We start from the raw sequence: 239,363 nt of genomic DNA on the forward strand, positions 1-239,363 counted from the left end.
AGTAAATACCGCGGTACCTACACGATCAGTGGTTGAGCCTGCAGCTGCGGGACCCTGGATACGGATGAACTGGGCATTACGTACAGAGGGCCGATGGCAATTGTATTACACTTGGGTTTTTGACTGAGTGCATAGGGGCGGCGTCCCTCATGCCCATATTTTTCAAGTGTCCACTGTACTCCTGAAGGTAGATTTATTTTTTTAATTTTTAATTAACTTTTATTGGCGTATAGTTGCTTTACATTGTTGTGTTAGTTTCTGCTGTATAACAAAGTGAATCAGTCATACACATCCATGTATCCCCTCTTTTTTAGATTTCCTTCCCATTCAGGTCACCACAGAGCACTGGGTAGAGTTCCCTGTGCTGTACAGCAGGTTCTCATTAGTCATCTATTTTATACGTAGTAGTGTGCATGTGTCAGTCCCAATCTCCCAATTCATCCCATCCCCTGTCCCCTCCCCACTCGGTAACCATAAGTTTGTTTTCTACATCTGTGACTCTATTTCTACTTTGCAAATAAGTTCATCTGTAACATTTTGAAGGTAGATGTAAAGTCAGACACTTAAACCTAGGAAGGCAGTCCAATGCTATACCCCAAAGTTGAATGCATGACCCAGGGTAGAGATTTTCAGATTGTCTTCCATGGAGCCATAAGATTCTATAGTACTGCCTTGGGGTCGAGGGTGTGTGTGTGTGTGTGTGTGTGTGTGTGTGTGTGTGTGTGTGTGTGTGTGACTGGGAAGGCTGCCCGCATTCCCTTTTCCCCCACCATCTTATTCACAGCAGTTTTATTTTATTTGTATTTTATTGGAGTTCCATATAAGATATTTCTTGAAAAAAAGAAAAAGAGTCTCATAGCTAAAAATAATTACGAAAACCACTGATCAATTAAACAAAGAAAAGGCCAACACAATTGACAGGGATCCCCAGGACGGGCAGCAGGTAGACGGCAGGGTCTGCTGCAGAAGCTGGCATTGGAGGGAGCATGAAGAATTCTTTCATTGCCTTTCAAGGGTAATTTGGGCTTTGAGGACGGGAACCTTAACTGCTGACGGGCGAAAGGACTGCCCGGGAGTTCAGTTGTTGATAGGAAAATTACAGGGAGCTAGTCGGCAACGTCATTGAGGCAAGAACACATTTTGTGTTAAATTGGGCTGTAAAGGTCTGAACCGTAACCATCAGAAATCTGATCCGGTCAACTGTTGCCTGGGAACAGCTGTGGGAGGGGCCCAAATCTGCAGGGGTGGGGCATGTCCCCACTCAGTGCCCTTCCAGAGGTGGGTGCTGAACATTTCATGAAAGTCAGTCACCTGGGCAGTTTGTTTAAAACGCAGGTCTTGTGCTCCTCCACCAGTTTACTGAATCAGGATCTCAGGCTGGGATCCAGAAACGTGCTCTTTTTAACGAAAGGTGCGTCCTGGTGAATCTGATACCCTCTAACATGTCAGAACAACTTGCCAAGTTTCTCACGATCTCTTGTTGCTAAGAATCACGCGTGGTCTTGTTAAGCATTCAGCTTTTCAGGCCTGTTCCCCAAAGATCCCTGGGTGAGATGAAGCTGGGGTATTAATATGCTGGGTTCTTCTTTTTTTTTTTTAATTGAAGTGTAGTTGATTTACAACATTGTGGTAGTTTCAGGTGTACAGCAAAGTGACTCAGTTATATATATATATGTATTTTTTTTTATTATTTTCCATTATAGGTTATTACAAGATATTGAATACGGTTCCCTGTGTTATACAGTAAATCCTTATTGCTTATCTATTTTATGTAAAGTAGTTTGTATCTGTTAATCCCAAATTCCTAATTTATCCCTCCCATCCTTTCCCCTTGGTAACTGTAAGTTTGTTTTGTATGTCTGTGAGTCTGCTTCTGTTTTGTAAATAGATTCATTTGTATTATTTTTTTAGATTCCACATATAAGTGATATCATATAATATTTGTCTTTCTCTAACTTCTCTTAGTTTGATATTCTCTGGGTCCATCCGTGTTGCTGAAAATGGCAACATTTCAATTCTTTTTTATTATGCTAGGTTATTCTTATCATAGATAATAGTCGTGGGGCATATTGAGGTAAGAGTCGAGTTTGTGGAATTTCTGGCTTTTATTGAACAACCATTGTAATGGTACAGATAACTCCCAAGGAATATTTAAAAAATAATTTTCAGATTTTCTTCCTCTCACTGGAAACGGTTTTATGAAAGTGTCATTATGAACAGTTTCATGAGATTGGGACAGAAATCATGTATGACTACAAGTGTTGGTTTTGGTGGAGTGACAAGGGGGCCTATTTGTCACTATTTGCATGAATATGACATATGATTTGCAAAGTAAATCAGCTGACATCAAATGCCATTGCTTTCCATGTTTGATCAGAAAACCGCTTATTAACCTCAAGGGATGCTTCATTTAGGTTGTAGCTCATAGATATCCTTTTTTTTTTTTTTTTTTTTGCATTTTCATACTTTATTCTCAGAAGACAGAGCAGAAACAGCAAAATTACAGCAGAGTTAATTTTAGCATCAGATTCTTTTTTTTTTTTGAATTGTATTTGTTTAATTTTTATACAGCAGGTTCTTATTAGTTATCTGTTTTATAGATTTTAGTGTATACATGTCAATCCCAATCTCCCAGTTCATCACACCACCACCACCCCCCCACCCGCCCGCCGCTTTCCCCCCTTGGTGTTCATACGTTTGTGCTCTACATCTGTGTCTCTATTTCTGCCCTGCAGACTGGTTCATCTGTACCATTTTTCTAGATTCCACATATATAGCATCAGATTCTTCACAAAGGAAAATAAACCTGTTGGGTCTCCAGAGAACATTTTCTTTCACTTTCTATGAAGTGAATTTCTTTTTTCTTTCAAATTGATTGATTGATTGATTTTTTAACTTTTTATTTTATATTGGAGTATAGTTGATTGACAATGTTGTGTTAGTTTCAGTTGCACAACAAAGTGATTCAGTTATACACATACATGTATCTATTCTTTTTCAAATTCTTTTCCCAGTTAGGTTGTTACATAATATTGAGCAGAGTTCCCTGTGCTATATACAGTAGGTCCTTGTTGGTTATCTAATTTTTTTATTACATTTTTTTTGGAAATTTACTGGATAAAAGCTAGGATTATTCCCAAAAGGAGCTGTGGATATCTGCTCCATCGTCTCATAGGTGAGTGAGTTGGACATACAGAAACAAAAACTCATTTGCGGAAGCACCTCCACCAGTGCTTATCAAACTTTAATGTACTTAGGAATCAGCTGGGGATCTTGATAAATACAGATTCTGATTTGGTAGGCCTGGGGTTGAGTGTGAGATTCTGCACTTCTAATCAGCTTTCAGGTGATGTCACTGCACCTGATCCTCTGACCACACTTTGAATAGCAAGGGGCTAAAATATAGCATCCTGTCCTGAGAGGTGGGAGTGATGAACTTTAATTTCAACATGCAGTATTTGACTTGAGATCATGCGGTATTTGACTTTCTGTGTCTGATATTTCACTTAGCATAATGCCCTCAGGCTTCTTCCGTGTTGTTGCAAATGGCAGGATTTCTTCCTTTTTCATGGCTGAGTAATACTCCATTATATATATGCCACATTAAGTAAAATCCATTGTCCATTGATGGACACTTGGATTGTTTCCATGTCATGAATATTGTAAGTAGTGCTGCAATAAACATGGAGGTGCACATATCTCTTCAAAATAGTGATTTCATTTTTTTTGGATATATATCCAGAAGTGGAATTACTGGGTCATAATGTAGTTCTATTTTTAATTTTGGAGGAACCTACATACTGTTTTCAAATACTGGCTGTACCATTTTACATTCCCACCAACAGCATACAAGAGTTCCCTTTTCTCCACATCCTCACCAGCACTTTGTATGTCTTGTCTTTTTGATAACAGACATTCTAACAGGTGTGAGGTGATAACTCATCGTGGTTTTGATTTGAACCTCCCTGATGATTAGTGATGATGAGCACTTTTTCATATACCTGTTGGCCACTTGTATATCTTCTTTGGAAAATGTCTATTCAGGTGATTTGTCCATTTTAAATTATATTATTTGGGTTTTTAGCTGTTGAGTTGTATGAGTTCTTTACATATTTTGGATATACATATATATGCATATATATGTATATATTTGGACATATATATAATCAAATTAATGATTTGCAATATCTTCTGCCATTCCATGGGTTGTCTTTCCATTTTGCTGATTGTTTCTTTTATGGAGAGAAGCTTTTTAGTTTGATGTAGTCTCATTTATTGATTTTTGTTTGCATTGCCTTTGCTTTTGTTGTCAAAGCCAAAAAATTATTGGCAAGACCATTGTCAAGGAGCTTACCCCCTACGTTTTCTTCTAGGAGTTTTGTGGTTTCAGGTCTTATGTTTAAGTGTTTAATCCGTTTTGAGTTGATTTTAGTGTACAGCGTAAGGTAGAGTCCAGTTTCTTTCTTTTTTTTTTTTTTTTGCATGTGGCTTCCCAGTTTTCCCAGCACCATTTATTTAAGAGACTATCCTATCCGCATTGTATATTCTTGGCTCCTTAGTCATAAATTAATCAATCATAAATGCATGGGTTTATTTCTGGTCTCTCTATTCTGTTCCCTTGGTCTACATGTCTGAGTACCACACTGTTTTGATTACTATAACTATGTAGTATAGTTTGAAATCAGGAAGTGGGTTGCCTCAAGTTTTGTTCTTCTTTCTTAAATTCGGGATCTTTTGTGGTTCCATATGAATTTTAGGATTGTTTTTCTTATATGAAACGTGCCTTTGGAATTTGGGTAGGGATTATTGAATCTACAGACGGCTTTGGGTAGTATGAACACGTACCACCCAAATTAGTAGTAACTAAAAGACTACTTTGGTGCTGCTGTAAGCAGGAATGCCATTTGCCAGGACCTGAGTACTGGTTGCTGTACACCCACCTCCCCTTCTCCAGCTCTATCTGATCCCCAGGTTGAGCTCTGTAGATTCCTCCAGTGACCCCCATGAGGTTAGACCTGAGTGGGCCTCCTGGGAAGCGTCTTGCAATGCTGGGAGAGCTCTATGTCCACTTGGGGTTCTCTTTTTCCTACTGGAGAAACCATAGGACCAGGGGGCCCTCTCTGTGCAGTGTTCTGCCAGCCTGGAGGAGGGGCTGTGCCGTGAAAGTGTAGCCACTCCTTTTACTCTTCTAATGGGGTCCTTCTCAGTCTCTATGGTCCAGAGGGGAGCTTTAGCATCACCCTCAGGTTCCAGGATTTTTACGATGGTGTCTTGCCTGTGGGTAGTTGCTAGTGTTGACCTATAAAGAGGTAAACTGAGGCAAGCTCAAAAAGATGAGTTTATTTAGGAACAGCAGAGGAATTGCAATTTGGGACAAGCAAGTGGTAGTGAACCACAGCGAGTCCGTTGAGGGTTTGGGGTAGGTTTTATTTACAGGCAGAGAATGTAAAGAGGGGAGAGTTTAGTTAGAGTCAGTTAAAATCCACAACAAACAGAGACCAGCCTGGAAAACTTCCTGAGGAGACAAAATCAGTCCAGTCACACAAGCAAAGCTCAATTCAGCCCACTTGATGAGACCAGTCTGACCTGGGTCATCTCTCATCCAGGCCTCTGGCAAAACTTCCCAAGGATGATATGGGACTACTTTTGATCAACACCCCACCATCCGAGTCTCTTAGTCTTTAAGTTTTTTATCTTCCGGAGGGCACAGGCACGGGAGTCTCCATTTCATATCCTCTGGTTTATTTTAGATAGAAATTCTTTCACACGAGTTTGTCTTCTTGTGACAAGGACTGAATTCAGAACAACCTATGATGTCATCTTGATGATGTCACTCCTAGGGAGGAATTTCACGTTGCAGCTCCCGGGAAGGCCCCGTGAAGAAGTGTGAGAGCTCGACGGAAGATTCCTGAAAATGTACCTCACCTCAGAGAACAGCAGGTGGGAGCAGACAGTGCAGTTAGAAGGGTGACACGAGACCCAGAGCTTTGAACCAGCACTTGGGCTAAGTTCCTGCCAGTAGAAATCTCAGCAGGGCGTCAGCAGGCACTGCCTCTAGAGACGATGAAGAAAGTGATGTTGGGTCCCAAGCGTCACTGACTGACTTGGGAATCCTTGGACGGTGGCGAGCGGCCACCAGGGAGCTGGGAGTGAGGCCAAATGCGGTTGGAGGATTGCCCGCGCACGACGGTTTTCTGGGAGAGAGAAGGAAGTGAGGGTTTAGTTTGGGGCCATGAGAGAACAGGGATTTAGAGTACCTCACTTTTCCTGAATGACTGAGGGGCTGAAACAACACTTTCATCCCACCAAGGAATCTGGCTGGGTTGGAAGCCTAGACACGTAGGTATGGGTACGGGGTGGGCACAGGCACAGGACAGAGTGTTGTGTCCATGTAGACACATTGGGTTTCTGACCTGGACCAAGAGGACCACAGAAGCAATACTCTTTTTATACAACCAGTGAATTTCGAGAATTCCCTTAACATTTTCTGCTGTAGTGCATTTGACTTGACCTTATTTCCTCATGACCCCCACTACCAAAACCCGGTGGTTCTTAATCTTTCTAGAGCAGGTGGAATTTCTTTCCTGCAGCTGGTTTTTCACTGTGTTCTTCCAGAGACTATTGGGAAAGTTTTATTTCTCTTCTGCAGAATGTGAGTGTCCGCTGTAATGTCCTTGGCTGCAAAAATTAGATGAGTTTTTATCTCAGTGGAATATTAGCTTTTCCATAGAAATTATAAATTCAAATTATGCACCATGAAAGGGAGTACAGAAGCTGTACAAATTTAATGAGAAAGAGATTATATTCAAGTTTCCTATTATCTAGTAATTTAAAGTGCACATTAATTGAAGAATCTTGGATTTTGGAATTGGTCTTCTCTAATGAAATTTGAATATTTGGGATAAAGGGATTGAAGATTAGAAACGGTCTGAAATGGGATTTCACATTGCCGTTTCTTCAGCGGATATAAAAGCTTTAATAACGTTGTTTATAATTTTCATTTGTGAATTGTTCAGAGAAAAGGCTCCACCCCCATTCTGTTCCTTCTTCATCTTCTTAGTCCTTTGGCAGAAAAGAAAACCAAGAAGTCTGAAAATAGAAATAGCAGGTTTGGAGTGATGCAGAGCCGAGTCTTTAGCTGGGGCTGGATGGTTCTACAGGTTTACATTTAATTCCAGGGAAGTGTTTCTTTGGCCACGATCCAGTCTCACTGTCTTTGAGTCAAGTGGCTTTTTTCAAATACTGAATGTGGGGATATCTCCACAGAAGTAACCTCGAGAGGTCTACAGTAAATGGTGGTACTGATGGCTTATCAATGCTGCAGCAGGAAAATGTGTTCCTGATGAGTAAGGCATTGGGCTTGTTCAAGGCATCCAGATTGGCCCGGACAGATGGGTAGTGGCAGATAAGATATGATCAGAAGGTGTTGACTCTACTGCTTTGGAACTTTTTGAAACAAATTTTATGCCCAAAGGAAAAACAAACAGGAAAATGAACACACAGTAGAACAAGAAAGAAGGAAAATTCATATGCAGAATTCAAGGAAAATGAGTCAAAGAGATGAATGTGGGCATTGATGATTTTATTCTGACTTCACAGATGGTCATTTTATATCAGCATGGTTCCCAGGATGAAGTCACTGAACTGGTGTCCCACAAGCAGAATTTCAGAGTCACTGGAACGCACTGTTCCCGTCCAGGAGACCTCGATTGACCCTGCTTACTCAGACCTTGCTTAAGACATACCATCCTGTAGGTGACGGCTAAATGTAGTATGAGGAGTTCTTACATGTCAGGCTAAAAGCTCAATGGAAACATAGGTAAAGAATACAGACATTTGGCAAATGAATGTAGAAATCGCTGTTGAAGTATGAAAAAGATGTTCACTGTGACAAAGAATTTTAAATGAAAATAATGTGACAGCATTATTTTTGAACCCCTTAAGGTGGCAAGTAAAAACAAGATTATGCTCAGTGATGGTACCTTCGTCACATGTTGTGCACTCTCACGCACCCATGTTTGCTTGTGTCTGCTTTTCTCTTTGCCGAGAACGTTGCCTCCACTGCTGCCATCCTAAACTTACTTTCCTGTCTTATGTTGACTCAGAGATGAACTTTGGGCCACCTGGAACAGACGGTGCCAGGCCTGAGTGGGTCTTTCCTGATCACCCAATCTCTGCTTAATGAAAGGAGAGAAGTGCTTCAATTTATTCTGCTACAAAACTCAAAAAAAAAAAATCTTTAAAAGGTAAATACTAGAGGAAAGCAAGATTTTTGGTATAATTTAATGTGAATCAAGGTATATCTAATCAAGAAAGTGAAAAACACTTAGATCTTCTCTATTTTGATGGTGTCAGGACTGAACACAGGAGGAGGGTGTTGGGTGACTGAGTTTGAGAGAAGGATTGTCACCCAGGATGGTGGGAAGACAAGCACGGAAAAGAGACTCTCAGCACATAAAAGGGAAGTCATACATTATGGCTTTGCATGGGGTCTCCCTTGTTTATTTTCAGCTGGATTGGGACATACGAAAGTTAGATAGGAAAGTGGTTATGTAATTAAACAACAAGTGAATGCATTTCTATTTCTTATGATTTGTCACTTTTAAAAATTTAGAGTTAATTTAATATAAAGAGATAATGAAATTGGTAGGTTACTTTTTATTATAGTGTTTCTAAAAATGATGTTTTAATAAATTCTGAAATATATTTTCACAAAGGCAATTGTATGAAGTAGTTGGCTAGACATGAGTTCAATAACCCCTACCTCTGGAAAACCCAGTGGCATGGAACGTGAGGAAATAATGATATACCATTATTAATAATGCAACAAGATTAGTTTTCTCAAGGATGTTTATTTTCTTTTTAAGTAATGTGTATATGTACAGAAAACTAACATTGTGATCTCTAATCTATAAAGTAAAAAAATAATATTAATAACTACTAATAACCGATCAAATGTTTCCTGTGTGTTAGGTGCTGTCTAAATGTTTTATATTCACAATCTGCCCCTGCCCCTAAATTTTAATCATGGAACATTGCAAACTTATACAAAAAAGGAAACCGACCAGTATAGTGATCTGCCCAGTACCCATGTCCCAGCTTCAACAATTAACAATTTGTGGCCAAATTTGTTTTATCTACATCCCCACAGATTTCCCCCTCCCTTGTCATTTTGAACAAAATCCAAGACATCATATTATTTTATCCATAATATTTCTGTATGCATCTGTAAAAGATAAGAACTCAAGAAGATAAAACCAGGATGCCATCATCACACTCGAAAATAGTTACGGAGGTTCCTTCATACAGGTGCACCTGGGAGTTATCATGGGTTTGGTTCCGTGCCTCCATAGTAAATTGACTGTTGCAGTAAAGCGAGCCGTAATTTTCTGGTTTCCCAGTTCATATGAAAGTTATGTTTACACTACAGAAGTTACTTCCTCTATGAAAGTCTTGAACCCCTCAAAGTCATCCATGACGGTTGGAATCAACTTCTTCCAAAATCCTGTTAATGTTGATTTTTATACTCTTCCCCTGAATTACGGGTGTTCTTAATGGAATCTAGAGTGGTGAATCCTTTCCAGAAGGTTTTCAATTTACTTTGCCCAGATCCAGCAGAGGGATCACTGCTTATGGCAGCTATAGCTTTACAAAGTGTATTTCTTAAAACATAAGACTTGAAAGCCGAAATTACTCCTTGATCCACGGGCTGTAGAACAGCTATTATGTTAGCAGGTATGAAAACAACGTTAACCTCATTGCACACCTCCATCAGAGTTCTTGGATGACCGCGTGCCTTGTCAGCGAGAAGTAATATTTTGAAGAGAATCCTTTTTTCTGAACAGTAGATCCCAACAATGGGTTTAAGATATTCAGTAAACCATGTTGTCAGCAGATGTGCTGTCAACCAGGCTTTGTTGTTCCACTCAGAGCACAGGCAGAGTAGATTGGGCATAATTCTTAAGGGCCTTAGGATTTTCAAGATGGTAAGTGTTCATTGGCTTCAACTTAAAGTCACCTGCTGCTTTAGCCCCTAACAAGAGAGTCAGCCTGTCCTTTGAAGGTTTAAAGCCAGGCAATGACTTCTCTCTAAATATGGAAGTCCTAAATGGCTTCTTCCAAAATAAGGCTGCTGCTTCTACATTGAAATTTTTTGTTTAGTGTAGCCACCCTCATGAATTCTCTTAGCCGGATCTTCCGGATAACTTGCTGCAGCTTCTGCATCGGCACCTGCTGCTTCACCTTGCACTTCTGTGTTAGGAGGCGGCTTCTTTCCTTAAACCTCGTGAACCAACCTCTGCTGGCTTCAAGCTTTTCTTCTGCAGCTTTCTCACCTCTCTCAACCTTCATAGAATTGAAGAGGTAGGGCCTTGCTCTCGATGAGGCTTTTCATTTAAGGGAATGTTGTGACTGGTTTGGTCTTCTATCCAGACCACTACAACTTTCTCCACGTCAGCAATAAGGTCGTTTTGCTTTCTTACCATTTGTGTGTTCACTGGAGCAGCACTTTTGATTTCCTTCAAGAACTTTTCCTTTGTATCACAGCCTGGCTAACTGTTTGGAGCAAGAGGCCTGGCTTTCAGCCTATCTCAGCTTTAGACGTACTTTTCTCGCTAAGCTTAATCATTCCTGGCTTTTAATGTAAAGTGAGAGGTGTGCAACTCTTCCTTTTACGTGAACACTTAGAAGCCATGACAGGGTTATTAACTGGACAAATTTCAATATTGTTGTATTTCAAGGAACAGAGAGGCCCAAGGAGAGGGGAGAGACGGGCTATGGCCAGTCGGTGGAGCAGTCAGAACACACACAGCATTTATCTGTTAAGTTCACTGTCTTACATGGGTGCAGTTCATGGCACCCCAAAACCATTAAAATAGTAACATCAAAGATCACTGGTCACAGGTCACCAAAGCAAATAAAATAATAATAAAAAGTTTGGAAATATTGGTAAAATTACCAAAATGTGGCGCAGAGATAGGGGGTGAGCAAATGGAACAATAGCGCCGACAGACTTGCTCAATACAGGGTTGCCATAAATCTTCGATTTGTAAAAAGACACAATATCTGCAAAGCACAATCAAGTGAAGCACAGTAAAATGAGATATGCTTGTGTCGTCAAATATCCAGTGTTCAGCTTTCCAGTTATCTCATAAAAGTTATAAATGTGTGTTTGTACTTTTAATTTTTAAAAAATTGTTTATTTGAATTGGGATCCAAATAATTTCCACATATTACAAATAATTTTTAATTTATAGGTGCCCCTCTCTCTCTTGCTCGCTCTCTCTCTTTATCTCTTTCTTTCTTTCTTTCTTTGCAATTTATTTTATTATTATTTTTTCTCTACTCTTTTTTGTTTTGTTTTGTTTTTTGTGGGATCTTAGTTCCCCCACCAGCGATCAAACCCGGGCCCTCAGCAGTGAAAGCGTGGAATCCTAACTACTGGACCACCAGGGAGTTCCTTCCTTGCAATTTATTTATTGAATAAACTGGGTCACTTGTCCAGGGTCTGGATTTTTCAGGTTGCACCCCATGTGGCTCTGTCCTTTGAGTTTCCTGTAAATTGATAGGTATATTTGGAGGCTTGATAAGGTAAATGTGACAATAAATTTTGGGAAGGGCAAAGAAGACCTGTGGATGGTTTAGGTTCTTCTGTAAGGAGCCTTGTTTTCTCTCTTTTTGTGATGTTTGTAGATGCTGCTGTTAGCGACCTAGATTCATTAATTAGGGTTTCCAAAATTGTTACAGACTAATTGTAGCAACTTTTTTTTCATGTATTAGCTAGAAACTTCTTTAAAAAGAAATGTCTCTCATTTCCAACTTTTCTCCCATGTGGTACACTTTACACAGGAAAATAAGGACAAATGCTTCATTCCCCCCCGCCCCCATATTTACTAGTTTTTAAAATAATGAGTTAATAAGCAACTGTGATCAGATAGTGTGATTATTTATTTTGGGCGGGGGAGGTCATTGTGATTCGTAGATTATACATAAAAACATACAAACATACACGTATACACACATGAAACCTACACCCTTAGTATGTTTCAACCCATTATGGTTATATTTCGTATTGATGTTCAAAGTATCCCACTTCGACCGGGGGCAGTGGGCAGAGCTTACTCAGGTTGGTTCCTGGGTCCTTTGGTAAGATGCCTGCAGTCTTTTTTAGGGTCCTTGTCGTGTAGTAGGATTTCAGCCTCTTCTGTACATTTCCTATTTCGTATCTGTAATCAGTCATTTCTGTAGGAAGCCCTGGTTCTTTTTAGTAGGAAGAAATATTTGGACACCATATTCTAGTCTGTAGGGGTCATCACTGCTGCTGAGATGGCTTTCTCAGTGGACAATTCTAGGAAAAATGTAGACACGTTTTTAAAGATAAAAAAATCATGAGTTTTTATTGGTACTTCCAGGTTCAACTCAGGGCTGCTTAAGGTCTGTGCTAACCCTCCTTGGATATCACATGTCTGTCTTCTTTCTTCTACTCTAGAACCCCAATTCTCAGTAGCAGTAGGAATTTTAGAATTAGCATATTCCATAAATACTCAACTCTTCTATGCCTTGATGTACTCCCAACAGTCCAAGAATAACACTACCAACACTACTGCCAACTATGTGATTATAGAAGACGGTACAACTTGTTTTGGTAGCTTTCTTTGTCCTTAGCATATTTAGAGTGTTAAGAGTCTATGCTTCAGGAACGTGCAGACAAAGTATTGTGCTTTAAAGTCGCATAGGATAGTTAGGTTTCTCTATGTGTGACTATGCTACCACCTAGATATATATTTAGAGCCATTTACTTTATTCACTTGTTTAAATTTATTTATTTTATTTTGGCTGCATTGGGTCTTTGTTGCTGCGTGCGGGCTTTCTCTAGTTGTGGTGAGCGGGGACTACTCTTTGTTGCAGTGTGCGGGCTTCTCATTGCGGTGGCTTCTCTTGTTGTGGAGCACGGGCTCTAGGTGCACAGGCTCAGTAGTTGTGGCTCGCGGGCTCTAGAACGCAGGCTCAGTAGTTGTGGCGCACGGGCTTAGTTGCTCCGCGGCATGTGGGATCTTCCCGGACCAGGGCTCGAACCCGTGTCCCCTGCACTGGCAGGCGGATTCTTAACCACTGCACCACCAGGGAAGACCCTAAAACCATTTACTTTAATTTTTGGCATTGTATTTTAAAAATAACGAGGTTTTATAATTATCTGAAACATTTGCATAGTTTCAAAAGGAAATATCCAGAATGATGTAGATTCAAGCAAGGCTAAACTTGTCTATATATAATTTTACTACTTGTTTTAAAATAGAAGCAGATATATATATATATACACACATATATATATATCAGATCAGATATCTATTTATCTTTGTATTTGTTATATATTTATTATATAGTCATTATTTTACTGTTTGTTTTAAAATATAAGAAGATACATATATATCAGATCAGATGTACATTTATTTTTATATTTATTATATATTTATTATTTTACTGTTCGTTTCAAAATAGAAGCAGATACTTAAATATATTCCTATATCTGCTTATCTTAGATGAGTGATAGTTTATCACAACTTTCTTCATCTTGCCCTTCTTACTTCACCGTATATCCTCAACATCATCCATAGCTGTATATAGAGATATTCCTCATCCCTTTGCAGAAATGAACCATTCTCCATCGTCTGGATGTGCTCTAGGTTATTCAGTCAGTCAGACTTCTAGTCGACGTATGGGTTGTTTCCAGTATTTTGTCACTACAAAAAGTCTTGCAGTATACAGCTTGGTGCATATACCTTGTTTGTTTGTTTGTTTAAACGTAGCTTTGTGATGGGTTCTGAGAAGTGGGATTGTTGTGTGAAATGATGGATGCATGTATAATTTCATTATATATCGGCAAATTCTCCTCCTTTTTCTGTTCCCTGTAACAACATTGCCTGTATCCTCACAACGCGTCCACGGTGAATATTCTCAAACTTTTGGATTTTGACAAAAACATAGATGAGAAGAGTTGGCTCAGTGTAGCTTGAGTTTGTCTTTTCTTTTGTGATAGTTAAGAGCTATTTGCACTTCTCTTTCTGTGAACTTCATTTTCATTAATCTAGCCCATTTTTCTATTGAGTGGTTAGTGTTTTACTTCCCTATGTTTAGAAACTCATCATGTATTAGAGGTTTTAAAACTTTTTGATAAAAATAAAAATATTTTCCTGGTTTATTTGTTTTCTACTTTTGTGATCTTTTGTCATGGAAATGTTTTAATTTTTATGTTATCAAATTTATGTATCTAATTCCTTATTGTTTCTGGATTTCAGTCACTGTTAGGAAAGTTTCCCTTCCTTTTAGGTTGTAAAGGAATTCACTTCTAGTATTATAGGTTTAAAATTTTATGTTTAAATATCTTATCCATTTGGAATTTATCCTGGACTGTGATGTGAGGAAAGATTCCAATTTTATTATTTTTTTCATATGATTATCTAGTTAGCCCAATACAGCTTATTAACTAGACCATCTTTTAGCCAGTGATACAATATGCTGATTTTATTGTACATGAATTTTGCATCTGCATTTGGGTCCATTTCTGGATTTCTTATATGTTCCATTATTCTCTGACAATTTATGTACTGATACTATAGTGTTTTAATTCTAGAGCCTTCATAATATGTTGTAATGTTGACAGGGCTAACTCTCTGCCCTCACTACCTCATTGCTCTGCTTTTTCATGGCAGTTTTTCCTATTCTTGCTTATTTGTTTTTCCAAATGACCTTAATGATCAGCTTATAAAGTCTGGCTCTAAAGAAAAATCTGGTAGTATTTTTGTTGGGATTTCAACTTTAAAATTAATTTAGATCAAGTGGACATCTATGCTGACATATAAGAAAAATGGTAGCACTATAATTTTTTAAAAACAGAGATGACATATAATCATAAATACTTGTTTTAACTCTAGTGTTAATGATCAAGTTTGACATCAACACTAAGATGTCCTTTTATATGGGACATGTATCCATACAAGACATACAGTTTGACTTGCAGCAAATTGCACTTGTTTAATAATGAATGATTTAAAATCAAACTTTTCCGTATCTGTGTTTGCATAACGGAACTAGTCGAGGAAGCCCACTCAAATCATAATGGTTGTGTGTACTTTTCTCTTAATCTACTGCCTGGATCATGCTTCATGGCTTTATGACTAAGAGTGGATGTCTAGGCACAGCTTTCCAAAAAGAAATCTGTTCTTCTTACTGTTTCTGCATCCTCAGTAAGATAACTAATTAGCTACAATTGAAATTAAAATGCAGTGAGTCTGAGTTTGTTGTTGCGTGTGGACATTATGTCATCAGTAGCAAAGATTCATATTTAAGAAATTTCCCATCACGTTGGAGTTGTGTGGCCTGACTGTGATGGACTGCATCATACTCTGCCTTTCAACCATGCCTAATTCTAGTGCCGTGGATGGATCTCGAACATCTCATATTTATTGGTATTTCTTTTTTCATTCATTTAACATTAAACAAGCTACTTAATGTGTTGGAATAAAAGTTCCGCTCTTAAAGTCTAAGGTAAGATAGGTAAACCAAAACTGAAACTCAGTGCAATAAATAATAATGCCAAGGAGTGTGTTCCAACAAAAAGAAGGAGTAAAATACAGAGGAGGTCACAGGGCATGTAACACAGGGGAGGTGAAAGGAATCTCCAGGAAGATGGTGAAGAAAGATCCAAGGGTGAGAGCAAAGCATTGAGTCTAGAGAACAACTTGTCTACATTGTAACTGGAGAACACAGGGTTCCAGGAGGAAAGTCTCTAAGATGAAAATGAGGGAATACCTGAAATGTGGCTGAAGGAAGAATTACTAATGATAGAGAATTTGGGTACGAAATGGTGATGGACAGATAGAAAAATCAGCACCAACAATGAAAACAAACGAAAACAAACTAAATATCAACTCCATGATAATCAAACTTGTCCCAAGAAAGGGAATGTGTCTGAACTATATGGTATGGCTTAGTTCCACATAATATTTGCATAGTAATAATGATATCATTATTAAGTACTAATCTAACAAATTTTGATATAAATGAGTTGGGAGTCTGCATGGAGGGCAGGAATGTGTGGAGACTAGCTGTAGGGGGAGATGAGTTAGAGCCTTAGTATCTGTAGCAGGAAGACCATAGGTGGTATTCTAAAATGGAACAATTAAGAAATAGTGGTACTTGTTGCTTAGATATTGTAAGGAATTATCCAAAGAAACATCTAAGAGAGTAGAAAGTAGTTGCTTCTGGGGGATGGGAATAGAGTGATGGAGGGGAAGAAAACTGCCAATTTTCAAAATAAGTTATATAGAGCCGTTTGGCTTTTTAAACTCCATAAATATATGACATCAATACATTACATTTCTAAAAGAGACAGGCAGGACCAGAACCAAAAATGGAAAGAGCAACATGATAGGATGGCTATTGTCAGCACCGTAATTTATTATCAATATCAACAACATGAGCGAGCGTTTAACAAAAAAAGAGATTTGGAGTAGAAATGGCTAGCACTATAATCACAACTAGAATAAACGGGAAGTCAGATGGCGTCTTCGTTGAGCAAATATTGATGGGTTCATAAAGCCAAGAAAATATATGCTATTTCCAAATGGAATTCCTATTTAAATAAAATAACCTTAATGCATCAACTGCTAATTAAAAGAGAACACCAGAGAGAGAATGAAGAGCTGCGAATTGTGAATACATCTTAAAAGTGAAAATATTGTCCTCTGGGGTAATATATTAACACCTTCAATTTGCCAAAGAATCAGTAATAATGGCCAATTTACTGCTCTCAGAAAAATCATATGACTGCTGAAATGAGAGAATCTGGAATTCCAAAACCCGTTGTTTCTTTTGGAGACAGCCAGGAACCATTGGCCGATGTTGTCAATTACCTTCAAAAGCTACCCCCCCTTGTCATTATTATCTCTGGGATTTTGGGGTCGGGAGGGATGGTGAGAAGGAAAAAAGCACAGAGAAATATAAACCTCATTTGAACCACTAATTTTTAAGCATTTTACATCTAAAATTTTACAGCTTGGTTATTTTTTTTTTCTCCTTTTCCCACTTATCGCAAAGCATGATAAAACTGAGAGTAAACTGGACATGGAAAAGCTGTGCATGTATAAAAGAGTACCCAGGTTTTTAAATGTATATATCAAGTTTCTACCTACTAACAAGAGCAGGAGGGACTGAGCCGAAGTCCCAAGTGTTGAATTTAATCCCTGGTCTTTTCTGATATTTGAACACAGAAGATGGAGCTGGGAGTTGAGTTCTATGTTCTCTACTAGCCAGGATATCCTTTTGGTCTCTCTTGCTGTTTTCAAACTCCTTTGGCTCCGTCATCCATATTAAATATTAAAATGAATGTTCTGGGAATGGATGCTTATTTTAAAAAAAAAACTATTTTATTTATTTATTTCTGATAGCTAATTTTTTTCTTGATTATTGAGATATAATTGATATACGACACTGTATAAGTGTCAGGGGTACAGCGTCATGATTTGACTCACATACGTCATGAAACGATGACCACAGTGAGTTTAGTGAGCATCTGTCATCTCATAGAGATACACAATTAAAGAAATATAAAAAATATATTTTGATAGCTAATTTTTAATAGTTGTATAATTACAAATGGTCTGTTAAACTACCAGATGTGTTTGGTAACAGCCAAATAACTAACAAAAAGATCCTTTAAAATATACTTCAGTTTTTCTAAAACACCAACTCATTTTAATTTTGTGAAACGAGTTTAACAGGATGCTATTCAGCTTCATAATGATTTCCTTCTTTACATAAACTTTCCATCCAGCTAAATTAAAATATGTATCAAATATGTTAATAAGAATGTTAATAGGAAGAATGGCAAGGCATAATTATGTATAACACAGTCTTAAGATATTAATAAATAATTCTGAGGTAAACAGAATCAAAATGGAAATAATTAAATTGATGTTTAGCCAGAAATGACCAAGATTTTATGTTAAGCAAATGGATGCTTATTTTTAAGTGCCACTGCTAGGTTTGAAACTTTCTTTTCTGGGTTGGCCTCTGGAATCCTTTACAAACACTCATGTAGGTTTTGGGGTAGTTTGATCCAGTGCCTTGGATCTTAGCAAGGAGTTATGGCTGTGAAATAAATATGACCCCTGTCTGAAGTTTGTTTTGAGTTTGGAAGTCATTCCGTAACAAACGGGTTCACAAAGATGACACCGCAGGGAAGTATAAATACTGGCAATTGGGGCAGAATTTGAGCTTCTGAATAAAGTTTCAAATTAGCAAAAAGAAAAAAATAAACAAAATTAAAAAATTAAAAGTGGGTGAAGAGGACACGTGGCCTCCGTCCCAGATGTCAAATTTATGATTTCAGGATGGCCTTCTGCGATGAGGGCGCAAGGTTGAGAAGTCGTGGTTTGTTCGTAAAATGTCAGAAGTCCCAAGCAGAGGCTCATCCTGTAAGATCAGTTCTTTTGAAAGAGAGAGCTTTTTATTTGTTTTGTAGTTTCTGAATCCGTGAAACCAAGGTGGGGAATCTGGGCTGTTGTCCCCCCACCAGCTCCCCCCCATCTAAATTCAGTGTTTCTCTAGGACTGTTTCCACAGCGAGGTAAACGCTAGGGCAGAGGGGCTGCTTCAAAGCAAATGAGGCCCTTAATTTATCATAAAAAACAAGACTGGTTGTTAAGGTTTTATTGGATTACAATAAAGGCTCCTAGCACTAGGAGTCTGTGGTTTTATTCCCGGCATCACTGGGGGAGCTTGAAATCATAACCACAGATTATAGCAGTGAGCTTCCAAATTTCCATATCCTAAGCAAAGACGCTGCTTTCCTGGAGCTAATATGGAATTACATGCTCTGTGATTTTAGGAGATGTATTGGAAAATTTTCTGTTTGGGTATCACTTGGAGAGGCTGTGATTCTCCAATCACCTCCGTGGTTACAGCTTCAGTGTTCTTAAAAAAGGAAAGGAGAGAAAAAACAAAACAAAACACAACACAAGATGATTGTTGTGACTCCCTCCGTTCTGTCCTCTTGTACAGTTTGAAGGTTTTCATTAATTTTTTTTCCTTTCACTGAGTTCAGTAGAAGTTCTCATAAGGTCATCCTAGGTTTTAGGATAGCAGTGGCCTATGCACATCTCCCAAATTACCTATTATGAAGTTGTATTTTATCAGCCAAATAGACTCTAAAATCTACCGTCTGATGTAAATTGTACATATATACATACAATTATATATTTAGTACTGTATGTACATTTTTTTGATTATTAATTATTTTGGCCACTGTATTGGCCAGTATTGGAATGAGAGATTAAATAGAAGACATGAACAAAAACATTTTATTTTTCTTCTTGTGAGAGATGGCTGATTGAACTGGTAAAACAAAATAATATCAGTTTGAGTTCCTTTTTTTCTCAGTCTTATTGGTGCACGTACCTTTAATGAAACGGGAACAAAATCTGTAGAAGCTCCTGCATACATTCATCACACTGCTTGACACTCCGGTTCGGTTCGGATTTGTCCTTCAGCATCTAGGCTCAGAGCCATTACAACATTATAGGAGGCTGTGTCCTACTTTTCACAGTTGGAGAGAGAAGTGGGAAGGACGGTCAGTGCCTGGAGGGTTGGGAGGTTGTCTTTTATCTGGTGTATTAACAGTTCAGTTTTCTTCCTCTACTTCTGAATAGGAGCTAATCCTTGGGAGTTTTCTCTGTACTGGTTAAGATGCCCTTCCCTAAAATGTGTAAGTCATAGAAAACTCAGACTTAGGCAATAAAGAAGTATGTTATCTCATAGAAGTGGAAATCCAGAAATAGGATTCTAGGAGCCTTTTATTAATAATGTCATTAAGGACTTCGGCTGATTTGGATTTTTGTTCCCGGGTATCCATTCTTTCCCTGGAACAGGATTCAACATGCCTGCCCATGTTGATTTGACTTACCCACCCCATGGGAAGAATAAGCTCCACTTTCCCCGCCTGCCCCCCTCCCCAGCCCCCCAGAACTCTGGGCTCTGGCCAGTGGTAAGAGGGCAGGCGGGACACCACACACAAGCTCTCAAAGAGCGGCCGGCTCACGTCTCCTTTGAAACGGGCTGCCTTCTGCCAGGAGGGCGGCAGGTCTCAATAGCAGCTGCTTCTTAGCCCGGGTCTGGGAGGAGAAGACACCTGGGGGAGACCGGAGCCCAGAGTCCCACAGCCCTCCTAGGACAAAGGGAAATAAATGTGCGTTGCCTTAAGCCACTAACACATTGGAGTTGTTTATTGCCACTGGAAAAAATGACTAATTTTAGAACCCGGAGTCCGTCCATCTCTCCACTCCAGTCCCTGCCAGCGAAGGCTGCTTCCTGAAGCTGGTTTTCCTTGTGGCTGGAGAATGACAGCAGTAGCTCGAGCGTCGCCCCCAGACGTGACCGTAGCTAAGGAGCAGCCAAGAGGCCTCTCATTCTGTGTTTCCTTAGAAGTAGAGGCACGTTTTGCAGAAGCTCCGTGGCAGGCCTCTTCTGGCACCTTCCTGACCAGAAATGGGTCACAGGCCTGCCTCTAAACTTCGTCACTGGAGGAGGGTAACGTTGCAGTCGCCCTGTGTCTCCTCGGCTGGGAGGGCTGGCTGTCTTTTTTTTTTTTTTTTATAGTTTGTTTTCTTTAATTGAGGTATAATTGGTGCATAACATTGCATTGGTTTCGAGTGTACAACATGATGGCTTTCTATTTGTATACATTGTGAAATGATCACCACAGTAACTCTAGTTCACCTCCATCACCACACGCAGTTACAGAAAACTTTTTTCTTGTGATGAGAACTTTTAAGATCTCTCTTAGCAACTTTCAAATACGCAAGACAATATTATTATTATTTTTTAAATTTTTATTGAAATATAGTTGATTTACAGTGTTGTGTTTCAGGTGATTCAGTTATATATATATGTGTGTGTGTGTGTGTGTGTGTATATATGTATGTTCTGTTTTAGATTCTTTTCCATTATAGGTTATTATAAGATATTGATTATAGTTCCCTGTGCTATACAGTAGGTCCTTGCTGGTTATCTGTTTTTTATATAGTAGTGTGTACATGTCAATCCCAAACTCCTAATTTATCCCACCCCCTTCCCCTTTGGTAACCATCAGTGTGTTTTCTGAGTCTTCGAGTCTGTTTCTGTTTTGTAGATAAGCTCCTTTGTGCCATTTGACTGTCTTTTGAGTCTTATATATGGAGTGAGATGGGTGTGGGGACAGTTAGGCACCTGAACAAAGTCAGGTCTTTGCCAACCAGGGAGAGGGGAGAAATGAAAGTGAGCAGACAACCTTCAGTGTTTCCCGTGCCCTCCCTCCTTAGCGTATCTTCGATGACTTTTCTTACATCTCTCCTCTTTCTCCTGCATCTATTTTCCCTGACATTTCCTCTTTTCTCTCTACTTTGTTCTCTTTGTCATCCTCTTACTTTTGCCTCCTTTCCCGTAAAGCATGGGGTATTCGTGGGAGGGTGACTCGGTTGGGGTTCGTGGAGGAAAATGATTTCAGTTTCTTCTCACTTTACGTCCAGCAGAGAAACAACTCACCTGTACACTTGTGAAACATATAGTCTTGGTTCCTAAGAAACTGATTCTCATAGATCAAGTGGAGCATCTCCGTTCAGTGCCAGAGATGCCCCAGGTTTCCTAGTTTTGAGGATTAGAGGGAAGAGGGAACCATTTCTTTATTTTCAAGTTATAAGGGTTAGAATTAAGACCTGGGTCTCCAGGGCAGGTGGTTGGTCTCAGTAAGAATGCTGCAAACCTCAGGATAGAGCTGATGTTCCAAGCAAAAGTTTCTAGGTTTTCCTGAAATGTCTTGTCTCCCAACTCAGTCTTAGTTCAAAGCCCAGAGCAAAAGGCCTGAATGACGTACTTTCAGGAAGCGTCAAGGAAGAGGGAGGAGCAGAAGCTTAAATAGGCATCAGATATTCCATTCACAGCGTGTGGATTTTCCAGACCAGTGTTCCTAAGACTGCATTCGATTGAAGACTGATACTCCTTTGAAAAAACGTGTATGTCCGGAAAGTGTTTGGTAAATGCATCTTCAATGTTTTCTCCTTTAAAAGCCAAGTGTGATGTGACTTCTTTGCCATGAGAGCTGATGCATTGATTACTTTCTTCTTAAGGGGTAGAATAGTATAGAGATAGTGTCAAGACTCTAGAAAGAGAATGTCTAAGATTTGTCCCAACACCATAGTCAGGCCTCCTGATTCGTGGTTCTGCATCCTTGGATTCAAGTAACTGGGCGTTGGAAATATTGTGGGGAAATATTCCAAAAAGCAAAGCTTGAATTTGCCATGCTCTGGCAACTACTTACATGCCATTTATATTCTATTCACAACTATTTGCATATAGCATTTACATTGTACTAGGTATTCTAAGCAGTCTAGAGATGGTTTAAAGTGTACAGGAGGATGTATGTGGGTTATATACAAATGCGACGCCATTTTACATAAGGGACATGATCATCTGAGGGTTGACTGTACCATTTAATACCGAATTCTTCTGTGTTTGCTTCAGTTTCCTCATTGGTAAAACTGGGATACTAATATGTGTGTTTATTTAGCAATGAGAGGAGATATGGTATGTAGTAAATATTATATAAGCTTATTATTTTAAATCCCTCTCTCTGTCTCTCTCTCTCTTCCCTTCTCCCTCTTCGTTTCTTTTTTTACCCCAAAGAAAATATTTTCAATAGGGAAACAGTTGACTCGTAGGGAGAGTACACACACAGACCAAATATATCCATGAAATTGTTAGGTGGTAAAAAGGAGGGGGGTGGAACATACCTAGAATATAAAATAACCTTTCTGGTGTTGTCCTTTCTTTTCTAAACTTGCACATGTGCATGGATAGATACATCTGTATCCGTATTGTAATATTGAGGATGTTGTCTCAAACCATTAACTGTGTTTTTCTGGGCTAGTATGGAGAGGGAGGGTATTTTCACTTCTTATGTTATTTCATTAAAAATGATAGGAAAATGAATAATCTTTACTTTTCTGTTTGTTTTCAGTATTTTCATATAACATGTATTTATTTTATTTTATTTTATTTTTTTACAGCTAAGAGAATTTTATTTTGGGTTAATAATTTCTGTTAGATCAGTTGGTTTATCAGTGGAAACAAAAAACACGTTGAGGAGGGCTAAGATGTGGAAAATAAGCTTGGGGAGTGAGAGGCAAGGTGTACCCTTTGTCAGTTTTCAGTGACCCTGAATGGGTGAAGTTGAAACTGATTTTAGCAGGTGGGTATTTAAATTGCCACATTGATATTTTTTTATTTGGTTTCAATTATCGAAGAAACACGTTGTGGAGATCCTTACTGAATCATTAGACACTTATAAAATAAGGTAATTATATTATTGGTAAACTGGAAGGGTCTGTGAAAAGTTAAAGTAAGGGATGGTGTTCTGGGGCAGAGAGCCGCACGCCCTGTCTGACCATGGCCCCGCTGATGCCCTTGTGCATGTTATTGTGTGTGGAGTGTGGCCAGGAAAATTGAGCAGTTTTTCTCCCCCGGTTGTACCACTCCTAACCTGTTCCCTCTGATAGAAATGGCCAACTCTGGACAGCCTTAAAGGGCATCTGAGCACTTATCTAAGTATATGTCTGTGTGAGAATGTGAATCGTTCTTATTTTCTTGGGCGGAAGGAAACAGCAGTGGCTGCCGCTCTCGGAATCTTAATTTTGTAGCGTGATAGCCTTTGACGTTCTGGGGTATAGTGTACGTCTCTTTTTCCTTTTATGACTGGGGCTGTAATTTTGGCCTAATTTGCCACCCATAGAGAAGGTGTGGTTGTTTCCCCCCGATTACAGAGGGTAAACCCCTGGATTATTCAGTTAGTAATTCTGGACAGCATTGGACCCATATGTGACCCCTGGTCTAGTGTTTAGTGATCATCACTCTGAAAGCCTTCCCTACATCTTTCCTCCATGGAATCACTGCCATGGAATCTTCTCTCCTTCCTGTTGCTGTTTCCTTTTCACAGAGCAGCTGTTTTCAAAATGTGGTTCATGAGCCCTTGGAGGTCCCTAAGACCCTCGCAGAAGTCCACAAAGTCAAAGCTATTTTTATAATAATAGTAAGCATTAATTGTATTTTTGTTGTGTTGACATTTACACCGATGGTACAAAAGCAACAGCGGAAAACTGCGGGTGCCTTAGCACAGACCAAGGCAGTGAGAACAGATCTTTTTACTGTACTGTGTGATGGAATGAAACGCACGCACAGAGCACTCTGCAGCCTGTCAAACTCCAGTGATGGTCTTGAGGAGAAGCCTGTGTGTGATTGTTGCAAACAGAACTAGTTGGTTTTTTTTTATGGGATGTTCTGTTGAAAAGAACAGCTGACAGAAAAACTGTGGGGTTTTGACAGGTACTTTTTTGAAAATAAATGAAGCGACCCCGATAATGTCAAGGAAAACAACTGACAGTACTTTTTTCTTTTTTTTTTTTTACCAATGATTAAAAATATGAGCCTCAAGCAAAAATCTGAATCTTTAGAAAACAAGTATGTGCCACCATGAGCCTAATTAAGTTTCCCAATACCTACAGACTTTTCTGATGAGATTGGAGGTGATATTAACGAATGTGATTTTGGATGTTGCCTAATGAAAATGTGTTAGCATTCAGAAAATCTGCAAATCTCATTGAACTAATATTTTCCAAATAACCAAGGCTTGATGATACAAAATTATATATGGGTAAAAGATCCATCAAAGTGAAAGGTAGACCAATGACTTTTAATGAAGCAAAGTACAAAAACTTCATTGTTATGGGTTCAGGTATCACCATGAAAATAACTTTAAGAAACTACCACTTGTCAAGTTTGGTGTAGTGCTGAAGATGAATTTCCACAATTATATAAAAAGGTCATCAAAATACTTCTGGGGCTTCCCTGGTGGCGCAGTGGTTGAGAATCTGCCTGCCAATGCAGGGGACACGGGTTCGAGCCCTGGTCTGGGAAGATCCCACATGCCGCGGAGCAACTGGGCCCGTGAGCCACAATTACTGAGCCTGCGCATCTGGAGCCTGTGCTCCGCAACAAGAGAGGCCGCGATGGTGAGAGGCCCGCGCACCGCGATGAAGAGTGGTCCCCACTTGCCGCAACTAGAGAAAGCCCTCGCACAGAAACGAAGACCCAACACAGCCAAAAATAAATAAATAAAAGAACGTGAATTTCTAAAAAAAAAAAAAAAGCTTGGTGTCAAAATACTTCTTCTGCCTTTTCATACATTACCTGTGAGCCTCCATTTTTTTAAACCACTTCAACCAAAACGACATATCACGACAGAGTAAAAGCAAAAGTAGTTATTAGAGCCTGAAATTTTAGTCTTTAATTAGGCCAGACATGAAAGAGATTTACAAGATGTAAAACAATTGCATTCTTCTCACTAAATTTTTTTGGGAAATAATACAGTTATTATTAATAAAATATATTATGTTACCATGGAATAAGTTTATATTTTAACAGATAAAGAAATTTTTTTATAAATTTCTCAGCTTTAATTTCTAATGTGGTAAACAAAAGCTTTGGTTCTAAGACCATGTACTAGCTACAGGCACAAAGCATTGTAAATGGACTGTTTGATTAAAGTACATACCGCATTTTGAAGGATAGCTCCCCAGTAATCAGGGTATCAATCTGTTGCAAAAAGTGGGCCATTTGATCTCTTTCTTAATACTTTGCCAAGACAGCCTGGCATCTCCACCTCATTTCCTCTGTAGAACATTCCCCTCTCTAAGCATCAAAGGACCATTCCAACGATGTACTGAGACAGGCTCCAGGTGTCTTTGCCAGGATGCTAAATCCTAAGACATGGGAGAGTTGCCCTTTAGTGGAAAATTCTCTCCTATCCAGGTTTATATTCTGGCCGTATTCTCCCAGCCTCCAGTCCTGTATCCCCAACGTCAATTTCCAGGCGTTTCCTCCTAGTTGCCACAGGTATGGAGAAGCCATATCCTTCAGCTATTTTGATGGTAATCCATTTCTTCCCATAGCAGCGAGTACACTTCCCCAGTTGGGCTGTACTGAGAACTGATCCTAGTTATTGGGCTAGAAACAGCTAGAGGAGCCAAAGGAACGTCTTGCGTGGCCAGACAACATCTTGGAAGACATCTTTCTTAGATGAGAGTCTTCAGGCCACGGGATGCGATTTTTCACTGGCAACGACAAGAGACGGCTTCGCAACGCCTGGATGGTTCACGAGACTCTGGAAGTTCCAATTTTCTAAAAGTATCCACCCTCCAAAATCCCTGTCCCAAGTCTCAAGGTCCTGTTGCCACCTTTTTAGGGTTATGAGTTTCATATAGGAGATGTTTTGAACTGTAAAATCAGGCTCCTTTGTAACTCCACCACTCTTAAGAACAAAGTTTGGGCCTGATTTTCAGCACAGCTTGCCTGCTGGCTGCAGGATATGTAGGTTTCTCCAAAGCTGCCTGTAGGCTTTCTGGCTCCCATGCCGTGCCATGAGTTGACAGCTGGCTGTCTCAGCATGTAATTCTCTTTCTTTAAGGCTTCCAGGATATTTAACAAAAGCTACCCAACTCTACAGTCTTTATAGTCGTCACTGTTCCTATATCTTTCCAGGACTAGAGAAAATGCGTAAGCCAGCGCTTCCTCTTCTGCCTGGACTTGGTCCACCACAGATGAGCATCTTAGTAATTGTGAGCCCGCAGCTGGCCAGGATTATCACCCCCCGACTTGTCATCAGCAATAGGAGGCCTCTTGCCGTTTGGCGAGTGATCCACTTGCAGTGTCTGTCCTTAGGCTGTCTCTCCAGTTGTCTAAAAAGCAGACTCTGGGACGAGGGCTCAAGTACCCATAGCTTATGTTGGAGTTGAACTCAGCAGGCACATGTGGAAAGTAGATAGAGGAGGTAGGAAGGAAGGAAAGCCAATAAAGTATGTTAATAAATGGGGTGCCATGGACCACGGGGGCTTCATCCTGCTGGTCATCCCCCTGTTGGCAAGAAAGCTGGATGTTTCTCCACCAGCTTCAGTCCCTACTGGTTGCCTAGAGCAGTAACTCCTGGCACCTCTGGGCTGACCAACCGTGGGCTGAGCTTGCACCTGTAGCCAGAGCCTTCTGGTAGACAGAGTAGCAGATGGTTCAGATAGGACACCACCAGTGTGCGTGAGAACTGCCCAGTGACGCTGCAGGTGACCTCCATGGGGGGCTGCAGGATATGGGCATGACGCTGCAATCCGTTTTGAAAGTTAGACACAGGAGCTTCGACCCAATGTGGGAAAGGACAGGGATTCACCGAATATTTTTGCACATCTTAGTGTCTTGATGTTTCAAGGTTGTGCCTGGTGGTTTAATGGAAATTGTTTTAGTCTAGGAAGAGACTAAAGGCAGGCAGGCCAGTGAGAAAACTGTGATAACGATCCAAGTATCAAGTGTGGAGAGGCTGAAAATAAGGCACTAGTAATGAGCAAGTACAACAGACCATCCCGACTTCCTGTTCTTTCACTATTACATATTACTCCGTGGAAGACGATACCAGGATGCAGCTCATAAGTATAGCACAGAGCATCAAAAGACACAGATATGCTATAAGCCACAAAAAGGTAAAAACATGCCACTTACATACAGTGTAGAGACAACGTATGTGAGTAACGTGGACGCCAAAAGCGCAAAAAGAAGCGTCAGAACAACAAACACCCAGTTGACAGCGGCGGTTAACTGAAAACTGGAAGGAGGTTTGCCGGAGTGTCAGCTGTGTGCCACTGCCTCATTTGTTAAACGGGGGGGGCATGGGTGCTTGTTATGTAATTGTTACACTTTCTTGGTGTTTCTAAATTAATGCAGGGTGTATTCTAAAACATTTTAAAGCATAGGACTTGATGGCTGAACGAGAATAAGCCAAGTTGATTCCGTGTCTTCCCCTCGTGGCTTTTTACAATATGATAAAAAAAAGAAATAAAAATTTTTCCACACACATGTGTACACAGATACTCACATAAAATGATAATGAGGAAACGATTTTAATGTGTTACGTTTTACTCACGGTCTATGCTGAAGCCCGGATAAGTGAACATTTTAATTAGCCGGTGACCTGTAATTTCCATTTGCAAAGGATAATTTATAGAAGTCTCCTAATTATAATACAGAATCACCGAGTTTAGAGGGATCCACAATTAAATGAAGTCATTTTTACAAGTGTCTTCAGGAATAGCCCTAAGCTTTAAGATGGATTTTCCTCAAAGGAGCAAATCGTAGAGCTTGAATTAAACAGCGTGGACGGGTTTTTATGATCGGCCGCTCTAGGCAGTGGCGGGGTGGGGGGGGGGGGCCGGGAGTGGGGGGCGGGTGGTGATGTTTCTTTCGGGTACAAGTTTTCCAGGAACAACCGCGTAACCTGCGTGTGTTCTTGCACGGGAGGGCTTTAGTCTTTTTAATGCTACTTACACCAGAGTGCTTGGTGAATTTCGCCACTGCTGGGTGACACCTCGAGAGAAACAGTATAAACAGTATCGGTGCGTTTCCTCCAGCTGTGGTTTCATTTACCACAGCCCATCTCTGCTCTCACTGACTGTCGGTGACATCAAAGTGCCCATTCTAAGGGACAGATGGAAAATAACTCAGAGAACACGCTGTTTTCTTATCTTGCCACTCATTTATTCCATTTCACGATAGGACTGAGACCCTCCAAGAAAAAAGAGATGCTCAAATCACTGATGTTTTCTCTGAGTATTTGTGAAGTAATTCTGAAGACAGCAATGCAGTTTCACAAGGAGAAAACTCTGACCATAGCTTTTTATAAAATGAAAGCCAAGCCTTTTTATCCCTCCAAAATTTTATGTACTTGTTCCCAAGGGCGATATTACTTGCCATATCCTTGGACTTTGAATTTTATTATAATTTTTATGGGTGGAGGGACTGCGTTTAATAAAACATGAATAAAACTACATTTTTCCTTCGCAGCCAAATAAAATCGAACCTCAGGACATTTGCAGGAAAGCTATGTCCCGGGTTTCTGGTTAGGTTGTCACAAGGAAAGTGAGAGAGACCCAGGAATTTTACGTATAAACTGAAGATTCAGGGCCTTTTGTTTCTTCTCCCTTAGTTTTGACTTTCTTTGCCTTTCTCTTTGAGAATGAGAAGATAATGGCTCTAATCTGGCTCTAGTTTTCTCAGTGACACGGGAGGAAGGAGATTGTGTGGTTATTTATTTTTCATAACCAGAAAGAGAGTTTCCTAGGTTTTCCACAGTATGGGGAGCCGTCAACCTCTGATAAATGGAGACTTGCGTTCTTGACTCCGTATCTTGTGTGTGTGTGTGTGTGCGCGCGCGCGCGCGCGTGTGTGTGCACGGGGTGTCGGGAGAGAGGAAGGGCGGGGACGTTTCTCTTTCATGTACAGTTACACCTAAAAAGATGAAGTCTATTCGTCATTGAGACTTCACTGTTAATTATTTTAATTGGATCATTAAATTGCTTATGTCTTTAACAAATAGTAAGGATCAGAACAGGCCTTAACCCTTAATTCAACAAAGATTGTACGGAACTATTTGCCTGAGGCATTTCACCAGGATTTCGACATTTGTGTGTGAGGAAGGGAGGCTTGGACAAGGGAAGAAAGTCTGGGAGAATGGAGTGCTTTTGACGGGCACTTCGGACGGCTACAAACAGCTACAAGACAGCAGAAGGACTATCACTTAGCAGTTTGGAACTGTGCTACGTGGCTGAATACACACTTGCGTGTGCGTGCGCGTGTGTGTTTGCGCACACGTGTGCAGGAGGGGGGGTGCTTCTGTCATTTGGTGCCTTGAGCCCTGGGTGCTAACCATCCTACTAGTGCAGAGGACAGGACCACGCCAAGACCTGTCATGCCCCGAGCGTACTCTTCCTGCTGTTGAGAAACTGGTCAAAGAAAAAACTGAACTGACGCGCTCGGAGTCGTGGTGGCAGTGATAGAGAGTCATCGACTAATTTATCCAGTGCTACTGGCCTCGGTGTTCTCTTGGCATTGGAGCCCAGAAATCAGTGAGTCAATTGGGAAGTAAGTCAAAACAAAGCCGACAGCAAAGGCAGGCTATTAACTTGTCCAAAGTCTCATAAATTATGCCCAAAGCAGGAGCTCTGGGTATTGCAAAACTTTTTTTTTTTTAAAGCTCTTATTTGTTTGTAAACAAGACATCAATACCTAGTAATCGTCTATCCTACTTTATTTTCTTCCCCACTAAGCAGTTACATGCTGTTGTTTCCTTCTAAGCATCTTTGAAAAAGGATGCTTTGAGTTTTTTTGAATGTTAGCAATACTATAAATATCTAGAGATCGTGATAAATCATTGGTACTCTATGGATTAGGCACTTTCCCGGTGGAATCAAGACATTAAATTAAATCATATGTAAGTGATAATGTACCTATAAATAGCATCTCTAGTACCTACAGGTAATGAAGTGTTTGGAATCGTTCATTTCAAAATATGAACAGGTTGGGACCAGAGCAGCCAGCAGATGTTTTCAATTCTGGGCCCTTTGTTTGCCATGGCAGGCACACCTTTGCGGAGTCTGGCTGTTGAAAGGATGGCCTTTGCTGGACATGTTAGCCTTAACACTGCTTAGTGATTTGTGTTGAGCTTTTAAGATGAAAGGAAAGCAGTGTGGTCTTTTTTTCAGAGAAAGAATAGATAAAATGTCCCTGAGTCAATACTAGGAGGGCATTATGACTTTTCAAAGTTGGCTAAGGCAAGCCTCACTTAACAATGCCTGGAGGTCCCTTTGAGTGGAATAAATCATGGGTAATGATATAATAATTTCTTTAAAATATAGTGTCGAAAACCAATGTCTGTTTGCAAATGTCAGATCTGGTATCCAGGAAACCAGCATCGCTACTTTTCGAGAAGCGTCTGTGTTTGCAAACTAAAAAGAATTTCTGATAGCCTTTGATAAAAACAAATGGATAATCTGACAAACAGAGTGAGAAACAAGCAAGGCAAAGGACAGTCTTCGCTTTTGATTTTAAGGATCAATCCTGGTAGAAGGAGCTAATGCCCAAACCATTCCGTGCAGTTTCCTAACATTTGGTTCAGATTGTTTGATAAAGAAATATATTATAGTGGGGCTGGTATGATAGCTGAAAAGAATTAAAAAAACACAGCTTCCTCCAGTACTACCCAAATAGTCAATCAAATAAAACCACATTGTGAAAACAGGAGGGATGTTTCTAATTGCTTGAGCCCATGTTGAGACTCTTGGTGAAGATCTGGAATACGGTCCGTTCTTGTCCTTAATCCACCAGGAAGGTTGAAAGCAAATGAAGAGCAGTAGCCACAGGTTCAAACCGTCTAGTGGTGACACAGGAGGCTTGGTTTCCGAGTAACCCTGAGGAGGGGGCTGAAAGGGGGGCGTCCAGGACATCCAAGCAGCAAACTAAAGCACAGTATGTGTCTGGGCATCTTTGCTGGTCTTGGACCCATGTCTTCATTCCTCTTTCTGACAGTAGAGCACTCGACTGGCGGGTATTACCTTTTACAACCATAGGGATGATTTTCTGTGACATTAATAAGACACACAGGAAGAACCACGTCTTTATACCAACACCTACTCGTTCACAACGCTGGCGCTGCCAAAGAGGTGGCGATTGTTGAAGGGGAAGTTTTAGGTCTCCTGAAGCAGGGAGTAAAGGTAGAGATTCTGTGATTCATCCTGGGCATAAGTCAATGGAAAAGACTGCAAAGGTGTGAGAAGAGTTTCCCATGGGCCAGTGGGGCCCGAGGAGAGTCTTAAAGGCTGCCAGCAGGTCAGGCTTTGCTTTACTCAGCAGGCTGAGGGCTAAGCCAGTCAACCTGAGCTCTGTATTTCTGGGGAATTAAACCAGTAGATTATACTGATCTCTCAGGAGAATTATGATACGAACCCCTTTGATAGATGTCTGATTACTTTGGATTACACGACGTTTATGAGTTTCTCAGGAAATTTGGTGTGCCCCTTATTTTGCCCAAGTTAATTGCCCTTGCAGTCCTAGTATTTCAAAGCCTACATCCCGTAGGAATTTGACTGAAATTTCTAGGCCCAGAGCTGTTGTGCCAATTGTGATTTTGATTAGAGTGACAGAAAGGTTAGGGAGAAAAAGAATTAGAAATGTGATAGGTGGCTTTACAAATTTAAGTTTAGATTTGGAAATAGAGATGCCAGCCACAGGCTCTAGCTCATTCTCAGTTTAAAGGGGATTTAGAATGATCTCAAAGCCCTTCCCACTCTAAGGGTTTACCATTCTATGATGATAATGCTAAGACAGAAGTAAAAGCAGAGGTGGAAGGAAGGTCAAATTGATGAGTTGGCCTGGGTTGGTGAGTGGAGCAGCCAAGGGTGGGTTTCAGTAGACCAAATCTTGCCTTCTGAATACTTCTCTCAGTTCCTCAATCTAGCAATCCATCCAGGTGTGTCTCTGCATCAGAGTTTCCTAGGTTACAGTGTCCGACTCGGCCCACTCTAGTTGGGACCGTTTGGGGTGGCAAAATCGAACTATAGGAGGCGTCATAATATAATGGTAAGAGTTTAGGCTCTGGAGAGAGACTACCTACATTTGAAGTCCAACTTTACCACTTGCCAGAATATTAAGGAAATGATTTACCTTTCTGTGCCTCAGTTTCCTCTTCTGTAAATGGGAATTATAAAGTACCCACTTCATAGAATTTTTTTGACAAGTACATTCATTTTCTTCTGTTTAGTGTCTTCTCCGTGAGGGCAAGGACTTTTGTGTGTTTTATTTACTGCACATCCCCGGCACCAAGAGACAGCTCAACGCATAGTAGATGGCTTGATGTTTGTTAGATGAACGCATACGTATGGTGTTTGGAGCAATACTCAGAACACAGGAAACCCTTCATAAATGTTGGTTGATGGTGTAATTTTTCTTGAAAATGCGTATTCTGTTTGTTTCCTTCATACTCTCAATACCCAGCACGGTGCTAGCACATAGGACGAAGACGCTTGTGGAAGGCGGAATAATGTCCCCGTCCCCCAAAGGTGTCTCCTTCCTAATCCCCGAACCTGTGAATGTGTTAAAGAACACGGCAAAGGGCAATGACAGTTGCAGATTTAGATTGCTAATCAGTTGACCTTAAAGTAGGTGGACTGAGTTAGACTATCTGGTTGGGCCCAATGCAATCATAAGGATCCTTCAAAGTAGAAGAGGCGGGGCAGAAGAGACCGGGGAAAGCGATGTGACAGTGAAGCAGGGTCAGAGAGACACTGCATTGCTGGCCTTGAAGATGGGGCAAGGGGACCGCAAGGCAAGCAATGTGGGCAGCAACAGAAAATTACTAGAAGGCTCAACAATTATCTGTTGATGTGAGCCTGAACAGATACCATTTTTGTTCCAATGATCCATTAGACTTTATCCTTCCTTCATAATATAAATGCCATGTGGTATGCTTAATGTACAGAAATCTAACAATATATAAAACCTTAATAAGGAAGTCAAGGTCCTGTGGAACTCTGCTCCCCTACAGCAACCACTGTGAGCTTCTAGGTGTTTATCCTTTCATGAATCTCTTTATGTGTGCATGCATACACATGCATGCTCTCATGTGTGCAAGTGTGCACACACACATAGACACATACACACACACACAGTTTTCCTCCCATGGGATTATGCCACACGTGGCAGTTTGCGTTTTTATCATGGACACATCCCCATCCTCCTAACACCAGTACCTCTCATTCCAGCTCAGTCTGCACACCCCAACTGGGAAGCCATGATAACACCCTAATGTGTGTTCTTCAGTATTTTCTTCTGTACTTAGGTGATGTCAGGATGGGGTCGTATGACACACCCCTTTGCAGTATTCCTCTTCGTACTCAGCGATACCTCAGGAAAATCCTCCAGGTCATTTTTGATGAGTGCCCTGTGATGTGACTCTAACTCATTTTATCCCGTCCTTGTTGACGTTCTCTGTGTTTTTAACTATTGACTACTGCAGACAACACTGCAATTCGTAAAGCTAATACTTCTTGCACAAAAGCAAACCTTCCTAGTTTTAAAGGCTGTTTTCGAGGGATGCCCCTTTGGGGAGATAAGAATCCCTGCGAGGAGCCTGCCTCTTTCCCCAGAGGAAAGCCGGGGAAAGAGCCGGGAGCCGGAGTTAAGGTCCGCAAGAATTGTGGGAGGTGGGGGAGACAAGGAAGGTAAGGGTGAGTAACCAGCAAAATACCTTTCTCTGTAACTTAAATGAAGAAAGCTTTCCACTTAGAATCAATCCTCTCTATCAGCTTTCTCTGAAGAACACGGGATTTGTTTACACTGGTTTACCTCTCTTAGGGAAATTCAGCATAGCAGAAGGTCCACTAGGTAAATGCTATTAGGTTATTGTTCCCTTTTGTTTACACCAGTGATGTGCAGAGTGATTCAGCTCCCTGTTGGGTGAAACAGCATGTTAATTAAAAAATGGTCAGAAGGTCAGTACTCTCGAGACATTCATTGGTTCCCTCTGTAACCCTGTCTGTCACATTAGCTCTTCGTAGGCAGCTGCAGCTCCAAACTGGTTTGGTTAGAGAGCTCTCGGTGCTGCTTCTCAAGTACAATCATTCGGTGATGTATTTGCAGGATCTGCATCAAAGGGACGTTCTTCTGCAATCTGCACAAACCTGCTTGGCATGTGTTCTTGTTTATGGAAAAGCCAAATATATATTTGTGTTCTTTTGAAAAGGGGTGGCAGTCGGAAGGGACGTCGTGCAGGAGATTAAGACTCTAGCGTTCCACAGCAAGCTGAATTCTTCAAGCCCTAACTGGTTTCATGAAGTAAGCAGAAGTTGGAACTTCTGTGTAGACTCTGGCTGACATGTAGACAAAAGGAAGGAATCCGCTCAGCTGAGGGCCAGTAGCAGGTCCCACCGAAGGACACCCTGAGCCGGACGAAGTCCTTGGGCCATGGTGAAGGCGCCCTTTCCTTCTATCCGCTGTTACTGGTCACTTTATATGCACTGGGCCCGTCATTTCTCACAACTTCAAGGGGGAGCTCAGACCAGGAAAACTACACAGACGAAAATAGGCTCAGAGAGCAGTTTGCCTAATGTTCCGCAGCTAAGTAATGGTAGGACCCACCTAAATACAGAATACAAAGAAACACCTTTTCAGAAGCTTTATTACGGAAAGTGTCGTATGTATAGACGAGTTGAGAGCGTATTACAATTTACTGTCCTGAACCCGTCACCTAATTTCAGAAATTATCAGTTCATAGCAGTCTTGTTCTCCACCTCTCCAGCCTCCTGTACAACTGGGTTATTTTGGAGCAACTCCCAGATATCATATTTCTGTATGTATTTCCAAATGGTGAATATTTGTTAAAAATATAGTCACAATACTGCTTTATGCCTAAATTAAAATAATAATTCCTCAATGCCGTCAGATGTCCAGTCAGCATCTGGAGTTCCCTGATTGTGGGGTAGGATTTTAACCCGGGTCTGCACTAGAAGTTTGCGTTACACTTGTGTGATCAGGTTGGTGGGTGAGGCTGGTCCACTCTGCAACGCTTGCCCCGCGGCATCCTTTGGTCCTGAATTCTTCAAGTGCAAATCTGCTGCAAGCCGTAATTGCCTGGAATCCTCCACAGGCAAGCAGCAGTTATAGTTCCAGTAACATGCTTTACAGATGTAAAAAGTAAGAAAAATGAGAAAAAGGTATAGCTTACTTCAAATTATGGATATCTGGGGGAGGGGAGGGAAGTGACACAGGAAAACAGAGGAGGGTGGGGAATCTTTCCCCAGCAGAAACAAGGTAGGCATCTTTATTCCAAGCCAGGAAATAATATTATTCGTGAGCTCTTGGCTCTCGTCAACATGAAATGATTGTGTAAAGGCACCTAGTTGATTAACCAGGTTTTATTGCCATTTCTAATAAAGGATTTCAGCTAAAGGATTAGATCAGTAGCCTTTGATTTCTAAACTTAGGTAGAAGTCCAGTTTTGCTCTTTGGTTCTCTCTCCGTGCATTCCTGGAACTCATGAGTTTTGCCCTGAACTTTCTGGGAGCAAGGGCCGAGGTCCGGACCCAACTTTCCAGTGAGTGCAAATCACGGTCTCTGGTTCTCCTCGATGTTAGCATGTGACAGGGCTGGAGGCCTCTAGTTTGCTCAGAGCAGTGGCCAAGCAGATGAATGCATGCTCTTGAATATTTGACCAATGTGACAAGCCTGTGCGGGCTGGAGCTGTGGCTGGCTGAGCTCAGCTTCGTAACCCAGGCGCTTTCTTGACCAGCCGTGTGTGTTTTGCCCCATTAGACTGGCGTGGGTCAGGTCAGGAATGCAACTGTGCTTTTAGCGCTCAGTCAGGGAAACATAGTCATGAACAGCACCGGCTCTGTAATTTGCAGGATCAAGTGCAAATAAAACCGTGGGGCTCCTTGTTGAGAACTAATACAGAATTTCAAGATGGTAACAACAGAGCCTTTTTAAGTTAGGGGGCCCCGGTGTGACTGCAGGGGGAGACCTCAGTGAAGCTGACCTTGGGCACAGAGCACAGAGCCAGAAGCTGACAGGTTAATCTTTGTGATGCTTCCAAGAGGGACCAGTAAGAGGGAGCTGGGACCTTAACTCAGCTTGGCGGAGAAATTGTCGGAGAGCAGGGAATGCCCACGGGCCATCACTGGATAAGGTGAGAGCCGTTATTATTTTGGGGAAGTTGGTGTGCTTGTTGGCTAATCTATGTCGGTTAGCGAGAGAAAGGTCAGAGGTGAACTGTTGATAAATTAATGCCCTGGTAAACGGTGAGTACAAATGCAAGGGCCAAGCAGAAGGCCAGAGGAGAAGGACCCGTCTAAAAGGAACGAGAAAGTTCATTCTTTGCATCCACTTCTCTCTCCCACTTCCAGCCCCTTTACAGGTTTCCCGTAGAGAGAAAAATGTTCACAGCCAAACAACAAAAGACCCAAAGCAGATTTTTCGCAGTCTGTGAGCTGATCTTGAACTTTTCAGGGGCTTGTACTTCATAGAAAAAAAGCATTTAGGCACTTCCTCCGTGTTTTTGCATTTGGAAAGGGAGGCTCCTCTCTTCTAGTGCTGAGTGACATCTTAGAGCTTATTTCTTTCCAGTAAAAGTGGAAAATATCAACTAAGGTTTCAAAGGAAAGGAAATGTAATGTATTTTCTCATCAAATTTGGCATTATCTCTCTAGCAGGCGGGCCTTTAATCTTCGGTGCAGTGTTTTTCCATTGTATGATTCTGAGTTTGCCTTCAATCTGTCCTACTCTTTTAACTCCAGCTTTGTAAAACACGAAAGTGATTTGCAGAACTTATCTTCTTTTCTCATTTGTTTCCTCGATACTTTTGATGATCACTTGCCAGGGTTTCTCTAGAGAAGCTCACAATTTTGCTTCTGCAAATATTGAACGTAACACAGATAAAGTTCCTTTGTTAGTGTGAATTCATTAATGACCTTGATAAAAAGAACGTTTTCCTTTCCGCCTCCAGCATCCTGGGAGGACTAAAATGATTCGGGGGCTGTTGATATGAACATATAAATGAGAAAGTGCAATAATAGGCCTTTTAAAAATCCCATTAAGTTTTTAAATAAGAAGGAAAGCCAGGCACTTCTGTTCCAGCACTTGAGAACTATGGTGAAGTACCTTTGCCAGCCTTCTTCCCCCTAAGCCTTGGAAAATAGAGATGTGAGATTGATCTCTAGGAGTCGAACTTTTAAATCAGTCTATTATTACATAGATCACAGCACAGTTGGGTAAAGACAAGTGAAGGGGAAGGAAAGACTCTTCAGCTTAGAAGACTGGATTGCATGTGGCCTGATGAAATGTATTAAAGAGCATGCGTCAAACAGACACGTGAGCAATGCAAACAAAAAATTCACAGAGTCAAACGTTGGCAGTGTTCTTTCAGATGCTGTCTGGGTGGGGGCGAAACTTTAGGAGGTGGACTTAAGCACTCTTGACTCACTGGCAAGTCCATCCCCGTTGTTGAGATGGCTGTGTTGTGTTTTCTTAGGCTGAGTGCACGGAACATTCAGACCACTTGTTAACCATCCTTAGGAATAATCTGCGCTCGCCAGTGGGCCTGATGAATATTCTTGGCTAACTTTGTTAAACCTTGAACAGGGATAGTTCACACTCTTCATTCACAAGTAGGTAATTCAGTTTCTGAGACCGCTTCCTTTTTCAGTGTGAATTAATAAACCACAGTTCTGATCTTACACGTAGGATGGGTGGCTAGAGGAGCTGAGTCAGCCTCAAGAGAAAGACCTGTGCCAGGGAGGCTGGCTTTAGGCCCTGGCACAAGCACAGGTGGCACGCCCCTCTCTGAGTGTCGTCTTGATGGGTATTAGGGCTCTGAGCATCCTGGGAGCAGCTTGGATGTTTAGTTTGTCCTCTTTCACGTCTTAGTCCTTCTGTCTATATATATATTTATCACTCCTGATCCCTAATTTAGATCATGTCATAAAACAACACTCCGAAGGCTCAAACTGGTAGAGTGACGCAATTAGGCCCCCAGCTTTCCTTGTTGGATGCGATTAGCTCACCGTTCATATAAAGCTGTCTGGAAAGCACCATGTACTCATCGTGACTTTTGAGCTCATTCTTTTAATACATTTTACCTTTTTTCGCTGCGTGCTTGACAGCTGCCTTTGCTTGTTTCTGATGGGCATCTCCTTGTGGGTCACATTCTCAAATCTGCTCTTGCTTTGCCAACTAGGTTTTGATGCCTGTCTTCTGCCCATGTCTTCTGAAGCTGATCTCAGCTCCTTGTGTATATTTCTCATGACCGGATGCACCGAGTCTAAGACTCCTGTCCACGGTCTGGCTCTCCCCACCTTCCCTATTGCTTTAGTCTCTCCAAACTTAAAAAAAAATGCCTTTCAAAGCTGGATGAATCATCTCAGTCGCTTATACGGTGGAGTCCAACCAAAGAACAGCAAGAAGAGTTTTGAAAAACCAATGCAATGGGGAAGTTTAAGCAGAACCCTGACGGAACGACCCACTAATCCCAGACAAGGTAACTTGCGGTTGCAGGTAGCTGTTGGGCAGCAGTGGGCAAGGTCCTGAGAGTCTGCAGAGGGCGGAGATGTCTGGAAGAAGCGGCAGGAAGGCGAAGGGGTCATGGCTCCGGGGGCAGCGTTAGGTGATGGTCCCGCACTTCAGCGGCCCCGTGAAAGCCCTGGGGTTCCCAGTGGAAGACCGCCGCACGCCGGTCGGGAGTGGCCTGCGTCTGGAGCGGGCTGTGGGCAGGCCACCGGGGTCGAGCGCGAGGCTGCTGCGGCCGGGAAGCCACACCCGCACACCTGCGTGCCATCCTCCGCACGTGGCGCCCACGTGGTGACGGTGCTCCCTGCTCTGGAAGACACAGGCTGATTTGCAGCGTATTCTCTTGGTGTCAGATGAGGAGGAGCTCGGGAGTTCATTTCAACGCCTGCGAATTCTCCAGGGCCACGTGGGCAACAGTGAGTCTTTCTAAGGAAATTTCATATTTTCTGAAACTGGAAAACGGACCCCTGAAAGTGTAGGGCTTTGATTTTCCAAAAAAAAAAAAAAAAAAAAAATCCTTGTATAATTTTTCATCCACATTGTGTACTCTGCCACCCCAACTCTGCTCCTCATTGATTAATTTTACTTTGGCTTTAGTGGAATGTAATTTTGCTGTGATTAGCTTTCTGTCAATCAGAATCCCATGGCGATAATAATGTCTTATGTATTTTGTTAAAGAACGAAACTATTTTTGTAAATGACACGTATTTAAAGAAAAAAAATGTCACCTATAAGAAGGTAAAGCACGTTGACAAATGTTTCTTTAAGTGAAGCTAATGGTGTGGAATATTTTATGGCATTTCCATGGAAAATGTTACAGGACATCCCTAGAGGATTTCAGGGGAACTTTTATAGCTATTTCCTGCTCCATCAGCATGTTTTAGAATCCTGTGGAAAGCAGGGGTGCTTGCTGCTGCATTTGGTAAGTCACGGCCATCAGTTTCTGTTGGACAGTGGAGGGGCTTACCACACAAGCACGTTTGTGCAGACCGGATTGGGAAGATATCAAGAACTATGGTGACTGCGGGTAACCCTGGGGTCCAAGCGTATCCTTCTTAGTTGCCATAGAAACTTCATTACCATGGTCCTCAGACGAAAGACTTTTGAAAATTCTCATTTATAGTAGAGACTGGCTACTTTAACCCTTTTGATTTGTTGAGAGGTGTTTTTTAAAATTTTTATTGGAGTATAATTGATTTACAATGTTGTGTTAGTTTCCGGTATACAGTAAAGTGAATCAGTTATACATACAAACATATCCACTCTTTTATTTTTTAGATCTTTTCCCATATAGACCATTGCAGAGTACTGAGTAGAGTTCCCTGTGCTATACAGCAGGTTCTTATTAGTTATCTATTTTATATACAGTTATGTGTATATGTCAGTCCCAATCTCCCAATTTATCCCTCCCCCCGCCCTTATCCCCTGATAATCATAAGTTTGTTTTCTACATCTGTGAGTCTATTTCTGTTTTGTAAATAAATCCATTTATACCATTTTTTTAGATTCCACATATAAGCGATATCATATATTTGTCTTTCTGTGTCTGACTTACTTCGCTCAGAGAGATTTTTAAATGTCATTAAATACAGAAAAACTTAGAACCTACTTTTTTTTTTTTTTTTTTGGAACTCTACTCAGTGCTCTGTGGTGACCTAAATGAGAAGGAAATCCAAAAAAGAGGGGATGTATGTATACATATAGCTGATTCGCTTTGCTGTACAGTATAAACTAACACAATATTGTAAAGCAACTATACCCGAATAAAAATTTTTTTTTAAAGTACCTACTGTTTTGAAGACATTACTGTGTGTAAGAAATCCAAACGAGAGTAAGTGCAAAGCGTACGCTCCAGAAACTAATCAGTCACGTAGGGTGACAGCTTTGTTTACGTTCGTCTACAATATCGTACACTTAAGACGTAAGGCACACCGAGAAGCTACTCTGCTTGGTCCCACTGCTGTTTCTCTGCGCGACAGATTTTAACACGTAACTATAAGGGCTCTCACGTTATCCTCTCATGAAGATTTAAAACAGCACTTTAAAATATTCCACTGATGGCACATGGTGATGTCATAATTAGGTAATTATTTTATTCAGCCCATTCATATGTGCCGTGAACTCTTTAAACCAAATCTGTAACGGAGAATAATTGGCCGTGTCAAGGGTGGGCATCTGACATGAAATTAACACTTGAATTGGCAGAGAATCTGCACGCTGTAGTCAGGTTGTACAATCTGGATGGAGATCCTTAGGTGGCCGTAGTCCTGGGGTGTTGGTTTAAGCTCTGACATTAACTAGACTGTGGTCTCAGCAAAACTCAGATTCTTCTGATTCTTGTACTGTCTGCATACTTCACCCCTCTATCTTCTCTTGAAGGGACATCATAATTGGCGGTATCAGTAATACCACTTTTCACTAACTTAGAAAGTGTCATTTTCTATACACTTTCCTACCTAGGCTTTCTTACGCTGAGAATAAATAGGACAGAAATCATTATCCTAATTGTTGCAGAAAAGAAGGAGCATTGGAGATACCTGTTTTACTTCTCAGATCTGTTTGTCTAAAGGATGCGTAACAGAACCCAGGGATCCAGATTCCTACGTCTCAGATATTGTCCATTGACTGGAACATACTGATTCTTTTAAAGGATGTCAACGTATCAAGATGAGGATACACCAGTGAGCTCTGGGTCTTGGTCTCCTTAACTCAGCCGACATCATTCCCCAGGGCCCGGGGCTCTCCCCAGTTGCTTGTGTGTTGTTTTCCTTGTTCACATGGTGGCGTGTCTCCATGATGCCAAAATAACTAATCAGTTCAAGATATTCTTTGAAGAAGTAAAACCAGTAGTGTTTAGTGTCATGGAGACAAAACAACCGGTTGATTTGACTTTCATCCATTTTCAATCAGCGGTTTTAGAGCCATGAAGAAATAGCCTGTCTTTTTTCATTTTATGAGGTCTTTTTCCTCCCTCCCTCCCTTCTCTCTCCCCTCCCACCTCTTCTCTTTTTCTCTCTCTCTCTCCCTCCCTCCTTCCCTTCCTTTTTTTAAAACACATTTTTTTCACCCCAGGTAACAAATGGCCTTACAGAAAATTCAAAATACAAAACGTTGAGTGAAGAAAAAACGAATATAACTGTAGTCTCATTGCATAAACAAACACCTTTTTTTCCAACATGTTTAAAGCAAGTAATATTATAATAAGTAATATTAACCTTTCTCTTTCCTACAATCAGCTTGCTGAATTTTCACTACATGTTGGGGATTTCCTCTTTGTTTCTGATTTATTTATTATTTATTACCTGATCTGTGACCGCAGAGATACCGAATTGATTTTCCGTAAGATCTTTATGAGGTTCTTTTAGATCTGGCACTAGTTAGCAATGAACAGTGGTATTAGCCGATTTTTACTCACTGATTTTTATGATTTTTTACTAATTTTACTAATTTTTACTTACTGAATATGAACTGAATTGGGAAAACTGAGTCCTGGGTTTTGAGACCCCAGTCACGAGTGGAAATAGAACGATTTTGCTACGTAATGTCCTATCATATCACGCTGTGACATTTATTCATTCGTCCAGAAAGTGTTTTCTGACTACCTTCTGTGTTCCAGACACCATTCCAATTATGGGGATACAGTCATCAAAAAGCCACATGGGCTGGTTCCTGTCTTCAGGGAACCCGTCAAACACTAAGGAATACCTGCATCAAGCAAGTCATTACTGGGAAGGACAGGTAGGAAGGAGAAATGCACATACTGGGCTAAAAGCCAGACGCAGAGGCTTTCATGGTCATGTAGAAGTTTATGCCTAAATCCTGTGGATCTGAACATCTCAGATACCCAGCTGCAGAAACTGCTTCAGCTGCCTGGGTGCCATTGCACCACGAGATTCCACACCATCCTCCTGCTGATGTGGATTAGGAAGGAGGGCAAGAGAGGATCAACTTTAGGAGTTACCTGATACAGAAAGAGGAAGCGTTAATTTACATTCACACACACACATATATACATTAATTTACATTCACACACACACATATATACATTAATTTACATTTACACACACATACATTAATTTACATTTACACACACATACATTAATTTACATTTACACAGATATATTACATTTACACACACACGCATTAATTTATATTTACACACACACACATATATACATATACACTCCCTGCAGGGGTTGAGGATTGAGTGGGAACTAGAAAGTGCTGAGAATTGCCTAGCCTCCCTCTCTCTCCCTCTCACTCTCTCTCTCTCCCTCTCTCCCTCTCTCTCCTTCTCTCTCTCCCTCCCTCTCTCTCTCTCTCCCTCTCTCTCTCCCTCTCTCTCTCTCTCCCTCTCTCTCTTCTTCTCTCTCATCTTCTGCCTTCGAGTTTGAGACCTATAGGGTATAGGTAGCACTCTGCAGGCTTCCCATTTTCTTGACCTCAGCAACCATTCACATAAAGTGGGCATGGGATTTCCTTAAATCTAGAGGTTCCTAGGACTAACTTCTTGATAACTCTGGAGGCCTAGCTTGGGTGGGGAGCAGCTGCGTGGCAAGATCCTTCAAGGGATGACAGAATCTGTAGCAATCCTAGGTGGTTCCAACTGGAACGGATACCTGGAGACAGTCGTGCAGCTTAACAGGCAGGAATTCAGGGGCATATGTTTTAGGAGGTCCTGGGCTAGTTTCACGTTGTGCCTAGGATAACGACTTGGGGTGAGCTTTACCTGGCCACGTATGAAGTTTTGATACATTTTCCAAATGAACGTGGTAGCTCTTTGGCAAACACCACAGCGACAGAAACGTCCTGACCTGCACATCAGAAGAGCCGGTTCTAGTTCCGTTTCTATCTGTCGTCCCGTGACTTCCGGCGAGGCACGGTGCATCCCCGGCTTTCTGCCTCTTCATCTTAAGTGTGAGGATAGTGACGACATGATTCCTAACAGCCCTTTGAGCGCTGTGGCTTTGTGATGTGAGGAGGGTCCAGCGCATCTTCACAGAGAAGTGGATTTGAACCACGCAGCTCTCCCCTCCCCTCTCTGAATCCTCGGTGGTCCTCCCAATGCCGGAACCTTTGAGATGTGTAAGGGATGTGAAATAAAAACAGCTCTGAATTGGGCGTCACTTGACTCCACGTAGTGAAGGTGTGACCCTGGGAGAATTATGCTTAATTTCTTTGCATCTCAGTTTCTTCTTCTGTAAACCGGGGCAAAAGTACTCACCCTCACAGGTGAAGATCACAGGCAATGACACGTGTGTAAATCCATGGCACGTACCAGGGGGCCAGTCGGCCAGTCTCCCCTCCTCCTTCCCTCTTACCCTCCTGAACGTGGCCGGCTGAGTTTCATTAGTAACGATCTTAGTTAAAGCTGCTCCTTGGAGTCTAGATATCCACAGCCCATGGTGGATGTTGGACGTCCACCTGATGATTACCTGCTTTGGAATGCTGCTTTTGGTGAAAGCTGGACTGCTTTTAGACTGAATTCTTGTCCTGGGCATCTTGGCTGTTGGGGACTTCTGCTAGGACCGCTGGCAGCATAACCCCATGGGCAGCAGTTTGCATGACTTCCCAGCTTCCAACTGGATTCAACTGGGGAGTAGTGACACACGGGAAAACGCGATAGCAGCCACTGCGGTCCATCCCAGGGCCTCCCAGAAGCTTTCCGGGGCCACCGATCTCGGTGCTCCCAAGAATGCATTTTCTTCTGGTAAGAATATGTACAGCAGTCAGCTCACTCTTTGACTGGCTAATATATCAGCAAAGCCTATCTGCTCCCGTAGCTGAAGCATGAGAAATAAAGTAGAAATAATTTTTTTAAAAGGTAAGGGTAAAGAAGGAGTGCAAGAAGAGGAACAAAAGTAGAGAGAAAGAAGAAGAAATGTAAAGTAAAAGAGAAATGCAAATAGGGAGGAAGGAGAGGGGTGTCAGCAGTTTTTCCAGGGGCTGTAGATTTTCTTGGTAGAATCAGGACATAATTAACGGGAGGCGTCTCCCAAACCATAGACTTTCAGAAGTCCAGAACATTATATCTTCGTAACAATTCAGTGGTTTGGGAGTGGTTCTACATGCTGATTCCAGAATGAGTCCATTATTGGCTGCACTAGAATCACCTGTGGGTGTTCTATTCCATGAAGATTTCTGGGCTTCGGCTCCAGATCCACTGAGCCAGAATCTTGAGCTGGGACCAGGGATCTGCCTTTGTAAAGAAGTCACCCCAAATGATGCTGATCTGGTGCTAATGTCACTGTTTTAGGAATACAACATGATGACATTTTCTCCAGCAGTTAGAACCAAGGGCTCCATGTTGTATCAGTTCTTCACGGGGGTAGAGACCCTGAGACATAGCTGAGTCTTGTATGTATCTATCTATCTGTCTGTCTATCTATCTATCTATCTATCTGTCTATTGTGTGTATATATATATCTACATAGATAGTTATATAGATATAGATATATAGATGTATGTCTATGAGATGCTCAAGATCATGGGCATGGGTGCATCACGTCATTGTACTATGTGTAAATTACCAATAATGGCCTCATAGGTGGCAACCTTCAAATTTGAGATTCTCCCCCTTCTCAGACTGTAAGAGACTACTTGTGTAGGAAGGAAAAAGCAAACACAGCTACCTTTCTTCCCAACCTGCCGCCACTTCTGAGAGGCCGCCCTTGTGGTGTCACGTGCAGGCGAGGAAGCTGGGGTGGGTGGGGCGGTGAGGCAAGCCAGGCCACTGGCACGCAGGAGGTAGGGACGCTGGTGACTGCTGCCTACCTCCTGGTGTGGGTTCTGACCCGAGTCCCAAGCACCGGCTGGTCCCACCCTACCACGCCTTTTGTCCAGGGCCTGCTGGCTGCACCACATCTAAGTCGCTGAAATCAGACACAGGTACTTGCAGAGCAGTTTTAAGCCATAGTTTGTCAAAGGTGTCCCACCTTCTTTCCTGTTTCTGCAAGCCAGAGAGAGACCTCTAGCAACTGCGTTTGTGTGTATTTGACACCCAGTGCAAATGCCCTTTGGATTCATGGCACACTCAGATGTGACTGTTTCTTTCCATTGGCTGCGTTACACTAGATGTGCACAAAAGACGGAACCGTAGCCAACCCACAGCTGCTTATAGGGCGTGTACTGTCATTTTGGTAGAATTCCTGGACTGTCATCTACCATCTATCACAAGTGTCTTTCTTCAAAGGGAGAATAGGAAAATAAACTTTTTTGCAAGCAGAAAGAGCAAAGAATTGGTTCGATGATACGAATTTTATTAATTATGCAACATTTTTGGAGAAGAGGTAGAAGTCTGCTCTGTGTTTGGAAACACCAGAGGATTTAGCAATTTACCTCCTGGTTTTAAGCAAAACGCACCCACATGCCAACAGCTGCCACCTAGTTCCGCTCAGGAGCAGCTTAAAAAACCCTATTGGAAAAGAATATTAAAAAAAGGATGTCTATATGTGTGTAACGGAGTCACATTGCTGTACAGCAGAGACTGGCACAACAGTGTAAATCAACTGTACCTCAATAAAAAAAAAGACTGAAGAAAAAAAGCATTTAGGCAAAAGCCCAAGGTCCCAAGCATTTCAGTTTTGCCTCCGCACTGGTTACGTTTCCAAAATATCCCCTCATCTTCTGTTGATTGCAAAATAGACAGGCCTTTAGAGAAAGAGAAGAACTTTTCTCCCTTTATTTTATAAATAAAGACTTCTTTTGAAAAGTATTTTAGGCAGCTAACCAAAATACACACAAAGAAAAAACTGGTGATATGGGGGATTATTGGATGATTTTTTTGGTGTTTATGCCTAGGAAAATAAAGTTTTGGCTGAATGTTACAAACAAGTATTCTAATTGAAGCTGAACTGACCATACTGTGAATATTTCGCCATTTGGTAAGTTTTTTAAATAAGAAAATTTACCTTGGGTGCTAATTTCATTTCAGGCACCTGTGAAGTCTGCTATAATATATAAATATATAAAAAGTTAGATTTTAGTTGCAAGATTAGGCAATGTGGATATTGATTATACAGTTTATTTAGTTTTATTTAGTTGGTTGCAAAGCTTAGATAATATGAATATTGTTATTATTACTTACACTGTTTCTTTCATCCATGGGGAAGAATTCTGAAGTCTCAGGGCAACTTTGATAATCAGTTTTCAACTTCTTTTCAAAAGAAAGAAAAGAGAAAACAGGGAGAGGACAAGTATGATGTGCTCAAGACACTGGGCATGGTCTCCTGGCCCCTCTCCCTTTAAAAGAAGTCTACCTTCCACTATGGTCCTGATGACAGATGGGATGCAAACCTGTTGCAGCAGGTGCCCATCTTCTAGAATGAATAACTTTCATCGTAACTGGCTAGTTGGTTGCTCCTAGGAACTAGGACCTGAGATCCAGACACCAGTGAGGTTGCCTGTGAGGAGCAGTTTGGGAGCTAGAGTCAGTGCCGTAGCCAGGTGCAAATTGCATTTTAGGTAAATATAAAAGCTAAAGTCCTTGTAGAAAAGGCTCTTCTATAGAGTAGAACAGAGCATGTACTAGTTATATATTGCCTTATAGCAAATTATCATCAACTTAGTGGCTTAAAACAATGTACATTGATTGATTGATTGATGGATTTTGGAGTTGAGCTCGGATTTTTATTTTATTTTTGATTTTTTATTTTTTTGAATTTTAGAATTTATTTTTTATACAGCAGGTTCTTATTAGTTATCCATTTTATACATATTAGTGTATATATGTCAATCCCAGTCTCCCAATTCATCCCACCACCACCCCACCCTTCCATTTTCCCCCCTTGGTGTCCATATGTTTGTTCTCTATATCTGTGTCTCTATTTCTGCCCTGCAGACTGGTTCATCTGTACCATTTTTCTAGGTTCCACATATATGCGCTAATATACGATATGTGTTTTTCTCTTTCTGACTTACTTCACAACAATGCACATTTATTATCTCAGATTTTCAATGGGTCAGGAATCTAGGCATGGGCTAAGTGGCTTCTTTGACTCAGAGTCTCTCACGAGGCTGTATTCAAGTGTCAGCTGGCACTGAGGTCTCATCTGAAGACTCCTCTGGGAAGGGTCCACTCCCAAGCTTACTTACATAGCTGTTGACAGGATTCATTTCCTGGTTTGCCCTTGCCTGTGGGCCTCAGTTCCTTGTCATGTGGGTTTCTCCACAGGGCAGCTTACAACATGGCAGCTTGCTTCATCCAGGCCACCAAGGGGGAGTCTGCCAGCAAGACACAAGTTACAATATAATGTAATGTAATCACAGAAGTGACATACCATCACCTTTGCAATATTCCATTGGTTAGGAGTAAGTCATGGATCCTGTCCACACTCAAGGGATTTGGTGATGGGGATGTTTGTTACTCAGCATTACTGAGCAAAAACTGGCTTGCGCAAGGATGTGAGTACCAGAAAACAGATTACTGGAGGCTTTCTTAGCATCTGTCTGCCACAGAGCAGAAACAGAGAAGATCCAAGAAGAGAATAGTGAGAGACACTGAAAAAGAGAGACAGACAGACAGACAGATATATGGAGGAGGAGCCACCTAGTGATTTTTCTGACTCTCATGAGGGGTCTGGCTCTACTTCGCAGAAAGTGGGTCATATAAAATATTCCCGTTAGCATTATAATAATGACCTCTTTTAAAAATTAAAAAGTTTAATTTTGGTTAAGCACACATAAAATTTACCTTCTTAGTCATTTTCAGTGTACTGTTGAGTAGTGCTGGGCGCATTCACGTTGTTCTGTTACCACCATCAGCACCACACGTCTCCAGAACTCTATTTATGTTGCAAAACTGAAATTTCATACCCATTAAAAAACAACTCTCCATCCTCTCCTCCTACCAGCTCTTGGCAAACACCCTTCGACTTTCCATCTCTATGAATTTGCTTACTTTACATACCTCATATAAGTGGAATCATACAGTATTTGCCTTTTTGTGACTGGCTTATTTCACTTAGTATACTGTTCTCGAGATTCATCTACGTGATAGCATGTGATGAGAATGTTGTCCTTTTTTAAGGCTGAATAGTATTCCATTGTATGTATATACCACACTTTCTTTATCCATTCATCCACCAATGGACACTAGGGTTGCTTCCACCTTTTGGAGTAATGACGCTATGGGAATGGATGTACAAATGTCTCTTTGAGGTCTTGCTTTCAGTTCTTTTGGGAATATATCCAGAAGTGAAGTTACCAGACCACATGGTAATTCTATTTTCAATTTTTTTTAGGAACCACCATACTGTTTTCTACAAGGACGGCACCATTTTACATTCTCTCCAGTCAGTAATGCACAGGGGTTCTGATTTCTCCGCATCCTTGCCAACACTTATTTTCTGTTTTTTTGTTTGTTTGGCACTAGCCATCTTAATCAGTATGAAGTGGGATCTCATTGTGGTTTTGATTTGCATTTCCCTAATGATTAGTCATGTTGAGTACCTTTCATGTGCTTGTTGGCCATTTGTATATCTTCTTCGGAGAAATACCTCTTCAAGTCCTTTGCCCATTTTAAAATCAGGTTGTTTGTTTTACTGTTGTTGTTTTGTAGGATTTCTTTATATACTCTGGTTATTAACCCCTTACAGAATATATGTTAGCAATGACTTCTTTTTTAGTTGAGCTTGTTAAAATGGGTTTTTGTTCTTTGTAATCAAATATCTCTAATTAAGGCATGAAAGCATCAGGAAATTCTTGCTTTTTATCTCAATTCTTCTTAGTGTTTTGTGTCACGTTTACTGTTTAAAAAAAGGGCCCACTCCATGAAATCAATCCCTACAGATTTTATTAGGGACTGGCTTGGTTTTTTGGGAGCTGCTAGTAACCAGCTTAGAATTTTAAGATTAAGTCCAAGTTCTCACACAATTTTAGATCAATAACTTTTACCCAAGTGCTTTGAAATATTCAGATCGTGATAAAAGAATGTTTTTTCCTTCACATGATACAAATTCTTCCCCTCACTTTATATAAATAGACCCCATCCAAGAACCGAACATAAACCCAATATGTTCCAAACATGTGCCAAATATGTGCCAAACATGTGCCAAATATGTTTCGGCATAGACCTTTCCCTGGAGAGGACTGGGGAACGGGAGGGAGCCTAAGAGACTCGGAAGGGACTCATGTATCCCATGCTTCCAGACTTTGACTCTTTCCAAGTTTCCTCCTCCCACTAATACTTGTTTTTAGCTTCTAATAAATGAGAAGTTAGAGGTTTTTTTTCTTTTCACAGATATGATTAACAGTTACTGCTAAATTAGGTAGCTTGTCCAAAGTATATACAGCTTAAAATTATGGGAGGGACAAAACCTTTGTTCTCGGATCACTGAAGCTTGTTGTGGAAGAGCCCACGAAGCAGGTTGCTTGCTAGAATAGCAACATATGTGTATTTTTTTTAGCAGGTGAATTTCAAATCCGTATGTAGAAAAGTTTTCTTTCCAAAGCTAGTGGTATATGATGGGGAAGGTGGGAGAGTTATTTTCCCCTTCCTACGTGTAGTACAAAGCCCCTGATTGAGTGATTGGATCTATACTTTGCAATGAGAGAGAGTCAGAAGGCTTTTCTTTTTTCCTTCTTCCTCTCCCCACCTTTTTTTCCACCACTCTAATGAAATTTGCAGACATGGAAAGAAAACCAAGTTATTTATAGGAGCGGGAGGAATGTGAGCGCTAATTGTGCTTAGTCTATTCCTAAGTGTGTAATCTGTTTGCTATTAAATTTTACAGTCTTTCAGCAATATACACATTTTTTTTTTTAAAAGAGGAGAACTTCATAAATCTGACAAAGAAAAACCGAAGAAAATTGTTCTGAAGGTTCAAATCATCTAATCAAAGTCAGGTTTAATATAAAAATTTATTTGTAGGATTAATCTCTCTTGCAGCTCTGATCTCTCCCGTCCCCCTTTGACTAGTTTATTCATTTCCCTTCCAGACTTGTAAGGTTAGATATAGCTGCTCATGAGTGATACAGATTTTTGGTAGTGAGTTACCATGTGTGCAGTGCACACTCATGCACAAGGAAAATTGGATCAAATGGAAAGTTATTGGATCCAAGTGTCTGAAGAAGGCACTGGGCCCTTACACTTGAAATCCAGCATTTTGACAATCTAATAATGAGGATAAATCAAGTTATTTGGTCCAGCATAAAGTCATTCTGGGTATAAAGCTGTCATGGGAAACGAAGTTTTCCCAGGTTTTTCCCCTTTATTGCCCTCACCTAATAATCCTGGGAACCTGCTTATTGGAAATTAAACCCTCGTTAAAAGGAACTAGAAAAAGCATAATCTTTCTTAGGTGAATTTTCCATAGTGGGAATTATTTCCTGTTTGAAATGACTGTCAAGGCTGCAGGGAATAGAAAATTACTCAGCTTACTTTAAGAAAAGATCAGTTTATTATAAGACCATACCCTTTTAAAATCACAACTGGACAACCATCAGGAAACCAGGCAGTTCTTGGGAGCCATGTGGAGATGCCAACACCTAGCACGTTTTCCTGTTTTTGCTTCTTTGGACTGTTTTCTCTGCCCCCTTCTGCTTCTGAATGTCTACTAAGAAGTTATTAACCTGAACTCTTTGTTATTTTTTCTACTTCATAGCTTCTGCTTGTTCATATTATTTTATTTTATGTTTTCTCATAGCTTTGGTGCGTTACGATCTGTCTTATGCTAACTCATGCTACCATGTTGGCTTCAGTTTCTACTGCTCAGCTGCCATAGTCATCCAGTATTTTCAGTTAGAACTCTTGAGAAAGGGAATCTGATGGGTTTAGTATGACTTTTTATGCCGTTGCAAGCCATAGTGTAGGTTGTAGGTCAGTTGATGATTTGGCTGGTTTTGAGTTCATTGCCAACTGCTTTCAATTATCTATGGCTTTGGGGTGGAGGGAACCGGGTCAGATGATCCGCACGGAGACTCTTCTTTAGTGGGACCTGTTGACATGTTGGCTATTTTGAAGGTTAACTTGCTTTTCTCCAGAGAAGGTGGTCGGTAAAGATTAGAATCACAATAGTGATGTGAGTTTGGTCACTTGCCACTTCTGACTCCTCTGTGCAAATGAGATGATATCTACTTTTCAGGGTGTTTCTGTTATCTGATTGCTGAGTAGCAAACCGCCTCCAAATGTGGTGGCCTAAAACAACAATGAATTATTTTTTTTTCTCCTGATTCTCTCGGTTGGTTGATATGCAGTTCTACTTCACGGGATGTGTGGAAGGTCCAAATGTCTTCACTCACATGGTTAGTAAGTGGTGCTGGCTGCTGCCTGAGAGCTCTGCTAGGACCAGGGCCTGGATTCTCCACCACGTGGGCCTCCTTGAATCATGGTGTCTGGGTTCCGTGGAGGAGCAGCTCACGAGGACCAGCCCCAGGACGCGCCCCGATGTGGGAGCTCCCCTGCATAATTCCTCCTGAAGTCTTATTGGCCAAAGCTGGCCCCATGGCCAAGCTCAACCTCAGTGTGTGTGGCGACTCACAGGGTATAAGTACTGGAAAGCATGGTTCACTGGGATCCTTGAAATAACCGTCTGTCATGCAGGTTCTGTCATATTAAATGTGATAGCAGGTGGATAATGGTCTTTAATGCTCGTAATTGAGTCAGTAAGCACCTGAATAATGTTTTTGCTGAAGGAAGTATGGACAGTTTTCTACACATAGCTTGGCTACATTGCATTGTACGTTTCTGTGTTTAAAACATGAATGCGTTCAATATTAAGCGTTAATATTTTATCATACTTTTTGTAAACATATTTAGGAATTTCTACCTTCTGAGAAGATATTTCAGGAGTCTCAAAAATTCCAGGTGATCCAGAATTCTCTCCTTTTCCAAGAACCACTGCTTCCTGTCTCCAAAGACCTTACAGTAACGATAAAACAGCTGCAAAATAGTATTTCAGCGTAGGCATTCAACGTCAGAATGAGATGGGTTAGTTACTAGGGAAAGCATCTCAGAGAGGGAGGCTTGAGTAATTTTTAGGTGAATCAGAATAATTCTGGAGTCTCCTGATTTTGTTGAAGAGGAAACTGACACTTAGAAAGGAGTACAGCAGACATTAACACAACATTGTAAATCAACTATACCTCAATAAAAACCATAAATTAAAATAAATTTAAAAAAGGAAAAGAAGAAAGAAGTATTCTGCCCAAGATTACTGTCAGTGATCAAGCCAGAATTTGAATCTTTTATCTTCTGATACATTCATCCACCAACAGATATTGATTGAGTGCCAAGCACTGTATCAGGCCCCGTGTGTATGGGCATGAAGGAAGGAGACCTGTGGAACTCTGCGGAGCTTACAGCCCACCCGGGGTAAAGACGGCAGAGAAGTACATAAGCCGACTCGCTAACGATCCAGGATTGCGGTACACGCTGTGAACACACCCCACGGAGCAGAGTGAGTGAGCGTGTTGTTGGACGGGCTGGTCAGGAAAGGCTTCTCTGATGAGGTAACATCTCAGCTGGATTCCGAAGCAGGAGGGGGAAGGCGCCAGCTGCGTGAAGAGCGAGAGAACATTCCAGACAGAGGGAACAAGACTTGTCAAGGTCCTGAGCCTGGAGAGGTTTTGATGTGTTAGAGGGAATAAGAGAAAAGGCCTGAGCACTGAGAAGGCAGAGGTGAGAGGTACCTGACTGACACGGAGACAGAGGAGGGTCTCGTTCCCTTTGGGCCTCTGAGGTCACGAAAGGAAATTTGGGTTTTATTTTAGATACAACGGGAAGCCGCTGAAGTATTTAAGCGAGGGAGTGACATAATCCAGTTTATATTTTTAAAAGGCTTACTCAACAAACATTGAAAGCCTATTTATTTGCGGGAGCCGATGCCAAGGGATAACGAGGCAGGAAGTTAACGTGGTCCGGGTTGGGGGGGGAGGGCATGTGTTGCCTAATGGATTGGGGAGTGTGCGTGGGGGGCGGGCACATCCCTGCGTGACCACGGGGGTGTGGTCAGTTACATAACAGGCCATTTTGTTGCGTTGCTCACAGAACCTTCCACGAACCTGTCCGTGGCTTCACTGAACTGATGGGAACTAGGTGGTTAGTACTGGGGAACCCGGTCTCCAGCCACAGCTGGTCATCCAGGGTGGGGCCCGTGACCCAAGGAGGGTCAGTCCACTGTACGTCAGGAGTGTGTTAGAGTCTCCCTTAAAGTGTTCACGCGGCGCAGAGAGTGTCATCACCGATGCTGAGCACTGGGCCTTGGAGGTGATGCAGCCGCGGTGCTGCTGTTCACGCTGGACGCGGCGAGCAGAAGCAGCCGGTCATCTAGAAGGGGGGCGGGAAAGAGGCAGAGGGAAGCCGAGCTTCCACGTGGGGTCTAAACACAAGGGGGCACGTGAGCTTATTTACAAAACAGAAATAGTCACAGACGTGGAAAACACACTTACACTTACCAGGGGGGAAGGCAGGGGAAGGGCTAAACGGGGAGATTGGGATTGACGTACACGCACTGCTATATATAAAACAGATGACTCATAAGGACCTACCCTATAGCACAGGGAACTCTTCTCAATACTCTGTAATGGCCTGTATGGGAGCAGAGGACAAACGGTAGCTTACAATACTGGGAAGACGTATTGGAAGTGTTGGTCCCTGTAGGCTTCCCAGTTCCCATCTTCACAGCCCTGGGCTCGTTTTGGTCCTTTGCCTGTGAGGTTGTCTACTGTATCCTTCCAGGATGCTTGTGTCTCTCTCCACCTCCCACACTTGAGTTGGGTCTTCAGAGATTTGTATGCTTTTCACACTCAGAGAAGCAGGAGAGAGAGGTTTTAGGCAGAAACAATAGTTTGTTCAAAGGCACAGAAGCACAAACCTTCTGAAGGTGAGCTACTTCAGAAGATGCTCTTGTCATACACCTTGTAAAACCCTGGTAAGACCTCCAGTCTTGATGATGAAAGCGTAAGGAAGAGAAGTTGAAAGGGTGTTTGGAACAAAACCTGCACTTACAGGTTTAATAGTTGGCGGCAGTGGAGAGAATGTGTTTTACCCCAGTTCTGTGAATTCCTCTAAGAATATAAAACTCCCATGCACAATTGTCAGCATCCGGCACGCCACCCGGCGTTTCATAGGTATTCAGTAAATGTCTGAGATACGATACTGTCTTCCCTTTCCTATGCCTCTGCCACCGGTCCACAGCCAGCAGTAAAGACAGGCTTACTACAAGTTAAGGTCCAAGTTGTGTAGTTCAAAGGTAGACACCGAAGCATGCGGGGTATTTGCAGTAAGAAGTTCAAGTTCTCTTCCACCATGAATAATAAACTGGCTTCCAGTTGGCCAGCCGCCATTCCTTTCCAGAGGCCAACTGGCAACCAGCTCACCCCCATCCCTCTTGGAATGTACAGATGTGTGCTGGGCAGTGTGGGAAAGGGTGTTTTACAGCAGCAATTGGTTTATTCCTGGGGCAAACAGTAGAAATTTAAGGATAATTGCAGCAAGAAATTTGTTTCCTATGGCAGTGTGAATAACCTGCTGGCGGCCAGTTGGCTGGTTGCCCTACGAATCCCCAAAAGGACGATTGGCAACTGTTTTGCATTTGCGCCTAGGAGGGATTTGCAGATGCATGTTGGGGAGGGCAGGAAAGCCGGGGAGCGGGGGCTGTGTTCTTACAGAGGTTTGCAAAGCCAAGGATGGTTTTCTAGGAGGGGTTAAACCAGAAGGAGAAATTCTGGTCTGAGTAAGGGGAGTGCTAGTTTCTCTTTAAGAAGGGAGTTTCGGCTTGAGTGCCAGTTGGCATCTTCTAGACCCAGCTATAGGGCCAACACACACGCAGGCGGCAGAGTCACTTAATGCTTCTGACTTTGCTGTTCACTGCCTGTGCCCGGACTGAGCTTGGTGGAGCCTGAAACAAGCTGCCCCCCCCTGAGCCGGTGAGGAGCCCATCTTCCGTGGCCCTGGATGAACTGACTGTAGCACCCTGTCCACGTTGCCACCCCGCCAGTTTGGCTGTTTCCCCACATTGCTTTCTCAGGGGTGGCAACCATTGTTGTTGTTGTGTTTGCATTTTATGAGAACACAGACACAAGAGTTTCCAGGCCGCTTTTTTCACACGATTTCCCTAAATCTGTTAAACTCCCTGGTGCAGGCTACAGTTTGGAAGGTCACCTCAGGCAGCAGCAGTATCACATGTGTGTATAGCCTTGTCTTTTAGGATTATTGTGTAATTACGTTTTAATATTTCCGTAGGAATCTTTAGGAAGGCATTTTTGGTGAAAATCACTAGGGAAATATGCAAAAGAGCTAAAATTGGAGATGTTGATTCCAGTTACTAGAGATTCAATCTTTCCAGGTAAGGGGAGAGGTGCAAAGTCTTGCTCGACTGACTGGTAATAATTTCTCCCACTAACTCTGAGCTCCTTTCAGGGGTCACCGTGCCGTAGGCGTCTCATGCTTCTTGACTGCTTTTCCTGCACCTCCCCCAACCCAGGCCTCAGTGTGTTCTGCACGCATGGCAATTCTGGTCATGTCAAGGTTAAAGTAATTGAAGATGTAGAAAATAAACTATGGTGACCAGGGGGTAAGGGGGGTGGGAGGGATAAACTGGGAGACTGGGATTGACATATACACACTACTATATATAAATAGATAACTAATAGGGACCTATTGTATGTACATTACTCTGTGATGACCTGTACAGGAAAAGAATCCAAAAAAGAGTGGCTACAGGTCTACGTATGACTGAATCACTTGGCTGTACACCTGAAACTAACACAACATTGTAAATCAACTCTACTCCAATACAAATTTTAAAATAAGATTAAAGTAATTGAGTAATATCCTTTTATGGGGAGAAATAAAATAAATCAATCTTCTCAGCATGGTTTATAAAGCCCTACTTGATTTGACTCCAGTCTCATCTCTTAGGCCAAACCTGTTCTCTGCAGTCCAGTCATGGTGGCCTTTTCCACTGACCCCCGAATGCATCATGATTCCTCCTGTTCCAGGACAGCTGCACATCCCAGGTTTGCCTCCTGGAACGCTCTTCCCACTGGACTCTGTGGAGAGTGGGCTGCTTCTCGTGCTCCAGATCTCAGCTTGTGCGCACCCTCTCCCCTGAATCCCCGACATGCTCAGCTGTTCCTGTTGCTCCCTGACGCTGCATCTGGAAGTCTCCTTCCTACCCCTGATCGCAGTCTGTAAATTCTTCGTAAGCTCAGCCTACCTCGCCCCTCAGCGAGAAGTAGGGCTCTGTTTCAGGCATCTTTCTGCCCCTGGATGATGGAATAAAGGTGAACTAGATTGGAAAGAGGCTGTGAGGGCTGTCACGGTAAGACGGAGGTGCCAAGTTTAATGTTAAGAAGTAGAAGAAAATGGGACTGAGGCCAACAATTTGGAAGGGACTTTGAAGGAAACAAGTCAAGGTCAGCATCAGTTTTAGTCTGCAGAATCTAAAGGACTGGGAGTGAATTTCATATCAGCCAGGCTCTGAACTTCAATTTTGAAACCAAACATTGATTTTGGGGTTCAAAGAGGCAGCATTATAGAGATGGGATCACTCATCTCCAAACAGAAGGCATTTTATTTTTGTCAGGGTTTGCCCTGTCCTGAGTGGGGGCAGGTCAGGATTTTAGCCTGGTGGCCAAAGCAGAGAGGGCTCCGCCAGTGCCCAGAGTGTTTGAAGCTGGGGATAAAAGTTCCCCTGGGGAGTTCTAAGTGGTTTTGCAGCAGAGGTGAATGCTGAGGGTGTGTGTCTATAGAAACAGAAGAAGGAGGAGAAGGAGAAAAGGGGAAGAATAAGGAGGAGAAGGTTAACACTTAGGGGGACAACCACAGCTCAGAAGTGTCAGAGAAGAAGGATAGAGTGAAGGGGAAAAGTTGGCAGGAAGGAGGCAACTCAAGAGAAAAGAGCCCACACTTTGCAAAAGAAGACAGGAGAGACTTTTAAGAAAGAGGGTGTGGTGAAGGAGGATGAGAACAGAGAAATCACCTTGAGATTTATTCAGAATGAGGTTGTTGATGACCTTGGAAAGGACAGTGTTGTTGGAGTGCTGGGGGATGGAAACCAGAGATCAGGCTGTTGAGAAGGGGATTCCGAGAAAGTGGGAAAGTCAGAGCCGTGCACTCGGGTTGAAAAATCTTTAAATCTTTCAGCCATCTAAGAAAGTTGCCAAAGGCAAAAACCCTTGCCTGCCACGGAACTATTGGACAAATTGTTCCCTTCTCCTGATTGCTGTTCTCAGAAAGCTCAGGGCCGTCGGATCCCAGCCAGATGTGTTGAGGGTCAGGACTGAGATGGACATCTTGGGAGACGAGGTGAGGGTGTGTTGTGCACTAAGAGTCTGGCAGCGCCCGTGGGCAGGAGTCCATCCCCAGGGACGGCCCTTCCTTGGCGTGACCTGCTGTTATCGCTAGCTTCTCATTTCCAGGAGTCCTAAATCTATCACAAAGTATGAAAACTGGTGTTTGGAATATGACCTAATTAGTGCATTTTGCTTTATCTGAACTCAATGGCAGAAGAAATGTTGGCTTTGGACTTTCATCTCTTGGGCTGTGTGGTGGTACCAGGACAGCAGAAACTGAGATTTAGGAGGAAGGAGACTACTGCTTACCAGACAGAGGCCTGGTGGGGAGGGTGGAAATCAGCATGAGTTAGGTTTACCAGCAGGAGTTGGGCCAGTGATGTAGTCAGCACAGGTGTGGGCTACAGCTGGCACAGGTGCAAAGCAGGTGCTCTAGGGTAGGGATGCAAAATCGTCATTAGAAGTCAGCAACACAGAGAATGTTACTCGGGCTTTGCAAAGCTAGGAGCAGGTTAGCACCTTCAATAGGAATGCAGCCCAGGTTTCTACAGCTAATTCTTTCCTGGTGCAAAGGCCACCCTGCTTCACTCTGCAGCGTTGTAATCATGCTGCACCCAGGAGCACCATCTGTGCTTGTTCTCTTGGTGGAGTTAGTGGCCTCGGGGCTGTCAGGCGGCCTGCTGGGTAAGCGAGGCTCATCTTCTGAGAGTCCTAGGCTTCTGTTTATTGGAATCTTCCTTCTCTGGGAGAGCACCGAGTCTGGAAGAGTCATGGCAGATACACAGAGAGACCCCCACCTTGGGTTTGATAGTATCCTGCGCTCAGCCTTGTTGGAGTGGCAGCGTGGGCATGTCTGTGACTGTTCTGTGGGCTTTCCGGGCCTGAGCCTGCGCACCCTGTGCCTCCTAGCGCATCGTAACCGTTTCCGCCGTCCTCTGGGCACCACGCTCTTCTGCTTTGCTGATGGGAGCCAGGTCTTGTTCTGGAGTGTAATATTACATGTAGTTCAGCATAAGAATTACATGTTGAAGCTCACCACGACTTATACTTTTAGGCTACAGGAAGCAAGCAGTTGACCCACACCTTCTCGGAAGTCTAAGGTAGGTAGCCATTCTCAAGCCTTTCTGCAAGGTTTGTCCCTGTTTTGTAAATGCCCTTGTTCCCTTGAGGGACAATTTGTAAGTTGGACTATGCAGATAGCGCAGAGAATGATAAATGCTGGAAAAAGTGTGGATGGAATTTAAGGTCACTTAAAAGGGGCCGTTCTGTACGAAGTGTCCTGCTGGTGAGTTGGGGGGGGCGGGAATTGTAAAACTCCAGGGTGCTGGTTGTGTACTCAGATGCTGCTGGTTTGCAATTCGTAGGCAGAGGTCGGCTCTGTTGCTCTTCTAAGTGGACCAAGGGAGGATCTCCTAAAATTGGAAATAAGATGATCACCTAAAATGGTTTAATCTTAGAGTTTTTAGATATTAAAGATAGCCTAGAAGAAAAATAAGACTTCGTGTAGCAGGAAGGGAAGCTTGTAACTTTGGATACTTTGCCCACAACACTAGTTATAATAAACTGTATTTATTTAGCACTTAACTACGTGTCTCATACTGCACTGAGGACGTTTTGTGCCATGTGTCATTTGTTTCCTACAATATTATTATCCCATTTTACAGACAAGGAAATGAAGCGAGGGACTTAGATATCATACCTGTAGAAAATGGAGAGCAGGAGTGAAACGTACATCTTTCTGTTTCCAGATCTTCTGTTCTTTCCAACACACCGCACATCTGGAACGGAGGTTCACTTTGTGTAGGAAAGAAAACTCTGCTTAAAATGGAGGTGGGGACGAAGCCTGGCTATGGGTGAAGTTTCAGAGCTAGGGAGAACTTCCGAAGTGGCGTGACTCCGCACCCTCGTGGTCTGAGTGGGAAAGCCGAGGCGCAGGGGCGGGGCTTGCGTGTATGCCTGCAGCTGTCGCTAGCAGTCGGGAAGGGATGATCCTAATCTGCCCGCCGGCAGCTGGCCTGGGCACAGTCTTCTGCAGCACATTCAGGTCTCCAGGCAGCCTGTCCCTGAGGTCTCCCCAACTTTTGCACAGAATCAGAAACAATTTCAAACCGCTTCAAGTGGCATGAGGACAGGAATTCAAGGCACAACATTTTGGCAGCAAGAAGAAAGTGCTGGGCTAGATGTTTATTGAAGTCTTTTCCCACCAACGTCCTCTGAGTCTGCGATCTTGGCCGAGGGTGTACACTCTCGGGAAGAGCCTACAGTGGAGATCAGAACAGCATAAGTCTGTGTGATGGAAGTTCTCCCCCCAGAGTCAGGGTTTCTGATTTAAAGATTTTTATCTGCTCCTCTGCGAAGCCCTTCCACTGTGAGCCCCAAATAATAAGAAAATGTGGATCCAAAAATGTGTGGCCGAAGCCTTTTTTTTTTTTTTTAATAGATTGATTGATTTATTTATTTTCGGCTATGTTGGATCTTCGTTGCTGTACACGGGCTTTCTCTAGTTGCGGCGAGCGGGGGCTACTCTTCACTGTGGTGCACAGGCTTCTCTTGTTGCAGAGCACTGGCTCTAGGCACGCAGCCTTCAGTAGTTGTGGCTCTCGGGCTTAGCTGCTCTGCTGCATGTGGGATCTTCCCGGACCAGGGCTCGAACCCGTGTCCCCTGCATTGGCAGGCGGATTCTTAACCACTGCGCCACCAGGGAAATCCCTGAAGCCTTTTTTTGCAGTAAATAATTTCTTTTTTAAAAAATTTTACTGAAGTATAGTTGATTTACAATGTTGTGTTAATTTTTTCTGTACAGCAAAGTGACTCAGTTACAGATATATATATATATATATATTCTTTTTCATATTCTTTTCTGTTATGGTTTGTCACAGGATATTAAATATATTTCCCTGTGCTATACAGTAGGATTTGTTGGCTGAAGCCTTTACGGAGATATCTGGGGCTACATATATATTACAAATACCTAACTAACCTCTAGACCTGTACTGTCTAAATACAGTCACATTTCAAGTGCTGAATAGCCACATGTGGTTAGTGGTTATTGTTTCAGATAGTACAGACACAACATTTCCATCATCAGAGAAAACTCTCTGGGCAGTGGGCAGTGCTTCTCTAGTCTTTGCAAATGTTCACGGTTTCGAGGTGAGTTTTTTTTTTTAATTTATTTTATTGAAGTATAGTTGATTTACAATGTTGTGTTAATTTCTGCTGGACAGAAAAGTGATTCAGTTACACATATATATACATTCTTTTTCATATTCTTTTCCATTATGGTTTATCCCAGGATATTGAAGACGGTTCCCCTGTGCTAGAGGTGAGCTTTTATTCTTTTTCAAAGCAGGGACTTCTAAATCAACCGGGAACAGTTAGAAAAAGAGCTTCACAGAGGAAATGGCAACTGAGATGACTTTTGAAAAACAAGTAAAAATTAGCCAAGTAGATGACAGGGGGGAATCAGGCAGGAGGAAGAAGCTGGGAAATTCTGGACTGAGGAAATAAAATAGCTTTGTGGAATTTTAGTAAAAGTTTTGTAGCTCTGAAGAGTAAGGTCACGCGAGGGAGCATGGCAGGGGGATATGACTGCCTCGGGTATTATTACAAGGAGTTTGGATTTTTGCCCTGGGCATGAAGGAGAACCACTGAAGGATTCTCTGCAGGGATAAATTGGGGATGACTTGGTCAAAGTTGGATTTTTAAAAAGCTTACTCTTGCAAATGTGTGAGAATGAGGATATTCTGGGAGAGACTGGAGAAAAGGATAGACTTAAAAAGCTCTTGCATTGTGAAAAAAACAATGAGTCCCTGAACTGAGGCATTAGCAGCGGCTCTAGGGAGGAGGACGGGTGATTGCAACAGGGTTTAGGAAGTGCTGGCTGTTAGCTAAGGAAAGCCAGAAGGAGGGAGAAGCTTAGAATGGTTTCTGAAATTCTGGTTTATACCACTGTGTAGAAGATGAAGTCCATGGCCAAGATCCTAAGATAGGAGGACAGGTTTGGGAAAGAGTGGTGAGTGATGTGTTCTGTCTTGAACAAGTTGGACTTAAATATTTGGGGACTTGGAGTGGAGATGTCCGGGAGACAGAGGTACAGGGTCTAGAGGCTGGGTGAGAGAATCAGGTCAGTGATGTAAATTTGGAATCATAAGCGTTGACGGTGGTTGAAAAACGCTCTCGCCGCGAGAGCGTGTAGATTGAGGGGAAATAAGTGTCAAGTGCGAGGCCTTGAGGAACAGCAACCGTCAGGGAATAAGCAGAGGATTCTGAGCCACATGTTGGAAAGAGGTCTCCAGCAAAGCGGCAGGGAAACACGTCGTAACGGCGTTACAGGCTCCATGGACGTAGAGCATTTGTAGAAAAAGGGAAGTGGTCAGTAGTGCAAGATACCACAGATAAACTTAGTAAGCAGAATTTCACTGATAAACTTCAAGGTCCGATGTTTCAGAGGCTGAGGTCAGATGCCAGGCAGGGGGACTTTTGGCCCAGGTCTTTTTTTTTTTTTTTAATTAATCTTTATTGGGCTATAGTTGATTTACAATGTTGTGTTAGTTTCAGGTGTACAGCAGGGTGAATCAGTTATACATATACATGTATCCACTCTTTTTTAGATTCTTTTCCCATATAGATCATTACAGAGTGTTGAGTAGAGTTCCCTGTGCTATATAGTAGGTCCTTATTAGTTATCTATTTTATATATAGTAGTGTGTATATGTTAATCCCAATCTCCCAATTTATCCCACCCCACCCTTTCCCCCTTAGTAATCATAAGTTTGTTTTCTACATCTGTGACTCTATTTTTGTTTTGTAAATAAGTTCATTTGTACCATTTTTTTAGATTCCACGTATAAGTGATATCATATGATATTTGTCTGTCTCTGTCTGACTTACTTCACTCAGTATGACAATCTCTAGGTCCATCCATGTCACTGCAAATAGCATTGTTTCGTTCTTTTTTATGGCTGAGTAATGTGGCCCAGGTCTTTAGGTAGATTTTTTAACCAGGTACATTGAAAGTGTTCCTAAATCCAGTGTAAACAGAATGTCAATTTTCTTGTTCCACCTTTCGTAAAACATACGCTGTGTCCATACTATAAATCCTCGGTTTTTGGTCTTTTATTATATATGTTCCTAAGTATTTTGCATTTGTATAGATTTTTTTCTCCTTCAGTGGATTTAGTGTTTCTCAAGGACTGCAGCCACATGTTTTATCTTTTTTAAAAGATTTCCAACCCAATATTCAAAGGATTTCACATAGTTGGAGTTCTAGATAAAAAGTTTCGAGACGCTTTTAAGAAAACCTAAGAAATTCCTGCAAAGATCTCCAGAAACAATTTTTAAGGCTCGTTTCCTTGGATAATCAATTTGGGAACATTTATCAAACATCCGTATCATCAGTGACACAGAAAGAGGAGTCAGAGAGAGTTTGAAAGATGTATTTTTCTCAAGCCATGTATCTGGCCAACGTGAAGGTATGGCCGATTGACTTTTCCAGATTGGATTGATAAAGAGATGAGTAACCTGATCTTTGTCATCAAGATGATAACCAAGGACTGTCAGAATGTGCTCGTGCAATATAATCATTAGAAATAACAAAACTTCACAATTTACTGAGCACCTGTTATCTTAGCCATCCTCTGTTCACTGTGTATGGGAGGCCAGGCACTCTGTAAAACTCTAAAGTGCTTTATAGCATTTAATTTTTAGGTACCATTAACTTCATTACATATGGAGGAGGCTGAGACATAAATGGTCAGAGCATCCTGGCCTCATTCACATGTGCAGTGAAGGAAAAACCCAGTCTCTGAATCCCAACCTCCTGACCCCAAAGCACCTGGTGTATATGACACTAAATGATTTCATTTATTCTTCACGGAATCCTGGAAGGTAAGCATCATCAGTACCTCTTTGGCCGTGATGAGCCACAGCTCTGGTGAGTTTGATCCATTGTCCGAGATCACACAGGCCATAAATAGTTGAGATGGCTTTCCAGTTTAGGTCATTGGTTCAAGCTCTTTCTCCTTCCACTGTGTTTCCCTGGCTTCTGGAAGTGTTCCGTCTTCATGAACTGTCACAGACTTTACTGATAGTGAAGAAAATTAGAGACCTCCAAGGCTGGCCACATCCCTGGAGGTGATCTCATCCTTCTCCGTATTGCCTGGCAAGACTGAAGCTCTTCCTGGTTGGTATCAAGCTGAAGAAGAAGGTTCTTTCAGAAATAACATTGATATCACTATAACGGTATTACATGTTCGCTGAAGAAAAGCTGGAAAACACAGAGAAAATAAAAAATACCCACATTTTTTATTGACTAACACTCTTTTATAAAAAGGAAGAATATGCTATTTATTTGTAGCCTTTGTCGTATAAGATGACATTTCCCATATCTTTAAGTATTTTTCTACAATATGACCTTTTCCTATAATATGAACACACAGTACTCTAATAACACTAAGTACGGTTAAATGACAATACCGTTATTTACTGAAACAAATTAGGTTGTTGCCATTGAGGTTAATATCTTTCGTTAATGTCTATGGTCATCTCCTTATGACCAACTCCAAGAAACTGAATTTCTAGTCAGGGGAATAACTTGGTAAGTTCTTTGAGATATAGTGATATTCATTGACATACATATATATATACACATACACACACACATAGTATATATATATATATAGTATAGTATATATATACACAAATACAGTAATATATACACACACACAGAGCCTTTCAGAAAATTTATGCCAGTTGTTGCTCCTGCCGACAGACTGTATCTATTTTCTGTACTCTTGCCAATTTAATGGGCAAAAAATGGCATCCCTTTGTTTGTTTGTTTGTTTATTTATGGCTGCGTTGGGTCTTCGTTGCTGTGCGCAAGCTTTCTCTAGTTGCGGTGAGCGGGGGCTACTCTTCATTGCAGTGCACGGGCTTCTCGTTGCGGTGGCTTCTCTTGCTGTGGAGCACGGGCTCTAGGCGCACAGGCTTCAGTAGGTGTGGCACACGGGCTCAGTAGTTGTGGCACGTGGGCTCAGTAGTTGTGGCACGCAGGCTCAGTAATTGTGGCTCAGGGGCTCTAGAGCGCAGGCTCAGTAGTTGTGGCACACGGGCTTAGTTGCTCTGCGGCATGTGGGATCTTCCCGGACCAGGGATCGAACCCGTGTCCCCTGCACTGGCAGGCAGATTCTTTTTTCTTTTTTTTAAAAAATTAATTAATTAATTAATTATTTTTATTTATTTATTTATTTTTGGCTGTGTTGGGTCTTCGTTTCTATGCAAGGGCTTTCTCCAGTTGCGGCAAGCGGGGGCCACTCTTCATCGCGGTGTGGGGGCCTCTCACTATCGCGGCCTCTCTTGTTGCGGAGCACCGGCTCCAGACGCGCAGGCTCAGTAGTTGTGGCTCACGGGCCCAGTTGCTCCGCGGCATGTGGGATCTTCCCAGACCAGGGCTCGAACCCGTGTCCCCTGCATTGGCAGGCAGATTCTCAACCACTGCGCCACCAGGGAAGCCCTCTTTGTTGTTTTAAATTAAATTTTTGGTTACTACTGTGGTAGGCTGATTCCTGCCCTATCCCCCACCCCAGATTGTCCTTGTGCTAATCCCCATGTCCTAAGCACCCCTGAACCTGTTGCGTTATATGGTAAATGAGACTTTGCCGATACAACTCAATTAACAATTCTGAGATGAGGAGGTTGTGCTGGATTATCCAGTTGGCCTGATGCCATTCACATGTCCTTGGAAGAGGAGGCAGGAGGGTCAAAGTCATAGAAAGAAAATGTGAGGATGGAGCAGAGCTCAGCGGGGAGACGGGCATCTGCTGGCTGTGAGGATGGGGGAAGGGTCCGTGAGTGGGCGAGGAGGGTGGCCTCCAGAAGCTGGTGAAGGCAAGGATGGGGTCCCAGAGGGCCTCCAAAGGCAGCACCGTCCCGTGGACCTGTTTCAGGTTTCTGACCTCCAGAACTTCCCCGTAACATCAGAAATTTATGCTTTTTTTAAGCCAGTAAAGTTGCAATAACTTGTTATAGCAACAACAGGAAGCTAATGCAATCACTATTTTTTCATGCTTGTTTCTTATTTTTGTGTTTTATTTTTCCTTGGACCTTAGCTTATCTTTTATTTTGATGATTTTATCTTTTCCTTATGGGTTTTTGAAGGCTATTTTTGTATTAAGGATATTAACTATATTTCAGTCACAAGTATTGTCAATATTTTCTCCAATTGTTGGTCTTATAACTTTATTTTTAGGTTTTTTTTTTTTATTGCCTTTTCTTTCTTAATAAATAGGAGTGAAGATTCTGGACTATACTGTCAGGAAGTCCTGGTCTTGAGTCTCAGCTCTAATTTTGGACAAACTGTCTTACCTTTCTGAGCCTTAACTTTCCTATCTGTAAATTTGGAAAATAATAGTATCCTGTAAAAATCAATATAATGATGAATAGAGAATAAAGAATTATCGTCATGTCTCGTATCTAGTAAGTAAGCAATGCATATTAGACCTTCTTCTTCTTATCATTATCTTTCCTTTTATGGTTTCGTCTTTTGCTCAGTACTTGAGGGGGAGATTTTGCTTTTTACCTTTAATCCATTCAGTGCCTCCAAATTTCAAGTAGCTAATAACTTGATATTTTCAGCTTATTCCCACCACCAATTACAGCCATTTTCTCATGTCTCAGACATTGGAGGAGACCAGCAGGTCACTCCCATCGTTCTTTTGACCCATGGCACATTTGATGACTTGTCACTCTAGCCAGCTGGTTGCTGATGGCTGCCTTGCTCTTTTATTCATGAAGTGATTGATGGGGAACCAGGCGTCAAAAAGAAGACTTTTCCCCCTCATTCTCTCAGCTGAGTCTGCAGAAAATCATCTGCATTTCGTTCTGAGTAATGGCAGGTGGTGAAACCACCCATAAGTTCCAGGCTTATCTAACAGCTGGCTCACAGGTGATATGTATATAAAAGTGAGCTGGAATCCAAGATCTCTGCAAAATAAAACTTTCTAGAAGTCAAACATCTGTTAAAAGAACGCAGAATTCTAGGCATTATGTATCCAGGAGCAGTTTGAATAACCTGCCAGTTCTTTTTTGTTCTCATAATTTTTCAGATGAATTTGCTTTTGGAGGTGGTGTAGGTGGGTAGAAATAAGCAGAAATGTCTTTAAAAAATACTCCAAGTACACTGGGTCTCCTTCTTCTCTTTAATTTTGGATCAACATCTTTGGCAGGATTTGGAAGCTGTTTTTTTTTTAAGAGGGAAAGAACTTCAGTCCAAAGTGTTTTACTGTCTTTATCAGCAGAATTCTGAGGTCATCACTACGGAAAATGGCGATTTGGGTTGTAACGCGGCGGACCGTTTTGTTCAGAGATCGAAAGGTCAGCCTCATTGGCCCTATGATCTTAGGGATGTTGCTCATCCTCTCTTCAGAGTGTCCGTCTTCTCATAAACAACCAAACAAACAAACAACCCAGAGGATTATAAATGGGTGTCCTCATACTTGCTGTCCCTTTGATTTGAAGTGACAACAGTTATTGCATGAATACCTCAACTGTGTGTCAACATTTAGGATCACCTGTTGAATGTCTAACATCCCAGGAATTGTGGAAGGAAAAGAAAGCAGGATTACTCATCAACATTATAAAGCAAGGTTTGCGGTATGAATAACACAGGAGAGCAACTCTGAGCATTTATATGCTCTTGTTTCATCTGGAATATTTTCTCTTCATTTGCTTAGAATGTGCTTGGTAATCCATCCTAGCGAAATAGCATGTCATTCCATTGGAGTGATTTTCATTTGCCCAGAACCCCAACTGCCCACTGCTTTCTCCCTTCTCCCGCCCCCTGATAGAAAAACCAAGCCTCCAGGAGATGCTTTTCCCTCCCCTGTCACCTCCTCTTTCCCAGAAGGGCTACCTTCTGAGCGGGACTGTCTCTGACCCTGCCCTGCACACTTTCAAGCCCAGTACCAGAGGTCTAATTCCTCATGTGTCAGACCTATTCTCTGTATTTTCCCGCTTAGGATGGGTCTCTCTCTTTCTGTTGGTGACGTAATCTGGTTTCTCCCATGACCTGGATCCCATCACACTTTCTTCTTTATCACACGCTCTTCCCCTGATTCTTTGCCCTGACGCAAGTTTTGGATCTTTCACTGCTGCTTTCTATGGTTTTCTGCCTACTTATATGAAAATCAGAGTGTGTAGTATTTCTCTTTTCCAGTTTTGCAAGAGTCATGGGCTATGGCAGATCTTACTTGCTCTGCTTGTTGATCTGCATGGTGTTTGGTGGATGTGTAGACATATTTGGATCGAAATGTCCAGTGTTAATCCTGGGGTATGGTATTAATGACGAAAATAAAAGAAAACAGAGTCTCTCTTTTGCTACCGTTAAATTAGAACACTTCACCGTATGCCCTTTCTGCAAATCTTACAAAGGATCTTTGTCTGAACTGTATTCAGATGTTTAAGTCCTACCACCTGGTTGACCCATCTGAGACGCCTTGCCCAAACATTTACTAGAAAAACAAATCAGTCCTTAGGATGTGGACGTCCTCCTCTCTCTCAGTCCCCAAAACACCCTCAGGTGAATCACCTGTGGCTCCAAGAAGCATCTTGAACGCTGGGGTTCCAAGATCCTGTAACCAGTTACACCCTAAGACCCAGGCAGAAGGGCTCTTCTGGGCTTGTGCTTTAGAGGGCCGCACATAACACACACATGCGTACACACACACTAAATTTATTCAAGAACACACAGGCTTCTTTGTCATTAGGGATCTAGCACTTGGTGGTGGTGCTGTGTTAACGTCTGCTCTTGTGACCAGTATTCTTCAGCGCTAGAAAAAAACTCCTCCATACTCCTTACAGTATATCCTCAAGACAAAAGAAACCGTATCCAGATGCCATGAAGGTTTCTGGATCGTACCTGTGCTGACAGCAGAGGTAGCACGGGGACAGTAGAACGGCTTAATTTAAAGGAAAGGCAAACTTATTTAACTCGTCAAATAATATGATATAGAATTATATAGTATGGATGTGCTAGATTTTTGCATAACCAGGTATCGTTTCCCAAGAGTGCCAAGCACTCATTTTCTTACTCTCTTCACGATCTAATTTGCGATTCCAGAGGAACTCAAGATTCGCAAGCTGAGGAATGTTTCACAATATTGAACAGTCCATATTACTCTTAGACTTGTATGTATGTAAATAACAGGCGTGATGTGTAGTTCTGAGTCTTTACAGTGCCAACTAGACAGATCCCAAATACTAGAATTGCAAATAATTTTATTTTTACAAAAATATATTTTAATTTTTAATTTTCTTTTTACATTTTAATAGAGAATTTTGAATCCCTAGAAGAAAAATACCTTCTTTGAAATCAATTCTTTTTTTATACTTTACATTTAATTTTCTTTTTTAATGAAAATACACTCAAATTCATATATTTTGAATACAATTATATTTTCTGTTTTAATCCTTTAGTCACTACTCTCAGGACATCATAAATTATGGTGAAAATCATGATTACAGTAATGTAATTAATGAATTTGCTGAAATGAGTGCAAAAAAAAAAAATTCTATAGGATAGCTATAGAATAAGTTATACATTATGTATGCTTTTAATTTGGTACTTATCCAAATAGTGCCAGCTTATCCACAGAACACCCAGCCATAATAAGAATTAAACTCAGTCCTCTTAGATATTTGGTCAGTTCTCAGTGTCATGATAACCATAACTTTATTCATTTCTTATCTTGTCATTATGAAGGTTTGTTTCTCAGAGTAGGGGGAGAGAGTATTGAAATCGAGCTTCATCTGTACTATTGTTCCAAGCTCTGCAAATATTTGGGGGTAGGTCTGCCTATAACCTTTCTTGGTAACTCATTCTAGAGATTTTTTTCATTCTGGTAGCCAAACAGTTTTCCTTGTGTCAAACAAAAGTCTTTTCTACTGTATCTTAAGTCATTTTTTTCTTATATTTAAGAATACACACACACACTTACAATACATATGGTGAGTATTACCAGATGTGTTTTATAAAATGTGTCTTACTAACAATCTTCCTCAAAAAGGCAAATTTGAGAATTTTGTTGGTGTTCCCACATTTTTGTGATTTATTTCTCAGGTCTGTCGCCCTACCACATACAAAGGTACCTCTCTGGTTTTTGAGAGGTAAATGTAGAGTCCTTGATGTTATTATTAGAATATCATTGAAGACCTGTATATCTGGGAAGGGCACTTTATAGAAATATATGGGAAATATATTTTACAGGTAGATTGAGTGCTCATTTCTCTGCAGTTGACCTAAATTCACATTTTATTCGGCTTGTGCACTTCTAAGCGACAGCGTGGAGAGCATGTCAGCTGAGTTGGCCTGGCAGTATCTGTGTCTGTCCCCTAAAGACTCTGTCATGCTGGCTCTAGGCTTAGCTGCTCACCTATAAAATATAGAGCTACTGATTCCAACCTACTGCCTACCTCATAGACACGCTGTAATGTTCTAATGAAAAGTACTTTGAGCTTTTTTGGGGGGAAAAAAGAAAAAAGATCCTTTCTATAAACAGAGAATTGTTACCAAAATGTTCTTTTCATTAGTTCTTTGGATCCCCTTATGAAAGTCCCCGTCTACCTAATGGATGGGGATTTATAGATAGCCATTTGTAAAAGCACATCCAAATGCACTCAAACATTAAACAGACACAGATGTGCAACTGAGATTATGAAAGTGCCCGACAGCGGTACAGCCTGTACCTGGGAGTTGATGGGAGGGCCTGATTTTTCATAACTCTGATTATTCTCACACTCCACCATACATTGGAGGCTTAAATGGCCTGAGCGGGCCAGCATGGAAATGGCAATCCTTTTTATAAAACTCTTAATAATCCTCCAAGGGCAAAGCAGAATTAGGAACAGATTGCCTAAAGCTAGGGCTACACTGGCCTTTAGACTTTTTTAGAGATTTTAAGGTCTCATCTAGATTGCTGTAGATACCACGTAGTAATGCTGAAGGACACACAGCTAGTGACTTGTGAGCCAAAGGCACTAAACTCTGCCATTTCCCGTAGATTTCAGGCCCTGCTGTAGAAACAGTTAAACTTTCGGAGCATCTGAGAGCTCCCAAGGGTTTTGTTTAGACACGTGCAGACACTCCCCGTATGGCACCCTAACGTTGCAGACGAGAGGGCACGGATCGGAAGTCCTGACTTTTAGGCTTTTATGACTTCCTCCCTCCTTAAGTCCGTGAGTGATGCAAACAAGAGGCGATTCTCACGATGACAATAAAACATTGACTTTGACGACCCACACCGGTGGCCTCGTCTCCCCAGATTCGCTAAACTGTTGCCCTGCTCTCTCCTTGACTCTTGCTCACGCTGGCCATCTTCTGTTACCATTTGGCAGGAGGCTTCTGCCCTAAATATTCCTGTCTTGCGCAATGGAAACGGTACCCATAAGGTCTCAATCAAACTGTCATGTGAATTATTTTACATCTCATGAGGGAGATAAAAATAAACTAGATCGGGATTGGAAAAACCATCTCACATCCTCAACCTCAAGCCGTCTTCATCTGTCCTCTCTCCAGCATGCTTTCATCCACTTTCTAACCTATCGTTGCATCCTCTCCTTGACGGTGACTCAGGCCATCCTCCTATTGCCCAATTCTTGTTGCGACTTGGGAGGTTGCTGTGGTGGTTTGTTTTTAATATCTTGCCCAATCTTTCCATTTTTAGTTCCAGACTATTGCTTTTAACCACTTTCAACTATCCCATTCTTTACAGAATGACACAGTACTGTATACAATGTAGCTCAGATACTTTTCTCACTCTCATTCCAGGGTGGCTGCATCATACCCTGTGGACTCTGCAAAAATGGCAAGTGGGAGATTGTTATACAGTTTTCTCTTTATCCTCTGAGGGGTCCAGTTCAAGGGACCCACAGTTATCACTGCATAGATGTGATGTACGTTGGTATTTGGGGAAGTGGGCGGCAAGAGAGCCAAGGTCATCCAGTCAGTAACTGATGGTGTTAGTAGCCTGCGTCCAAGTCTGACTGACTCCAGACTCCATTTTTGTCTGGTGTTCGCCTGTCTCCCCACTAGTCTGGTCTTTTTTTTTTTTTTTTTTTTGACCCTGGAGAGGAGCTTCAATTTATTACACCAACTGCAGCGAAAAGCATAACACATTTAAATTCCAAAGCAGCTACCCAGGTAGGACCTGGCCCAGGAAGCTTATCAGCAGAAATGAGGGGAACGAGGGATTCGTGAGACGGGGACAGGTACGCTGAGAAACTCCCACTCACTGTTCCTGAGGGATGTGCCTAAAAGGAGGATCAAATCTGCTCCAGGAATCAGAGAAGGACCTGACGCCTGATTGCACTTCTGGGCTGATAAAACACAAAAACGTGCGACATTCCTAAGCAACGTCCTGTTGCCAGTGTCAGTTGCTATTTGACCATGTGAACACAGTTCTGTTATGTTTTCATCAGAGTTCTTCCTACTCTCAGTTTCCATTTTGCTTTAAGAGAAATAAGCCCCTGCACTGTTCATACACCACATCTGCCTCTGTCCTGCTCCTGGGAAGGTGCACACCTGAGGAAGGTGTGGTAGCCGTTCATCGTGGCACCTTTCCTTAGAAGCAGGGCAACCAAAGTGTTACAGAAAGACACGGCTGTCACCGAAGCCTTAGGGAGTTCATTAAAACAAATAAACGTGCTTTATTCTGAGTTCCAAGGAAAAGGTTTTGATTGTTTAGCTCAAATAGAGAAGGTTTGTTAATATAGTCAGAGAGCATTTCCCTTGGAACCTTGTTACTATTTACAGCTTTCATAGACTCCTGCCTAATTATTATTTATTCCCAGTCCAGTGGTTCTTTATCAAATGTGCATTTTATTTTAGCATTTGACTTGGTCGTGAGCACTTGCTTAGTTGGTGGAAACTCTTCTGTTTGTTGCAAACATGGACGGGGAGTTCACTCTTGTTCAAATTCTACTGCAATTCTTTGTTTCATAACCTACTGCCTAGGTAGGTAATAATAGAAACAAACTCAGAAAATGTCTGTAATTTGTTCCTGGTGAAATTTCCCTGTTAGTTTCAGTCATGCAGAGTGACTAGTCTGAGGTAATGGCTATTACTTTCTTAGAATTATTTGTGTTCTGCAATGTGTTTTGCTTTAATAAAAATCAGGATATCATTTTGAATATCTCGTTCTTCCATATGAGCCTGGTTTTCATCTGGAAACTTCATGTGTTACATGTGTACTTAGCTCGGAGTAGGCTGGTACCATAAGCGAGGCTAACAGCAACAACAGAAAGTTGAAAAAGTGAACAGGATCTCAAAAATGCTTTTATCACCACCTCCAGATTTCTTTTTTTTTTTTTTTTTTGCTTAGTTCATAATATTTCCTTTCTCAAATTTATTTGTCTTATTCATTGAGCACCTGTGTAAATCCTTAGGAAATGGCCAGGAACACAGAAATGCCCCCAAAGCCCTTCTCTGTTGTCTTAATTTTATTTTAATGTAATAGAACCAACATAGGTGTAGCCAGTGTTTCCACAGTGCTTGTCAGGTGCTCGAATTAATTTTCTCTCGAATCATTGAGCATCGTGGGGCTTTAAACCAAGTACATGGAGTTGCAAGCTGCAGGTCTTCTGTCTCTCTAAGTTGATGGACTAATTGCTTTGCACTACAGCAGATGACTTTTCTGATATTCTGATTTTATATTATTGTTTTGTGTAAGAGACGTAGACTTTACTTAAGACTTGTAGTAGATTACGCAACTGAGAGAGAGAGAGAAAGGGAATGTGGTGAGTGAATCATTATAAAAAATTAAGTTAAATAGTTTACATTACAAGCAAAGGTAAGAGATACTCAAAACTTGTCACTTCCTTGGGGACTTCCCTGGCGGTCCAGTGGTTAAGACTCTGCTTCCACTGCAGGGGGCTGGGGTTCGATCCCTGGTCGGGGAACTAAGATCCTGCATGCCGCGCCTCAGCCAAAAACAAACAAATAAAAAACCAAAAAAACTTGTCACTTCCTAATGGCAGTTTTATGACCTTGTCTTACTATCTGTGCTCTCCAGGTTATCCATGTCTGTTGCATCCGGGTGGTGGGTGTGCTGCCTTTCCCAACGCTGCCTTCAGTGGGGTCACACTGGTAGCTAGACATGGGCCGTCCTGGAGTATTTACCCCACGGGGATTGGGACACCCTTTAAAACATGGTCTATACGTTCAGTGGAAGAGTGTTCAGCCTTTAAAAAGAAGGAAATCCTGCCATATGTGACAACACATATGAACCTAGAGGACAGTATGCTAAGTGACCATATCCAGTCACAGAAGGGCCAATACAGGGCACTTCCACTTCAGTGAAGTGTCTCGTGGAAGCAGAGTGAAACATCGTTGCTAGAGGTTGGTGACGGGGGAGGGGGAGATGGGGAGCTGCCGTTGGACAAGTATAAAGCTTCACTTTATAACAGATGGATAAATTCCAGTGATTTGCTGTACGATTCTGTGCCTATAACTAGCGACATGGTGTTGTGCACTTACTAATTTGTTAAGGGGATAGATCTCATGTCAAGTGTCCTTACAATAATAATAATAATAATGATAATAGTAAAAATAAAGCTCCCTAGGGGATTCTGGTGCCCAGTGGTGGTTCAGCACATTGGAACCCCCTTCAGGAGTTATAATGAGGGAAGACTTTTTTTTTTAATTTAATTTTTTTTAAATTGAAGTATAATTGATTTATCAATACAGTGTTGTGCCCATCTCTGCTGTACAGCAAAGAGACTCAGTTATAAACATACAGACATTCTTTTTTTTAATATTCTTTTCCATTATGGTTTATCACAGGATATTGAATATAGTTCCCTGTGCTATACAGTAGGGCCTTGTTGTTTATCCGTCCTGTATATAATAGTTTACAACTGCTAACCCCAAACTCCCAGTCAAGGGGGGAAGATTTTCTAGAAAGGGTGACAGCTGAGCGGAGACTTGGAAAGTACGTGTGAGTAACCCAGGCAAAGAAGGACGTCAGCTCTTGGAATTCTACACGGCTTCTGCCATGGTGCCTGCAGAAGCCTGGAGCCCTGTAGCTTCTCAGTCAACTCTTATAAAATAATAATGATGATAAAGTCATACTACTGTTAAGTGTTTACTAGCACACCCCGAGGCAGGACCATGTATACCAAAAATAGAAAAAAGAAATAAGAAAACCCGTTTAGGGGTTAGTGTGCTTTGGCTGGGACAGAGAATTGGATTGGGGAGTAGAGATGAATACGGCTGGGGAGGTTCTCCACACATACAGAGGGCTCTAGAAATGAGAAAATCCTTAGTCAGAACCTGACCCAACCCCGTCTTGTTTCATTGTCACAGATGAGAAATTGAGGCTCCATATGCTGGTGAATTTCCGGAGACCACGCAGCAGCTAAAGGGCAGCTGGGGCTTGTAGGACCAGCCCAAGTCTCTCTCACGAGGCCACACGCCGAGTTGTCTTCTCTTGCATCCCTTTCCTGTGAAACGCCTAAGAGCGGTCATCAGCCTGATGACGTACTTGGTGCATGACAGGTACTGAGTGAATGTCTCCTAATTGACCCGCGGGGGATACCGTCAGAACTGATGTGAAGAGATGCACGTTTGTTTAAACGAACTGCTGGCTGACAAGCGTTTTGCTCTTTGAAGCCTGTTTCCCTCCTCCTTTCAGTTGGCTGGCCCTTGTGTTTTCGATGGGCATTAAAAAGTGGGCAGGGAGGCACAGTGACATAGAAACTTCCCGACTGTGTTCCAGGAATGCCGAGGGAGCCTTGGAAGTGTCTCTGGGGGTGAGGAGTGTATGGGGAAGAAGCAAGGAGCTGGAATCTCCGCCCCCCCCCGGCGCCCCGCTCACCCCTGTTTCAGAAAAACAGCTCCACTGCTTCCTACTGGATTTCTGAGTAGCGTTTAGTGGGGGGCGGGGGGGGGGAAGTGTTCTGTTAAAATAACAAAGCGTTGAAAAGGACCGGATTCGTGGGAACAGCAGTGTCGCTGAAATCAGGCAGTCCTGCAGCCAGATGGTCAGCATGGCTCTGGGCAGGCTGATTCACCTCTCCCCTTGAGGAGCATATGTAATAATACCTACACGCTGGGGCTTTTGTGAGGATTGAAAGAAATTGAGAGGTGCGGCTCCTAGCGCTCTGCCTGGTACATGGGAGACATTTTTATTATTATTATTTTTTAACAATCAAGCTTTATTCTTTCTAACGTCAGTTTTATTTATTTATGTATTTATCATTTTTGGCTGTGTTGGGTCTTCGTTTCTGTGCGAGGGCTTTCTCCAGTTGCGGCGAGCGGGGGCCACTCTTCATCGCGGTGCGCGGGCCTCTCACTATCGCGGCCTCTCTTGTTGCGGAGCACAGGCTCCAGACGCGCAGGCTCAGTAGTTGTGGCTCACGGGCCTAGTTGCTCCGCGGCATGTGGGATCCCCCCAGACCAGGGCTCGAACCCGTGTCCCCTGCATTGGCAGGTAGACTCACAACCACTGCGCCACCAGGGAAGCCCGAGATATTATTTTTAATGGCAACTGTGGCCCTTCTGTGGATGCAGCAAAAGTGTTAAACATGTTAACTCTGTCTCCACACAGTAGCTGCGTGAACCTGATCATCCTTTTCCGGACTTTTTTTAACATCGTAGCTTAGCCTAGCTGTTTACCTTAGACATGCTCAGAACACTCACATTAGCCCCCAGTTGGGCAAAATCATCTCCCCCAAAGCCTATTTTATAATAAAGTGTTGAAAGGTGCATGTAATTTTTTTTTTGCTTGCTTATTGGTATGTTGTATGTTATGTATGGTGTCTTACTTCCTTTTCAGTTTTCAAAGATACTGTTTAGTAGTGCGTTAACTTCTAGACTGAGCTAATGGAAACTTTCAATCCCAAACAGAAAATAATAGCAACAATAATAATTTATCTTTTGGGTTTTAGTGGCTCTTCACCTCCTTCTTATGTAAGACTCAAAACAATCCAACTGGGCCAAAGGGCAAACACTGCATTCTCCATTTTATAGATTAAGAAATTGAAGCCCAAGGAATAAAACGACCCATTTTTTGAAGTTACTTTCAGTCTCTCTCTCATTTTTCCTCCCTCTGGGTTTCTTAGTTTCAAAGGTGGACTGACTTATCTTCTTATCTAGAGAGCCAGTTTCACTTGATTTCCCTGACTAATCCTGACCCAAGAAGTATTTAAATAAATGTCAGGTCCAATTCCACCACTCCAGCATAACCTGCAAGGCTTCCTTATTCCATTTTCCATTTCGGATGACCTGGAATTTCCCTCAAGCTGTACTTCCCCCACTGCAGTTCCTCCGTTCCATCGATAGGGCTTCTACGCCTGCTGCCACATAGGGCTTCCTCTATGTTACAGTATCTTCGGCTTCATCTTGCAAGCTGGGTACAGATCACTTCGCTAAAATGAGACTGAATGTTATGATAATTTTGGATTTAGTCATTTTCCCACCAAGCTGCTTTCCTTCTGTCCTCTTGCTTCTCTATCCACCACCTTCCTTCTCTCTCCCACCCATGGACACCTGCCTGGCTAGAACTCCTTTCCTGGCTTTCCTGGGCTATTACACAGCCATGCCTCTCAATAAGATGTCAGATGTGTTCATCATGCATTGATCTTGGCAGCAGGACCAAACCAGAACGCACAATCAGGGCTCTCATTATACTTAACCCAAGGAAGGAGATTGTTAATACAACTGGCAGCAACGAGGACCAACATGATTTATTCATTTATTAAATCAAGAATCATGGGAGGACTATCGGTCCCAGGCAGTGTGTTGTGCACTAGGCAAATCGTGACAAACCATGTGTAAAAACGTAGTAATTGAAGGCAAATGCACTCCTCTGAGAAGGAGTCTAGGTGAAATGCACAGTAGTTATTTATAGACCTGGAGGCCAAATACTGAAGGGGAGGAGAATGAGGCATTTTAGAGAAATATTTTTCTAGGAAAGAGGAGAGGAAGGACACAGAGAAGGTTACGTGAGGTGGTGACATGCAAGGGGAGGAACAGAGAATGGGGCAGGGTTATGAAGAACTTTGGAAGGGTGGAAACTTGGGCTTTCCAAGATGGGGGGAGGGATCGGTGGAGAGCTGTAGTTAGAATTGAAGTTTGGAATCAACGCTGGCAAAGACTCTCCTCCTGGCAAGTGGGGGAAGATGGATGAAAGCGTAAGTGAGATGAAAGCAAAGGGAAGTTGAGTCATAGTTGCCATCCAAACACTCACTGCTGGGGGAACGAACGAACGGCAACGCTTAAAAAGACTTCATGACTGGAGAGGCTCAGTGAGAGCGAAACCCTTTTCTTCCAGTTCCTGTTTGAAAATATAAACAACATGCAAATTTAAATAAAAAAATTCTTCCTGTGTCACATTGAGAAACTCTGTTTCTTCTGTTGCCGTGACTCACTTGGGGACTCTTCTTACAAAAATGCAACTTGTAGGGATGGGCAGACCTGTTGGGGAAAAACAAGAGCCTCTCTGGAATGTTGACCCATTCTTTTTTTTTTTAAAAAAACTCTCTATTAGTTTAGATTTGAAGGGGAAAATGTCTCACATATCATAGCCTAACCGGGGTGAGGTACCCAGGACATCTTGAAATAACCCTTAAAGAAGCAATAGAGGATGCTTGATGACTTAGACCACTTTTCTTAACTCAAATCTTACTCCAAAGGGTGCAGAGAAACAGCTAAACTTGGAAAATGAGTGGGATGAGAGATGGTCCCGGTCAGTGAATGCTCCCACAGGAATCATGAAGGATCGGACAGTCAGTGTTTGTTTTAGCGAGAGAGTGGGAGAGAAGGAGATGAGGAAAAGCAAGTGGCAGTAGCTCAAGTCAAATCAAAGAATCAGATCCTGTGCTTCAAATAAAATACTTTCATGGTACAAAGTGTCTGCTTGAGAGGCTTACATGGATAAGTTTGGGGGGTCTTGCCTCAAAAATAAGCTTTCTTTCACAAACCTAAAATCCACATTGAAAATTTTAGATTAGGCAGATGAGAAAAATGTAAATTCTCTGATTCTCTATAAGTTTACAGATGCTGTTGAAGGGTTGGTGACCTTTTCTTTCTTTCTTTTTCTCCTTCCTTCCTTCCTTCTTTCCTTCCTTTATTTCTTCCTTCCTTCCTTTCTTTCTTTCTTTCCCTCCCTCTCTCCTTCCTTTCTTTCTTTCTTCCTTTCCTTTCCTTTCCTTCCCTCCCTCTCTCCCTCCCTCCCTCCCTTCCTTCCTTCCTTTCCTTCCTTCCGTCCCTCTTTCTTCCTCCCTCTTTCTCCATTGTCCTGGCTTTGGAACATTTAATCCTGAAATATGTTATAATGAGTTGCATTAAAAATAAAAAAAATTCAGTAAAGATTTTGACATTCCTAAGGTGTCTATCTCCTATTAGAAGAATCTGAGGTAATGGTGAGAATCTGAGGTGAGGTATTTCAAAAGAAAAAAATTAATTCAGTGGTAGAACGAGTGTGTGTGTGTGTGCGTGTGCGCGTGTGTGCGTGTGTGTGTGCGTGTGCGCGTGTGTGTGTGTGCGTGTGCGCGTGTGTGTGCGTGTGTGTGTGTGTGCATGTGTGTGCGTGTGTGTAGAGAGAGAGAGGGAAGATGGTGGGGTTCAGCAGAGTTCTGGCCGTTCTAGGACATACGTCAGTACATTGGGGGCTGTGTGTGAGGTCCCTGAACCAAGGGGGTGGACACAAGGCAGATGGTATTTTGAAGAGCATCAAAGCAATACCATTTTATCTGTTCTTTTTTGACCTTCTGCTTATGACTTTTCTGGAAGCAGTCACACTTAAAAAAAAGAAGACATTATTGGAGGAGATAATACACAGACTTTCCTAATTTTTTCTGAAGCCAACGTGATTCAAATATACTTAGCCCTTCCTAAATGCTTTCTATATCTTAATAAGTGAAATTAAGCAGTAAAGTTGCATTTGCCAATGCTTTATATGAGGATGGCTGTGAAGTGTTTTGCCAGATTTGCACAGCATATCTGTGATGCTCTAGCTTAGAATGCAGTTATGTGGCCCACACATGATTAACTTTGGAGACCCCCTGGGAGCCACATCAAAGAGATACTGAGTCATCCTCTTGAAGAGATGAAACCAGATAGACCAGAGGTCCTAATGACTGTTGAGAACAGACATGAAATTTATACTGAGGACCATGGACAGAGAACATGGCGGATCCACCTCTGAGCCCCAAATCAAAGGCCAAGAAGAAGGTCTGAAACGTTGCAAATTCTGTGCTGGCTGTTTCTCACATGGGCAACTCTATAATCCAGGGTAACAGCAGAGAGGCACTTGTTTCACACTAGTTCAGGATTCTTGTAAGCCTTGCAGGGAAGGTTAGATAGTATCCAGATAGAACAGGGGGAAAATTCTCATGGCATTCAGTGGATTAGAAGATTGTTATCTGCATATATGATTTTCCTCTTCTATTTATGGGTGCGTTATATTCCTGAAAGCAAGCAGATCTCTCTTATCATTGAATTTGTCCGTATTCACAAGTTTTATTTTCCCAACTAGATTTCAAGATCTTGAGTGTGAGCAATGCCATATAATACTTTTGTGTTCCTTCATAGCACCCAATGTAAGGATAGACACATAGTAGTTGTTAAATAAAATTTTTGGTTAATTGATTAAATTGAAAAGTTGGGTAATTGAATCAAAGTCTCAGTTAATTCACAATTCTGGAAGATTAGACTTGTAAATTTGTAAAAGTCTTTCCAATTGTTTTGATCATGCAGTGAAAGTGAATTGCATATTTTTTTCAGCAGAGTTTGTTTTGCAATCTGAATTTTTTTGGACCTTGCTTTGAAAAAGGTTGAAATGAAAGGCATGGCAGTGAATCAGCAAGTTAAGAAGGTTAACAATTAGTCATAACTTTAATAGATGAGACAATTACTCCATCTCTACCTTTTAAAAATAACCATATTTTTAATTAGACTTTAATCATAAAGGTCAGAGGTGTAGGGTAAGTTTAGAAAATCAGAAACACAGACTGTGTTGGCAGAACTGCTTTATCTCATGTGTTAAGTTGGACAAATTAACTAAAACAGATCGTGAGAGCCTTTCGTTTCTTAAATGAGTTGCTGATTGCATGATTTTAATGGTCTTTAATGTTTCATGATTAGGTCTCAGAACTCAGGTTCATAAGTATCGCTTCCATTTCTTTGTTCCTTAAAATGATCTGTGAAATTTGGTTTACTTGCTCTCCTGCTTTAACAAAGCACAGTACGGCAATTAAAAAGACTTGGTATCTCAGCTTTGACTTTGCTTCTGTGCAACATACGAATATTCTGCTTGCTGATGCAGATTTTAGAGATAGTGAGTTATTCGTTTTGAAAGTACTAATCCAGACCAAAAATATTGACTTCAGATGATTGTGGCTGTTCTGGCTACCTATTCCTGCATGACAAACTACTTTAGCACTTAGTGACACAAAACAGCAATCCTTTTATCCTGCCCATGGTGCAGGTCAGGAATTCAAACAGGGCAGAGCTGGGGTTGCTGATCTACGTTCCACGATGACTGAGGCCTCAGGTGGCTTGAGTTGGGTGGGATGGCGAGGCTGGGGCATTGGTGTGAGTTGCTGGTTGGGTTCACTTCCTTAGTTTGTCTCTATAACACCTTTGCTGGGATGGAATGTCCAAGGGGCCTTCTTCCTTCACCTGTCTGCAGTGTGGATTGGGGTGGGTAGAATAGGGCCAGACAAGGATATATTTCCTTTCCCTCCCCTCCCCTCTCCTCCTTTCTCTTCCCTTCTCTCTCTTTCTCTCCTCTTCCTTCCTTCCTTTCTTTCTTTCTTTGGCTGCACTGCACAGATTGCAGGACCCTACTTCCCTGACCAGGGGTTGAACCCGGGCCCTTGGCAGGGGAAGCGTGGAGTCCTAACCACTGGGCTGCCAGGGGATTCCCCTCTCTCTCTTTCTTCATATGACTTTTCCACATGCTCCCTTGCGTTTCCTCACAGTGTGGTGGCTCCAGAGTCAGATGTCTTGTGTAGCGCCTGGATGCCCCCAGAAGGAACTTTCCAAAGGACGTAGTACCGAGAGGCCCGGGTGGAAACGGAGAGACTTCTTAGGACCTGGCTTCAGAAGTCCTGGGATGTTCTTCTACCTTATTCTACTGGTCAACCAAGTCACTAAAGCCAGGCTAGATGTGAGGGGAAGGAAGGAATAGCCTTGATGGGGTTTGGTATGCATAGAGAGGAAGGGAGCAATTCACGACAGCCATCTTGGAGGTGATCTACCACATGCCTTTATTTTGTGTTTCTCGTAACAGGACATTTGTTCCCACTCGGAGGCTTTTTTTTTTTTTTTTTTTTTTTTTTAACATTCTGTGTTCTAACTTCCAGTGGTTCTATGAGGGCTATGTATTCAAAGCACCAGAAATGATGAGATTTATATTTTATTGTCATTTCACTTTCTATTTTGATACCAAGATACTACCTCGAATTGCTTACCTCAGGTTCAAATCCACAAGTGTAAAGCCTATACCCTTGACGTTTTGGGAGTTTTAATCTTTAAACTTCTTCCATTATGCCTTTGTTCTCAATGATCCCCTTCAGCAATTAATACTGTTCCTGTTAGGGCATCTCAAAGGTTAGTACATCCAGTTTTTCTGTACTTAATTCCTTTAATTTTTCAAGTTCAGTGGTGTTCAGCTAAAGTAGGTAGTTGATCCAGTTATTTGATTCATTTGGATTTTAAGCCTGTAGAACAGACGTGGCCAGGTCTTACAATGCCGCGTAGCCCCAGTTGGATACCGAGGACGTATGCGTTGTTTGTGATGATTTCTTCTGGCAAAATTTGAATTAAAATATCACAGTCAGCTGGCTCCAGGGAAAACTCTGAGTCAGTCAGAATTGGTCTCTGGTGCTTTTATATTTCCTTTTAAGGATTTTTCATTTTCCAGGACATCCTACTTGTAGGCTCTGCAGAGTCCCTAATAGCAGCTCCCACTCGTTCCAGTACAGACCTCTGGAGGAGCTGCCTGTTCTCACTGTAACCGTAGAGGTACATGGCCACTCGTTGTCAGGTTGCTGAGAACGAATGGTTTAAACTGGTCTCATCCTGGGGTTTCTGGGAATATTGTCTCTTTCCCTTATCGGTGATAGAAAGCTCAACTCAAATTAACTTAAACCAAAAGGCAGTATATGTACAGGGCTAGGACTAGCTTATTGCATCACTTGAATGAGGCTCCAAAGATGTCAGTAAGACCCATTTCCTGTGTCCCGTTTCTCTAGATGTGTCCATCGTCAAGCCCTTGTGGCCACACGCTCAACACGGTCCTCAGAGAACTATTGAAAGGAACGTCTTTTTCTCCAGAAATTCAAATGGCATCCCCCAGCTGAGCTGCCATGGCTCTGGTTGGTCTGAAGTGGGGCTCACATCTGCACTGGTGGCCTGGGATGCAGAAGGCACGATTGCCTTAGCCTGGTTGTGTTTCCCTTTGGGAGCTGAGGGCTGGTCTTAGCTCCGCCAGAAGCACAAGGGCTCAGAGTAGGGGCGTGGACTCCCTGCAAGGCAAACACCCTGTGGGCCTGCCACCAGAGGGGAGGAGACGGTGGGCTGCAGCCCCAGCTACCATCGCAGAATAACCGTGCTCGCGTCTTTTCTTCCTCTGTCATAACTTTCCTCTTGGTGACACCAATCCTGCTCCTCCGGCATTCCCTCAGCTTTGGTGACTTGTCAGAAAAAATAAAGCTGCGGAGAGGTGGCTGGTGTCCCCTCCACACCTTCCTGTGTCACGTTTCTGCGCGGGTCTCATGGAGCGCTTTGTGTGCCTCAAGCTCAAAAACACCCTTTCCCAAAATAGCCACCTTTTCTCCCGTGCCCTCTGCCATTTCTCCTTCTCGGTGTAGCCAAAAGCCGAAAGCTCTCACACATGTTCATTTACATAAATAGACTCCTGAGATTATTCACATTATTATACACTAATTTTTATTTATAATCTTTGGCCCAAAAAGTAGGATTAGGGGAAGGAAACATGGGGAGGACGAGAAGAGCAAAAATGATGCGAATTGAGGGAGTGGAAAGCCCTCGCTTGTGTGGGCTGTGGATTGCATACCTCTATTTCATGGGAATCACATGTGATTCAAGTCCAAATTATTCAGATAATTGGATCAACTCCAAACTTCATTCATTATTTTTGTAAATGACAATGATTTTTTTTGGAGGAGGCCTAAGGTAAATATATTTTTGGAGAAAGAGGATGAGGCCATGAGCTGCCTAAATGAGCTGCTTTAATTTGATGTCATATCAGCTCTTATATTTGGAATTTGTACTTTTAATTAGAAGGAAGACTATTAAGTCAGGATTTGCATACGAAATTCCATTTTTTAATGTGAAATCCATCTATCTGAGACAACCCTTAAGTTCACAGAAAGATAATATTATAATTGCTGATTATTTAGGGGGATTTTATCACATTTTTTTTTTTCTTGCTCAACTCCACATCTGGAAAACCAGTATTTCCCAGGAAATATATTCTTGGACGAACTAGGAACCATAGTTTTCTTGCATTCTTAATTGGGTAAAGTAGAAAAGAGACAGCTAGGAAAAATAAAAGCCCACAAACACTAGAAGTATATTGCAATGAGGGTGTCAAGGCAGACAGACTCTCTGCAGTGCGAGTTACGTGATCCGGAGTCTGTGGCAATGCTGGCAGCTGGGAGGGAAGAATGGATCTGCTAGAGTCCGTGAGGTGTGTACTTTCTCTGGCCTTCTGTCCTCGGGTCCCTGCAGTGTTGTCACTTTTGGCCTATGGCATGCTTTGCTCTCTGAACATTTGCTGTAAACTCGGGATGAGGAGTTATACAGGTGTGTTTGGTAAAGAGTGAAGCGTGAAGCAGAAGGATACTTTCATTTACTGAACATCTAGAATGTTCTAGGTACTCTGCAGGTGCAGTCCCTAAATCTTTTCCTGTTCATCGTAACAATCCTAAGAAATAGGTAGAACTATTATGATCATTTCACAGTTGGAAATCCACAGCTAAGATTAGTTAAAGACCTTGCCCAAGGCAAGTTAGTAGCAGAGCTGTGATTTGAAGTGCGGCCTCTAATTGTAAAACCCACATCTTCTACACTCAACTCGCTGGTTGCATGGTCAACGCTGTGCTTTTCAACCCAGACATCTTTTTCTTTTTCAGGCGTCACTAGTGGCTTGCTTTATGTGACTCAGGCTGACTTAGTGTCTTCCTTTTCCAGGATCCAAAGCATGTCCAACTGGTTTCTTTTAGCAGCAGACACAGCTCTTGTCCTGTCTCTTCATGGAGTTTTCAGATTGCACTCTTTTCTCTTTTTCTGTTTTTATATTACAGGAAACCTAGTGATACCTTCTTTGTCCTCTGCCCAAAATTTGATAGCCGCCATGTGATTGTATACCAGTGACAAAGCCCTACAGGCTCAATAGCTTCACCTTTATGGGACAGATTATGGCTATATCTGTATCTGTATCTGTATCTCTGTCTCTATCTGTATCTCTACCTCTATCTCTGTCTGTACCTTTATCTGTGTCTGTATCTGTATCTCTATCTTCCTACTTTGGTTACCAGCACTACCATAGTCCCATAAGAAATGGAAGCTTGTTTATACTTGTTCTTTGTTTCTTTCATTAAAATCATCCCTGCCCTTCTCACATCCCTACCCGATGACCCACATACGTTCTCTAAGCCTCTCTTCCCTCACATAATTCAAGGACTATAATAGTATTCCTACAGATAACCTCTGTCTCACAGAATTATTGAGAGGATTAAACAAGGCAGTCCACGTGAAGTGCATAGCAGAGTCTGGCCTGTGGTGACAGTGGTAGCTGTGGTTGGTATTACCTCCATTGGGTTGATGTAGAAGCTGAGTTGCTGGGACTCCCTGCCTGGTGCTCCTTTCGCTGTCGAGTCCAGCCTCCTTTGTCACTCAAGGTAGCTCACGCATTTCCAAGCTGCCAAAGCTCACTTTGCAATTCCTGTTGTCACCCTTAGGATGAGAAACCCTTCCTTCCTGGGTGCACATCTTATTCAGTTTGTAAAATGTATCAAGAGTACGTGTGTAAGAAACACAGTATACACCACAGTACCCAACAGGCTACCAGCAACATGGAAAATAAGGATGAACTAATAGAGGAAAAATCTCTCCTAGGATACAGTTATTCCCCAAAGTCACGAGATGTGAATGCTCCTGTAGTACCCTTGTATAAACCGTGACTCTTTCCTTTGTGCCGTGATGTTCCACCTGCCTTTATGTCCCAGCAGATTTTCTGGTCACCATATTGTGACTATAATGACCTGAACAAAACTCTGTTTATTAGAACTTCCCTAAGGAAGTATATTCTGTGCCGTAGGAAGGGACACCTGAGTGAGGTTTTCAACTAGCAACCTCAAGTAACAATAGCTGCCCCAACTGTCTTCCAAAATACATGGCCCAGTTCCCTGCAGGATGTTTGCTTCTTCCAGTGGAATAGGCCCATTAAGGGCCAGAACTAATTTTCTTCTTTTGGAAAAATGGAAGAGAGAGAATACTTTATAGGGGAAAGAGAGGAGAAAATAGATATTCAGCTACAGGATGGAGCAGCCTTGGAGAGGAACACCTATTTTGCAACGATACAGGGAGCTTTTGCTAAGTTAACAATGTATGGCCTGAACCTTCCTCTCTACTTTTCCTTTAAAATAGTAATTCGACTCTATATTACTTGGTAATGTGTGGTAAGAATGGATTCTTTTTTTTTAAAATTAATTAATTAATTTATTTATCTTTGGCTGTGTTGGGTCTTCGTTTCTGTGCGAGGGCTTTCTCTAGTTGCGGCGAGTGGGGGCCACTCTTCATCGCGATGCGCGGGCCTCTCACTATCGCAGCCTCTCTTGTTGCGGAGCACAGGCTCCAGACGCACAGGCTCAGTAGTTGTGGTTCACGGGCCCAGCTGCTCCGCGGCATGTGGGATCTTCCCAGACCAGGGCTCGAACCCGTGTCCCCTGCATTGGCAGGCAGATTCTCAACCACTGCGCCACCAGGGAAGTCCCTAGGAATGGATTCTTTATGGTGAATATGAGGATGTACAAGTCCTGCTTCAAGGTAGGAGAGAGGTGGAAATCAGATTGTCCATTGGGAAGGCCAACTTGTGAGCGACACAAGTTTTCTGATGTAATGAAGTTTGTAATCCATGTAACTTGATGGCATTGATGCCCCAGGATGAAAAGAGAAACACATATTTATGGCCAGATCAATACGTTGTGATCTTTATTCTCTAAGACGTTCTGGAATATCCAATACAAACTGCGCTCACATGTCAGATTGTGCTTTGAAAGCACATGTCAGATTGTGCTTTGAAAGCAGTCATACAATGAAAGTCAGGCCAAACATCTAGGAGTCATACTCACCTCCTGCTTTTTGCTCAGACCCAACATCCAGTTAATCCGTAAATCCTACTGGCTCTACTTTCAGAACTGATCCTGAGAATTCACCATTTCTGTCCTGGGTCCTGTATTTCCAGAGACTCTCCCAGTAACGTGTGGGGTTTTATAGTTGTCTCCCATCAAATCTCCTGGTTTCTGCTCTTGTCCTCCTCCATTCTGTCTCCACTTGACTTAAAATATTTGAAATATTTAAATCAGATCACATGATTCTCTTGAAAACTTCCAGTGGTTTCCCAGCACTGAGGACCTATGTCGTCTGGCGTAATCTGGCCACACCTGATTCTCTGCCTCGTTTGTGGTCAATTTCCTATTTGTTCTCTTGACTCCACCCACACCGGCCTTCCTTCTCTTTCTTACAGCTATGAAGCTCATCCTACCTTGGGGGCTTTGCCCTTGCTGTTCCCTCTGTCTGGAGGACCTCTCTCCTCAGTCTTCGTGGAGAGAAGCCTATTCCAATGTTACCTCCTCAAAGAAGTGGTCTCTGGCCATTCTATAGAAAATTGTTCCCTCTGGGCCCTGGTAACTACTCTCCTCTCTTGCTTTATTTTTGCTTAAACTTTTAATTTTGAACTAATTTTAGATTTAGAGAAAAGTTGTGAAGACAACGCAAAGGGTTCCCTTCTACCCCTTACCCTTCTTTCCTTAATATTAACACATTACATAGCCCCGGTACAGTAATCACAAACAGACCAATTGACATTGTTGTATCCCTTACTAAATTGCAGGTCTCACTCAGATTTCACCAATTTTTCACTAACATTCTTTTGTTGTTCGAGGACCCTGCTTTATTTTTGTCATAGCACCTGTCACCATCTGACATTATATTATTTGGTCATTTTTATTTGTCTGTTTTCCATCTTCCCACCAGCATGTAAGCTCTGTAAGGGTATTGATGAATTTGTCTCTGGTTTACCACTGGGTCCTCAATGTTGAGGAAATTACCTAGTATGTAGAAGGTGCAAAACATTTGTTGAACGAAGGAAAAGATAAATGCTCCTGGAAGGCAGATCTGATATGGCCTGTGTATGGTTTTATTACTTCGTGCATCTTGATAAGGAACAAATGCCCGTGAAAGTGGAAAGGGAGTGATGTTAGAAAGGATAGTTCTGCTTTTGTTAGAAGCTGCATCCTTTTCACCATTTTTGTATGTTTTTACTGTCCATCAAATATTAGGACCTGTTGATGCAGGATGACAGTGTTTAGTAAATTCTGGATTCCCGGATTCCACCCATCGATGGTGTCCACTGTGACACTAATTACAGCTTATAGCATTTGCTAAACAATCCTGAAGAGATCGCCAACACAGTGGAAGAAAAAACTGCTTCTGGGGATAAATTGTTGTTTACCCGTCTTGAGCTATTCCTGTGATCAGTGTACACTTGGATGTCTGTAACACGAAACTATGATCCCTTAAAAACCTAATATCACTGAGCATTGTCAGAAGATTCTTTGGCTTAAATTTGGCATTTGCTTATTGCGGAGTGCAAAAAGCCATCTGAAATTTGATCCTGACTTCTGGCAAATGGAATGGTTTCTTTTTCTTCCTTATTTTCTGTAAGTTAAGGAAAACAGAAAACTTTCTAGTATAAAGTTGAAAGATACCATTCAATGTGACTTACATTCAGAAAGTCAGCTCTTGATGGTAAAAAAAAAAAAGATGCATTGGCTTTTGTACAGAAAGACACATGAGAACAAAACAAGAAACAAATGCCTTTCTGTAAAGGAGACACACCAAAGTTATAGTGGAGAAGTTTACTTTTCTTCACTAGAAAAACATGAATCACTTCACAAAATCTGCTATTTAAATCGTATCAAATTTAAGATTTCTTTCTTTGGGGTTAGAAGAAGAATTTTAGACATTTCCTTATGAGAAGAAGAATTATTTGTGTAACCGCTCTCAGTTTGTTCACTCAGGCTTTGTTACATAAAGAAGGTTACCCTAAGGTAAACTGTGAAGCCACTTCTACTAATTATTGTTTAAACGTGTACTGATTCACAGTCAAAAAGGAGATTCAACAGTTTAAAGGAAACTGGTAAAAATGTTCCTAATAAACATCTCTTAATTGGATACTTTTTGCTTTACTTAAAGATTGTATAGTCGTTCTTGTAAGTGATTGAACTTGTGATTTCTGCCCCCTCGGACAAGCATCTCAGGCTTTCCCACTTCCCCAGGCTCCTAGCAGGGCTCATCAGCAAGGGTGGGTGTGATGGGGGTGGTGGAGAAGGAACCCATACAAATGACTGTGTCCAGGGAGTTGCAAAGTTGCCTTGGCAAACCCTACGTAAGACTTTTAGCTGGACTGTCCTTGTTGGGGGGGGGTCCCCCAATATTTCCTCCATCAGGAGAAAACCCATTCTCGGTGCCCTGCTCTGTATTTGGTCCCAATTGTTGGACTTGACCTTGGCTTTGTTTCTAGTCCTACACCCAGCACCTACTCATGTCCATCTCATCTTGAAAGCATCTTCCCAGAATCTGCTCTCTTTTTCTTGCCTCCTTCATCCCCGCTCGCCCTGAATCTGTGCTTCCCAAATTTGCCTGTGAGAAGAATCGCTCCTGGCACTTATTAAATTTATGAATCTCTGAGTTCCACTCCAAGCCTACTGAATCGGAATTTTTAAAGGAAGGCTATCAGGAATGAGTGTTTTCAAAAGGACCCAAGGTGACTCTTTACCAGGCAAGTGGGAGAATTAGAGAAAGCCACTGTCGATTTTCTTGCCTGGATCATGGCAAGTCTTTTAGCCAGTTTCCAGCTCCAGCTCCAGCCAGTTCTCTAAACAGCAGCCAAAACGGGGCTATTAAAATGGTAGGTCAGACCACTCCTCTACCTCATGGTTTCCTATCTTCTGAGTTAGTCAGATGCTCCTCAGGATAACGTCCAAAGCCAACTCCCAGTGTCTCTGATCTATTCTCTTTTCCCTCTCCTCCTTGTACACTCTGGACACACGGCACTTCTTCCACAAATCCAGTTTCAGGGCCTTTGCATTTCCTCTTTCTGCTGCTTGGAATGTATCCTCCCAGATATCTGCTTGTCTCGTTCCTTTATTTCCACTCAGATTGGACTCAACTCTCCCCTCTTCAGAGAAGCCACTCTAAATGAAGCAACCATGGCTTGCCAGGATTCTATCCTGTGTCTAATTTATTTTTATTCATAGAATGTAAGAACCTGACATATTATTATTGTCGACATCAGTGTTGTTGTTATTGATATTTTGTGTGTTTCCCCTAATGGAAAGTGAGCTCTGTGAGGGCATGTTCAGACCTTTCTCACTGGTTCATTAAGTAGAAGTGATGTAGAGACACAGAAGAGAGGAGAGAAACAAGGGGCGACAGAAAGCCACCATAGTTCTGGTTGAATCGCCTTTTATGAGTGAACAGAACAGAGTTTTGGGGGGAACAGAAGAAATAATATGTATGGGACTTGCTCACTTTCCCAGAGAAGCTTCCGTGTTAGAAAAGTTGCAGCTGAAGTTTGGAACCGGGAAAACTTGAAGTTTGAAGTCCCATTGATTTCTAAGCACCCTTCCTTAAGCGGGCTTATTGAGTGAAGACGCTCAGGGGTGATAAAATGTCTATCTAGTCTGCTTCACCTAGTTACCTTGCTTTAACTAATCGGAAGGACACTATGGTATTTTGTTCAGGCTGCTGTAACAAGTAGCACAAACTGTGTGGCTTAAACAACAGAAATTTATTTTCTCACAATCTTGGAGGCTAGAAGCCCAAGATCAAGGTGTCAGCTGGGTTGGTTTCTTCTGAGGCCTCTCTCCTTGGCTTGTAGGTGACTGTCTTCTCCTTCTGTCTTTATGTGGTCTTTCCTCTATGTCACTATATTTAGACTCATTCACATGCATACATGTAAAATAATGCCTGTAACATGTGAGAACTACCAGCACATTTTCCCCAAATAAACAAGGTGCCAGTATAAGATTTCTTGAATATTTACAAAATCAAAGACTTACTTTTCTCTTTGTTTTTTCCATATCCTGTTCCTGTTTTTATTTGTATGTACTATTATTGTTTACTACAGGTGAATTAGTTGAGAGGCACCCATATTAATTCCTCTTAAATACGACTCAAAAAATTAGGATGGGTACAGTGAATTATTGTAAAACATGGGATGTAACTATATAGTATTCTGAAATTTACTCTCTGTTATTTTTCATACTGGAAAACCAGTGATGCCCTTAATGAAGCCTGGGTAGGTGTAGTGCAGTGGTTCTCAAAGTGTGTTCCGTGGAGCACTGGAGGGGCAAGTGCAGTTCTTCTCAAGACATTTGCAGGGTATTTGCGGGGTCAAAACTATTTTCATAGTACTTAGATTATGTTTGGCTTTTTTAGCCTGCTGACATTTTTCCTGGTGGGTTAGATTATGTTTGGCTTTTTTAGTCTGTTGACATTTTTCCTGGTGGGTTAGATTATGTTTGGCTTTTTTAGTCTGTTGCCATTTTTCCTGGTGGGTGCGAAAGCGATGGTGAGTCAAGGCGGTGGCACCAAACTGCTCCGGTAGTCACTGAAAACGCAACACTGTCCATTTGCAGTAAAAAAAAAAAAAAAAGTAAAAAAGTTTGCCAGTTTTACTGAAGAATGTCCTCGATAACACAGTGATAATTATTAAGTTTATTAACTCTCAATTTTGACTCCTTTTAAAAAATGCTTTGTTTGACTAAATGGGAAAGCATCTCTGCTACATTTCAAAGTATGGTGGTTGTCTAAAGTAAAAGCACTTGAGTGAGTGATTGAGCTGTGAGCTGGATTAGTAACTTTTTTAATGGATCACAATTTTTACTTGAAATAACAGCTGAGAGATAGACTTTGGATATTCAGATTTGTGTATTTGAGAGTTTGTTTTTTTTTTTTTTAACTGAACAGAGTGATCCTGTCACTTCAAGGGAAACATCTGACAGTATCTGATGTTAATGATAAAATTTGAGTTTTCAGATTTTGACCTTGACACTTTCTCAGTATTTAACAGCTTAGCTGATGAGATTGTAAATTACAGTTAACAATGTAATTGTTGATATTGAATAATAAAATATGTCAATATTTGGAAGATCTGTATAACTCAATAAACCAATATTTTCTACATGGCCAGTGCATGATGTTGCAAAGTCACGAGTGACTAAATGATACATTCAAATTGGAGGATAGACCAATGAATTTTAAAGTATCCATAACAGAGTGTGAAAGTTCTTTAATATTGCTTCAGATTCTACATAGCAACTAACCTTGAAGAAACTACTACTTGAGTTTTGGTGAAGTATCAAATATGAGTATTCACAATGGTTTAAAAAAGCTGTTAAAATACTCCTCCCTTTTCCAACCACTTATTTATGTGTGGATGGATTTTCTTCATACGCTTCAGCCAAAACAATATATCACATTGAATGCAGAAGCAGATATGAGAATTTGGCTGTCTGTATTCTGCCAGATATTAAGAAAATTTGGAAAATTATAAGACAGTGTTACTCTTCTCACTAAATTATTTTTGGGAGAACATAGTTATATTTCATAAAACTATGTTATTTGTACTAACATATAATTGGTTTATCGTTGTTATTTGAAAGTGAGTACAAAAACGTACTTTAAAATTCTCAGTATCAACTTCCAATAAGATAAATACTGATAAATGTAACTCACATAATTTGGGACCCTCAATGATTTTTAAAGGCACTAAATGTCTTAAGACCAGCATGTTTAAGAACCCTTGATAGAATTTAATGTCTTGTCTGTGATGTAGGTCTGGGTGCTTTGGTTCTTTCATTGTCCTGATTCTTTGTCAAGCTGGCTCAGTACTGAGTTGGTCGTTTTGGCATCTCTTCCTCATCCACATCTCAGACTTTGGTATGAGTGTTAATGTCTATTTGCAGAGAGCTTTCAGCCTCTCTGTTAAAACCAGAACCAAAAACAACAGTCTGCTGGTTTCCTACCTCAACTATCTTATTTAATCAATTATGATGCTGTTTTATACTATTTTTGTTTTTATATCGATCATCTCATTTATTCAACACATTGACTCTCGTTCAAACTACACATCAGACATAATGTTAAGTACTTAGGATATAAGGGAAGGAAGGCAGGTACTGTTACTAAGATCTTTACTTCTAATGGGGGAGATGGGTAATAAAGTAACAGTCAAAGTACAGTATGATTCATACTGTTAGAAAAAACGTAGGCTGCCGGGAGCCCAGAGGAGGGGAATCCGTACCAGGTGACGAGGGAAAGCTTTCCAAAAGCAGCAATGCCGGAGATGAGTCTTTAAGGGCCGTTAGGAGTTGCTAGATGGAGGCTTGCTCATTCACATCTCTGGAAGTTGATGGCAACTGACACTTAGGGAGGGCTGTTGACTGAAACACCTTTACGTGGCCTCTGCACGTGTCCTGGGCCTCCTCAGAATGTGGTGGCTGGGTTGTAGTGTCCTGAGACAGAGAGTCAGGCAGAAGCTGTGTACCCTTTCATGACCCAGCCTTGGGTGTCATGCAGCATTTGTCTCCCACCAAATTCCATTCTTTGAAATAGAATTTTGAAATTCACAAAGGCCCTTTGATTTCAAGGGATGGGGAAATACACCCCACTTCTTTTTGGTGGCGTGTCTTCTGGAGTAGAAGTGCTGCTCTGGACAGTTTTCTGAAATTACAGTCTGTCCTTTGTCCACACAATTCCCACCCCTCTTACATGCAAAGTAAACTCATACCCTCCTCAAGTCCTCCAAGAACTCCCCTCGTCATGGCATCAGGCTCGTGGTCCGGGATCCTGTCGTTTAAATCACGTCCCAGCGCATGAGGTTCTGCAGTTGCAGTTCCATGAGTAGAATCCTCGAAGACAGTTTTTCTCATTCTGAAGACCTGTGAGCAGTGTGTGCTGCCCACACGCTCAACCTACAAACGGTGTGACAGGTGTAGGCTAAGTGCTACAGACACTCCCATTCAAAAAGGAAGACTTTCTTCAGTCCCTGGTCAGTATCCGCTGTGAAATCCATCTGGGCACATTTCTGATTTCCTTGATTAGGACTTAGTCCTCCACTCCAGAACTCATTCTCCGTAGCTCTAAGCTCTGTCCTCTGAATAATCTTTCCCCTTCAGTGAGAATTGTCCTGTGTTTGCAACTGAGTCATGTCCTCAGCCTATTACCTGCACATAATATTCAAGGCTCAAATACCCTCTTTTAAAATTTTTTGCAATGTCTCTGGCCCTTTTAGTCCAAAAGATGTTGATGCAGAGAGAAAAGTACAGGCTGGGGTGGATGAACTGAAGGGTGGAGGGGTGAATTGGTAGAAGAGAGCCTAAGAGCCTGAACATTTGCCAGTGAGGAGTATGCAGAAATGTCCATTTCTGCCACGTATTCTCTTTCGCTATAACTTTCCTGAAAGTACATTTACTGCTTTAAAATACCTGGGGCTGTGACCAGGGGAGGCACGTTCATCGTCCGCAGTAGTTCTGAAGTCCGTCTTAGTCGAATTTTGACTGCAAGGTGCTGTCGCATCAGTGCTCTCTTAGTATTTCTAAATTGTCCTCTGGACACAGAGGGTTTTCCAGAGGATTTTAACTGCTTTATGCCCATTATATGTGTGTTTCACTTCCCAAATTGACACTGAATTTTATAGGAGGCCCTGTTTAGAAGGATACATAAATAGTGTTTTCAAGTAAGATGATTCTGCAGTTTATTAGATTTGAATCCCAGTTGTCAAATACTGTTTCTGTCTGAGGATTACAATTCTTGAAATCTAGTACAACTTCTACTAACAGCCTACGTTTTCCGGGGGAGTACAAATTCTGTAAATAGACTGTATGATAACAGTAACGAGGACAATTTGACATTAGGCCCCTGAAAATACATAAAAAAGATTTTCTTTTATTCTAAATTTTTATGGGGGTATAGCCTTAAGCTTGCAAATATTTGTGACTATATTATTGTTTTTTTAAATCAGTAACTTGACCTGGTTCAGAAAAGTTAGTTTTTTTCAAAGCATTTTTTCTAAGATGTCTTAGATTGCAAGTTCATAAAGTATCATTACCCTTAAGAGTCCTTCTGTTAATAACTATCCAGTTTTTTTTTTTAAGTCAAAATGTTGAGTAAAAGAAAAAGCTGACAACCACCAGATATTTTATTCCCCCCAATTAGTCACCCCATGGAAAAGCTCTAGGATATGAATAAAGCATTACAATGCTGCAACAGATCACTTCATATAAGGTACACAAGGATGCGAATAAAAAAAGAGAAAAAACAGGGGAGATGAAAGAACCAAATTAGAGACAAATGGGTAATTTAACACTGAAGTATCTTTCATTCAGCTCGATTTAACCAACGTTTTTATTGAACATTTGCTCTATTTGCTGAGCTTTTACAACTGAAAAGGATGTGGTCCTTGCCTTTTAGGAGGTTATGAACTGTTGTGAGGATGTGGGGTGGGTGTTATAATTCTGTATAATTAGTGCAGTAATCATGCACGCCATGAAAAGATCACTCGTGGTGATGGATTCAGGGAGGTTTTTATTCTATTTTATTTTATTTATTTATTTATTCTTGGCTGCGTTGGGCCTTCACTGCTGCGCACAGGCTTTCTCTAGTTGCGGCGAGCGGGGGCTACTCTTCGTTGTGGTGCGCGGGCTTCTCACTGTGGTGGCTTCTCTTGTGTGGAGCACGGGCTCTAGGCGTGCGGGCTTCAGTAGTTGTGGCTCACTGACTCTAGAGCACAGGCTCAGTAGTTGTGGCGCACAGGCTTAGTTGCTCCGAGGCATGTGGGATCTTCCCGGACCAGGGCCCGAACCCGTGTCCCGTGCATTGGCAGGCGGATTCTCAACCACTGCGCCACCAGGGAAGTCCCCTGGGAGTTTTTTGAGGAGACAGAATTTAAGCTTGATGGCAAATAATGCGTCTGATTTGCGCAGGCATTCCATGCATATACAAGAGGTGAGAAGAAAAGGCAGGAGGACACAAAAATGTAGGCTGTCTTCTGGAAAGGCTGAATACCTGATTTTGTTGAAAGGCAGAAATAGTAAGGAATGAACTAGAATGGCATATTGTAACTAGATCTTAACATGATCTGGAATGACGAATAAAATTACCTTTTTTTTGTTTCTGTAGGACCTAGGATGTTATTGAAGAACTTGGGGAAGTTATGATGCATAATCTGATGGCAAGTTTTAAGAATATATATCTGACAGCTCTGTGAGTGGTAGATTTTTAGAATTGATAACATGGAGTTAAGTTTTCTACGGTCAGAGATTTGATCTGATTTATGTGTGTATTTTTAGAATGCCAAGAGGATTGTTCTGTGCACAGTTTTGCAGAGTGTTGATAAATTTACTTCGAATAAATAATGGAGAAAAAGGCTAAGCTCTATTTAGCTGCTCTATTTCAATACCTGCTTACTTATGAATGTAATTATAAAGATTGTAGGATATCTAAAAGTTATGAAAGTTCAATGTCTTAAACTTGGAAAGTGTCACCATGTCACAACAACATGGGTTTTGTCTGTCTTTATTTAGCTATATCGGGGTGGGCAAACTTCTTCTTAGAGTCAGAGTATATATTTTAGAATTTGTAAGCCATATGGCCGTAACCACTCAGTTGTAGTGTCTTATTTAAGAAGAAGGATTTTGAAGCCAAGCTGGCCCTGGGCTCTCTTAATTGCTTTGTACCTCAGTTTTCTTATCTATAAAGCAGGGGTAGTCACTGCTCATGGGACAGCTGTGAGGTTTAAAATAAGTTAATATATGTAAAGTGCTTACGTTATTATTATAGCTTTTGTTTTATTAACAGTTCCTATTATATATAGTGGGGGTGTATGGATAAGACAACTTGTTTTTAAATTCACAAGTCTACGGATCAAGAAGAGCCACATTTAGGATTCCATGCAGGGACTACTGTGTGTCGCCTTTTGGTCTTGGACCAAGATCACTTTCATTCTGTTAGGAATACTAGTAAGTAATTAAGAGAAAAATGTTCACTGAAATCGCAAAGTGCAAAATAGTAATCCTAATCAATTCACACAAGGAGAAATGCAAACTGTTACTAAATATATAAAATATTCAATTGTACTATTAATCACAGAAATAAAGATAAATATAGCAACGAGCTACCATGTCATTTAAAAGCAGTGATACCAGTATGTGGTTATAATTGGAGAAGTTATAGCTTGGTTTAGCTTTTAAGCCCAATCCTGATGGGAATGTAAATGTATAACCTATCCAGAGGCAACTTGAAAATTGAAATTGAGACAACTTGAAAATCTGTGTCAACCTTAAAACATGAAAAAAAATCTTTGTAATATTTCATATTATATAACCATGAAAGTTTATAAAAGGAAAAATTTTATTTAAAATTGCTGACGAGAAAGACTCAATTTATCAAAAATAGTATATATAATAAAATTCAATTATTATAAGAAATAATATAAAAGCATATGCCCAGAAAAAGCATAGAATGATTTACAGTGTTTATTATTGAGGAGTGAAGTGTTGCGTTTGTGTTTCTTTCCTTTCCTTTGCTTAACTGTCTATTTCTTCTTCTCTACTTAGTGTGTAAGTAATGTAAACTTTTAGGAGACTGTTGCTATGGTCTAGACCAGGGGTTATAACATTTTCTGTAAAGGGCCAGATAGTGAGTATTTTCGGCTTCGCGGATCATACAATGTCTGCTGTAACTACTCAACTCTGACTTTGTAGTCCAAAAGCAGCCTTAGACAATCCAATAAAACTTGACTTACAAAGACAGGCAGGGGGTGGGATTTAGTCTATGGCCCATAGTTTGCCAGTTCGAGGTCCAGACAAGAGATAACAGGTGCTTGACTGTAAAAGAGACACTTAGATTAGAAAGGTAGGAATATTACCAGAGGCATTTCAGAGATGTGGCCCCTGTGGAATTCACAGGTCTTGAAGACAATCTGTAAAGCTGAAGAAAAGGGGAGAGTTAACTGTGACTTTTAAGTTTCAAATTCAGACACCAGCTTGGAAGGATATTGAGTGATGCTGTCAATCAGCATAGGGAACTCAGGAAAAGGACCAGATCTTCGAAGGACAGGATGGAATCAACTTGTAACGCGGTGAATGACATGCTGAGTTTGCAGGAAGGCATTTACCCGTGTGGGCCTGGTGTAGGGACGTAGTGAGGTATGGAGCTGAGCATTTAGAAGTATCAGCGCGTCAGGGATAACTTGATAACGGACACCATGGAAATTGGTGAGTTGCTGGCATTTAAAGAAATAAACTCACAGGGGCTTTAGGAAGCCCACATTCGATCTCTGAAGATTCACCAAAGTATGTAGAATAATTTGGATCATTCACCATAATCTACCCTCCCCCACTCCTCACTCTGGAAACAGAGTTAGTTACCCGCCCACCTCCGCGTCCAAATTCAAGGCTAGCATCCTCTTGAATTTCATTAGCAGAGAATGCAAAAGGACTCTCTGGGAAGTCCTAATACTACCTTGTTAGTCCACAAAAGCTAAGTGCTACAACCAGATCAGACATAAGAGCTGCCTATTTTTAAGATTTTGTCCTAGGAAGCCAACCTACTGCTGAATAATTGAAGCTGACAGAAGCTATTTCCATTTCAAGAAATGTATGATAATATATCTTGCCCTATTAAGGAGTTAATTAAAAGTGGCGTCTTTGTTTTCTTCCATAAAGAAAACTGTATGTAACTCAGGCCTCTTGTTGACTGTCACTCAGGCAGTTAAATAGAAATGGGTATCCTATTGGGTAGTATAGTGGTTTAAAAAACAAAACTGAACCAACAAACAGAAAGAAAAACTTGCACGGAATTTACGTCTCTCTTCTCTTTGGAGCTGCCTTCTCAGTTTTATTATTATTATTATCATTATTATTCAGAGATGTAGTTGTTTAAATAAATAATTTTCGATGCCAAGTTTAAACGTTTCCATAGGAAAATTATCTTGATATTTTGGCCTCGGTGGAAAACTAGGAAATGGGAAGGAGATCAGGGCAACTTGTCAACAATATGGGCTGTCCCCCCCTTCACACGGTGCGGGAGTTGCAGTGGTGGCCAGCGGCACTGAAACAGTCAGACCGCTTCCAGAAATTCAGTCACCTCTTAAACACTTAGAGGCTGCACTGAGTGAAAACCGGTTTTCAGAAGCGTTTCCAAGGAAGTAGAAAGTTTCCACACCCTACATCTTGTACTAAAAGAAATGGAAACTGGGCTCCGTCTGCCAAAAAGTCTGAATTGTTGTGTCACACGCTGCTGAACATTATAACCAGTGATAAAAATGGGAACATGCTTGATGCTATATTAAAATGCACCTCGAAAAGCTTAGCCTAATAATATTTTTTGGATTTATTTTATTTCATTTTTTTGCAATGCTGACAATGTTTCCACACTCCCAATAACAATAAGAAAAACAAGAGAGGGGAAAAATAAATGAAATTGGAATAGAGAGTCAGTGTATTGAATCAGTGTACTCAAAAAAACTGCTATTTTTTTCCCCTCAAAAATCACTTGGACAGATCCTAGTATTGTCTATCTAATAAGCCAGAGACTAGGAGTAGACATTTTAGTTTCTATTTTTTTCTGATTATGAACATAATAAATGCTCATATAAAAATTCAAATGATTCAGAAAAGTATAGGAAGAAAGTAAAAATTACTCCAGATTTCTCAGAGATAACCACTGTTAATGTTTCCAGATATAATTCTAGACATCTAACTGCATGTATGTGTGTATAAATATCTAGTTTATATATAATATTGTGTATGCATAATTTTATATAAATGGCTGCACACTTTGGGCTTTGTTTGTTTATCCAACTTTTTTTTTTAATTGAATGAAAGATTCTTTAAATTCTGTAATGGTTTACAATTCTCAAAAATTTCACACACATGATTTCATATAATCCCATAATATTTCCCTACCCCTATCTTGCCCCTCCCACTTCCCCTCTCCCCACTGGTGGCCACTAGTTAGTTTTCTGTATCTGTGAGTTTGTTTCTGTTTTGCTATATACATTTGTTTGTTTCATTTTTTAGATTCCACATGTAAGTGATATCACACAGCATTTGTCTTTCTCTGTCTGATTTACTTCACTTAGCATAATATTCTCTAGGTCCATCCACGTTGCTGCAAACGGCAGAATTTCATTAGTTTTTTTATGGCTGGGTAATATTCCATTGTGTATTTGTACCACATCTTTTTGATCCATTTGTCTGTTGATGGACACTTGGGTTGCTTCCACATCTTGGCTATTGTAAATAGTGCTGCTGTGAACATTGGGGTGCATGCATCTTTTCCAATTAGTGTTTTCCTTTTTTCCGGGTATATACCTAGGAGTAGAATTGCTGGATCATATGGCAGTTCTATTTTTAGTTTTTTTGAGGAACCTGCATACTGTTTTCCAAAGGAGCTGCACCAACTTATGTTCTCACCAACAGTGTTCAAGGGTTCCCTTTTCTCCACAACCTTGCCAACATTTGTTACTTGTAGACATTTTAATGATAGTCATTCTGACAGGTGTGAGGTGATATCTCATTGTAGTTTTGATTTACATTTCTCTAGTAATTAGCAGTGTTGAACATCTTTTCATGTGCCTGTTAGCCATCTGTATGTCGTTTTTGGAAAAATGTCTATTCAGTTTTTCTGTCCATTTTTAAATCAGGTGGTTTGTTTTTTTGATGTTGAGTTGTCTGAGTTGTTTATTACATACATTGGATATTAACCCCTTATCGGTCATATCATTTGCAAATATTTTCTCCCATTTAGTAGGTCTTCTTGTTTTGTCAATGGTTTCCTTTGCTGTGCAAAAGCTTTTAAGTTTAATTAGGTCCCATTTGTTTATTTTTGCTTTTATTTTCTTTAGGAGATGGATCCAAAAAAAATGTTGCTGTGGTTTATGTGAAAGAGTATTCTGCCTATGTTTTCCTCTAGGAGTTATATAGTGTCTGGTCTTACATGTAGGTTTTTAATCCATTTTGAGTTTATTTATTTATTTATTTATCTTTTAATTTACTTATTTATTTTTGGCTGCATTGGGTCTTCGTTGCGGTGCGCGGGCTTCTCACTGCGGTGGCTTCTCTTGTTGCGGAGCACGGGCTCTAGGCACGCGGGCTCAGTAGTTGCGGCTCGCGGGCTCTAGAGCACAGGCTCAGTAGTTGTGGCGCACGGGCTTAGTTGCTCTGCAGCATGTGGGATCTTCCTGGACCAGGACTCGAACCCGTGTCCCCTGCATTGGCAGGCAGATTCTCAACCGCTGCGCCACCAGGGAAGCCCCTTGAGTTTATTTTTGTATGTGTTATTAGAGAATGTTCTAATTTCATTCTTTACATGTAGCTGTTCAGTTTTCCCAGCACCACTTACTGAAGAGACTGTCTTTTCTCCATTGTATCTCCTTGCCTCCTTTGTCATAGATTAATTGATCATTAGTGTATAGGTTTATTTCTGGGCTCTCTATTCTGTTCCATTGATCTATATGACAGTTTTTGCGCCAAAACCCACTTTTTTATTCAACAATATCTAGCTGATACTTCTCCAAGTCAGTAAGTATGGATGTACTACTTGATTCTTGGTTTTATTATTTTATTTATTCTGTTACATGGACGTGACACAATTTATTTAGTTACTCTTGTGGTCCTTTCGATTGTTTCCAATTCTTTGCTATTTGAAGAGCGCTAGGATGAACACTTGTCATCTGATCATCTTATTACCATAAATTCCCAGAATCAGAACTCATTCATTTATTCCTGTGTTCAACAAGCATTTATAGAGTGCCTACATTATGGTGGGTATTGACTTAAGCACAGGGGATTTCAGGCGTAAAAACACAACTTTGTCTTGTAGAGTTTACATTTTCAGGAGCAAGAAACAGATCATAAATAAGCAAACAAATGAATAATCAATTCAGATTATGTGTTATGGCAAAAATAATATGGAGTGATGCTCTAAAACATGGTGGTCTCATTTAGGTGGAGCGACCTGGAGGATATCAATGATGAGGGAATATCTGAGCTGAGGTCTGAATGTCAGAATGTGTCCTGGTGTATAAAGATCTGGAGCAGCACATTACAAGCAGAGGGAAACACAAGTGCAAAGCTCTTGAGGTAGAAAAGATCTTGTCATGTTCAAAGGACAGAAGGAAAGCCACAATGTCTGGAACTCTATGGACTCATGGAGAGAGTGTCAGGTTAGTAAGAGTGAGATGCATGTCAGGGCCATTCATGTGAGACATTGCAGCCAGTATAAGGTGTTAAGACTCAAGTCTTACTGCATTGGGAAGCTGCTGGAGGGTTTTAGGCAAAAAAAAGAAAAAAAGTGGTGTGGTAGGATTATGAGTTTAAAAAGATCATTCTGTGGGCTGTGAGCAGGGCAGTCAGTCAGAGTATATTTCAGTAATCCAAGGCAAAGTTAAGGAAGAAGGAGCTTTTTAGGGGTGGGGTTATATATAAAGAATTCTGCGTAAATCATGTTACACTTGAAGTGCCTCTTAGACACAATTGTAGATATACATGAAGCTGCTGGAGATCTGTAATGGGATCTTAGGACAACGGTAAGTCCTGGAGAAAAGAATTTGGAAGCCCTCAGCATATGGGAAGTGTTAAAGGCTTGGAGCTGGAGATGTAACTTAGGAAGAAAGTACAGAGAAAGAAAAGCAGGGTGAGAATTCATCTGTGGAGCGCTCAGAGGTTTACAGGCTGAGCCGAGTCAGGGAGCCAGCTGAGGGGGCTGAACCGCAGCAGTCGCGGGCGAGGAGGAAAACCAGGGCCGTGGAGCCCCGAGCCAAGCAGGGGTGGCACTTCAGTCACGACAGAGCAGGAAGCGGGCCGACTGAAGCCCTGCTCTGGCCTGAGTCCAGTGCAGACACAGCAAAGTGACCCCTGGATTTGGCCACACAGAGGTTACCGGTGACCTTCGGGAGGGCAGTTTGAATGGAGGGCTGGAGACAGAAACCTGGTCAGCGTGGGCTGGGGAGCGAATGGGTTCCAAGAACGTGGAGACCAGGATGGACAGTTTTCTCAGGAAGTTCACTTTGAAGGGGAGACAAAGTGTCGGTGGATGGATGTGGAAGGAAGATGAAGAAACTTTTTAAAATGGAATATTCTAAGCATGTTGAAATTCTGATGGGAATGATCCTGTAGAGAGAAAGAAATTAATAATGCAAGAGAGGTAAGTTAAAATCAAGGCACCTCATTCTTTTTTTTTTTTATTTTAATTTTTTATAGAGTCATTTTTATTTTTTATCATTTTATTTATTTTTTAACTGAAGTTGATTTACAATGTTGTGTTAATTTCAGGTGTACAGCAAGGTGAATCAGTTATACAGATACATAGATCCACTCTTTTCCAGATCCTTTTCCCATATAGGTTATTACAGAGTATCGAGTAGAGTTCCCTGTGCTATACAGTAGTTCCTTGTCGTTGATCTGTTTTATAAATAATAGTGTATATATGTCAATCCCAACCTCCTAATTTATCCCTCCCCAACCCCTTTCCCCTTTTTTAACCGTAAGTTTGTTTTGTATGACTGTGAGTCTATTTCTGTTTTGTATATAAGTTCATTTGTATCATTTTCTTTAGAGTCCACACATAAGTGACGTCATGTGGTATTTGTCTTTCCCTATCTGACTTACTGCACTCAGTATGATCATCTCTAGGTCCATCCATGTGGCTGCAGATGGCATGATTTCACTGCTTTTTGTACGGAGCCTCCTTCTCTATCAGACGAGAGAAGGTGGGACCCAGGGAGCAGTGGCGGGTTGGCTGAAGGGGGCCTCTGCTAGGCAGGACGGGTGGTAGGCCGTGTCCCTGCAGACACGCCTAGGTCCTTAGCCTCGGGTGGGTCTATAAGGGAGTGCTCAAAATACATCTGTTTTCTCAATAGGGGAAGGATGACCGGTTAAGAGTATCGTGAGAGGGAAAAGTAGTGGAAGCTGAGGCAGTAAGAGAAAGTATAAAACGGTTGTTTCAGAAAACCCTAGGCATGTGTAGTAAGATTGTCAATCAGGGTTTAGTGCCCACACTGAGAGGTGGTTATTAATTTAAATGAAGACTAGAAAGCATGGCTATACCTATTTTTTCTCCATCTCTGTGCAGCTGCATGGGCACAAGTCTGGGATAAAGAAATAACCTTAACAGGTTTAACTGGTCTGGGGTTTTCTTAGGTGAGTACGGCAGAGAGAAAAAGACGCAAGGGGCTGAAGGTGTTGGCAAAGTAGTGGACCATGGAATCTAGGCTGGATAAGGTGGAAAATGTGGAGATGAGAGAGTGATATATAGGCTGAATGGTGTGCCCCCCAAATTCATACATTGAAGCCCTAATGCCCAGCACCTCAGATTGTGACTGTATTTGGAGATCGGATCCTTAAAGTGGTAGTTAAGTGAAAGTGAAGTCGTTAAAAGTGGCCCCTAATCCAAAAGGACCGGTGTCCTTATAAGTAGAGGGGATTCGGACACAGACACACACAGAGGGATGACCCCATGAAGACAGACGGAGAAGACGACCATCTACAAGCCAAGGAGAGAGGCCTCAGTAGAAACTGACCCCATTGACACCTTGATCTAGGACTTCTAGCCTCTAGAAATGTGAGAAAATAAAATTCTGTTGTTTCAGCCACCCAGTGGTACTCTGTAGTCATGGTAGCACTAACAAACTAATACAAAAAGGTATCATGAATATCATAAAAAAGAAGTTGGGTCAACAAATTTTATGTTCAGCTGACCACAGAGAATAGTTGGCAAGAGAAGCTGAGTACAAGTAAGCTTGGAAAATGGGAGGTGGTAGTGAGGAAGCCAGATGCTTAAGAGCAAGATGATGCAGGTGGTGAGGTTACTGGTGACGACAAAACCAAGGGTGCGACTCTGGTGCTCAAGGTGGGCTGAGGAGAAGGTCACTGGAAGAAAGGAGCAAAGACGGAGAGGACAGGGTATTGGGGAAGCCCTTCATGTGGGTGTGGATGGTGAAATCACCCACCAGGGTGGCAGGAGTAGGAACGAGGAGGGAAAGAGTGAATTAATGAAGAAAATATCCCACAAATGAGAGAGAGAGAGAGCGCAATCAGGATATCCTAGATGATAATATTGACAAAGGTAGGGGATATGGTCTGGTCGCCTTCACTTCAAAGGAGGAAGGAGGGGAAAGAGGAAGAGACTGTGGGGAACAAAGAACAGGATGAGTTCACCTCTAGACCCTGAGCACAACTTGGCCTTTAGTGAGAAGACCACCAAGGAGACAGTGTCCCTCCGGAGGGGGACCTCCAGGTTCACTCAGGAGAAGAAGGGGAAGGAACAGATGAGAATCAGAGTTGAGGAAACAGAGGAATTTGCTTATTCTGGGCCATGAATTCCACGCAGAAGACAGAGTGATACTAAAATGGATTATGAGAACTACTAACTTATTTATTTTTATTAAAAAAAATTTTTTTTCTCCCACTTTTATTGAGATGTAATTGACGTACAACACTGTAGAAGAGTAAGGCGTTCAGCACAATGATCTGACTTACCTACGTCATGAAATGATGATGACCACAGAAAGTTTAGTGACCATCCATCATCTCGTATGGATGCAACATTAAGAAAGAAAAAAAATTTCTTTGTAATGAGCTCTTAGGATTTGCTCTCTTAAACACTTTCATATGTAACATCCAACCGTGTTCATTGTATTCATCATGTTGTGCGTTAAAACCACTGTCACTTGAACCTAGATACACCGAACTCCCTTTTCCACTCTCAGTTCAGATGGAGAGTGACTCGCTGAGGTGCTGCCTCTTTGGTTTTGAAGCCGCAGAGGGAAGTGCTTGTCTGGGTCGGTGCAGGAAGCACAGCTCACCGTGGAACAAGCACAGGTGGCTTCACGTGGTCCAGACTCGCAGGAGGTTATTCCCGAGGAAACAGCCAGCCTGCTGGACTGGAGAAGAGCCACTGTCAGGTCTGTTTATCCTGACCAGGGGGACTTTCTCTCTCCCCCTATAAATCCCAGGTGGAAAACCCCAGCTGAAGAAGCTGATGTGTTTCATACACAAGCCACGTGGGACCGGCTTTATGATGACCGGGGTATTCACCCAGGGAATACACTCATTTCCCAGGTCACGGTAGATACTGTGGTTAAGGGGGCTCCTTTCACACGGGCGCCCTGTGTACCTTATGGTTGCAAAACTGGAAAACAGTCTGGGAAGCCTTATCCGGTTTGCTCTCTCAGCTTCCTCGTCATGGGTCTTACAGACGCTAATAAAAACAATAGGTTTATTAACAAGAGTTTGGGAAGAGGCAGAGGGGAGAGTCAAAGGACTCTTCCAACAAGGTAGCACTTTTAAAAGGGTTCTTCAGAAATAAGGTGAATAAAGTGAGTATTGATGCGAGTGAAACAAAGCGGAAACAGAGAGGGAAGTGTCATGGGACTCATCCCATGGGGGTGGACGTTTTTAGATGGTCGTTAAGGAATGGGATGAACAAAATGGACATTGATGGGGTTAACACAAAGTTTTATTATAGCACCAAAGATTGGGTGGGCCAAATCGACACCCTGCTGGTGCCCAAATGTAAAAGGTCTCCAGACAAGCTGGAAGGTAGAGATTGCTATGCGAGATCTGACCAGCCATCGCTTGGGGCAAGGGTCAGGCAGTTTAATCAAGTTAAAGGTGGACAAAAGTGCCAGGGTCCCTCGGCTCCACCCCTCTCTGGGGACCCAGAGTCTTTTGCACAAGATGGTTGAAATGGTCTGAGGGTGGAGAAGAGAAGTTTCCAGGAGTCCCTTAATACAGGAATCCCATGAACTGTGGTACCAAAACCCATCGGTGGAGGCTGGACTCTTGCTACAGTTAGACTGAGAGAGTGTTAGCATGTACGTGTGGATGGGATTACGAAAGCTGGGCTGTTTAAGCAGATATTACGTGAAGAAGTGGTGTCACGTTGTTTGCGAATCGATTTTACGTCTGGCTGGGGAACACTTCCTCAACCTAATATTGTAAAACCAAAATGTGTTGATGAAATCTTAATGAAGGCCACAGTTAGGAATATACGGGTTGGTGGAATTAAGGTAAAAGTTTGTAGGAGAATTGGTATGTGTGAACAGGCTTTCTGTAATGTGGTTTCCTCTCTTTCACCTATTTGTGTGGTAGGGTTGGAGACTGTGTCTGGCTGGGGAACGTTTCCCCACCTCGTACTGTAAAACAGAAGGCTATAAATCTGCCCTTCGAGTGACATTAATTGGACATGCTTAGTGGGAACCAGTAAGATTGCCTGAGCCCACACAGTACAGACTAGAAATTGGAGTGCTGGTGGAGACAGATGGCGTGTGATGGCCCCCTAGACTGGGGCTTATGGTAAGAACCTGCGATCACCTCCCATCGAGGACGTCCGGTCCTCTGCACTAGAGCATTTCCATTGGAGGGGCATTTACTACCTTGCTGTCTGACATTATTGACGGAAGGTTCTGCTAAGACTGACATAAAATGACCTTAAAACCTGAAATGCCCACGTTGTCTCGGGTGATGTCAGAGACATGCTCTCGAAAGAGGGTGGCAGTACCCAAAGGAGTTCCACAACCAGATGGAAGTGATTTATGCGGGACCGCGCTCCCGGGGGAACGCGAGGAGGACCGCGCTCCCTGGGGAACGCGAGGAGGAGCAATCCCCAGCAGGAAGCCTCTCTTTCTCTAGGACTCCGAAGCAAGGAACAGTAACTGTTTTTAACCTTTATATCACACTTCCTGAGGGCCTGATGGGGTAGGATGTGCCTTCATCCCATCTGCCAAATAGGGAGTAGCAGTGCATTCAGCTCTATTGCCTGGGGTACAAATAGCCCACTAGGTGAACCTCTGGAAGCTCTGTCACCTACTCTGTGTGGCCAGGGCTGGACCGAGGCGGAGGGGCTTGCTGGGATAGTATTGCTGCCTGCTGTCTAGTGCAGCGCAGGGGCTGAGACCAGCGTCCCTCCCAAAGGTGGAAAAGATTGGGGATAAATGGAGAGAAGGAAACACAGCAGCTGGGAGTAAGAGAATAAATAAACGAGTTATGTCATGGAAGGAGGGAAATCCAATATTAAGTAACGTCTCAAAAGAGGTTCACGGTAAGAGATGGTATTGTCTCTTAGCTCGATTATGCCAGACACCTGAAGGGGAGAAACCGTATGTTACTGAAGCCACTCCTGCTTTTGGAACCTGACAAGCTGGATGGAGACCTGTCTCCTCATCCTGGGAGACGTTTCATATGATACGATGATGGACTGGATAGTACTCACGGCTGACTGGGAGTCTAGTAGTGGGCCATTTTCTGGTGACTTTTATGATTGTTTTCCTGTAAGAGATCTGTGTTCGAAGACCGGGGGCGATTTTGTGATTTATATATATGTATCTTGATCTTGCCCCACTTCTGGCTCAGAGCTCTTATAACCCTTCGAATGTCCTAGGTGAGAAAGGCCCTGAAGGGAGTGAAATACTGGAGATAAAAATTTCAGAAGTCAAGAAATCGGGGATACCGATTACATGTAGAATATGGTCTTGGATAGTAGAGGTGAACATCATACATGGGGAGGAGACGAAAACAGTTTTTGAGTAGAGTGTTGATAGCTTGGGGTGTTAGTCGATTCTTGCTGTGGTAGCAAACAACCTCAATATCTCAGAGGTGTATAAAAATGCAAACCTCTTTTGCTCACGTCAGGATGAAGTTGGTTGTGACCTGTTTCTACTGGGCTCTCCTGCATGTCCAAGCCCACCAAGCAGCCCCATTTAGGATATGTTGTTCTGATGCTGGGGGACAAGAGCAAAGAGACAGAATCACAGTAGAAGCTGATTAAAGGTTCAGCCTATATGCAGGGAACCCTAGTCACTAACATTTCAGTGGCCAAAGCAAGTGGCATGTCCTATCCCAAATCAGTGGTGTAGAAGTACATTTTGCCCATAGGGAAACATGGTGAATGAATAATACATCTGCCATAGTTGCTAACTTGGATACTGGGGTTACCCCAAATGTTACAGGTTCTTGTTAAGAAGGGAGAGATTGTAAACCAGTTGCTAAAGCTCAAAGAGATAATCATTATAATAGCTAGAAATGTCTAGGTAATAGATCATGTTAGTATAAAACACTGAGCAGGACAGTGTCCAAACTTCAGCATTTTTTTTTCTTTATCCTCTTATAAGACTATATCCTTCAACTAAAGACCAGGTAAGCGGTTCAGCAAAGCAAAATAAATGTAGTGAACGAGATACAGATCTGTAAAAGCTCATTACATGGACTGTTTTCCTTTTTCAGCAATTTCTTTCTAAAACAATCATCATAATCCCACTACCTTTTCCTGTTGATAAATGTGCAGGAGTGAAATGCCAGTCCATTGAGTGAGTTGGAAACTCTTCATGGCTACAATCAAAAGCTTGGCTAACTTCTTGCATTTCTTTTTGTATTTAATTAGACACTAAAGATATAGAGACATTATTTTCTTGGAAAGTCTGGCTAGTTGCATGACTAAGCCTTAATTAAAACAAGGACCTGGTTCTGTTTCTGCTGTGTCCTGGGAGAAAGTACCCAAGGAGTCTCTTGATAAGCCTCTCTTCAGAAACATATGACTCCAGCTTCTTACAGAGGAGTGAGAAGTAGAAACTTGTACCCACTCCTACATTTAGTTTTCTCTAGATTTATTGCAATCATAAGAAAGGGAATATTATATGATGTATTCTGCTTGATATTCATGAAAATAGCTCACATTTATTGAGCTTAGAATCAGCCACTTCTCTGTACATAGATTACCTTAACTGAGTACTCATAATGACAACACTAGAAAGTAAGTGTTATTATCTGATTCATTTTATAATTAAGTAAAGCATGAAAAGGCTAAGTATAAATTGCACAAGTTGCATATGGAATAAAGTAATGGAATCAGGGTTCAGTCTACGTAGTGTGGCTCAAAAATCTGAATGAACCAATAGAACATACCTGTGATTCTCAAACTGTGTGCTGACACACTCTGGGTTATTATAGATAACTCATGGTGTTATTTTAATTTTTCTAGAGAATCATCTCTTAGATATCATGTAGATCACTATATCCAAGTCATTTTAACTAACTACTCAATAAATTGAATTTTTAGGTATTTCTTTTGGCCTCAGCGCGTCATGAAACAGTTCCTGGGACGCTGAGAGTGTTGTGAACAGAGAATGTTTGGGAGCCCCTGTAGTATTCTGTCTCCACACGCTACTGCAGTGTGTAGTAAGATTCCAGACATCTCTCTGATTGGCCACTGACATCTTTTGCATCTGAATCATCAGCTTTGTCGTTCTAATTATTGCTTTCTATTAAAATTGTTAGTGTTTTTTCATCTTTACTCTTTCTTTCATCATTACTATTAGCATTATCATTTTGAGTAGTGGTTATCATATTTAGAAATATGCTTGGCTAAAAAATTATAAAGAGGTTTGTCTTCTTTGCTTTGCCCACTCCGGGGACCTGAATATTGAATCTAGTAGAAAGGGTCCACCAGATCTAGGTATTCAAAATTTCAGGTGTAAGAAATTTTAACTCAGGACTTTCTATCAAGATGAAAAAGAATGTACTGAGATTAGCTAACCACGGTGTTTGTAATGGGAACTATATATAGCTTAGTATACAAGTTTATATTTGAGAAATATTCTCGAATTCCTCAAGAAAATTCTGGTACTAAAATTGGTTTTCTAGTATGGGTCTTCAGTTCCTCCTCCCCCCGCCCCCAAATGTAGTGATAATTCTTAACCTGTGTAGTTATAGAGATAGTTCAGGTTGGGACTGAAATTTTCCTCTAGATTTTTGAAGTCTAGTCTGATGGTCAACTTCGTCTTGTACAATACCCATTTCTTGCTTTAGGACATGTTATTAGCCACTAAAACATTCTTAATCTTTGCTTATGCATTTATTCAAGGCATAAATTCATTATTGAGTTCCTAGTATTGATTAACCATGTTCTTTGGAAGGTTTTCTTTTATATGATATTCTCTGCTAATTCCTATTATAGAACACGACAGGACAAAGCTCTATTTTTCTGCTTCTCTCACCTGATCCTTCTGGGGTTTCCTTTTCTCTGAAGTAATAATAATTAGCAAGCCAAGGCAATGAGAGGCACGTTTAAAATCTTTTCAGTTGCGGTATATCGCTCTGCTTGGCACCTGCCAGTCAAATGGATGCTGCATTCCTCAGCAGCATGGCTTGACTTGTCAAGAACCGTGAAATACGAACCTTTACCTGACTGTCCACTGAGTAGTAGTAGCTAGAATCTTCTTGCCCCGGAACCTGTCTAGATTTGGGTGACTTTGCTGACATACAGAAGTGTTATGTGCTGAACATGTGCCGCCCCAAATTTCATCTGTTGTAGCCCTAACCCCCAATGTGATTGGCATTTGGAGATGAGGCCATTAGGATTAGATGAGGTCATAAAGGTGGGGCACTAATGATGGGATTAGTGCCCTTACAAGAAAAGACACCAGAGCACCTTCCCCTGCAACTGCCCCCAGCAAGAAAGCAGCCATCTGCAAGCCAGGAAGAGAGCTCTCATCAGAATCCGATTATACTGGCACTCAGATCTCAGACTTCCAGATTCCAGAACTGTGAGAAAATAAACTTCTGTTAAGTTACCCAGTCTGTCATATTTCCTTATGGCAGATCTAGCTGAGCAGTAAAAGTAGGCACTCAAAATTTTTGGTTGCTTGTTTGATTGATGGTCAGCATGTTAATATCTTGTCAGTTAGTTTCTTTTAACTCAGCCTGACAAACTGTGGGCACTATGAATTCAATAAGATAAGGTCAGAAGAGTCTCTGCAAAGCTGTCAACTGATTTCTGTCTGAAACAGACAGATCCTGCAATCTTTTTTTCATTGGTCTAACGAAAGAGAAGACAAACTCGGTCACCAATCGACGTCTTAGAGTGAATTCCCAAAAGAAGTGTAGACAAGCAGTGTAGACTTCTACCGCTCAGGAAATTGACCACACTTGCTGCCAGAGCTCCTGACTCAGCCACGAGTGAACTGTAGCTGGTCTGTGACCGCCTAGGGAAGTTTCAGACATTGCTCCGATGTTAGAACATGCCTGAATCGTGTTAACGATTGTAACAGCAAGGGCTGTAAACAAGCACAATCATATTAAGCCTAAAAAGCAGAATGAGCTGGCATGACAGATGATTCATTGCATTTTATGCTGAAATGAATATAATTTTGTTAATTTGGGGGAATTGACACTATGAAGTTTTCGGTTTTTTTAATTTGTTTTGACATGTTGAAAATTTTCTAAAAGATGAGCTTGTTTGTCGTCGGTTTGGTGAATGTTAACTGAGACTGGAAGGCAAACTTCAGCATGCCAGTTACCCCGCTTTTTCTGCACAAAGTGGAAAAATAAGCCCTGTGGCTTACTTCATACTCTGTTGCGCTGGTGAGTTGAGACAAAGTATCACCCAAGCACTGATACAACTTCCTGTATGTTATAGCACTATTGAGAGCTTACTCCTGAGGTTCCTCACTGCATTCATATAAACAAGATCTTCATTAACATGTGAAGGCTTATTTTTGGCCTTACGAAATGTGTCAATTTATTAATTTCATATTTCCCATTGTTACCACTTTGATAGATCTTTCTGACTTTGTTTCTTGTTCATGTTCTATTTTTCATATTTAATATTTTAAGGTATTTTTTTTGGATGGGGGTTGTGTCTCAAAATCTGTTTCAAATAGAAGAGAGCTACCCAGTACTGGTCCTGATGCTGACGTATGGTAACAATATTATATGTAAGTATCCAAGCTCCTGAAATGTTGATCTCATAGGTCTGGGATATGGTCTAGGGATCTCCCTATATATGTATGTTTAAAAAGCTCCCATTTCATCTTGATGTGCAGTCAAACATAAGGACCACCGAAATGGAGGCGTTATAGCTGATGACCAAGCCCACAGTTTGATACTGTAGAATGCTTGCCCTGTGAAGCAAAGTTGAATTCCTTTAAAGGGTATATAGTTTTCAATAAGGCATATCTCCTCTTGGCCTGAGGGTCTTCATTTGTGGAATCAAACATTTGCACTGTCTCTAAGAATTGATGAACTTGTAATGCAAACAGATTTCTTTTAGCTCTGAATTAGTTAGATAGGTTCTCCATTATGCCTTTATGAGCAGTTTTAGTCTTCGCTATGTTTAGGATGACTCTGGTTAGCATGATAATACAGTTTATCCTTGGGAAAACTATGTCATCTACTGTCTAGTCAGAGGTTTATTCTTTTTCACATGGCCCTATGTAGGGCTCTTTGAAATATTTACATTTGCCTCGAGGCCACACTTCTTCATTAGGCCGGCTGACTGGGTATATAATTGGCTCGGACAAATGTTATCACTATCATTGAAACAGTGACCCAAAATATACAGCCTACTGAGCCTAGGCTGATTATCTTGCCTTTATATTAGAAATGTATAGGGATAACACATGCTGTAATCTCTTGATTGAGAATTAATAAGCTGATGAATTCTGAGTACTTCTTTCATGCTAGGCGCTGAGAAGGCAAAAAGGTGATAAAAATCAGTCTAGTCATCATTTCACTGCAATGAAAAAGAAAGACTTGGTACTGACTACAAAAGAACATAGGAAAGGTATTAAAATATGTCTACAGAATTAAAGAAAGCCTCTGGTGGAAGTGACACCTGGGCATTGTCTTGAAGTGATGAGTAAGAATTAGCCAGGAATGGGTGACTGGAAGAGTGTTCTAGGCAGGGGGGAACAGCAGGAGCAAAGTCACGGAGGTTACAGGTCATGGTGTGTTTCTTGAGACTGAAAATACTTTTGTTTGTTTGAACATCAAATATGAACAGGGAGAAAATGAATTTTGTTTGCTTGAGAGTTTAGAAGTAGACAGTGAAGTACAGTGACGTACAGATGGCTTCTTGTAAAGGAAATGCCTAGCCCGGGTAAAACGAAGGTGCAAAATCTGGATTCAAACGTAGTCTGTTTGACTTTAAACTTGGGATTTTACCACTAGATGTTACATGGCATGAGATATAATAATTTGAGAACATCTACTCACTTTGTGGGCAGATGGGACACGTGATGTCAGTGTGAGTTAAGACTGAGTTATCATTTGACTCTGTCAGTCCTTCCATAATAAACCGTTGTGTCTGATTATACATTAGGAGATATATCGACGCGGATGGAGGTAAACTAGTTACGTTCCTTAAAGGTTTCTCTTGAATAGACATGCTTATAAATGAATCTATTGTAAGCTCTTGGAAGCCAGTGGTATCTTATTTCTGTTTCTATCTCTCTGGTGACTTGCCCAGTGCTAGGATATAATGATGACTTAGTTCATGTTATTTGGATAAATGTGGTGAGCAGGATGAAAGAGCTAAATGAAGGTAAGGCACTGATGTTACATAAGATCTTCTTAAATATATGCTCATCACAAGAGGGCATTGATACCATATACAGTCAAGATTGAAATGGGGGGAAAGGCACTTTAATAAGACATTTCAAACTGTGCTTTCTGAAAGGTATGTTGGTACCTGGTAAGAAGGGATGGGGGCAGGAACAGAGACAGAGGGACACAAATAACATGAGCTGCTATTGATACTGGATAATTTTCAGTTATTTTATGCTAGAAACCAAAAACATCTCTAAAGTAGGCTGCTGTAGCTTAAGAATCAGACCTCTCATCTTACAAGAATCATCGAGAGTGGCCCCACCAGGTAGAAGTGTAACACTAGCCGAGAGGAGTGTAATTACAGAAAATCAGAAGTCCCCTAAGAGTCCCAGTGACTGCTGTGAGTTCCTTTATAGCAACTGATAAACATCTTGCTGTCAGATCAGATTTATTGATCACTCAAACATGGCATTCTAGTTGCTCTTTTTCCTCTGACGCCTGCTTACCTCTCCCCATTCTTTATTTTTATTGGATTTTTTTTGTTTTTGGAGAATACGTATTACAGGAGACATCTGTCAAAGCAAGAAGGTGATTAATAACGCATACCAACTGAAATGAGGATGCAGCACCATTCATGCTGACGTGGAGAGACCAAAAATTTTCACTGCCAATGGTCTTGCCTGGTTGTGCTGGAAAATTAAAACCAAACCTTAGATATTTGGAAATGGTTTGGTTAGAGACAGGTGAAAGTGTTTGGTTATTCTAGATGCTCTGTGGCCTTCAGGTTGAGTCTCTGATAGCCAGTGCACGTTCAGACAGCGTATTTCAGGATTCTGCAGGGGCCAAGTTCGTGCTGCATCTGAGCAGAGACGCGGCTTCAGACTTCGGGAATGAACTGTGAGGTCACGCAGTGTGCTCTCCAAGTGCAAAGATGCCAATTTGATTGTGGATTCCCGACAACTGCACGGATTCGCTTCATTTTGCTCGGCTGCAAGACAGAGACAATTATTATGATTAGTCTTTGATTACGTTTGCATCATCCATCTCTCCCTTTTTGCTGCTTTTCATGGGAGTGATCTTCATCTGCATTCTCTGACTTTTATTCTACACCGTTTTCCTCGGTTTGTATTATAAACTTAAAGCATTTTACAGATTCTTTTCCCATATATGTTATTAGAGAGTATCGAGTAGCGTTCCCTGTGCTATACGGTAGGTCCTTGTGGATTATCTATTTTATGTATAGTGGTGTGCACGTATAACCGAACCACTTTGCTGCACACCTGAAACTGACACAACATTGTAAATCAACTATACCCCACCATAAAATAAAAATTAAATTAAAAAATTGTTAGGATATAGTACACTTTAAAATTTTATTTCGTTGCACAGTTTTTTAGACACAAGCTACCTACTCTGCAATATCCCATTTCCATCAAAATAAAATGAAATCTGAAGTCCTTGGAGAGCAAATGAACTTTGTTGCTGCGGCTGGGGGATTGAAGAAAGCCAGAGGGTCTCTGAAAGGGACACGGACTTTTGCCGCAGACAGGCAGAAGTGGGAAATAGGGTCTGCAGGTTATGCGTGCTCATGTCTCAGAACTTTCCTGAGCTTTCCGGCAAAGTGTTTGGTTGTTACTTTTCTTGGATACACTCAGTTCTTTCATAATCATCCACATGCTTCTTTGGTTAGCTCCATGAAAATAGCAATAAGTGATTTCTTCCACTTTAGCAAAAAGCATCTTGATACTCAATGAACTGGCAAGCCCCCTCTTATTTTCATTGTGATTAACAACCAGTTTTCTTTGGAATAGAATAATTCAGTCAGCCATGGAAAGATGATACTCATTTTCGCACTGCACAGAAGAAAGCTGGTAAGAAGTTTGCTGAAAGGAAAATCATGGAAATTTAGCGTTGATCCATTTTTATATTTTGCTAGATTTCTGCCACTCAACCTATCAGTCTGTGACCTGAGACATTTTTCTGAGGCTTTAGTGATCCACAGGCTTTTACTTTTGATGACCTGATGATCAAGTCAACCGATATTCAGAGAGTGCATGAACTCCCTGAAGGAAAGTATCCACAGCCTCGCTTTCCATTCCCACCCGTTTTCCTTGATTTGTTTACACTCTTGTGATTACTGTCATTTGATTGCCCAACTACATCCCACTGACAACTATTCATGTTGCAGTGATTATGAAGAGAACAGGAAAGGGAACACAAAGCACTCAGTTTTGTCTACAATCAGAACTCTAATCTTGCGGCCGCCTTTGGAGACTATAGCAGAAGCATAAGATGCGCTTTCTTCTGAGTTTGGATGGGAAAATATGTTCAAATTTAACTGAGATCCACATTTCACGTTTTTGTTAATATCAAGTAAGTTGGAGAATAGGTAGTTGGCAGATGCAGAAAAAAATTAACTTCACATTTAATCAGTATTTTACAATGTTAATCAGACTGAAACGCTATAATAACTTTTCAAAACTAAGCATATGTAAGAATTATCCATTGCTTTACTGGAAATTTGAAAATTACCTGATGAGTCAATGGAGGTGATTAACATTGCTAGTGAATATTTAAACAAAATTTTCATAATGATCTCTGAGTTTGGTGATTAAAAGAAATAAGGTGAAGGAAGATTGATTTCATAGCTGGAGAGCAGTCTTCAGGTATGGTTTCATGTATGTGGTATTTCTAGGACACAGCCAGTAATATTATATTTTGATACCCTTTCTCTCTTCTTCTGAGTCTCAGTTAATTTACTGATGTTTGTAAGGATCTAGGTTGACAGGGAGCAGTAAAGGATGGATGCCATATGTCCCACTGGGAAAACCAGCGTTGGATACGTTCTGAGCCCTTTTCATGCCTTGAATTGACATAAAAGTCTTCACTTAAGGGATCTTTTACAATGTTTAAAACATGTCTATCGCTCGTGATAAGATGTGCTCATTCATAGAAACATCCGGAGTCCCGGAGAGTCTTGATTCAATTAAGGCTGATTGACATCAGGCTTCTGAAGTGAAAAATGGGTTGTCCTGCCTGTGACGTTTCTTCACGCACTCTTCATGAAGTCAGTATTTCCAAGAAATAGCTCCTCTTAGGATCCTCAGTGCGCCTTCTCATCTGGCTCCCATAGGTCGATGTTGCATAATGTACGCGAGCAGTGCCTATCCCGTTTACCCACTGCGCCTGAGCCGTTCTCTTAGGCATTTGTTCAAAGGAGTGATGCCTCAGCTCGGAGACACCCGGATCAGAAACAAGTTCATGGTATGTTTTCAATCATTTCCAAATGTACCCATTCAAAGCGGGCTAAAGGAGTCCAGAAGAGACATGCATGAGAATGTCTTATCTGCTTGGAAGAGCAGTGCCTACAGATGTTTCCACAAAGATATTGGGCGTCCCTCCAGGGATTTGTGGAATAACTTGCCCTTTCTGCACTTTCCCTGAAGTGGAAGGGAAAACAGTAGCCTGACTTTCCTAAGTTCTGCCTGCAGATACCTTATCAAGGGAGTGAACCCAACGGACTTTGGAAGGTCCTGCAGTCCTGGAGGAGGGGTCATGGGTGGACCCCACAAGCCTCTTTCTAAACTATATCAAAGGAACTTCAGAAGCTAGCTTAGTGCACTCAGCACTTTTGTGTTTTTTAGTACATGTGAAATTTCTTTACATTCTTTCTTTTCTTCAATTACATGTAATGGTTTAAATCCAACATTTTTATGGTAACTGTCTTTTGCAAAGACCCCCATCCAGGTTCTGCCGTGTGAGGGGATGTGTATCACAGGTTAATCCCCTTGTTAATGGCAAATAATTAAAGCGGCAAAATCATTCATATGTCCTCCTCTATGCAGTATATCAACGCTCCTGAAATCTCCATAAATTCAACTTAATACAGATTTTGGAGAGGAAAAAACAAGTCAATTTCTTCTTAACGTGGTGATTTTCTTAAGTTTACCGAGTGTACAGCCCCTTGTAATTCTTTGGATTTCACAGGCAATCATGGTCCCTGGACACTTTAACAGAAAAAAAACCCAAAAAACTAGTAACTATTAGAAACACCACATTAAGCTTTCACAAGAGTTTTTTTTTTTACACGAAACACTTTAAGAATTCCAAAACAATGTCAATAGAGTTGGGCGAGTTGGTGAAGACGTTTTCTATTATTTAATTTATTTTAAAGTGGTTCAAGAACTGGACGGCTTTATGGTTCTGAAGCATCCCTCAGCCGTGAACACCAAAATAGACACACGGCTCCTTTGTATGATCTGCTGCTACATAAAACCAAGCCCTGAGTCATCTGTGGGAAACTGAACTTTCTCTGGGAGTCCACCAACATCTAATTTCTGTATATGGATAAATTAAAAAGGATAATTAGATTTAGTTCTTATTTCATCTCATTTCCTTATTTTCCACACTTCCTAAATTCCTGCAATCAAAATACCATACTTCTGAATCTGTTTGTGTTTCGTTTCTGTCTTTGTCAATGGCTGGAGATGTATTTTTGCTTTAAGAGACTTTCACAACATTTTTTTCCATGCCCAGGACTTACTGATTATTTTTTTTTTATGGTGGCAGCCTGCCCGCTCTGTGCCATGGCTGCTGCTGGGTGCAGCTGAGTCTGAGCAGCCTGGCTCACTATCAGAGGATTGCCTTTCTGTTGTTTTTTTTTTCTCCTACTAACCTTTGAGCATATGTGGAAAGGAGAATTGGTACATAACTTTTGCTCTGCCTCATTCATTCATTAACTTCCTGCTCCTCACACAATATCAGCAGTTGGTCACAGAGAAATCTCACTCCTACCAAGGTCGAAGCTGTTTTATAGAAAATACTGATTATTATTATTTTTTTGTATTTTGTTTGGCTGCACTGTGCACCTTGTGGGATCTTAGTTCCCTGACCAGGGATTGAACATGGGCCATGACAGTGAAAGCGCCAAATCCTAACCACTGGACCACCAGCGAACTCCCAGAAAATACTGATTTTTATCAGCTGTATCTCTGAGCGTATTCTCTTCCCCTATAAGATAATTCATGAAATCACTTAGAGTAGTAACTGGAACATAAATTTAGGTGTAATCAACGTTGAATGTCTGTGGTCTTCTTGGGTGACTTTTTCCTCAATAATCTATACTATGTGTTGGGTGAACCCCTATTATATTTCTTTTTTATGACCAAATGTCACTTCTCCTTTGAAATCCTGAGGACTTGACTTACCAATTTCCACTCTTTTTGGTTTCACGTCATTGAGACCTCTGGTGAATTACCTCTATTGGCCCTTTACCGTGAAGTGTTGTAATTATTTATATACATGTCTCATTTTCCTTAATGAATTATAAGGATTCGGTCTTTATACCCTTCTTCTCTCCCCAGCGGTACTGGTAATAATAGCTAACATGTACTGAACATCCTCTGTGGGGCAAGCCTCTGTTTATATTGGTGGTCCCATCTAATCCTCACATAAACCCTGATGGGACAGCGTTAGTGTCCTTATTTCCTTGATGAGAGAATAGAAGCCTAGGAAAGTTTTCTGAGTTCACACTTCTAGCTACTTGTGCAGCGAGGATTGGATTCAAGGAAATTCAGTTGCCGTGGCTTTACCATGAACCCAGACATCCTAATGCCCACAGTAGAAACCTTGGCATCCATTGGATGCATCTGGCTGCGTATCTTTTCGGTTTTTCCCTCTTTCGTTGCTCATTCATCTGTAGGTTTTGTGATGAGAAGTCTGGGTGCAAAGCATGCTTGGCGCTGCTTTGATACACGTGGCCGGAAGTGGGAAGGCCGGAAGGCCTGCCCATCTCTGGCTTTCTGAAGGGAACCTCAACTTCCCAGGGAACCCCTGCAGTGAAGCACAGCCTTGCAAGTTTTCTGACATCACAGAATACTCTAGTGTGGAGTTAGTCCTTGGACTTCGTTCTTTGAGTTGCCTTTGTAGCCACATTTTTTTCCTACATACATTTTACTGTGTCCTTTCAGCAAACTTTGTTTCATTAAAAAGTCTCTTTATCTCTTTTCTTTTATTTTTTAAATTTTTTTGGATGTGGACCATTTTTAAAGTCTTGGTTGAATTTGTTACAATACTGCTTCTGTTTTACGTTTTGGTTTTTTGGCCGCGAGGCACGTGGGATCTTAGCTCCCCAACTAGGGATCGAAACTGTACTCCCTGCCTTGGAAGGCGAAGTCTTACCCACTGGACCGCCAGGGAGGTCCCTCTCCTTTCTTTTAAATGGGAAGGAGGGACTAGACATGAAAACGATAGCTGTGGGGAGAACCCATGCCTTCACTCTGTGTCCTCCCCTGGGCCACCCCCCCACACACAGTGTAGATGACTGCACGTCTCCTGTCCCCTTTATTTCCCGTGTCTGCCCCCAAACATGAGGGCAGGGATCGCGTGTGGTCCTGAAGTCCCTCTTAAGGCCACCCACAATAAGACTTCTCTTTTTCTTCCTGTGTGTTTCAAAAACTAGACTTTGCCCTTTAGCACCTAAAAATAATAATAATAAAAAAAAATAATAAGGAATCGCGTTTTATGCCAGGGCTTACCAACATATCTCGCCTTTGCTGGCGGTCAGCACTAGGAAGTGAATCTCTTTTTCCGTAACCCAGTCACCCTCAGAGGATATTGGCGATGAGCCGTTGTAACATGGGGTAAATAAGACGTATGACAAAGCTAAAAGCTGAAAATAGAATTCATTTCCTACCAGCTTGTTCTATAGAATGTTCTTCATCTGGGGCCAGCTTTCACGTGATCACTCAGTCACATGGGCTCATCTGGTCTCACAAACATCAAGGGAATTTCTAAAACACTTTTAGAGCAAATGCAATTGTAATGTTTGAATATTAAAAAACTAAGTCTTCTTGAGAAGTTATAGGAGGTATTTTTTACTGCTCCTTGGGGCAACTGTAGGGCTACTTGTGTGTTTTCCTCTCAAGCCTTATGCGCTATGTTCTCTTTGCTGAGTCCCCAGGCTCTCCTGAAGGTCTCACTTATAACCACTTCCTCATACTATGTTCATAAGCACATCTGCCCCCCCCATTTTGCATACAGTTTTAGGGAATTGACAGAACTCCCAAAGACGCTAGGATTTTTTGGATATTGCCTTGGACAATTATCTAAGTGAAGTCTAAATCAGCAGCATTAATACAATGATCTGAGTATAGAAAACAAACTTGTGGTTACCAAAGGGGAAAGGGAGGGGGGAGGATTGAATTAGGGGTACAGGATTAACAGGTACAATCTACTATGTGTAAAGTAGATAAACAACAAGGACATACCATATAGCACAAGGAATTATAACTGTTATAATAACTTATAATGGCGTATAGTCTACAAAAATACTGAATCACTGTGCTGTACACCTGAAACTAACTATAATATTGTAAATCAATTATACTTCAATAAAAAAATACAGTGATTAGAGAAAGAGTGTTCAGAGACTCACCGTAGCTATTGAGGCTGTGGAAATGCTAGCTAGAAACAGTGTCCCCCAGAAAAGCTACCGTTGGGAGCTCTGTATTTTATTACACTGAGCTATTGAGCAATTCTTTTTTTTTTTTTTTCTCACATCTTTATTGGACTTTTTTGGAGTATAGTTGCTTTACAATGTTGTGTTAGTTTCTGCTGTACAATGAAGTGAATCGGCTATATGCATACATATATCCCCATATCTCCTCCCTCTTGAGCCTCTCTCCCACCCTCCCTATCCCACCCCTCTAGGTGGTCACAAAGCACCGAGCTGATCTCCCTGTGCTATGCGGCTGCTTCCCACTAGCTATCTATTTTACATTTGGTAGTGTATATATGTCCATGCCACTCTCTCACTTCGTCCCAGCTTCCCCTTCCCCTGCTGTGTCCTCAAGCCCGTTCTCTACATCTGCATCTTTATTCCTGCCCTGCCACTAGGTTCATCAGTACTGCTTTTTTCGATTGAATATATAGGCGTTAGCATATGGTATATGTTTTTCTCACTTAACTTCACTCTGTATGACGGACTCTAGGTCCATCCACCTCACTACAGATAACTCAATTTCGTTCCTTTTTATGGCTGAGTAATATTCCATTGTGTATATTACCACATCTTCTTTATCCATTCATCCGTTGATGGACACTTAGGTTGCTTCCATGACCTGGCTATTGTAAATAGTGCTGCAATGAACATTGTGGTACATGACTCTTTTTGAATTATGGTTTTCTCAGGGTATATGCCCAGCAGTGGGATTGCTGGGTCATATGGTAGTTCTATTTTTAGGTTGTTTTTTTTTTTAATTTTTATTTATTTATTTTTGGCTGCGTTGGGTCTTCGTTGCTGCCCACGGGCTTTCTCTAGTTGTGGCGAGCAGGGGCTACTCTTCATTGCGCTGCGTGGGCTTCTCATTGCGGTGGCTTCTCTTGTTGCGGAGGACGGGCTCTAGGCGCGTGGGCTTCAGTAGTTGTGACTCGCAGGCTCTAGAGCGCAGGCTCAGTAGTTGTGGAGCACGGGCTTAGTTGCTCCATGGCATGTGGGATCTTCCCGGACCAGGGATCGAACCCGTGTCCCCTGCATTGGCAGGTGGATTCTTACCCACTGCACCACCAGGGAAGCCCTATTTTTAGTTTTTTAAGGAACCTCCATACTGTTCTCCTTAGTGGCTGTATCAACCTACATTCCCACCAACAGTGCAGGAGGGTTCCCTTTTCTGTTGAGCAATTTTTATATGTTCGAAAATCAAAATCTGTGCTCCTCCTGCATTAAGTGTAAGTTTGGTCGGCAGGTAAGTGACACTAATACTGCAAGCCACTCAGGCTTCTTGTCCTCTCCATGGTTAGAGGATCAAGTCAGTATTTATTGTGTTACTTTGGCTTCATAAATAATACTTGATGTATATGCTCATTTATAAATAAGCCCCTGCTGAAATTATGCTCCAGTGAAATTATTAATAATGATATTTAAAATAATAATGGCTAACAGGTGACAAGTACTTATTTTATGTAAGCTTGTGCTCAGTACTTTGCAGGCATTATTTCAATGCTGTTTCACAATAATTTTTTGAGGAGGTTCTATTATCTACATTTTACAGATGAGAAAACAGGGGCTTAGGGAGAGAGGTAACTTGGCCAAAGTCCTATGTCTAGTAAGAGGCAAGGCTGGGATTTCAGCTCAAGTTTTCCAACTCCCAAAGCCTTTATATTTAATTGCTATAGGATGATGCCTCCCTAGTAGGAAAAAAAAGGTAAACTTAAAAAAAAAAAATCTTGTTCACTGCTTTATGTTTTTTTCTTTATTCACATGAGGGCTGTCTACATAAAGAGTTAAAATTTAATACTATTAAACTATAACATATATGCAATCAAATACAATGTACAATATGCATAATCAAATGTACCCATTTTAGGTGTTTAGTGTAACTTGACAAGTGTAAACACCTGTGTAACCACCATCCAAATAAGATAGAGAACATTTCTGTCACCCTCACATAGTTTTCTGATGCCGTTTGCAAAATCAGTCCCTCGCCTTGTATCCTAGGCAACCACCGATTTGATTTATGCAACCGTAGATTAGTTTTGCCTGTTCTAGAACATAAGATCATAGATCTTTTGTATGTGACTTCTTTTGCTCAGCATAAGGTTTCTGAGTTTCATCCAAATACATGATACATTCATATATCAATAGCCTGTTGTTTTTTAAAATTGATGACTAGTATTCCATTATATGTATATCCACAATTTGCCATCTATTGGCCTGTGAAGGACATTTGGACTGTTTCCAGAGTTTTGATTACTATGTTTAAACCTGCTGTAAACATTGACTACACGTCTTTGTGTAGACATATGTTTGTATTTCTCTAAGAGTAAAATTACCCTGTCATAGGATAAACGTCTAGATATACGCCTTTATAAGAACTTGCCAGACTGTTTTCCCAAGTAGTTTTACCATTTTACACTTTTCCAGCAATATATGAGAGTTTGGGTTTCTCCAAACCCTTGCCAACATTTCAGCAATTCTACATGTACGAAGTATCACTCTTGCTTTGATTTGTATTTTCCTGTTGGCTAATGATATTGAACATGTGCTTATTGGCTTCTGTGAATTGTCTGTTCACATCTGACCTATTGTTTTATTGGGTTATTTATCCTTTTACTATAGAGTACTAATATATACATTCTGGATACAAATCCTTTGAAGACTGTCTCTATCTACCTACCTACCTATCTATCTATCACCTATTGTCTTATCTATTCTATCTGTTGATGTGTTGAAAATGTTTCTAGTCTTTAACTTATTTTATTGATGTTTTCTTCACAGTGTCTTTTGAAGGGTGAAACTTTTAAATTTTGATGAAGTCCTAGTGACATATACATTTTTCTTTCATGGTTCATATATCTTGTGTCTTATCTGAGAAATCTTTGCCTTTACCCCGAGGCGCCAAAGATCTTTCTGCTACGGCTTCTTCCAGAAGTTTTGTAATACTACTCTATATACTTGATAGCATATCACTCCTTTATATATAGTTGAGTCTAATTTAGCCGACTCCTGTGGTACAGTCTTCCATAGATCTCCACTGGATGTCTTAAGTGATGAACAAGATTGCCTTACATTGACTGGTCAGAACTAAAGCCTCTCCCACTGTGTGGGTTCTGGAAGTAATTATTCTTTTTCAAGTGCTTATTCTTTACCTGATCTTACAGAGTCTCACCCTATTCACCCTGGCGATCAGTCAAAGACTTAAGGGGACTCCTGTGCAGATTTTGGGAGCGATTTCTCTGAAATCTCACAGTACTCAGCTCCACAAATTCTAGCTGCCTTTGCTTTCCTGAGCTCTGACAACTCCCTCTCTCTCTCTCTCTCTCTCTCTGTCTCCAACTCAATGAGAATGCCACCTGCCATGCTCTTCCTGGACGCCTATATTTTTATTATTTTCTAGTTTTCTGTGATGGAGGGCTAGTTCCAGTGCCAGTTTTTCCATTATGGATGAAAATAGAAGTCTAACATAGAGTTTTATAATGGGCTTTTTACATATTTTGGCTTATTTCAATGATTTTTTTTTTCTTTCTTTCAAGGCAAATTTGAAGTGAAGGAAAAATATTTGTCTGAATTAAATATTTAAAATAGAAAGTATTTTAAACATATGTGTTAGTTATTGAGTAGCTGATGCTGTCATATAGCCAACAGCATTTTTTGGTACAACAATATGAAAATAAAATTATGTTTTTATAGACTTAGTAGCATTATTATTTTTTATTGAGGATATAGAATTCCAGAGAGTAGAGTGTTTTGGCGAAGATTGCACACTTAAATTTTTTTCCACAAAAGTATTAATAGCAAACAGTGATTGTGTACTTACTATCTGCCTTATATGTATGTTTTTCTCATTTAATTTTCCCACAGCTCTATAAAGTAGACTCTGTTACTTGCCCCATTTTATAGATGAACAAACTAAGACTTAGAGAAATTCTTTAAATGCCCCTGTTTACACAACTAGAAATAGACAAAGCCGGGAATTTTATTTGTCCAGCCTGATTCCAGAGACTGTTTTCTTTTCTTTGCTTTTTTTAAAAATTTTTATTAGAGTATAGTTGATTTACAATGTTGTGTTAGTTTCAGGTGTACAGCAAAGTGAATCTGTTATATTTACAAACACATATATCCGCTCTTTTTTAGATTCTTTGCCCATATAGGACATTACAGAGTATTGGGTAGAGTTCCCTGTGCTATATTTTATACATAGTAGTGTGTATATGTCAATCCCAGTCTCCCAATTTATCCCTCTCCCCGTTACTCCTTGGTAACCATAAGTTTGTTTTCTACATCTGTAACTGTATTTCTGTTTTGTAGATAAGTTCATTTGTACCCTTTTTAAAGATTCCACAAATAAGTGATATGATATTTGTCTTTCTCTGTCTGGCTTACTTCACTCAGGATGATAATCTCTAGGTCCATCCATGTTGCTGCAAATCAGAGCCTGTTTTCTTAACCACTACAAGTACCTCTTTTCTTCTTGAATATCCAGTATGTACCTGGCCCTGGGTAAAGATGAATAAGATTTGATGTAGTTTCTGTCATCAATGAGTTCATAAATTGGGAACAGGGAGACAGATACATGAACAAATTACGATAAACATGAAAAGTGGTAGACGAGCGTATGTGTGTGGCGGGGGGTAGGGTAGAGTGGGAGGGGTGTCATCCAGAGAAAAGTAACAGGTGTACAGAGATAGCAAGATGCACAAGGAATAAAATGGGACATGGTGGGGGTGGGAGGGGGTGATCCTGGAGAGACGGAGAGAGGGTCTAGGTGATCTGCAGAACGTCTTTACCTGGTGAATGACCTTTCCTCGGCCTTATTAGAGATGAACTGGGCAGGGTTTCAGCCATCAAAAAGTATTCAACCTACCCAAGTAGACATGCAAAAAATATTTTTACCATTGGGTGCATAAATTGCTGTGGGCACCTGATAGAGCAAGTATTCATTCAGTTTGGGGGATCACATAAAGCTCCCTGGGGGAAGCTGCCCTTCCGTCAGGCACAGGATAAGCAGCTGGTGCATTGCACGTTAAAGTATTAGAACCTCTGGTTTCTCTTTGAGTTCCATCAGCTGTGTTGTATTATGATCTATGGAAAACAAAGTCCTCGCGTGTATCATATTTGGTTTGAGGGGATCTGGCTTTTGGCCCTTGTTTTATGAATTGTCCAGAGCGAGATGTGTTGGATTTCCTAAACTATTTTAAAAGCGGTTGGTGTTATGTAAGTGGAGATTTTTGAATCACTTGAAAATTCTGCATATTTGTAAAAAATCAGCCCATTCCTAGACATCATGTTTATTTCTCAAGTGGTGGCACTATTTTTAGAAATAAAGGACTTCAAAACCTTCATCCACATTTTTCAGCCATTACACAATGTGTTCCTCAAACATATGCAAAACAATGACACAGAGAAATCATTGAGATGGGGGGTGGGAAACAGCAGCTCAATTAAAAAAAATTTTTAACACATATTATGGTTTATTATTTAACAGTTAGCTCTGTCTGGCATTTGGAGATTTTCTCAAATGCAAGAGTGTATAGTGTATTAAGATTTATTTGTGTATTAAGCGAACATCTTTGGTTGAAATGTGGCTGGCATATTTGACTGAATCAAAAATGAGATGACACATCCTAGTGACTGACAATATTTAGGGAAATATTTACAAACATACAAAATATTTTGTTGTTTCTCCAGAATTTTCTGTGCCTATCCCCATCTGTATTTTTTTTTTAAACAAGGAACATTGAAAATAATTACCCAGATATCTTTTCTTTTTTTCTTAGGATTCAGCATGGACCATATTTGTAATATTTCCATACGTGGTCTAATGCTGAAACCTCATTGGGTCAGCGTTTACCTCTCTTTCCTCTCACCCGATTTTGATTAATTTGTCTGTGAACCTTTTTTTTTTTTTCCACACGTATCATTTGTTCCCTCTCCTATCAAGTGAAGAGACTTCCAGATTCTTGTCTCTTAAAAGGATGGGTTGCCAAATGCACGATCGTAATGGAGTAAATGTAGGATGTTTGTGTGGGTGAACTCAACAACTTCTGGATAAACATGAAGCGTCTGCAGAATTTAAGATTAGTAGAGCTTCTGAAAATAATGAAGCGACTCAGACACGCTGAGGACCACGGTTGAATTTTCATTCCTTTATCATTCTTTACATATAGTGCGTTTGTATACCTTCCTTAGGGATTTCTCCAATTATTTGTTTGTGATTAGATGAAATAAATTTATTGACATATGTTACGGCATAGGATAGCAAATAGTCAGAGGCATTAATTAGTCTCTTCTGAGACATGATCTTTGCTCTTTTGGAGTCACGGAGAATAAAGGGTTACATGAGTGTTAGGAGTTAAGGGTCACAGCCTGCTTGATTGGCGTTCAAGTGCAATTGAAGATGAATGCTTATCAGAGGCCTTTTCTCTGAAACAAACAGGAAACATTAATGTAATATTATTCAAGAACTGAAAAGAGAACTTGGAAAGGACTGGGGGCGTATACGCGCCACAGCTCTTCAGGAAAGAGACTGATTTTTAACGGTAGAAACGCTGGTTGCGTGAATAGGGCTATTTCTGCAGACTCTCCCAGCTCTTACTCACCAGGCAGCTTGATCTTCATTTGATTTCCTGAGCAAACTTCTCTCCTACAAAGAGAATGTGTTGAACAGCCAACATGAATATCAGTCTGCTTGGCAGTCAGAGCCTCATAAATTATTCTGTTGGTTCTTTGACACAAATCAGTCTCATGTGAGTTTGAGTTGCATAAGCTGGATTATTTTTCTTTGCGCCTGATTACCACTGGCAAAGCTGATTATTAAATATCTTCTCAGGATATGTATAACCAAGAAGACAAAAACTCTGGAGTAAAGAAGGATAATTGGAATATTTTTCCTAAGTACCCACCCATCCACCTCACCCCAATTATTAAAGTAACATGGGCTCGTTGTATAAACAGTTGTGGAAAGCTATTAAATAAACAATTGTGGCTCATTGTATAAACCATTGTAGACAATCATTGCAGACACTGCAGAACATTATAAACAGGTTTAGGCGTCTTTTCTTCTAGTCTTTCTTTTCTAAGCATAAGGTAGAGGGTTAAAATGAACATAAATATGGCTTTCGCTTATTGAACACTTACGATATACAAAGCACTGTTTAAGTACTTGCTGTGCAGTAATTCATTTTAATCCCTGAAGCAATATCATGAAGTGGGTAGCATTATTATCCCATTTTGTAGATGAGGATACAGAGGCACCGAGATTTTAAATAACCTGTCCAATGTCACAGAGTAAGTAGTGGAGCTGTGACTTAAATTGAGATGGTCTGATTTTATAGCATAAGTTCTTTTTTTAAAAAAAATTTTTATTGGAGTGTAGTTGATTTACAATGTTGTGTTAGTTTCTGCTGTACAGCACTGTGAATCAGTTATACATATACTGTACATATAACCACCTTTTTTTAGATTCTTTTCCTATAATAGGTCATTACAGGGTATTGAGTAGAGTTCCCTGTGCTATACAGTAGGTCCTTATTAGTTATTTATTTTATATATAGTAGTGTGTATATGTCAAGTCCAACCTCCCAATTTATCCCTCCCCCTACTTTCCCCCTGGTAACCATAAGTTTGTTTTTTCTACACCTGTGACTCTATTTCTGTTTTGTAAATATTTCTGTTTTGTAAAGACAAATATGATATTTGTCTTTCTCTGTATAGTGTAAGTTCTTAACCATCATACTTTATTTATAATCTGTGCCCTGCTATTCTGAATTCACATAATGCACTCTCTATAGAATAGTAAAGTTTTGAAAGCCTTCTTGACCATCAACCAATTGCTCATGACTACATAACCCTCAATTTGATTTTGCCCTTGAGAAGGCTCAAAGTTAAATTTGCTCATCTAAGTAATGAAATACTTTCCTCCTATTGGTAGCAAAACTAGGCTGCTTAAGAATCAACTATAGGACATATCCGTGTGGTGTCAGACCTAAATGTTCTGTCCTGTGTCCCTTTAATATTCTTAAATTATAACATGTATTATATTAAATCTTTGAAATTTGACATGAGAAAGAAAGCTCCAAACATTGTCTAACGTCATTGCCTGGGTTGAAGAGTAGTTCAGACTGTCCCAAGACAGAGGATGACAAATGGAAGGCGTCTACTGAAAGGGTGGGTACTGTGACTGCTTCTCTTTCCAGAAGTGCTTTGCAGAGTACAACTTAATGGGCTGCATGTAATGTGCAAATGTGTTCTTCATTCTGATCTATTTCTGACTGATGTGAATTTAGTCATTTCTTTGATTCAACTCCATGGCCAGAAACGGTGGTCAAAGAAATGTTGGCACGAGGGCGTGGCTTTCTCTTTTAAGTGGTGATCTAGGACATTTACATGCCTGTCTGTGATTTTTGTCTTTCTTTTGTCGGAAGGGCTCTCCTTGACAAAGGGTATGGATCTGAAAACTTAATGCTATGTAAAAAATTCAAACTTTTTGTTTGTTTTCTTTTAAAAAAAATCTGATTAATGAGCACTTAGAAAAAGAAAGCAGGAACTTTAAGGGCTTATCATGTGTTCACTACGATTTTTTTTCAAACTTACATTTTCTTTCCTCTTTTCCTTTTCCTCCCTCCCGTTTTCTCTCCCTCCCTTCCTTCCCTTTCACCTTTCTTTCAAGGAATACTATACTCATGGATTGAGCAAATGCTTTAACTTAAAGTACTTTATTTACACAATTTTTTGGTAAAAACCCTCATGATATCAAGAGAATCATGCCAAAATAAGGTTGCGTAGTGAATTACTTCCAGCTCTTTGGGGGAGGGCTGTGGAAGCAGTCAAAATCCTGAATAGCATTACAAACTGTGAACTTACACAGAAAATTAGTAGCTTAATAAAAATTTATAATAATTTAGTAATAATGTGGGAGGTTTTAGATACCCACAGCAACATGTGAACAGTATGAAAATATGGTCAATCAAAAAATAGCTAATACAGAACTAAGCATCATAGGTGGAAGGTTACTGTCTATAAGAAGAGAGGTGATAAATCTTTGTACTCGCTATCAGAAAGGTTGCACCTTTAGTTTTGTGTTTATTTCTAGGGACCGCCTTTTAGAAGTACATTGATTTCTAGATTGGGGTACATTCGGAGAAAGCTATAAAGGCTAGCATGTCGTGATGGCTGGACACTATTTTTAATGAAAACAAACGAAGAAGTTGACGATGGTTAGTTGAATATTTTGAAGGCTGAGGGATCTAATGTTAATTGTCTCAAAAATCTTAAAACTATCTACGGAAGAAGAATTAGATTTAGTCTCTGTAACATTATAGACCACTAAAGTGAGGACTAACAATTGGAAGTTACGTGGAGTCATATTTTGGCTGAATGAAAGGAAGAACTTGTTAAGAAATGAAGCTGCTCCTAAATAGATTTCCTCATGCACACAAAATAGCCACCGTGTATGTATGTATTGCAGAGGAGGCTGGGTGACCATGTGTCAGAAGTGATTTTAAAGAGAATCCTCAGAGAATTTGAACTAGAGAGTCTCCTGCCCTAAGATTTCTTAATTCCATGAATCTGTTAAATTCTTTCTCCTGCATTCAGTTACATTTATTAAGGTTTTGGTTTTTTCACTTTTTAAGTAAAGTATTATGATGAATACTTTATGCATTTGACCAGCCTTTTAAAAAATCTATAGGGATAACTGAAAAATATCTATTTGACGATTTTATAGACAGATCCAGGAAAGAAAATGTAGTTTGTTTGTTTACATTGAGAAGATAGATGGTAGATTCCTGCCAGAAACAAGTAGTTTTTGGAAGAAATTTAGCTTTTATTTTCTGATGGGTAAGACCCAAGTGACTAGTGGTTTTTTCTGAATGATTTTGAATGATTCAAATATAATATTGAATATAATTTTTCATTTTCGTTTTGATTTAAATTATAGATTTTTTTTTTTAACCTGAAGTGCTCGGTTCGTAAATTCTTCACGCTCATGGTAACAGGCGTCGTTGACCTCATTGCATCAGTTTTTGTACTAAATGTTTTTTCAATGATGTTTGCATGTTTGCAAACATCTAGATGAAAAAAAAAATAGGTAGGTATTTCTAGGTGTCTGTAAATATAAAATATCAAGGTGATTTTTAAACCTTTCATTTGAAAGTTACAGCTTTTGTAACAAATCTCCAAGCTATTATCAGGTAAGTGGTGTATATACACGTATACAGTTAGACTGTTAAATTTAGTTGAAGTAATGATGAGTCATTTATGGCAGCTGTGAACTTTCTAGAAAAATAGACTCATAGAAAAATAAGATCTTCGGATTTTTTTTAAAAATCAAAGTAGTTTATTGTTATAGACAAAATTCTACACACACCCCAAAAGCAGAGGAATTTCTGCTATTATGGGGTAAATGTATTCCTGAAAAATGGAAAAAAAAAAAACTTCTTTGGCAAAATTGCGCCCTAAAGGTAATAAGGCTTTGGAGGGAAATTGGGCTGGACGCCGCTCAATCTGCTTAGAGCTGCGTCGGAGGACATTCAACACGCAGAACAAAATAAGTGGAGTGAGGACGCTGAGTGATGGGCACCGAGGTGACGCAACTAGAGAGGAGCTCTGATCAGAGGGCTTCTTAAAGGTGAGAACAGGAGGAAGGGCATCTGCCAGGGGCGGAGAGCACTGCAGGGCCATCGCCCGCACTTCTTTGGAAGGAAGCCCCGGGCGCAGGGTGCCTTTGCAATTTTCTAAACATGGAGCTGAAGGTGTTTTAGCTTCTTCTACACACTAGCAGAGGGATTTTTCCCCTTTCTGCTAAAGTTTATGATTCCAATATCACTGTTTTTTCCCGATTGCCTAGAAGAAGAAAATGCATATAAAGCAGCAAAACTTCCCCGTGTATGAACTAGTTGACATTCTAGAAACGTTTATCCCACAGTGTTTTGTCTGAAACTTGTCTGCGTGTAGGAATCGCCTTGAAGAGTTTCTCAAAAGCAGGTTTCTAGGCTCCACCTCCTGACGAACGCCCGGGTAAGGCGGATGTTGCTGGTTTCGGAGGCCACCTTCTGAGCAGTGAGGCTGTCACGGAGCGGACGAGTAAGATGCTCTCCTCCTTCAACGTGAACTTCAAAATGGATGGAAATCACACTGAATACTGGATCCTTTCCTTCAGAAAAGGAGACCAAATGAAAATATCTCACCAAAGCATTTTTAGTGACGTCTTTACTGCCTTTCAAACGATTCAGTCTTTCTTCTCAGGTGGCTCAGGACAGGGCATACACTGATTCACAGTGATGCAGAATTATACAAATTATGTCAGCAGTAAATTTTATTAATTATTAGGGCTTTGGGAAGACAAGACTTTGAAGCAGTCGGCATGTGTATTTGGGTATGTCTACCACTTACAACCAAATTAAAACCTGTTTCTGTATAAAACCCGGAGTTTTCAGGGAAACCAGTGTGGTTTTAGAAAGTCCAGTTCAGTCTGTGTGTTGACTGTGGTTGCTTGGCTGGTTTTATTTTCCTCAACTTTTGAATGAGTTATTTCTCACAGGGAAAAAGTTTCGTCTTTGTTTTTGGAGATAAGCTTTTGATAACGTGTAAACCCATACCGTGTTTCGTTACATACAGTTTACCTTATAGAACGTGCTCTATGCCCCAAATCACATCGTGTCTCTGGGCTTTCCGTGTCTAGTCTGGAAGTGAAGGGGTGGGTACATGATTGCTAGAATCTATTTCAATTGCAATGTCTATGGGTCTGAAATCTGTAAGCTAGCCTGGTAGGAATCCTTCAAAAACACAGGCCAAATGACTCTCATTTTTCAGACAATTTTCTAGATAGGTTAAGTGAATCAGTTTTCTTATATTTTTAGTCTCTCTCTTCTTTGAATGTACCATCAATGCCGCTGATGAACAGGGCATCATTAACGACAATGAAGGATTATTTATTTAAAGAAGTAAATAACGAGGATTCATAATGCTCACAGCCCTACCCTTAAGGAGTTTAATGCCTAATTAGGAAGATGATAAATATAGCAGATTTATTATGAGAACCCAACAGTAGAGGGCTGTGTCTCAGATCGAGTAGTAGAGACATGTGCAGGAGTGCAACAGATAGAAGGTTGGCCTCTGGGGCACCATAGACAGCCCTTCAATCCAGATCACATTTGTTCATTGATTGATTGATTCATTCATTCATTCAACACTTGTTTATTGAGTGACTGTTTTGTGCCAGGCATTCTTCTAGGCATGAGAATGACTTGTTGAGCGAAAATAGAAAGAGGTCCCTGCTGTCATGGAAATTATAATTTAGTGTTTGGAATGGGTAGTTGGGGATAAACATTAACGCAAGAATCACACAAATGCATGTAAAAGTATAACTATGATAAATCCAACAGAAGAGCAGTACACATACTCTTGAATACTAAAATTAGGGGGATATGACCTAGCCTTGACTTCAGGAAATGCTTTTATGAGAAAGCTGAGCTCTAGGAAGATAGGCATTAATTAGGTGAAGAGATTTGGGGGAGGTGGGTGTGGTGGGAAGTTTTCTAGGTGAAGAAACGCATCTGAAATACGTTGGTATGGAAGAGTCAAAGAATTGAAAATCTAAGTGTGGGTCGGATTTTGCAACAGTCCAAATGCCTGATGATGGTAGCTTGGGATATGGTGATGGTAACCATATCAATATAGATAGAAGTAAGTGGATTTGAAAGCTATTTGACTTACGGTGGAATTATTCTGGGAGGTAAGCAAGAGGGTGGTGTCAAAGGTTTCAGGATTAACTAGATAAACAGATAGTGGCATGATTTATTGAAATAGGGCCCTTGGAAAGAGAACCAGATATGAGCTTGGCTTTGGGCATGTCGACTTTAAGGTACATTTGAGACACCAGGTGGAGGTGTCCAGTAGGCGATTGTGTATACAGACATGGAACTCAGGGGAATTAGAGATGTTCATCTGATAGTCGCCGGCATATAAGCTGTGAGCGCAGCTCTAGGTTTGATAGAATACGTAGACAGGAGCATCTGGGCTGAGGCTTGAGGAACTCCATCACCAATGGCAACACCAGCGAGCCTGCAAAAGAAACAGAGAAAGGGTGTATGACTCGATTGGTAGAAAGAAAGTCAACAGAGTGGTTTGTCATAGAAGTCAAGGGAAGAGAGTTATCAAAGGAAAGAAGTGCTGGTCAGATACAAGGAAGACAAGGACGATAAAAGCATCCACTGGATTTTGCGACATGGAGGTCACCAGTAAACTTATCAGAGTTGTTTCCATGAAGTAATAAGAATTGGAGCCAGACAGGAGTTTGCTTCAGAGGAGTGTTAGGGGAATAAACGTTGAGTAAGTTGTCCATAAACGAGAGAAGAGTGAGGGCCATAGTTGAAGGGAAATGTGTAGTTGCAGGCATGTTGGTGTTTTGCTGGTTTATTGAGAGAGATTGAGCATGATTGGCTGTCTATGGAAAGAATCCACTCGAGATAGAGATTTTGACTACATAAGAGTGAAGAATCACAGATGATACAGTGTAGTGCTTTCAAACTTTCATGTGCATATGAATCAGCTGAGGACCTTACTTAAAATTTTAGTTCTAATTCAGTAGGTCTGAGGTGGGACCCAAGATTCTTCGTTTCTCTGAGCTCCTGGGTGATGCTGGCGCTATTGGTGTCTAGACAGCACTTTGAGCACCGAGGTTGTAGTAGACCGGCTGGACGATGCTGTGGGCTCTTTAAAACTGAATGATCATGTACTGCTTATAGGTGGAATCTAAAAAAGTGGTACAAATGAACCTATTTACAAAACAGAAATAAATTCACAGATGTAGAAAACAAACTTATGGTTACCAAGGGGGAAAGAGGGGGAGGGATAAATTGGGAGATGGGGATTGACATATACACACTACTATATATAAAATAGATAGCTAATAAGAACCTGCTTATAGCACAGGGAACTCTACTCAATAATCTGTAATGGCCTATATGGGAAGATAATCTAAAAAAGAGTGGAGATATATGTATACACACATATACTGATTCACTGTGCCGTATAGCAGAAACTAACACAACATTGTAAATCAACTATACTCCAATAAAAATTAATTTAAAAAACAAAAAAATAAAAATGAATGATCGTATATTTATAATGGAATACATTTACCCTGTTGTGTGGCTTTTGTTCCTAGCCTTGCTTGTTTGCTTGGGAGTAAAAGGCAAGAAGAAAACAGTGAGTAGAAGTTTAAGTTGGAGGTAGAAAGAACTGAAGAAAGGGATGGATGGATATGGAAAAAAGTAGAAGGTCCAGAGTACTCAAGATCCCCAAAAAGTTGAAAAGCTGTCATGAGTGGAAGCAGCTGGAAAAGCAAGCTGGAAGGCAAGGAGCTTATGAGTGAGGATTTTGAAAGTGAAAGAAGTACAGATGATGACAGGATCCAGGAGTAGCCCTGGAGCATGGTCACTGGCGTGGCCTATGGGGTGGTAATGGTCTCATTGTTACTTCCCACCCAAGGAGGACAAAGAGGGCTGTGAGGCTGGTCGGCTTCAGCACACTCATGGCCAAATGCTCGGAGGTAGAGGTTACAGTGAAGGAAGGTGTTTAATCTCGAAGCTCATGTGGGGACTGACCTTATGATCTCTTTGGGATTTCTCTTAGGATTAATTCGTTTGTGTGACAAATAGTTATTGAGTGTTTACTAGGAGCGAGGCACTGTCTCTCAGTGACACGGTGCACATCCTATTGAACGAGACAGTGCTTGTGTGCTGGTGGATTCATGCCCCTGGAGTCCTGGTTTCCACGTGGATGGCGTTTCAAAAAGGATCACGGAATGGGCTGTGTGGGAAAAGGATCTAAAAAAGAGTGGATATATGTCTATGTATGAGTGATTCACTTTGCTGTACACCTGAAACTAACACAACATTGTAAATCAACTCTACTCCAATAAAAATTAAAGAAAAAAGGAAAAAACCCCAAAAGGATCATAGACCTGCCCAACTCAGCCCTCCTCACCAAACTGGAAAGCGATACCTGAGATGAGATTAGATCAGCTCTACTATAGCTCTTTAAAAAAACTTCTGTCCCCATCTTTTTCTCAGCATGAAACTTTGGGTTTAGTTTTGGTTTTTTTTTTTTTTGCCTGGAGTGAACAAAATTCGGTTGTGGGAAAAACAGCAAAGAAAGTCACTTGACCAGCCTTGAAAAAGACAGCTTTTGCCAAAAGCAAAGGAACCCTTTTATCCCATGTTAACTGAGAGTTTCCTGAACATGTAGGACAGGAACGTGTATGAAACAGAAGACCTACACATCGCAAAAGGTAGCAATTTAAGACTAGAGACTATGTGAGATCTGAAAATGTAGAGCTAAGAGCATTTGCCTGCCATTGAAAGGGAAACATAAAAAGAGAAGAGTCAAGTGGTTTACCATCACTGATTATGCCCACCCGTCATCAAGCTTTTCTCACTTTTAGTGACGATCCTAAGATAAACCGATAATATGAATGAATTCATAATAAGTATTTTGATTTAATTTTCGGTAGCCATATACAGGAAGGTCAGATATTCAGCATTTCATGACCTGCGTTTGCTGCCTGGTTGGGCCACTGTTCCATTATTTTCTTTAATATTTCTATCTATAGAGTGATTTCTTTTCTGACTTTGTATTTCCCTAAAATCTGTCCTTGACGTTTTGTGAGTAGAAGCTGTCCCCCTCGCAGATCAGGACTGCAGATCAGTTACATAAAACAAAGGGAAAGCTGCTTTTATTCTTCTGATAAATGTGGATTCGGTTTTGGCATTCTGTCTGGGCCCTGAAGTGTAATGAGAAGCCCAGCTATTTCTCTCGACTTTTGATGAATAGAAGACTGTACTCTTTACCCTTGAAATCTGGCTACAGAATCACACTACACTCCAAAACATTCATATTCCTCCAACATTTCTTGGAACTTTTTGCCCAAAGCCTACTCTGTACTTTCCTGGACCATTTCTGAGACTTTGATCCTTTTCTGTTTGGTTTGTTCCTATCAGTGAGAGCAGTGATACTAATGTGAATGGTGAAAATGAGATCAGCACCATACAGGTAGGACTGGAGTATTGTGATAAATTACAAGAGAGAGGAAGCCAGTTTAGGAAGACAGGCTTTCCGAGCTCATAATTCACTCCAACCTTAGAAGATAATAAATTTAGGAGTGTTCTTCAACCTTCATTTGTGCAAGCTGATGATAAACTGCAATTTTTCTGTTTCAGAGGAAAAGGACCACAAGGCATCTTTGACCACCAAAAAGTTCAGCTCTTAAAAATATTTTGATGAGCTAAATGTAGATGAATCAGAAAACATGCGGATTGAATTTCCCCCATTGTACACATGGGAGGCCTTTTTTTTTTTTTTTAATGAGAAAAAGAATGCAGTTGACAAACAGGGTTTAGGTTTTTCTGAATCAAATATTTAGAAACCAGCTTGAGAGATTTTCATGAATCTGAATGAACAAAAGGTCCTTTGCCCATTCCTCATTTTATCATTTATTTTGACTTTCTTGGCCTTTATGTGTTCAGGTGCCCAAAACAAAAAATAAGTAAATATGAGCAAGCTGACTTTAAAGGTAAGCATCAATTTTAGACACTTCCTTAATGCAATTCAGCTGTTGCAGAGTTAGCTATATATTTATCTCAGAAGGAAGTTTTTTTTCTCTGAGAATGTCACTGGTGCTTCCATTTTAATGACATTAGATGGTCAGATAGGTTTGACAGAAGATCACCTGTAGGGCTGTCTTTGGGCCAAATTTATTGGGTTGGCCAAAAAGTTCGTTCAGGTTTTTCTGTTAAAAAACCTGAACGAGCTTTTTGGCCAACCCAATAGCTGTAGGTGAACTTTTTCTTTATTGTCCATTCACTTCTAATTTTTGGCATTTCTTCATCCTCCTTCGATGCCCTCATCTACCTGACGACCAGGGCCTTGGACTTTTACACTTTCCCCACCAGGCATCCCACTGACGTGGCCAAGGCCCTATTATCAAAGCTTATCCTTCTCAGTATCAATTCCACACTGTCCAAATAGTACATGTTAACTTAATTATATAAATTGCTCTGAACTAAATCCAAATCTTTTTTTAGCTGCGGTACCCTTTAGTCAATTTAAATCTTATCAATATGTGCAAACCAATAAAACATATAAATGGTTACAGCAGGGGTGAGGGTTTCCAAAGATCTGGCCAGTCACCATGTTCTCCTACTATGATAAATTGCATTTATGACCTCAGTTCTCTTTTCTTTGAATCCCTGTACTTTGCCATGTTACTTTGAAGTTTCTCCTACTTTAGGAGGTAGAGTGTGTCTCCCTATAAACTTGACTTTGAGTTTGTCCACGTGACTGCTTTGATCAAGGAAGGATTAGTGGACATGAAATAACCGAAGGTTTGAAAAGCTCTGAAACAACCGGGCTTGTTGCCCCCTTATGTGTCATCCGTCCTCACGAGAAGAACACGCCTAGGCTCGCCCGGGAGAGACGTGAGACACAAGTGGAGCAGTGCCGTTTACAACAGCTAAGACATGGAAACGACCTAAATGTTCGTCGACAGAGGAATGGATAAAGAAGACGTGGTACATGTATACGATGGAATACTACTCAGCCATGAAAAGAATGAAATAATGCCATTTGCAGCAACATGGATGGACCTAGAGATGATCATACTAAGTGAAGTCAGTCAGACAGAGAAAGACAAATACCATATGATATCACTTATATGTGGAATCTAAAATATGACACAAATGAACTTACCTTTGAAACAGAAACAGATTCACAGACGTAGAGAAGGGACTTGTGGTTGCCAAGGGGGAGGAGGGTATGGGGGAGGGATGGATTGGGAGTTTGGGGTGAGCAGCTGCAAACTATTACTATATATAGAAGGGATAAACAACACGGTCCTACTGTATAAGCACAGGGAACTGTATTCAGTATCCTATAATAAATCATAATGGAAAGGAATATGGAAAAGAATGTATGCGTATGTATAACTGAATCACTTTGCTGTATAGCAGAAATGAACACAACATTTTAAATCAACTGTACTTCAGTAAAATAAATTTAAAAAAAGAAACAAGTGGAGCAGTGCCACCCAGCCAAACTGCCCCAGATAAGCCCAGCTCAGAACATCTGCTCCCTAGGTAGCCCCCAGAAGCATGAGTGACTCTGCTCAAGATCGGTGGAGCCACCTAGCTGAGCCCGGGTGAGATCAGCCAACCTCCAGCTCATCACAGATGCCAGTGCTTATTGTCGGATGCCACTAAGTGTGCGTACCTGTCGTGCATCATTACTGTGAATGTGGATGACTGACAGACCTCTCTGTGTTCTCCTCCTGGGCAGCTCCTGAGGCGGCTCCTCTGTGTGCAGTAAAAGCATCCGTATCTGTAAATCCTCACTGATAACACTACGGTTTAAAAGAGACTGAGTTGTCAAGAAAGACTTTCAAAAGTAAAGGGGGTATAAGGCTTCTGGCAAGAGCCTCAAAGTGAACATTTCAGTTAGATGGTCTTCGTATGTTGCTCTTAATTTTCAAGGTAATATAAAGATATGTGTTACCTTGTGTTTCTCTTGTACGAATCCTGTATTACCCCATTTACTGAGTGCCTCCCATGCTCTTGGCACTGTTCTAAACGCTTTACATATGTTAACATGTTTATTTTCACAGCTGTGAAAATCCTCTGCAAAAAAAAATAAATAAGTCAGTCTTTCCCTCCTGTTGAAGGGAAAAAAACCTCAGTTCAGTCTGTTTTCTGTGTGTTTCTTTTACTACTCACACAAAACATTCTACTTCTGACACTTCTGGTCTCCAAATGTGTGGAGGTTGTTCCCCACATCAAGCAATTCTCTGCAGCACCAGCTGGGTGTCCTACAATTTAACTCAGTCCTAACACTGTCTACCTGGAGACAGCATCAGATCCCACAGGTGAAGGGCTCAGTCCTGCAGGAGGGCATCCCCAGCCCCGTGCTTTAGACGCCAGTCACACGCCCACGTTGTCACCTGTGCTTCTGACCAACTGGCTAGAGATGGAAGGTTTCCACGACCCCCTCCTTGGGTTTGGTTAATTTGCTAGAGCGGGTCGCAGAGCTCAGGGAGACACTTAGGTCTGCCCGTTGATTAAAGGATATGATAAAGGATACCGATGGACAGCCAGATGAAGAGATACATAGGGCCAGGTTTGGGAGGGTCTTGAGTGCAGGAGTCTCTGTCACCCTAGGAGTCGGGGTGTGTCACCCTCCTGGTGTGGATGTAGTCTCGCCAGCCTAGAAGCTCTTTGAATCTCGTGCTTCTGAGATTTTTGTGAGGGCTTCACCACATAGGCATGATCAACCATTAGGTCCATCTTCAGTCCTTCTCCTGCCTTGGGAGAATGGGGGCGCGGGGTGGACTATTCCAGTCTTCCGATCATGGCTTGGTCTTTCCGGTGACTGGTTCTCATCCTGGAGCCGTCCCGCCATCTACCCACCATCACCCCATTAGAACAAAAAACACTCCTGTTACAACATTTTCAGGAGCTGTGTGTCAGGGACAGAGGTCAGAGACCAGTACATACAGTTTCTATTATCTCACACCATGGGATAGAAAATTATTTGTTATTTCCTCATTTATGAATGCCAAAACTCATTTGAGCCTTATACCAACTCCGTTATATGGGTAAGTCAAGTATTATTATGCCCATTTACTCGGTACTTTCTATGGGCTTTATTTTATTTTTTTAAACTTTTTATTTTCTAATGGAGTATAGTTGATTAGCCATGTTGTGTTAGTTTCAGGTGTACAACACAGTGATTCAGTTCTACATATACACGTATCTATTCTGTTTCAAATTCTTTTCCCAATTAGGTTGTTGCAGAATACTGAGCAGAGTTCCCTGTGCTCTACGGTCTATGGGCTTTACATATATTCTTCCCTCATTTAATTTTCTCATCAATCATATGAGCTAGAAACTCTATATGGTTATCCCCATTTTAAAGATGAGAAAACTGAGGGTCAAAAATGTCAAGTGTTTTGCCGGGGTTCGCACAGCTAGTGTCGCTGTGCTGAGGAATCCATAGCTCAGACACTGCACAGGCTGCCTTCTGTTAGCCAGCTGCAGGCTCAGAGGCCCACCAACAGTGACCTCACCTAATTCTGGGTCTCACTTGCTTCCTTTGCCACGCCCAGGGAAACAAGATCCAGAGCCACTTCATTAGTCCAGAAAGGCCTTAAAGCTGACTATGTCTCCGGCTCGCTATTTCTGCAGCAGTTCCTAAAAAAAGTGAGATTGGCTCCAGAATCCTATTCCCTAGCAGCTGCCGCATTCACAGTGGACCCCGGCGTCATCTCTGAAAGACCTTCACAACACCTAGTAATAATAATACTTAATAATGAGCTTATCTCAAGTATTTACTATAATTCACTGGGGGGCAACATTTTCCCACAAAGCCAGGGGACCTAAGAATAAAGAAAATTTACTTTCTTCTTTCTCCTTAGCTATTCTACCAGAATATTTTTCTACTGTTCCTTCCCAGGTTCATGTATTAAATTTTTCTTGCTGGTAGGACTGGTAGGTTATTGAGGTTAATAACATCCTACATTTCCTTTCCTTTTTTCTTTTTTTCCAGTCCCCCAAGTAGATCTGTGAAGTAAACTCAGCAGTAGTTGTTGGAACATGACACTCTGGCTTTCTGAAGTATTCTTGCTTGGGCCTGAGGGCCTGAGTTGGGGTTTCCTATAAGTCAGGAATTTAAGAAATAATGTAGCTGGTGCCCTTGATTCAAGGAGAAGGCATGACTTAGGCAGTCAAGGTTCTGAATTGAAGGATGACACAGAGCCTGGAGGACTGAAAAAGAGACAAGCCACCTTAGGAATTACGAATGCAGAATTCATTGGTGCATTCCAATTAGCTTTGTTAGGATAATTGAGTGTGATAATTAAGTATATATATGGAGAGATCTTTTCAAAAACATGTCAGCCAAGTGTGCATTTTGAATGATTATGTAAGAATCTGGATAATTACCATATAACTTGTAAAAGTCATAATAACCTTTTAATTATCCAGTAAACAAGGTACTGTGTAACTAAGGAAGCCAAGTATTTTACTCGTTAGAGCAGGGCCTATACCTAGTAGATGTGAATAAACACTAGACTTCAGACTCTGATGTTTGGAGAAATTAGGAAAGATAGTAATCCTTGTGAATGAATGAATGAATGAATGCACGCATGATCCTGGGTCTGTCTAAAGAACAATTTGGATGACAGCCAATATGGAGTAACATTTATGACTCTTAAATCAGGAGTCTGCTCCTTTAGCCTTGATTTTAAAAATGAGATGGAAGAAGTCCAGAGGCCCTTAAGCCTAAGTGAAATCTTTGCAGCTTATTTTTTGAATGAAATCCCATATAAGAAGAAGGCATTGTGCAAAGAGATTTAGTGAATTTAAGGCATGTGTACAGAGTGACTTGCTCAGGAAGGGTGGGATCAAGGCTGGACCTAAGAGTGGTGTGGAATAGCAGAGGAGCAAAGCCTCAGGAGTTGGACCAACTTTTGACTCCTGGCTCAGGTTTTTGCCAGTTCTGTGACCTGGATCAATGACTTGACTTCCTGACCTTCGATTTCATAACCCAAAGGGTGTGGTAACATCCACCCCTCTGCAAGATTGCTCTGGGTACCAAATGCAGCTGTGTATGTCAAGTGGCCAGCAGTGAGCGTGACTCTGTCCCTATTAATAACTTTCTTCATTTCCTTTTCATTTTCTCTTGTGATTGGAGGTTCTGTCTTAATTAAAATTATGTTCCTTGTTTGCATCTAGCTCTGTTTCTGGTCCTTTAATAAAGGGTTCATTGAATGCTCGCGTTTGAATGAATGACCCAATGAAACCACGTAAAATGACTGACAGTGATCTCGAAAGGGTGACACTAGGTATTGGGAAAACTGGCTAAGGGCAAACCCGTGCCACTTAGAACCTGGTTCCCTTTTTTTAAAAAAATTATTTATTTATTTTTAATTGTGGTAAAATACCCATAACATGAAATTTACCATTTTACCCATTTTTTTGGTCTTTTTTTCCCTTTTTTTAAAAAAGCTGAGGTATAGTTGATTTATAATATTATATGTTTCAGGTTTTCAACCTAGTGATTCCCAATTTTTAAAGGTTATACTCCATTTATAGTTATTATAAAATATTGACCCTATTTCCTGTGCTGTACAATATATCCTTATAGCTTATTTATTTTATACATAGTAGTTTGTACCTCTTAATCATTTTACCCATCTTTAAATGTACACTTCAGTGGCAATAAATATACTCACATTGTTGTGCAGTCATTACCACCACTATCTCCAGAACGTTTTTCATCTTGCAAAACTGAAATTCTGCTCTCATTAAACAATAGCTGCTCATTCCCCTGGAAACCACCATCCTTTCTGTCTTTGCAACTTTGATCAATCTAAGTGTCTCCTGTGTGTGGAATCATATAGTAATTGTCTTTATGAGACTGTCTTATTTCACTTAGTGTAATAGCTGCAAGGTTCATCCATGTTGTAGCACGTCAAAATTTCCTTCCTTTTTAAGGCTGAATATTATGCCACTGTATGAATATACCACGTTTGGTTTATCTATTCATCCACCATCCATCCACCAATAGACATTTGGGTTGTTTCTACCTTTTGGCTATTGTGAATAATGCTTCTGTGAACATGGGTGCACAAATATCTCTTCAAGACCCTGCTTTCAATTCTTGTAGATATGTACCCAGAAGTAAAATTGCTGGATCATACGGCAGTTTATTGAGGAACCACCATACTGGTTTCCATAGTGGCTGCACCATTTTACATTCCCACCAGCAGTCTGCAAGAGTTCTGATATCTTATTCTTAGTGTCCCTTGTTGTTTTCTTTTTTTCTTTTTTTTTTTTTTTGAAGTGATATCCATTCTAATGGATCTGAGGTGATACCTCATTGTGATTTTGATTTGCATTTCCTTAATGATTAGTGAGGTTGAGCATCTTTTCTTGTGTTCATTGACCATTTGTTTTATCTTCTTCTGGTTCACTTTTCAAAATCCAGAAATTCAAACAGTACTGTTTTTTCTCTTTTCCCCCACCTATTTCCATTTTCTCCAGAGAAAGCAAAAACCACTTGCCTTCAAAGTTCTAGGTAACACAACATCGTAAATCAAGTATACTTAAATTAAAAAAAAAAAAAAAAGTTGTAAGTGTGAATGTAGCAGCCAGAGCCACTGAATGGTCTCCAACCTTGTTATGCTGCACCAACATAAGTAAACTCACACAGTTGACCACCAGAATGTTGGAGCAAATACTCAGCTACATCTCCAAACCCACATGGCTCTCCATCTTTTAGCTTGAGCAGCTTCTTCAAAGGATCCCAACTCTGTAACTTCCCCAAATATGAACCACTATCAATACCTAGACTTTTATATTTTCTTTCTGTCTTTGTCATTAAAACTCAATATAAGATCTTTTTTTAGTGAAGTCCAAAAAACTCGTCTCAGTGGAGGAGGGTCCCCCCCAGGTATGTGAAATGTTTTTCTGATAAGGATAGTGTACAACTTAAAAAACAAATCTACGCTGTAGAAAGTGATTTTAAAATGCAGCAGGAGAGATTTAATCTTGATATGAGAGATGTCTCTCCTCCAGGAAATGCTAAATACTGAAACAAGTTTAGGAGAAAAGTTATAGACTCTTGTCCTTGGAAAAGATGATATCTCTTTAAAATCTATTAAAATGTAGACTTTCTATTGCCCTCTAAACAATGGTCTCTAACAATTTTGATTCAGCACACCCACGTTTGAGTACGGGGCCCTATTGCAGAAAGCATAATGCTGCTAGCTATTTGCCACCTCAGGAAAGTGCAGATAATCAAAAATAATAAAAAATGTAAATAATAAAAGAAAAATATAAACAATAAAAGAGAAAAATCCCATGCCTTAAATTTAAATTTGACAGTTATTTTAAATAAGGCTCAAAACAATGAGAAAGACTCTGTGTGATATAATATTTTAGAAGTATTATATTTTAGAAGTATTTTCTGTAAAAATAAGCACATTGATGACATCTGGTAGCACTCTGTACATTTTGACTCCAGTTTCTTTGCTGTGAATCTATTTTAGGTGTCATGATGTCTTTGTAAATTTACTCTGGGATCTTTCATTCCATTCAAAGCATCCTCTCCCTCAGTGTTTCCTTATGCAGTATTCTCATAAGCTATTTTTAAAATTTGAGTAGTCATTTATTGTTGAGGATATACTTTCTCAGTTACATCTTGCCTTTATTGGTTCAAAAAATATATTTTATTATTGAAGTATAATTTATCAAGTACATGTCTAACTAATATCTGTTAGTAGTGTTTTTTTTTTCCATTCAACCTGTAGTAAATTTCTCTAACAATAATCTAATAGTAATTTCTTCTAATCTTTAGCAAAGTTTTTCTGTGTATGTTGAAAGAAATGTCTGATGAAAATGCTTCCCATGTATCATTTTAACTGTTTTTACCCTGTTAGAAACAACACTTGTATTCCCATAGAATATGAGTCTTTTATTATTTGCCATCAAATGAAAAGGCCCAAATGGGGCCTCTGAATATTCATCATCAAGTTTAATGAGATTTTTGTAGCGTTTGGATTGTGCATTGTATGACTTTACAAACACTGAAAAAACGCAGGTTTACCTTCTTATTCCAAATGCTTAGTGTTTCTGTCTCTCTCCCTTTTTCTCATACGTATATATATATACACACATATATAAGAAATGAGAGTTTCTTATTACATCATATGTGACAGGGAGAGACTGATACACAGTGAGATTAAGTAACTTCCCCAAAGTCACCTACTTAGTACGTGGTAGTGTCAGGAGTCTGAGCTCAGGGAGTCTGGCTTCAGAACGCCATTCTTACCCTGTGCTATCCTGTCCCACCACTGCCATTGGTCGTCGTTCTGTTCTTGTGTTTGCATTAGCAATACAAGTTGCTAATGCAACTTGGTTTCCAGACCATGATGGATTAGCTAACCCATCTGTCCATTTTGGGAAAGTTAGTTTAAACTAGGTAATAGAATCCATAATTCCAGTGCACGGTGTGCAAGTAAACAGTAATAAACTGCAGTGAGATGAAAGCACAGGAAGATGAGGGTACCCATTCCCCTCCCTCTGTCGCTGTAGAACGCCTCCTCTTTCTCTGGGAATCCTTGCATTTCCTAGCTGAGATCAGCACTTTTTTTTTTGTCCTTTAATTATTGATTGATTGATTGATTTTTGGCTGAGTTGGGTCTTTGTTGCTGCACGCAGGCTTTCTCTAGTTGCGTCAAGCGGGGGCTACTCTTCGCTGCGGTGCACGGGCTTCTCATCACGGTGGCTTCTCTTGCTGCGGAGCACGGGCTCTAGGCACACGGGCTTCAGTAGTTGTGGCACTCAGGCTCAGTAGTTGTGGCTCATGGGCTAAGTTGCCCCTCAGCATGTGGGATCTTCCCGGACCAGGGCTCGAACCCGTGTTCCCTGCACTGGCAGGCGGTTTCTTAACCACTGCGCCACCAGGGGAGTCCCTGAGCTCAGCACTTTTTTGATATAAGGCATCACAGAGAATACCAAAGTCTATTCTATATTGTGAGTATTACTGAAACTTGTTTCCTTCTTATTCTTAGGTTGAGAATAAATATAAATACAGCTTCTAATATTTTCTTTCCATACTCACAGTGAATTATCTTGGACACCTTCTGGACTGTAAGTAGCCCGCTGGGGAGACCACTGCAGTACTGCAGGATGAAAATTTAAGTGAGATTAGAGAACAAATGATCACTGAACTCTGGACTGAATTTTTAGGGAAGAGTCAGAATTTTAAAACATGAAAGAGGTCAACTAAGATTAACACTTTAAAAATCTCCTCTGGTCTCCATAGGAACAGCAAATTCAGGCGAGCAGTTCAGCTCTCCAAGAGTTTTGAAGGATAAAATGTCTCTAAATGTCAAAAACTATTATCAGCCTCAACTGGAATTGGCTTTTGCACCTCAGCCTGTGGTTACACAACACTCATCCTTCAAGTACCCTTTCCGCAGGTGATGGCTGACACTTGAACCTGTGAGAAATCCACTGCTCTGCTGGAAACCCAGAGATTCAGTGGCTCTTTCAGAGGGTCAGTATTTGCTGTTAACGGAAGGCTTGTACGTGGAGTAACATGAGGCCGAATTGTTTATTAAAGAAAGTTCACAGTTAAACTCCACGTTTTTCCATTGGTGAACCTTTTCTGTTTTTTGGATGTGGACATAGCTGATAATTTTATTGACCTGAACATTCACTCTCATATTAAACAGCTGAGAGATTTGAGGGGTATTCAGAGAATTGCAGTGTCTCAGCGTAATGAATGTCTTATGTTACTGGGTCTGAGCCAATACACCCACTACCTTATAATTTTTTCCCCTGATTACTTTGCTTCAGGCCCTTTGTGTGCAGCTACCAACAGCTGGATTTCACTGCTTGCTCCAGTGGGATGTTTCAGAAATTCCTGGAGGCCATTCTGGCTTACTCTTTCAAGTAAATCTCCCCTTTCATAATTTATAGCTGTCTGTAGAACTTCTGGTCTTACTGACGACCCACTAATCTGCCTTACCAGGGAACTGGGTGCTAACAAACAACCGTCTAGAGACCAGTTGGAGAGACATTCAGTGATGTTTAGACACGCTTAGAGTAGGCCTTGGTGAGTCCAGTTGACTTTTCCGTTCCATTCCATTGCAGCTCTCATTACTAATTAACTCCATTTGGAATTGCGAAAACTTTTTTTCCCTTCTCTCTCATTCTTGGTCATCCACAGCATAATCAGCCCATGGAACTCAGCTCTGTGAGGTTTTGTTTTTATTTTTTAAATGTTTTTATTATTTTTTCATTGACTGGATATGCATTAGCGTCAGCAGAGTCATGGGAAAGTAATAGTGATCGAGAGACACCATTTTCACAAAGTCTAAAGTCACTAAGTAATGAGATTGATTTCCATGATTTACACAAAACATCAGCTTTGATCCTGTCTAAGGATAGTTCATAAATCTCGGGGCAAATGAATGACATACTGCATTTTAAAGAGAGTTTGGTTTATACACACACATTTTGTGGGTCATATCTGATATTTAAAGTTGATACATTACTGGTGTTATCAATGAAGAGCCTCAAAATTTTTTCAGTGAGCATTTTAATTGGATGAAGACTCGAGGGTCTGGGGTAAACTCAACCCCAAACTGAAAGAAGCAAAGTCTGTGAAGATGAAATAATAATGATGTGATTTTGAATTGTTAAAATGCGTTTTTACTAGGTGTTTCAAAGCACTTCTATGTTGGGACCCATTTAAAAACAGTAATATAACAATGGTATAGCGCCTATTACTTTGTAAATACTTAAAATACTCAGTAAATAATTTGGATGCATTATCGTGTTGAACACTCCTGCTTATCTTAGGATATTGATGCTATCAGGTCCCCATTTTAAAGATGAGAAGAAGAATTAAATCACTCACTGCAGTGTTGCACAGCTGGAAAACAGGCAGGGGAGGAAGTTTTAAAGCAAGGTCACTAACCTCAAAGCCCCAGATCTTTATTTATCACTCTGCCCCTTCTGCCTCTTCTTCCTTTTGGGTTTCTGGCAGGAAATCAGCAAGAGCCCCTTGCTTTTTATCAATGGGAAAACAAGTGATTTGTTTCAAATCGCAATTTATGGAAAGCTCAGGTTAATGTGCGATTAACAATAAGCCAAAACCAATTCAGTTTAGAAGGTAAGAATTTTCTGTATAGTTTTTACATATGAGAAATGGTAACTAATATTTTTACGGCACTAATCACCTATCAGGCACGATATTAAATACCTTACTCTTTAACTCTTAATCCCCACAACAACCCAATGAAATAGGTACTATTATTAAACTCATTTTATAGGTAAAAAAACAGCGGCACAGGGAAACGAAGTAAGTTGCCCAAGATCGCACTGCTTTGAAGTAAGGAGACTTTACATCCAGGTGGTCCTGTTCCAGAGTCTGTGCTTCATTGTACCTTACTCGCTTACCTTTCCCCTGACATCCAGGTAGCTGAATACCACACCTCTTGCTGAAACTCCAGGGCTTTAGTTGAAGTCCCTTATCTTTTGAGTAATACAGACCAAATAAATAATGCGTGAGATCAGCTAATAAGAGATCATGGAAATACTGAGTAGCAAACAGAATTGAAGACGAAATTAGTACTTTTATCATGAGAATATGACCTAATCTGGAGCTACATATGGTTCAGATTGAATCCAAACTCACGGAATTTCAACAGATTCCTTCCCCCCCACCCCCTCTTTTTTTACTTTCACTGTGAAGTCTGTTGGTGAGACAAGTATTACTCACTTTGTGTGTGTCTGTTTGATGCCATTCCCTTCCTTCTGTTCTTTCATGCCAGATTCGTAATAGAGTACTGCAGGTACTCAGGCAATTTCTTGGATCATTCATTCTGAGTAGAATTTTGTGGTTGATGTGCTTCTATGTGGTCAGATTTGGAATTCGAGATTATGAGTATGGAAAAGACCACCATATGTTCATCCTGATACCAAAAAAAAAAAAAAAGAGTGTTTAACAACCTTGGACCATCTAAGCTGCAGATACTGGGTGGCTGAGACTGCAATAGACTTGACTGGTGTAATAATAACAAGGCAGGTCATAGCAGCCCCAAGCTTTCCAACTTTGTCCATATGGCTATGCAACTGACCCAGCACTTTTTGGTGATAGGCTCTTCTTCTCCCTCTGCACTGTAGTTTTGCCTTTGTTGTTAATCAGGGAGCATATATGTGTGGGTCTGTTATCAGTACCACTCTGTACTATTTAGTCATTTGGTCCGTTTTTATACCAACACTGTATTGTGTTAATTACTATGGCTTTATAATAGATCTTTCAGATCTTTCTTTTCTTTTACAGCTTTCTTGAAATGGACAAGACCACTCTTTCAATGTTGAATATAAATAGTGTAGTTATTGTCTCATTTTTGCTATTGGGGAAAATTCTCCATATTTACCATTAAACATAATGTTTGTTTCGTGGGTATTTTATCAGTTTAAACAAGCTTTCTACTTTTCCTAGTTTTCTGTGAGTTTTTAAAATCATAAATATTTGTGTTAAATTTTGTAAAATTTTTTTTCTGCATCTATTGATATGATTACATGATTTTTCTACTCTTAATGTAGTGAATTACATTAAGTTTTGAATATTAATGTACTGTTGCCTATCTGGAATAAACCTCACTTGGATTTAGTGTATTATTCATTTTTTGTATTACTGGATTCAATTTGCTAGTATTTCCATAAGAATTTTGACATATAAGTTCATGAGAGAGATTAGCCCATAATTTTCCTTTTTTTGTAATTTTCTTGTCAGGTTAGGGAATCAAAATTTTGCTGCTTCCTCCACCCCCCCCACCACCCCCCCCCCACAAAAAAAGAGGAAGTATTTCCTTTTTTGTCTAGTCTCTAAAAGAGTTTATGTAAGGTTGGTATTATTTTACCTATAAACGTTTGGATGAATTAACTAGTGAAATGCTCTGGGCCTGGATCCTTCTTGTGGGAAGGTTTTATACTTGCACATTTAATTCAGATTTTCTGTTTCTTCTTTTTATAGTTTTGGTAGGTTGTGATTTTTAAGAATTTTTAAATTTTTACTTTATTGCTGATTTCATTGGCATAAAGTTGTTCACAATTATCCTATTATTATTATTATTATTTTTAGTATCTGTAAGATCTGTAGTGATGTCCCCTTTTTCATTCCTGATATTGGTAGCTTGTGTTTCTATTTTTTCCCCTTGATCAATCTTGTAACTGTTTTATCAATTTTATTAACCTTTTCAAAGGAAAAACTTTGGGCTTTGTTGATTTTCTCTATTGTATGATTGTTTTCTATTTAATCAATTTCTACTTTTATTTTTGTTATTTCCTTCCTTCCACTTTCTTTGTATTTATTAGGCTATTCTTTTTCTAGCTTTATGGTGTCTTAGAGCACTGATTTCCCTTTTTTTCTTTTCTAGTATATTTATTTGAAGCCACAAATTTCTCTGTTAGGACTGCTTTTGCTGCACCTCATAAGTTTTGATACGTCATATTTTCATTATAATTTGGTTAAAATATTTTATTTCCATTGTTACTTGTTCTTTGATCCATGAGTTGTTTAGAATTTTGCTGCTTATTTTCCAAATACTTGGGAGATTTTCAAACATTTCAAAACTTTTCTCTGTTATTAATTCCTATCTTAATTTCACTGTTTTGAAATATTCTGCTTAATTGTTAATTTGTTGAAATTTGTTAAGACTTGCTTCACTGCTTTTTATCTTGTTAAGTATTCTATATGCACTTGAAAAAGAACTTGAAACTCTGCAGTTGCTAAATGCAGTGTTTTATATGTCAATTAAGTTAAATTGGTTAATTTTTAGTGATTATTCTAGAGGTTAAAATGAGCATCCTTGCCTTAAACGACATTCTTTCTTAATTTAATGCTTTTACCACTTCCCAAACAGTGTAAGAGCTCCATTTATCCTGTTCTCTTCTGTCTTTTGAGCTGTTTTGTCATATTTTACTTCTGCGTATGTTGTGCACCTCACAAGATACTATTTTTGTTTCAAGTGGTCAGTGTTCTTTTACACTTAACCTGCACAGTCATGCTTTCTTGTGCTCTTCATTCCTTCTTGCTCTTCTGTGCTCTCCTCTTGGATCATTTTCTTTGGTTTGAAGAACTTCTTATAGAATGTCTCATACTGTGAGTTTTGTTGTTGTTGTTGTTTTTGTTTTTTTTTAAGTATTTGTTTATTTATTTATTTATGGCTGTGTTGGGTCTTCGTTTCTGTGCGAGGGCTTTCTCTAGTTGTGGCAAGCGGGGACCACTCTTCATCGCGGTGCGCGGGCCTCTCACTATCGCGGCCTCTCTTGTTGCAGAGGACAGGCTCCAGACGCGCAGGCTCAGTAGTTGTGGCTCACGGGCCTAGTTGCTCCGCGGCATGTGGGATCTTCCCAGACCAGGGCTCAAACCCGTGTCCCTTGCATTGGCAGGCAGACTCTCAACCACTGCACCACCAGGGAAGCCCCTGTGAGTTGTTTTTAATGCATTAGTTCAGCTGTTGTTTTTCTGAAATTGTATTTTCACTTTGTATAAAATTCTAGGCTGGCATTTTTGGTTTATGCTTATTTTTTCTTTCAACAATTTATAAATGTCTTACATTATCCTCTGGCTTTTATATCAATATTTTGTTGAAAATAGTTTTTGCTCCTTTTTAGTTAATGTTTCTTATTTCTCTGGATTTTTTTTAACTTCTTTTTGTTTTTGATTTTTAACCCAAGTTTTCCTTACTGGTGTGTGTGTGTGTTGCGGGGAGTGGAGAGAGAGAAAGAGGGAGATTGCTTACCTTGCTTGGGGTTTTCAGATCTTTCAAATGTATCATTTAATCCCTTTCATCAGTTTCAGGGTTTTTTGGCATTATTTTTTCCAATTGGTCCCCATTCTGTCTCTACTCACATCGTGGAAGTTTAAATACAGTATGTTACAGTTTGAATGTTTCTATATGTATTTTCTTTTCCTTTTTGTTGCTTCCTTTTTTTTCCTCTTCTTCAGTTTGGATATTTTTCTATTGGTTAGTCTTTGAGTTTACTATTTTTTTTTTTTTTTGCATTGTCTAGATTGCTCTAATGAGTAATTCCAGTTATAGTATTTTTCATTTCTAGAAGGTATATTTAATTCTTTTTGCAGATTCAAGTTATTTATTACATTCTCCATCTTTTTATCCATTCATTTATTTTCTCGATCTTTTTCCTCTATTTTATATAATATAATAGTTATCTTAACGTTCTTATGTACAAAGTCCAGTATCTGGATAATCTGAGAGTCTACTTCTGTTGCCTAATTTTTTTCTTGATTGTCAGATAAATTATCTATTTCTTTGTTTTTTAAATTTTAACTTTATGCCAGTCTTTTTGTAAGAAAAGAATTATAGATATTGAATATAATGTTATTTTCCCCCAAAGAAATGTTGCCCTTTCTCTGCTAGGTAGGTGAGGGAAAGATCATCTAAGTCTAACAGTAATTGCACTTATGTAGTAAGGGCTTGGCTGTGCTCTTAGTTAGATTCAGCCCTTATCACTGCTGCATCACTTAATCTTCTCACTGAGATCTTGGTGGATTTCTGTCTCCTTAGTCCTTATACCAACTCACTCCATCTGAGGTGTAAGCTCCAGCCCCAGACAGCTTCAACATCTGGCACATGTATTGAGGAGGACATGGGCCATGCTTTGATGCAGGACCTTTTACCCTAAGAACCATGAAATTGAAGTACCATCCAGCCCCATCCCTCCCTTTTGGCTGTGGTCCTCCATGGGTTTCATGAAAAGTCTAATGAGTCCCTACCTCCTCAGGAATGAAATTTACACCTCCCAGAGGCTTTAAGTTACACTCTAACCTTCCACCCCAACAGGTTCAAAATACAGCGGGTATTTTATGTTTACTGAAGGATTTTGTCTTATTGGCGCTACCAACAGGTGAACCCCGCCACCTGCACGGCCTGGGCACTCAGCAGCCCTCCTGTGGGGTCATGTTTTGGGGCTCCTTCAGATCCCCGTCTGTCGTGCCAGCCTGTGTGGCTCTCGGGAGCACCGTTAGTGCCGGTTTCCTGCAGTGGCATCCCAAGACTGCCAAGTCTGACCCTCAGAGTTTCCCGGGTGGCTGGTGCCCTCAGGGAGGAAACGACCATTGCTTGGTTGGCAGCTCTCTCAGGAAGTGCTCTTCTCTCTTTGGCATTTTAGTTGATCCAGTCCTCTTTGCATCCACAGTTTTTCGAGGAGTCTGAAAGTATAATTTTGTAATGTATCCTTTTCTTCCCTAGTTGTCACACCAGGAACAAAGACCTGCCACTATATACAACATCTTATTTGGAAGTCAAAATTTCATTATTATTATTGATATTATTATGATAGATTATTTAGAAAAGCTTCCTCCAGTTTTCTAATTATTGGTAAAGCCCACACCTTTTCAGACTTGTTATTATACTGAGACAAACTCTATCAAATTTCTTTCCTATGTGAGCTCTATGATTTGGAAGGAATTTCTACAGACTATCTTCTGGCTCTATTCCTCTTAGACCTCTGCCATTTATCTTCGTGTGATAACATTGTGCGGTCAGCAGATTGGACTGTAGGAATTGCTGTGGAAGCCATTCCTATACCAGGATGCCACGCAGTAATTTAACCATCCATGACAACCCTGTGAGTCTCCTACATATACCCAGTAGCCCACGTTAATTATATTTTGATTTCAGCTTCTCCTCACTTGGATTACCAGAATGCCTACAGACATTCCAATGGCAACTGACATGAGAGGTCAGAGCGGAAAGGCAAACCTGTTTACAGTTAAGACATCTGAATCGTACAAATTTTAGGAAAGTACATGACCAAGTGACCGTATTACTAAAAATTTTCCCAGGACCACAGAAAAGGCCCATGTAAGTGAGGGGCCCTGAAATATAAGCTCTTTTAGCTTCACAGAAAGTCCACCTCCATCAGTAACATGTGTACATACAATTACCACCACAATAAATAAACAAATAAGCACAACAAAGGAAAACCGAGGACAGAAACAAGGCTAGCTGGTACCCACAAGTGGGTTTCTGCTAGTTTGACTTGTCTCTATATTTGATAGAACCTCCTAGGGAGGATAAAACGTAAAAGATACTATAGTTGGTTAAATATTCAAGGAAAATGGACAGTTCTAAAAAAAGAAAGGCATCACATTAGAGTGACTATAATGCCTAGGTTTAAATCCCAGCATCACAATGTACTAGCCATATGACTCTGGGCAAGTTTGTTAGTCTTTTTATGCCTTAGTAGTATCTTTACCTATAAAATGGAGATGTGTGTGTGTGTGTGTGTGTGTGTGTGTGTGTGTATACATACACACACACACATATATACTTACGTATATCCACATATATTGATATATCAATATGTATTATATCTCTCTATATTATAACTCTTTCTATATGTATCTATCTATATCTATATATGAAAAGAGCACCTAGCATATCGTAAGTGTTCTTTAATGTTTGTGAGCATTATTGTTTGGATGTACTCTTAAGTAAATATTACACTGGTATTGCTTACCATGTTTTTTTTTTTTTTTTTTTTTGCCAATACACTCATCCTAAACAATTACATTAAGATCCACAAGACCGTGTTTACAGTTCTGAGAAGCCAGTGTATTGTTTTTTGTTTTTTTTTAAAACATCTTTATTGGAGTATAATTGCTTTATAATGGTGTGTTAGTTTCTGCTTTATAACAAAGTGAATCAGTTATACATATACATATGTTCCCATATCTCTTCCCTCTTGCATCTCCCTCCCTCCCTCCCTCCCTATCCCACCCCTCTAGGTGGTCACAAAGCACCGAGCTGATCTCCCTGTGCTATGCGGCTGTTTCCCACTAGCTATCTATTTTACATTTGCTTACCATGTTTAATAGGGAATTCATAAAGCTTAAAACTTTTTAGGTAAAAGGCATTAGTCACTGACCTTTAATATACTCTGGAGTGCGTGGAAGTGTGTATGGGGAGGAATAAGGCCTGCCTTTAGAGACCCTCAACTGTATCTTGGAGAAAACTGCCTGAGAGGACAGCTCTTCGGGCCGCCTGAGGTCAGGGGCCGTGTGTGTTTGAGGCGTCCACCCGCAGGACAGTGTGATTTCCTCCCAAGTGCATAAGGCAGAAACTGAAGAGGGAGGGGCTTAGTGATGGAGACAATAAAGGTTGGATCTTCTGGAGAGAAGTTCAGGTAAAGGTGAGAGCGCTGAGAGTTTAGGAAGCTGGAGTGAGAGAAGGTAAGATGTTTACATGTAGTGTCACGAGGGATACATGTGACCATGGAGCGAGCGGCAGGGAAAGAAGACCCAAGTTGAGGGCTCTGAGGGATTCAGAGGACGAGGTACTGGAGGCGGTATCCGTGTGCCTACTGAGGTCTCCCAAAGTGATGGCAGGGCTACTTGCAGAGGAAGGCTGCAAAGCCCTGTGTCACTGTCCTTGATGGATGGAGGGCAGACTGCGAGGTTGACTGGGGAGACCCTCTGCATCGGGTCGAGGAGAAACTTCACAGGGAAAAGAGGTCTTACCTGAGGCTGACAAGCAAACGGATTTAGGAGAACTCCGGATGCCGGGCAGTTGGCTGGCATGGCCCCCTCCAGTCCTGCAGCAGAAGGACCCCATGCCTGCCCCATAGGGGGTAGTTACAGTAGGGGGGTTGGCCAGGTGCCATGTAACGTACATACTTAACAAAGGACACACATTGCACCTGAAGCAGGGAAAGATGTTCTACCCAAGGTGAGAAGCTCAGCACCGGCTTTGTGGGCCTTTATCTCTTGGTAAGGAAGTGGTCCAGGCCCAGAGCTCCTTCTTAGGCGGCTGAGTGGTGGTCCAAAGACTGCATGCCCGAAGTTGCCTTTGCCAGCATACACGCCGGGTAGGAATGAGGATCCCTGAATTATGGTTGTGGCCGTGGAAACGGAAAGTAGATAATGACATTGGAAGGAGGCGCTTTGGAAGCGCGGCCTGGGGCACACTTCTTCCCAGGTCAGCAGCAGAGGAGCGCTGGCTCTGCCTGAGGCTTAGAGCAGCTCACCTAGAGTTTCAGGAGCCCCGTGCCCCAGCGGGTGCCCGGAGCCCCCGTCACAGTCACGTGTGGACGTCTCGTGGCAGCGCGTGGCAGCCCCCCCCCACCCCGTGGGCCTGAGGAGGCCGGGGAGGGGGTCAGCGTTGCTTCCTGCAGCAGCGAGAGGCGACCTGAGTCGAGCGCGCCAAGCTCTTCTGACTGATGCTCAGAGCCTGGGCTCCTGCTGGTTCTCCAGCGGGTCCTTGGATGCAGGACTCGTAATTTCCTAGGACACAATGCTCGGTGAAATGGTTCATTGTATCAACAAGAATGACACAGTAATTTAAGCCTGGGAATGCAATGTATCCAACCTCCTCATTTCCTAAATGAGATCAAATTACAACAGTCCCTTAAAGGACAGAGTTTTAGAAATGTTGCTTCTTTCGTTTTTTTTGTTTTGTTTTGTTTTGTTTAATCGTGAGGCACGTATGATGGTGGTGGTCATGGGAAGGAAGTGGAGGAGGAACCTTTCCATAGCTGTGACTTATTAAAATGACTGAGTCAGGAATTCGGACCAAGAAACATGAATTTCCTTGAGAGTGGGATGCAAAGGGGTCTGTGTTTCGCAGACAAGTCCAAGCCTGCCTGTTCTTTAGGCCCTTTCTTCCTTTCTTCCTTCCTTCCTTCCTTCCTTCCTTCCTTCCTTCCTTCCTTCCTTCTTCCCTCCCTCCCTTTCTTTCCTTCCTTTCTCTTCTTTCTTTCTCCCTAGAAGGCACTGCTTGTGAAATCCAGAACAATTCCCAGGCTCGCTTTGGGGTTCATTAACCATCTTGAACTATTTTCCAAATGTTTTAGGTTCGAAAAAACCCAAACCACACTGGGCCAGCCACTTTTTTTCTTCTTCACTGTCAAACCTATGTGTATTTTAAGGGAAATGTGAGCCATATGTTTCCGATTCCTTTACACTTAACTCATCAAGCAGGATTTGTTAAAGCTATTTGATGTCCTGGATGCCTTTTGAGCCATTTCCTTGTGACTTTCAAAGCCTTTTATTCTCTAGAAATAGGAAGTTGTGTTTTATGAAATGTAAATGAGCTTGAACCCCCAAAGGTCTGATTTGGGTCAGAATTCTGAATAATTGGAATTAGTTATAAGCATGCACTATTCCACTCTTGCAGAAGAATTCCAGCTCAAGGAATAGCTCCCATATTTTTCATTAAAATTTCATAAAGTTGGCTAAACCTTAATTAGAATATTGGGAGGAAAAAAAGGCAAAAAATACCTTATAGCAAGAACATATATAATTAATGAAAATGGATAAATATTTCTGATTAACTAAGAACTACCTCAGCTAAATTAACCTTAAAATGAAATCAAATAGAAAAACCAAATGAATCGCCGACAATCATTAAATTTGATCCCATAGGTAAATGGCGGCTTTTATTTTATGGCCCCAAAGTGAACCTCAACTGAATATATTTTTTCCCCAGTACGTCTTACTGGGACAATCAAGAGAATTTTCTAGAAACAAAGCTATTTTCATTTCTTAGAAAAATATCCTGTTGTCTTACACCGTCTTTTCCAGCAGCAGAAATTTTAAATCAAAATAAAGAGATACATAATCTAAGGGTATATCCTCTCCTCTATTTCTGGGAAGAAATTCCATGTTGAGTGTGACGGAATAAAACAGGTTCAGTTCTGCAATTGTTTCTCCTTCTGCCTGGAATAATCTTGCCCGAGATGATCATGAGTCTGGCTCATCCGTCCTCTCCTCCCGGAGGCTGGCTCGGACTCTCCCGCCTAGGGTAGCTCTCCCTTTCCCCTTCAGTAACTCTGCTCCATTTCTCTTTTTTATACTCTTTTGCAGGAATTAGCACTATCTGCAGATTACTCATTTATGCCTTTTGTGCACTTAATGTTTCCTTTCGCCACTGGAAATCTAAATGTATCCCTCTATCCCAATACCTAGGATGTTGGTGGCAAATAGCAAGTACTCAACCAGTGCTTACTGAATTTAATTGCAATCATTCGTTGAACCAACACTTGACAAACAACACCTGATGACATGTATTTTATCTCAGAAGAGGTCAGTTTATATCTAGTGGCTTTGATGAATGTGTTCTTAAGCAAACTTAGTCTTGCCACACACATGAATTTTAGGGTTAACTTTCTACAAGAAATGGTGGCTGAGACTTTCATAGGGATTGTGCTTCATCTGTAGATTAATTTGGGGAGTATTGTCCTCTTAAAAATATTAAGTCTGCCTTTCCATTTATTTAGGTGTGATTTAATTTTTCAACAGTGTTTTGTAATTTCCACATGAAATGGAAGAGAGGGACCCAGAATAGCCAAAGAATCTTGAAAAAGAAGTACAGAGTTTTAGGACTCAAACTTTCCAATTTAAAAACTTATTAAAAACTACACTCAAGACAGTATAATACTAACATTGGATGGACGTATAGATCAGTGAAATAGAACTTAGGAATCATAAATAATATCTTGCATTCATGATCAATTGATTTTTGACAAGAGTGCCAAGGCAATTCAATGGGGGAAGAATAGTATTTTAAAATGGTGCTAGAGCAATAGAATACCCCATGAGAAAGCATGAAGTTGGATTCCAACCTCATGCCATCTACAAAAATTAACTCAAAGTGAATTAAAGGACTAATTATAAGGACTAAAACTGTAAAACTCTTACAAAAAATAAAACCATAAATCATTTTGACTTTGGATCAAGCAATCATTCCTTAGATATGATACAAAAAAACAGACAAAAATAAATAAATAAATTGAACTTCATTAAATTAAAATTGTTATATTTTAAAATATACCATCAAAAAAAGTTTTAAAAAGGCAACCCACAGGACAGGAGAAAAATACTTGCACATCATATATCTGAAAAGGGGTATGTATCCAGAATACAAAATGAATCCTAACAATTTAACAGTAAAAGAATAAAAAACTGAATTAAAAAATGGACAAATGGACAAAGGATTTGGATAGACATTTCTACAAAAAAGCTATATGAATAGTAAGTATATGAAAAAAATGCTCAACATTATTAGTCACTAAGGAAATGCAAATCAAAATGAAAATGAGATACCACTTCAAACCCACTAGGATGACTATAATAACAATAATTTTAAAAAACTAGAGAATAACAATCAAAAGTATGTGGAGAAATTGGAACACATGTATATTGCTGGTTGGAATGTAAAATGATACAGCTGATGTGGAAAACACGTTGGTAGTGCCTCAAAAACTTAAACATGGAGTTACCCTATGACCCAGCAGTGTCACTCCTAGGTATATACCCAAGAGATGGACAACACATGTCTACACAAAAACTGGTACGTGAATGGTTATAGCAGCCTTATCCGTAATAACCAAAAAAATGGAAACAACCCAAATGTCCATCAATGGATGAGTGAATAAACAAAGCGCTACAGCTACATGCTACGGCATAATGATCCTTGAAAATAATATGCAAAGTGAAAGAGACTAGTCACAAAAAGCTACACCTTGTATGCTTCCACTAATATAAAATGTCCAGAATAATCCAATATTGAGACAGAAAGTAGATTAGTGTTTGCAAAGCGCTAGGGACGGCAGGGAATGATAATTTACTGCTTGTGGGTACAGTGTTTCTTTTGCGAGCAATGAAAATGTTCTGGAGTTAGATATTGGTGATGGTTGCACAATTTAGTGAATATACTAAAAACCACTAAACTGTATACTTAAAAAGGTGAATTTTATGGATGTGAATGATGTCTAAAATTATAACTGGTTTCACAATTACTCAATTCTTTTGTGAGTGTCTCAATTCCCATGGGAGAAATGGGAAAGGAAAAATGATGTGTTTCATTTGAGAGTTAGTCCTACTCATTGTTCATTGTCTTTGTTCTGGGCTTTCTCAGTGCTTAAGCATGAAGGTGGAGAACTGAGTAGGAGTGGTGCTTCCTTATAGAGAAGAGGTGTCAGAGAAATGTGCTGCCATGGTCTGTGCATCGGGTTCTTTCCAGATTTCACCCTTGTTGTGCCATGAAAGGGCTGGCTGATGTTTAGGAAAGAAAACATACAGAGAGCCTTTTGCCTTGCTTTTGTTACCTCACCAGCAATATTTACTTTTGGAACCGGAAATCTATAGATCGATGTGTAGCGCTCTCTTAGTTCAGGATCATGATGAATGATGAGTTACTGAGAATAGACCGTTTTCCTATCAACTTACTGGCAGAGTAGGAAGCTCTCAGGCAGCAAAGGTGAAGGTTTACAATTCTGAGAAAAGAATGGCGTAAGTATGACCTCATCAGAGACAACGACCTCTTGGATTGGTGTTTTCCAAGTACAACTATGTAAAAATTATCCATGATAGTAAAAGATGGGTGGGAGGAGAATTGCCCATGGCACATGTAATCTGAAATAGCATTTTAAATGCTACTGGGCTATTTTTTAAAAAATGCTGTTGTGCTTTTAATGAAAACGAGAAGAAAAAAGGAAAATTTATATTTGGCCTTAAAATGCATTTGCATGTGTAACAATTTAAGCAGCAAATCTTCCTTGTGAATTGTGTTTTCTCACAGTTACATAGCATGAGGCCACACCTTCCAATGTTGGAAGACTGGTAGGATATTTGCAATATTATTCTGCTGAGTGGATGTTACATGGAGATAACGGAAAGATGACTGCACTTAATTTCTATCTGCTGGTGACTTAACGCTGAAGGTACATGATAATTAAAGGGAAAATTAAATAATGATGACTTCCATTTTCACGTCAAGGTGGAACTTGTTTACATTTCATGTGGTTATTCTGTTATTTCGTCTGGTTTGTACCTATCTATCTATCTACGTATCTATCTCTATAACCCCATTTTGACAAAATAGGATCATATTGCATGCACTTCTGTCTCTCACTTAACTGTCAGTGCATGTTTGCAAATAAGTATTTATTTCTACTATGACTACAATATTTGAGGAACTAGTATGTCCAGTGTACTATGTCTTGAATAATTAGACGTCATCTTTGCATTCAGATTTTAAACTCTGTGGGGTAAACAATTAACCAGTTTACTGTTACAATAAATTGATAAGAGATGAGATGGATCATGGGGGAATACCCTAGAAAGTAAGGCAAATGGGAGGCTTAGCCAAGACAGGGCTAGCAAGTAAGGCAGAACCCAGATTATGCTGGATTTTTTTAAACCAGGTCAAGTTAGTGAGACTATTCCAAGGGCTGGTGGAAACCATTAAAGGGTTTTAGGCAGGACGTGGTATAATTGGATTTGTAGTTTTGAAAGGAAATTCTACTTATATGTGTAGTGGTCAGATAATTTATTATCCAAATCAGGAAACTTTATGCTGGGACTACAGGTGTAAACTTTGGCTCTTCTGGACAAACTAGGATGTATGGTTATTACCCCATTGACAGAAGACTACAATGGAATGAGAGTGGTACGTGAAGCTGAGTTAGGAGAAAAAATTATGGTTTGGACCCAGATGAGGCAGTCCATAGAGAGAGAGAGAGGGAGTTCGATAAACATAAGAGTTATTTTGAACAAAGAACATGAAAAGGTGGTGACTGAATGTGAAAGGGCAGAGAGAGAGAAGTTGAGGTCTAGCAGGCATCCGGCTTGAAAAACCGAATGGATATTGGAGACATTTATTGAGATGAGGAATGTTGGAGGAGCCTTAGAAGGAAGGTGATAGTTTTAGATAAGGACGTGAGTGGAGGGTAGCCGTTAGGCACTCAGAAGGCATCAAGATTTATGCCAGGGAATTCCCTGGTGGTCCAGTGGTTAGGACTCGGGGCTTTCACTGCCAAGGGCCCAGGTTTAATCCTTGGTCGGGGAACTAAGATCCTGCAAGCCAAGCGGTGTGACCAAAGAAAAAAAAACTAATTAAAAAAATAAAAATGTAGAACATTTACATTAAAAAAAAAAAAAAAGATTTATGCCAGCCACTTCTTCACATTTTCCGCATCATCCGAGGTGCTCAGCTGGGCTGAAGGAACATTGTGGACTACAGAGCACTAGCCGTGGCCCAAGTCTTTCTAGCATATTAGTGACTCCAGAAATATCAAATACTTATTATATTCTCACACGGTCAGCAATTTCTCCTGATCATTTGGCTCAGAGGTTAGAAATGTAGTCGAATTCTGTATTTTCATGCTGATTCATCAGGAGAAATGCCTTAAGAACCTCCTATTCCAGGTGAGCTGTTTGAAGATGCCTGGTGTGATGGGGGCTTGAAAAAAAGTTTTAAAAGCTGCCCTTTGGGGATCTGACAGTCTTGATTAAGGGACAGGGTGCTTGATGACCCAAAATGATAGGATCTGATGCCAGCGGAAGGTGTATTTTGCCTTGATTAAACTCAACTCTGCAATAAAACCTATTAAGATTTCTGGTTTTTAGAGAAGCGATTAAAGGTTCAATATAGGAGGCAAAATAAAATTTGAATAATGTGGGCTAAAAAATAGATGCCTCTGTGTGTGTGTGTGTGTGTGTGTGTGTGTGTGTGTGTGTGTGAAAGAGAGAGAGCGGGAGTATTGGATAGGAGTGGAAGTTCACAACTTATATACAGGTTGGCCCCCAAAGCTACATCACTATCTATTTTTCTCACTTTGTCTAGGTAAACTTGGCTCCTAAATCTTTTAATTAAAGTCCATCTTGCATTTTTTTTATTTTTTATTTTTATTTATGGCTGTGTTGGGTCTTCGTTTCTGTGCGAGGGCTTTCTCTAGTTGCGGCAAGCGGGGGCCACTCTTCATCGCGGTGCGCGGGCCTGTCATTATCGCGGCCTCTCTTGTTGCGGAGCACAGGCTCCAGACGCGCAGGCTCAGTAATTGTGGCTCACGGGCCCAGTCGCTCCGCGGCATGTGGGATCTTCCCAGACCAGGGCTCGAACCCATGTCCCCTGCATTGGCAGGCAGATTCTCAACCACTGCGCCACTGGGGAAGCCCCCATCTTGCATTTTTTAAATGAAAGGTGGACCCAACTCAGTTACACACATACAGGTGGTATACTTGGAGGATTATGTGAAATACACCCAGAAGAGCAAATGTGCCTTCCTGTGAGAGATATTCTGTTTTGCTTTGTTTTTCATTCCTCTTTCTGATGTTGGTTGGCTCAGCTTCCTTTAGCCCTGATCTCTGCATTGATGGGTCATTAGGAACTTGGAAGGATCTACACAAATATGAAAGTGCATACCCATTTGTGTTCCTTGGAGTTGCAACAATTTTATACGTAGATCAAATGTTAGCATTGCTCATGTTTTAAAAAATGAAAAAAGTGAGATATGGAAGATTGCAACTTGAAGTCCCAATATTAACTGGGCAAAGGACACTCAGAAGGGGCAGCTATCCTGGGTCTTACATTTGAGACACGGTCTTGATGCCAGAGGTGATGGCTGAGAGCCTTTCTGAAGCCCAAGTGTGGCTCTTGTTAACATGTATTTAACAAACCTGAATGGCTAAACTTGGGAATTGTGAGGGTTTATTCCCCTGCACTGGAATGTACAAAATACAACTGCGCTTACCTTGTATGTGAAACCAATACAGAGCTGATGAGTTGGAGAAGAATTCCCCTGCTTTCCAGAATCAGATCTGTCTTCTGCTACTTTGCTTAAAGTATGCAGCTGTTCGGGAGAATTAGTGTTGCCTCCTTTCACATTAATAGCAGAAAAACTAACTTTCCACTGTATTTAATAACAATGTCAGTCTCCTTTACAGTACTAGGAATCTTTGCCGTCCCCTTTTTATGAAAAAAAAAAAAATCACATACGATTCCTTACTTCTAAGCTTCTCAAAGAAAATTTTCCTAATTTGTTTCACTGTGATTCAAATTTCACCCATCTAAAAGAGTACAGGATAATTGACTCAGTGCTGTACTAAAATGTCCATATCTTCAACAATTTATGGAAGATGAGTATCTGTTGTATAATCTCTAACACGAAGATACTTTCCACATTCCTTCCAGCTCTGGAAAAATTCTATCAAAATTCTAAGTCTTATGCTGAACCTTCACTAGGGTTTCACCTTATAAGATTACCTGAAGCCTGTTAAGAAGTAAACTCCCCTTTCTCTCTTTTTTCAGATTAATTATTCTATTGCTAGTATTGCAGGCTAGGAATAAAGTATTTTTATTCTTTTAGTCTTGCAAAGTGGAAAGTTTTAAAATAGTGATGTTGACACCTCAAAAAGAGGAACTCTAAAGTGATCTAGTCTTGGAAATTATCATTGGTTAATTGAAAATTGGAAGGTACTGTGTTTGGTCACTTGTCCTTGTAGAGTCACAGCCAATGAAGCAGATGAAAAAAAAAATTATCTGGCTTCATAGTAATTGTACTTCATTCATAAAAAGAAATTGTGCCCTGAGATTTAATTGAGTGGTTCCAGGGCCATGCCAGCAGAAAATCAGCTGGTTGGGCTCCTATATAAACATGATGACATGTTGAGGGCAGTGTTTACTTTTTTCTAATTAAAGCAAATTAGAAATTCCGTTACATTTCTGCAGTGCATTCCGACAGCAGCATGCCCTGGGAATTGCTCATGGTCCTTCTAGAATAAGGCTTTCCTTCATTCAACTTTCATTTGTTCCTTTAAGTTTTAAATTCATTCCAGGCACTAAGTGTTTATGCCGGCTCTGAGACCTTGGTTTTTCAGGATCATTTCAAAACAAGACTGGAGGATGCAGCGGAATTCAGACCAACCGCTCACGATGACGTTACATGGTTTCGGCCTTGATGCTGGTTCTCTTTGGGCGGGCACTCTGTTTTCTTCTCCTTGTTTGGTTCTATCAGTTTCTGTAACACTGAGGCAAACCTCCAATTGACAGCAAGAGATCATTTGTAGGGACCCACACTATTAAACAGAAACAACTAAGATGCCAATGAAAATATATCAACTGCACAGCAAACGTGGGTACTTTTCGTACACAGTAATAGGCTCTTTTGAATTTTAATTTGACACAGGGCTATAAAACCTATGAGGATTTTGTTTTTCATTAATGATACCCTTATCATATTTTTAAACCAGGAAGCAGGTATGTCTGAGTTTTGATGTTTTAAGAAAAGGAATCACCATCATGCATTTATATCATAGCTGTAAGTTTTCAAAATTCAGTGCCACTTCATTAAAATCCTGTTTAATGAGCAGCACATTGAAAACAAAATTTAATATATGGAGCTCACTAAACCATTGTTCATTTCTGAAATCATGGTCACATTTTATCGTCTTGACATTTTTCTAACTTACAATTTCAAGGTTAAATTTTAAGTCCCAGAAACCTTCTTCCAAGGAGGGTTATTCTTAGGGGATCTCCACTCCAGAGTTGCTGAGAAAAGAGGTTCAAAGAAAGACACAAGGTTCAGATAAAGTCACCATGAGGTTTAGAAAAGCATTTACATGTTTTCATATTCCTCTGAATTGATACTGAACTCTGGATCTTAATGAGCTTGTTTCTGGAGTCACTGTCAAGTTCACGAGAGGGAATGAAGGACGCCTCTAATGAATGAACGCGGAGAAAACCACGATGCATTCTGAGGCTTTCTAAAGTAAAAAGAAAAGAAGTGATCAGGTCTGTGACTACAGCAAGAACTTCATGTTTTTGGTAACCATGGTATACTAAGAAAGTGGAGGTCACGTGTTTCTCTGATATTTGTAATTGCCAGTATCTCCCAGAACATTCAAAGCACAAATCATATATTAAAAACAAAAAATGGCTGTCAACTCTAGCTTAATATGTGTAGGAGTGATTCTAAGACCCTTTCTCTCTTCTAGTGGGCCATTTTTTTTTTTGTATCTCAGCTCGTGCATTGGAGAGAGCGATAGGAATAATAAAAGGAGATAAAATTTTGCTCAATTAGATGTCTAAATGTTGTAACTTTTGAGTCCTTGGAGAATAGGGGCAGGGAGAGAGGCTGAATGGGATTTTGAGGACTTCAGTTTCTTTGTTCTTCTCGGTTTTGTCCTGCATGTCAAAGACAATCAAGAATTGGCTGTAAATAAAATTCAGTCTCAAGGAAAGATACCCCACCCCTCCCCCAAGACCCCAGCCCACCTGTTCATGCAGTCATGGAATTTCTCCTTTGCCTAAAATGAGCTATATATAGTCAAATATCTCATAAAGTGGGGGAGGGGATTGTGAAATAACAAGAACACTTAGTTAAAGGGTCTGACTTAAAGAATAGTGCCCAGATGAGTTTATCCAATTGGGATCGGTTAAGCCTCCCCTGACACCATCCATTAGTAATATTTTCCATGCACTAAGTAAAACAATGGAAACCCCATCACATCTGGTTGAGCCTCCAATACCTATGCAGGCTGTAACAGTTTTTGAAATCTTGATATGAAACAGCACCGTGGCACTCCACGATAGATTGTTAGCAAGCAAAGAAGGCGCACTTGTTCCAAAACAATGAAGAGTTGCTTATTCCTGTTCCCCTTAGATGCCTCCCTCTGGTTCATATTGCTAGATTATTTCATCGTGATCCAAAGGGAATTTGGGGTTATTTTCCTCCCCTCTTTCTTCCCCTATCTTTAGAGCCATCGGCAGCAAGCCTCCAGAAAAACCATCGTATGTGTCTTGTGGGCACCACATTTTCCCACTGAAAAGTTTTGGTTGGCTGGGTGCCTTTCTTTGAAGGTAGAAAAAAGGGCTTTGGAAGACTGATAATTCCAAGAAATATTTGCTGCCTTAAAAGTCTTGTTATCACCTTGCACTTTCTGTAAGTACTTCAGAGATTTACAAAGAGGACGTTGACTATACCTGAATATCCCTAAACCACTTCCTTGATGTTAACATTGAATAAAGATGTTATAAAAATCCCAAAGTACCCATTGCTCTCCGAAGAGAATCAATAAATAAACTTCTAATAGGCTATTGGAGCTATAGCTCCAAGACGGCAGGGTCCATGCCTACCTTGTTCACTTTTCGCATCTCCAACACTCAGCAAGCCATGGCAAGACCTAAGTTTTCTGAAAACAACTACATTTGCAGGTTTTAGTGTTAATTGAGCCAATGTATATCGTGTTTGCCAATGGGAAAGATACAGGAGTAGGAATAAAAAGTCTAGTGCTAATCCTAAATTAGTGATATTTAACTCTAATAACAACAGCAGCAGTAACAACAACAACAATAATAATAAACATTTACTGGGGAGATACTCTGTACCAGGCTCTGTTCCAATCATTTTACATATATTAACTCATTTTGTACTCATAATATCGTTGTAGAGTAGGTACTCTTACTGCCAATTCCTGTTTTGAAAAGAGGAAACTGAGGCATGCACAAGTTAACCATCTTGCCCTAGATCACATAGCTAGTAAGTCATGAAGACAAGATTTGAACCCAGAGCCTTTTCTCTTAAATATTATGTCTTGCAACTAAAATAGTTGTGTTTTGCTAGGCAAGTCTCTTGGTACCTTTGTTGCCATTGCTATAAGATAAGCATAATGATTCTTACCTCAGAGGAGCAGTGGAGATGGGAACCCTCAGATGGGCACGTTTTGGGTGTATTTTCCGTTGTGAAGGTACATGAGATAGTTTACTGTTCTCATCAGATGCCCAAGGACTCGGGTCAAGACAGACAGGATTGAGATCTCTTTTTACCACAGTTCAAACTCCCGGAGCGCTGGGGACAAACAATAATCTTCAAAGCAACTGAGGCCACCGTTGCGGCATCAACTCTTGGAACAAAGTAACATATAGTGAGATGTTTCTGTTTGTAGAAAATATCCTTCCAGCTCAGTTTTTATTTTTAGGCTCCATCTAGGCCAGTGATTTTTCCATTTCCTTCTTAGAAAGATTTTTTTTTAATGAGCACACACACTCATTCTCACACACATGGGCACACTCCTGTGTACACCCATGTGCATTCACATGCACACACCCACACTCACAGGCACCTACACCCGCAGGTTCCTTGACACTGTGACATGTGCCTGCCTGCTTGTTGGTGGCAGACGGTGGTGTAGAACTTGCTGCCTCTGAAGGCAGACCCAAGGGTCCCAGGTGGCTAAGGAAAATCCCACAGTTTTATCTTCTGAGAGCTTCGGGTAGAGGAGGAAGACTTTCTTCTTTCTCCCCTCCCCCAACGCTTAGCAAAAGAGAAAAAGAAGAATATTAACTAGTACAGTTTCAACAATCAACAGGGACACACCCTGAAATCAGCTACATTTGAGCATAATCGAGGTGATAGCGTTTAAGGGCAGTACTGATGTTCTTGCCACACTTGGACTGATGAACTTTTACGCACATTTTACTCATGAATTATTTAGATGATGTGGTACCAGTTTGGAGATGTGTGTGTGTGTGTGTGTGTATATATGTGTGTTCTAACCCTCCTTGAACCCCTTAAATTGTGGGTGAGTCTGTCATACAGATAGGTTAAGTCACATAATTTACCAAAAGTATTAAATTAGCTTCACATCAAACATTAAGCAGGCAGCTAGGGACAGACTGATCCCAGCAATTGCTCTGCGACATGGATTTTAAAGCACACTCTCCACAGTACAGGTATCGTGCCTGACTTCTTTCCCCCTGAAATTAGCAAGCAAGAACACAGGACTTTCTTCTCCATGGGGGCCAGAGGCTTTCAGATTTCTGTGACCTCCATCATGTCTCCTGACTGTCTGTCCATCGGCTTTTCCTGGAATATCTGGCTTTTTTCGTCTCTGGACCGGCTGTCTCATACAGCATGTCCTGAATTAGTTGTGTGTGTGTGTCAGTGAGTTGGACAGAATCGTCACTGTCAAATGATCACGTCTTCTTTCTTTGGTACTGAGAAGATCAAAGTTTAGGATGACAGATTTTCCTTTACCAAATAAAATTGATTTCTAATCAAGGCCACACCTTTCCAGAATCCAAGCTTGTTTGTGTGTGTTTGTGCATGTCTGTGTGTGTGTGTGTGTGTCTGTGTAAGAAGTCATGTGTTGTGAATAGGAATCTGGAGATTAAGGTAAAGGTGACAATTAGTAAATCACTTCCATGGTGGGTGTCCTTTCGTCCTGGTTGACCTTCAAGGCTTTTGCTTCTGCTTTCCAAAGACTTACTTTACCTTTGATGCCAACGAACAGGTCCTGCCAGAACTTACCTTTAACATCAGGTTCTCAGCTGCCCCCAGTATATTCTGACCACATGCAAGCTTAATAAAAATGCAAACGGTGTTTCTTGGAGTTGGGAGGAACGAGGAGTAGCAAAGAGAGAGTGAGCTCTGGGCTTCGAATCAAGGGTTCTGCCCTGCTTTGCACATCTGTGTTCATATTTGCAAGTCTTACAGTGATTATAATCCTCAGCAAAATCAGAGGATGGGAAACTATGCCCTGATGATCAATTCTAGTTTTACCAACTTGCGAATCGAAGTTCTAACGCAACATGTCCAGAGTGTGGGGTGTTTGGTTCGCCATCAGCTTTGCTGTGTACATCTGTGTGTGAGGCAGGTTGACATCTATGAGGCGGAGGTATATGCCCAGACACGAGCAAATGCAGAGTCCGCTGAGATGAGCTAATCAAGCACGCAGCTAGAAACAGGCACGTTGAGTGTGGTTAGCTTTTTGTAAATACACATAATTCAGCCACTTCTCAGTCTTATTTAGCCATTAATTTCATAATTTTGTTTCTCATGCTCCCAGAAGTTTGTCATGAGGCTCAGGATGCTGGGAAATGTACGTCCTACGGGTTAGACTCAAAAATATTTTTTTTAAATTTATTTTATTGATAATTAATTTACAATATAGTGTTAGTTTGTGCTGTACAGCAAACTAATTCGGTTATGCATACATACATTCTTTTTCATATTCTTTTCCATTATGGTTTATCTCAGGATATTGAATATGGTTCCCTGTGGTCTACAGTAGGACCTTGCTGTTTATCCATCCTGTATATACTAGTTTGCATCTGCTAATCCCAAACTCCCACTCCGTCCCTCCCCCATCTCCCCTCCCCCTTGGCAACCGCAGGTCTGTTCTCTATGTCTGTGAGTCTGTTTTCTGTTTCATGGATAAGTTCATTTGTGTCATATTTTAGATTCCACATATAAGTGATATCATATGATATTTGTCTTTCTCTGACTTACTTCACTTAGTATGATAATCTCTGGTTGCATCCATGTTGCTGCAAATGGCATGATTTCATTCTTTTTTTATGGCTGAGTAGTATTCCATTGTATATATATACCACATCTTCTTTATCCATTCACCTGTCCATGGACATTGAGATTGTTTCCATGTCTTGGCTGTTGTAAATAGTGCTGCTATGAACACAGGAGTGCATGTATCATTTCAAATTATTAGACTCACAAATATTTACTTAGCACCAATTAAATGAATATCTAAAGTGTGAGAAATTAAATGCTTAAGAAATAAGTGAATAATATAAATACAGGGTCCCTTTCATCTAGTAACAATTTCTTTGAGGTAGGAATATATGAATATTTGAATAATAATACGTGCTAATAATACATGAATACTTGAAGTACAAAATAATGCAAGAGGGAAGTGACAGTTGGCTACAAGAGCAGAGGAAAGGGACAAAGGAGGGTTATAAGCAGGTGCCATACAAACCAAAAACACCGTCTTCAGAGAAGGGAGATTTCATCATGAACCAGAATGACCTGGGAGGGGCAGCGTCTGATCTAGATCTAGACAGCTTGGGGGTTATTTTTAAAAAATTTTTATTGGGGTATATTGATTTACAATGTTGTGTTAGTTTCAGGTGTACAGCAAAGTGAATCTGTTATATTTATAAATACATGTATCCACTCTTTTTTAGATTCTTTTCCCATACAGGCCATTACAGAGTATTGAGTAGAGTTCCCTGTGCTGTACTGTAGGTCCCTATTAGTTATCTGTTTTATATATAGTAGTGTGTATATGTCAATCTCAATCTCCCAATTTATCCCTCCCCTCCTTACCCCCCAGTAACCGTAACTTTATTTTCTACATGTGTAACTCTGTTTTGGTTTTGTAGGTAAGTTCATTTGTAGGCTTTTTTAGATTCGATGGGGGTATATTTTTTATGTGGGAAGAGAGGAGAGATGGAATCCGTGAAGGGTGAATGGCATCTCCAATGCATTTGCAGAATCGAATGTTTCAAGGAAGTGAGGAACGGAGGATAATGTTGGAAAGGCAGGCTGGGCTGGCGCTGGGCTCTAGAGAGCTGTGCGTGGTGGGCTTAGTCCTGTGGGCGGCGTGGCACTGTCCACGTCTGGGGTGCAGAGAGTGGCGCTGTATTCCAGGAAATGAAGGGACCGGAGGCCAGTGACTGCAGCAGAGTCTGGAGGAGGTGATAGTTACGGGAACTAGTTGCAGATGAGCAGGCAGAGAGGGATGTGAATATATTTTGAAATTCAAATACACATATGTTATGTCCTATCAGGCCACCAAAACCTAACACACTTTTTTTGCCTTAAGTTTCCAAATACCTCTTCTTTTTTTTTCTTCCTTGATCTTTCCTCCTTTAAAAAATGTATGTGCATTAGAATAAGGTGAATGTGGAAAAAAGTGAGGGCAGATGCCACAGGTTGAAATCAGGATCAAGAGGATTTCAGTTCACAGACGCTTCGTCCTCACTAGGAACCAGGTCAGCTCAAGGGCAGGTGAAGACAAATAGGTGGGAACCTGTGTGTCCAAGAGCAGAAATGAAAAACAAACCTAGGAGGCATTGACCAGCCACCTCAGTTTCATTTTTAACTCTTCTGCCCTGCCTCTTTTGTAAATATGCATTGTCTTTGTTAAAGGAGAATTGCTTTGCTCCTGCTTTAGAAAGTTCTGGAATATAAGCAGAAACTGAAGCTGTTAGACTAGAGAGCCGGATCTCAAGAAGCCAGACTCAGTGGATTCCACCTTTAAGCCATCCTCAAAAGACCAGAATTTCACATTATAATAGGGAACTAACTGCCCTCTGAGTCAGTGCTACCCAGATTGGCTTGAATCCCAAACTAAAAAGATCGTAAAATCCCAATCCCAATTGCAAAGTGACCAGGAAGGTCGAGTCCAGCCCCAGTGGTACCTGACTATCCCCTCGATAATAGGGTGACAATAGGAGAGTGAGTTTTGAGCATCCACAATGTTCGGACCATAGTAAATAGCCAAGAAGATTTTCACCAGGGTTAGATTTTTTTAGACAACTTTTACAAACTTATATTTTGTGAAAGACACTGTGTTAATTATCTATCTGTTGTGTCACAAATTATCCCAATACTTAGCTGCTTCAAACAACAAATATTTATTCTTTCACATTTCTGTCTATCAGAAATCCGGGCGTGGCCTTGTTTGGTGCATCTGGCTCAGAGTTTCTCATGAAAGTGGTGTCGGCAGGGGCTGCGGTCTTCTTCTGGCTTGACTTGGGGATGATCTACTTTCAGACTCGCTTCCGTGGCTGTTGGGATGCTCAGGTCCTCTCCAGCTCTCGGCCAGAGATGTCCATTCCTTGCCACGTGGGCGGCTGTCCGCCTGGCTGCTAGCTTCTCCCAGAGTCGTGAGGTTTCCACCAGAAAGAGGATGAGAGGGAGAGAGACAGCTAGACCGAGGCTACATTCGTTTTGTTACCTGGCCTCAGAAAAGATGTGCCACCAATTTTTTGCCATATTCAGTTGTTAGATATGAGTCAGAAGGTCCAGCCCAGCCTCAGGGGAAGGGAGTTACTCAAGGACCCAAATCCTAGGAGGAGAGCTCATGGGGGGCCTTCGACCACAGACAGGATGAGACGGCCGAGGAAGAAACCCTCTGCACTCCCGCTGTCTCACCAGCGGTCCGTCGACTAGCACCATCTGACCTCTTGAGGGCTTGAGAGAAATGTAGCATCTCAGGTCCCATCCCACCCAGACCTACTGAGTTCGAATCTGCATTTCACAGGGCCCAGAGTTTCCTTGTGTGCATCTCAGAGTCGGAAGAGTTCTAGTCTGCAGGATCTTCACGCATCGAATCTAAACAGAAACCAACTTTAAACTGATCATCACACGTGAGCATGCTTACCTCGGAGCAGACAGTGACAAGGTAATGAGATTCTGCTTTCTACGTTCTTCAGAGAACGGCCTGAGCGGCCTAATCCATGGTCTCAAAATGCACACACAGTCACTGTTTAATGGCTTAAAGATGAGGGCTGAACTTTTGTTGGCTATCAGACATAACAATGACCACATGGACGTCTCTGATTCCTGCGTGGCATTTATAGGGAAAACCAGATCCTTTGAACTCAAGAAAAACCCCAAACCCATCATCCAAGCATCTTTCATTCCTGGGGATTATCAGAGTTTTCATTACAGGTTAAATTCTTTGTAACTTTTTCATGTGGAAACTATCCCGTTACCTCCTGTTAGCTCTCCTCCTGCTGAGTACAAATGGAGTGTACATTCTACTTCCTACAGCTGCTTTGGATTTTGTTACATTTTCCAGGTTTGAAAAAAAAAATGTGCTGACAGAACGTGGCTTCATCTACAACTCTCAACTGATTTTAAGAGTATAAACAGAAATATGTTTCCTGATTGTATGTACCAGTGAAATCAAAATATTATCCCTACATCCAAAGATTCACTAGCCACTTTATTTTTAGAAACTTGGCACTAAAGAGGAACAGAAAAACATGTTGGGGAAAGGTCATTACAACATAAAGACAGCAAATATGGCTAGACAAAAAGAAAAGAAGCACGCTTTTTGGTTTGCGCTATTTTCAATGAAAGATATTTACTTTTTAAATGGAAAAAAAAACTTTCCATTCGCATCTGGGCAGAAAGTCAGAATCAAATAGATATAATTGGAAAAGCTTACTAAATGATGGACTTATGTTACATTTTCCCCCCAAATGATCCTTTTTGTTTTATTTTACATAATGGAGAAAAATCCTCTTAGATAAATATATCTGAAAGCACAGCGTTCAAAAGTCACATTTTATTGTAACAAGATGAAGCAAATAAAGACTTAAATCTGAGCCACCAAGAGGTAAACAGTTCTGCTTGGTCTGCGCAATTACACTCCGTAGGAAGGGCATATCTTCCATTTAGGTTTTCAGGTATGAGGTTGTGAGTCATAAAATCACGAGCAATTTTGGGCTCTCCCAATTGGTAAAAGTCCTCAAGGTGTATTTTGTCAGCCCAACTAGACTGAATACCTAAGGGTCCAGTAGAAAGGGGCTGGGGGGCTGTATACACTGGGATTTTAGAGGCAGGGGGCTGGGTGGAGGCCGAGCTGTAAGGACCAGGTTAGGACCTATTAACTGAGAAAAGGGCAAATGAGCCAGTGAGAAGGAATTGCTGGATAGGCTGATCCCGGCCACGGCAGCCCAAGGTCTGAGCTTCAAAGGACGGACAGAGCACCTGGGTTGTAACCCAGCAAGTGACACCAGAAAGTCCACTCTGGATGGTGGAGCACAGCAGGGGGCTGTCTAGGTAGGTGGCAGGTGTTGCTGTGGGAAACGGGACCTTATGTGGAGACTTTTATCTCATGTCAGGGAACTGACAAATCCAGGTCATGCAGGAGGCCCCGCTGTAAGATTCAAGGTTTGGGCTGGGACCCTCAGTCACAAAAGGCAAATGGGAGTGTTTGATTCAGTTAGTACAGACCCAAGGCAGAAGCTCAGCACCATGGCATGAACTAGGAAAGGGGCAGGGAATTTTGTGAGTTGGAAGAACTTTCAGAGAGACCCAGCTTATTATCCCTTTGGCACACGGGGTAGATATTTGATTGATAAAGGAAACTCAGGGTAGGGACTGGGGACTTGGAAAACATAGGAGTCTAGCTGGCCATCCGATTCGGGGCCTGAGAACTGGATTTACTTTGATCCCCTCGCTCACCTCCCTGGAGAAGAGTGGGTGCCTCTGGCCGAGTTGGTAAGGTGGCGTGTGAGCCCATCCGGATCCCTCCAGGCTTGGGCTGGTGACATGAAGGAAGATGAAGATGACACTGACATCACATCCCTTCACTCCGGTCACTCTCCTTCCTTTAGTAACTTGCCTCCAGTAGTGCGTGTGTTGCCAGGCCAGGGCAATCAGCTGGAGACGTACTTACAGGTTTCTGTTGTTTCATTTTATGTGGTTTCTTATGAGCAAGAGAGAAAGTGCTGATCCTTGTAGCTCTGTAATCAAGAGGACGCCCTTATTAGATCCCATTCTGGTAAATAGGAGCAGTATCTAATGTCCTTTGGAAGCAAGGCTTTCGAAGAGAAAGCGTATACCACCATGAAAGGCAATCTTGCCTGGAACCCATGTGTTTGAGTATTGAACTTTGGGTCACACTGAGTCTTTCCCAGCAGTGATATTCGAATACGTAATTACTCTGCTCTTCATGTGGTGTTGGTAGTGCGGAGAGCAAGTGTGTGCTTTGTATTTATTTTCCAGACTTGCCCATTTATTGTTCCCAAGCCACATGACGGGGCGAGTTTTGTTCCACCGCGTTGAAAGATAGCTGCTCTTGGCTTCAGGAACCTTTTTCATGCCTTTCCTTTTATTCCTGTCTGATCTTTTTTCTGGTCCTTTGGTGACTGACTAGGTAACTCCCGATGGACCATCTTGTTCCAATAGCACACCTGCCATCGGGTCGTCTCCCAGTCTAGATATTTAACACCTGGTGTGGCTTCGGTACTCACCCATTGGAATGGACATTGGCCATGTTCCTTGAGCAGAAAACTAAGGGCCCACTGTGGGATCATGGTAAGGTCAAGGCCCCAAAGAACAGCAAGTAGCAGGTGGGGTTCAGGGCAGCAGCTAATTTACCAACTGGTATGGAAGCATTTACGTATTTCAGGTATTCATATGCTCCTACCAGCGCATACTGTTGGATTATCGGGATTGATACTGAGTGATCAAGATGGTGGAACAGTAGGACACGAAGCTCACCTCCTCCCACAAATACATCAAAAGTACATCTACATGTGGCGTGATTCTCACAGAACATCTACTGAATGCTGGCAGGAGACCTCAGACTTCGGCAAAGGGATTGATACTTATTTGGGGGAACACCGTTACAGAAACATTATGTTTTAAATTACAAACTCTGAAAACTAACAGCTCCTTGGGAGAAGAAGGAAAGTAGGTAGGAGGTCAGCTCATGTAAGTCATGGTTAAGAGTTGGGATTTGAATTTGTGCATGATAGGAAGCCACTGGATAATTAGGATCTGAATTATGTTTGAAGAATTTCACTCTGGCTGACATGTGGGAGACATAAGTAGGACATGGAGGCCAGTTGGGTTTTTTTGTTTTATTATATATTTTTTGAGATCAGGTAAGCGGTGATTCGGTGAGGTTATTGGGGCCCAGAAAGCTTGCATGGCGGGTTCCAATTCATGCTGTACAAGCTCGGTCCCAGTTTCCACGGGTCTCGACGCCTTGGTCAGTGTTGGCTGCGTGTAAGTTTAGTGAATGTGGTGCATTCTCGCGGAAGACCTGCTACTTCCCCAAGCCTTACTTCTTCTGTCCTCTCACAGTTGTCCCTTCGAACTGGGAAAATTTTAACATTGGCTGATCGGTCACAAAATTGAAAGGGCGTGTAAATACCATGGTGCTTAAGAGAATAAACCCAGGTCTCATATCATTCAGGCTCCAAAGTAACGCTTTCATCTATTTTTAAGAAAACTGTGAGTCATCGATGAGAAGATTTTAAAACAAAGTGTGGATGGAGCCACCCAGAGGAAACAGAGAATGGGGATGAAACAGTTTTTCTTCCAAAAGGCATGCAGATCAGACAGGCAAATGGCAGCTCCTGAGTTTACACGGGTTGCAGCTAGGTTGTGAAATCTGCTACACCAGGAGGTCCATCCTCTCGTTGTGTAAGGTTCGGCAGTTACCACAACGTGCTGAATTGTGATATTTACCTTGCTCTAGGTATGCGCCTTTTATCTGTTAATGCCTAACACCCGAGGGGATTTGTTGCGTGTTATGGGCCCTCCATAGTCACGTGTCACACAGTGACTGCCCGTAAGCCACCTGTACCCCTCAGGTTGGTTTGGCCTGCAAAGTGTTTCAGAAATGTTGGCTAAGCCGTTGTGTTCATTTTCTAGCACCATCTGACAAACTACTGTACACGTAGGCGCTTAAGGCAAAGCAGGCGTGTCACCTCACGGTGCCCAGGGCTCAGGGGTCCGGTGTACCTTAGCGGGGTCCTCTGCCTACAGTCTCGCCAGCCTGCAGCCACGGAGTCGGCCAGTCATCCAGAGGCTTCAGTGGGGAGGAAGCCGTTTCCAAGCTCATTCAGGCTGCTGGCAGAGGTCCTTTCTGTACGACCTAGAGCCCAGCTTCCTGAGCTCCTGGCTCCATGGGCGTCTCCAGCATGGCTCCAGTGGGCTCCCTCGTTAAGCCCACAAGGAGCGTCTCATCTCAGAGAGAGAGCAGTCCATGTTCCAGGGCTCTTCACCCGATTAAACCAGGCCCACCCTCATCACCCACTTGTCAGTTAACTCAAAATCAACTGGTTTGGGACTTGGATTACATCTGAAAAATAGCATCACCTTTGTTCTACTCTACTGGGTAGAAGTGAGTCACGGGTTCCATCCACAGGCACGGAGGGGAATCACACAAAGCCGTGAACACAAGGCAGCGGGAATTGTGGAGGTTTACCAGCGGGGTCAGCTGCCCACATCTACACGTTGGCAGAAGTGGACATAAGAATCTAGATTTTTGGTTTCTTTTGAAAAAAAAAAATCAAACTATCTAGTAACACTGGAGCCACACTCCCACCTGGCAACAGCCAGCAGGAGTGGACAGTTCACAGCCGCTTTCACTCAGACATGCCTGCCTGAGATTCTCTGGTTCTGTTTTCTACCCCTGTCTGTTTTCTTTTTTCTTTTTTTTTTTTTAATTAATTAATTTATTTATTTATTTTTGGCTGTGTTGGGTCTTCGTTTCTGCGCGAGGGCTTTCTCTAGTTGTGGCAAGCGGGGGCCACTCTTCATCGCGGTGCGCGGGCCTCTCACTATCGCGGCCTCTCTTGTTGAGGAGCACAGGCTCCAGACGCGCAGGCTCAGTAATTGTGACTCACGGGCCTAGTTGCTCCGCGGCATGTGGGATCTTCCCAGAGCAGGGCTCGAACCTGTGTCCCCTGCATTGGCAGGCAGATTCTCAACCACTGCGCCACCAGGGAAGCCCCCTGTCTGTTTTCTTTACTCACCTGTGCTACCTGCTTCACCCTGTGACCACTGATGGTTACCGGTCCCACGGTAAACCTTCGCTACAGTTATTTCAGCATAACTCTTTTATTTATATTTGTGTTGCTTCTGCCTGTGTTTTTGGGAAGTCATAATAGTATTCCAGATGAAAGAGATATTGGAGATTACTTAACTTCTTTTACAGAAAAGGGGTAAAAAATGTCTAAAAAGGCTCTTTGGGAGGGCAAAAATGAAGAAGGTAAAAAAGACTAAGAAACACTGTTTTAGCAGGAGAAGAACAGACTGGCTTCGTGATTTGCTGGGCCCAGCGCGAGACGAAAACATGGGGCCCCTGTTCAAAGAGTATGAGGAATTTTGAGATAGTGGCCATGGAGCATTAAGCCAGGGACGGCGCCCTGCCCAGCAGGGGACCTGGTACAGCGACCCAGCTCACGTGCTGTGGAAGCCAGCCCTGGACGGGAGCGTCTGGTGGCAGCTCCTGTGACTGTTCTGAGAGCTGTCACAGGAGATCTCACGCTTTTTCATCCCCTGCGCCCAGTGCCACATAATCAGGGTGACAGCAATCCGTAGACCGGGGGAGGTTTGCTGAGTGGAGCCTGTGCTTCATAACGAGAAGCAAGCTCTGCTAACGTCTGGCCAAAAAAAAAAAAAGAAAATGAAAGAGGTAGAGAAACTCAATGAGTGTGTCAGTAGTTTTGATTCCTCCATTCCGTCTATTAATTTGGCTTCATTGTTATCCTTCCCTAAAACATGCAAGTTTTTTTTTCTGAAATTTCATTTCCGATCCTTTGAGATGAATGTGGGTAAAGTGAGGGAAAAAGATAATTTCTGGAGGGAAATGAAGAAATCAGCTTCCTCCGTATCTGCCTCTGGCCCCCCGCCCCCGAGCTTCTGGGCTGCCTGAGCTGGGGATTTGGGAGAGGAAATGACCCCAGGGTGCTCCAGGGCTGACGCAGAGGCCCGGTCCACACGGCCCAGTGGTGCGGATGGTGAACTCAATGCCTTCCCCTCTCATGCCAGCTCCCAAAATAACCCAGTGGGAACAGCCCAGCCGCTTCTCCCTCAAGGCCTGCAAATCAAAGCCCCGATTAGGTCCAAGGCTGGGAAACATGGCTGCAGAGCTGCTCGGGGCACTCCAATGCCAAGGGCGTGGAAGCCTTCCTGCTCCCCCTGGGCTTGGGATGGAACACGAGGCCAGCTTCACTCCAGGCACCTCAACCCTCTCTCCGTGTCCTTGAACTTGCTGGGGAGCAGCGGCGGCCGGCCGGGATTCCGTAAGTCCAGCAACGAGCACGGTCCAACCAACACATGCAAGACGTCCAACCAAGGAAAGCCCGGCCTGTGCTGGGGATGCCTCGCTCCCGGGGAAAGTGACTCCCACCGGCCCTGCCCGACGCTCATTGAAATCAGGCCACGGAAGAAGCTGCTTCTGCGTTTCTGATGGGGCAATAGAGCAGCCACTAGTATCACTGTGGATGTCACCTTACAGGTTGGATTAAAGGAATATGAAGTAGTCTTTGCCCCAGAACTAGAGACTTTTTATTTGGATGGCAGAGAGGGGACGAGATAGAGCAGAATGGGGAGGGGAAGTGCTGAAGTGAGACAGCCCGATGGCCGATCTGGCCTCCACCTGTGTTTATAAATACAATTTTATTGAGACTTTATTTATGCTGCGTGTTCATTTACGCATTCTCTAAGGCTGCTCTCATGCTACCGTGGCAGAGCTGAGTATTTGAGACAGAGACTGTGTGGCCTGCGAAGCCTGAAATACTAACCTGCCTGGCTCTTTACAGGGAAAGCACGCCAACACCCGCCCTGTGGTCGCGACCGCGTGTGCAGCGCCCGCCGTGCTTGTGTAGGTCACGTGGAGGTCTCGGTGGTAGTAGTTCAGAGTGGTCACCGTTCTCCCCGCTTGACGGATGGGGGGAGAGAGGTGAGGTGGCTGGGCCCACGCGGCTCATAAACGACAGGGCCGGCTGTGAACCCACATCTGTCTGGTTCCGTGGACTTCTTTCTAGCGCCCTGCGCTGCCCTGTGGCTAACTTCCCATCGGCGTGTCGGTTTGAATCGCTGGTAGAAAAGTCAAGCATCTTCCAGGGCCGAGCAGGTAGGATCTGAAGGGCGCAGATTTCAGGAAGAGGGAGTGGTGTGTGTGTGGCCGAGCTGGAGAGGACCAACCCGGCCTCAAGGCACTCAGACATGACTTGTTTTTCTAAAGCTTCGAGGGCCAAGCAAAACATGGCAGCGAGCCTTATTAGGCCAGCGGGTCCCTGGTTTGTGACCTTTGGACAGAGCCTCCGTCAGGTTGGGCAAGAAGAATCATGATACGCTCAGAATGGAAACCAGAGAGGCTGTTTGTCTCTCCCTCTGCTCCGGTTCACTTCCTTGGGAACATCCCAGACGGCTCTACAGAGAATTATGGGCCTGTAGGCCAGGCGGGCCTGCTTTTCCATCCTGACTCTGTCAGCACATTGACGTCTATGAGCTTCAGATCTCTTTTCTTTAAAACGGGGAGGGACATCCCTGGTGGTCCGGCGGTTAAGACTCCGCGCTTCCAGCGCAGGGGGCGGGCGCAGGTTCGATCCCTGGTCGGGGAGCTGAGGTCCCGCATGCCGCGCGGTGCGGCCAAAACCCAACCAACCAACCAGCCAACCCTGGGATTTATTTACTTCACGTGTATTGCTGCGTGGCACGTGCCAGGCCCTGTGTGAGCCTCGGCCTACCCCAGGGCACCGCAGCTGCTTGCTTTCCTGGGCTCAGTCCCCTCTTTCTTACCCCCGTGCAGACGCACCCTGCTGGCTCTGTAAGTCAGTAGCCATTCAGGAGCTGCTGACCTGCCGCCTGTATCAGGACACCTCGTCCAAGCCGCCGCCCTTGCTTTCCCGTGCTATGCCAGTAGCCTCCTGAACACTCTCTTGGGGCCTTAGAGTCCCGTCTCAACCCAGAGACTCGGGGGAGGCTGTTAATACCTAAGTCAGATCATGACGTTCTCCGTGGTTTCTCGTCTTAGAGTAGAAGCCAGAGTTCTCACAGCGACGCTCGAGCTGCCCGTGGTCTCCCTGCCACCTTCTCCCGTAGCCCTGTGACTCCACCCTGTACCCTGGCCTGCTGACCTTCCTTTGGCCACAGCCGCCCCCCCCCCTTCCTCAAGCACATGGGGTGAGCTCCTGCCCCAGGACCTTGGCACCTGTTTCTTCTGCCTGGAACGCAGGTGACTGCCTCCTTCCTTCATGTCCTGCTGCATCTTCTCAGGCAAGGCCGTCCCTGAGCACGGAACCCAAACGACAGCCCGCCCTCCACCGCTCTTCTTCCCTCCTTATCTTTCTGCCTCGGATTTATCGTCACCGCATCTTATATAATGGACTTACTTGCATCGTTTATTGGTCACAGTTGCCTCTCTAGCATGAAGTCCTCTACCCACAGTACAAATGCAGCACTTGTGAGTTCCTTTTCTTCTTTCTTCCCCCTTTCTCGTCAGAAATAAACTTTCCTTATTCCCACAATTGTATTTACTCTGGTACGATTAAAGCAGGGTTATTTAGATTTCGAAGATCTGTGGCCATCGACGGGAAGTTAGCTCCCGACTGGAAGCCAGTGATTATGGCGGTGGGTCCTCCGGGTCACAGCCTCAGCTCACGGCATCCCTGGGACTCCTTAGAAAGTCGAATTCTTGGTCCCCAGCCCAAATGGGCTGAGTCAGAAATCCTGGGGAAGGACCCAACGGTGATTAGACAAGCCTATGAGATGACTGTGATGTGAGAGCAAATTTGAGCCACTGCTGTGCTAGGATTGGTTTATAAAACAGTTACGGGACAAAAAGGCAGAATGAGGTCATGGAAACCCCTGTGGGATGAGATTCGGGACACTTCTGCCACTGGGGGATCCTGGAGGCATCACTTCTCAGGCCCGGAGCTTGGGTTCCCTGGCTTCTGGGTCAGGACATGATGGTGTCTTTGGATATCCAGTGAGTCTGTTTTGACCTTGCTGCTTTCTTCTGACTGTAGGACCATCTCCCAACAACTTACATGTCAATGCCACCTCCTTTACTTTATGTTCCTAGATCCCAAAGACATGTGGCTCTGATTTGGATGCCCCTTGTCTCCACACATTTCATTCCCAGCAAAAAAAAAAAGTACCCAATATCTGTTTTATTTATTTATATATTATATACATGTGATACTATGTGAACATTTTTTAATACATTATAAATCACACACAGAATGGAAACGCAAGCTGAGATCAATAACAAAATAGCGGTTCTAACATTTTTTTCCCACACCCCTTAAAGATCAACTTCCCCAGCACACAGGTGGATTCACTGCACAGAAACCACTTGTCTGGAGAACTCAAGGCTGACTTCTCCCCAGCTCTGTCCTAAACAGTGACCTTTTTCCGGCAAAGTACTCATATTCTTTTGACAGTTGAGCTTAGTTACTAAAAACCACTGCTCAGGTAAATTCGTAGGAAACCAACGTCCTCCTTTTATCGAGCACTTACTACCCGTCAACCACAGTGCCAGATGCTTTTCAGATTCGTACGTCTCATTTATTATTTACATGAAGTGGGGATAATTGTTGCATTTCACAGGTGGGGAAACTGAAACACAGCCTGGTGAAGTGACCTGCTCACGTTGACTCTGAGGGAAAGAAGTGGAGCTAGGACACCAGAAGAAGAAGTTCCTGCTACAAGATGCAGATGGATATTTGCCCTTAAAGAGTAGTTGTTTAGCACAGTGGAAGTGTATTACTTTCTAGTTGTAGATTTCCAATGAGATTTTTGGTGAGGCGCTGACAGCGCCATCCAATGAATAAACCTGAATTGTTTCTATTCTACAGAGAAATAGGGCTGACATTGAGGTTGCGGCGAGCGGGGGCCACTCTTCATCGCAGTGCGCGGGCCTCTCACTATCATGGCCTCTCTTGTTGCGGAGCACAGGCTCCAGACGCACAGGCTCAGTAGTTGTGGCTCACGGGCCCAGTTGCTCCGCGGCATGTGGGATCTTCCCAGACCAGGGCTCGAACCCGTGTCCCCTGCATTGGCAGGCAGATTCTCAACCACTGCGCCACCAGGGAAGCCCCGGGGGTATGGTTTTCTATGTGGGCTCTGGCCTGCCTCCGCGGCACTGCCCCACCTAGCTGGTTGACGGGATGGATTTTCAGTGGAGAGTCAGACCCCGTGCTTCAGAACGGACACAGGTAATTAGTACCACGATGGTAGCTGGAAAGAGAGAGATGCGTCTGGAAACAGCCTCAAAGTGTTCACATCACATTGAACACTGTCACCGATGTCCCTTACGGAGCAGCTGCCGAGCTGAAAGCATGCTTGCTTTTCATCATAACTGATTTTCTCCACCGTGAGCGGGTCCCCGAGCTTGCATGCACTTTATCAGACACACATGCAGTTGACATACGATATGGAAACGCTCTCATCCGCGTCTGTTTATTTGCTGCATCAACTGACAGAATGTGGTTGCTTTTGAAGTCTCCGAGGGGCTGAAAAAAAAATCTCGGAAATCTGACTTTATGAAGTTAGGTTTTCCACCACCACGACGTATCTTCATGTTAGGTTTGTTTACAAGGAGTTGCTGTTTCCACTTGCTAGAGCAGCTCTTAAACATTAAAAAAAAAAAAAAAAGTTGTTTTTTCCAACCGCTAAGTGGATCTAAACATGAAGTGTTTCTACAGTTGGTGTTGCAGCTCCTGGGCTGCTGTGAACTTCTGCTGGGATGAGATGGAAGGTTTCTCCTTCCACTCGGCCACCCGTCATGTGGGAGCGTAATATTTGGAAGAATTTTTTTTAAATGGCTCATTGTGCGATATTTATAATTCATTCACATCAGCGCGGGACACTGTTGACACAAAGCTCCGTTGTGCTGTTGGCTGCTCCCTCGCTGCCCCATCCCTCCAAGCCCGGCTCCAGGCCTGATAAAGTGGCTCCTACAGAGCACGGCACACAGGGCCGCCCCCTCCAAGGGGAAGGGCAGGCACAGGAGAAGCGGAGGGATGCTTCCACGGGTCTGCTCGAAAGGAGAAAAGATCGGACACGGTCTCCCAGCCTCAGAACTGAAGCACCTGGAAAGTTAGATGGCTCTCCCCTCTCCCCCTGAAGGGAGAAAACATGAAGTGCGCTGCGGTTCTGTATGAAAATGTACGTTTCACACTTTCTTAGGATTGCTGTTACCAGATAGTCTCAAAGACTTGCTCACATTTTCTTCCCTCCAAACCAGCTCCAGACCATGAATCAGGAATCCCAGGAAGCATCCTGAATAAAGGGACCTTTGCAGAACGGAACCCCCCTCTCCCTTAGGCTAAATACCTTCTGTTGGACTCTGTTATTTCAGTGACCGGTAAGGATGGATCCCCAGGGAGCAAGAAAAATTTTCTATCACTTCCTGCCTGTCCCTGCCCTGCACCACACACACATATACACACACACACGCACACACACACGCACACACACACACGCTCACCTACAGTCATAAATACTCTTCCCTTTTGTCAGCTTTCAGCCATACTCTTTCCCAAATTCACAGCCAGCTCCTGCTGGCAAAAGTACAGTGAGAAATAGTCCCATATCACTGTCAACGAAAAAGAAATTTCCTCAAAATTCCATTGCTGTTCTGTCTTGAGTTTTAAATTCTGCTTAGCTCTGGGCATTTAGGAGAGAGAGAGAGAGAGAGAAAGAGAGAGAGAGGGAGGATAAATGAATCAATGACTATGAATATTTCCTGTTGGATTCTCTGAAATCAAGGTTAGTATTCCAGCAGTAGAGACAGAATAAAGTAAAAATTAAGCTGTGTGTCTATACCATAAGATTAACCTGGATTTTCATGACTTCTTTTCCTCCCCGACCTTTTAAAAAGCTGGTGACAAAGCAATGAGAAAAAAAAACCAAGTGCAGGGCAGATGCTATCAGGTGTTTTGATTGTTGGAATGTCACCTTGCCAGTAAGATACCAGCCCCACAGGCATGTGGTTTTCTGGCTCAGCTGAACCGTGACTTAGAAATGGAGAAACAGAAGTCCATGGATTTCTGAGCCCCTGCGAACCCACCTTCCTCCCCAGCATGCTATTGCCAGCGTATTCCTTGTTCAGCCTTCATCCCACGAGGGATATAAATTTAGAAAAGAAACCTGTAGGTAATTAACAGTCTAGCGTGTCTGTCATTCCTTTGATAAAATGTGTTGGGTGTGGTTTCTCGACATGCAGTTGATAAAATGCACTGGTGGTGTTCCATTTCATTTGACTTTCCATTAGTTTTTTTTTTTTTTTTTTTTTTTTCCCCCAACGAGAACGTCTTAATGGCCAGCTTCTGTTTTCAATCATGGGGGCCATTTCTATGGATTTATTTATTTATTTATTTATTTTACATTTTCCAATAAGAAACATATTCTGATCCTTTAAAGGTTGGGGGTAAAGTATGAAAGGGTGGGTGATACTCAGAAGAGGAGCTTCTCTGCTGGCTTAAATTAGCAAGTGTATATGCGTCTGGGTGGGCGGGCACGTGTGCACGTGAGGGCCTTTCTGAGGTCTTCACTGAGTCCCGACTCAGGGACAGAGGTCCTGCCACATGCCTTATTTCTTCAGTGTCTTCACAGCTTTAATAACTTACGCCTGGGGCAAGAGCACCTCACTTCATTTATCTATTTGGCTCCAATTTCATACTAGTTAAAAACGCAGAAAATGCTGGGGGCCTTTGAACATGGAATTGCAACTTGCATAACCAAATAAGTCTGTGTGATTAGGTTTTATATAGGACGGAGCTGGCGAGCATGCAGATGGAAGGAGCGCGGGAGTGATTTCCAGCTCACAGCTTTGAAAAGCTGAGTCATCTGGATAAATCACCCAGCTTTTTAACTCACAGAAGCCTCAGCAAGTAAATATGTGCAATGGCCACTCTCTGTGAAGAGTCGCCAGAGAGAAGGCTGTTCTCACAGCCCCTGTTTGCTCTCCAAAGGAGCCCACGCAGGCAGCCTCGGCCGGCTGGGGCAGGAGGACAGGGCTGCAGGTGTACGTTACTGTGCCGGTGTACCTGGATTTGAACTTGAGATGCTGTCCCGGCTCTGCATCGTCTTCCTCACTTTCCTCCTGTCCAATAAGGATCCAGAACTTTGGCCTGCGTCTCATGCGCGCTGGCCAGTTTTTAGATTTCTCAGCTTTAGGCTTTTGACTGTCATCCATGAGCTGTCTCCCTAAGTTCTGGTTCTTGGTTGCCTCTTGAGCCTTGCATACCATTTAAGGCCGGTTGCCTGAGTGGTGGGTTTAGTGCCCCATCTGTGATACCTGTCCTGTGGGCTGCTGTAGCCCTGTGTGATACGCCTCTTGGTCTGCCCTCTCCCAGGCTCTCCACACCCTGTGAGAATCCCGTTCCTTCACTCGGAGACATTTACACACGCAGAAGGGAACTGGCTTATACTGAAAGGCAAATCTCACTTTCATCAGTCTTGAAACTGGAACCAGAGCTCTGGTCTGTTCCTCTTGAGCCGTTACTTCGATTAGAGACTCACATTTACGTGTGGCATCTTGGTCCACAGTTGCTGCCACTGTGGTCTGGGTCACAGACCTCCACTCGCAGCTGCTGACACTGGGCACATGGTCCTGGGAGGCAGACCCCTTGAGCTGCTCACTCGACAGCTGTCGCTACCACCCCTGCTTCTTGTTTGCAAACAGCACCCTGTATTTTACTGCCACCCAGGTGGTGAGCCAAGCCCCAGGGGGTGAGTCATCGTTTTGTCAGCCAATCAGAGTCATCTGAATCCTTTTTGCCCCCTGTTTATTTTCTAAGCCTCCCTTGCAGCCTTACAGCCATGGGGTTTGTTATCATATAAGGGAAAATCTGCTGGGAGTATTTAGAAAGTGCTTCGCTGGCAGTAAGAGCAGATTTGTGTGGGGACCTTGCTCGTACGAAAGGATGTGGAGAGGACCCAAGTGCCACGATATGGAAGTGGATTCCAGAGCCCAGCTGCCTGGTCTGAATTCTGGCATCCACTGCCAGCTCTCTTGCTGCTAGCTAAGTTAATTTGTCTCTTCGTGCCTCAGTTTTCCCATCTATGAAATGGGAGTGATAGTAATAGCATCTATTTAATAAGGTTGTTAAGAGAATTAAATTAATAGTTATTAAGTACTTATAATAGTGCCTGGTACACAGTCAAGTTCTGGAAGTTAAACATATGAACACAGGCATTTTTCAAGGTGAATTCGATTTAATAAACACTAAACATAGCATTTTTCTTCCATGAAACTGACAATGATAAAAAATGAACAATGAGGTTCAGCATTGGCTAGGCTGTGAGGAGATGGCTACTCTCCTTCCGTGCTTTGGAGTGGATAAATTATATACCTTCTGAACCGGAAATTTCTTTTCCAGAAATAAGGATGGACAAGGAGACTAGTAACAGTAACGATGCATCTTCTTGACATGAAAAATGTTCAGGGTTCGTGAGGAAATCAGGTAACAGAATATCTTTGATACAACCGCAACATTTATAAAAGAAATTTGCATTCAGTGTATAAAAGTGCATCGAAAATATCAGGGGAAAGAGATAGCAAGTATTGGAGAACTAGATGATTTAAAACATTTTCCTTTTTGTTTACTTAAATTTTCTAACTTTTCTACAATAGTCTTGGGCCGCTGGTGTAAGAAACAAAGTTCCTGTATTATGATTCCATTTTTGTAAAACAAATACAGTGGCCTCTAGCAGTAAACAACAAAACCTAGATATTTGTGCATATAAAACTATCTGGAAAGACATGCACCAAGATGTGAGTAATTGGCATCTCTGCATTAATGGAATTACAGTTTATTTTATTTTGTTTTCATTTTTAATATTTATACTTCCAGATTTTACTGCAATCATTATGTAACATTTTGGTGTTTGCAAAATGAAAAAAGAGCTAAGCAGCATGTCCTTTTTGTCCTAATGGTCCTACTGATTTGGTTCCTCTGTAGATGGCCAAGTTGGAAAATTCTATATGTGCCAGATATTTGAGCTAATAAGGATTCTGCGAGAACTCTCCTTCCCCCTTACCCCCCAAGCCCACACGTTAGTCTGGAGATATTTATATTTTCTGCCCAGTACCTTTCCCAAGTCATTCTGTGTTGCTGATATTTTGTTAGATTAATAGTTCCCAAATGACGTGAATATGCTAATTTTATGGCAGACCTCCAGAAAGGGCTTTTTACAAATAAAAATGGCTATGATGAATTACGTTTCTTGAGATCCTGATGATTCTATTTAGAGGTTTCTGTAGGTGCTTAGGCCTTTATGAAAGGTGCCTTCAGATTACTCTAAAATCCTTGCACTCTATGTCTCTTTCCTGCCTTGAGAACAGAGTCAGGGTTAATCTGGGGGTAGGGACTTTTGCCCTGTCTTGCGGTTTGTGAATTCCTTGGCCCACCTGTGAATGTAAAGCATTCTCTTCTGATTCAAGTTCATCTGTCAGTCCAGGAAAATGCTTTTCCTTTTCAGAGGACCTGGATTGATTGGTTGGAAGTATAATTTAGTTCCTGTGTTTGTACTGGATCAGAGATCAGAGAGCCGTTTCAGACTGCGCTGGCTGGCGGGCTTTATTTTAGTGGTGAAGTTCAGAAGTGCAGCAATAGACAGGAAAATCAGAGCTGCTTATACAGTCTCTTTTCTGTCTTTTCCTGAAGTGTTTTAAAGAGGAAGACTGGTTCCCCCAAACTTCTAGAGTTGGCAGTAGTACTGTGGCGTGCTGTCAATTCTTATTTGTTTCCCGATTCTTCTGTCAGTTGGAAGAGAAAAGACAGCTGGTGGGAGGGAGTGTAAGTGGAAAGGATCTTCCTCTGGGTATCGACTTTGGAGCAGACACAGCTCTATACCTCGTACATGTATTATCTCACTCAACCCTCTTATTTTTCAGAAAAAAAAAATGTCGTTAGAGACACGCCGATAAGCGGCAGAAGTGGGTTCAAATGCCACAGCTGCCTTCTTTGAACTGGGGGTGTTTGCACAGCGCCGTGTGTAGAAATGAGCCTGTGGCTTCCGGGATCTAGGTGAATCATTCACCACCTCCGACTTTTCAGCATCCTGTCTGTAGATCAAGGATGACATGATGATGAGGAGGAGGGGGAATTGTGATGGGGATGATGCTTCTTACCACAGTGTTACCATGGTGACTGCAAGGTTTACTGTGAGTGGAACCTGCAGGCATTGGATTGCTAGTGTGCTACCCCTTCTCTCCTTCCTCCTGGCCGCAGTTGCCCCGGGGAGGAGCAGAGTGTCCGCGTCAGCTGCATATTTCTGTGCAAACTGACATGAGAAAATGCGCTTCTCATTCCATCCCAATGGATGTTATGATCTGTGCATCCCCCAGGGCCAAGCACAGATACAACTGTAAGTTTACATCTTTATCCACAAACTTCATCATGACTCTGGTGACTGTGAAACACATCCTGATGACAGTGGCACTGAGAACCCTTGCCAGATTCTGAAAGTATTTGCTTAAAACAGCTGCCGTCCAAGTGGCCCTTGGATCTGTCGGTTCAGAGAGCCCCTGACCGGCAATCCACATCATAACCAGACCAGGATCAAGAGGAAAGACACGGTTTGGTCGCAGCGCAAAGTCCCAGGCAGCAGAGGAAATCGTCCTCTTCCTGAAGCGGCTTCGTTTCCCTCTTCCTCTTCTTCATTTCTCGGTGGTACGTGGAGACTGAGGTTTAGAGCAGTGGAGCAGCTTTACCGGGCATGCGCCAATGCTTTTATTATTATTTTTCCGTTGTTATTTGTTGGTCTTATATGCTATATGTCTAAAACTCTATAAGACCCTTCTGAGTCTTCTGAAGTCTTTTCTAGAGAATTGGCTTGGGATGGGGAGAGGGGTGAGGGCTGGGTATTCAGAGAGGAAGGGGGAAGCAGGTGGGCATGGAATCAGATGGGCAGCGTCGTTTGCACTCATCTCTGTAGTCACTTTTTTTTTTTTTTAAAGATTTTTGGATGTAGACCGTTTTTTAAAGTCTTTATTGAATTTGTTACAATATTGCTTCTGTTTTATGTTTTGGTTTTGTGGCCCGGAGGCATGTGGGATCTTAGCTCCCCGACCAGGGATCGAACCCGCACCCCCTACACTAGAAGGGGAAGTCTTTACCACTGGACCTCCAGGAAAGTCCCTCCTTGGTCACTTTTAAAACCACCTTTACTGCACATAGATGCCCAGAGTGGGTGGCAGGTGTGTAAGGAAAGGACGGAGAGAAGTAAATGCTCACTTATTATACTGTTGCTCTGGTGCCAGGTACAATGTTAGATGCTTCCCTTTGCTTTACATCATCTACTTTTTCACTATCACATGTAAGTTGGATACTTTATCTATTTTTACTGGAAATAGGTTCAGAGACAAAATGATTTGCCCAAACTCCAACTGTATCAAAGGCAGAGCCCTGATTAGTATCTTTGTCTCTCAGTCCAAAGCTCAGGTTAGAACAAATGAAAACAAATAAAATTCGTAGAGCAATGTACAGCTTCTTCAAAGGCTACGGGCATACCAACCCCAGAGATATTCACAAAACATGACTTAAAAAACAGCACATAAAACAAGTGCATTTGTAAAGTTATTTGAAAATAACTGGGGGAATGGACAGCTTGTATTATGATAGGTGGTCTCTTAAATTTTTACTTCTGTAAGTTCTTTTTTTTTAAATTATTTATTTTGGCTGTGCTGGGTCTTAGTCTCAGGCCCCCTGTATTGGGAGCACAGGGTCTTACCCACTGAGCCACCAGGGAAGTCCCTTACTTTTGTAAGTTCTTTGAACCATGTAGGGTAACTTGAAGTAATGTTTGAGTGCTGCCATGTTTTGTGGGCTGTCTTCGATCACTTCATAAGAGATATTTGAAAACGAATCATTTATATGCAAATTGTCGCTGCTGGGTTCTGGAGAATTGCTATATTTTCTTAGGTAGATTAAACTCCAGGAAATCATTCTAATAGAATTCACTTTCTTCAAAAATTCTTTCTTCTTAGATAACAGAAAAGTTAATGTAAGCCCAGCCTGTCTCAGTCAAATTATCACAAATTCCAAACAAGCCCGGTCTGAATTAATAAGATTTCATTGCAGTGCAGGATGGGTATATTTACACAAAGTGGAGACAGAATGAAGGAGCAATCAGAATCAGATGCAATTAAGATGAGAAATACCCTAAGTTAAAAACTCCTTTGATTTTTCACGGATAAAATGGAAATTCTGTCTTGTGACATTTGATACTTTGTCCTAATCTAAACAGGCTGCTAGTCTCTAAGAAGAGTAAGGATACATCAAGGTGATTTGAGTGTCTGCATTAAATTTCAGCTTCAGCGCAGGCTTTGGAATCACCCCGACTGAGGGGCCAGTCCAGGCTTTGCAAATTATGTACGGAGTTGAGTCAGTTGCTTTAATAAGCTCTTTAAGACTCTGTTTAACCCTTTTTTAAATTAGGAGGAGTATTGGAGAAATAGAGCAAATATATGTAGAGTTGGTTCACTTTCTGGTATAAAGTAATACACAAAAAGGTAGTTATTGTTACTATATTATTATTTTAGTGTTTTCCAAGTAGGCTTTTTTTTTTTCATTTTGTTTCATTGTGGTTAAGAACACATGTGATCTACCCACTTGCCAAAACTCTAAGTGTAGAATACAGCATTATTAGCTCTAGGTGCAGCATTGCACCGGTGATCTCTAGAACTTACTCATCTTGCATAATTGAAACGTTACGTCTGTTGATGAGCAACCCCGCGTTTCCCACCCTCCCCCCTGTTATCCAAGTAATTAAAAAATGCAATGTGATGAAGACTTAGCTCCATGGAACAATTTAAAATAATGATATGTTCTCATTCCCTGGGTACTTTGGGAGGGATATAACCAAATTCTGTTATTTTCTTCTTAAAATACCCAGGTAGGGGCAGGTGTGAGAAGATGGGAAGAGATGGATTTGGTTGGTCCATGGAAGGGCAGACGCACGCTGAGGCGATGAGGGAATGCCAATTCCATCGCTGTTACTCTTGGTAACAGCGATGGAATTGACGTGACTGAGACAAAGAGAAATCCTGAGAAGCTTCATGGCTCAGTTACATCTGCTCTAATGCTGGAAACAAAGGCCTTGCTGACAGAAAAAGACAGATCCACAGTACATTTTGGCTGTAGTACCAAAAACTGGACAAGGCCCTGGGCCATTCAATCACCAAAACTGATTCTCCTCTTGCCAAAGTGGAACAGTTTCCATGGGTTCTTGTTTGGTGCTTAACGGGGACGGTAAGTAAGTGCAGCTTTCTGCAAACCCCTCAGCAGCCCTGGATGCAATTTTCACTTCCCCACAAGCACTTGAGACCTTCCTCCCTGATGATCGTTTAACGCAGTAATACCACTGCATTAATAGGATATCCTTTTCTTTCATCTCCTCCTACCTCGTTTGGAAAGAAGTAATTTTGTACCAAAACAAAACAGAAAAACCACCAACAACCCAATGTAATTTTCCAGGTTCAGTCAAATATCAAAGTACAGTAGTAAATACATACAATATTTCTCACTGGCATCTTCAGAAATGTTGTGAAACATTTTCTTGGTTGTACTCTATTGTGGCTTGCAAAGGAAATTGGGTGGAAGAGCCAGGGAAAGAAATGCCCAACACATATGAAGGGATATCATTCAGAAGGGTACAGGCTATCTGTAGTTTATAATATTTCTTCCCGGTTGAGTTTCATGCCTCTGGCTGTTCTGTCTATCACGAAGTATTCCATTTCTGAAAGTAGAAAGCAAAGGAGGGAATATCTAAGCTATAAAATGTCCAGTTGCTTTCCAAACTTGTTACAATTTCCAACCACATCAAGAAGGTTGTCTGAAAAGACAATCAGCTTTTGCACTAACCAAATACATATACAATTATTTACTTTAAAAAAATTTTCTTGGGGAATGTATCATCAAAGGAATGTTCAGGGTTATTCTGAGGCTATTTGCCTCCAATCTTTTAAAAACTAGTTTTGTAGCTAGAGTATATTTGTCTTTTTTTTTTTTTTTCCTTTAAAAATTTTGTAAATCAAATAAGCCACAATTCAATTTATTTAGAAAAAAATACCAAGAGCTGGATATATTTTATCCATTTTCTGGGAATAAGATGCTGGTGACTTCCCAAAGAGCAACTTAAGGAGAAATAATCAAAACCTTACTTTTTCCCCCTAAAACTAGATGGGAGGAGGGTAAAACCTTGATGAGATATATTTCACTGAGATGTATCAATAATAGGTCTTTTGAAGGTTTGCTTGTTTATCTAGTCACTTTCATTTTCTAAGACATGAAGGATAAAGTTGGAGTTCTGCTTGCATCTTTCAGAACTTGGATTTCATAAAGAGATAGTAAAACATTGTCTTTTGGACCTCAGAATATTCAAAGGATTTTAAAGATGTCGTGGCTAACAGATTGCCAATCAATCAATATTTTTTGATGAGCTGAGTATAAATTTCAGTTGCATGAAATATTTCTAATTCTAAGAATAGTTATAAATGAAAGGGCTGGTGGTCTGTGTTTGGATTAAACACGTATTTCTGGTCTTCCATTTTATCTCCTCTGTTGGATTGTTAGCTGTACTTTATTTGCTTTAAAATTTTGTAGTTCCTTTTTTTTTCTTTTCCTTTTCCCTTTTCTTTCTTTTTTTCTTTCTCTTTGTCTTTTTTTCTCTCTCTTCCTCCCTTCCTTTCTCCCTCCCTCCCTCTCTCTCTCTTTCTTTCTTTCTTTTTTTTTCATGTTTGGTGTCAGAACCTCAATGTGCATAATTAATTAATCCTGATCTCTTATGAATTATTACCACTTCGCTGTATATTGCCATTTACCTCACTTCTGTGCATTGAACTACTGTCATCATTAATTTACTTCTTATTTACTTACTTAATTTACTTACTTATTTACTTAATGATTTTACTTTATTTACTATGGTATAAATCCCACAGTAGTATGCTACTATTTTTGCTTGATAACAGTCAATTTTCTTTGAAGGAAATGAAGAAAAAAATAAAATATCTTTTTAATATTTGTCCACATATTTACTGTTTCCAGCCCCCGATTTTCCACAGGTATCTTCCTCCTTGAGCCTGGAGAAACTCCTCTAAGTGTTTTTGTAGTTAGGTTGACTGGTGAGAAGTTTTCACAGGTTTTGTTTATGTGAGGATGACAGAGGGTTTTTTTTGTTTGTTTCGTTTTCTACTCTTTTATTCTCCAGCACTTTAAAATTGCTGTATCATGAATCTTCTGCCCAGCTTTGTATCTGATGAGAAGCAATGTCGTCATTTTATCAGTATTACCCTATATGTTTTGCATAGATTTTCCCCCAGTCTGTGCCTTGTCTTTTCGTTTTCTTAACAATGTCTTTCAAACAGCTGACTTAAAAAATTTTTAATGATGTCCCTTTACCAATTTGTTCAATTATACATCATGCTTTTGGTGTTGTATCTAAGAAATCTTTGCATAACCTAAGGTCGCAAAGATTTCTTTTTCCCCCTGTTTTCTTCCAGAGGTTGTATAGTTCTGTGTTTTACATTTAGGTCTAATGATTCATTTTGTGTTAAGCTCCTGAGTGTTTTAAAACAAAGATGTATGTGAGATTGCTGAGTCAAGCTAATGTTTTTTTCCCACTGTTTTGAGCTACCTTGGTGCATGGCGTGAAAGCCCCTGCAATGAACCTCACTCTCTACTTAGAACCTGTGATGTTCTTGGAAAAATTTCTCCCGAACTGCAGTTACAGCCAATATATGTGTCTGATCAGAAGATGTGTTCTCTCATGTTCTCTCATTTAGCTCAAAGGTTACAGAGATCTGAGTGAGCTGATTTTCATCATTTCACTCCAAGAATAATCTCACTCAGTTACCTGGTGAAGTTAGAATTTGAATACCCAGCAAAATTTAGTGGAGGGGGTGGCTTGGTTTTCTGTAAGAATTAAGGTATTTTGCATCTTCTCTTTGCTTTCAAAACAGTAAGGGAAGACTTAAAATAAAATGTCAGATAATTAAAAGTTTAACATGCATCCAGAAACCTCGAAAGAAAAATAGGTGCGCCCTTATAATTTCATAATTTACATTCCTCTGTGCTGAACCCAGCTAGTTCCCAAAGATGGGCCTGCCTGAACATCTTGAAGGTCAAAATAACCTAATCCAAGAGACACAGCTGAATTTTATATGAGCTCATTTTACCAAATGTGAAATCTGCTATCTCTTATGTAGAAATATGGAAATGCTAAAACGGGCCTCTCTGATGGTGACTTCAAGGCTGGAAAAAGCAAGGGGGGCTGGGGTGGGGAGGTGAGATTAGGCAGTTGCCGGCTGTAGCAGGCTGCATGCCTTCCAGAACTTGCCAGGATTCAAGACCATATGCAAGTCAGATGCCGGCAGGAAAGTCAGGGGGGACTGTGGTGTGTTACTAAAATAGCTGCTCAGCAAGAAACATTGTTTCACTACGTATTCTCACTCACATGTGCATTCATTCATATCCATTCAATATTCGCTGAGTACTTAGGTTCACGTTAGCCCTTGAAAAAAATAATCATGTACTACCTCTGTTTTCAAGGAGCTTTACAGACTCATCTGAACATTGATACTACATCCGAAAACAAGAAAAAGAAAGGAAGGAAGAAAGAAAGGAAGGAAGAAAGAAAGAAAGAAGCAAGTGGAATTCAAAAGTTGGGAATACAATATATGACCTCTCAAATGAGTCAAAGATTTTTTGAGTGAGAGAGTTCAAGTAGATATTAATGGAGAAGTGAGTATTTGAAGGGAACCCGAATGAGTGAATAAATGAATAATCTATCCAGAGCTGGTAGGATAATGTGTTCAAAGCCTCGAGGAGAGAGTGAATGAAAATATACAGGTAGGAGAGCCCAGAGAGTGTATGGGGAACCCTGAATTATTCAAATTTTGTTTTATCTAAGATTAAGAAGAAAACCGACAAAGAAGATGAAAAAAAAAATCTGAAAATGTCTATCTATTCTATTTATAATGTTCTGTGCTGCCTAATGGAATGTAAGTGGGCTAGCTCGTTTTCAAGCATTGACATTTTCTAAATATCCAGAAAGATTGTTTAATGGTGTGAGTGGCTTCATAAACACAGATTGGCTACAATGCAAAAATCAAAGTTTCATCAAAGGTCAACCAATTTGCATTAGAGAACACTTTGCATTGGACCTAGAATATTTAATTGGCAGCTCAGTTGGAATTAACCCTGTGACGGTTAATTCTATGTGTCAACTTCACTGGGCCACAGAGTGCTCAGATATTTGGTCCAATGTTATTTGGGGTGTTTTCTGGGAGGGTTTTTTTTTTTTTTTGGATGAGATTAACATTTACATTTGTGGATGAAGTAAAGCAGATTGCCCTCCTTATGTGGGTGTGTGGGTGGGCCTCATCCAATCAGGTGAAAGCCTGAATAGAAGAGCAGTCTGACCTTCCTCCAGGTGAGATAGAATTCTCTGCTTGGAGGCTTTCAAACTATAGCTCTCCCTGCCTGATGACCTTAGCACTGGGACGTCAGCTCTTCCTGGGTCTATCCTGGCTGACCTGGGACATCAGCTCTACAGATTTTGGACTCGCCAGCCTACATAACTGTGTGAGCCAATTCCTCGTCATTTCTTGTAATATATCTCTTTATATGTACAACACACATACATAGGATACATATATCCTATATATGTATGTTGGAATATATATTGTTAATTGGGCTTAGAGTACTTAGAGCATGTGTATGGGATGTGTACTGATGTGTATAAAGCACAATCCTGTGCCCATATAGGAATATATATATATATACACACACACACATACATTATACATATACCCTACCCATAGGGTCGTTCTGGAGAATCCTGACTAATACAAACTCTATAGGATTCCTGGTTAACCTATAGAAGCAAAAGTAGAATCTCCATGTGTCCCTTGGTATGAAGAATAGTGTTTAAGAATCCCTGCCATTCTTGCAATCCAGGTAGGAGCTCAGAACCCTACTCCCGCCAGCGATGACCATTTCTTAGCATCAGACACAACGACCTGCCAGAGCGGCTGCTGGCTTTCCCGGGGCTGAGGAATGAGCCTGGTCCACTCGCTCCCCCAGACCGTCTCCATCCCAAGGCCACATCGTTGGTCGTTAAAACGTTCACTGCCCTCGCACTGTGATTTTGTTTCCCTAAATAGGACCTAGTCATAAATACCTGCATGTAGCTCAGCTCTTAAAAATAGCTAAGTAGCATCCCGCAAACAGTACATACTTCCTGTTGAAGCATATGGTGAAACCTGCAGTGCACCAAGCCAAGGTGGGGAGAGCCACAGCGGATCCTGGAACCCCGCCACTTACGCCAGAGGAGCTGGCAAAAGAATGAGCGTAAAATGTAGTGTAGACCTGGTCAAGCCTTTAACTCCTCCAGGAAACCGAGCTTGAAGGGAGGAATTTGGGCTTTTATTTTTCCCTAGTGGGAAGATACTTAGAGATAATTCATACGATACCGGATGATTATGTGTAAAAAAATAATGTTTTTATTTTCCTTCTTTGAACTCCTAGCATTGCTTTTCTCTTTGGAACCCCCAATTCAGCTTTATTTTTCTAAGCACATTCATTCAACAAGCATTGAGCATCGCTTGCGTGCCTATACCGTATAAGGTCCTCTTTCATCACCTCTGAGTTCCTATTGATCTACGTCTTCTTTGCCATCTCCTCCTGCTGCTGGTCCAAACTACATCCTTCTGGTCACTTGACTATGATCTTACTCATCTCCTTTTCTTTTCTCTGGCTTGATGATTTGTCCCCTTTTCCCTCTCTGGTCCAAAGGAGCTTGACCTAATGTGGCAACTATTTCCTTTGCATAATGATGGGTTGGGGAGGAAGAGGTGGGTTAACTTTCCTGGCAGTCAGCAATTGGAAGAAGTTACCTCCACCAATGTCGGTTGGCCCTTCCCCTCAATCTGGATATTTCTTTAAGTATATGGCAACAGGGAAAGGTCTGTGCCTTTCCTGACTTTTTTTTTTTTTTTCAAGTAAATAAGTTAAGAAGGATTCTTAATGAATTCCTCAGATTTTTCTCCATTTGTCTTGCAGATTTGATGGAGAACACCTGCTTTTCTTGGTCATCTGCTAGAGAAAAATCTGTTTCTCTTGCTGTTGGACTTGCGGCTCATCAGAAGGTAGGAAAAGGAGATAATGTAATTTATTTAAGCACTCGTCTGACAGGCGTGGCTCAAGACATCATGAATGATATGTTTTTCATGAATAAAATACATTTTCATGCGCTCATTGAATCCCAGAAGCTGAACAACTCAGACGATGTTAGATACAGAAAAGCATTTCTAAATTAATCAGTGGTCCACACTTTTGCCAAAGTCTGGCAGTCGAGTCATTTTAGGACAGGGGTTGGCAAACTTCTGCTGTAAAGGGACAGACAGTAAATATTTTCTGCTTTGGTTGGCCATACAGGCTCTGTTGCAAATACTCGATTCTGCAGTCATGAAAGCAGACCTAGATGATGCACAGGGGTGGCTGTGTGCTAATAAAACTTTATTTGCAAGAACAGGTGGCTGGCTTGTTTTGGCCCAAAGCCTCCTGTTTTAGGGCAATAGGTTTAAAGTAATAAAATAAAAGCCATAGATAACCTATAGAAACATAATTCTCAAAGGAAGCAAAATAGAAGCAATGTGTATTAGAGAAACCTAGAATGAATGCTAAAAAGGCAGATTCGGGGCCCCATCGCAGACCTACAGTTTCTGAATCACTGGCAGGTAGGACCTGGAAGTCTGCATATTAGTCTACATCCCAGAAGATTGTTTTGCATAAACCTGACAACTGATACCTCTCTAGAGCCATAGATGTGTAAGTTAGCTCACCCAGGAAGTAGCCAACTTAGGAGGATGCAGATCAAACTGTAGCCAGGGTGGCACTTTCATCCTTTCTGTGTTGTGTTCTCTTTTCATTCCAGGTACAGTAAATTCACTGGTTAAGAGAGTAGGATTTTGAATCAAGTAAACAAACATGGCTTCAGATGCATGAAATGCCAGTTACTAATTGGGAGACTTTTGACACGCTGTTTTCTTTCGATTCCTTTGTTGGTGAAGTTGAGGTTATACCTCTGGTATTGGGCCAAAGTGAGGTACAAATGCATTAAGTGCTTAGCAGCCTTCCTGGATACTAGCGTCACTTTGAACAGGTGTTTTGATGCAGTCGTTACCTACTTCTGATTCTGTGGCTAACGGAGGCCCATTCGGTTCAGGCTCCTAGCAAAACCCTGCATTCGTGCCGGTGAGGGGGGCTCAGAGCTCCAGCCTCTGGCCCACAAAGCACCTCGGTGCAGTCAGAACCAGCAGCCTTCTCCTTCGTGCTCCAGTAGCAAGTCACTTGATTTCAACCCAGATCATAGAAGGAAACAAAGATGAGTAGTTTCAGGGCCTCTGAGGACTGGTCTGTTTACCCATTTTAGAACTAAATCCTTTACTTCTAAGAGAATATGGATAGAGTGAATCTTAAGAGTAATAATGACATTGGCCCAGTGTTCTGTGACAGATGTATCTTGCCTTCATCCTTAAGGCACCACGAAGTGGTCAAGACCACTTACGCTGCATCACTGGGGGGAAAGGGGAAGTCAGAGAATTTATGGGTTTTCTCAGCGTGCGCAGTTGGTAATATCAGAGCTGAGGTTTGCACACAGAACCGCCTATCTCAAACCCTCTCTCCGCCGTCATTTTCAGCACTTGCCGTCCGTCATAACCGACCCTGGAAGTTTGAAAACAATGCGACTGCTCCCTCCGTCCACCAGGATTCTGACTCAGTTGGTCTGGAGTGGGGCTCGGCATTTGCATTTCTCAAGGCTTCTCTCGTGTGTCAGGGTTGAACACTACTGCTCTTGGTACTAGTTTGTTATTTAAATCTGCATGTTTTCTTCTTGTAAGTGACCCCCTTTCCTTTTATGTGTCAACATTATTAACTACAATTATCTCTAAACATCTCTAATGCTAAGTTGAGAGCTAGCCAAATACTAGGATATTTAAAAACCTTGTCTTGACGTCAAGCGTGGAAGATCAAATACACTAACTTTGTGGTTGCTAGTAAGCGTTCCCAGTGTTTGTCTAGCTCCAAAAAAATCATTGTATTTGTTTTTTTGGCATCTAAAACCAGCCCATTCCACAAACCACGTTTGCTTCTGATCAAAGGCAATTTTAGGTCACTGGCTAAGTGGAACTGGTCCAGCTAGTTGTGTCCAATCTGGTGGTGTCATCCACTCTAAAGAAGGTGAACAAGATTAAGCCGTGTTAGGTGAGTTGATATTACTGAACTAGCTAGGGACCTGGCTCTGGTGAACTTTGATTTTTCTGTGCTCCTTGAGCCCGCAGACTCTCAGAGTGCATGGGCTGTAGAAGAGCCACCTAAGGAGCTGCGGGTGGGGAAACAGATGTGTGCCCTGCTGTGAAGTACTGGCGCCAGGTGCCAAGACCCCCTGCAGAAAGGGCCGTGGGAGAAAGGGTGTGGGACTTGGGTCTACATCAAGCTGGATTCGATTTTCCTTCGGTGTGACCTGTGGCATGTTGTCTACCTGCTGGAGGCTTTTTAAAAAATCTTAACCTGGAGAAAATAATACCTGCCTCTCAAGGTTGTGCATCTCAGTTGTGAAGACCACAAAGAAGCACATGACGAGAATTCAATAAGGAAGGTTACTCTTGATTATGCACATCAGGCTTTTTTATGGTGTGAGCTGGGTGTGTGTTACATAATTATTTACTGCCTTAGCAGTTGTGTTAAAAGAACTGATCTTTATTCCTTGAATTCCCTTGGCATCAACAATTCTGTTTTTGTCAACTAGGGAATACAAGTTTTGAGGAGGTCAAGAGGTGAACTGATGATATTTAGACCAAATACCTTAGTCTATCACATCTTGGATAGGTTTAGTTCAGAATTGGGGTTGATAGTATTCTATTTTAAAATGGGAATTCTGTATTTTTCACAATGTTGACATTTCTAGTTTCTTGTGCAGTCTTTTCCAGGTTTGTGGGGAAAGTATATCTTTCTTGTATTTTGATAGGCTTTTAAACCTATAATTTATTTATCATTAAGTGTGACAGAAAATGCAGCTAATGTTAATAGCAGTTTCATGTGGTTTTGAAGACTACCAAGAAATCCAGTGGTGGTGTGTACACCCTGTATTGATGATTGAGATTCCTTATTTTATATGAGCATTTATGTGTGTGGAATAACATACTGCAGTTCCTCATTAGGGGTGAAACTGGAACAAGCAAGGTGATTTGGGATCCGCTAAAGGGTCTGGATTTGAGTCTATTTAAAGCAGTTGTACTAATTTCTCCTGAGTGGATCTGAAGGGCCATGGAGCTTCATGGGTTACGGTTACTTGTGTGTGAGGCGACCAGAGCTCTAGGTGAGAATTTCTCAACCTGGACACAGTTGGCATTTGGGGTTGACATTTTGGGCTCGGTGTTAGCGGTGTTAGAGGAGGGCTGTGCTGTGCCCTGCAGGGTAGCGAGCGGCACCCCTGGTCTCTCCCCACTCGCTGCCAGGTGCGCCCCTTCCCAGTTGTCTCCAGACATGGCTCCATGGTTCCTGGGAGGTTCCCCACTGAGAACCACTATGAAAATGGAGGTGCTTCTCCATCGCTGGAGAAGATGTTTGGGCCTGGGGTAAGGTAGACCTTTTCCTGAATAAGTTCGTAACCAGCTGTGAGGGTTCAAGGACTGCTGAGTAGTTTTACATGGTTTTCAGAGGCTCTGTTAAAAGGGGGATCTGATTCAAGGTTAGAATCAGAAGTGAGAGAGGAGCTAAGTTTTAGAAAGTTGAGTGTTCTGGGGTGGGAGCCGTGTGTATCCGCGAGAGGCAGCAGTTCTGGGAGCGGGTCCTCGTCCGTGGTCTCAGTGGCCCGAAGGCTTCTCTGCTTCCTGGTCCCCCTGCATCTCTGTCGTGACTGAGCGGAGAAACTGACACTGGGCATTTTGCTGAAGTCACCAGGATGCACCCGCCAGGAAGGCACGGACTCTCCATTTCATATGAGTGGCTGGAAGAGGGCCCATCGTGAAGTAGCGTGCGATGAATTTTTTTTTTTAAGAAATGAATAGGCATACAAATAAATTACAGGGGAGATAAGTACGTCAAAGGATCTGGGAAAAGCTCTTGTTTTGCTACCAATTTGTGAAGCAAGTCACTTCATCTTCCTGAATATCCTGAGCTGAGAAATGGATAATTGTGTTAAGTGATCTTGGAGGATTCTTCCAGCTATGAAATTGCAGGGTTTTTGGCAAGGTCACAGACAGTGTTATATAATTGTTGCTATTAAAGTTCTTTGGAGCTTGAGCTGTGAGTGCTTGTGTGTTGGGCAACCTGGCCACACAAGTCAGGGTCTGTTCCACCAGAGGTGATCAGAAAACTTCGGGGCAGAGTTACCCAAAAGAACACCTGCTACAGGTGGAGTTAAAATGAGGAGCAGACAGGGGCTTCCCTGGTGGCGCAGTGGTTGAGAATCTGCCTGCCAATGCAGGGGACACGGGTTCGAGCCCTGGTCTGGGAAGATCCCACATGCCGCGGAGCAACTAGGCCCGTGAGCCACGATTACTGAGCCTGCGCGTCTGGAGCCTGTGCTCCGCAACAAGAGAGGCCGCGACAGTGAGAGGCCCATGCTCCGCGATGAGGAGTGGCCCCCACTTGCCACAACTAGAGAAGGCCCTCGCACAGAAACGAAGACCCAACACAGCCATAAATAAATAAATTAATTAATTAAAAAAAAAAAAAGAGCAGACAAAGGCAAGCTGCAAGACTACATGATCTTTTCATTCTTTTTTTTTTTAATATAAATTTATTTATTTATTTTTGGCTGTGTTGGGTTTCGTTCCTGCGCGCGGGCTTTCTCTAGTTGTAGTGAGCGGGGGCTCCTCTTGCTGCGGAGCATGGGCTCTAGGCGTGCGGGCTCAGTAGTTGTGGCATGCGGGCTCAGTAGTTGTGGCTCATGGGCTCTAGAGCGCAGGCTCAGTAGTTGCTGCTCACGGGCTTAGTTGCTCTGTGGCATGTGGGATCTTCCCAGACCAGGGCTCGAACCCCTGTCCCCTGCATTGGCAGGCGGATTCTCAACCACTGCGCCACCAGGGCAGTCCCGATCTTGGGACCACAAAAGGTGTTGGGCAAACTGAGGTCATGATTTGTCACAAACTCATCAGAGAGCTGAGGTTTCAGAGCAATGAGCTAGCCCCAAATCTAAGGAGAGATGGACATCTGAAGAGAGAGAAGTGGTTCTGGCACTTGCTTACCTGGGGCAAATATAACCAGAGACACAGGTAAAAGAATTCAGCTAGAATTGTTTGTGCATTGGGAGGGGCAGGTAGGGGCTGGAGAGAGTGTGGAGGCCTTGGGGGCTGCCAATATGGGAATAGTTTACACCTACTGGCAGGCTCTGGACTTCCCTGGATGCTCAAAAAAAGATGGGTGAGGGTCCTGAGAAAGCATCCCTAACTGTGCAGGGCTGTGGAGGGTGGGACAGTAGTGGTCACTGTGGGAGAAGCATGAGCCCCCATTTCACCTACACAGTAAGAGCCTTACAGCCTGGGAGGCAGGATGGGTAAGGAGCTTTCTAGATGTTAGGTCACTGGTTAAAACTCATTACAGCTGGGGGACGGGAACAACAACAGCAAATGTCCTCTGAGCCTGCGAGAGGGACGGGAATATAAATTGGGAACAAGAGCTGGGGGTGGGGCAGGAGCACAGCAGGCCAGATCCCCGAGGCCTAGGAACATGGTGCTTGTCTAAGCCTGAGGTTTATCCAGAATAGCAAGGATGTTGCTTCCCACCCCAAACAGTCAGATCAGCATTGAATAACAAATACAGTGGAAAACTGCAGGAGAAAGACCCTCCTGACACACAGTGTAAAGAGGAGACTTAAAGCTGGGAGTGGAACAGAAATTGAGGATGAGAAAAACCCTCTGGCAGACCAGTCACCACCCTAAACACTAGAGGAGGCTGAAGCTTGTGGTACACTCAGGGTAACCATGGCAACAACAAACCCCAAACCCAGTTCGACTGACTCTTGCCCTAGACTGATTCCAACCCCACACTAAAGACTCAGCAGAAGGAAACACGAGCCCATTTCCACGCATAAAAATCTATTTACCTCAGTCTTTGCTGCCCTACACAAAATGTGTGGCTTTCAAGAAAAAATTACAAGGCATACTAAAAAACAAACAAACAAACAAAACCCACATAACACACTGCCAAGACACAGCACAATTAACAGAACCAGACTCAGATATGACACAGATGTTGGAACTTATCAAGGCAATTTAATAGAACTATGAAAGGTTATGAAAAAAGAGGATAAATGCCAGATTAGATGGATAATTTCAGCAGAGATGGAAACTAAAAGAATCAAACAGAAATACTAGATATAACACAGTGACAAAAATGAAAAATGTCTTTTTAAAAATTTATCTTTTATTGAAGTATAGTTGAATTACAATGTTGTGTTAATTCCTGCTGTACAGCAGAATGACTCAGTTATGCATATATATACATTCTTTTTTATATTCTTTTCCACTATGGTTTATTACAGAATATTGAATATAATTCCCTATGCTCTACAGTAGGACCTTGTTGTTTATCCATTCTGTATATACCAGTTTGTATCTGCTAACCCCAAAGTCCCAATCCAACCCTCTCCCACCCCACTCCCCCTTGGCAACCACAAGTCTGTTCTCTATGTACGTGATTCTGTTTCTGTTTCACAGATAGGTTCATTTGTGCCATATTTTAGATGCCACATATAAGAAAAATGTCTTTGACAGTGTATTAGTTTCGTAGAGCGATTGTAACAAAATACCAGAAATTGGGCGCTTAAAACATCAGAAATTTATTCTTTCCTAGTTTTATAGGCCGGAAGTCCAAAGTTAAGGTGTCCGCAGGGTTGGTCCCTTCTGAGGGGGCTCAGAGGGAAAATCTGTTCCATGGCTATCTCCTAGTTTCTGGTGGTTTCTGGTGTTCTTTGACATGTGGAAGGATAACTTCAATCTCTTCCTCTGTTGTCACATGGCATTTTTCCTGTGTGTCTTCTGTGTCTTCAGATGGCATTGTCTTCTTTTTGTGGGTCTGTCTCTTCACCTCTTATTTATAAGTACACCAGTCATCCTGGATTAAAGGTCCAACTTACTTCAGTGTGACCTCATCTTAACTATTTCCAAATAAGTTTACCATCTGAGGTTCTGGGAAGGACATGAATATTGTGTGGTTGGGGGACATCTATTCACCCCAGTACAGGCAGGTTAACCATTGGACCTGACATAGTCAAGGAAAGAATTAGTGAACCTGAAGATAGGTCAGTAGAAATTTCCAGTGCTGAAACACAAAGAGAAAAGATAGATTATATAAGATTACATAAATAAGTAGGAGAAAGCAGAATAGAGTATGGAAGAGCCATTCAACGATACCAAATGATGAAAAATACACATAATTGAAATCCCAGAAGGAAAGGACAGAGAAAGTGGGGATAAAAAATAAGTGAAGATGAAAAGGCTGAGAATTTTCCAAAATAACAAAAGGCAGCAAAACATAGATCCATGAAACTCAGAGAACATCAAGCAGAATACATTTAAAGCGAGAGAGACATATACACATCTAGGCATATCATATCCAAACTGCAGAAAACTAAATATAAAGGAAAAAACTTGAAGGCATTCAGAGAAAATGAGACATTACAGAGAAAGAAACATAAGAATTAAAGTACACTTCTCATCAGAAACCATGAAAGGTAGAAGATAATGAAGTGACATCTTTGAAGTCCTGACATGCAAAAACAGACACACCTGTCAATCCAGAATTCTTCACCTAGAAAAAGTAACTTTCCAATATTACGCTTAATACTATGTTCGATGGTAAAAGCTGAACTGTACACTCCAAATAATGAATTTTACTGTGTGACATTGGGATATAATTTTAAAAATTAAAGCTGCTTAAAAAGTGCAAAACATTTTCTTTAACAAAGTTCACAACATCAAGATGGCTGGAATCTCACCTGCTCTCGATTCCTCTCTTCCCTTCCGAGGACTCTCAGGTGTGCACCAGAAGTGTGACCATCTTCCAGATTCTCTCAGGGGAACCCTTCCTCTGTCATCCTGTTCAGGACCAGCTTCATGGGTCACCGGTTTCTCCCCTTAAAGAAATCCTCCTGCTTGATTTAAGGCTCTGTTGTTGATGTCTTGAATTCTTAGTCATTTTTTTAAGCAGTGGTCCCTCCTTTTTATTGTGCACTAGATCCTGAAAACTATCTATCCCATCCTGCTGTTGACCTTCAACAAGCTGGTCCCAGTATCAGTGTGCCTGCAACTCCTGTTTGGTTTGAATTCTTGCACATCAACTTTGATTCACCACAATGAAATTTGGGAAAAGAACTTCTTATTTGTGTTCTACTGTATTCCTAGGACCTAGAGTAGCGTCATCTTTTTTTTTTTTAATTGAAATATAATTGGTTCACAATGTTGTGTTAATTTCTGCTGTACAACGAAGTGATTCAGTTATATATATATATATATTTTTTTTTCGTATTCTTTTCCATTATGGTTTATCACAGAATACTGACTGTAGGTCTCTGCTGTACAGTAGGTCCTTGTTGTTTATCCATCCTCTGTATAACAGCTTACATCTGTATAGTAGCATCAGCTTGCCCTTTCACTCTCTTACAGCATCCCAAGAGACCCAGCTCTTTCCTCAACTCGTTTAGTTCCTCATAGCTGCCCTCTCTATAGAAAGCTGGTACCAGATCCCTTGGGAAACTGGGAGATAATTTGTGGGATATCATTTTGTGTCTCATTCAAAATTATTCATCCCTTCTGGCTTTCGTTAAAATCCCTACAGCAAGTGAGTCTCGGTCCTGGTTGCACATTAGAGTCACTGGGGAGCTTTTAAAATTAACACTGGTAATAGAGCAACTGAACTGGAATTTCTGGAAATGGGCTGGTCATTTAACAAGCTCTTCCAAGTTATTCTAGCATGCCGCTGGGATTGAGAACGTAAGATTCTAGTCCCTTACCTAGCTTTTACATGCCCATGTTCTCGTCCTTCTAGAAGACCTCTGCCTCGTGTGTTATTCGGCCGTGTGTGTGTGTGCGTGTGTGTGTGTGTGAGGGAATTTTGTCAGTTAAGACTTACACCCTCTGAGACATATCCAGTCATTTGGAAAATGCTTGATATTCAGATTGGGTTGCTCCTGTGGCCTGCAGGCACACTCGCTGTGAAGAAATGCGTACGGTTTTTAAGGTTTCTTTTAGGATCATAGTCTGTGACCCTTTCACAGTTATTATAAAGTTTCAGCACAATTAAATACTGGAAACAATGTCAGTCAACCAGCTTCCTTCTATTCCTCATTTGGAAAGTAATTTAGTCAACTTGGAGAAGTTAGTTTATATTTACTTTTTTCCTCTTCTGCAAAATGGCAATAAAAGTAAAATTCTTAACTTGACTTCTAGAATCCTCATAAAAAAATGACAGAAGTTGACCAAAGAAACTGGAGGCATTCTGGAGAGAATATGTAATCATATCTATATGAATCATATAGAGATAGATAGATAGACATCCCATATATCTGTATACCTACATCTATATCTGTATATACATGTATATCTACATGTCTATCTATAAAACCGTTTTTCAGGATTCATTACAGTGTCAATTTAAACATTTGTAATCCAAAGTAGCAGAACTATTATAATAAAGAATTACAAGGGAAATATCCTGGTAAAAAGATCAGAGTTCAAATAAAATACTGCGTCTTCTCTGGCTAATATATATTAGAAAAGAAAATCTGATTTAAACCAACAGAATAAGTTGGCAATCAGTGTGTTAGCTACTGATTATTAGAAGCATATTTTTTGAGCTTAACAATTACATCAGAGATCTATTTATTAAGAATCAGCTGCATTCCTGGCAATGAGAAGGCAAAGAAAGTTACATCCTGCAGGTCCTACTTCTACTAGGTCTCCTTTTGCCAATTTAAGGTCATAGTCTACCTATAGTGAATAGGCTGCCAATTAGTATGTGTCTTTATTCTAAGGACATAGAAATTAGAAGTTATTTGGTTTGGTTCAATTTAGGGACAGACCTTGTTTCCCAGCTCGCCTTCCTTTAGTTTCTTTGTACAAAGTATAGAGAAATAAAATGGACTTTGAAATTGTGTAGACTGGATTTATAACCCAAATCTCCTATTCACTATTTTAGAGCAAGTACTTAAACTTTCTGATCTTTAGTTTCTCCTTGAGGATAATATCTTACAGGGCTATTGTAAGTGTTGAATTATATTAAATAGAGTGTATAGGAAACCTAGCACAACGACTAAGAAGTGATAGTCACTTCTTAAGATACATTAATCCCATTACTTGTGCCTTATTTTTTTTAATTGAAGTATATTTACTTATTTGTAAATTTAGATTTACAATATTATGTTAGTTCCAGGTGTACAGCAAAGTGATTCAGTTACATATGTTCATATTATTATTTTTTCAGATTATTTTCCATTGTAGGTTATTACAAGATATTGAATATAGTTTCCTGTGCTATACAATAAATCCTTGTTGCTTATCGATTTTATATATAGTAGTGTGTATCTGTTAATCCCATACTCTCAATTTACCCACCCCCCCCTTTCCCCTTTGATAACCATAAGTTTGTTTTCTAGGTCTGTTAGTCTGCTTCTGTTGTGTAAATAGATTCATTCATGTTATTTTTTAGATTCCACATATAAGTTGTATAATATCTGACTTACTTCACTTAGTATGATAATTTCTAAGTCCATCCATGTAGCTGCAAATGGCAATATTCCATTCGTTTTTATGGCTAAATAATATTGCATTATTTATCCCATTATATAAATATATATTCCATTATATATAAAACGTATATATGTACTCTTTATCCATTCATCTTTTGATGGACATTTAAGTTGCTTCCGTGTCTTGGCTGTTGTAAATAGTGCTGCTGTAAAGATTGGGACGCATGTATCTTTTGTTTTGTTTTGTTTTGTTTTTGTTTGTTTGTTTTGTGCATGTATCTTTTTGAATCAGAGTTTTCTCCAGATATATGCCCAGGAGTGGGATTGTGGTATCATATGGTAACTCTGTGTTTGGTTTGTTTAAGGAATCTTCATACTGTTCTCCACAGTGTTTGCACCAATTCATGCCTTACTTCTTAAGCAGTACGCTTAGTTTATTATTCAGAGGTCCTTATGTGTGGACAAAGAGAACACAAATTGCAAATTGCAAGCATTTATCCTGGATTCTTGAAGAGACTTTGAACAGAAAATTCAAGCCCAGACCCTGGGAATGGAAAATTATGGTAAACTTGAGGAAGTCGTAATGAGGAATATGTGGAATATAGCTAAGAACTGGAACAAGTTTGAACTGGTGCCTCTTAAAATGAGTATTTTCTTATAAGTATTCTGATAGATTTAAATAAATCTACATTTACAGATCTTTATAGTATTCAAATGTATTCATAACCATCATTTCACCTAATCCTCATAATACTTCATAAGATAAGAACTATTATTCTCACTTTACAAATGGAAGAGTTGATATTTAAGGATGTTAATTTACATGCCTAAATCACATATTCTATAGGTTTGTGGGGAACAAACATAAACATGTTAAAATGGACATCTGATTATTGGGTGTCCTTTCAATAAAATGTTGGGTTTCTTTTTAAAGGAATCTGAACCTTTTATTGATTGAGCCATTTTACAATTCTGTAAGTTGTAGAAGACAGAGTGGAACATAAATGATTCTTGTCTGATGGGATGCAAACTAATGTTGTCTGGTGAATTTGCAATTGATTTCCACCCCATGGAAAAGATGATTCAAATACTACATTTTATTCCTGGTGGATATTGACCCATTTTGCATCTATTAGCAAATTTACTTCAGCATTCCTGAACCACCTGTATTTGTATCTGTGTTCAGATTTTTCTTTTGAACTGATTTTATTTTATTTTATTTTATCTATTTATTTTTAAATTTTATTTATTTTATTTATTTATTTTTGGCTGTGTTGGGTCTTCGTTGCTGCGCACGGGCTTTCTCTAGTTGCAGCCAGCGGGGGCTACTCTTCGTTGCGGTGCGCAAGCTTCTCGTTGCGGTGGTTTCTCTTGTTGCGGAGCACAGGCTCTAGGCACGCGGGCTTCAGTAGTTGTGGTGCGTGGGCTCGGTAGTTGTGGCTCACGGGCTCTAGAGTGCAGGCTCAGTAGTTGTGGCGCACAGACTTAGTTGCCCCGTGACATGTAGGATCTTCCTGGACCAGGGCTCGAACCCGTGTCCCCTGCATTGGCAGGCAGATTCTTAACCACTGCGCCACCAGGGAAGCCCTTGAACCGATTTTAACATCTAACAGCTTTCCTAATTAATGGCTTAAATTTTCAAAATTTACACATGTTTATTGTATATTTGTATGAAAGTCATAATTTTACCCTTTTGAAAATTATGTTATAACAGACGTGAGTTCAGGTCTTCTGCTTCCAATCCCAGGACTAATTAACTATTGGAATTCAAAGGAGTTAGATAAATCTTGCTTCTGTCAACTGTCTCAACTCCACAAAAAACCACCCAAAACACATAAACCAGATATATTGCAGTAAGGGGAAATACTACTCTGCTAGCAAAAAGTATTTACACACATGCACAGTTTGGAAAGAAATAAAATGATCTTTATTCACACATGACATGATCGCATAAGTAGGTAATCCATAACAGATAAGGAATTTGCTTTAATGAGCCATTTTAGCAAGATCTCTGAATACAACAAACAGAAAATAGAGCAAAAAGATACCATTTGTAATTTAATCAAAACGTAAAATACTTAGGAATAAATCTAATGATAGATGTACAAAATATCTACAGAGAAAACTGTAAAGCATTAGTGAGAGAAATAAAGACAAATATAAATATACATGCATTTAGAAGATCCAGTAGTTTATAGATTACATTTATCCCAAACTGATCAATAGATTGAATAGAATCCTTGGAAGTGTTTCTGGAGATTGACAAACTGATTCCAGAAATTATTTGGAAATACAAAGGGTCAAAATCAGCCGAGAAAATCTCAAAAGACAACCAAGTTTGGGGATGCAGAATCCTAGGTAATAAGACATTTTAAAGCTGTAGTATTTATGACAGTGTGGTATTGGCATAAAGTAGACAAATAGAACAGACTAGAAAGCATAAAAGAAAACACATGTATGGTTACTTGATTTTTAACAAAGGTGAGATGCAATAGCATACAGAAAAGGTGGTCTTTTCAGTAAATGGTATCTCTAAGGACCCAAACACACCTTTCCTCTGTCTGCTGTCAACTCCTGAAAAGACCACCCCAAAACCTGTTGATTATGGAAACTAAATTTGTTAGGTCTACGTTTGACAAAAGTCAAAGCAAGGTATTTGGAGCTTTGGGATTTGGACCAAAGTGGTTAAAGATAAATCTTTCAAGGCTGGGAACTGAATGAGATTAGAAAATTCCGCGACATAATAGTTTAGGATTGGCAGACAGAGAGAGCCTTAAAGTGAGTCCAGGTTAAGTAAACTGATTCTTATAAGTGAACCGCTTGCTTAGGTGAGAAATCCACTATCCTGACAGGAGAGACATACTTTCCTAGATAAATAAAATATTTGCCTGGAGAAGCTGGTTTGCAGGACTTTCCTGGAACGAATAGTTGCCATGTCCCAGATAGCCTCTGTTCTCTGTCCTGCTAATTAACTATGTGGTTGCTGTTTTTGCTGATTCCACCTCCTACCTCACACCATATACACAGAAGTTGATTCCAGATGGCATGTAGATCTAAATGTAAAACTAAACACAGCTTCTAGAATAACACATAAGAAAATATTCTCATGATTGTCAAGTAGTCAAGGATTTCTTAAATAAGATACAAAAAGCGAATTATCCATATAGGGTTTAAAAAGCAGATAATTGAGCTATATTAAAATAAGAACTTCTGTTCGTTCAAAATAAACCATTAAGAGAGTGGAAAGGCAGAAAACCAATAGAAAAATGGGAAAAAGGTTTGAACAGGAACTCGACAAAGAGGATATTGAATGGTTATTAAAGCTGAGATAATCATATCTTATAACTCAGCAATTCCACTTCTCTGGGTATACACCCCAAAGAGGTATATACACATATTCACACATATACACATACAATATTTTACTGTATTCATGTACAGTAATTTCTGTTAATAGAAGAGTCTATAAATGAAGTTGTGGTCCAGCCGTACGATGGAGAATGAACATGAATCATCTGTTGCTTCCTGCAACACTGTGGATGACTCTTAGGAACATAAAGGGAGCCAAATACAAAGGAGAATAGACTGTATGCATCTAATAATATAAACTTCAAATACAGGCAAATTTAATCTATGTTGTCATAAGTCTTGACAATGTTCACCTTTGGTAGTAACTTGAGGGAGATGTTCAGAGCTTCTGCAATGTTAGGAATTTTCTGCTTTGTGATCTCATGCAAGTTATGCTTACAGGGTATGTTCATTTTGTGAAAATTCAATAGGCTGTACTTTTTTTGTACTCTCAACTGAATTGACAAGAAATCGTTAAGGAAAGGCAGGAGAAAGAGAGGAAAGGAGGAAGGAAAGACTGAAGGAAGAGTTACTTTCTAGGGATCTACCGTTTAACAGTCATCATAACGACATGAAAAGCAATGTGGACAAAACACAGCATAAATGGATTACCCTTCACACTAACCAAAGCAAACTCCAGAATGAGAATGTTAGTCTGGAGCGGGTACAACTTGTTCCCCTCTCTTTCAAAGCTTCGAACTGTCTGCGGGAGTGTTTTTCTTGGTGTCAAGCTTAGTCCTTCGTACTTCATTAAAGAAGCGTTTACAGCTGGCTGGGTGCTAGTTCCCTTCCCCGTGGAGCCAAATTTAAATCTTAATTGACAGCCCAGCCCCTGTTCTCTTTATTTCCCATGTGCAGTTAGAATGAAAGAGCCTATGTTCTGAAGTTGAAGCTCAGGAATGGGATGTTTGGAGTTCCTGAAGCCATTCTTCACTCCATGAACCCTAAATTCATCCCATTCCCTCCTGACGCCACATGTGCAGTGAAATATTTGCTACAAGGTGACTCTAACATGGCTTTCCACTGACATCCTTTCTGCTAGTTCCAGAAATACAAATTAGCCTGTGCTGGCAGAATATTAGGGACTGCTCTTTTAAGCACTCTTTCATTCTGCAGTTTTATTTTCCATTCACCTTGCCAAGAGAGTATCTTTTTCCAGAAGTTTCTCCTCTGCTCTCTGTGCCCTCCTCTTCTTTCATTTTAGGTTTTTTTTTTTTTTTCCCTCCCAGATCCAACTATATCTCCACTGGAGCCTCTTGCTATTTCTTACCCTCATATGTTCTTACACTGCAGATTTCTTTCATCTCTTCGCTTTTATCTCTGGTTTTAAAATTTTTGGCCAGCAGTTGCAATGTTTATAAATTAAGTGCCACCCATGAAGTGGGTAAATTACCTGCTTTGCTCAATCAGACTTCACTTACCATTCAGATTTTCTTGAATCTCCTGAGTTTGAGATGTAGACTCTCAGATTAACTATCGTTCATTAGCTATTGATTGTTTAGACCCTGTTCCTAATGAGAGTTTTATGTTCCCTGATATCAGAGACATACCAATAAGAGGATACAACCATCTTCCACAGTATCCTCTACCTTTAAATTTGGTCCCTCCAAGATTACGCTATGTTATAATGCTTATATTCAGGAAGCCGCACTACGTGTACTAGTCCAATACCTCATGTGTCCGTGGGTCTCGAAGAAGCTCTTTGGCTTTAGTAGCAGTATAATGAGGAAGAGTCAGGGCCAGTTAAGCTGTCCACTCCCATTCCCATTTTCTCCTGCTGGTTCTGCCATAGCTCGTGATTTATCTTGTTTACAACTTTCAAACTTTGGAAGTCTCTTTACTATCAACAGTCTTGCCACTTCCCGCAGGAAGGATGACTGCAGAGCACTGGGGTCTGTGGTTACCCTGCACTCTTTGGACATCTCCAGGGAGGGAGGGAAGGACAGCGGTTTGAGCCCTGTGGAAACCATGCCTGGTGACCTGGAACCCAGGGATCAGTTGAGAGTTTTTGTGGCGTTCGTTCACGCCTCTTTAGTTTACACTTTTTACAAAGCAGTTCTTTTCTTTGGTTTTCTATGAGGTTGAAATATCCATGCCTTCCCACTTGGACATATTGTTGTTTGGTCCTTTCTTAATACAATGTCCAAAGTGTAATGCTCTTCCTGAGCACAAAATAAACATCTTTATGGAGTGATAGGCAAGTTCAATCACATCCCTCCCCCAAATCTTGCTTTTATTTCCACTCTGTTAGAAGAGAGCAGGGTTTCTAAGGAGAAAGTTCTCTCAGATGACTAACATTTAACAACTTTATTTTCTTTTTCATGGTTTATTTCTACTACCACTTGAAGCTAATTCTCAATTATAAAATGAATAAAAGGGAGGATGCTTCTGGGCCTTCCTGGCTGGAATTAGAGGTTCCAGATTTCAAAGACCTCTTAGTTACGAATATTTGTTTTTAATCTGGATGGATCAGTGGCCTAGAAATTTAGAGAACTGTTAAGAATTGACATTTCAAATCTTTGTCTCTATTTGTCTGTTAAGGGGCTTTTGTTCATTTTGGCGGCGGGGGGTTGGGGGAGACCTTAGCTGAGGCCATGACACTGAGCATAATGATATCATCTGGGTTCCAAGCCATAAGCATGACTTGTAGGAAAGAGATGGTTGCAGTAAGTTTTTCTGTGTAGATTCTGTCCTTGGAATGAGAAGGAGAAAGAGGAGGAGAAGGAGCGCAGACCCTGTATCCTACTTGCTGTGCTGTCATGAAGTGTTGCCATAATAATCTAGGATCTTACTCCCCAGAGTTGCTTTGAGGAAACTATGATATAAATAATCATAAAGTCTTTCTCCAACGGGAAAAAGGATTCGAACCCGAAGTACAATAACTAGTTTAAGAATAATTAGTCGGCTTGAACGCCTCTGCGCAGAGGTGGGCTATGATCAGAGGAGGAAACAGATGAAAATAACTTCCTGGATTCAGAGTGGACAGTGTCATGATCATTTGTATGACCTGTCTATTGATTTTCTAGTTTCTCTAACTTGCATCTTCTGAAGGGATGAAAATGTCCACTTAATGGAAGCCTAGGAACATATACATCCTTGTAATTTTGATTAAGCTTTTACTTTTTACTTTTTTAAAATTTTTGGCTGTGTTGGGTCTTCATTGCTGCGTGCGGGCTTTCTCTAGTTGCGGCGAGCGGGGGCTACTCTTTGTTGCGGTGCGCAGGCTTCTCATTGCGGTGACTTCTCTTGTTGTGGAGCACAGGCTCTAGGCTCACGCGGGCTTCAGTAGTTGCAGCACGCGGGCTCTAGAGTGCAGGCTCAGTAGTTGTGGCGCACGGGCTTAGTTGCTCCGCGGCATGTGGGATCTTCCTGGACCAGGGCTCGAACCCATGTCCCCTGCATTGGCAGGTGGATTCTTAACTACTGCGCCACCAGGGAAGTCCCAAGTTTTTACCTTTAAGGTGCTGAAGTTTTCATGAGAGTTATAGTTTAATTATTGTGTTATGATAATATTTTATGTCTAGTGCTTTGACATCACCCAAACACATTGCCACATAGTACATCATTTAAGCCTCAAAGCTATCAGGAGAAGTAGGTAAAGCAAGTACAATTATCTGTATTTTACAAGTAGAAACTTGAAGTTGCAAGATATTGTGACTTCTTTATCTTCAAGGTAACACATCTATGAAATGATGGGCTGTGCCTTAGAATTTTAGCACCTTTTCCAATATAACTTGTGCTCCAGTATTACTAACTTTAAAAGTTTCAAGGATAATTTTTTAAAATTCCACTTACTTTTTTCAATTCCATTCCTCCCTCCCACCCCAAATTTTAAAAAAATGGGATTCTCTTTAACAAGTCGCTCATCAAGTTCATTTTATGGAATTAACCAAGAAAAAAAAAAAAAACTGAAAGAAAAGAATAGCAAAATGTTACCCTCTTTAACTGAACTGATTTAAGACATAACAAGGGAAATGGAAAAAACTGGGCTATCCTGACAGATAATTTTGTTTGCCAAACTACAGGCAGATCAGGATTTAAGAAGCTTAGTCTTAAATGCCTGGAAAATAAGAGAATAATTCCAACTGGAAATTTTGTTTAAAAAAGTGACTTTCAAAAGTAGGACACTGCAGATCAGTGATATGGTACAAATGCAAACGTTAATAAAGAGAGTGTAATTAATCAGACTCTAGGTACACTTACTCCAATGTCTAAAAGCAATCTATATGTGTTGGTAAACATCGTTATTGTCAAATGGTGCAAAACATCGTATACCCTCAACTGTTTCAAGTGGTCTCTTCCAAGTTATGACTGTTAAAACCCACTGAAATCCATGGGGCTACAGTGTAAACAGAGATATATAAACACACATGCATTAAATGTCTTCAACAGCGACCAAAATGTTAAATCGATTTTATGAGAAGTTGGTTTTCCAGCCACTGAGTGGCTATAAATGTTAAGTGTTTTTACAGGTTGCTGCTTTCCCAGCTGCTGAGCTGCCTTAAATGTTATCATACACACACACACACACACACACACACACACACACACACACACACACATATCCTTGCTTTTCCAGCTGTTAAGCCTCTCTGTACATTTTTATGAAGTTTTTCCTCATTCTTTCACTTGCTTAATCTATTTATATTTTACTCACAAAAGCAAGTGCAAAATTGTCTTGGCATCATCCAACTTTTATTTTTATTGTATTTTTTTACATACAAATAAAAATTCCATCCCCGTTTTGGTGCTTTCCAGAAAGTAGGGGCTCTAGTTATAATGAATCCAAGATGAACATTACGAGTTCAACTCAGAATTTAGGTACCACAAAAGCACTCTCGTTGTGGTACGCTCAATGGAAACACTGTTCTTGTGGTATTTCCATTGGAAATATTGTACTTGTGGTATTTTTCAATGGAAAAACTATTACTGTGGTATTACTGAGTGCAGCAGGAAATGCTGGCTGGAGTCTTGTAACAAATGGCCAAGAGAAAGAGAGAGATGCCGAACAAAAGAGTTAAATTAAGGTGCAACAGATGGAAGCTAAGGATTAAAAGAAGGGATGATGGTGATGGTGATATTTCATCGGAGAACCCAAAATTAAGTCCTTGTTACATTATAAATGAGGAAAGAAGGAAATTCTTTCCTATGTAGCAGAAGTTTTGTAAAAAAACACAAGATAAAATGGGAGTTAGAAATAAGACTTACATATGATAGTAGAATGAAAACAAAATAAAAGTGAGATCATGAGCCACAGGGGTGGGGTTGTGCTTTAGAGTTTTATCTTAGTATCTGTTCACAAGCTCCAGAAATACATGCTCAAGAGAGGAGACAAGTAAGAGGTAGCGATTCAAAGAGAAAGGCTACAAGGGAGAATTTTCTGAAGAATTTTCCCAGTCAAGTTTGAGTCGGGACTGCTGTATTGAAATAAAGAAGCTTAAAATAATTACCTAGCTCCCTAGGCTTGTCTGACCCTGGTTTGGGTGCAGTGGTTTTCTCTGTTAGCAGCACTCCCCGGCCGGATCCTCTGCTTCTGTTGGGGAGAATTCTCACCATTTCTCACTTATGCCTGGCTTCTTCTCACACTTGGTTTCCTGCATGAGTAGCCTCCTTGCTGGGATACCCTACACTGATCTGAATTCCTCCTGGGCTTCAAGCCAAGGTCAACGTCCAACTCATCAAATGAAGCCTTTCTGACGCCACCAGCCTCCATGGATAAACCACTCTTTCAAACTTTAATTTGGTATTTCTCTGCAATTCAGCATTTAATGGTGTTCTTATGATCCATTGCCTTGCCCGCAATGTGGAGGGCGGGCACCGTGCCTTTTATTTCTTCTGTGCCCTACGGCACCTGGCGTGAACCTAAGCCCCCAGTAGGTGCTTAATAACTGGCAGTTGCTTAACTGAAGCAAAGCAAACATGATCTCTCCATTTCTCTGAATCTTCATGGGATGATTATTTTAGCTATGATAGCACTGGCTGCTATAACAGATGAACCCCGAAATCGCAGAGCCTGACACCATAACAGCTTGTTTCTTATTCACATCCCATTTCTGTGTGAGCATTTCTGGTGCAGTGGCGCTTCTTTAAGCTCTGACTTAGGGACCCAGGCTCCTTCCACCTTGTGGATCATTGGTTTTCGACATGTGGCTTTCAAGGTTGCCCAGAGGGTGGTCTCTATTCAGCCAGGTGGAAGGGGACAAAGGAATAGCGAGCTGTGTATGCAGGGTGTCTATAGCATTGACCTGAGGTGGCATCTATAAGTGCTGCCCATATTTTATTAGTCAACACTCCATCACGTGGTGTTGTGGGCTGAGCTATGTTCCCCCCAAATGTATACATAGAAGTCTTAACCCCTAGTACTCAGAATGTGACTGTACTTGGAGATAGTGTCTTTAAAGAGGTAATTAAGTTCAAATGAGGTCAGTAGAGCGAGCTCTAATCCGGTATGACTGGTGTTCTTAAAAGAAGGGGAAGTTTGGACACAGACACATACAGAGACACAAGCCAAACAGACAGGCCTCAGAAGAAGCCACCTCTGTCGACACCTTGATCTCAGATTTCTAGCCTCCAGAATGGTGAGAGAGGAGATTTCTGTTGGCTAAGCTGCCCGGTCTGCAGTCCTTGGTTATGGCAGCCCGAGCAAACTCATATGCACGGCCACACCCATTTGTGAGAGATGTTTGCCCTTGAAGTCTTGCTGTGTGTGAAGTATGAACAGGAAGTAGGTTTTGCTGAACACAGAGAAGTTTTTGCCACGTGCTAGAAGTGGATGTGATGCTAGGGACCGCCTACTCCATCCTCCCTGCCCTTTTCTAAAGATCACGATAAAGCTTGCCAAGAGGACGGGCTTGTTCAAGACTCCTCTGGATATGGAGTGACACTCTCCCTGACTACTTCATTTTCATCTAGTTAACTGGATGTAAAAACTAGCCAATGACTATTCTCCACCCACGTTCCATAAAACTCCCTGCCCTTCAATGCATGCCACCCCAGACCAGCTACATAATTTGCTGGGCCAGTACAAAATAAAAAAGGAGATCCCTTTTTAAAAAAATTATTAAGAGTTTCAAGAAGGTGACAGTAGAGCATTAACACAGAGCCCTTGTAACTATGGGCCTCATGTGACTGTACAGGTGTCATGCCCGTGAAGTCGACCCTGGTGCCATCCATACCAACGGTACCACTACTCGGAATATTTATGGCTTGAAGTTGATATTAAAAAGTGGAGAGACGTTTTAAGGGCTAGACCACCCCCAGCTCATGTTGAGTATGGTGATGCATGACCTAAAACATTAGTTTGTTAAAGCAGATTTACTCTCTCTTGCCAAGCTTCTTATGTTCGAATCACATAGGGAGAGTTTTTGCTTTTATTTTTTTAATCTGTAGAGAATTCAGGTGATTTATTAGGGTTGGGGCACAGGTAAGAAAAGTTTTCAATGCCCCCAGGAGATTCTGTTGCCCCACCAGGTTTGGGCATCGCAGGTTACAGCAACTTGAAATCTTACGCACCCGTTAACTTTAATCTATAACCATCCCCAATTTATCACCCTCCACTTCCTTTAGTCAAGGACAGATTTTATTGGTAAATGATATTTTAGATGGGGTTTGAGAATATTAATAGAGACCATCCAAAAAAGAAAGTTCCAAAGTCTATAAAATTAGTTTTCTAGTATCTGCCTCAGCTGTCCTTAACTTCCTTCAGAGGTTATCCCAGGCGACTTTATCAAGAAATTAGTATCTTGTTGTTCTATCTGTACTTTGCTCCATCAAAACTGTTCTCCTGGAAAGGGTCTGATGAATCTATTTATATTAAAACATAAAAGACAGATAACGAATTAACACATCAACTCTTTCCAGGATCTCTTCAAGAGATGAATCACTAAGTGCAGATTTCTTTGCATTGAAGAAATTTTAATAGGCCAAAGGTGTATATTGTGGGGTTTTTCATTTGTTCATTCATTGATTCATTTATACTTTCAAGATATATTTAATCAAAGGAAAGTTATTTCATTATTAGATAATCCTTTCATTTAAGGAAATTGTATTTTAAAGGTAAATGTACCTATTAAAAGATTAAAATTACTATTTATTTACACATATATGATATACATATATATTTTATATATTATATATATATATCTTATATATATATATATATAGAGAGAGAGAGAGAGAGAGAGAGAGAATGCTCGGAAGACCCAGGGGAAGGAATATCTAATTCTGTCTGAATCCCACAAAAAAGGTGCACACAGTAGGTGTGGTTTGGCCTGAATCCTAAGGCAGCGTGGTGTAAATTAAAGAGCATAGGCTTTGGTGTAGGACTTGAATGCCTGTCATTTGTTTAGCAGGATAAATTTGGGTGAATTGCTTAGTTTAGTGGCTAAAAGGGTACAAAGTCTAGAGTCAGATCGCGTGGGTTTGAATCCCAGCCTCGCCACTAATTGTATAACCTGGGGAATTTATGTAACTTCTCTGTCCCTTATTTGTTCAATTATAAAATGATGACAAAAATCAACAGACCCCACCGCATCAGTTTTGTGGGAGGGCTCATGAGTCAGTGCATGCAGAGCACTGAGACCAGTGCTCGTATTATTATTAATTAGCTTTGTTCTGCCTCTGTCTGTTCTCAGTGAGATGGGGAGAATGGTATAAGCCTTTAGGGGGGACTTCCTGGTGGTCCAGTGGTTAAGACTCCACGCTTCCAGTGCAGGGGGCGCGGGTTCCATCCCTGGTCAGGGAACTAAGATCCCACGTGCTGTGCAGTGAGGCCAAAAAAAAAAAAAAAGGCTTTCGGACTGATTTGAGGACCAAATTCAAGACTACATGCAAAACATCTAGCCAGTGCTCTTCAGCTCAGAAAATATCGTTTGCGTATTGATTCATTGACTCAACCAACATGAATGTAGGTTACCTCTCTGTAGATTGCCTTTTCCTTTTATGCAGGTTGCCTTTACCTTTATGTAGATTAACTCTACAGATTAGGGTCTGAGTGGTAAAGTGAACATAGACCACATATTTACTGTTTTCAAATCCTGTAATGAGTTATTTTGCTTTTCCTTTACATAAATCTCTGTAATCCCACCAAACAGTTCAAATTAGAGTGTGAGAATCAGTATGCTATGAATAAAAATATGTAAATATCTCCTCTCTAATTAACATGCTTTGCAATTTTTAGCTAAATGATATGACACTTAAAAAATATAGTTGCTCTGAGTGAACAGGTGCAAGAAATTCTACAGTTCTCTTTACTATGCCTTTCCCAGAATTATTTTTAACATCATTACTTATGTCCTGCTTCATTTAAAATATATTTATGCATGGCTTAAAAAGATACATAAAACAAAACTAAACTAAAAATAAAATAAAAAAATAAGAGGAGCTGAAGGGAAAATAAAAGTGGTGAAATGAGAAAAACTCAGAGGTTCCATAGACGTATCAAATTTATACTGTAGGTGAAACTATGGACCACAGAAATTGGTTCTGACCATCATGTAGATAGGCCAGAAAGGGAAAAATGATCAGGTCTGATATTTATAAGGGCCCAGATAAAAACAAGCAAGAATACTTTTAACCAGTCTTCTAAGTATCTTACTGTTCTCTGAACTCACAGACACCTTCTCTAAAACTCTTCTGTGCATGCATCTTTTTAACTTATGTTTAGTTATCTTTATCCATGACTAAACCATAAGATCCCTGAAGAGAGAGGCCTTAGTGTATTAACTTTTGTATAATACCGTACCTCACACATGATAGGGCTATCATAAAACGTTTGCACAATGAATTAATTAAGGAAACTTTAAGATGTATGTCAAAAGAAAGAAGCCTGTTTGAGTGGACTTCCCACTTTCAAAGAGAATTGGCTGGAAAGGCAGGCTAACTGGTGAACTGTGTTGGGAAAGATGAAAGTTATAAGTGAATTTCCGTGTACACACAGAAATAATCACTGTGGTGATTTATTATCATTTTCACATGAGGGGATAAGATTGGCCATTTGAAGATAATCGTTTGCCAAGAAGGGAGAAATTATTGAATCCAAATTCTTTATTTCAAAGATCAATCAACATCTAAATCTCAATAGGATAATAATCTAACTTAACTGGGCAAATGGTCTTCATTTGCTTTATTTAAAACCAATATTCAGAAACAACAAGGTCTGACTATACAGCATAGGGAACCATATTCAATATCTTGTAGTAAACCATAATAGAAAATAATATGAAAAAGTATATATACTAAGAGGCAGGAGACCATTGCTTCAGGGTGCGCAAGGGGAGGGGATTCAGGGCACCGCCTAAACGAGCTCCAGAGACGGGCGCGAGCCGCAGCTATCAGTACGGACCCCGGAGACGGGCATGAGATGCTAAGGCTGCTGCTGCCGCCACCAAGAAGCCTGTGTGGGAGCACAGGTCACTCTCCACACCGCCCCTCCCGGGAGCCTGTGCAGCCCGCCACCGCCAGGGTCCCATTATCCAGGGACAACTTCCCCGGGAGAATACCTGGCGCGCCCCAGGCTGGTGCAACGTAACACTGGCCTCTGCCACCGCAGGCTCACCCCGCGTTCCGTACCCCTCCTTCCCCCCGGCTTGAGTGAGCCAGAGCCCCCTAATCAGCTGCTACTGTAACCCTGTCCTGTCTGGGCGGGAACAGACGCCCTCAGGCCACCTACACACAGAGGCGAGGCCAAATCCAAAGCTGAACCCCGGGAGCTGTGTGAACAAAGAAGAGAAAGGGAAATCTCTCCCAGCAGCCTCGGGAGCAGCGGATTAAATCTCCACAATCAACTTGATGTACCTGCATCTGTGGAATACCTGAATAGACAACGAATCATCCCAAAATTGAGGTCGTGGACTTGGGAGCAACTGTAGACTTGGGGTTTGCTTTCTGCATCTGATTTGTTTCTGGTTTTATGTTTATCATAGTTTAGTATTTAGATACTAAACTTAATACTTAGTTTAGTATTTAGTATCATTGGTAGATTTGTTTATGGATTTGGTTGCTCTCTTCCCTTTTTTATATATATATATATATTTTTTTTCCTTTTTCTCTTTTTGTGAGTGTGTATGTGTATGCTTCTCTGTGTGATTTTGTCTGTATAGCTTTGCTTTTTAAACCCATTTATCATAGGGTTCTGTCTGTCTTTTTTTTTTTTTTTTTTAGTATAGTTTTTAGCACTTGTTATCATTGGTGGATTTGTTTATTGGTTTGCTTGCTCTCTTCTTTCTTTCTTTCATTTTTTTAATTACTTTTTAATTTTTTTATTTTTAATAATATTTATTTTTATTTTTTATTTTAATAACATTATTTTATTTTATTTATTTATTTTCTCTTTCTTTCTTTTTCTTTCTTTCTTTCTTTCTTTCTTTCTTTCTTTCTTTCTTTCTTCCTTCCTTCCTTCCTTCCTTTCTTTCTTCCTTCCTTCCTTCCTTCCTTCTTTCCTTCCTTCCTTCCTTCCTTCCTTTCTTTCTTTCTTTCTTTCTTTCTTTCTTTCTTTCTTTCTTCTCTTTCTTCTCTTTCTTCTCTTTCTTTTCTTTCTTCTCCCTTTTCTTCTGAGCCGTGTGGCTGACAGGGTCTTGGTGCTCCGGCCCGGTGTCAAGCCTGAACCTCTTAGGTGGGAGAGCTGAGTTCAGGACATTGGTCCACCAGAGACCTCCCGGCTCCATGTAACATCAAACAGCAAAAGCTCTCCCAGAGAGCTCCATCTCAACGCTAAGATGCAGCTCCACTCAATGACCAGCAAGCTACAGGGCTGGACACCCTATGCCAAACAACTAGCAAGACAGGAACACAACCCCACCCATTAGCAGAGAGGCTGCCTAAAATCATAATAAGTTCACAGACACTCCAAAACACACCATGTGGATGTGGTCCTGCCACCAGAAAGGCAAGATCCAGCCTCATCCACCAGAACACAGGCACCAGTCTCCTCTACCAGGAAGCCTACACAACCCACTGAACCAACCTTACCCACTGGGGGGAGACACCAAAAACAGTGAGAACTACGAACCTGCAGCCTGTGAAAAGGAGACCCCAAACACAGTAAGTTAAGCAAAATGAGAAGACAGAGAAACAGAAGATGAAGGAGCAAGGTAAAAACCCACCAGACCAAACAAGTGAAGAGGAAATCGGCAGTCTACATGAAAAATAATTCAGAGTAATGATAGTAAAGATGATCCAAAACCTTGGAAATAGAATGGAGAAAATACAAGAAATGTTTAACAAGGACCTAGAAGAACTAAAGAGCAAACAAACAAGGATGAACAACACAATAAATGAAATTTAAAATTCTCTAGAAGGAATCAATAGCAGAATAACTGAGGCAGAAGAACGGATAAGTGACCTGGAAGATAAAATATTGGAAATAACTACTGCAGAGCAGAGTAAAGAAAAAAGAATGAAAAGAATTGAGGACAGTCTCAGAGACCTCTGGGACATTAAACACACCAATATTCGAATTATAGGGGTCCCAGAAGAAGAAGAGAGAAAGAAAGGGACTGAGAAAATATTTGAAGAGATTATAGTTGCAAACTTCCCTAATACGGGAAAGGAAATAGTCAGTCAAGTCCAGGAAGTGCAGAGAGTCCCATAGAGGATAAATCCAAGGAGAAACACGCCAAGACACATATTAATCAAACTATCAAAAATTAAATACAAAGAAAAAATATTAAAAGCACCAAGGGAAAAGCAAGAAATAACATACAAGGGAATTCCCATAAGGTTAACAGCTGATTTCTCAGTAGAAACTCTGCAAGCCAGAAGGGTGTGGCAGGACATATTTAAAGTGATGAAAGGGAAAAACCTTCAGCCAAGATTACTCTACTCAGCAAGGATCTCATTCAGATTCAATGAAGAAATTAAAACTTTTACAGACAAGCAAAAGCTAAGAGAATTCAGCACCACCAAAGCAGCTTTACAACAAATGCTAAAGGAACTTCTCTAGGCAGGAAACACAAGCGAAGGAAAAGACCTACAAAAACAAACCCAAAACAATTAAGAAAATGGTAATAGGAACATACATATCGATAACTACCTTAAATGTAAATAGATTAAATGCTCCAACCAAAAGACGTAAATTGGCTGAATGGATACAAAAATAAGACCCGTATATATGCTGTATACAAGAGACCCATTTCAGACCTAGGGACACATACAGACTGAAAGTGAGGGGATGGAAAAAGATACTCCATGCAAATGGAAATCAAAAGAAAGCTGGAGTAGCAATTCTCATATCAGACTAAACTAGACTTTAAAATAAAGACTGTTACAAGAGATGAAGAAGGACACTACATAATGATTGAGGGATTAATCCAAGAAGAAGGTATAACAATTGTAAATATTTATGCATCCAACATAGGAGCACCTCAATACATAAGGCAAATGCTAACAGCCATAAAAGGGGAAATCAACAGTAACACAATATAGTAGGGGACTTTAACACCCCACTTTCACCAAAATGAAAATAAGGAAACACAAGCTTTAAATGATACATTAAACAAGATGGACTTAATTGATATTTATAGGACATTCCATCCAAAAACAACAGAATACACTTTCTTCTCAAGTACTCATGGGACATTCTCCAGGATAGATCATATCTTGGGTCACAAATCAAGCCTTGGTAAATTTGAGAAAATTGAAATCATATCAAGTATCTTTTCTGACCACAACACTATGAGACTAGATATCAATTACAGGAAAAAATCTGTAAAAAATACAAACACATGGAGGCTAAACAATACACTACTAAATAACCAAGAGATCACTGAAGATATCAAAGAGGATCAAAAAATACCTAGAAACAAATGACAATGAAAACACGATGACCCAAAACCTATGGGATGCAGCAAAAGCAGTTCTAAGAGGGAAGTTTATAGCAATACAATCCTACCTCAAGAAACAAGAAACATCTCAAACAACCTAACCTTACACCTAAAGCAATTAGAGAAAGAAGAACAAAAAAACCCCAAAGTTAACAGTAGGAAAGAAGTCATAAAGGTCAGATCAGAAATAAATGAAAAGAAATGAAGGAAATGATAGCAAAGATCAATAAAACTAAAAGCTGGTTCTTTGAGAAGATAAACAAAATTGATAAACCAGTAGCCAGACTCTTCAAGAAAAAAAGGGAGAAGACTCAATAGAATTAGAAATGAAAAAGAAGTAACAACCGACACTGCAGAAATACAAAGGATCATGAGAGATTACTACAAGCAACTGTATGACAGTAAAATGGACAACCTGGAAGAAATGGACAAATTCTTAGAAAAGCACAACCTTCTGAGACTGAACCAGGAAGAAATAGAAAATATGAACAGACCAGTCACAAGCACTGAAATTGAAACTGTGATTAAAACTCTTCCAACAGACAGAAGCCCATGACCAGATGGCTTCACAGGTGAATTCTATCAAACATTTAGAGAAGAGCTAACACCTATCCTTCTCAAACTCTTCCAAAATATAGCTGAGGGAGGAACACTCCCAAACTCATTCTACGAGGCCACCATCACCCAGATACCAAAACCAGACAAAGATGTCACAGAAAAAGAAAACTACAGGCCAATATCACTGGTGAACATAGATGCAAAATCCTCAACAAAATACTAGCAAACAGAATCCAACAGCACATTAAAAGGATCATACACCATGATCAAGTGGGGTTTATCCCAGGAATGCAAGGATCCTTCAATATACGCAAATCAATCAATGTGATTAACAAATTGAAGAATAAAAACCATATGATCATCTCAATAGATGCAGAAAAAGCTTTTGACAAAATTCAACATCCATTTATGATAAACACCCTCCAGAAAGTAGGCATAGAGGGAACTTACCTCAACATAATAAAGGCCATATATGACAAACCCACAGCCAACATTGTTCTCAATGGTGAAAAACTGAAACCGTTTCCACTAAGATCAGGAACAAGACAAGGTTGCCCACTCTCACCACTGTTATTCAACATAGTTTTGGAAGTGTTAGCCACAGCAATCAGAGAAGAAAAAGAAATTAAAGGAATCTAAATTGGAAAAGAAGAATTAAAACTGTCACTGTTTGCAGATGACATGATACTATACATAGAGAATCCTAAAGATGCCACCAGGAAACTACTAGAGCTAATCAATGAATTTGGTAAAGTAGCAGGATACAAAATTAATGCACAGAAATCTCTTGCATTCCTATACACTAATGATGAAAAATCTGAAAGAGAAATTAAGGAAACACTCCCATTTACCATTGCAACAAAAAGAATAAAATACCTAGGAATAAACCATCCTAAGGAGACAAAAGACCTGTATGCAGAAAACTATAAGACACTGATTAAAGAAATTAAAGATGAAACAGACAGATGGAGAGATATACCATGTTCTTGCATTGGAAGAATCAACATTGTGAAAATGACTATACTACCCAAAGCAATCTACAGATTCAATGCAATCCCTATCAAACTACCAATGGCATTTTTCACAGAACTAGAACAAAAAATTTCACAATTTGTATGGAAACACAAAAGACCCCGAATAGCCAAAGCAATCTTGAGAAAGAAAAACAGCTGGATGAATCAGGCTCCCTGACTTCAGACTATACTACAAACCTACAGTAATCAAGACAGTATGGTACTGGCACAAAAACAGAAATATAGATCAATGGAACAGGATAGAAAGCCCAGAGATAAACCCACGCACATATGGTCACCTTATCTTTGATAAAGGAGGCAAGAATATACAATGGAGAAAAGACAGCCTCCTCAGTAAGTGGTGCTGGGAAAACTGGACAGCTACATGTAAAAGAATGAAATTAGAACACTCCCTAACACCATACACAAAAATAAACTCAAAATGGATTAAAGACCTAAATGTAAGACCAGACACTATAAAACTCTTAGAGGAAAACATAGGCAGAACGCTCTATGACATAAATCACAGCAAGATCCTTTTTGACCCACCTCCTAGAGAAATGGAAATAAAAACAAAAATAAAGAAATGGGACCTAATGAAACTTAAAAGCTTCTGCACAGCAAAGGAAACCATAAACAAGACGAAAAGACAACCCTCAGAATGGGAGAAAATATTTGCAAACGAAGCAACTGACAAAGGATTAATCTCCAAAATATACAAGCAGCTCATGTAGCTCAACATTAAAAAAACAAACATCCCAATCCAAAAATGGGCAGAAGACCTAAATAGACATTTCTCCAAAGAAGATATACAGATTGCCAACAAACACATGAAAGGATGCTCAACATCACTAATCATTAGAGATGTGCTTTGTTTTACTTCTTGGGGACTCTTGTTTCCAAGCCAGTTCATAAATCATTATCATCTATGACAAGTGGGAATTAGTATCCTCATTTTATAAATAAGACTACTACTAAACAATAGCTATTAAATGATTTGCCCGAGGTCACACAGCTAATAAGTAATGGTGTCCTTAGCCTTATTCTTGGACTGTGGCTTTGTATAAAGACAGAGCAAATCCTTTTAGTTCTGGATAGAAGCTGGGAGTTCACAGAGGGTGAGAAAATCTACAGAAGCAAAATGGAGGTGAGAATTAGAAATGGAGGCAATGAGGATGCCAGGAAAAGCAAGGTCAACTGAGGAAATCTCCTCAAAAATAAGGCAGATCAGGATAAGAGCAAGACCTATCTTTGGCGCTTTGAATTGGCAGGACTGAGCCCGCAAACCCGCCCGGCAAGGAGAAGGGCAGGGCACCTTTGATGGATGCCAATGCCTTGGAGCTTGGATGGGAAAAGCTGAGAAGCTTTGGGAACCTAAGCAACCGGGAAGAAGGGGGCCAAGTAGAACAAACCTCACAGCAAAAGTATTTATGAAAATATGTTCTTTACCTGTTGCTATTGTGAATTGTCTGGTAGCTTCATCAGGAGGCATGAAGAAGCAGAAGGATGACTTGGAGTCCAGCTCATTTGCAGGCTGAGGACTGTAAATACTGAGAAACTCACTTTCCAGGAAGAAAAATAGCCTGCAGGTAATGGTGGGTTACCATAACCCTGCTGAGGCCCAAACAGCCAGCAACTATTTTGTCCTAAAACCAATCTTCTCTTCTCCTAAATCCCAATGGCACGTAGTCCTCTGATTGTTGTCAATTATTATGTAATATTACAGATGATCTTTTCATGTATTTACGCTATGTCCCCTACTCGACTATAAACTCTTGCCAAGATGAGGGCAGATAGTATTCTTTTCTGATTTTCTTATGGCTGCTGCTTAATCCCTTGGACCTGTTTATCAAATACTTGATTGACTGTCCTCTTGCAACAGCACAGAAATGATCCCTGCACATGGGCCCTTTCTGAGCCTATGTGGCCAAGGTTGGGTTCCCTGGCAAGCAGAAGCTGAGATGGACATTACAGCTCAGGATATTGATTAAGGTGCCCTCTTGGGATCAACACGTGGGGAGGGGGGAGAAGGAAGCAGACAAGGAAGAGCGAGACATTGAGCCGCACTGGGGGCCCGACAGCAGCCCTGGGGGCCCCGGAGCTAGAATGGCCCTTCAGACTTGTCTCAGGTTGGGTTGATGTGGACAGGACCTTACTTCCTCATCGGTCAGTTACTGGACGTGGGCCACCTGGGAAGGGATGGGGCCGTGAGGGAGACAGCTATTTGCAACCCTTGAAGGGGCTGACAGCTCTCTTAGCAGCCAAAGAGCAGCAGTTCTTGAGTGAAGGGAGATCTGGACAGTGCATCCCAGTGCCCACTCACGCTAGGTAACTCCAGATAAATGGAAGTCTTTCTTTTTTTTTAGATTTATTTATTTGTTTATTTATTTTTGGCTGTGTTGGGTCTTCGTTGCTGTGCGCGGGCTTTCTCTAGTTGCGGTGAACGGGGGCTACTCTTTGTTGCAGTGCGCGGGCTTCTCATTGTGGTGGCTTCTCTTGTTGCAGAGCACGGGCTCTAGGTGCGTGGGCTTCAGTAGTTGTGGTTCACGGGCTCTAGAGTGCAGGCTCAGTAGTTGTGGCGCACGGGCTTCGTTGCTCCCTGGCATGTGGGATCTTCCCAGACCAGGGCTCAAACCCGTGTCCCCCGCACTGGCAGGCGGATTCTTAACCACTGCGCCACCAGGGAAGCCCTGGAAGTCTTTCTTTAAAGGTAGGAGTCATCCGTATCCTCTACTTTGGAGTACTTCTCTGAGCCCAAAGACAAGGGTATCAGTGCCCACCGCTATGTTCATTATTTCCTGATTGAGTTCAAGTTGCATTTGTTTTGGTGGTTTGCGAATTTGCTGTCAGCACCTAGAAAAGAAACAGTTTTTTAAAAAGTCAAGCACTGCCTTCGCCACTGTGTCGGGACACTTTCCGACTAAGTCCCCAAGATGATGCTATGTGGCCTAAAGAAATACTGACTGAAATGGCACTTAGGCTCAATCGCGATTCTTTGTTTCCTTTTTCTAAGAGGACTTCAGCTACATTCTGGACTGAAAACACAAGTTTGGGATTGACACGTACAGGTATACACGGCTGTATTTAAAATGGATAACCAACAAGGACCTGCTGTATAGCACAGGGAACCCTGCTCAATGTTATGTAACAACCTAAATGTGAAAAGAATTTGAAAAGGAATAGATACATGTCTATTATAACTGAATCACTTTGTTGTACACCTGAAACTAACGCAACATTGTTAACCAACTATACTCCAATATAAAATAAAAAGTTAAAAAAAAAAATGGGAGATGGAGAGAAACAGTCTGCTGGTCCTGTCTGCTGGGTTCTTGAGAGGAATCACCTGCTTTTGCAGATGCAACTAGCTAAAGTTAGGAAGCAAGCAGAATGACTTGGATGGGAAGAGCTAGTGGAAGGAAACGCAGGTCTCCCCGGCAAGTGCTTGGCGCTTCTCTGCGAACAGGTAACAGGGAAATGGCAGATCTTCAAGCTCAGGGAGCCAGCGGCACGGCCAGAGCGGCCCTCCCTCCCTGTCTGGAGGAATCAGCAGGTCGCACACCTGCTTCTTCACGGCCGCCTCTGCGCAGCCCAGCGGCACAGCTGCAGGACTGTCTGCTCCTGGCCGGCTGCCCCGCGCTTTGCCTGTCCTCGGGGATGGGGCCCTCCCGGGGCAAGTTCAGCCGGGTTCTTTGGCAGCCGAAGTCTACACGGACCCTGCAGGGAGTGGTTGAGAAAAGTGAGTTTGACATGCTTGGAAATATTTAGATCTGGGATGTAAACTGCAAGGAAAATATTTACTCTGTTTGTTTTAATACCACAGAGGTTTGGATCCAGGGAATCTTCAGAGAAGTATAAAAGGCTCCTGCCAAGACACCAATTTAACAATTTGGTCAGTGACAAAAGGGCATCCTGCTTAACGAGTCTGAATTTAAATAACATGTCTCCGGGGTATTCATGTGTCTGTCCCATCGGTTTACAGGGCTGTTTTCTTTAACCTGTGAATTTGGGGGTTTGGTTTCTGAATTGGGACAGGATCAAAATACTCTCCTTTGGTAGAAAGCAAGCAAGCAGGTCCTACGAAGCTGAAGCGACTGCTAGCTGAGCACAGACAACAAACGCCCCATGACCACTCGACTCTTCCGAGTAACCAGCTCTTCCTAGGAGACGTGTTTGCTCACGGCCCGTGGTGAAAATTCCCTTCCATGTAGTAGCCTAGAGTTCAGATATACTGTTGAGGGCTACAGAACCATCTAACAGTATTCTTGGTCAGTGGGTTTTAACCAGGAATTATGATAAAAGAGAAGCCTTTGTAAACTTGGAAAAGTCGCCTGTTTTGAGTTTTTGTCTTTCATGGAGAGATCTCACCTTGGGCAGAACTTTTAGGACCCACCCTGACTTCCCTCTAGTTTTCTGTCAGCAGAATGGGAAAGTTACTTCTAAAGGGAAGTTTAAAAAAAAAGTCTCAGTTATGCGCACAATACATTTGTGGGTCTATCGGGAGAAGAAACACACAAAAAATGAAGCTGGCATCAGAATATTCCCCACAGGAGTCTGTAAGAGATGAACTGGGACCCTTTCCTGCCTTCAGATGGTACACCAGGCAGAGAAAATCTTAACCAATTTTCAACTCTCAGAAAAGTAGATTCCGTGATCTGTTAGTTTCCTCTTCCACCATCTGTTGCTTCCCAGCTTTGGCAATTTTTCTTTCAATTAAGCCCCTTTTGCTGTACTGCCAAGCCAATTCCTCCTGTATAATTGACATGGAGGACGAACAGCTGCTTCTCAATGGCTGGTCACAGTTGTATTTCAGTTCTCTTTCAACACCTGTGAAACAGAATTCCTATTCAGAATTTTGTTAACAGTCGACTAAAAGCAGAGAGTCTCTTCCCCTCTCTGTGGTGGTGGAGATTCTTGTGTTCTACTTCCTTTTTAGAACCCTTACCCTTTCTGCATCCCCTTTGATTATTGCTACCATACATGTGATTCCAACTAAATCTGATGTCTGTTGATGAAACTTCGAATATTTAAGGTCCTCTAGTCCATTTCTTCCTGAGTCACAAGAGAAAGTTATCCCACTTCTAACGACTTAAGAATTAAGTGAAGAAAGCCTTTTAATACCCAAGTTGTTATTCTGACATAACCCACTTTTTTTCATATTTCTTCTTAGTTGCTGATTAATCATAGGAACAGCTACAACAGGGAAAATTCAAGCATGCAAAAAATTATATTTACTAATGAACTAATTTGCATGAAAACCATTAGAAAAATATAGACATATTTGATTTATAGCAGCTTAGAACAAAGAGGGATAGGAAAGATTAATTAGTCTAAATCTAGTTCCTCTCATTTTGGAGGAAAAAAACCAAGCTAGGGCAGTGGAGTAATTTTTTTGAGTCAGATAACTAGTCTCTGGGGCTCAATTCTCTATTTTGGTAGCTTCCTTGGTCTTTGACAAATGGTTGTCTGAAATCAGAACAAGGAAGGTTCTGGAACATTGGAAGGGAAACTGAAATAACTATATCTTGTCGTTCTGCCGGCCGGAATATTTCTCCTACTCTCTAGATCAGACTGAAGTTCCATCTGGGAGAGGTTTGTACATTAACTGTAATATTTGTTCACCTCTAAAGTTCAGGTCTTTCTGGGAGCTATCCATTTTACACTGTTTAGGCTCTGATACACAGAATGAATGAAGAGTCTGAGGGGAGGTTTGGATAGAGTGAGAAGAAGAGGCACGGTAATGAGGAATTTCTTAAATGCCAGTTAATGTAAATGTAATGTGATGTTATGAGTGTGTATTAGTTTGCCACTGCCACTGTAGCAAACTGCCACAAACATGGTGGGTTAAATAATACAAGTTTATTATCTTATAGTCAGTAGGCCAGAAGTCTGGAATGGGTTTCACTGGGCTAAAATCAAGATGTCGGCCGGGCTGCATCCCCTTCTAGAGGTCCTCGGGGAGAATCCACTTTCTTGCCTTTTCCAGATTCCAGGGGCTGTCTACACACCTTTGTTTGTATCCTCTTCCTCCATCTTCAAAGCCAGTAATAGTGAGTCGAGTCCTAGCATTGGATCACCCTGACTTAAGGGCCCACCCGTGTAATCCAGGACCATCTCCTTATTTTTTTTTTTAATTAATTAATTAATTAATTTATTTATTTATTTATGGCTGTGTTGGGTCTTTGTTTCTGTGCGAGGGCTTTCTCCAATTGCGGTGAGCGGAGACCACTCTTCATCGCGATGCGCGGGCCTCTCACTGTCACGGTCTCTCTTGTTGCGGAGCACAGGCTCCAGACGCGCAGGCTCAGTAATTGTGGCTCACGGGCCCAGTCGCTCCGCGGCACGTGGGATCCTCCCGGACCAGGGCTCGAACCCGTGTCCCCTGCATTGGCAGGCAGATTCCCAACAACTGCGCCACCAGGGAAGCCCCCATCTCCTTATTTAAGGTCAGCTGACAAGCAACCTCAACTCCATCTGCAACGTTGATTTCCCTCCGCCACATACCCTAACCTGTTCACAGGTTCCAGGGAGTTAGGGGGCGGGTATCTTTGGAAAGCATCATCATTCTGCCTATACCACAGGCTGTAACAAAGAAAACAAAACAAAGCTAATCTCAAAGGCTTACCTAAATAAAAGTTTATTCCCGACCCTCATCGGGTGTCTTTGCCGGGACAGCCTTCCTGGGGACTGTTCAGGGACCCCAGGCTCCTTCCAGCTTCTGGGTCCACCTTCCAACAGGGCTTCACGGTTTTCTCCATTCAGTTACCACGTGCAGAGAGAGAGGAAGGCTCTCGTATGTGTCACTTGATGGGTCAGGCCTGGAAATAGCGAAGGTTATTTCCTCCCATATTCCCTGGGCAGTGCTCAACTATGTGGCTATGGGACAGCCTGGGACCTGGGACCTGGGACCCTTTGCCACAGGGCTTGCACCTGGACAAACGTCTCTTTGAGCAACAAAATACAAAGAAACTATGAGGGACTAAAAATATCTGCACACATGCACAATTGGGGCAAATTATGAATAAGATACAAAAAGACCAAAAACCCAACTGCCACTTCTGAGGAGCCGGGAGCAAAAGCAGGGTCCTGCGCAGGCCCCGTGCACACGGCACCGCCAAAGGGGTGGGCAGACCACCTCAGCCACCGCTCCGGCCCGACCCCTGGACCCGCGCCTACCCTCACCCCATACAGGGAACCCTCGCCCCCCACTTCGGGGAGCGAGCAAGCGGACCTGTTCCTTGTTTTCTCTCCCCGCTGCCGCAGCAGGGGCCCCAATAAAGCCTCGCCTGAATTTCTGGACTGTCCTCTGATCAATTTCTATCGATTAAGGAGGCCAGGAACCCTGGTTGGTAGTAGCCACACCTAAGAACAATGGACGTCGGGAAATGGAGCCTATCTGTGTGCTTGGGAAAGAAAGGAAATGCACTCGATGAAGAGCTGGTCAGCCTCTGCCCAGTCTGTTCCTAGCCCCCAAACATCTGTTTCATCTTCCTTCTACACCTGGAACACAGCTGTCCTTCCAGAAGGTAGAAAACCCAAGGTCACCCCCAGTCATTGCCTCAAGTTCAAATCCCAGATCTTTGAGTGATGTTCAGACCTCTAAATCAGGACTGAGGAAGGTTCCTTGAACCTACGAACCCTGTGTACACACACACACGCACACGCATGCGCACACACAATATCCAATGGTGATCTATAGATAGGAAAATATGCTTTTAAACTCTTGTTTGGAAAAGGAAAGAATGAAAGACTCACAGCTGTTACTGCTTCACAGCAATTTTGAAATTCTTCTAGACAGATGTTACGGACGACCCTACTCTTCAGGTAGGGAAAGTTTTTCATTTCATCTTGAATTATGCTCTCTAGAACCTCCCTTTCTAGTGTTCTCCATGGCTCTGGCTTCAGGCCTCTGGGAGGTCCTTCTTTGTCCACTACTCACCATGGCCTTAATAAAGTGGGTACTGGGGACTGTACTTGGCCCTGGTGAAGTCAGGGGACCCAGCAGTAACCTTAAAGCTTATGAAGTCAGTCTTTTTAGACCAAGCTCATCGTATCCTTAATGATATAATTGTCTCCAAAATTAGCATGCTTTATAATCTTTTTATTTCTAGATAGTTCCATGTGCCAGTAACTGCATTTGAAGTTTTTTTTATAGCAGTATTTCTCAAGTCTGATTTCTTAACTTGCTTCCTCCAAGCCAATCTCATCCTCCTCAAAGCCATCAGAAACTATATGTTTGAAGACCATACCTTTCATCTGATCTTTATCTTATGGTTGTGTGCTTTTGTTTTGCTTTGAGTTTTGCTAAGAATCTTACTATATTTTGTCATTCAGAGCCTTTTTCAATTTATCTCTATTAACTGGAGTTCCAAAGGAGATTTTCGAAGCCTAAAAGTTACTGATCTCTGGATGCTATATACACCTTGATTTCTGCTTCAAAACAAGCTGGGTTTTGTCTGTGTTCATCTCTTGTTATATATTGCTAAGAGTAGCCAGTAATAGCAAATAGACACTATTAATCTCATTCTTATCAACATCTTGTGTAAGAACTACAGACTTAATTGTTACTTGAGGTCTGGGCTGGCTTCCTATTTACCGTACTCAACAGTTCTGTTATATATTTTGATGTGGAAAACCATGGACTAGACCTCCATCTTTCCAGCCTCCTATGTCAGTTTCTCTACTACTTGCTGACTAATAAGCCAGTGCCACAAATTTTAGGTTTGTGCTGTGTTAGCACCCAGCTTCCAAATACCAATTTCTAAATAAGTTAAGGTATTATAACGGACAAGCCCTGTAATCTCAGAGCTTTAGCATTCTGATGATTTATTTCTAACTCATATCATGGTCCATAGAGGTTAATTCCGATCAAGCAGCTTTATACGTGGTCATTCAAGGACTCAAGTTCCTTCCATATTTGTAGTTCTGTCTTATTATAGGTTCACAGATCCTTCTCCTTTCAGGAACAGATAGAACAAGGATCACTTGTACAATTTTGTCATGAACTGAGCCAGAAGTGGACATCACCTTTGCCCACATTCTGTTGTCCAGAATTAAGTCATATGGCTACATCTAGTTGCAAAGGGTGATAGGATGCGTATTGTCACTGTGTGTTTCCAGTGGGAAAAGGTAACGGAATTCGGTGCATATGTGCAGTCTCTGTCACACCAGAGGATGCAGAATTGAGTATACTGTGCACCAAAAGCCAGCTGCACTTTGTGATACAGTGTTGATCAGGGTCCTATGCACTATCGTTGATAGTTATTGAATATTTAGCGGCAAAAGCGCTGTTGATGGAATAATATTCATCTGCAAGTCATTTTGAAATCTCGAGGTGTTCAAAGCATGTAGATCGGAAGTCATTTATTTACACGAATATATTATTATGTTATTATATGTATTATTGATACATTTTCGACGATATCTGGTAATCTGACATGGTGGTAAGTGTTAGACTAATGGAGATCAAGAGGATACATTCTTGTCCTCAGAAAGCTCTCAGTATTCCAGAGGAGGCAAACATGTACACAGCTGACTAAAATACAACTCGTTTTTTCTATAGTAAAACTATGTATGTTTGGGGTTAATATATACACACTAGTATATATAAAATGGATAAACAACAAGGACCTACTGTATAGCTCAGGGCACTATATTCAATATCTTGTAAAAACCTGTAATGGAGAAGAATCTAAAAAAGAGTCTGTCTCTCTCTCTCTATAACTGAATCACTTTGCTGTACACCTGAAACCAATACAACA

General features: G+C 41.3%; 2 long non-coding RNA genes across 2 annotated transcripts; both read left to right on the forward strand.

The window, feature by feature from the left end:
• Window positions 1-28,369: 28,369 nt before the first annotated feature.
• Window positions 28,370-204,553, forward strand: LOC309650938. The gene is made up of 3 exons (XR_014257838.1): window positions 28,370-36,633; window positions 174,883-175,023; window positions 200,174-204,553. It is a non-coding gene; the product is annotated as an uncharacterized lncRNA (long non-coding RNA).
• Window positions 76,216-87,540, forward strand: LOC309650940. The gene is made up of 3 exons (XR_014257840.1): window positions 76,216-79,738; window positions 79,833-86,942; window positions 87,257-87,540. It is a non-coding gene; the product is annotated as an uncharacterized lncRNA (long non-coding RNA).
• Window positions 204,554-239,363: the final 34,810 nt, after the last annotated feature.

Source organism: Balaenoptera physalus (assembly GCF_965194825.1).
Source record: "Balaenoptera physalus genome assembly, chromosome: 20".
In the NCBI taxonomy this organism is placed as follows: domain Eukaryota; kingdom Metazoa; phylum Chordata; class Mammalia; order Artiodactyla; family Balaenopteridae; genus Balaenoptera; species Balaenoptera physalus.